This window comes from Schistocerca cancellata, chromosome 7 (assembly GCF_023864275.1).
Source record: "Schistocerca cancellata isolate TAMUIC-IGC-003103 chromosome 7, iqSchCanc2.1, whole genome shotgun sequence".
Classification (NCBI taxonomy): domain Eukaryota; kingdom Metazoa; phylum Arthropoda; class Insecta; order Orthoptera; family Acrididae; genus Schistocerca; species Schistocerca cancellata.
Window position 1 is genome coordinate 36,064,171 of NC_064632.1, and position 288,358 is coordinate 36,352,528.

Below are 288,358 nucleotides of genomic sequence, written 5' to 3' on the forward strand. Positions count from 1 at the left end.
AGTCGCGAATTGGAATGGACACAGTCCTCTTTCTAGGAACGATATTCTCCTGGCGACTGTGTTTCCCTCCGTCATATTCCTTTGGACACAGGCGGTCGAACGTAATTGTTGCCATACAAGTCAAAGTATACGCGCGACTATACGTTTCTTGAACACACGATGCTACAGGGTGTTTCAAAAATGACCGGTATATTTGAAACGGCAATAAAAACTAAACGAGCAGCGATAGAAATACACCGTTTGTTGCAATATGCTTGGGACAACAGTACATTTTCAGGCGGACAAACTTTCGAAATTACAGTAGTTACAATTTTCAACAACAGATGGCGCTGCAAGTGATGTGAACGATATAGAAGACAATGCAGTCTGTGGGTGCGCCATTCTGTACGTCGTCTTTCTGCTGTAAGCGTGTGCTGTTCACAACGTGCAAGTGTGCTGTAGACAACATGGTTTATTCCTTAGAACAGAGGATTTTTCTGGTGTTGGAATTCCACCGCCTAGAACACAGTGTTGTTGCAATGAGACAAAGTTTTCAACGGAGGTTTAATGTAACCAATGGACCGAAAAGCGATACAATAAAGGATCTGTTTGAAAAATTTCAACGGACTGGGAACGTGACGGATGAACGTGCTGGAAAGGTAGGGCGACCGCGTATGGCAACCACAGAGGGCAACGCGCAGCTAGTGCAGCAGGTGATCCGACAGCGGCCTCGGGTTTCCGTTCGCCGTGTTGCAGCTGCGGTCCAAATGACGCCAACGTCCACGTATCGTCTCATGCGCCAGAGTTTACACCTCTATCCCTACAAAATTCAAACGCGGCAACCCCTCAGCGCCGCTACCATTGCTGCGCGAGAGACATTCGCTAACGATATAGTGCACAGGATTGATGACGGCGATATGCATGTGGGCAGCATTTGGTTTACTGACGAAGCTTATTTTTACCTGGACGGCTTCGTCAATAAACAGAACTGGCGCATATGGGGAACCGAAAAGCCCCATGTTGCAGTCCCATCGTCCCTGCATCCTCAAAAGGTACTGGTCTGGGCCGCCATTTCTTCCAAAGGAATCATTGGCCCATTTTTCAGATCCGAAACGATTACTGCATCACGCTATCTGGACATTCTTCGTGAATTTGTGGCGGTACAAACTGCCTTAGACGACACTGCGAACACCTCGTGGTTTATGCAAGATGGTGCCCGGCCACATCGCACGGCCGACGTCTTTAATTTCCTGAATGAATATTTCGATGATCGTGTGATTGCTTTGGGCTATCCGAAACATACAGGAGGCGACGTGGATTGGCCTCCCTATTCGCCAGACATGAACCCCTGTGACTTCTTTCTGTGGGGACACTTGAAAGACCAGGTGCACCGCCAGAATCCAGAAACAATTGAACAGCTGAAGCAGTACATCTCATCTGCATGTGAAGCCATTCCGCCAGACACGTTGTCAAAGGTTTCGGGTAATTTCATTCAGAGACCACGCCATATTATTGCTACGCATGGTGGATATGTGGAAAATATCGTACTATAGAGTTTCCCAGACCGCAGCGCCATCTGTTGTTGAAAATTGTAACTACTGTAATTTCGAAAGTTTGTCTGCCTGAAAATGTACTGTTGTCCCAAGCATATTGCAACAAACGGTGTATTTCTATCGCTGCTCGTTTAGTTTTTATTGCCGTTTCAAATATACCGGTCATTTTTGAAACACCCTGTATTATTAACGTCCAGGACACAGTCGTATACCGACGTAAAATTCATTTCAAACCTCCGTTCGCTAAGATACAGTCTGTCTGTTTATTTTCGCGAATTCACAATTTGGTGAGTCGGTTTCACACATATTAAACAGTACAAATGATTCCACAGCGAGTGTTGATTTTTTAACGCGCGCAGCAGTTCATTAAACTGCAAATAAGTTAAGAATCTTAAAGTACTTTAATTTGCACAAGTCGGTGGGTTGGAAACATTTTGGTTTTAATATCGACAATCTCTGTCTACTAGCGTGTGCGTTGTCTCTTCTACTCAGAACACTCTGCGAAGCTCGCAGTATTCAAACATTTTCTCATTTTCTTTCATGAGGTTCACGTCAATGTCTAGTACAAACCATGTTCGAAACACAAAAGCACAGCGGTACAGTTTCGTGTGCTTTTACCCGACGAGATACTATCATGTTACGTAGTGCGCGCCAGCATACAAACGCTACTGCGCTTCCCCTGACACCCATTGTTCGACTGCAGCTATTGATATCGGCCTCGCATCATACTTCGTACAACAGTTGTGAGTATTGCATATAGTTTCAGACAGTGCGGCTAGCAAAAGCATTACAAAGAAAATCAAAAAGGAGTTTGCTCATACTCAATTAAAGTTTAGAGAAGCAACATATACAGTAAAACATAGTTACACTGCATATTACAGAATTGTAAGGGCTGACCTCCGCCGACTGGAAACCGTTACGAATTCATCAGGATGCAGACCGAGGACCTGTGTGGCGTCGTGCGGCGCGATAAAACAATAGTCAAAACTAGCTTGGGTACCAGGCTTCGCTCAGGGCGTTCATATGAGATTGTATGGTAGTTGGAATAAAAGGATAAACTTTAAAGTGTAAGACGCGAAAAATTTCATTGGCAACATATTCTAACTATTCATAATACTTATTAAAATACCATAGGTAAATTTTTTTATTGGTAACGTATTCTAACTCTTTACAATACTTGTTTGTAAACAACATTTTTCATTTCGTTATCGGTGGTAGGTATGTACAAATTTTTCGAATTTCCTACTCCAGAGCAAGCAACGTATAGCTGACCATCAAGAAGCAGGAGTCTTTGAGTTTCATGCCGCAATAATTTAAAGTTTGTCCTTGCGCTTTGTTAATCGTAAAACCATAGGCTAATTTGACTGGAAATTGCAGTCTTATAAATTGGAACGGCAATACAGTAGAGAGCAGTGGTATTCTTGGTATAAGTAGCCTGTGTCTTTAGTTCTTTCCACTCGTAAGTTCGACTTCGATGAAGTTATTCCATAGCTGTTTGACGATCATGCTTGTCCCATTACATAGTTTTGGTGAGCTGATATTTCTGAGTAGTATGATCGGAGATTCACTTTTAAGTCGAAGGCAGTGTAACGGCATTCCTGGTACTTGCAAAGAGCTTAGAAATTCTGAAGGGAAGTTCACACTTTCTTCAAAGTATACCACCGTATCGATCGATTTGTATATTCTCTCTTCACCTGGAATTTTCTTTTGAATATTCAAGGATATCGTCGTCAATATTATTTTCAGTTGGTAAAATTGCTCTTTCAAATACCCAGTCCGGATTGGTATAGTTCTGAACAATGTTTGGATAAATTTAGTCGATGAGTTCGTTTTCAGCAGTGGCTATGTCGCAGAAATTAATGTTGAGTTTAATGAGGCTAGTCATATGGTCAGTAGGATTTATATTCCGTCACTGTATCACTTTGACTGTTCACAATTTATTGTTTTTTTTTTCAATTCACTCATTGCAATGCTTTTTCGAAATTGTTGATTCTTCAGTTCGTTCATTTCCTTGTTCTTCTGTTTCTCTGCTTTTCACGGCGCTCATTCTCGTTTGTTTGGAACTTAAAACATACTTCGCACTCTTCGTTCTTCCGCTGTTTTTATTTTAGCCGTATTGCTTCAGAAATCGTAAGATCTCCTCCTCTTTTACTTTTGGCAGTTTTCTAAAATATAAATCAAAATAACTTTTTAATAACAAATATACTACGTACACTTTTTACACTTTGTTTTCGATTTATATTTAGTCACTGTGTAAAAATGGTTCAAATGGCTCTGAGCACTTTGGGACTTAATATCTTAGGTCATCAGTCCCCTTGAACTTAGAACTACTTAAACCTAACTAACCTAAGGATATCACACACATCCATGCCCGAGGCAGGATTCGAACCTGCGACCATAGCAGTCACGCGGTTCCAGACTGTAGCGCCTTTAACCGCTTGGCCACACTGGCCGGCGTGCCCAGGTGATTAGAAATCACTAACACAGGATCGGTATTAGTTTTTGGGCCAGGATGATTTTTGGCCATATCAGTGGGCCATATATACTGCCAAACACACTAAGAGGACCAATCTTCTGCACATTCATTACAGATGTTTTGCCTACCCTATCGGACGCAATGCCACTAAATGTTCGGATGAGCATGTGGCTGCAACACGACAGATCTCCAGCACCCTTTGATGTCGTTGTGTGGGATCATCCCAATGTTGCATATCCAGTCGATGGAATGGTGGGAGTGTACCACTTCCATGGCCAGCACAGTTGTCAGACCTGGCACCTCGACTGTTTTCTGTGGGGTAGTATGAAGAATATGGCGTATGACACCCCTGTAACGTCAGCAGAGGACCTTACTGCTCGAGTCTGCGGAGCGACTGAAATAGTTCAAACACAACTGCACGTATTGGCTCATGTGTGTGAGACTCGGCACAGTGTAGTGGGACGAAATTGAAGCGTCACCCATCCACCAGTGTCAGCCCAGTTTGCAGTGAATATAAGTTTAATTTAGTGTTTTGTTTATGTATTTTTTGTAATATTTTGTAATGGTTGTGAATTGTCTAAAGTTTTTGTATTTTTTTTATATGTTTCATGTACGGAGAGGGCGGCGCAACGAAAGGAGACAGCATCTTCGCTGCCGCGACGAGAGAGAAAATTGCTGGCCACTATACGTCGCGGGTCGACAGCCAAAGAGCGACAGAAGATCCTGGAACCGAGTTGTTGCGTCGTGCTTCTAAAAATAAAAATAAACGAGATTTTGTAATGTTTTGTACAACAATGATATCATAGGAAGTTTAATCTTATTGAAAATGTTAGTTCTGTCTCGTCAAGGCTCAGGTTCACGTCTGTATGTAGGAAGATAATAAACTGGTGGATGCTATTAAAGTTGAAATACGTGTTATGAGGATTTATTTATGAAGAATTATGTGAATGAATTAATAATATATTTGACGAGATTATTGAATTTTAACAGTGTTCATCGCGACTTTGAATCTCAAAGTTTATTTAATGTGGTTCTAATATCGATTAAATCAAGATAAAGTGTATCAATATAATTTCTGAGGAGAAACAAACGACGTCAAAAATTGAAAAAGTTCACGCAAACCAATTGGCCCGAGTGACGTAATTCTGTGCATACGACTCAAATGATGTTTTACAGTTTCGTTCAAGAATCATTCTGAGACCATTTAAAAATAATATAAATAATTTTGGAGTGGGTTGTAACTGACGTAGGTGACAAAGTCTGCACATGGTCATATGTCGAAAGAAAATCATTTATAAGAAACTTACGTCGTTACACTACAAAATCCGATGTAGGTTGTGTGTTGACATAGGAGATCTGCAGTTCAAAGCCCATTTATAATGTAGACAGCGTGATGTGCTACTCGTGTTGGGTTTGTTGATATATATGGAATGCACATCCATCTCCCACGCGCTCCATCGCTCAGGCCAAGCGTTTCCGCATATGGGTCCCTTCTTCGAAACCGATCAGCGTGCCTTCCAGCTCCACACACATAGTGTTCCCGGTGTTTTTTTGGGACTCCCTGACTGCTACTGCTATGCCAGACGAGACGTCCGACAGTGGACAGTTAGGGTATCCATACGAAGGCAGGGAGGTCGCTAGTAATACATTTAAGAGCTCGCCCAGCTAGCCACGCGGTCTAAGGCGCTGCTTACCGTGCGGGAAGGCGTGCCGGTCCCCGGCACGAATCCGCCCGGCTGATTAGTGTCGAGGTCCGGTGTGCTGCCCAGCCTGAGGATGGTTTTTAAGGCGGTTTTCCGTCTGCCTCGGCGAATGCAGGCTGGTTCCCCTTACTCCACCACCGTTACACTATGTCGGCAATTGCTGCGCAAACCCTATCTACACATACGCGTACACCATAATTACTCTACCACGCAAAAATTTAGAGTTACAGTCGTCTGGTATGAGGTGTTCCCCGGGGAGGGTACATTGGGGGCGGGGCCGCACAATAACCCTGGGTTCGGCGTGGGGCGGCGGTGGGGTGGGTGGACTGCTGGGGCCTGTTGTGAACCACTGAGGGCGACAGCGTATACAACACGTATACAACCTTCTTTCATGAGTTTTATGCTAAGTGTTAGCTATGATTAACTTATGCTCTGTGCAAAATTCTACCAGGTGGCTTCCTCTTTCATTCCTTACCCTCATTCCATATTAACCAAAACTTTTTCTTCTCTTCCTTTTACTACTACCGAATTCCAGTCCCCCCTGACTTTCAAATTTTCGTCTTCCTTCACTATCTGAATAAATTCTTTTATCTCATACATTTCTTCAATCTCTTCGCCATCTGCGGAGCTAGTTGGCATATAAACTTGTACTACTGTGGTAGGCGTGGAGTTCGTGTGTACCTTGGATTCTATGGGGGGATAAAATGTCACGAAAAGCCAAAGCGACCATGTACCACACCTATTTCTTACCAATCCTTACATGTGGTTTATAAACATTTACCCTACTAAACAAAGATCTCAGCAGAATTCAGGAAATAGAAATGAGATTCATTAGAACTATGAACCAAGCAACGAAAAAGGACAAAATCAGAAACGAGGTGAATAGAAATGTAGTTTGTAACCTGTTACTAGAAACACAGGCTTCAGTGGTATGGGCACATAATGAGACTGAATAGCGAAAGACCAGCGAGAATATATTTTAGCCCGAACCTCGTAGGAAGCAGACCATCGGGAAGATCAAGAAAACGCTGGATAGAGACTGTAATATTAGATGTGGAGGAGAGAGGACACAAATGGGGAGTTGTCCTGTAACAGAAGATGTGTGAAGACAGGAGGAGACGGCGAGTTCTTGTACACCAGACCTGGAAAACTGGAGCTGGAAAACGATTATGGTGATGATGGTCAGCACACCACTCTCCATGCCGTTGTCAATTTTCGTGACCGGAGCCACTACTTCTCAGTAAAGTAGCTCCTTAAGTTGCCTCTCAAAGGCTGCGTGCACCCCGCTTGCCAACAGTACAACAGTACCTGGTTGACCCGGACGGTGACCCATCCAAGTGTGAGGTAAGCCCGACAGCACTTAATTTCCGTATATTACCACTGCAGCAAGGCCGTTGGCTTATATGAATTCATACCTAATTATTATTATAGCTCCCAGTCGAGAAATTGGCTTAAATTATACAGATTTTTTTGAAAAGCACAGATGAATTCAGTGTCACATATTTAGGAGTATTCAATCATGAATAGTTTTTTGACGTTATTTACAAAAGCGTATTAACTAGTTATGTTATACTGAAGCACCAAATGCATAATTGCGGTGGCGTAATAGTTTATTAAATATAAAGCAAATCGCAAAAAAATTGGATATGCTGTCTCGCCATAAAAATCTTGTTTAGTTGTTTGCCATTGCTGATTTCATTTTCGAACTGCGCACCCACAACTTAGCAAAGACAGTTCGAATTCTTTGTAGCAAAAAATTTGTTCACCAGTGTAAACAAAAAAGTAATCCGGTAACTTTATTTTTTCGAAGTGATAACCAAAACTTCACTAACTACTCCGAATACAATATTTCACAAGTGTGCTTAAATTTCCACTTGAAACAAAGAGGCAGATTACTCGAAGATAAATCTGCCTCAGAAGGCACAAAATATAGTTAAAATTTATGTGTACGTAGTGCCAAAAGCAGAGAGAAAGAGAGAGAAAAGAAAGAGAGAAGATAACAGAATCGTTCGGGAGTACCTTTCCAAGTCGCTCACAGCGAGGTCTATATGTGAACCCTGACACGGAAACTCTATCCCGCTGGACTGCGCGCTATCTTTATTTGCAATTCCGAGAACCAGAGGACAGGACGGTACACACGTACGTAATTAACGACGAGCAGCTTCGTTACCGCAGCTCCGCACGCCATATTGATTTTCAGTTTCTCTTGGGTGTCGTCATCCGGTTGTGAAGAGGTCAAATGTCCACCTTGCTGGTTTAATAGAGTTTCGTGGGTTGTATCAAATTGCAGAACAGTCACGAAACCTTAGTAAAAATAAACAAAAATTAAAATTTGCTGAAATTGAGGGGAGAATTGTCAGGAAGTTTATGCCAATAAAGACCGGATCCGAACTCCACCGACAAAGTTTCGGAGGCTGTTGAGGGATATTTTCTGTATAGTATGTTTAAGGGACCTGTGGTTACAGAGACAGAAGCTGAAGCCCATGTACCTTTGTATCTGTATTGCACTGAAAATATCTGCACAACCCTGCAAATGTCAGAAGTATGCGCTGCGTATTTTTGTTGGAAACAAACTGGTCCCTTTCACCCACGGTACCTGCCGACAACAAGAATGTTCAATCTGTCCTTCTCATATCTATTCAGTTCTGCTCGATGATGCCTGGGCTGTGTTTTTCTGGCAGTGTTGGTTGTACGTTAACAGTGATACACAGCAGTATGACTCGGCTTACTGATAAAGTGCTTTTATTTTTTTTGCAAGGACTCAGTCGCGAAAAACTTCGTAGGCATGTTGGCCTTGTAGACAGAACCAAGCAGTGCTGAAGGCAAGCGAGCCATCAAATGTAATGATTTACTCTGTAACGAGTCACCGGAAACCTCCAGGACCTCTGCACAAACCCACTCTACTTCTACACTTCCACACTTTCTCATCAAAAGTATCCGGACACCTGTTGTGGACATTAATATGAAGTTTGTCCACCTTCCGCCTTTACACTGATGAGCCGAAACATCATGATCACCTGCTTAATAGCCTGAAACTTCCTGGCAGATGGAAACTGCGTGCCGGACCGAGTCTCGATCCGGCACACAGTTTTAACCTACCGGGAAGTTTCATTTCAGCGCACACCCCACTGCAGAGTGAAAATTTCTTCCCGGAAACATCCCCCCAGCCTGTGGCAAAGCCATGTCTCCGTAATATCCTTTCTTCCAGGAGTGCTAGTTCTGCAAGTTTCGCAGGAGAGCTTCTATGAAGTTTGGAAGGTAGGAAACGAGATACTGGCGGTGTTAAAGCTGTGAGGACGGGGCGTGAGTCGTGCTTGGGTGTCTCAGAAGGTAGAGCACTTGCGAGCGAAAGGCAAAGGTTCCAAAATTGAGTCTCGGTCCGGCACACAGTTTTAATCTGCCAGGAAGTTTCATGTCAGCGCAAACTCCGCTGCAGAGTGAAAATCTCATTCTGCTTAATAGCTTGTTTCTCTGTCAGAATCCGTCAGAATCCGGCAGTTTGTTGGCAGGTTTGTAGAGGTATGTGGCATTAGACTTCTACACACAGGCCATTTAATTTACGTAAGTAACGGGCCGCTGATTTCTGTACGCGGTGATGGCGCCCGGTTTACATCAGTCGAATTTGGTCGGCGAGACATCAACGTGAGTACACTATAATGCTCCTCGGCCGTGGCTACGAGACACGGACAGATATGCTGCTGAAAGATGACATCGCCGTCGGGGATGATACCAAGTCTGAATTGATGCATGTGGTTCGCAGCTGTCAGCGTAACTTCGATTACTACCACAAGTCCCATGCAAGCGCAAGAGAATGCCTCCCATAGCATAATGCAGCTCCCACCAGCCTGCGCCCGTGGCGCGCTGCACATTAAGAGCCTCCGTTTACCTCTATGACGGCGTTTGTGGAGACGACCATCGACCTTGTGTAGCGAAAACGTGGTTCATCCAGGCAGCTGACAAGTTTCCGTCGATAGTCGATCCCAGTGGACCCGTGCCCACTGCAACCGTAACTGACGATGTCGTTGGGTCAACATGTGAACACATGTGGGTGGTCTGCTGCGGAGCACCACGGTCAACAGTGTACTTTGAACGGTGTGCTCCGAGACATTTGTGCGTGCACCAGCACTGTGTTCTTTCGGCAGAGATGCCACAGATCACCATCTGCCCTACTTTACAGAGTAGACAAACGTCCGAACCTCGCATTCTATGAAGAGTCATGGACGTTCTACCATTTAACGCAGGGGCGGGCAGAAATTCTGCACGTGTGCGGTGCACATGCACATGTGCAGTTAACAGGTGTTCTGCGTGCACACAGGGGCAAGCTGGTCACCCGCTTCTCACCCCTCCCCACCATACCGTCTCTCCGCTTCTTCCCCTGTAATGCGTTTTGTTTCCTGGCCTGCTTTATTAAATGAAGGAATAAGGTTAGTAGGAGTGCTTGAAAGTAATCATGGTTTGAAAGAGTACCTATTACCTACGATACGTTTTATTTAATTATCACAGGTGGAGTTTACAATACGTTTAACGTCTGGAACAAAATTTCTACATACAGACAAACGCAAACAGTTACGTAAATTTTCATTACTGATGTTTGCTCTTAACCGAGACTTATTGATTTTCATAACAGAAAAAAATCTCTCACAAAAGTATGTCGAGCCCAACATTGACTATCTTCATGGCTTCACGATGGAGACGAGGAAACTCTTGCTGTGGAAAGTCGTGATAAAAATTTATTACACGTCTTGCCAAAAGGAACTTGTCTCTCAGACGAGAATTACACTGTAGATCTATTAATTCCATTTGCAAACTGAGATGAATATCATCTACAGAAACCATATTCTCTCGAGAACTATTCAAAACCTTGGGATAAGTCAGATATATCCCCAAATCGCTTGAGAAATTCCTCTTTTATTGCACTAAGAACGGCAACATACTGAAATTTATTATAATGGCGTTCAATATTAAACTTCCGCTCATCAGCGAGAATACTGTCACATATTATACATTTCCAATTTTCACGTTTTTCCACAGAGAACAAATGATTGTCCCATTCCTTTTTAAAAGATAGCAAATCTCCAATTCTCCGTTTCCTCGATTCACTCTGCATTTTCCGATTATTGAAATACAACGTTCACTACGTAGTGGTCGCTTCACTTCAACGTCCGCAGCTTAGCCTGGTACTACACTGCCGCAACCTGCAGGCTGTCGGCACTGTCCCGTTCGACGCCTGCACGCGAGCAGCACACGTGCAGCGCTGTGTGCTCATGAGCCGCGTGCAACGTTTGCCCGCCCCTGATTTAACGCTTAGAGGTTATTTCACTGTGCTGTAGATGGTCACGACAGTAGCCTGTGAACATTCGACCAGTCTCGCCCTTTTCGACATACTGGTTCACAGCCTCTGCGTAATAATACTCTGCTCTTTGTCAAAGTGGTTTACCTCAATGGATTTCGCCATTTGCCGCCCATGTCTTCGCTAGGGTTATCCCCAGTCGGCGTCTGCTCTGCTTACGAACTTTTCCTATCGCGTAAAGCGTCCGCAACGCCACCATGTGGGCGATGGTCATAATGTTTTGGCTTATCAATATACAGGGTGATTCAAAAAAGAATACCACAACTTTAAAAATGTGTATTTAATGAAAGAAACATAATATAACCTTCTGTTATACATCATTACAAAGAGTATTTAAAAAGGTTTTTTTTCACTCAAAAACAAGTTCAGAGATGTTCAATATGGCCCCCTCCAGACACTCGAGCAATATCAACCCGATACTCCAACTCGTTCCACACTCTCTGTAGCATATCAGGCGTAACAGTTTGGATAGCTGCTGTTATTTCTCGTTTCAAATCATCAATGGTGGCTGGGAGAGGTGGCCGAAACACCATATCCTTAACATACCCCCATAAGAAAACATCGCAGGGGGTAAGATCAGGGCTTCTCGGAGGCCAGTGATGAAGTGCTCTGTCACGGGCTGCCTGGCGGCCGATCCATCGCCTCGGGTAGTTGACGTTCAGGTTTCATAACTAACCTTTTTCGTAGGACTCTCCATACAGTTGATTGCGGAATTTGCAGCTCTCTGCTAGCTCTGCGAGTCGATTTTCCTGGGCTGCGAACAAATGCTTGCTGGATGCGTGCTACATTTTCATCACTCGTTCTTGACCGTCCAGAACTTTTCCCTACGCACAAACACCCATTCTCTGTAAACTGTTTATACCAACGTTTAATACACCACCTATCAGGAGGTTTAACACCATACTTCGTTCGAAATGCACGCTGAACAACTGTCGTCGATTCACTTCTGCCATACTCAATAACACAAAAAGCTTTCTGTTGAGCGGTCGCCATCTTAGCATCAACTGACGCTGACGCCTAGTCAACAGCGCCTCAAGCGAACAAATGTACAACTAAATGAAACTTTATAGCTCCCTTAATTTGCCGAGAGATAGTGCTTAGCTCTGCCTTTTGTCGTTGCAGAGTTTTAAATTCCTAAAGTTGTGGTATTCTTTTTGAATCACCCTGTATAACAGTTTGAACTTTGGTGGCGTACTCTTTTAATGAGGTATGTGAATGTCTTTGGAGGACTGCTCGCCCATTCTTCGTCACGACCCGAATTCAGAGAAGTGGCCTTGTTGGACACTGAGTTCTGGAGCGAGTCAACGTTCTAATTCACCCCAAAGGTTTTCCGCTGGGTTTAGGTCGTGAACCGGGCTAGACCAGTCCATTTCGGGAATGTTATTGGCCACAAACCATTGCTTCATTCACAGATACAGCTTTATGACGGGGCGTATTGCCACGCTGATACAAATAATCGTAGCCTCCGAACTGTTTCTGTACTGTACGCACTGCACAGCGCTGCAAAGTGTGTTGATAGCACTTTGCATATAGCGTTTTCGTAAATTCATTGGGGTGATCACACCCCATCCACGAGAAACATCACCATACCGTAACACCTCCTGCTCTGTACTTCATCGTCGGCAGAACACTCGATAGCAGGTAAAGTTCTCGAGGCATTCGTCAAACCCAAACCCTTTTACCGGATTGCCACAGGATACAGCGTGGTTCATCGCTCAAAGTCTCTCATTTCCAGTCGCCCCCAGCCCAGCAGCGTCACTCTATACAGCACCACAAGCATCGCTTAGCATTGACTGCAGTAATGTGAGGCTTTTGAGGTAGTGGTCGACCATTGTACTCCATTCTCGTTAACTTCCTACGCACAGTCATTGTGCCAATTGGACTGCCGGTTGCACTTTGGAACTAACTAGTGAGTGCTTCCGTTAATTTCAAGCGATTTTTTTTTACAACGAGCCACCGCAATGCTAGACGGTCCCCGTCCGTCAGTAGGCCTACATTAAGTCCGCCTGGTCTTGGTTTAGCTGCGGTTGTTCCTTCACGTTTCCACTTAATGACGTCTCCGACAGTCAGCTTGGGCAGCTTTTGGTTTAAATGGCTCTGAGGACAATGGGACTTAACTTCTGAGGTCGTCAGTCCCCTAGAACTTAGAACTACTTAAGGGGTTACGGAAAGGCTCAAATACATGAAAAGTTCAATTTTTACTTTTTTGCGTTTTCTGAATCTGCAGACTATTACCTTTTAATAGATATATAATTTATTCAATTCCGAAGACTACAACTATTTTTAAATTTTTTTTGAAATGTGTTCTACATGGGCGTGACCCACTGTGGCGCTGTTAAACTGCTGTCAAATGGTGTTATTATTAACGTCCGTGTTCATCAGGTACATTTTAGTGATGTGAGATAAAGTATGTGTTGTGGCTAACCTGTGATGGTTCAATATATATCGCTGGTGCGAATGGGAACAAGACTTCGGCGACTGAAAGCTTCGTACAAGAAACAAAAACTCAGTGATGGTAAAGGGTTGGATGGGAAGGGAAGGTTAACTGACAGTGTAATTGACAAAATACGGAACTATTATGGAATGGCTATTAGGCAAAATACACAAAGTGTCGACGAAATGAAGAAGGCTGTTTGGGCTCTTTTTTTTCATACTTCTTCAACCGATGAAAATCCCCAACATAGCTTGTGTCCCAAAGAAGAAGGCAGTTGGTGTAAATATAACAAAGGATTGCTAACTGGTGAAGTGTACACTCATAAGCATAGTCTGCCTCATGCAATAATGGAGGTGATAAAACCTATTTTCAGAGACTTAGCAGCACCTGAACTGTTGAAAAAGTGTATTCACGGAAAAACTCAAAACCCCAATGAAAGTGTAAATAGTGTTATATGGTCGAGAATCCCCAAGACTGTATTTGTTGGAACAGAAACACTTCACTTTGGTGTGTATGCTGCTGTTGCGACTTTCAATGATGGCAACATTGTAAGGTGCAAGGTATTTAGAAATATGGGAATGAAGATAGGTTCTAACATGGTACGAGCGATGCTTGCTTTAGACAAGGAACGCCTTCGGACCGCAGACAGGGCTGTAAAGAGTCTAGAAATACAAGTAAGAGTAAACAGGAGGAGGAACAAGAGGAAGCTGGAGGAGGAGTTTGCAGAGGCTGAAGATAATCCATCCTATGGACCTGGAATGCACTAAAAAGTTAATCCAATCTTTGTCGCTCGATTCCCAAAACTTTTATTCTCTCATACTAGCCCGCATCTCGTGGTCGTGCGGTAGCGTTCTCGCTTCCCACGCCCGGGTTCCCGGGTTCGATTCCCGGCGGGGTCAGGGATTTTCTCTGCCTCGTGATGGCTGGGTGTTGTGTGCTGTCCTTAGGTTAGTTAGGTTTAAGTAGTTCTAAGTTCTAGGGGACTGATGACCATAGATGTTAAGTCCCATAGTGCTCAGAGCCATTTCTCTCATACTAGTTACATGTTTTCAAGGATCTTCCAAACATATTTGTTTCAAACTTTCAGTAAATGTTACACAGTACCTTCTGCATAATTTAACACAGCCTTTTTCCAAAAAACTGTATATTTTTGAATATATAAATAAAAAATTGCAAAAAAAAATGTTGTGAATTTTCATTACAATTGAAAAAAAAATCATCTTTAATAACTGAACTAAAATTTTGTACAATCCCTGTGTTAAGTTGTAGCCCATATTGCAACAAATAATCTGTAAAAAGTTCAACTTCCTACCTCAAATACTTTGTGAGGAAAGATGTAATTTATAAGCGTTATTTTAACATTGCAAGTATAGGGCGTTCCGGAGCCCCTTAAACCTAACTAACCTAAGGACATCACACACATCCATGCCCGAGGCAGGATTCGAACCTGCGACCGTAGCGGTCGCGCGGTTCCATACTGAAGCGCCTAGAACCGCTCGGCCACTCCGGCCGGCTTGGGCAGCTCTACGAGGATTGAAATGTCTGGTGGATTTGTTATTCAGGAGACATCCAGTGATTAGACCACGTTTGAAGTCAGTGAGCTCTTTTGATCGACTCATTATGCTGTTACTGCTTGTCTACTGTCAACACAGGACTCCCCGCCTTCTTTTATACTGGCGAGTCCGCCTCTTGCGACGTCTGGTGGTGTTCCGCCTTACATAGGGGTGTGTAGAAACTTTTGATCAGGGAGCATAAGTAATTATGGCATCATTCTCCGAACACCGCAAGCACATAACGCCTTGTCACGGTTCGCGCGGCTTTCCCATGTGTGTGCGTCCGCCGTCTTTAGCGTAAGTTAGATTAAGTATTGTGTAAGCCTAGAGACCGATGACCTCTACAGTTTGGTCCCATAGGAACTTACCACAAATTTCCAAATTTTTGCCTCTTTCTCAAAATATGCCATTACTGAACGAGTGACAAAAAGTGGTAACCTCCACATAAGCCTTTGACTGTGTTCCAACAAAATGCCGCATATTAGTTGGGAGTAATGTTACTAGCAATGAGGAACTAGCACCAACCATCTCCAGTTACTTCCGCTGAGTGGTGTAGCGTTGCGTGTCACGTTGCCAGGAAAAGTTTTCTGATGTTATCACCGATGTGCAACAAATAAAGATTTTAGACAAAAAAATGTTCACTTGTATATTATAGATTGCAGCGATCAGTCGTCCTTTTTAAATTTTATTGTGCAGATCTAGATTTCGCGTAGAACCTAGCCATTCTCAGTGCAGCTGCTTTCTGAATGGAAGGTAACCTGAAAAAAATGTTCAGTTTGAAGAGCTTTTTTTAACGGTACTAATTTTTTCCTTTGATCCTATATGAAATTCTCAAATGAATTTAGTTTTCTTCATTTTGCAGCAGCTTTACGGAAATATTAAATTAATCATTCGAGCAACCCTTAGAAGAGTCCTTAAAAGACATTGGACCCAAAAATGATCGGACGCACAGTTTACAAGAAAAAGTGTCTGTACGGTAGATCTGAATCACTCTGTGTAATGTACGAGGCTCTTGAAATTCATCCACCGTGTAAGCCAACTACTCTTTTGTATATTCTTCTGAGCACATGAAAGACGTTTTAAGAAAAATCCCATGAATAAGTGGCCTTTTGTAAATAAAGTTTAGACACAATAAATGACTTATAGCGCAATCTGACCAAATAGTGCTTACTTTGCACAACGGAAAGAACTGGGTGCATAAGTGAATGCTTGAGTGAATGATACGATCACAGTTAATTCTAGCAAGCTCTTATTCTGATTCAGGGAATGTATGCATGATGCAACTTGTAGGTCTATCATATGCAATGAGCACGGATGGCTTCGTATGATAAACCAACGACTTTCTTAGTCAATAAAATTTTTCTGGGTTTGTGGCCGCATTGTGAATATGTAAAACTACCGACGTTTCGGTCACTGTTGCAAATGACCTTCTTCAGGATGTTTTTGTTTACTGCTGAAAAATGGTTCAAATGGCTCTGAGCACTATGGGACTTAACATCTATGGTCATCAGTCCCCTAGAACTTAAACCTAACTAACCTAAGGACATCACACAACACCCAGCCATCACAAGGCAGAGAAAATCCCTGACCCCGCCGGGAATCGAACCCGGGAACCCGGGCGTGGGAAGCGAGTTTACTGCTGAATGACAAAACTTTGTTTCTTGTATGCCTGCAGACGTGGCTGTTATCTAATTCTGAAGGGCTGTTAAGGATGAAGGGAAGGGATGCTAGAAGTTCTTTACTGGCGTTGGAGCCGATTTCCACCAATCACAAGCAGTAATACGAACACCATCAAAACGTCGGGTTTCCACCAATAAAAACACCAATAAAGAACTTCTAACATCACTGCCCTTCATCCTTAACAGCCTATAACAATTAGATAACAGCTACGTTTGCAGGTATGTAAGAAACAAAGTTTTCTCATTCAGCAGTAAACAAAAGCACCTTGATAAGGTCAGTTGCAACAGTGGCCGAAACGTCGGTAGTTTTACATATTGACAATGCGGTCATAAACTCAGAAAATTTTTATTGACTGTGACAATGGCTGCGGAAGCCTACCTTTTTATCAACAACTTTCTGTACCTAAACCTGAACTATAAATGTCTAAAGCAACCACATCGAACGTAAGATGAGAGCAACGAGCAGCCTCGGAATCTCGATGCCATCACTTGCCTTAGAAGCAATAAATAATGAAAAAAAAACGAAACTAACTGCAGTTCTGAAAAAAATGCAGGATGCAATTTGAGCTCGCTCTGACTAACATTCCTGTTGAAGGCAGAGCGTGTATGAGAGGTGATGGTTAAAAGATGCATCTAACGCCATATAAATAGTCGTATGTTTAAACACAGAATTATCGGTGACCCGAGAACGTAAGTAAATCATACAAGCTTCTGCTCCATTGGTTGTTATTTCGCTTCAAACCATTAGCGTTGATACAAGAAAGAGAAAAAGTGTCCTTACGTGGACCATGTGGAATACTGAGCCACCACAAACGAAACAATTAAACAAAGAGGAATGCTAGATAAATTAGAAAATCCTGGAATCATTTAAATAAATGAGAGTGTCATTTCGTCAAGTCGCCTACTATTCAGATGTATTAATTACAGCCCGATTCTGTACCACGTGCATTGGAAGGTGTCTAACTCACTAAAAAAAAGAACGTTAAGCTTGAACACATTAAAGAAATGAAAATACTACAAGCTAATATTACGCCTAGCTACAGAATGCCCCCCACAATATCACCACACTTTTTAAATTCGTTGCATGAATGTGCAGTGGACCGTCCATTTCCTGAAGCGTCTTCTTGGGACAATGTAAGCATGTTGCATCTAGAGAGGAGATGGCAGTTTTGGTGTCCTCTTCCTGGTAATGATACTGCTGATTGCAATGTTGTCGTATTTAAGAGAACTGTAGTTCGTCGTGTTACTGAGAAATTTATAAATGAAGAAATTGCACTAGTTATGAGTAAGCACTGAAGAGGGAAGCTGTGAAAAGAACAGCTTAAAATTTTGGACTTCCTAGAGATACAAGCACATGTGGGTAATTATCAGCCATTGCATCAGGCATTTGACGACCTTGATTCCGAATGTCGTACAGAACTTTGTCAGTTTGCCTTTCAGCAACTGAGAGACGACCGTTCGTTTTTCCAACGTGTGATCTTTACCGATGAAGCAACGTCTACTAACCAAGCTAATGCAAATTTGCATAACATGCAGCCCAAAATTAACAGTGGCTTCGTCAGGTGCAACATCAAAGGCCGTGGAGCGTAAACGTATGGGACGGCATCATAGGAGATTACATTGTGGGACATTATTTCATCTCAGGCGTTGGACATCAGTAGGCATGCTTCCTGAAGAACATTCTATAGGTTCTTCTAGAAGAGGTACCACTTAATATTCGACAGTATATGCGGCCACAGCACGACGGTTGTACCGTGTTGCAACGCATATACTGAATGAGAGCTTCTCTGGATTTTGGATAGGATGAAATTTTATTGTCAAAGGATGTGCGAGGTCCCTCGATTTGACTCCTCTAGATTTATTTCTCTGGGGAACACTCAGAGATGCAGTCCATGGTTAAGCAGTCTATGTGATCAAAAGTATCCGGACACCTGGCTGGAAATGATTTACAAGTTCGTGCGCCCTCCAGCGGTAATGTTGGAATTTAATACGGTGTTGGCCCACCTTTAGCCTTAATGACAGCTTCCACTTACGCAGGCGTACGTTCAATAAGGTGCTGGAAGGCTTCTTGGGGAATGGCAGCCCATTCTTCACGGAGTGCTGCACTGACGACAGGTATCGATGTCGGTCGGTGAGGTCTGGCACGAAGTCGGCGTTCCAAAACATCCCAAGGTATTCTCTAGGATTCAGGTCAGGACTCTGTGCAGGCCAGTCCATTACAGGGATGTTATTGTCGTGTAACCACTCGACACAGGTCGTGCATTATGAACAGGTACTCGATCGTGTTGAAAGATGCAATCGCCATACCCGAATTGCTCTTCAACAGTGGGAAGCAAGAGGATGCTTGAAACATCAATGTAGGCCTATGCTGTGATAGTGCCATGCAAAACAAGGGGTACAAGCTCCCTCCATAAAAAACACGACCACACCATAAAACCACCGCTCCGGATTTTACTGTTGGCACTACACACACTGGCAGATGACGTTCACTGGGCATTCGTCATACCCACACCCTGCCACCGGATGGCCACATTGTGTACCGTGATTCACCACTCCACACAAAGTTTTTTCATTGTTCAATTGTCCAATATTTACACTCAAGGACATCAAGCGACTCGTCGTTTGGCATTTACCGGCGTGATGTATGAATTATGAGCAGCTGCTCGACCATGAAATCCAAGTTTTCTCACCTCCCGCCTAAATGTCACAGCACTTGCAGCGTATCCTGATGTAGTTTGGAATTCCTGTGTGATGGTCTGGATACATGTCTGCCTATCACACATTACGACCCTCTTCAACTGTCGGCAGTCTCTGTCAGTCAACAGACGAGGTCGGCCATTATGCCTTTGTGCTGTACGTGTCCCTTCACGTTTCCACTTTACTATCACATGGAAACAGTGGATCTAGGGATGTTTAGGAACGTGGAAATTTCGCATGTAGACGTACGACACAAGTGACACCCAGTCACCTGACCACGTTTGAAGTCAGTGAGCTCCCCGGGGCGCCCCATTCTGCTCTCTCACAATGTCCAATGACTACTGAGGTCGCTGATATGGAGTACCTGGCAGTAGGTGGCAGCACAATGCATCTAATATGAAAAACGTATGTTTTTGTGGGTGTCTGGATACTTTTGATCACATAGTGTATGCATCGTCGAATCGCCAGTGCATGCTCTACCATATCATCTACTGTAATTACTTGCGTTCACCGTTATTTCGAACGGCGACTGCAGCACTGCCTTTCCGTTCATAACCAACAGTTTGAACACATGCTTAAATAAATTTTAACTTTTTGGAATACAAAATTTAAGTTATGTGATTTTGTTATTACCAAATCATTGTTAGTAAAATGTTTATTTCATTTACGTTTATACGAAATTGCGTTGCAATGACAAATAAGTCGACAGCGTGAATTGCACGTAGGTGGTAACACTGTCCTACATCTACATCTACATTTATACTCCACAAGCCACCCGACGGTGTGTGGCGGAGGGCACTTTACGTGCCACTGTCATTACCTCCCTTTCCTGTTCCAGTTGCGTATGGTTCGCGGGAAGAACGACTGTCTGAAAGCCTCCGTGCGCGCTCAAATCTCTCTAATTTTACATTCGTGATCTCCTCGGGAGGTATAAGTAGGGGGAAGCAATATATTCGACGCGATATTGGTACGCGTTTACGTTCAGCATGAAATGACGTTTCCTTAAAAAGAATATTTATTTTGTGATGAATAGGTGGTCACCAAAGAATTTTTAATAAAATGTTTAATTCGACGAATGCATCTCATATGATATAATTTAGAGCAGCGTAGGCGGAGACAGTTGTCCGACAGCATGTATTTTACCTCTAAGAAGCACACAGCCACCTACAGGAAAAGATAACTCAAATCTTCCTTCTAACATTTAGATGTTTAGTACAGTAGTTGCTTTTTGCAGCGTATAAGAGTACTTCATTCCTGATTTCTCTGTTTCAGCTCACTTAAATCTGGGATCATACACAAATGCAAAATTGTTTTCCAACGCCCTTTGTGATATGTTAGATTCTGACCTATGTCGATTTCCATATATAGCATCCTTCATCTAGTCGTAAGCTGGTTCAAGGGGAAATAAAACGTTATTCTCGAAGCGCAGGCCCACCTTGCGATATACAACTACGCAGCGTGGCCCGAGAGGCCTGCTTGGCAGTGCTTGCACCGCAAATGCCATTTCCGGCCACCGTGCTCTCACGTTTTAGAACATTTCTAGAATCTTTTACGACAGGTTTCAACGTCAACATTGACAAACGCAATATCACTGTGATCGCTACGCAAGAGTTACCGAACGCAGTTATTAAAAGTATACGGTTCCATTTAGAAAAAGAGTACTTACTTCAACATCTCAGGTGATACCAGCGCTAAAGACATTAACCAATCAAAAAGATATTCTAGCACTTTTCCGAAAACCACGTTTCGATATGTGACTCACATCTTAAGTGACTCACCCTGTACGAGGTGCATTCAAGTTCTAAGGCCTCCGATTTTTTTTTCTAATTAACTACTCACCCGAAATCGATGAAACTGGCGTCAGTTCTCGACGTAATCGCCCTGCAGACGTACACATTTTTCACAACGCTGACGTCATGATTCCATGGCAGCGGCGAAGGCTTCTTTAGGAGTCTGTTTTGACCACTGGAAAATCGCTGAGGCAATAGCAGCATGGCTGGTGAATGTGCGGCCACGGAGAGTGTCTTTCATTGTTGGAAAAAGCCAAAAGTCACTAGGAGCCAGGTCAGGTGAGTAGGGAGCATGAGGAATCGCTTCAAAGTTGTTATCACGAAGAAACTGTTGCGTAACGTTAGCTCGATGTGCGGGTGCGTTGTCTTGGTGAAACAGCACACGTGCAGCCCTTCCCGGACGTTTTTGTTGCAGTGTAGGAAGGAATTTGTTCTTCAAAACATTTTCGTAGGATGAACCTGTTACCGTAGTGCCCTTTGGAACGCAATGGGTAAGGATTACGCCCTCGCTTTCCCTGAACATGGACACCATCATTTTTTCAGCGCTGGCGGTTACCCGAAATTTTTTTGGTGGCGGTGAGCCTGTGTGCTTCCATTGAGCTGACTGGCGCTTTGTTTCTGGATTGAAAAATGGCATCCACGTCTCATCCATTGTCACAACCGACGAAAAGAAAGTCCCATTCATGCTGTCGTTGCGCGTCAACATTGCTCGGCAACATGCCACACGGGCAGCCGTGTGGTCGTCCGTCAGCATTCGTGGCACCCACCTGGATGACACTTCTCGCATTTTCAGGTCGTCATGCAGGATTGTGTGCACAGAACCCACAGAAATGCCAACTCTGGAGGCGATCTGTTCAACAGTCATTCGCCGATCCCCCAAAACAATTCTCTCCACTTTCTCGATCATGTCGTCAGACCGGCTTGTTTGAGCCCAAGGTTGTTTCAGTTTGTTGTCACATGATGTTCTGCCTTCATTAAACTGTCGCACCCACGAACGCACTTTCGACACATCCATAACTCCATCACCACATGTCTCCTTCAACTGTCGATGAATTTCAGTTGGTTTCACACCACGCAAATTCAGAAAACGAATGATTGCACGCTGTTCAAGTAAGGAAAACGTCGCCATTTTAAGTATTTAAAACAGTTCTCATTCTCGCCGCTGGCGGTAAAATTCCATCTGCCGTACGGTGCTGCCATCTCTGGGACGTATTGACAATGAACGCGGCCTCATTTTAAAACAATGCGCATGTTTCTATCTCTTTGCAGTCCAGAGAAAAAAAAATCAGAGGCCTTAGAACTTGAATGCACCTCGTATAAGCCAGCGACAGAACAGCACGAGTCAGTCAGGCTTCGAAGGCCTCTCCTGGTCCAAGCGACGCGTACTGCTCATTCCATCGAACAGGATTGCTTCGAAGTTCATGGTTCAGTGCAAACGCCGCTGTCCGAAGTCATCGTCATTTATTCTTCCGGAATCTCACACCGGCTGATGCCCATGGACGTTACCCACTGCACCAGGACAGTATGTCCAACATTAGTGACGTTATTCTGAGTTGGACTTCCTGGATTTCGGCCCCAAACTCTGCTATCTTATTGAAACTATTACAGAACAATCGTCATACTCGGACTGAGACATACAGGCCACGAATGTCCAGGTGGTGATCACTGCCGCACTTAGTGTCTAGCAAATGCTTATTACCGACTTGACCTCAGTCAGTGTTTAGTTTCGAATGGAGCATTCCGCTAGTGTTTTCTCTGTGAACTTAGTCTTCGACTAGTGCCCTTGGCGGTTAGTGCCAGCCTGACAACATTGTGATCCACAGTTATGTTGTAACTAATATGTTACTCTCGTGACTGTATTCTTGGCCTCCTTCCGAATGATATACCTTTTTTCAATGAATTTGTTGTATCCTCAATATTGTTTTCCTATAAAATCTATCAGTTGTCAGAGAAAACCGATACTTTTTGACAGCACTAACACTACAGCTACATTGGCAGTCTCCAAATCACACTTAAGTGCTTGGAAGACGGTTCATAAAAACAACCTTCACAACAAATCTCTTTTATTCCACGGTCGAAACACGCTCGGAAAAAAACGAATAATTTTATCTTTCCGTGAGAGCTCCGATTTCGCTTATTTTATTATGATGATCGTTTCTCCCTATGTAGATTGGCGTCAACAAAATATTTTCGCACTCAAAGGAGAAAGTTAGTGACTGAAATTTCGTGAGGAGGTCCCACTGCCTTTGTTTTAATCATGTCCAACCCATATCCCCTACTGTGTCCGTGACTTTCTCTCCCCTTTTTATCGATAACAGTCTCATTAGTAGTATTCTTTGGTTCGCATTCTCCACAGTATTTTCTGTGTGTTCTTTCTAATTTAAGTTGTTAGTAAATGTAATTTGTAGGTGTTTAGTTGAATTTACGGCCTATACATTTGATTGATTTATCACGTAACTAAAGTTTAACGGTTATTTTTAGCATTGATATTGGTGACCTCACACTTTTCATTTGTACACTTGACAGCAAAAAAAGTGGGTCACTGCCAAATACAACCAACATAACGTGGCTGTGTTGCAGGTCCTCTAAACACCAAAACCCTGTGGGGTACAGTCGCTTGACTACACACAATAGATACCGCAAGAGACTACTATAGACCAAAGGTCTTTATGGCTGTCAGTCAAAGCGTCAACTAATATCGTTATACAAAACATATTAGAAAACACGTTCTTAGGGATGAGACACCCCATTACACTCATAAACAAACCCTAATTACAACAAGTGACATTCCAAAAGTTCTGAGAAAACGGATTATTTTACATATATCGTACAGTAATCCTTGGTCAAAATTAAATACTTGAGACAATATATGGAGTTACAAAGCTGTACGGCGATTGGAAAAAAGTTTTTCGCTCTCGAAAAGGTTTTCCATCCACGTGCTGAACATTGCTCAACTGCGAGTGACTCTGGAAACTGGATATTGGACGAACCAGTAAAAAAAACGCGATTAACAGCAACAAGCACTCTTTGGAAATCTCAACATTAATAGCGAATCACCAGTAATATCATTGTTCTCGTAATACATCAACAACTACGTGTACACAAATATGAACTTTAAATGACATGACCAACGTCGTCGTTCTGGGCCTGGATTCAAACCGAGCACCTATAACCATTGCTAACTAAGCTAAGCTTTGTTTTTGCCTTATTGAGACCCGATCACTAGGCATAAAGAGACGTGAAGTACAGACGTTTGCACCAGTATCAGTTATCAATTCAAATCCTGAAAATAAATGACAAAATCCTGGGAATCCTGTCATAACAGTTACCTTCCTGGGAACTGCGCCCACCGACGTTTAATATGGTGTCATTCACAAGGGACAAGATATGCTCATGTTTAAAACTGAAATGCCTTCATGTAAAGCTTGTAACAGGGATGTGAACCCAGCACCTAATCGGATTGTTAACGAAGTACGTAAAATCAGAAGTTAAATATAAAATGTTTTCACCAATAGCGAGATGTTGGAACCCTAAATGACGATAGAATTGTTTTTGCCTGACGGGGGTTCGAATCTAGCATCTAGCGCCGTCGTTTTCTAGCCAGGAACAGACGATAAATAGCTATTGTTGGTTCACCAGTAGCGAGATGTGCGCATGTTTAGCTAGACATCAGGCGACGAAAAGTTCTGCGCTGAATGGTATTCAAAACCTGCACACGTGGTCATGAAGACACTTTAACTATAAAATTCTTTTCCAATAATAGCTAGGAGTGGCATGTTTGAACTTTCAGTGATGTGATGGAAAATACTCTGGTGGCTAGAAGTTGAATCCACAACATATCGTCGTTGGGGATCACAACGAACACAACGTTAAACCCAAATCCGTTTCCGCCAGGAGGATGGAGAGGAATGTTTGAAGTTGAAAAGATGTAAGGAAACGTTTGATCTTGTAATGCTGTGATAATAAGCTCATCATGTGCCTGTGAGTTGAAACGAACACGTTACAGCTGACAGCGCACTAAGAGACGTTGAAAATACAACTGTTTTTCACTAGTCGTTCGGAGAGCACATGCTAGAACTTGAAATGAAATAATGAATATTTTGTGCTGATCAGGATTCGAAACCAGATAGGTGCCTTTCCAGGAGGCCTAGAAGAGTTTGCAGTCTTAGGGAACACAGTGAAATCGAATTCGAATCCCAGTCCAGCACCACAATTTTCAACGTCTCAGTTACAAATAAAGTAAGAGCCTTGTGAACTTGCATGGCAATTGGTTCATTAAATGAAATACTTTTTCTAGTTTACGACGGCTTGCTGGTGACAGGGCCTCTGCCTTCCAGGGTTTCTCCATCTGTCACAGCTCAAACGAATGCCGCTCTGCCCCAGTCGGCAGCGGAGGGATGTTATCTTTACTGCGGATATTGAACTACGGAGCTTACTGGCGTTCTGCACTTGGCGTTACTAGGGCGAAGGGGAGTTACTTGTGTGTGTTAAAAATCTACGCCTGGCGTGAGATGTGAACCTACACGTTTTACACATCAATACAAGATTAATCCACCATACCACAGAACCCCTCTGCCAAGCACATAATTATGAATTGCAGAGTATTCATTTAGGTGTAGATGCAGATGTCAAGGGACGGATAACAGGAAGGAGGGCGGGATCTGTGAATGGATAGAAGTGCAGAAGTGCAAATAAACGCATGAAATGCTTGCAAAGTATTGCTTACTTAGATGTGTGCCACAGTTCGTTTTATCTTAGGACTGAGAGATAAGGAAGGACTGTTTCCAGAACGAAGAATGGGTTAGGGGAGATCAAAGAATACGGTTTCATAGGTTTCAGAGGAATGATAGAGAGTAAAGAAAGCAGCAATTAAAAAAAAAATATAGCGTCAATGGAAACCGCTAGATTTGTTTATAAAGTTTTGGGGGAATAGAATAGAAGGACACTTGCAGCGATAGTGTCAGAGAGAGAGAGTGTGAGAGAGAATAGAGGAGATATAACAACGAGTAAACATAATATGAAATTGTTTGCGTATTGTGTGGAGGACGGAGTGTGTACTCATGCATGGAGGGGAAGAGAGAGATGTATTTGAAATAACAAAAACTACTGTGACGGAGTCCATCTACGCTGATTAGTTTGTAAGTGTCTAGAAAGGGTATAAATGAAATCAAAGTAGAATATTTAACAAACTGTATATTCAAAAGAAACCCACTTGAATTAAAAAGGCAGCTCAAAGGAAAACTAACCCATATTGTATCTTTTCTGTGGCCACGCGATCTTCCACTAACTCCCAATGAGGGAAAATGACGAAAAAGAAGACATAACAAAACATTTTAAGGACTCTAATATTTTATCCAGAATCCTTCATTATTTTGTACTTCTACCACGCGTCTTGGCATGGAATGCATAAGCCGTCGGACGTAACAGCCTGAAGAAGCAACTTCCTCCCAGGCTTCCAGGACGCAGTCCCAAAGAGCGTCGGCAGTAGTTGGTTGGTTTCGTGGCCAGTTTCTGTTAATGTTCTGGTGGCCTCAGCTCACATGTTTTCCATGGGGTTCATATCAGCCGCCCGTGGCGGCCAGTCCATGACGTTGACACCAATCGAGGAGAGCCACTGCTGAAGAAATGCAGACTTGTGAATGGGAGAATGGTCCTCTTGCAATGTGACGTCCCCTTCTGCGTACAGCATTCGCACTGATGGAAGCCTCACATTTTCCAATATGCACGCTGTCCGCCGCGAGGGATTAACCGAGCGGTCTGAGGCGCTGCAGTCGTGGACTGAGAGGCTGGTCCCGGCGGAGGTTCGAGTCCTCCCTCGGGCATTGGTGTGGGTGTTTGTCCTTAGGATGATTTAGGTTAAGTGGTGTGTCAGCTTAGGGACTGATGGTCTTAGCAGTTAAGTCCCATAAGATTTCACACACATTTGATTTTTTTGCACGCTGTCCAGAGTTCCTTCTCTCCTGTGAAGAATTCCCGCCCCTCTCGCAGAAATCCAACCCAAGCAGGTAAAAGATATCCGGCCACTTCTTCTCGTCGTGGTTACATATTCGCGTCGATGGCGAGTCCCTTGCGGCCTGTAAACGATTCGTGGACCGTCCTTATTGGTGGAAAACACCTTCTCCTCAGTGAAAATGACGTTATTCCTCGACGCCCTCAGATGGAGCTCCGCAAATGCTTGCCGGTATAAAACGTTGTCTTCGCTGAGCTCTTGTTTCACTGCGGACCGTCGTGCATGCAGTCCAGCGTCGCTCAGCCTTCGGCGAATCGTGTTACTGGAACCGGGGAAGTTGGTCTCCCGCTGCAACTGCTTCGCGTTCTGAAAGGGATTTTCTCTGCTCCTAGACACTAGGTTCCTGTCTTCCTGCTGTGAAAAAAATGGTTCAAGTGGCTCTGAGCACTATGGGACTCAACTTCTGAGGTCATTAGTCCCCTAGAACTTAGAACTAGTTAAACCTAACTAACCTAAGGACATCACACACATCCATGCCCGAGGCAGGATTCGAACCTGCGACCGTAGCGGTCTCGCGGTTCCAGACTGCAGCGCCTAGAACCGCACGGCCACTTCGGCCGGCTCCTGCTGTGAGCTCACTCTCTTCCTGTCTGAGCCAGGAGCCCTGTTGGTGGTGCCTCTTTCAAGGCAGATCCTCCACCATCTCGTTGCAGTGGTATGTGGTACGCCATGCCGTCTGCCAGCTTCTCTGACGGAACGTCCTCCTTCTTCAGTGAGAGCGACGACTCTATCTCGAATAGACCTCTCCTAGTGAGCCATTACGGCAGACAGCCTGATGTGTATTTCTGCTTGCCGCTCTTATACTGATGCCAGGAGAGGAGGTAAACATATTTATATCAAACGGAGGGGCAGTGGCATGCGGCGCAGCCTTGATGGTTCGTCCCGTTCTGTTGGCACACCAACGCCACCGCCAGCTCGCTCACTTCCGTCTCGCCTCGGCCAGCCTGGCTGGCCCGTAGCTCGCGAGCCGCGAAGAGTATTGCCCCGGGCCGCAAGGCCACGATCACCCCTTGAAGGATCAAAAGTTACACCTAACCTGCCCAAGTCTGTAGTATAAACTAACGCAGCTACAGCTATTATGCTATAACACGTGCAGGCACACCTGCGGTTGACGATTCATTCAAATATTTGACGAACAATACGTTCAAAAATACATTCATTTAAAACATCATCATCATCATCATCATCATCATTTAAGACTGATTATGCCTTTCAGCGTTCAGTCTGGAGCATAGCCCCCCTTATACAGTTCCTCCATGATCCCCTATTCAGTGCTAACATTGGTGCCTCTTCTGATGTTAAACCTATTACTTCAAAATCATTCTTAACCGAATCCAGGTACCTTCTCCTCGGTCTGCCCCGACTCCTCCTACCCTCTACTGCTGAATCCATGAGTCTCTTGGGTAACCTTGCTTCTCCCATGCGTGTAACATGACCCCACCATCTAAGCCTGTTCGCCCTGACTGCTACATCTATAGAGTTCATTCCCAGTTTTCTTTGATTTCCTCATTGTGGACACCCTCCTGCCATTGTTCCCATCTACTAGTACCTTCAATCATCCTAGCTACTTTAATATCCGTAACCTCAACCTTGTTGATAAGGTAACCTGAATCCACCCAGCTTTCGCTCCCATACAACAAAGTTGGTCGAAAGATTGAACGGTGCACAGATAACTTAGTCTTGGTACTGACTTCCTTCTTGCAGAAGAGAGTAGATCGTAGCTGAGCGCTCACTGCATTAGCTTTGCTACACCTCACTTCCAGTTCTTTCACTATGTTGCCATCCTGTGAGAATATGCATCCTAAGTACTTGAAACCGTCCACCTGTTCTAACTTTGTTCCTCCTATTTGGCACTCAATCCGTTTATATTTCTTTCCCACTGACGTTAATTTCGTTTTGGAGATGCTAATCTTCGTACCATAGTCCTTACATTTCTGATCTAGCTCTGAAATATTACTTTGCAAACTTTCAATCGAATCTGCCATCACAACTAAGTCATCCGCATATGCAAGACTGCTTATTTTGTGTTCACATATCTTAATCTCACCCAGCCAGTCTATTGTTTTCAACATATGATCCATAAATAATATGAACAACAGTGGAGACAGGTTGCAGCCTTGTCTTACCCCTGAAACTACTCTGAACCATGAACTCAAATTACCGTCAACTCTAACTGCTGCCTGACTATCCATGTAAAGACATTTAATTGCTTGCAAAAGTTTGCCTCCTATTCCGTAATCTCGTAGAGCAGACAATAACTTCCTCCTAGGAAGCCAGTCATATGCCTTGTCTAGATCTATAAAGCATAGATACAATTCCCTGTTCCACTCATAACACTTCTCCATTATTTGCCGTAAGCTAAAGATCTGGTCGTGACAACCTCTAAGAGGCCTAAACCCACACTGATTTTCATCCAATTGGTCCTCAACTAATACTCGCACTTTCCTTTCAACAATACCTGAGAAGATTTTACCCACAACGCTGATTAAAGAGTGTGTATTCAACCACGACAACTAAGCGGAATGTAAAAGTAAACAGGTTTGGCGGCAGCTTCCCCAAATAATAGTATATACGTAGTATATAATACACGTTTTGTGCGCTTGTAACATGTACTCAGAGTCTTTGAAAGAATACGTGCTGCACGACGGAAATTACTTTCTGCTGAGGCACTATTTACATCGCAATGATACACGACTACTAGAGCTACTACTTTAGGGCAGTCAATCCACTTGTAAATTAACACCATGATAGCCCGCCGCGGTGGCCGAGCGGTTCTAGGCGCTTCATTTCGCAACCGCGCGACTGCTACGGTCGCAGATTCGAATCCTGCCTCGGGCATGGATGTGTGTGATGTCCTTAGGTTAGTTAGGTTTAAGTAGTTCTAAGTTCTAGGGGACTGATGACCTCAGATGTTAAGTCCCATAGTACTCAGAGCCATTTGAACCATTGTAACACCATGATATCACCGATACTATGCAACACGTTACTAGGGATGAGAAAGGCCCTAAGATTTGCAACTGAACATGCTGCTCCTAGATACTGCTGACTAAGAGTTTGATTATTAACGTGTCTTCATAACCATGTGTGTGGCGTACGACTCCGTCAGCATAGACGTTTTCGTCGCCTTATTTCTAGTTAAACGCGCGCACATCTCGCTGATGGTGGACCAACATTGGACATTTCTCGTCTGTTCCTGGTTAGACAACGACGGCGGTAGGCGCCGGGTTCGAATCCCGGTCAGGCAATACAACTTCACTCTTCATTTAAGGTTCCAACCTCACTACTGGTGACAAACTGTGATATCTACATTCTGATTTTACGTACTTATTCAACAATCCGATTAGGTGCTGGGTTCGCATCCTTGTCACCAGCATTACATGATGGCATTTCAATTTTAAACATGTGCATCTTTTGTTCCTTGACAATGTAACAATATACAACGTCTTTCGAGGTTAATTACCAAGAAGGTAATTGTCATGTTAGAGTTCCTGGTTTCGTACATACATTATCGTCATTTACGTTCAAGTTGAAAACTGATAACTGATACTAGTGCAAACGTCAGTATTGGACGTCTCTTTCTGCCTAGTGATCGAGTCTCGATAAGACACAAAGCTTTGCTTGGTTAACAATGGCTTTACGTTCTGGGCTTGCATCCAGATCCAGAACGAAGATGCTAGTCATGTCATTGAAAGTACAACTTTGTGTACAAGTAACTGTTGATGAGTAATGTTAACAATGATATTACTTGTGATTCGCTGTTAATATTGGGATTTCTGTAGAGTGCTTGCCGCCGTTAATCACGTTTTCTTTTAACTGCTCAGTATCACATAAAGTTGATGCGAATCCACTCCCCGTTGAACGTTGAACAACGTTCAGCATGTGTTGGGTAAACCTTTTAGACAGCAAAGAACTTGTTTACAGTTGCCATACAACTTTATAAATCCATATAATGTCTCAAACATTTAAAGGTATACGGAACGCACTATGCTTACAATGTTAAATTGAGCTAAAAGTTAGGAACATTTTCTCATTTGTTATTTGGACGATACTCTTGATTTTTTTCACAGAACGCAGAGATACGTTCTGCTTTTATGCTGAATTATTAATTTTGAAAAAATAATGTATAGTTTTTCAGATATTTTATTTTTTGTAAATGTTAAAAGAAGTTATACATTTTAACAAGTATTTTAAAATTTACATTCATTAATACAAAATAATTCCACATATATTTTAATTCAGATATATCAGAAGGTCTTAAGGAACAACTACAGAAAATTTCACCTTTCTACTACAAATAGGCCCTGAGAAAATGTACCTTATACACAAAAAAACTAAAGTTACAGGAAATTAGCTTCAAAGTTTTTACTTCAGTACAAGCCTGCTCCATAGCTTGTATCATCAGAATCGTCCAACAGCTTCCTCTTGATGGCTCTGATATGCTGTCTAGCCATCTTTGAATATACTTTTATGGCATTATCTGAAGACCTGAGCCGTTCCTTGTCCAAACAATGAATAGCTGCAGCAGTTCGTAGTCCTACACAGAGCCCCAACTTCTGCAGAACTTTGCAATTTGTTATATTGCCCTGATTGAATTATGAAACAGCATCATAAACGCCAAAGTGAAGTGTGTTTATACCCACAAACACAGTTTTAGGTAGTCTATTCCATATCACATCGTTCACACACTCATTTGGATTTTGAGTCCAGCCATGAAGACATTTCTTTAGTAGACTAATATCTGCGAGGTCTCGGAATATTGGTTCTATTTCATCCATTATGGCAGGTGGCAGGTGATGAGGGTGATTGTATTGTTTCTTAGTTACCTTGCCTCTGTTGTACTTGCACCAACTATCGTCTCCTTTTGGACATAGCCCATGTTGGGGATTCTCATTGTTTGAAGCTGTATGAAAAAACAGAGCCCAGACTGCTCTTCTCATTAATTCTGCATCTGCTGTATTCTGTCTTATTGCTAGACCATAGCACTTCTGAATATGATCTATTGTAGCATCTGTCAGTCTATTTTTCCCATCTAAAGTTTTTCCATCGCTCAATTTCTTGCCTTTCATGCTAGCCTTGAGCCGTCGAAGTCTTGATCCCATCCTTTTCTGAACACGGCCAACACACTCCAGTTTGGAAGTTTTCACATCGTTACCATAGGGTCTCAGTTCCTCAATTTCTTTGAAAGCCTTTGAGTCACCATCTCCAAGATAATTTATGTATCTAACGTTGTACCATTTTACTGAGCGTTGATAAATTCTTCTTACACCAGCAACTTCCATACCACCACTTGACCCATAGTAATTTGCCATGCACTCCTCTTCATGTTTAGTTTTCATTTTCTCCTTGCATCTGGAATGCTTGGAAAGTATTGTCGCATCAACTATCTTACCAGTGTCCACACTTGTAGCTGTTACTACACCATTCAGAGATGTGTGGCCTCTCTCCTGCCAGCTTCCATCAAAAGCTATGGACAAGTCTCTGCTATTATTATTTTCAAAACCTGGTTCCTCAACAGCATCTTTCATGTTTTCCTGTGCCACATCTTCTACAGCAGAGCCTATTGCAATTATGTGTTTGTTAAATTTTGAAGGTGGAGGAGGGAGGTTCATCACACCATACAACATGGCACCTGCAGCCCTGCCCTTTCCTATACACCGTAATACATAAACCAGTCTAATGTTTATATCGTATAGTTTACCTGTATCTGCAGTAACATGTGAGGAATTGAAGAAAGTAACACTGTGTTTGCAATAACTGCACATCAACTCTAATTCACAAATGGCTCTGAGCACTATGGAACTCAACTGCTGTGGTCATAAGTCCCCTAGAACTTAGAACTACTTAAACCTAACTAACCTAAGGACATCACACACATCCATGCCCGAGGCAGGATTCGAACCTGCGACCGTAGCGGTCTTGCGGTTCCAGACTGTAGCGCCTTTAACCGCTCGGCCACTCCGGCCGGCTCTAATTCACAAGCAAGTCCTACATGTAAGTTTGTTTTCAATGAAACACCATATTTTTCACATTGTTTGCAGCACACATTGTTCTCCAAAACATCTGATAATAAAGAGACGTTAATTACCTCATATGTTGTAGTCCCAGCATTTAGTTTCTTGTATTCTTCTTCAATTCCAGCTAGTTTTCTTCTTGAAGCAGCAGCATCACTCAATGTATCACTACCAGTGTTGAGGTTAGTCGCTACTGGGACATCAGATGCTGATGAAGATGAATCAGACGAATTTTTAGTACACTTTACTTCCTTGCGCCAATGTACACGCTTTCATTTCCTTCAGACTAGGTCTTGGCATGTTGAAGGAAAGAAAACTCAATGACTTCTCCACATATGACTTTCGCATCAATGACATGGATGTACTCACAAAGGAAACAATTACAAATGGTGCAGAATCTATTGTCAACTGTCTAGCAGTGTAACCAACAGAAAAGCTAACTCTCTTGTGCTCAATTATATCTCTGGCAAAGCTGTCTATATCAGGTATATTTCGCGTCTCATATACAAGGTGCGGAACATCGTGTGTCGAAATTACTTTAAAAAATTATTTAAAATAGTTTTATTCACGTCATCCAAATATTTTGTACATGTTATTAAACGGGAGAGTCTAAATTTTTCGAAAATGAATTTACTCAAAAATCTATTTTTTCATCGAAAAACTCATTTCGTATACCCTTCATTGTGCCTAAGGATTACTGAACGATTTACGTGACAGAATTAGTTGTCCCATAACGTTTGAAATGTCACTTCTTGAAGTTAAGTTTAGTTTACAAACGTTAAGGACTGTCTGATCTCTTCTGTACTATCATGGTGTTACTTTACATCTGGACGGACTGTCATAAAGACCGGTGTTCTCTAGTAGTCTCTAGCGCAGGGCTTAACAACTGGCCGGTTTTGAGCACGAGTACTCGCGTCTGCTCAGGCACGTGCTCTCGCGGAGTAGGGAGGGAGGGGAGGGAGGGGAAATGCGCGCGCACGTATGAATAGGACCGCAGCGTGCCTATTGAATTCGCGCCGACTGTGTAACGTTAAAAGTACTACGAGCAGCTCTAACAGTCACTTCGCTGGTTAAGAATAATATCAAGTCGCCGTTGTGTAACCCCAACCATGCTTTCGCAGTTCAACCCCCATTGGGAGGAATTGTATCTGTTTCAGAAAAAGATGGTGTTGCAAAATGTTTAGTATGTCACAAAACGCTGAATTCCTTTAAGAAATTTAATTTGCAGCGCCATTACATGTCGTACCACGCGAAAGGCTACGGAAATGGAAAATGTGATGGACCAGATCGTGCACAGGAAGTTATTAAACTTAAAAGGAAGCTATCCGAAGACGATCTGGATGACGAAGAAAAATCAACTGAGGCAGCTCTCAAAGTGAGCTACAAAATTGCTTTGTTTTTAGCAAAATCCCTGCGCCCCTTCACTGATGGTGATTTAATAAAAGATGTTTGGTAGTTGCAGCGGAACATTTGTGTCCATCTCAAGTTGAACAGTTTCGGATTGTGCCATTATCTGACATGACCATTATGCGTCGCATACAGGACATGGCAGACGACGTCAAGAGCCAGCTTGCAAATATCTATAAAGATTTTATGGCGTATTCTCTAGCTCTGCACGAAAGTGTTGACATCACTGGAACAGCGCAGCTTTCCATATTTATTAGAGGTGTTAACAGAGATCTTCAGGTGAGGAAGGAGCTCCTCGATGTAGTAGCCATGAAGAACACTACAACCGGAGATAGGGAAAAAATTAGGTTTCGTTGCGCTGTTGAAGGAGAAAATGCAAAAACTGACCGTGCCGAATGAAATAAGGGGCGTTCACTGTGTGATCCACGAGGAAAACTTATGTGCAAAGAGTATCACTCTAAAAAATGTGATGAGTGTTGTTGTTCGTACAACCAATTATATAAGGAAGCATGGGCTACAACACAGCCAATTTAAAAGCTTTCTTGAGGATATAGAAAACCAGTATGGTAGCCTGCCTTATTACAGCGAGGTCCGCTGACTTAGTCGTGGCGAATTATTAAATCGAATTTTTGCCTATTAGATGAGATAAATATGTTCATGGAAATAAATAACATGTGTGTTCCTGAATTGAAAGAGCCCTCATGGAAATGTCATCTCGCGTTCTTAGCAGGTTTAACTAACCATCTAAATGCTTTGAACATTTCACTACAAGGTAAAGATCTGCTAATTACTCATTTTATAGATCGAATACGAGCTTTTAAAATGAAATTGACACTTTGGGTGAGTCAGCTGGAAACAGGAAATCTAGCTAAATTTCCTAAATTATCATCCATGCAAGATGTTCACATAGACTGTGAACGTTATTCACATAGTTTAGTTGCCCTTAAGGAAGAATTTGATCAACGCTTTCAAGCGCTGACACACTAGACAGTGATTCTGATCTGTTCTCCTCTCCATATTCAGCGAATATTGAAGAAATTCGTCCTGAGCTGCAACTAGAAATTATTGACCTGCAGTGTGACAGAGAATACAGAGACAAATTTCGGAACAAGAAAAACATTTTGGAATTTTACAGACACTTCCCTCAGGATAGATTTCCTCATTTGCACAAACTGGCGGCTACAATAATGTCAATGTTCGGTTCCACGTATGTTTGTGAATAACTGTTCTCTGCAATGAAATGTAACAAGATGCGCCTGAGAAACGCATTGTCTGATCGAAATTTACATTGCAGGCTGCGCCTACGATGCACAAGAACAATTACTCCGAACATAGAAGTAATTGTAAAGAGCAAAAAGTACAAGATAACAGAGAATCCCACACTTCAGTGACACCTTTTATTGTGTAACAGTTCACAAATTAATACGAATGTAGAGGCATACACTAAGCTAATAAAATTATGTGGCATGTGTACATTCTCCTTTATTTGTTTCATTTGTCACAGTAATAATTCGTGAGTGATATCCCTGCAGGTGGCCACAGATTTACATTGACTGGTGGCAGCTGTTGTGTGCCCCACGTGACTCTCCCCACTCTCCGCTCTGGTCTGGTAGTGGGGGTAGCGTGCTCGCACTGCTCCATGCTCGCGCCTTGCTGCTCACAGCTTGCTTCGCGAGCACGTATGTTGTGAAGCCCTGCTCTAGCGGTACCCATTGTGTATCTTACAACGACTGTACTGTGGAGGGTTGTGACGATGTGCAACACAGATATGTTATCTTGGTTGCATACATTCAGGTGCAGCCTACACGTAGGAATTCAGGCGTGACCCACTTTTTTTGCTGTCGAGTGTACATGGTGGCAGCCAGCTAAGGAATATATTTGGAAATTTGTTTAAAAAATTTATTTCAAAGGCTCAGTCAAATCATTACAAGTTTACCCCTAGAGCAACTTACGCTGTGGCTACGTGACACAAGTTGCCCGTCTTTCAAAACCGAGGCAGTTCTGTCCAGTTAAAGCGGCGGACAGGAGACACTATGAGACCTCTGCTGAAACTGCTAACGAATTCACGCCATTGATTTTAGCCAATAGCGTGCGTAGAATGAATCCCGTGTGTGGACGCTGGAGTGTTCTGTGGTGCGGAACACAGTTGCCTCCCTCTCTTGTAATCCAGACCTCGAGCAGAACAGACGTCCTTTCTGAAGGCAGAGCCTCTGGCTCTGCTTTTCACATCTGGCCACCAACATAAGTTAACACGAACTGCTTCCTCTTCCGTTTCCCATTTCAATTAATTGTTCGACCTCCTAGGCTGGCCTAAACCTGGTGACTTCCGACCCTAGGCGCGCCCCTTGTACGCCATGCACTGAAATATATTTTCTTTATTGTACCTATTTTCCTGTTCTGTCATTTAACGGCATCTCTGGATGTCCACTCTCAAGGCCTGATCGCTCAACCTCCTGCACACTGTCATCACGAGGCATTTGTAACAACCTCCTCCCCCCTTCCCTGTCCATATACAGTACACATTATTTAGGGTAACTTGACAATTTTCCCACCACACAGATATCTTATCTAAATCGTTTTACAATTTGTTTTGATCTTCTGATGACTTCAGTAGAGGATAAACGTCAGCGTCATCCGCAAACGGCCTAAGAGAGCTGCTCAGACGGTCTCCTAAATCGTTTATATAGATCAGCGACAGCAGAGGGCCTATAACGCTCTCTTGGGGTTCACCAGAAATCACTTCTGTGTGAGAGATCTGGCAAATCTGTTTTGTTCTACTTGTGTACATAGGTGTGTTCATCCCTTCCAGATGCCCAATCAGAGTTTCAGATTCGTGGAGCCAGCACGTGAATTTTGAGAGTGGCATCAGTGAAGTTGAGTTTTTGTCGTGTGTCACGAAAATGCAACAGCGGAATTTGAAACTGGCCTATGGGATAATTTCTTGCCAAGAGCACAAGTTTTTTGCGGGCACATATCATTTTTGGAAGGTCGAGAAGACGCCGAAGATGAAGCTTCAGGGAGATCTTCAACTTCTAAAACCGACGACAACATCGGAGATGTGCGTGCCCTTCTTAGATTGTTCCTCCAGGACAAGGTGTCAACCAAGTGTTTCATAAAGATGAATTAGAAAGGCGCAGGAACAGGGTGAACCGAGTGGTACAGGACGTTGCAGATAAGTGGCTACCTCTCCATGACAACGCCCCATGTTGCACAGCCACTTCCATCACCGAACGTTTTATCTGTAAAGAGACTCCTGTTGTTCCACAACCAAGATGTTCACCTTATCTGAGTCCTCTGACTTTTCTTCCTCACCCAAAATTGAAAAATGTCTTTGAAGAACGTCCTTTTGAACTCCAGAGAACATTCAAAAGAATGTGACCTACTGTGGGGCGGCGGGTGGATATTTTTGAATAAATTTTTTGTATTTATGCTGTTGTTTGCTGTTCTCAACACTGGCTCTCTAACTACAATATTGGCAACCTGAAAGTGATTAGCAAAATGTGAAGCCTGTAATTAGAATTCCTAGCGCCCAATTCATCTGAGAAATACATTTATAGCTACAGCTTATAGCTCTGAGGAATTAGGAGATTGTCTGGGGTTCATAATCAAAAACCATTTTCTCTAAAATGTTCATATATTCTGAAAGTCACTGACCAAAAAGAATCCACATAATCCAACTACCAGAGCAGTTCAGAGTCTAATGCGCTGATGCCACTATAACTGTTCAAATTAAATTTTTAAGTGAATGCTCGCCATAATTTGATGATAATGTTCATCAAACGCCACGCTAAATAATGGTAGAATGTCTGTCCTGCGGCGGCACGTGAAAATACGACATACGCAAACTGAAGATAGATCATTAAAGTCATCCCAGAATTAACACTTCACTCGAAAACGATTTCATGGTTACACGTATCCCGAGTAACTTATTACGGTATCCAAGGCTGTTTATAGCAATGATACCGACGCTATGCGACGCGACTCCCGGCACAGGTGGTGCGTTAATCAGCGTCTGGAGAGAACTGGGGCCTTCTGGCCTTCTCTCGCAGCGTTCTTACATACACTCCTGGAAATTGAAATAAGAACACCGTGAATTCATTGTCCCAGGAAGGGGAAACTTTATTGACACATTCCTGGGGTCAGATACATCACATGATCACACTGACAGAACCACAGGCACATAGACACAGGTAACAGAGCATGCACAATGTCAGCACTAGTACAGTGTATATCCACCTTTCGCAGCAATGCAGGCTGCTATTCTCCCATGGAGACGATCGTAGAGATGCTGGATGTAGTCCTGTGGAACGGCTTGCCATGCCATTTCCACCTGGCGCCTCAGTTGGACCAGCGTTCGTGCTGGACGTGCAGACCGCGTGAGACGACGCTTCATCCAGTCCCAAACATGCTCAATGGGGGACAGATCCGGAGATCTTGCTGGCCAGGGTAGTTGATGTACACCTTCTAGAGCACGTTGGGTGGCACGGGATACATGCGGACATGCATTGTCCTGTTGGAACAGCACGTTCCCTTGCCGGTCTAGGAATGGTAGAACGATGGGTTCGATGACGGTTTGGATGTACCGTGCACTATTCAGTGTCCCCTCGACGATCACCAGTGGTGTACGGCCAGTGTAGGAGATCGCTCCCCACACCATGATGCCGGGTGTTGGCCCTGTGTGCCTCGGTCGTATGCAGTCCTGATTGTGGCGCTCACCTGCACGGCGCCAAACACGCATACGACCATCATTGGCACCAAGGCAGAAGCGACTCTCATCGCTGAAGACGACACGTCTCCATTCGTCCCTCCATTCACGCCCTGTGTGCCTCGGTCGTATGCAGTCCTGATTGTGGCGCTCACCTGCACGGCGCCAAACACGCATACGACCATCATTGGCACCAAGGCAGAAGCGACTCTCATCGCTGAAGACGACACGTCTCCATTCGTCCCTCCATTCACGCCTGTCGCGACACCACTGGTGGCGGGCTGCACGATGTTGGGGCGTGAGCGGAAGACGGCCTAACGGTGTGCGGGACCGTAGCCCAGCTTCATGGAGACGGTTGCGAATGGTCCTCGCCGATACCCCAGGAGCAACAGTATCCCTAATTTGCTGGGAAGTGGCGGTGCGCTCCCCTACGGCACTGCGTAGGATCCTACGGTCTTGGCGTGCATCCGTGCGTCGCGGCGGTCAGATCCCAGGTCGACGGGCACGTGCACCTTCTGCCGACCACTGGCGACAACATCGATGTACTGTGGAGACCTCACGCCCCACGTGTTGAGCAATTCGGCGGTACGTCCACCCGGCCTCCCGCATGCCCACTATACGCCCTCGCTCAAAGTCCGTCAACTGCACATACGGTTCACGTCCACGCTGTCGCGGCATGCTACCAGTGTTAAAGACTGCGATGGAGCTCCGTATGCCACGGCAAACTGGCTGACACTGACGGCGGCGGTGCACAAATGCTGCGCAGCTAGCGCCATTCGACGGCCAATACCGCGGTTCCTGGTGTGTCCGCTGTGTCGTACGTGTGATCATTGCTTGTACAGCCCTCTCGCAGTGTCCGGAGCAAGTATGGTGGGTCTGACACACCGGTGTCAATGTGTTCTTTTTTCCATTTCCAGGAGTGTATAAAGCCGCGGTGCGGACGGCTAAGGGAACGCCTGATCGAATCTGCTCTCCCGACTAGCCGCTGGGCTAGTAATGCACCACTTTAAGTTATCGAATAAATCATTGCTTCCTTTGCTGATGGCCGATGAAGCTTTCAATTTAATTGTGCAGTCAGCACACAATTAAGTAATCATAATTGAAGTCTGACGTGGCTAAGTCAAATATTTTGGGCGAGAGAATTAATTTAATTACACTACACGCAGTAGACGAGCTCTGAACTTGCTCTTTGGAGATACGTTATAGCTATAGTTTTATAGTTATTCTGTTGAAACTTCTCACATTTTTATGATTATAGCGGATCTCCCTTCTACTTAAATTTAAACATCCTAGCTTTATTTATTCGCCTATTTAATCTATCTTGCTTCCTTAATTTCTAAGACAAAAACCAGAAAATCATGAATTTCAACTAAAATTTTAATTTGTGAGATCCAGAATACTGTTTCTTAAATTATTATGCAAAAGGAATCTAAATATAAATTTTTAAGTTTCTAGCTCTTTTCTGTTGCGCCAATGATTTTTACAGAAAAACGTCCAAATTTCGAAAATGGTTAAAGTTATTGAACTGATATTCAACACATATTGATTTAGTATTACTCCTGACATGCTAGAAACGTTTCAGATTATTTACTTGATTTTTAAAGTATTGTGCAACATTTATGAGGTCAGAGCTAGTTACAGCGGACTGGCTGGCACACAATGGAAAGGCTGATGTGAATTTTATAAGGCGTGAGTATGCTGCTTCCCTACACTACATGTTGAAGACGCTACTACTTGAAGTTTTTCAGCGCTGCTATCAAGAGTGGGAACGGCGGCTCCGCCAGTGTATAACGGCCAAAGGGAGTTACTTTGAAGGAGATTGTATTGTTGTTTGAAAAAAATAAAAACTCTGGTAGTATAAAATCAGTTTCACTACTTTTCTCACACACGTCAGAAAGTGCGGGGGTGTCTACGTATATTTTGTTTTGCCGACATATGGTCACATAAAGGCCCAATAAATAAATAAATGAAACGGCGTGCTCCTCGATCACAGTTTTGGTGTAACACTCGTAGGTGCTGCAATTGCCTCTTCTTCCGTTTCAGCAATCAAAATACGGCCGAGGTAACCAGGCAAACGCTCATTTGGTGCTAAGTTGTCAGTCAAAATGATTGAGTTCCTTTGCACTGCGCTCGACGAAGTCGCTTTCGCGACTGTCAGCTGGTAAGTCGCCAACGGCTACTACACCCTCACACACTTCTCACTCTGAATACTGCTGGCCGATATCACTGTACTGGCGTCGCTACTTGCCAGCTTGTGCTGCACGGAATCATAAATGTACGAAAATAAAAGCGGAACATTTTCTTGGAATAAGGGAATATTTTGACTAATTAGCATTTAATATTAGCTGGCTATTCTTCCTTGTATGTGGAACTAGTTTATCCGACTTTCAATAATGACGGTGTTGGTTAGCAGCTGTTATTGTAAACGTGTTGTGCTAAGGATTACTGATATAGGAGCCGTAACTGAGTAATTTTTTGACCCCAGCCTAGTGTTAAGTATTATTAGTCAAAGCAAATCACTTTACCTATGTCAATCGTTACGAAACTGTATGACCTTTTATCTTCTGTTGCAATTTAATTTGGGTGCTGATCTCATTTGATGTAAGTAACATGTGTTTTTGAACAGTAAATGTTGTGGACTTTTCTAGGTTACATCCATTATGTAAGTTTGTTTAAGCATTTTGTAGCACGTCAGGGTTTGCAGGTAGGGGGTCCCTTCCCCCGATTGAAACTAACAAAAGTGTCTGTTTATTTTATGTACTACAATGTTCTATGAAAGAAAGTGCTACAATATGAACATAGCTGTTTTCTGCTATGATGTAGTTTTCGTTGGACAAACGTTCACTCAAGAATGACACAGATTAAGGTGAAAACCTCTTTGGATAATTATTCGTACAATATATTGCAACACAAAGTAATTATTTCTTTATTTTCCTTAAGGTGGCCGGTGGACTGCGATTTGGATGTGGAGATTGGCCTGGATCCAGATGCGAGTATGGATTTCAACGTAGATTTCTATATGGATATTGATCTTACTGTGTCTGTAGACTTGGATCTGGAAATGCTTATGGAAGAATATGTACAGGACATAGAGGCTGACTTGTCTGAGGAATTAGTTCTGTTGTTTGTTGTTGTGGTCTTCAGTCCTGAGACTGGTTTGATGCAGCTCTCCATGCTACTCTATCCTGTGCAAGCTTCTTCATCTCCCAGTATCTACTGCAACCTACATCCTTCTGAATCTGCTTGATGTATTCATCTCTTGGTCTCCCTCTACGATTTTTACCCTCCACACTGCCCTCCAATGCTAAATTTGTGATCCCTTGATGCCTCAAAACATGTCCTACCAACCGATCCCTTCTTCTAGTCAAGTTGTGCCACAAACTTCTCTTCTCCCCAATCCTATTCAATACCTCCTCATTAGTTACGTGATCTACCCACCTTATCTTCAGCATTCTTCTGTAGCACCACATTTCGAAAGCTTCTATTCTCTTCTTGTCCAAACTAGTTATCGTCCATGTTTCACTTCCATACATAGCTACACTCCATACAAATACTTTCAGAAACGACTTCCTAACACTTAAATCTATACTCGATGTTAACAAATTCCTCTTCTTGAGAAACGCTTTCCTTGCCATTGCCAGTCTACATTTTATATCCTCTCTACTTCGACAATCATCGGTTATTTTACTCCCTAAATAGCAAAACTCCTTTACTACTTTAAGTGTCTCATTTCCTAATCTAATTCCCGCAGCATCACCCGACTTAATTTGACTACATTCCATTATCCTCGTTTTGCTTTTGTTGATATTCATCTTATATCCTCCTTTCAAGACACTGTCCATTCCGTTCAACTGCTCTTCCAAGTCCTTTGCTGTCTCTGACAGAATTACAATGTCATCGGCGAACCTCAAAGTTTTTACTTCTTCTCCATGAATTTTAATACCTACTCCGTATTTTTCTTTTGTTTCCTTTACTGCTTGCTCAATATACAGATTGAATAACATCGGGGAGAGGCTACAACCCTGTCTTACTCCTTTCCCAACCACTGCTTCCCTTTCATGCCCCTCGATTCTTATAACTGCCATCTGGTTTCTGTACAAACTGTAAATAGCCTTTCGCTCCCTGTATTTTACCCCTGCCACCTTCAGAATTTGAAAGAGAGTATTCCAGTTAACATTGTCAAAAGCTTTCTCTAAGTCTACAAATGCTAGAAACGTAGGTTTGCCTTTTCTTAATCTTTCTTCTAAGATAAGTCGTAAGGTCAGTATTGCCTCACGTGTTCCAACATTTCTACGGAATCCAAACTGATCTTCCCCGAGGTCGGCTTCTATCAGTTTTTCCATTCGTCTATAAAGAATTCGCGTTAGTATTTTGCAGCTGTGACTTATTAAACTGATAGTTCGGTAATTTTCACATCTGTCAACACCTGCTTTCTTTGGGATTGGAATTATTATATTCTTCTTGAAGTCTGAGGGTATTTCGCCTGTCTCATACATCGTGCTCACCAGATGGTAGAGTTTTGTCATGACTGGCTCTCCCGAGGCCATCAGTAGTTCAAATGGAATGTTGTCTACTCCCGGGGCCTTGTTTCGACTCAGGTCTTTCAGTGCTCTGTCAAACTCTTCACGCAGTATCTTATCTCCCATTTCGTCTTCATCTACATCCTCTTCGATTTCCATAATATTGTCCTCAAGTACATCGCCCTTGTATAAACCCTCTATATACTCCTTCCACCTTTCTGCCTTCCCTTCTTTGCTTAGAACTGGGTTGCCATCTGAGCTCTTGATATTCATACAAGTGGTTCTCTTCTCTCCAAAGGTCTCTTTAATTTTCCTGTAGGCAGTATCTATCTTACCCCTAGTGAGACAAGCCTCTACATCCTTACATTTGTCCTCTAGCCATCCCTGCTTAGCCATTTTGCACTTCCTGTTGATATCATTTTTGAGACGTTTGTATTCCTTTTTGCCTGCTTCATTTACTGCATTTTTATATTTTCTCCTTTCATCAATTAAATTCAATATTTCTTCTGTTACCCAAGGATTTCTATTAGCCCTCGTCTTTTTACCTACTTTATCCTCTGCTGCCTTCACTACTTCTTCCCTCAGAGCTACCCATTCTTCTTCTACTGTATTTCTTTCCCCCATTCCTGTCAGTTGTTCCCTTATGCTCTCCCTGAAACTCTGTACAACCTCTGGTTCTTTCAGTTTATCCAGGTCCCATCTCCTTAAATTCCCACCTTTTTGCAGTTTCTTCAGTTTCAATCTGCAGTTCATAACCAATAGATTGTGGTCAGAATCCACATCTGCCCCAGGAAATGTCTTACAATTTAAAACCTGGTTCCTAAATCTCTGTCTTACCATTATATAATCTATCTGATACCTGTTAGTATCTCCAGGATTCTTCCAGGTATACAACCTTCTTTTATGATTCTTGAACCAAGTGTTGGCTATGATTAAGTTATGCTCTGTGCAAAATTCTACAAGGCGGCTTCCTCTTTCATTCCTTCCCCCCAATCCATATTCACCTACTATGTTTCCTTCTCTCCCTTTTCCTACTGACGAATTCCAGTCGCCCATGACTATTAAATTTTCGTCTCCCTTCACTACCTGAATAATTTCTTTTATCTCATCATACATTTCATCTATTTCTTCATCATCTGCAGAGGTAGTTGGCATATAAACTTGTACTAATGTAGTAGGCATGGGCTTTGTGTCTATCTTGGCCACAATAATGCGTTCACTATGCTGTTTGTAGTAGCTAACCCGCACTCCTATTTTTTTATTCATTATTAAACCTACTCCTGCATTACCCCTATTTGATTTTGTATTTATAACCCTGTAATCACCTGACCAAAAGTCTTGTTCCTCCTGCCACCGAACTTCACTAATTCCCACTATATCTAACTTTAACCTATCCATTTCCCTTTTTAAATTTTCTAACCTACCTGCCCGATTAAGGGATCTGACATTCCACGCTCCGATCCGTAGAACGCCAGTTTTCTTTCTCCTGATAACGACGTCCTCCTGAGTAGTCCCCGCCCGGAGATCCGAATGGGGGACTATTTTACCTCCGGAATATTTTACCCAAGAGGACGCCATCACTATTTAATCATACAGTAGAGCTGCATGTCCTCGGGAAAAATTACGGCTGTAGTTTCCCCTTGCTTTCAGCCGTTCGCAGTACCAGCACAGCAAGGCCGTTTTGGTTAATGTTACAAGGCCAGATCAGTCAATCATCCAGACTGTTGCCCCTGCAACTACTGAAAAGGCTGCTGCCCCTCTTCAGGAACCACATGTTTGTCTGGCCTCTCAACAGATACCCCTCCGTTGTGGTTGCACCTACGGCACGGCCATCTGTATCGCTGAGGCACGCAAGCCTCCCCACCAACGGCAAGGTCCATGGTTCAGGGGGGAAGGAATTAGTTCTATAGAGTTATTTCTTGATGACGCGTTTCAGCTGCATCAGGATCTCTGTTTTAACGATGATTTGAAGTCACACAATTTGTAGTTATGTGACGAGACGGAGATGGTGATGTTAGAAGTCGCTTCCTCTACAGAAGGGGTGGTACTCATACGAATAAAGCGTGTTATTAGGAAAGAATTTGTTGTTTCGAAGTATAAACTAATGGCATTATTTGAGGCAATGCTAGGCCAGCAAATAAAAGGCGTGCATTAATGTTTGTTATTCATTTCAATCGCATAGGATTCTTTAACAGACAGTTTCTTCAGCCGTTCGATGTCTAAATTAGGTTTTGGTTGAAATAAATAACCGATTTACAGCATTGCAAGTAGCTGAGGAGGAAAATAGTGTCGAGAAGGCTTGGAAAAGAAGAAAGACTGTATTGACAAATGCAGCAGAAAAAACACTGGGCAAGAAAAAGAAAACGAAGAAACGGAAATGGTTCAATGAAAAGTGTCAGAGAGCAGTAGAAAGGAGGAAAGAGGCCAGGATGCTGTGGCTGCATAATAAGGAGAGTAAGGACAGGAGAGAGAGCTTCAAGGCGGTTAGAAGAGAAACAGCAAGAGTTCTACGAACATAGAAAATGAAATATCTAAGTGGGGTACTAGAATCTATAGAAGTGAAAGCAGGGATGGAAACTCAAAGAAGTTGTTTCAGTAAACAAAGAAAAGTAAGAGAGGTTATCAAAGTGAAAACCTATTCATAAAAGATAAAAATCAAAATATGCTAACGCAACTGCAAGATATCCTAGAAAGAGGGAAAGAGTATTTCTCAGAAATGTTAAATTGCACTGATCTGCACATAGCCTTCAATTACACAGTGTCTGAGAGTGACAGCATTAATAATGAGGAATGTAGAATCACACAACAGGAAGTGGTCCACACCATTCAAAATCTCAAAAACAACAAGCCAGCAGGCGAGGAACAGATATCAGCAGAGATGTTAAAAGAGGGCGGAAGCAAACTACACAAAGAAATTTATAACGATCACAATTATCTGGAAAACTGAAACTCTGCCAGAAGATTGGAAAACTGCAAAAAATTGTCCAATACACAAGAAAGGAAACCGAATGGAATGTGAAAATTACAGAGGAATCAGTTTGCTGAATATAACATCCTCTCAATGATCATTCTGGAAAAACTTAAATCTTACACGGAAAACATTATTCAAGATTACCAGGCTGGATTTCGAAAAAACTGTTCCACAACTGATAATTGCTGGTGGTGAATGGAGGGTGAAGCTTTGACACTCGTGCTGGCGAAACGTCAGAAAAATCATTAGATGAACGTCGGCCGAAGAACCTGAGACAGAAGCCAATAGGCAGTTTGTCAACAAGTGGCCACGAAAGCCTTAACAATTTAGAAAATAAACACTTGGCCTAAGATGAAAAAACTTCATATCATTGGTCCCACAAAAATATTTTTAATTAAAATACTTAAGCAATTAAAACAAAGAAATATTTCCCCTTTAAAGGCAATCAATGTAAAAGTAAAAGATGATAATCCCGAAAATAGCCAAAAGAATAAGTATAAGACCCAGAATAATAATTACCATGCTGAGAATAAGAATAAATAGTTCTAAAAAAATCTAAAAACAAAAAATCTAAAAAAAAGATCAAGACATAATTCTATTTAATAATCTCCATTCACCCGCCAAATTAATGAAGGAGCAGCAGCCATATTTGATCATCTTAAAAGAACTCAACACAAAACCATTCTTAGTATTAAATTAATCATACCATTGTTAATTAATAATCGTAATCTTCCTAAATTCTCATAAATAATATTAGACAAACAAAACAAACTAGAAGAACATAAACCAAGATAAATCATTAAAGAAAGATAAACATATACAACCTCATCAATTCATGATTATTAATCCACCAATAACCATTCTTATATGAGCAACAGAAGAATAGGCAATTAAAGACTTTAAATCAACTAGACAAAAACAAATAAATCTAACAATAACACCAACAGATACACCTAAATATAACCAGAAATAATTAAACTTCGATGCTAAATAAGAAATAACATGGAAAATCCATAACCTCCTAACTTCAACAAAACACCCACAAGAATCATTCTATCAGAAATAGGGGCCCCTACTTGAGCCTTACTAAGCCATAAATCAATCGAAAACATAGGTCTCTTAACTAAAAAGCCAGAATTATAAAAACATAAAATAATAAGAACTAAAATCAAACAACAAAGGAAAATATAAAGTATTAGCAAAATCCTAAACATTAAATCAAACTAGCAATAATGGCCATCTGCAAACTAAAGTATAAGAAATTAAGAAACACCAGCCTGTAAATGCTCAGGTTTATAACCTCAACCTAAAATTAAAAATAAAGTAGGAACCAATGTACCCTCAAAAAATATAAAGAGAAACAAGATTTCATCTAGCAAAATACAATAAAGCATAATTATTAAAATAAAAACAGTAAAAACAAAAGAATTAGAATAATATGAAGTTAAATAAACTGAACCTCTAGCAGTAGTTGTTAATGAACAAATCCAAAAACTCAACATAATCAAACTAAAAGAAAAATAATCAATACCAAAATAATATCTGATTAAATTTAAATCAGCAAATGAATATACACAAATCATAACAACAAAAATCGACAGGAACATTAAAGAATGAATGAACTATTAGCAAATATTTAATAAACAAATAGAGATAAAAACAGCCATAAGTAAATATTTTAACATAAAGACAATCTAGAAGAATTTAAAATATCATTACCATGATACTGACTCATTGAAACCAAGATAGGAAGACCTAAAGCTTCCTCACAAACAGGAAAAACTAAAAAAAACAAGAAACAATAATCAATCAAACTCAATAAGGAAAATAATAATTAGTTTGAATTAAGAAAGAACAATATACTCTAATCTCAACAGAACTAACAATAAGTGTTTACATTTCGAAGAAAACACATAAAAACCAGCAAAATAAACCAATAAAGACGTAAAAACAGGGAGCATAAACATAAGTTTAGAAAAAACACCAGTATTGTATACCAGATATAAGTCTAGCTCTCACTTTTAATACTTCAGGGGGGGGGGGAAAGCTTTGCATCATGAGTCCCCAAAACCGATATTTTTATGATCTAACCCCCGAAATGATCAAAATGATGATAATATCACAATCAAATGTAATAAATATTAATTTTATTAAATTAGGACATCCAATATCAATAATACTTTTCATTATTCTTCAAACGTTTCTCCTGGAATTAGTAACAGGAACAATAATGGAAACTTATTGAATGTCATATATTTAATTTTTATCATTTCTCAGTGGTGTTATCAGTTCTACTTATTTATATTACAAGAACTGCATCAAATGAAATGTTTGAACTTAAATCAATTACAATAACTGTTACTTTCACAATATGAATCTTCATTATCAACATTAATTATTTTAGAGTAAAATATTTATAGACTTCTTCAAAAATACTGAATCAATAAATATTAATAATTCGATCAGTTATCAAGAAATAACAAATTCTTTGAAAAATTATAAAATGGACCAACAATTATCATTACAACACAATATTACAATTTATTTACTTATAGCATTATTAGCAGGTATCAAAATCACTAAAATTAACCAAGGACCTATTCGTAAAATAAGAAAATATTACTACTGAATAAAACCTTATGAGTAAGACACTTTTCAATTAAAATTGTTAATAATTCCCTACTTGATCTACCTGCACCAACAATTATCTCATTTTGAAGAAATTTTGTGTCTTTATTAGGATTATGTTTAGGAATTCATATCATGATTGGATATACAATATACCTCAAAAAATGAAATAGCATTCAGTAGTGTAGTCCACTGATGAGGGATCTGTTATGGATTCTATCTGTATATACACACCTAAATAATTAGAACTGTAATTGTGTTCATATTCATACCAGCTCATTTACAACCAGAAATGTATTTCCTTTTTGATTATGCAATTCTATGGTTCATTTGTAATGAATTAGGAGGTGTTATTGCACTTTTTCTATTAAGTAGAATCTTAATAATTTTACCATTTTATAATAAAACATCATTCCAAAGTATTCAATTCTACCCTATCAATGAAATTCCATTTTGAATCATAGTAGTTGTTGTATGTTTACTAACATGAATTGGCAAACGAAGAACCATGTGTTTTAGCAGGACAAATCCTAACAATTATCTACTGTACATACTTTTTAATTAATTTACATGTTGCAAACACAAGAGACAAGCTAATTAAGGAATAAAATAAACAAGTTAATTAGCTTAGGAAAAGTGTGTGTTTTGAAAACATAAAACTAGAAGTTTAACTCTTCTATTAATTTTCCTCAAACAATTTCACTAATTAAGTGAAATAAATAATAACTTTAAGCCAATAAAGAAAATAAAAAATTCAAGGGCAAGGGTAAGAAACTCTTTCAAGCTAAATATATTAATGTATCATAACAAAAGCAGGGTAAATTACTTCAAACTCAAATAAACCAAAAGATATAATAGCAAGCTTAATAAAAAATATAAAAGAATAAAAATCACTGCCCAAAAAATTAAAGCTAACAACATTCCTATAAAAACAATTCTTGTATATTTAGCCCAAAAAATTGAAGTAAACAACCTATACAGTATTCAGTATTAAACCCTGAAACTAATTCAGACTCACCATCAGGAAAATCAAAAGGAGTTTGATTAGTTTCAGCTAAACAAGAGGCAAAACAACCTAGAGCTAAAGGAAAAGAAATAATGATAAATCAACAATAAAGTTGATAAAGACAATAAAATTAAAGTTAAGTTAAATTTATAGGAAACTGTTTGAGCAACAGAATGTAAAGAAACTAACAAAGAATAATTTGAATTAGAAGATCGACCAGCAGTTTTAAAAGTATAAACACCTAATCTAGTACAACATAAAAAACAAAAAAACTATGAGAAAAGGAAGACATGTAAGTCAGATAAGGAAAGATCACTCAAACAGCGAAAGAAAAAAAAAGACAGGAGAAAAATAATAATGTAAATAACTAGATATAATAGGAATAGGCTCCTCCTTACAAATCAGTTTAATAGCTTCGCCAAAAGGTTGAGGAATCCCTACATCCCTACCTTATTTGGACCTTTATGATTTTTGAATATAACCTAAAGCCTTTCGCTCTAATAAAGTAAAAAAGGTACTCTAATTAAAACACAAATAACCAGTAAAAGAAATATCAAAGCAAGCATAAATGAATCATGAAGTTTCAATCCTATTCGTATAAAAAATTACATAAATGAATTCTAAACTCATCACATTAATCTGTCAAAATAGTAACTAATTAACATTATTCAATAACAAAAAACTATTTTAACCATATGGTCCTTTATACTAAAATAATCTTAGGATTGAAATGGACCTGGCCCATGCTGGTCTGAACTCAGTTCATGTAAGAATTTAAAGGAGAAACAAACCTAATTATTGGGTACCTGCACCCAAAATTTTTCTTAATTCAACATTGAGGTCTCAATCTGCTTAGTCGAAATGAACTGTTGAAAACAATTATGCTGTTATCCCTAAGGTAACTTAATAAAACATTATACTTAAATATAGGAAGATCATCAAAAAAATATAAAAGTAAAATGTTAAGTTTTATAGGACCTTATCAACCTAAAGATAAATTTAAGCATTTTGAGTTAAAAGTTAAATTCAAAAACTTATTAAGAGACAGTTGATTTCTCGTCAAGCCATTACATCCAGCCATTAACTAAGAGACTAATGATTATGCTACCTTTGCATGGTCTAAATACCACAGCTCTTTAAATGTCGCTCAGTGACCTCAAAATATTTTCAAGAGGATGTGGTTTTGATGTACAACAGGAAATCAATTTTGCCTAGTTGATTATAATAAGTTAACAAAAGTGATTTTTTTATACAAATAAATATAGTAATTCTATCATTATTACAAAGATTATTAAAGTAAATAAAAATCTTAATGTGGTACCAAAAGTAATTATAAGATCAAAATATAAAATAATGAACTAAAATGCAATCTTAAAGGTAGCTGGTTTAAAGCTTTCTATTATATTCCAAGACAAGCAAATTATAGGTTATTAACTTTAAAGCTTATCCCTTAAAGAATAAATAAGTTAATATTTATATTTAAAAATTTAAGTAAAAACAATCAGCTTTAAAAAAATAACTTTTTTCTTAAGAAAATATATATCTTAGGAAACGATTAACATTTCATTTCTACAAATAACTTAACAATTATTATGACACATTAACTATACACTATTTATAAATGAACCCATATCGAGACAAGGAATATAAATACTAAAATTTTGATAAACCCTGATACAAAAGGCTCAACAAGTAAAACCTACTTTAAAAATTTAAAATAATATTTCATAAAATACTTACATTACGAATTTACTATAAATTAAAAAATCAGTTCTATAAAATACACTAGGACAAAAAACAACAAAAATATTGATATTAAACAATTAAATAAACAAAAAACCAATATAACATACTTAATAGTCTAGACATCCTGATTTGCACAGAAAAATTGTCAATGTAAGTGAAATACTTTACTAATAATTTATATCTTGAACCTCTTCCTAGATACAGTTTCCAGTACATTTACTATGTTACGACTTATCTTAATTGAAGCTACCTTAAAATAATTTCAATAGAATAATCAATAATGAGAGTGACAGGTGATGTGTACACACCTCAGAGCCAATATTAAGTAAATTAAATAAATTAAATTATTATCAGGTCCACATTCACCATCAAATCTCTTATGAACAAAAATCTATTGTAACACACCTCCCCTTTATTAAAAGCTGCACCTTGACCTGAAATTTTTTATAATTATTAATCCTGAGAATTAAGTAGAGCAAATTGTGTATTATCAATTGCGTGGTAGGTTCCTCTGAATGGAATGAGATACCACTTTGGATTTAAACACCTTAACTAGTACTACCCTGGTAAGTATATTAACATTTAAAGTAATAGGATATCTAATCCTAGTTTATTATTTAAATTTCACAGATTCATAAAAAGGGCTATAAATAATTTTTAACATTTCACATTTCAAACATATTTTAACCCAAACAGGTCTAGTAAAGAGACTGCTTACACCACGCTTGTTTGCCCTGTTTTGGAGTGTTGCTGTGTGGGAGGGGGGGGGGGGTTCCGATGGATGACATCGAAGAAATTCAAAGAAGACATCTCGTTTTGTACTATTGCGAAACAGGGGAGATAGTGACACAGACATGGTACATAATTGGAGTGGAAATGATTAAAACTAAGGCGTTTTTAGTTGCAACAGGATTTTTTTCAAGAAATTTCAGTCACCAGTTTTCTCCTTCAATTGCAAAAACATTCTGTTGACATCCACCTACATAGGGAGAAACGATCATCACGATAAAATAAGAGAAATCAGGCTTGCACAGAAAATTTTAAGAGCTTGTTTTTCCTGCACGCTGTTCTGGATTGGAACAGTAGGGAGACACCTTGAAGGTGGTTCTCTGAACCCTCTGGCAGGCACTTTATTGTGAATTGAAGAGTTATCACTTGGATGTAGTTGTAGATGAATGGTGCTGGCGCTTGTGGTGATTGGGGTGGGGGGAGGGAGTGGTCGGGCAAAATTTCACCATATCTCATTAAAGGGTTAGGGGCAATGAAAATATTGCGTCAACCCTTTTAATACAGAGAATGAGCATTATTAAAATGCTCAGCAGTGTATGGCCTCTCTGAACTGAACTGAACTGAATCATTTACATGTTTTGATGTCTGGGATTCCACGATTTCAGACAAGTGGCACACAAGTGGCATGTCACTCTGGTCGAAATCACTGCGTGTCAGTGAGTGAGTCAGTCGTGATATTCTAAAACGCATTTAAAGCTGATGTGTTTAACATGAATTTGCGTCAAAAGTTTCATGATGGGTCTGTTCAGCAGTATGCTGATATTTCGAAACACAAGTGTGAGCAAGAAGTTAATCACACGAGGAGTGTTCGGAAAATAAGTTCTGGTCGGTAACGAAATGGAAACCACTGTGAAAATTCGAAGAAGCTTTCCATATGTGTTTTGAGAAGTGTCTGTAGTGTGTGCATCGAGTGCATCATGTCGCTCTTTTCAGTTTCGAGCGGACGGTGAGCACCTAAAAATGCTTAGAACAGTAGTGTTTGCCACCAAGTATGAGGGCCTGGTGGCAGATTTCGCCTGATGTCATGCAGCCCACATAACGTACCTGTCATACAGTTCCTTCTTCTTGACAGTTCTTGCCCACCCTCGGCAGGGACAATGAGGATGCTCCTCGAGCGTTTTCAATGGGAAGTGTTTGATCACCCACAATACAGCCATAATTGGATGCCACTGAGTTTCATCTTTGCTCAGATGAACAGCTGGCTACGAGGACAACGTTTTGGCACAGACAAGAAGCGTAGAGAATTGGCGGAAAGCACAGGAAGCTGCCATCTGTGATGAGGGAACTGGGAAGTTGGAACAACGCTACCAGACATATCTATGACTGAGCGGTGACAACTTAGAGAAGTGGCTGGAACATGTAACTAATAAAATGCTGCTAGTAAATCATTTTTAATTTTCACAATGGTTTCCATTCCATCGATCGGAACTTATTTTGCGAATAGCCCTCATGCACAGGGTGTCCCAAAATCGTGTATACACTCTTTGAAACAGAATATCTCTTTAATTAAAGGAGACAGAAATACAATTTTTATGGGTAATAATTTAGAAGGCGGTGAAAAACATAACAATGCTTTCTTTTGTTTCAGGATTGTAATAAAACAGGGCATTATCCTTTGAACAACGGAAATGGGTGCTAAAGTGTTACTGGAAAACAGAGAATGTGAGTGCGGTATGCCGACGTTGGAGAGTTGAATTTGGAACACCACCACCGACAAGAGTAACAATTACAAGAATCAGAGATAAGTTGGAAGTTGAAGGAACGGTGCACGATATGAAGAAGGAACATAGCGGACGAAACAGAAGTTCAGCAGACAATGAGAGAGTTGATGCAGTAATCCAGGCATACCCATGATCCCCGAAGAAATCTGTGAGGCAATGCTCTCGTGAGCTGGGATCTGCAGAAGCAGTGTTCATAGAATTTTGCAGTCTCAGAACTTTAAGCCTTACATCTCAAAACTTCTCCATGCTCTTAACGTGGATGATCCTGATAGGCGAAGTGAATTTTGTGCGTGGTTCATTAAGAGATGTGAAGAAGAGCAGCGTTTCCAAGATCGAATTCTTTGGTCAGATCAAGCGACGTTTAAACTTGATGGAACAATTAACTGGCATAATTGCGTGTACTGGGCCAGGGAGAATCCATACGTAACCGAGCAAAGGCATGTTAATCTACCAGGAGTAACAGTCTCGTGTGGTCTGTCTTCTAGAGGGTTAGCCGGGTAGTACTTCTTTGACAACACTGTGACGGGCGACTCCTACTTGAAATTGTTGGAAATGATAAGTCCTGGTTCAAATGGTTCAAATAGCTCTGAGCACTATGGGACTCAACTGCTGTGGTCATAAGTCCCCTAGAACTTAGAACTACTTAAACCTAACTAACCTAAGGAGATCACACACATCCATGCCCGAGGCAGGATGCGAACCTGCGACCGTAGCGAATAAGTCCTGGTCTTAGCGTTGTGTTGGGAAATGAAGATTATTACTTTCAACTGGATTGGGCGCCAGCTCACTTTCACCTGGATGTGAGGGCATTTCTCAATCGTACATTCCCTGCAAGATGGAGAGGACGAAGAGGGAGTGTGGAGTATCACGCTCGAGGTCCAGATTTAACTCCTCTAGACTTCCTTCTGTGTGGTACTCTGCGAGACCACACACACTGAATGATCTTAGAGAGCAAATTCAGCAAGCCTGTGATGCTATTCCGTTGGAAACAATAAAGTTGCCATGCCTCTCAGTCGTAAGTCGTTGTCACGGTGTATTGTGATGGACGGACATCAGTTTGAATGCTACCACCTTAAGTCGTACCATGAGGCACCTAACACCACTAAAATTGTTTTTGTAAACCCTTTCGTTAAAGAGATGTTCAGTTTCAAAGATTGTAAACATTATTTTGGGATACCCTGTATTGATGATGATGATGATGTTTGGTTTGTGGTGTGCTCAACCGCACGGTTATCAGCGCCCGTACAAATTCCCAACGTTTGCTCAGTCCAGTCTCGGCACTTTCATGAATGATGATGAAATGATGAGGACAACACAAACACCCTGTCATGTCGAGGCAGGTGAAAATCCCTGACCACGCCGAGAATCGAACCTGGGACCCCGTGCTCGGGAAGCGAAACGCGACCGCGAGACCACGAGCTGCGGACCACCCTGTATTATCTGAATGCCTAGACTCTGTTTGTTCTGACACGACAAGATGGACAGACACCATCATTTATATAATTGATTCATTCACAACCTTCAGTGTGGGCACATATTTACGTTCGACCTCCAGAGGGAATCTAAAATGTAGTCACATGAGTGGAGACTACAGACAGGGGGCAGCCTAGCTTAGTCTGTGGATCGGCTGGGGATTGTACCAGGATAGTCCGCGTATTCGCGGTAAACACTGTCTGGGTGGTGCAGTGGCAACTACCTAGCTAAGGAAGAGATCCCGGATTCGAATCCCGACCTGGCACACATTTTGGCTGGTCGCCGCTGATTTCACATGTCCCGATGTAGCTGATATCGTTAGTTCCTTTCCTTCCTCCCCATTCCCCCCCCCCCCCCGCTCACCTTCAACTACATAAAGAAGTTAATCGTTTGTGGCAGGAAGCTAAGCCGGAGTTCACCAACAGGAATTGTCTTCTTAGTGATCTTATAGATGAAGAGGTCGAAAAGCTACATAATCGTACAGTTCAAAGAAAGGTAGAAACAATGTTGTCTTTCATCTGTGAAGTAAGTAAAAGTTCAATGACATTTAATGTATTTATTATATACTAATGAAAGGTTAATTTTTTAGGGATCCGTCTGTACGATTAATATCATTTTCGTGGAGCCATTGTGTTCGTACGTTTCTGTCCGTCTGCTCGTTCCAGTACTACTCAGGATTGGCAAGTTTAAAGTGACGTTTTCAGTCATGGGTTGAAAACTCTATTTAATACGCAAATAAAAATGGTTTTATTGAGGTGTTTAAATCAGTGTTTAAAAAAATGTAAAAAATTATTTTTAGCTCAGACGAGGTAAAGCATTAAAGAGGGAAGGTCCAGCCACATATCACTACATCTGACCAAAGAGGGGGTGCGATCTAAATTTTAAAGTAACCCTCATATGTAAAGAATGGACGTCCGCCAAGAAATCCTACAGCTACAGTGACATGAAATCGTTGAATCTGCCATCAATGCTTTTACAAAGTCTTCCTCTAAGTCATGGGTGGGCAGGAATCCTGCACATGTGCGGTGCACTTGCACGCGTGCAGTTAACAGGTGTTCCCCGTGCACACAGGGGCAAGCTGGCCACCCGCTTATCTCCCATACCTTCTGTCCTCTCCTTCCTCTGTAATGCGTTTTGTTTCCTAGCTTGCTTTATTGAGTGAATGAATAAGGTTAGTAGGAGTGCTTGAAAGAAATCATGGTTTGAAAGAGTACCTATTATCTACGATACATTTTATTTAATTATCAAAAGTGGAGTTTACAATACGTTTAATATCTGGAACAAGATTTATACATACAGACAAACACAAACAGTTAGTAAATTAACCGAGACTTATTAATTTAGCAAATGGTTTTCCAGCTCTCGCTATATTAAGTGCAGTCTTATAACTTGCACATACCGCTGGGCTATTATTGTTGTCGTCCTGAAAACTTGAAAACAGTGCTTGTAACGCTACTGCCCGCTTGGGCGTACGTTAGCTCTTTAAAGCCTGTACTGTAATAAGTTCACGGGCTTCACCTTATAAACAAGGATTTTAGTACATAAGTTGACCGCGTGTACCTAATTGGAAGCAATTCGGACTTATATCCAGTCAGTAACCACAGTGATGCGTCAAGCAAATGTAAAGTATAATTACTCGTTCGCATGGACAAGAAGTACACACAGTAGATACTACCAATGATTAATAATTCGGTCGTCAGCCTAATTAGGCCTTGAGTGAGTTTTTCCTTGTACAAGTGGGTGCATGTACAAGCATAATAACACGTAGTAATGTTGCGTTTTATGGCAAAGTTTGGAACCGGAAAAATCCACTGAACTAAAGTTTTCTCCTTTTGTACTAATTTGGACGAGCTATAAATACACAACACCACACTGCAATGATTACTACTAACTGCATTTTGTATATTGATCAGACTGAAATCGGGCATAGATTACCCTAGAATTAGCAATCTTGAAAGTACACATACAATGTCACTATTAAGGATGGATAAACACTAATACACTTAAGTTTAATATGGAACTTAACTTTGCTGGTCAAATCTGATCAGTACACTTCAAGGTTTGAAAGAATGGACAAGAGAAGGGGGGGCCCTGAAACTGTTATGGTCGTTATACTGAAACTATTAAGTACTGAAGGTAAATTAACACTCAGAATTATTAACCTATGGATTACTACTCTTTTGTCTCACTTCTGGATTATTTAACTATCATTCTTTCTGTCTCAAATTAATTAAGTGTCATTGCTAGCTTAATTCAAAAAATTATCTTCCAATTTAATCAAACTGTTGTTCCTTACTAACATTTGCATTAACACACAGAACTTTAAACTTCTTTATAGCATAGATTTGTCTGCTGATAATTCTCATTAACACTAACTTTAAACTTTCAGTTCAGGATACTCGGGTTGCACAATATGTGGTAAGGACCCTGTCTAGGTCAGTGATGAGGATGATTAATTGTTAGGGCAATTCTGGTAAAAGTCACATTATTATTGAAGAGTTAGAAACATTTTCGACACTGGTCCACACAGATACAATTCTAAAGATGAATTAAATGTTTGACCTGTGCAAGTCGGTGCAGCGGATGGCGGGCAGCGAGATAGCGAGAAGCACAGCACACATGCAAGCACGGCTAAGGCTCTCACTGCATTGGCACTTTCCTTCTTCTTAGCGTCGTAATCTTTCCAATTTTGTGCCTAAGAATATAGCCATGCCATGTAGTCGTCGGAATCGGCACATCCGAGGCTCAATGGAATCCACTTTTCCTGGATAGCCTCCTCGATACGGTACGTGTTCCTCTGACCGGTGCCAACTCCGACTATAATACTGAGCCCGTTGTGCCGAACCGCGCCAGTGTGCGTTTTCCCGCACTGGCCTGCCTCCACCTTTTCCCGCTCCCCTACAGGTAGGGTATTCACCACAGGTTTTCTACTCAACATATATTAATACCTTTCCTACATATGGACCAGGCGTATAAAATACAATTTTCACATCTTACAAGAGTTCCAACACTAAGTAAACTTCCCTTTGATTACCACATTACTTGAAATCTAACATAATAATAATGTTCATTTCAAAAGTTGCTTATAGTTTCTTTAACATAACGATACAAAAAGAAAAAGAAATTCAAAACATTGCTTACATTAATCTCTCGAAATTCAGAAAGAAAAAATTTATAATATATACAGTTATTGTTGTTACACATGCCCCTGTTTCCAAAAAATTTTCTTAAGTCTAAATTTTATGGGAACACTAAATCTTACCATTATACAGTGGTTCCGAATCTTTACTTAAATGTCCAAAAAGATTTACACTACATATTTCCTTTTACTCACTGTATATAGGTTTACACTTTTTTAACATATCAAGAATAATTACTTGTCATTTACTCAAGTGCCTTTTGCACAGTCCAACTTCCCATCATAACATTATTAAAATAGTAATTTAATCATTTTTTCTAAATTTCTCAAAGAAATAATTTCAGATTATGGAATACAAACATTTAACTACAAAAACAAATGCATATTTCGTATACACTATAAGATAATTTGTTGCTGCTTGCTTTGAATAGCAGTCCATTTCCTTACTTACTAAACAAAACACACACATATATTCAGAAAATTAACTGCACATATTTGCTGCCTATTATGCGGATTTGGGCAGTCCTTTTCACTTCATATTGTCACATCCCCTGGATTACATTTACAATTTTCCATCGACATTTTATCTGCCCTCATTGGTATTTGGCAGTCCTTTATATTATGGTTCATACACTGCCCATTTTCATTTTTGAAAGTCCCATCTTTTATCTGGCTGATAGCATTTATCCTTTCTTTTCATTCCTTTTCTCCATACATTTTTACAGTTACAGTACAATTGGTAATCTGAAACTCACATAACTACATTAGCACACTTTCAAGGGTATACAGACATTTACAAAGATTAGTTACATTTAAAATAACTTGGGTTCAGCATAAGATACAGCACAATTACTCGTTCCTAGGAACATACAGTTTCAGGTCCACAATATTTCTTACACCTAAAGGTCTTTTGGATTTTGGGTAGATCAGGTAGTAAGCATTATCGTGTGGAATATTCTGTATTATATATGGTCCATTATAAATATATTTAAATTTTGAAATTTCATGGTTTAGTTCACTAGATTTTTCGTGGGTTTTTAAAAGAACATAATCTCCAATTTTAAATTTTGAAACTTTTAGATTTTTATTGTGTCTTTTAGATCTAGATTCAGCTTTTTGCTTTGCCCTTTTTATCACCAATTCTTTCTTTTGATCCAATCCCAAACTTGTACAAGGTGGAAACTCTAGTTTTTCTTCAATTAAACTTTTACTACTTCTGCCTAACAAAATTTCTTCCGGTGGGAATCCTGTAGTTTCATGTTGTAATGTGTTCATGACATTCTCAAAATCCGATATAAATCTGCCCCAGGCTCTATGATTGTGACTGCAGTATGTTCTACACAACCTCCCGACTTCTCGCATGTACCTTTCAACCGGGTTGCTTGCAGGATGGTAGGCTGCAATATATTTAACCTCCACACCATTTTTCTCCATTCCTTCTTTCCAAATTTTGGATATGAATTGGGGTCCATTGTCAGATAGTACTGCCTTGGGTTTCCCAATGGTCCTGAAGTATTCGACCATCCTACTAAATACAGCTTTTGCTGTTGCTTTTTGCAAGGGGTATAATTTCACAAATTTTGAAAATACTTCCAAAATCACCAAAATATATGCACAATTTCCCGAAGTTTTTGGGAGGGGACCATATAAATCTACCGATAATAAGTCTAGGGTGTCTTCAGGCAATGTACTTTGCATTGGTCTCCTACTAGTTCTGTTCGGTACTTTGGTCTTTTGACAGACATCACATGACTTAATCCGTTCCTTTACCTTCTTACTTATACTACCAGTAATCACTATTACATTATTCAATTTATCCAAACATTTCTTCGGCCCACTATGCCCCAATGCTAAATGAAAATAATCAATGACATCAGTATCAAACTGGTTTGGCCAACATACCCTCCATTCCTCAGTAACTAAATCTTTGTTCTTATATAAAATGCCTTTATAAATTTTGTAATATTTCTTAATTTGAGGATACTGCACACTGTCAAAATTTACCTTCATTGATTTCCAGGTTGAATCCTCATTCTGATGGTATCTCATATTTTTACATATCTGCTCAATTTTCCTTTTTCCTGAAACTTCTTTCATATACCTTATCTGAAAAGTACCCTCTTCACCATTTTCATTGGGCGCTTCACTCATACCATTAGGCAGTTGAGATAATGCATCGGCCACATAATTCTCAGTACCCTTAACATAGCAAATATCGTAATCAAATTGTTGCAGGTACAAAGCCCAACGAGTTAGCCTACCATTAAGTAAACGGCAATCTTTAAGAAAAGTCAAAGCTTTGTGGTCGGTATGTATAATGAGCTTATGGCCCCACAGATAATTTCTAAATTTCTTTAGCCCCCATATAATGGCTAAAGCTTCCTTTTCCGAAATAGTGTAGTTTCTCTCGTATTTTGTTAGGGTTCTACTTGCAAATGCGATAGTCCGGTGTTCGATTTCTTTGCCCTCACAGATTTCTTGGAAAACTTCTATGCCAATTCCATAAGCACTGCTGTCAGTACTCATATGGAAAGGTTTTGACAGTATGGGGTGATGCAAAATATTGTCATTCAAAAGTTCCCCTTTTAAGTTTTCAAAATCTCTTATGCATCCTTCAGTCCACACAAAAGCACTATTTTTCTTAAGTAGATTATTCAAATTAGGACTATTAAAAACTTGCCCCTTGACGAATTTTCTATGGAACCCACATAAACCTAAAAAGGCCTTCAACTGTTTTCTATTTCTAGGAGCTGGACACCCTGCTATTGCATTTAACTTTTCCGGATCCTTGCCAATACCGTTCGTAGTAATAATGTGCCCCAGAAACTTTATTTCCGATTTCACAAATTCACATTTCCTACACTTAAGTGTCATGCCCCTCCTTGTAGAGCAACAAAAACTTTCTGCAATAACTCGCAATGCTCTTGCCATTCTTCTGTAGCAATCAGTAAATCGTCTACATAAATGGTTAGCCGGGAACTCAGTTCTCTACCTAACACAAAGTCCAGTGCCCTAATAAATACTGCCACAGATGTGCTAAGCCCAAATGGCACTACTTTATACTGATAGCATTTCCCGGCGAATAGAAAAGCGGTATATTTGCGGGATTCTTTACTCAATGGGATTTGCCAGTATCCAGCGGTCATATCCAGACTGGTTAAATGTTGTTGTTGTCTTCAGTCCTGAGACTGGTTTGATGCAGCTCTCCATGCTACTCTATCCTGTGCAAGCTTCTTCATCTCCCAGTACCTACTGCAACCTACATCCTTCTGAATCTGCTTAGTGTATTCATCTCTTGGTCTCCCCCTACGATTTTTACCCTCCACGCTGCCTTCCAATACTAAACTGGTGATCCCTTGATGCCTCAGAACATGTCCTACCAAACGATCCCTTCTTCTGGTCAAGTTGTGCCACAAACTTCTCTTCTCCCCAATCCTATTCGATACTTCCTCATTAGTTATGTGATCTACCCATCTAATCTTCAGCATTCTTCTGTAGCACCACATTTCAAAAGCTTCTATTCTCTTCTTGTCCAAACTATTTACCGTCCATGTTTCACTTCCATACATGGCTACACTCCATACAAATACTTTCAGAAATGACTTCCTGACACTTAAATCTATACTCGATGTTAACAAATTTCTCTTCTTCAGAAACGCTTTCCTTGCCATTGCCAGTCTACATTTTATATCCTCTTTACTTCGACCATCATCAGTTATTTGGCTCCCCGAATAACAAAACTCCTTTACTACTTTAAGTGTCTCATTTCCTAATCTAATACCCTCAGCATCACCCGACTTAATTCGACTACATTCCATTATCCTTGTTTTGCTTTTGTTGATGTTCATCTTATATCCTCCCTTCAAGACACCATCCATTCCGTTCAACTGCTCTTCCAAGTCCTTTGCTGTCTCTGACAGAATTACAATGTCATCGGCGAATCTCAAAGTTTTTATTTCTTCTCCATGGATTTTAATACCTACTCCGAATTTTTCTTTTGTTTCCTTTACTGCTTGCTCAATATACAGATTGAATAACATTGGGGAGAGGCTACAACCCTGTCTCACTCCCTTCCCAACCGCTGCTTCCCTCTCATGCCCCTCAACTCTTATAACTGCCATCTGGTTTCTGTACAAATTGTAAATAGCCTTTCGCTCCCTGTATTTTACCCCTGCCACCTTTAGAATTTGAAAGAGAGTATTCCAGTCAACATTGTCAAAAGCTTTCTCTAAGTCTACAAATGCTAGAAACGTAGGTTTGCCTTTCCTTAATCTTTCTTCTAAGATAAGTCGTAAGGTCAGTATTGCCTCACGTGTTCCAGTATTTCTACGGAATCCAAACTGATCTTCCCCGAGGTCGGCTTCTACTAGTTTTTCCATTCGCCTGTAAAGAATTCGTGTTAGTATTTTGCAGCTGTGGCTTATTAAACTGATTGTTCGGTAATTTTCACATCTGTCAACACCTGCTTTCTTTGGGATTGGAATTATTATATTCTTCTTGAAGTCTGAGGGTATTTCGCCTGTTTCATACATCTTGCTCACCAGATGGTAGAGTTTTGTCAGGACTGGCTCTCCCAAGGCCGTCAGTAGTTCTACTGGAATGTTGTCTACTCCGGGGGCCTTGTTTCGACTCAGGTCTTTCAGTGCTCTGTCAAACTCTTCACGCAGTATCGTATCTCCCATTTCATCTTCATCTACATCCTCTTCCATTTCCATAATATTGTCCTCAAGTACATCGCCCTTGTATAGACCCTCTATATACTCCTTCCACCTTTCTGCTTTCCCTTCTTTGCTTAGAACTGGGTTTCCATCTGAGCTCTTGATGTTCATACAAGTGGTTGTCTTATCTCCAAAGGTCTCTCTAATTTTCCTGTAGGCAGTATCTATCTTACCCCTAGTGAGATAAGCCTCTACATCCTTACATTTGTCCTCTAGCCATCCCTGCTTAGCCATTCTGCACTTCCTGTCGATCTCATTTTTGAGACGTTTGTATTCCTTTTTGCCTGCTTCATTTACTGCATTTTTATATTTTCTCCTTTCATCAATTAAATTCAATATTTCTTCTGTTACCCAAGGATTTCTACTAGCCCTCGTCTTTTTACCTACTTGATCCTCTGCTGCCTTCACTACTTCATCCCTCAAAGCTACCCATTCTTCTTCTACTGTATTTCTTTCCCCCAGTCCTGTCAATTGTTCCCTTATGCTCTCCCTGAAACTCTGTACAACCTCTGGTTCTTTCAGTTTATCCAGGTCCCATCTCTTTAAATTCCCACCTTTTTGCAGTTTCTTCAGTTTTAATCTACAGGTCATAACCAATAAATTGTGGTCAGAGTCCACATCTGCCCCTGGTAATGTCTTACAATTTAAAACCTGGTTCCTAAATCTCTGTCTTACCATTATATAATCTATCTGATACCTTTTAGTATCTCCAGGGTTCTTCCATGTATACAACCTTCTATCATGATTCTTAAACCAAGTGTTAGCTATGATTAAGTTGTGCTCTGTGCAAAATTCTACCAGGCGGCTTCCTCTTTCATTTCTTAGCCCCAATCCATATTCACCTACTACGTTTCCTTCTCTCCCTTTTCCTACACTCGAATTCCAGTCACCCATGACTATTAAATTTTCGTCTCCCTTCACTATCTGAATAATTTCTTTTATTTCATCATACATTTCTTCAATTTCTTCGTCATCTGCAGAGCTAGTTGGCATATAAACTTGTACTACTGTAGTAGGTGTGGGCTTCGTATCTATCTTGGCCACAATAATGCGTTCACTATGCTGTTTGTAGTAGCTTACCCGCATTCCTATTTTCCTCTTCATTATTAAACCTACTCCTGCATTACCCCTATTTGACTTTGTGTTTATAACCCTGTAGTCACCTGACCAGAAGTCTTGTTCCTCCTGCCACCGAACTTCACTAATTCCCACTATATCTAACTTTAACCGATCCATTTCCATTTTTAAATTTTCTAACCTACCTGCCCGATTAAGGGATCTGACATTCCACGCTCCGATCCGTAGAACGCCAGTTTTCTTTCTCCTGATAACGACATCCTCTTGAGTAGTCCCCGCCCGGAGATCCGAATGGGGGACTATTTTACCTCCGGAATATTTTACCCAAGAAGACGCCATCATCATTTAATCATACAGTAAAGCTGCATGCCCTCGGGAAAAATTACGGCCGTAGTTTCCCCTTGCTTTCAGCCGATCGCAGTACCAGCACAGCAAGGCCGTTTTGGTTAATGTTACAAGGCCAGATCAGTCAATCATCCAGACTGTTGCCCCTGCAACTACTGAAAAGGCTGCTGCCCCTCTTCAGGAACCACAGGTTTGTCTGGCCTCTCAACAGATACCCCTCCGTTGTGGTTGTACCTACGGTACGGCTATCTGTATCGCTGAGGCACGCAAGCCTCCCCACCAACGGCAAGGTCCATGGTTCATGGGGGGGGGTTAAATATTTCACGTTATAAAATTTTTGGAGCATTTCGTCCAGATTTTCAGGTCTATCTATTTCCTTCTTTACAATTTTGTTCAAAGTCTTGGCGTCGATAACTACTCTCACTCCCCCATCCCTTTTGTTCACTATGATAAGGGGACTATTATACTCGCTGCTACTTCGTTCGATTACCCCCCATTCTATCATATTATCTATTTCCACTTGAACAGCCTGCCTCTTTGATATGGGTATCGAAAACGGTCTTACGAAGGAAGGTTTATGCTCTATGGTCTCAATCTGGTATTCAAAATTCTTAACTAGGCCAGGTTTGTCCGAAAATACGGGGCTGTTACTATCTAAAATTTCAAGCAATTTTGCTTTCTGTTCGGGAGATATTCCCTCTAAATTTTCCACCATTCCCTTAAATTCATGCCCCTGCTCGTCGCTCTCATTTAATAATCTCTGGACATGGTACACCTCATACTTGTTTGTCAATCCATCATTCCCTTGGTCGATCTCCAACAACAAAGAATCATTTCCTGAATCAAACACTTTCCCAATTTCCTCAAAATTTAATTCCAAATTCCTAAATGTACTATTAATTTTGGTCACTCCCTGGCTACAATCAATAATAACCTTTTCTTTATCCAACCAATCTATCCCCAAAATCATTTTAGTACTCAAGTCTGGCACAACCAAAAAATCGTGTTCAAAGTTTTGTCCTTTTATACTAAATTCAACCAAAATCTGGTTCTTTACCGGCTTGCAAGCCTTGCCAGTTGCACCAACAATTTTTACACCTGTTACTGACATAATTACTAGCCCAGGCTTATCACAAAAGTGTTCGAAAAATGACTGGGAAATTGCACTTATCTGAGACCCAGTATCAAGAAGTACTTGCAATTTCACATTATAAATTTAAACTGGTATTATAGTTTGTTTAACCGTCAAATGTTTTTCATTACTGTGGTCTTCCTTGAGCAAATCCGGGTCGACAATAACATCGTCCCAAGATATGCTTTTAACATTCACTTCACATATATCTGGCGGTTTCTTTGGTTCCGGGAGTTCAAAGTCATTAATTACCTGAACTCTTTGCGAAATAAACCCTGAGTCGTCTGGTGGTTCTTTCTTTCTTTGTTCTGTTTCAACGTCTGGATTTTGTTTTGATACGTCGTCATCGTTAGGTACAATATCGCAATAAACTGCATCCCCTTTATTTTCACTGATTTTCTCATACCCTCTTTCAGTAAAAGTATATTCACTTTCTTTTACACCTGAAAATTCATCTACACTAGAGTCATCACTACTCTCCTCCTCACCATCAGATTCACTTAAGTACGCTACTTTTGCACAATAGGTAAAGTAAGTATATTCAATTTTGTTTGTATTTGCGTACCTTTCATCATCTGAACTATCGTCGGAATCCGACCATTCCGGATCGCTTTCAGGTTCTAACTTAAAAGCTTTTCTGAGACAGTCACTAAGTTCTTCCTCAGTATTGTCGTCAGGCTTGGATTTTAATTCAATCTCCTCTTTTGGCAAAACGGCCTCATCATCAGTTTTATTTACATCTACTGTGGCTTCATATTCAGTGTAATCCTCATGGACTTTAATTACTTTCAGGTAATCATCTGCCCCTTCTCCACGGTGCCTCTCGGTAGAAGCTTGTACTATTGGCGGATTGTTAGCAGAAGTTATTTCTTCATCAATGCTGAGGATTTCATCCTCCAAATCCTTCCTATCATTAACCTTCCTTCTATCGGCAGCACGCGTACTTTGCGCAGCGCTATTTATTCTCCCCTCTTCAAATTTGGGCCACGTCACTTTATTGACGTCCCTACTATTTCTCTTTCCACCAACTAATTTCCTCGCCTTATACTTCTTCTTAAAATCCTCCCACTCACCTTGCTTTAGGCCCTTGTACAGATCGTCGATCTGCACACGCCAATCAGTTACTTCTGCTAATTCATTATCGCCTTTTACCTCATTGCAAACACTGCTAACCGCACCTTTCTGTGTACTCACAGTCTCATTTATTGTTTCCTTTGCCACGGAATTATCACTCGTAAAATTTTTCTCAGCTCTTATCGCTACGTTCGTACCTACTGCTGCCGTATTGCTAGCGGCTTCTCTCTGAACAGATGTTCTGCTAGGCTGGGTCGTTGCCCTCTGATGCTCCACTTGCCTGTTAACATGTAGCGCTCTGTGCGGCAGAGATGACTCATTCTGGCTCGCACCTGACGCTTGTTTCGCCACAACACGTTGCGTCGTTCCATGTCTGTCCCTAGCCTGTTTCATTACATTACGGTTGGTCCGGTATCTTTTCATAAATCGGGGCCGGTATGTATTGTCCGCTTCCGTCTGGCCCGCAACGTTCGCAGAAATTAGTTTCCCGCGTCGTTATTATTTTGCGCGGTGTACCCTCTACCGCGACCTGGATTATTTCCTCTGCCTCTTCCTCTCTGTATTACATTGACGCGAAATCCATCGCCGTCATTTCTTTCGTCATTGTGTTGGTTATTATGGTTTCCAAAGTTTTGATAATTGGCACGACTTGCGCGCCAATGGTCTTCGTCTTCGACCCTTTCTAGAAATGCTTGGAAGCTATGATGATTGCTTCCTACATACCTCTTTGAATCCTCCGGAAGCTTTTTATATAGCTCCCAGATAATTTCTGATTCTGATCTTCTACCCCTTAAACGTGTCAATTTCCTGTACCAATACTCGCAGAAATCTTTCAAAGAATTCCTGCCCCTGTTATCATGCTGTTTGGCCATGATAAACTCGCGCCATAAATGGTCCTGCTTTTGTTCAGACCAATATTCTTCCGCAAATCTTTACCTGAATTCTTCGAAAGTCATTCGTTCGGTATTTAAATTGATTCCCCAGCGCTTAGCGTCACCTGCTAAGGCGCTAATTACTACATTTATCTTTTCCTGATCAGACAAGTGCACAGGAAATACTCTCTCGCAATTTTTGATGAAATCTAACGGATGCCACCCGTTATGTTTCTTGGCTGGATCGAAGCGTTCCTCACCTTCTAATAGCTTCGTAATTGGTGTGCCATTACAGACAACACCAGGCCTATCTTTAATTTTACTCTCCAGATCGAAAATTTTGCCTTGAATTTTCGTACAATTTTGAACACATCCGGTTACTTTTTCACCTAAATCTCTTTCAGTGTCCGAAACTACCTTTTTCAATTGTGATATCCCGTGTTGACATTCGTTTACGATCTCAGTTTTAAGACCGAAAACTTTTTTGTCTACCTTAGTTTCAACCAGAGGTTCTACTTTCTCTTGGATGTTGAGAATTTCAACATCGAATATACTATTAATGTTACCAATTTCCTCCTGCATAGTATCCATATTTTTGTTAATGGTATCAATTTCAAATTTCAGAGTATTTACCACAGAACTTAAATTACCCACTTTTTGTTCTACTTGTTCTATTTGTTTACTAATTTTAATTCCCTGTCCTTCGACCTGTGCTATAATCTGATCACTTTGGGTTTTGAGCTGCTCATCAACGTGTGTTTTAAGCTGTTCATTCTGTGTTTTGAGCTGCTCGACAACGTATGTTTTAAGCTGATTAACCTGATTACCGACTTGTTTTTGAAGCTGATTACTCTGTGTTTTTAGTTGCTCAGTCTGTCCTGCAATTTGTTTGGTTAATTGTTCAAATAAATCGTTCATGCTTAAAATTTTCATACAGTTTTGTTCTACGGAATCTGTGTTTTCCGATCCTACTTCAAAAGATTCTTTCGGTTCTTTCTTTATCTGTGGTGAATCAAACATGTCAGTGGATTCGTTCACGTACCCACTATCACCTACAAAGTCACCCTCTTCTTCCTGTTTTGTCCCTTGCTGTGTTCGAGACGATCTCGACATTTCAATCTGTTAGTTGATGTGTTCATGGTATTGTATGTACGCCAATTGTCTTCCGCTAACGCCATCTGTTATCTGGCCGCGTAAACTCCTGCTACTGCCAGCCGCATTCTCCATTTCGCTTGGCACATAAACGTCTACGTTTCTGTCCATACTAAATGCCAATTACACCACACTATTATACTTGACTCACACTGCAGTTTATTTTACTGAACCTTATTGCTATTCGTGCCACTGAACATCCACTGTTCGGTCTTTACGTTAATTTGTAACCGACAACAACTGGATGTCCTGTCACCGGGAAGCCACTTGTAACGCTACTGCCCGCTCGGGCGTACGTTAGCTCTTTAAAGCCTGTACTGTAATAAGTTCACGGGCTTCACCTTATAAACAAGGATTTTAGTACATAAGTTGACCGCGTGTACCTAATTGGAAGCAATTCGGACTTATATCCAGTCAGTAACCACAGTGATGCGTCAAGCAAATGTAAAGTATAATTACTCGTTCGCATGGACAAGAAGTACGCACAGTAGATACTACCAATGATTAATAATTCGGTCGTCAGCCTAATTAGGCCTTGAGTGAGTTTTTCCTTGTACAAGTGGGTGCATGTACAAGCATAATAACACGTAGTAATGTTGCGTTTTATGGCAAAGTTTGGAACCGGAAAAATCCACTGAACTAAAGTTTTCTCCTTTTGTACTAATTTGGACGAGCTATAAATACACAACACCACACTGCAATGATTACTACTAACTGCATTTTGTATATTGATCAGACTGAAATCGGGCATAGATTACCCTAGAATTAGCAATCTTGAAAGTACACATACAATGTCACTATTAAGGATGGATAAACACTAATACACTTAAGTTTAATATGGAACTTAACTTTGCTGGTCAAATCTGATCAGTACACTTCAAGGTTTGAAAGAATGGATAAGAGAAGGGGGGGCCCTGAAACTGTTATGGTCGTTATACTGAAACTATTAAGTACTGAAGGTAAATTAACACTCAGAATTATTAACCTATGGATTACTACTCTTTTGTCTCACTTCTGGATTATTTAACTATCATTCTTTCTGTCTCAAATTAATTAAGTGTCATTGCTAGCTCAATTCAAAAAATTATCTTCCAATTTAATCAAACTGTTGTTCTTTACTAACATTTGCATTAACACACAGAACTTTAAACTTCTTTATAGCATAGATTTGTCTGCTGATAATTCTCATTAACACTAACTTTAAACTTTCAGTTCGGGATACTCGGGTTGCACAATATGTGGTAAGGACCCTGTCTAGGTCAGTGATAAGGATGATTAATTGTTAGGGCAATTCTGGTAAAAGTCACATTATTATTGAAGAGTTAGAAACATTTTCGACACTGGTCCACACAGATACAATTCTAAAGATGAATTAAATGTTTGACCTGTGCAAGTAGGTGCGGCGGATGGGGGGCAGCGAGATAGTGAGAAGCACAGCACACATGCAAGCACGGCTAAGGCCCTCACTGCATCGGCACTTTTCTTCTTCTTAGCGTCGTAATCTTTCCATTTTTGTGCCTAAGAATATAGCCATGCCATTTAGTCGTCGGAATCGGCACATCCAAGGCTCAATGGAATCCACTTTTCCTAGATAGCCTCCTCGATACGGTACGTGTTCCTCTGACCAATGCCCAACTCCAACTGTAATACTGAGCCCGTTGTGCCGAACCACGCCAGTGTGCGTTTTCCCGCACTGGCCTGCCTCCACCTTTTCCCGCTCCCCTACAGGTAGGGTATTCACCACAGGTTTTCTACTCAACATATATTAATACCTTTCCTACATATGGACCAGGCGTATAAAATACAATTTTCACATCTTACAAGAGTTCCAACACTAAGTAAACTTCCCTTTGATTACCACATTACTTGAAATCTAACATAATAATAATATTCATTTCAAAAGTTGCTTATAGTTTCTTTAACATAACGATACGAAAAGAAAAAGAAATTCAAAACATTGCTTACATTAATCTCTCGAAATTCAGAAAGAAAAAATTTATAATATATACAGTTATTGTTGTTACATGCTCCATAAAATGTTAAATTAGTTAGATGAGAGACATGACGAGAGAAAGTCGAAGATCTCTCGTGACAACAGCAACTACCACAAATTCAAATGGCTCTGAGAACTATGGGACTTAACTGCTGTGGTCATCAGTCCCCTAGAACTTAGAACTACTTAAACCTAACTAACATAAGGACATCACACACATCCATGCCCGAGTCAGGATTCGAACCTGCGACCATAGCGGTCGCGCGGTTCCAGACTGTAGTGCCTAGAACCGCTCGGCCACTCCGGCCGGCCAACTACGACAGATTCATCTGGTATCGCCAGGTCGCTCTTCTTATGCTCAGTCAATTCCCCATCCGCTCAGAATCCGACAATAAATTGGTACTCATCCTTGTGAAATTTATTATAATGGCCTTCAATACTAAACTTCCGTTGACCAGCGAGAATACTGCCACATATTAAACATTTCGAATTTTCACGTTTTTGCACAAAGAAAAAATGATTCTCCCATTACTTTTTAAAAGATAGCAAATCTCCACTTCTCCGTTTCTTGGAATACAACGTTCACTACATAGTAGAGATGGGGGATCCGCTCTTGAACTAATTCATAGAGTTGAATCTTTCAAAGGAGTGAACAATCAGTGATTCAGAAAAAAAGAACGGTACCTCCAAACGTTTCCCACGGCAGAGAGAGAGAGAGAGAGAGAGAGAGAGAGAGAGAGAGACGGAGCATATCAGCAGCGCCTCTGCTGGTCAGAGCACAGTGCACGTCACACAACACAGCCAGCGCCGGCCTCTGCCCTGCTTCTACCTTGGCTGCCTGCATTGTCCAGTGCCCCATTGGATTTTGTGTTTCACATGTGCCGTGCCGTCTCTGTGCGTCGTCTGCCGCGTGCAGGGCCTTGGCGCAGCTTAACTTCGCATCGCACTCTGTCGGCGATCGTTTCAGTCGCACGTCCTGCCCTCTGGGCAGTTGATGCGAGCAACAGGACAGAGAGCCACCTAACGGATAACATAGGAACTACTTGCAACAACCTGCTCGCAAGGGAACGGACGATTTGTCTCGGAGCGGGTGAGTTCACCGCTCCCCCCCACCCTCGGAACTCGCCCGCTCAACGCTCACCCCACCGTCTCGACTCTAGCCAGAGCGTTGAGCAAAGCAACTCAGGTGTCACTCTGGTCTCTGCGGTTTTAGCTCACGCAGTAATACAGCTCGCGGCTCGACCTGCTGGACTCAGCGCTTCTGCATCGGAGTTCGTCTCTACTGGATATTGTTCTTCGTAGTAATACCGCTATGTATATTACATTATTATATTATGTATACATCAATTGTTTTTATTTTATTTTTATTTGTTTAAACTGATTAGATTAGGTTCCTGATGACTCCTCTTACTATAGGATTTTTATTATGGACACTCGAATTTACGCTTTAATTACGAGCGAACCGATAAACGTATCGCAAAATGTGATACACCCATATTTTCCTTGTTTTATTCTGCGTAAGGCTATATGGAGCACTTTCGTTTTACAGTAAAATTTATATATTTTTTTTCTTATTCTGGTACGGATTTTGCGATTTTAGGCGTCTTCGGAAGGAAACGTTCACTTTAAAAATATATGGCTTGCGATGTATTTGTATGAAGTTAATGAAATTTTAATACATTATAGCCAAATATATTGTTAATGTAAATCTCAAGTTACAACATTTTCCGATCACCCAAAAAACCACGATAGTGCAAAATAAATCAATAATCAGAAACTTTGTCATATCGTGGAAATTTCAATAAACAATACAAATTTCTTACTCATTATTTGTGTTACTTCAAAATAGGATCAAATAAGATCAAAATACAGGTATAGTACTGGAATAAACTAAGTTTAAAGGGCAATGTGCCTTCCATTTTTTTTCTATTGTAAATGAGTGGTGAGTCATGAAAAAGAGCTAATTCATTTCAGGGAGTGAACAGTTCTGATCCAATCTCTGAAAAGAACAGTTTTGCCCATCTCTACTACATAGTGCTCGCTTCGCATCAACGTCCGCAGCTTAGCCTGGCACTACACTGCCGCAACCTGCCGGCTGTCTCCACATCCCCGGTCTACGCCTGCACGTGAGCAGCACACGTGCAGCGCTGTGCGCTCATGAGCCGCGTGCAACGTTTGCCCGCCCCTGCTCTAAGTTTACCAGCCGCAGCATACTTCGGTGCTGTCGCTTTCAGGCGTCTCTGCCCACCCTGTCGCCGGGGACTGCGTTCGCCAGAGCCGGCCGTGGTGACTGGAGCGTGAAATCGCGTGGCTGGCTGTGCGCTCGTAACTGGCTACCAGCGCGAGGCGGTGCTGCCTCTGTCGGCAACCGGATGGAAGCTGAATCAGAAGCAGAAGAGGCGAATACTGCGCGGGCTCGGGTACCACCGCGTTGTGCACGGAACCTCCCTCCTTCGTGCTGAGGCATCAACTACGAGGGTGTTTTAATTGTTGTTGTTGTTGTGGCCTTCAGTCCGTAGACGGTTTGATGCAGCTTTCCAACTGAATCTTCTTACTGTCGTCTGCTCCCTCTACCATTTCCCCTCCTCCCCCTTCCACACTTCCCTGCAATGTTAAACTGGTAATCCCTTGATGCCTCAGAAAGTCTGTCAAACTGATCCCTTCTTCTGATCAAGTTGTGCCATAAATTTCTTGCCTCTCCAGTTCTGTTCAGTACCTTCTCATTAGTTACGTGATCTACCCATCTGTCTTAAACATTCTTCTGTAGCATTACATTTCGAAAGCTTCCATTCTATTTTTGTCTAAAGCGTTTATCGTCAATGTTTCACTTCCATACACTGCTACACACTTCAGACAAATACCGGGTGATTAAAAAGTCAGTATAAATTTGAAAACTTAATAAACCACGGAATAATGTAGATAGAGAGGTAAAAATTGACACACATGCTTGGAATGACATGGGGTTTTATTAGAACAAAAGAAAAAAACAAGAAAAAAAAGAATAAAGTTCACAAAATGTCCGACAGATGGCGGTGGACAGTAAAAATGACGGGTGAGAGGTACACCGATATGTTACGGAATCGCATCATCCCCAGCCTGGTTGATATACACCTGCTGCAACGTACGATGTTTATGCAGGATAGAGCTTCACCGCACATTGCTAGACGCGTGAAAGATCTCTTGCGCGCATCGTTTGGTGGTGATCGTGTGTTCAGCTGCCACTTTCGTCATTCTTGGCCTCCCAGGTCCCAAGACCTCAGTCCGTGCGATTACTGTCTTTGGGGTTACCTGAAGTCGCAAGTGTATCGTGATCGCCCGAAGTCTCTAGGGATGCTGAAAGACAACATCCGACGCCAATGCCTCACCATAACTCCGGACATGCTTTACAGTGTTGTTCACAACATTATTCCTCGACTGCAGCTATTGTTGAGGAATGATGGTGGACATATTGAGCATTTCGTGTAAAGAACATCATCTTTGCTTTGTCTTACTTTGTTACGCTAATTATTGCTATTCTGATGAGATGAAGCGCCATCTGTCGGACATTTTTTGAACTTTTGTATTTTTTTGGTTCTAATAAAACCCCATGTCATTCCAAGCATGTGTGTCAATTTGTACCTCTCTATCTACATTATTACGTGATTTATTCAGTTTTCAAATTTATACTGACTTTTTGATCACCCGGTACTTTCAGATCAGACTTTCAAACACGTAAATCTATTTCCGATGATAATAAATTTATCTTCTTCAGAAATGATCTTCTTGCCATTGTCAGTATATATTGTACACGGTGACAATTATTGAATTATATGAAAAAAAAGAAACGTAAATTAGTGACAAACTACGGCCTGCACACACTTTATTCAAGACGTAAACGTCACTACAGATATTCGGATTTAGGTTATGACATGTTCGATACGCTTGCCATCATTGGCAATGATGTGGCGCAGAATAGCGAAATTCTGCATGACCTGCTGAAGTGCCGGAAAATCGTTCCTGTCGAAGATCTCCTGTAGGGCTGTTTTCAGCTCAGCAATGGTTTCAGGGTTATTGCTGTACACCTTGTTTTTAATATAGCCCCACCAAAGGGAGTCGTTTGTGTTCAGATCTGGAGAATATGGCGGCCAATCGAAGGCCATGCCAGTGGCCTCTGGCTACCCCAGAGCCAGAATACAGTCCCCAAAGTGGTCTTCCAGGACATCAAACACTCTCCTGCTTCGACGGGGTCGAGTTCCGTCTTGCATGAACCACATCTTGTCGAAATCTGGGTCACTTTGGATAACGGGGATGAAATCATCTTCCAAAATCTTCACGTACCGATCGGAAGTTACCGTGCCATAAAGGAATATCGCACCGATTATTCCGTGACTGGACACTGCACGCCGCACAGACACCCGTTGAGGGCGAAGAGACTACTAGATCGCGAAATGCGGATTATCAGTCCCCCAAAAGAGGTAATTTTTCGTACTGACGAACCCATCCAAATGAAGGTAGACTTCGTCGCTAAACCAAAGCATACTGCACACACTAATTGCCATCGTGTCCCGCGACCAAGCGTGCAGTTGGAACGACCTAATGCAAAACGTTCAGACGTTATGACGATTTTATTTCATATGGTTCAATAATCATCACTCTATACATCCTCTTTGTTTGCGCCACCATCATCACTTGTTTTGCTGCCCAAATGCCAAAACTCATCTTCCACTTTAAGTATCTCGTTCGATAATCTAGTACCCTTAGCATCATCTGATTTAATTCGACTACATTCCATTATTATTGTTTTGCTTTTGTTGATGCTGATCTTATATCCTCCTTCCTCGTCCCTTTGCATTCCGTTCAACTGCTCCTCCAAGTCTTTTGCTGTCTCTGACAGAATTACAGTGTCATCGGCATATCTCAAAGTTTTTATTTCTCTTTCCTGTAGCTTAATTACTACTGAAAATTTTTCTTTGGTTCCCTTTACTGCTTCTTCAGTCTACAGATTGAATAACGTTGGAGATAGGTTACAGCCCTTGTAACGCCGGAAATGCATATCCTCCTATTTCCATTTATTGTAGTATAAATTTGTTTTCCTTATTTTTGTTACCTGAATATATAACATTTCTGTGTCTTCGTATATTGTAATTGTTTTACTACTTGTATATATATATATATTTATGCATTTATGTCGATGTATAATTGGTTTGTTTCGTAAATATTATTTGTATTTTTGCGCTGGGTCTTGCCTAGGGAAAACTGCTATCGAACGATTATATCGATAGGTCGTGTGAAGAATGAAAGTGTGTAGGATCTTTCGTAGTGTTAACTCTGCCGCGTGGAGCGCGGGCTGAGCAGAGAGAGTCTGGCTGGAGTAGCGAGTGGAGCAGGTGTGTTGTGTGAAGCTCCCGCGAGTTGCCGCGCTTTCGGGGTTTGGCTTGCGATGATAGTTTCTGACATGGTGTCGCGGACGGGTAGCATTAGCTGGCGCACATCAAGAGCCCGTTTCGCCTGGTGACCGTGCCGAGAAGAAGGCGCGCCAACATCCAGTTTCTGCAGCAGCGACGGCCGACAATGAGTGACTGTCGCCATGTCCTCGATCGACGGCTTCAAGCCTTCAATCAACCAACAAGGAAGACTGGAAGCACGTAAAGTTTTAGAACTGTATGGCAGACCTCAGCTTTTAAAACTGTTCAAATCACAAAATTACAGCAACTTAGCATGAACCTTTGTTGCTCATTGTCCCAATTGCATTGCCAAGCAGGGTCCCTTCCTTTTCCGAAATGAACCCGAGTGTCGTTGAAATTCAAATATAATTCGATTTCACTGCTTTAATTTCAAAGTTCAGTTAAGGCATTCATAGCTGGCTACAGTATTTAGATTACACAAGCACGAATTAAGAGTGCGAGTTTTGTTACCGTATTTTAGCTTACCTGTGACTGCAGCTCAGCTTGGTACGTACTAAATTTTACTATTGTTAATTGTTCAGAATCATTTAATTCAAGTTCAAAGTTAAATCTCTTATTTCTAAATTGCGTAGATTCAAGTAGCTTTTGAAATGATTGTTGAGGTAGTCCAAGACTAACCGTATTTTACTGAATTTCGATGTGCTTCAGAAAGAAAGCTCACTATTAACTTCAGTCACTAAATTAACTTTCGATTTTCCTGTTTTATTAATTCTTTTGCTAAATTAAATCAGAGTGTAGCGAAATTTATTGCTTCTGACAAACTTTCAGTTTTCACACTGCACGTGTCAACCTTCAGTAGCCACGCTTCTAGTGCTAATTATGTGTGTAATAACCTTTCTTTTTCAGTTACTATAGTAATTGTCCTTAGGACTGGCGACTGTAATTTCCCCCAAGTCTCAAATATCTAATTACCGCTACTTGATTGTTAACGTATCGGCCGCACATTTACTTTCTTTATTAACTTTACCCTTTTTCAAAATTAATTTCCACCAGTTTCATTAGCATTTTTCCTTTCATTTAGATGTAACCCTTTCCTCCCTCTTTACCGACAGATTAACTTCGGTGACGATTGATTTTTCCCAAATTTCCATTAGGTACACGCGGTTTAATTTTTCACTGTCATTAAGGTCGATAAGTGAGGGGGAGGTTACACCCTGTCTCACCCCCTTCTCAGCCACTGCTCTCCTTTCATGACCTACGACTCTTATTACTGCCGTCTTGCTTCTGTATAAGTTGTAAACAGTCTTTCGCTCCCTGTATTTTACCCCAGCTACCTTGAGTATTTCAAAGAGAGTATTCCAGCAAACAGTGTCAAAATCTTTCTTTAAGTCTACAGTCCGTCTTTGTAGCTGAGTCACCGGCACGGTAGCTCAGCGTGTTGGGTCAGAGACCTGGTTGGCCTCTGTAAGTAAAAAAAAAAGAAACTGCGTGAAAGGATCAACAACGAACTTGATCGGACGTCATGTGACGTCTGCAACGAGCAAACACAACGTGCTCGTCTCCCATGCAAGCGGGCCCGGGTTTGATTCCCGGCCGGGTTTTAGATTTTCTCCGCTCTGGGACTGGATATTGTGTTGTCCTCATCATAATTTCATCCACTTGACGGCTCGCAATTCGCCCAGTGTCGCGTCGACTGAAATAAGACTTGCACCTGGTGGCCGAACTTCCACGATGGGGCCTCCCGGCCAACGACGTCATACACTCATTTCATTTCGTTTCCGACAAATGCTATAAACGTAGGTTTATCTTACCTTAACCTTCTATGATAAGTCATAGGGACAGTACTGCCTCGTGTTTTCGTACTTTTATTTCGAATTCAAAATGATCTTCCCCGAGATCGGTTTCTACCAGTATATGCCTTCTTCTGTAAAGAATTCGTGTTCGTATTTTGCAACGATGTCTTATTAAACAGGTAGTTCGGTAATCTTCACACCTGTGGCAACTGATTTCTTTGAAATTGGAATTATGGATAGTGGATAGTCAGGCAGCACTTAGAGTTGACGGTAAATTGAGTTCATGGTTCAGAGTAGTTTCAGGGGTAAGACAAGGCTGCAACCTGTCTCCACTGTTGTTCATATTATTTATGGATCATATGTTGAAAACAATAGACTGGCTGGGTGGCATTAAGATATGTGAACACAAAATAAGCAGTCTTGCATATGCGGATGACTTAGTTGTGATGGCAGATTCGATTGAAAGTTTGCAAAGTAATATCTCAGAGCTAGATCACAAATGTAAGGACTATGGTATGAAGATTAGCATCTCCAAAACGAAAGTAATGTCAGTGGGAAAGAAATATAAACGGATTGAGTGCCAAATAGGAGGAACAAAGTTTGAACAGGTGGTCGGTTTCAAGTACTTAGGATGCATATTCTCACAGGATGGCAACATAGTGAAAGAACTGGAAGCGAGGTGTAGCAAAGCTAATGCAGTGAGCGCTCAGCTACGATCTACTCTCTTCTGCAAGAAGGAAGTCAGTACCAAGACTAAGTTATCTGAGCACCGTTCAATCTTTCGACCCACTTTGTTGTATGGGAGCGAAAGCTGGGTGGATTCAGGTTACCTTATCAACAAGGTTGAGGTTACGGATATGAAAGTAGCTAGGATGATTGCAGGTACTAGTAGATGGGAACAATGGCAGGAGGGTGTCCACAATGAGGAAATCAAAGAAAAACTGGGAATGAACTCTATAGATGTAGCAGTCAGGGCGAACAGGCTTAGATGGTGGGGTCATGTTACACGCATGGGAGAAGCAAGGTTACCCAAGAGACTCACGGATTCAGCAGTAGAGGGTAGGAGGAGTCGGGGCAGACCGAGGAGAAGGTACCTGGATTCGGTTAAGAATGATTTTGAAGTAATAGGTTTAACATCAGAAGAGGCACCAATGTTAGCACTGAATAGGGGATCATGGAGGAACTGTATAAGGGGGGCTATGCTCCAGACTGAACGCTGAAAGGCATAATCAGTCTTAAATGATGATGATGATCATGATGATGATGGAATTATCGCATTCTTCTTGAATCCTAAGGTATTTCACCAATCTTACACACCTTACACACCAAATGGAAGAGTTTTGTCGTGGCTGGCTCTCCGAGGAATGTCTGCAGTTCTCACGGAATACCGTCTACAACAGGGGCTTTGTTTCGACTTAGATCTTTCGCACCTCTGTCAAATTCTTCACACAGTATCACATCTCCGATCTCGTCAACATCTACGTCCACTTCACCTTCTATGATATTGCCATAAAATTTATCTCCTTTGCATACCTCTACACAGTCCTTCCACCTTTCAGCTTTCCCTTCTTTACGTAGGACTTGTTTCCCATTTGAGATTTTGATATTCATACAGCTGATTCTATTTCCTTCAAATGTCTCTTTAATTTTAATGTGTTAACACCTCGAAAGCATGAAGGGGTGACCAAGAAATTTGTAGGTGGTGCTGGCCCGTCTCTGTCTCCAGTAGTTCTCCACAAATTCACACTTTTTCCACAACTGTGTATCACTTACTGGGGACCCTGGTGGTAGAAGTTCTTATTTTGGTTGTTTATGAAACATGGAGAGCTGCATCAAACCAGTCTCAGGACTGAAGACCACAACAACAACAACAATGAAACATTTCGCCTCAGTCACCGCGCCGTCACTCTTGAAGTGCTTACACGCAATGGTTCCTTTATCAAAGGAAAAAGGTAGTAGTATCGATAGATCTATCAATCATTGAAAATTAAGCATTTTTTAAAAATCCTGTATGGGCTCAAAAAGAGTAAATTTCCCTAGAAATCTAAGAGAGAAACAATTTTTACTGCTGCTTGTATGCCCATAAGGCAAACAGTGTTCAACAAAAGCACCCCTTACGTAGCGACTTCGCCATCTGACTGGGTAGCAGAAAATCTGTGTGCGATTCTCAAATACATTTTACAGTTTTTCTAGTTTGTGTGTCCTGAATCCAAATTGATGGGAATCGAAGGGTTAATAAGGTAATCAATGAGGAATAATAACAAAGTAGGCAATTATATTTTTCAAACGTCTTGGATTAGTAAAGAACTAAAATTTCAAGCAACGATTTTACGCATGGAATGAATTAAAAAGAAATCTCGAAAAAGAAATATTTTTAAATGAAATACGTCTGTTTTCCGCCAAATCTTCGGGAGGAACTATGTACGAGAGCATGCTGAAAAGTAATGCCACAGAATTTTTTATGTAACAACTTTTACAGCTTTTTAAATGAAACAAACGTTGTTAACATTTTACATCAACAATGCAGCAAAAGACAGATTGCTACTTACCGTAAAGAAGACACGTTACGTTGCAGGCAGGCACAATTAAAAGGCACTTACATAAAGCTTTCGGCCGCTGTCTTCATCAGCAAAAGAGAAACGCACGCCATTCACACACACTAGCAAGCACACCTCACGCAAACGCGACCGCCAGCTACAGCATCTCGGGCAACTTAACGTGTTTTCTTCGTGGCAAGTAGCAATTTCTTTTCCAACGCTGTCGGTATTCCTACCTGGAATTCCTATTGCTTGAACGTTCTACGTCCTTATTATTCAAGTACACAAATCTGCAGCCCTCTGCCGTCAGACGACTCCGAATTGTAGCATGTAACATGACGATGCGTAACGTAACTATGACGGTGCATGAGAAACAGCGTTTTGTAATCGAATTTCTAATTGGAAGAGTTCGTCCATACGTGGAGTACCCTCTACTTCAGCATGACTATGCCAGACCACACATGAGCGCTGCACCTGTAACAATCCGACTCCTTGGGTTCACTGTTACCGACCATCCTCCGAGCAGTCCCCACTTAGCTCCGTCCGATTTTCATCTGTTACCAAAACTTAAAGGACTTGAATTTGATAGTGATGAAGTGGTGTAAATAGAGGTAAGGTTGTGGTTCCTTCAGCGGAGTAAAAAATTCTACAGTGACGGTATGAAAAAACTGGTCACTGGTAGAGAGACATGTCTTACACCTCAGGGTGACTATGTTGAGGAATAAGTATGTAGACATGAAGAATAAACATGCAGAATGTTAATAACGTTTGTATTATTTAACAAGCCTTTTAGAGTTTTCACATTAAAAATTTGGAGGTATTACTTTTCAGCATGGCTTCGTAGTTGCGCAAAGAGTGCATTTATTAGATTTTCTTGGTGCTGTGAGTATATTTGCGTCAGATGTTTATATGACATGTACCATCCATGTAGTTGTTCGAAAGGGAGTGAGGACATGTAACAGAGAGAGAGAGAGAGAGCAAGTGAAATAGCTGTTGTAAAGCAACGGGGATTAAAAGTTTAATTCTTTGCTGATCCAAGTCGTACGAGAAATTTATTTGCATTGCTTCTTATTATTCCTTATTGATCATGTTATTAACCGTCCTATTCGTACGCATTTCGATACGGAAAAAATACAAATAAAAAAAACAGATGCAGGATGTACTTAGGAACAGAACACGGATTTCCGATCACAAGCTATAAGCCTTGGAAGCTACAGCAGAGGCACTCTTTGAACGAATTTCTAGGAAAATACGCGTTTGGGGACGTATGACGATGAAAAATGCTCAATTTTCAATTATCTATCGATCCTCTCATTTTTGAGTCGGTTTCACATAATGAGCTTTAGGGGGGTTTTCTCAAAAACTCGGGGGCGTTGAACTAGAATGTCTTAGTCTTTCATTTTACGTCGTACACACGCGACCTGCCGAATAAGAGCCGAATCGGTTGTCTGTGTCTGAGGCCTTCCCTTTGTTAGTCCCGTCATCTTCCCGCAACCTTTAACGGAGATTCCATTAGTGTGGTTCTGTTGCGGTTTTCCCCTAACAGAATTCATTGCTCCACACGTCTATGTCAGTTACTGCAAGTCACAGAGCGCAGAATTAACGTGATTGCGGGAATATTGTCATTGGACGCAGGAACGTGGAGGAAGGTCGCGGCCGGCCTCTGTGGCCGAGCGGTTCTAGGCGGTTCAGTCCGGAACCGCGTGGCTGCTACGTAGCAGGTTCGAATCCTGCCTCGGGAATGGATGTGTGTGATGTCCTTAGGTTAGTTAGGTTTAAGTAGTTCTAAGTTCTAGGGGACTTATGACTTCAGATGTTAACTCGAATAGCGCACAGAGCTATTTGAAGCATTTTGAAGGTCGCGGTATGTGTTGGATCACGCTGGCACACGTTGTTGCGAGGTTACGAGTACATAGATAATAGTCGAATGATGTGTGCATCACTCTCGCCAACTGGGCACACATCAGGCACATCAACATCTTATGGTGTGCGACGGGGGTTACGTTGTGTGCGGCTGTCCCTTCCACGTTTCGCTGTTCCAGTCGCGAATACTTCACGGAAAGAACGATAGCTTGTTCGCCTCCATGTGGGTTCAGATCTCTTTAATTTTACCTTCATGATCTTTTCGCGAGATATACGTAGAAGAAAGCAATATATTGGATGATTAATCTAGACACGTACGGACTCTGAACTTTAGCAGTAAGTACGCAGCAATGCACAACGCTTGCCTTGCATTGTTGACTGAGATTTTACTGTGCACTTCCGTAGCGCATTCGTGTTTGCTGAATGAATCTCTACTTCCTCTGTCAATTCCATCTGGCATACATCCCAGACTGACGAGCAATATACAAGTAATGGTCGAACTAGGTTTTTGTAAGCTACCTCCTTGTACACTGAAACGCTAAAGAATTTGGTAGTCTGCGGCAGTCCGTCGGTGGTAGCGACGTAATCAAAGTAGCTCCATCAGTTCCGAATTGCAGTGGATACACCCTCTTTGTAGAAATGATATTCCCCTGGCGGTAATATTACCATCCGTCATATTTTCTTTGCCCACAGCCGGTCGAAAGTAATTGTTGCTATATACACTGAAGCGCCAAAGATACTAGTATAGGCATGCGTGTTCAAATACAGAGATATGTTAATAGGTCGGCAGAGCCTATACGAGTATAATACAACAAGTGTGTGGCGCAGTTGTTAGATCCATTAATGTTGCTACAATGGCAGATTTAAGTGAGTCTCAACGTTGTGTTGTAGTCGGCGCACGAGCGATGGGACACTGCATCTCCGAGGTAGCGATGAAGTGGGGATTATCCCTTACGACCATTTCACGAGTGTACCGTGAATATCAGGAATCCGACAAAACATCAAATCTCCGACATCGCTGAGGCCGGAAAAAGATCCTGCAAGAATGGGACCAACGACGACTGAACAGAATCGTTCAACGTGACAGAAGTGCAACCCTTCCGCAAATTGGTGCACATTTCAATGCTGGGTCATCAACAAGTGTCAGCGTGCCAACCATTCTTCGAAACATCATTGTTAAGGACTTTCGGAGCCGAAGTCCCACTCGTGTGCCCTTGATGACTGCACGACACACCGGCCGGAGTGGCCTAGCGGTTCTAGGCGCTACAGTCTGGAACCGCGCGACCGCTACGGTCGCAGGTTCGAATCCTGCCTCGGGCATGGATGTGTGTGATGTCCTTAGGTTAGTTAGGTTTAAGTAGTTCTAAGTTCTAAGGGACTGATGACCACAGCAGTTAAGTCCCATAGTGCTCAGAGCCATTTGAATCATTTGAACTGCACGGCACAAAGCTTTACACCTTGCCTGGGCCCATCAACATGGACATTGGACTGTTGGTGACTGGAAACATATTGCCCGGTCGGACGAGTCTTGTTTCAAATTGTATCGAGAGGATGGACGTGTACGGATATGGAGACAACCTCATGAATCCATGGACCCTGCATGTCAACAGGAGACTTTGCAAGCTGGTGTTGGCTCTATAATGGTGTGGGACGTGTGCAGATGGAGTGACATGGAACCTCTGATAGGTCTAGATACGACTCTGACAGGTGACATGTACGTAAGCATCCTGTCTGATCACCTGCATCCATTCACGTGCATTCCGCATTCCGACTGACTTGGACAATACCAGCAGGACAATTCGACACCGCACGCGTCCAGCATTGCTACAGAGTGGCTCCAAAAACAGTCTTCAGAGTTTAACGCTTCCACTGGCTACCAGTCTCCCCAGACATGAACATTATTGAGCATATCTGGGATGCTTTTGAACGTACTGTTCGCAGGAGATCTCCACTCCATTGTGCTCTTATAGATTTATGGATAGCCCTGCATGATTCATGGTGTCAGTTCCCTCCAGCACTAGTTCAGACATTAGTCGAGTCCATGCCACGTCGTGTTGCGGCACTTCTGCGCGCTCACGGAGGCCCTACACGATATTAGGTAGGAGTAACAGTTTCTTTGGCTCTTCACTGCATTTCCCAAGGATTCCTCCGATGAATCTCAGTCTGACACCTGCCTTACCGGCTATTAGTTTTACGTAGTCTCTGCACTACAGTTCGCTCCGTACATATACTCATAGACATTTTATGGAAATAACTCCTTCAACTGAATGGGCTGCAGTCGTGTAATCACCCAGTAATGAATCTTTCTGTCCACTGATGCGCAGTGCGTTACATTTGTTTATGTTGAGGGTCATCTGCCTCTCCCTTCAAATAAATGGCTCTAAGCACTATGGGACTTCTGAGGTCATCAGTCCCCTAGACTTAGAACTACTTAAACCTAACTAACCTAAGGACATCATACACATCCATGCCCGAGGCAGGATTCGAACCTGAGATCGTAGGAGCAGCGCGTTTCCGGACTGAAGTCCCTAGAACCGCTCGGTCACAGAGACCGGTTCCTCTCCCTTCACCAAGTATCGATCCTCTGCAAGCCTTCTTGCATTTCGTTACAATTGAAACTTCTCTGTAAACAACAGCACTATCCGCGAAAAGCCCCATAGAGCGTCCGATCTCATCCACTAGATCATTTACATATATTGTGACAACTAATGGTCTGAAGATTAATCTCCGCTGAAAATGACATACTGTGCTGTGTTTTCCAGGTAGTCCTCTATCCAGTCTCACAGTTGGTTTGACATTCCGTATGGATTTATTCATTAGTTAGCAGTGTGGAACTGTATCGAACACCTTCCTGACGGCAAGGAACACGGATTCAGTCTGGGAACCAGTATCTGCTGCTTTCTATGTCTCACGGACGAACAGAGACAGCTGGATTCCACACGAGCGTTCTTTTAGGAAGCCATGTTTATTTTTAAAGAGGAGATTTTCAGCCTCCAGAAATGTACAAGACACGAGACTAAAACTTGTACAAAAATTCTGCAACAGCCCGACTGCGGAGATACAGGTCTATAGAATCGTGCGTCTGTTGAACGACCCTTCTCGGAACGACAGTGGAAATGATCTCTTGTGTTGCATTCAGATGGTACACTTTCATGGGATAGCGATTGTATTTTATAATTACGTAGTTTAAACAAAGTTGTGCTCTTGAGACTGAAAAATAATTCATAAGCTTCGATAAGTAATGATTGTGGAAAACTGCGTATCAGTTTTGTGTGTAACACAAGGGCAGACGAGACATGATAAACAAGTAACGATGATACGTAGGTAAACACGCATTCTTGCTCCAGTTATGCGAGTCTATACCTACTTCCGTTATAAAGTTACTAATTACCGCCAACATCGCGATTTTCATTTTCAGCAAGTCTTTGCATGCACTTCAAGGCTTTCACATGCAGGGATACGTCTGCAAGATGCAGTAGGCGGCTCCAGTATCTGGCAACTTAAGACTGGTCCTTCCACTACTGCTTCGATACACGCAGTTAGGTTGACCGTAAAAAGCAGTGTCACATTGGTTTGTTGAATTTTTCCGTTGTAAACCGAGGTTTTTAATAGCACCCGAGGTAAACAGTGGCTCTCTCTTTTTTGTAATGTCACAGAGATGTCAGTACGAGCTTCTGTGGTAGGCGTGCCTAGACCCAGGCTCCAAACCACATGGACAGCTTTCTAGGGTACGTGATGTAGCCGTGTTCCCGAGTGGTGAAGCCTCAGATATTTAGCAAAGGCTGTCTGTTTTCGGCGAATGCACCTTTTAAACCTATTGTTGATTGCTAGGCGAGACAACTCGGAAGATCGAAAGGACGAATACGACAGAACCGCTAAGTTATCTGTGCTGCCGGTCAGATAGTATTGTTCTTTCCACTGCCTTCCTATCATAATTTGACGGAATCGCTCTTAATTTGTTTTCGTTACAATAACTATTGTGTATGATTTTCTTCTGGTTACGGAGCAGAGGCTGTCGGTACGAAACCTGGTGAAGCTAAACGGTTTAAGTATGCTTTGTTACTCATATAATTGCTATTATATTAAGTGATTGATCTTCTTGTGCCTGCAATTGAGGACTTCGTTCAGCGGTTCTTTAAACAATCGATCTCCCATGGGTAAAATAGCTTTAAACTTCTGATTACAAAAATGGTTCAAATGGCTCTGAGCACTATGGGACTTAACTTCTAAGGTCATCAGTCCCCTAGAACTTAGAACTACTTAAACCTAACTAACCTAAGGACATCACACACATCCATGCCCGAGGCAGGAATCGAACCTGCTACGTAGCGGTCACGCGGTTCCAGACTGAAGCGCCTAGAACCGCACGGCCACATCGGCCGGCCGTCTGATTACCTTAGAAATAAGTTAATGTACACTATCAAAGCATCCTGACCCCTGGATGAAAACGACTTACAAGTTCGTGGCGCCCTCCATCGGTAACGCTGGAATTCAGTACGGTGTTGGCCCACCCTTAGCCTTGATTACAGCTTCAACTCACGCAGTCATACTTTCAATCAGGTACAGCAAGGTTTCTTGTGGAATGGCAGCCCATTCTTCACGGAGTGCTGCACTGACGAGAGGTATCGATGTCGATCTGCGGGGCCAAAACATCCCAAAGGTGTTCTGTAGGATTCAGGTCAGGACTCTGTGCAGGCCAGTCCATTACAGGTATGTTATTGTCGTGTAACCACTCCGACACAGACCGTGCACTATGAACTGGTGCTCCATCGTGTTGAAACGTGCAGTCGCCATCCCCGAATCGCTCTTCAACAATGGGAAGCAAGTAGGTGCCTAAAACATCGATGTAGTCCTGTGCTGTGATAGTGGCACCCAAAACAACAATGGGTTCAACCCCCTCCATGAAAAACATGATCACACCATAACACCACCGCGTCCAAAATTTACTGTTAGCACTACGCACGCTGGCAGATGACGTTCACCGGACATTTGCCATACCCACACGTTGCCATCGCGTCGCCGCTTTGTGTGCCGTGATTAGCCACTCCACACAACGTTTTTCATTGTTCAATTGTCCAATGTTCACGCTCAAGGACACCAAGCGAGACGTCATTTGGCATTCACCAGGCTCACGTGTGGCTTATGAGCAGCCGCTCGACCATGAAATCCAAGTTTTTTCACCTCCCACCTCACTGTCATAGTACTTGCAGTGGATCCTGATGCAGATTGGAATTCCTGTGTGATGGTCTGGATATACGAGGTGCATTCAAGTTCTAAGGCCTCCGATTTTTTTTCTAATTAACTACTCACCCGAAATCGATGAAACTGGCGTTACTTCTCGACGTAATCGCCCTGCAGACGTACACATTTTTCACAACGCTGGCGCCATGATTCCATGGCAGCGGCGAAGGCTTCTTTAGGAGTCTGTTTTGACCACTGGAAAATCGCTGAGGCAACAGCAGCACAGCTGTTGAATGTGCGGCCACGGAGAGTGTCTTTCATTGTTGGAAACAGCCAAAAGTCAGTAGGAGCCAGGTCAGTTGGGTAGGGAGCATGAGAAATCACTTCAAAGTTGTTATCACGAAGAAACTGTTGCGTAACGTTAGCTCGATGTGCGGGTGCATTGTCTTGGTGAAACAGCACACGCACAGCCCTTCCCGGACGTTTTTGTTGCAGTGCAGGAAGGAATTTGTTCTTCAAAACATTTTCGTAGGATGCAGCTGTTACCGTAGTGCCCTTTGGAACGCAATGGGTAAGGATTACGCCCTCGCTGTTCCAGAACATGGACACCATCATTTTTTCAGCACTGGCGGTTACCCGAAATTTTTTTGGTGGCGGTGAATCTGTGTGCTTCCATTGAGCTGACTGGTGCTTTGTTTCTGGATTGAAAAATGGCATCCACGTCTCATCCATTGTCACAACCGACGAAAAGAAAGTCCCATTCATGCTGTCGTTGCGCGTCAACATTGCTTGGCAACATGCCACACGGGCAGCCATGTGGTCGTTCGTCAGCATTCGTGGCACCCACCTGGATGACACTTTTCGCATTTTCAGGTCGTCATGCAGGATTGTGTGCACAGAGCCCACAGAAATGCCAACTCTGGAGGCGATTTGTTCAACAGTCATTCAGCGATCCCCCAAAACAATTCTCTCCACTTTCTCGATCATGTCGTCAGACCGGCTTGTGCGAGCCCGAGGTGTTTCGGTTTGTTGTCACACAATGTTCTGCCTTCATTAAACTGTCGCACCCATGAACATGTCTCCTTCAACTGTCGATGAATTTCAAATGGTTTCTCACCACGCAAATTCAGAAAACGAATGATTGCACGTTGTTGAAGTAAGGAAAACGTCGCCATTTTAAGTATTTAAAACAGTTCTCATTCTCGCCGCTGGCGGTAAAATTCCATCTGCCGTACGGTGCTGCCATCTCTGGGACGTATTGACAATGAACGCGGCCTCATTTTAAAACAGTGCGCATGTTTCTATCTCTTTCCAGTTGGTAGAAAAAAAAATCGGAGGCCTTAGAACTTGAATGCACCTCGTATGTCTGCCTTTTACACAATCCGATCCTCTTCAATTGTCGGCGGTCTCTGTCAGTCAACAGACGAGGTCGGTCTGTACGCTTTTGTGCTGTTCGTGTCCCTTCACGTTTCCACTTCACTATCACATTGGAAACAGGGATCTAGGGATGTTTATAAGTGTGGAAATCTCGCGTACAGACGTATGACACAAGTGACACCCAATGACGTGACCACATTCGAAGTCCGTGAGTTACGCGGAGCGCCACATTCTGCTCTCTCGCGATGTCTAATGACTTCTGAGGTCGCTGATATGGAGTAATTGGCAGTAGGTGGCAGCACAATGCACCTAATATGAAAAACGTATGTTTTTGGTGTTGTCCGGATACTTTCGATCACGTAGTGTATTTGATGTTAAGTAAGTGAGTGAGAAAAAGTTTAGAAAAGGTTTGAAATTGTGTCTAAAGTTTGCTAGAGGTTGCTAAATAGTCTCACTATCAGGCAGTGTATGAGGGTAATTTAGCGGGCAATTTGCGCTCCGTTCTAAGCCAAATCTAGTTTTCACACATTTCAGTTTTTATGACGTCACTTCTCCTGAACTGTGCGTCGTATAATGATATTATTGTGCTGATACATTCGACAGTGTATGTGGATAATGTTGTGACTTGGCAAGCCACTCTGAGGAAGCCGAAAGGCACGCGTTTAAGCTCACGCAGGCTGGCGTGAGGTCTGGAACATTTACGGAAGTTAGGCTTTAGCAAAAAAGGTCGTAGCTGTTTGAATACTTAACTTTTGAGAGCGTAATTTGTCAGTGAACCATCGCTAGCAAAGTCGGCTGTACAACTGGGGCGAGTGCTAGGAAGACGCTCTAGACCTGCCGTGTGGCGGCGCTCGGACTGCAATCACTGACAGTGGCGACACGCGGGTCCGACGTATACTATTGGACCGCGGCCGATTTAAAAGCTACCACCTAGCAAGTGTGGTGTCTGGCGGTGACACCACAGATAATGTCTGCAAAATGTGTTTCCCATATAGTAATACATTAAAACGTCGTACCTGATGTTGAACCTTTACGACATGAACAGTAAAGATGCAGTCCGTAATGAACTTTTTTCCTTTCATCAACCCCCCCGCCCCCCTCCCACGCACACTCCGCCGCACCCGCAAACCCCAGTGTGATTGTTCATGTAATATAAATATACTTATCTACTTAATTAATGCGTAAGCTAATACTTGATGGTTAACTTCCGTTGTCTCCCTTTGTTGGTTTTCGTTTCTTTCTCCTTCTTTCCCTCTTCTTCCTCCCCCCCCCCCCCCCCCCACCAATTCTTCTACCATTTTTCCCTATTCCCTTTCGTTTTTCTTTGGAAATTTTTGGAAAAATTTGTGGTAACAACCATGGGAGCAAACTGCTGAGGTCATCGGTCCCTAAGCTTACACACTACTTAAGCTAATTTAAACTAACTTACGTTAAGGAAAACACAAACACCCATGCCCGAAGGAGAACTCAAACCTCCGACGGAGGATACCGCGAGAACCGTGGCAAGGCGTCGCTGACCGCGCGGCTACCTTGCGCGGCTGTTTCTTTTCAGATGGTCCTGTACTTTCAGTGGATCATTAAAACTGCACTTTACAGAAATAGTTCCACCCTCTCCGCAGTCCTTCTTCTTTGGTTATGCTGGATACAATTAAAGTATTTTTTTAAGCAATCAGCTCAGCTGAATGCACCCCACAGTCGTTAAAAATTTATTACTGAACATTGTGGTCTGTTTGAATTTCTTTGGTTCTATTTACCTCGCACACTTAATATAACCATCTGTTTCACAGAACTAAATTATTTACTTTCACCCGAAGATTGCATTGTACCACTTTGTTTGTTAGGTTCAAGTTTCACTTGTTAATATATGCTGCACTGTTTTTGTCTTTAACATGGCATTAGATTTGCCTGTTTTCCATGTACTGCTTGACGTGTTTCCGTCTTGTTAGTCTGTTATCACCTTTCGATGTGAATAAGCCTCTTGATGACGGTTCCTCTGTACAATTATTACATTGCTGACAATTTTACTGTCTATCGTTCGCCTGCAACAGCAACTTGTAATCGTTTACATCATAGTATAACATCCCGCCATTTACGTCGATAAGTACGAAGTTTATATAATCTTACACTAACTTTTCAGAGTGTACAATCTCTAACGTTCTGTTATTTCCTCGTTTAGACTAAGCTTTTCAACAAAATTTGCTGAAGGAGGCGTGGAGGGGGGGGGGGGGGTCACGAAGAAAAAGTTTGGTAAAAGTTTAAAATTATGTGTACGTTTTGATGGAAGTTTCCAAGTGCTCTCATTCTCGAATACTGGATGAACATAATCTGAGTAATTTGCATGTTACTTTGTCTCAAGTAACAGTTTGTAGCTGAACTGTTTGTCTTACTATGTTAAGCCTTTAATATAAATTTATACAGCTTAATGAATAGAATACGGCACCATTTTAAATTTTTAAATTCGGCCAGCAGTTATATGAAATACTGAATATGAAACTTTTATTTTCCCTGGAAACAGTTACAGAAGCAACATGCGATCTTGTACCTTGCCCCAGATGAGTCCTTTAGTAATACAGATGAAACAGCTGAAACGGTCACCGGCACCGCTGTGAAATCATGTTCGTCCATTTTGCTTACTTACAGCACCCCATAAGCTATCCGTACCTTAAGAAATGTGGAGCACTACGCTATCCACTCTACAAAAGCACTGCAAAGTACAATATTCCTTTGAGAGATTACGCTTTTTAAGGAGTCGCGTGGATGGAATGCAAATGCCTGGATGAAGGTGGAGGAAGATAATGTTTAGAGGTGTGTTCAGACAATGTATAGCTTCTATACGTCCGCCACGAGTTACTTCGAAAGAGGATTTTCGAAATAGTACGAATAGCCCATAAAACCGTAAGTGATGGCATTTGGCAATCAGTGATGCCGACTATACAGCATTCTGTAAATGTCATCAGAGTGCGCAAGGTCTGTTCAGTGTATCTGGTCACCGCTCGTTAACGACGATGGTTCATAACGCACGGTAGTGTCGCCGCAGATTCAAATACACTCCTGGAAATTGAAATAAGAACACCGTGAATTCATTGTCCCAGGAAGGGGAAACTTTATTGACACATTCCTGGGGTCAGATACATCACATGATCACACTGACAGAACCACAGGCACATAGACACAGGCAACAGAGCATGCACAATGTCGGCACTAGTACAGTGTATATCCACCTTTCGCAGCAATGCAGGCTGCTATTCTCCCATGGAGACGATCGTAGAGATGCTGGATGTAGTCCTGTGGAACGGCTTGCCATGCCATTTCCACCTGGCGCCTCAGTTGGACCAGCGTTCGTGCTGGACGTGCAGACCGCGTGAGACGACGCTTCATCCAGTCCAAACATGCTCAATGGGGGACAGATCCGGAGATCTTGCTGGCCAGGGTAGTTGACTTACACCTTCTAGAGCACGTTGGGTGGCACGGGATACATGCGGACGTGCATTGTCCTGTTGGAACAGCAAGTTCCCTTGCCGGTCTAGGAATGGTAGAACGATGGGTTCGATGACGGTTTGGATGTACCGTGCACTATTCAGTGTCCCCTACACGATCACCAGTGGTGTACGTCCAGTGTAGGAGATCGCTCCCCACACCATGATGCCGGGTGTTGGCCCTGTGTGCCTCGGTCGTATGCAGTCCTGATTGTGGCGCTCACCTGCACGGCGCCGAACACGCATACGACCATCAGTGGCACCAAGGCAGAAGCGACTCTCATCGCTGAAGACGACACGTCTCCATTCGTCCCTCCATTCACGCCTGTCGCGACACCACTGGAGGCGGGCTGCACGATGTTGGGGCGTGAGCGGAAGACGGCCTAACGGTGTGCGGGACCGTAGCCCAGCTTCATGGAGACGGTTGCGAATGGTCCTCGCCGATACCCCAGGAGCAACAGTGTCCCTAATTTGCTGGGAAGTGGCGGTGCGGTCCCCTACGGCACTGCGTAGGATCCTACGGTCTTGGCGTGCATCCGTGCGTCGCTGCGGTCCGGTCCCAGGTCGACGGGCACGTGCACCTTCCGCCGACCACTGGCGACAACATCGATGTACTGTGGAGACCTCAGGCCCCACGTGTTGAGCAATTCGGCGGTACGTCCACCTGGCCTCCCGCATGCCCACTATACGCCCTCGCTGAAAGTCCGTCAACTGCACATACGGTTCACGTCCACGCTGTCGCGGCATGCTACCAGTGTTAAAGACTGCGATGGAGCTCCGTATGCCACGGCAAACTGGCTGACACTGACGGCGGCGGTGCACAAATGCTCCGCAGCTAGCGCCATTCGACGGCCAACACCGCGGTTCCTGGTGTGTCCGCTGTGCCGTGCGTGTGATCATTGCTTGTACAGCCCTCTCGCAGTGTCCGGAGCAAGTATGGTGGGTCTGACACACCGGTGTCAATGTGTTCTTTTTTTCCATTTCCAGGAGTGTAGTTATGAACCACCGCCACGGAGCTATGTAGAGTGGCATCATGCGAGAATAAACCTGGTAATGCCGAGATGAATGCTTTATGCTCATAAATATCTCGACGATCTGGTGCCCTGCATTTAATGAGACGCTTTCACCAGGCGTGTATATACACTCACATGCTCCATTACTGGCGTCTTGCAAGTAGTGATTTTGTCGTTTGGATACGCCCACTATAGCGCTCTACTAGAAAAGGTCACGGGACAACTATGGAATAAAAAGTGATGATACAAATAAGTTTTGTTCACACTATCGCAACTGCACTATTGCCATATAGTATCAGTTTAGTCTGAATTAAAACTTACTTTAAGCTAATGCGTAAAAGAGGAAATTCCACGTCTCCTTGGACCACCACGGAATTCATATTTAATTCTTGTATTATTGTTGGAATACGCAACACAATAATTAAATGCGCAGTCACTGACGCTGGTCTATCTACTTTAGTTGCTGTAAATAATTTATCATCGTTGAAGTAGCAATGTGCGAATGTTAGTGCCTCACGTTTTAAACATTTTCAAAATGAAACTAAATTAAGTAAAGCAATTACACAAGCGCAGAACGAAAACACACATTACATCGAATACGGCTATAAACAGCATAACAATTACACCCCGTCCTGCTGGAACTTCCGAAGAGATGCCACAGTGTCACAGATAACTGTGATACGACCTTTTGGAATTCCTTCACAAATATGCAACTGACATGAAGAATATGTGACGGTTAGATTCCAGAACATGTTGTTGTCAGCAAATATCCAATACGTACGAAAATAAAATCTGCTGTTCCCTAATTAAGTGCACCACGATCTCTAATGTTCGTAGCATACACAAACAGCTTATCAAATAGGATCAGCAGCACTTTTAGATTATTCTCTGACGATGCTAACGTCTACGAGAAAGTACCGACACTGCATAAACGTCAAGTATTGCAGAGTGACTTTGACAACATTTCCACTTGGTGTAATAAACAATTCTGTTAATGAGGTTAAATTCAAGACAATGTCCCTAACACAGAGAAAATGTCCGGTGGTATCCTACTACGTCAATTGTAAAATTCTGGAACTTACCAGTTTGTTTCAATATATTAGGGTAATAGTACGAAGGGATATGAAATGGAACGATTGCGTGAAGTCAATAGTAAAAAGAAAAACGCAAATGCATTAGTGCCACCAACTGCTCCAGCGTTTGGAGTCTTTAACGCGTAGCCACGGAATTCAGGATTACTTCGCTTCTATCATAAATGGTCGGTACAATATGAAAGCTGTTGCTACGTTCCAAGCTTTAACCTAAGTGCATAACTGTTAAGACTTCGGTACTAAAGCCCTGAAAGTATTCCCATTTAATATAAAATTTTGATAAATTAATGCACAACAACGCCATCTAACTTCAATTAATGAATTATTAGGTAGTAAGTACACATCCAAAGCGCAACGGAATACATAAAGGAGCCTGTAATACGTGGACTACGGTTCAATCCCGCGTCCGGCCATCCTGATTTAGGTTTTCCGTGATTTCCCTAAATCACTCCAGGCAAATGCCGGGATGGTTCCTCTGAAAGGGCACGGCCGACTTCCTTCCCCATCCTTCCCTAATCCGATGAGACCGATGACCACGCTGTCTGGTCTCCTTCCCCAAAAAACAACAACAACAACAATACGTGTTAAAAGTAATACAAATGTATAACCTCCTCAGTGCAGCACCCCGTGAAGAATGGGCTGCCGTTCCCCAAGAAACCTTCCTGCATCTAATTGAACGATTGCCTGCGAGAGTGGAAGGTGTCGTCAAGGCTAAGGGTGGGGCAACACCATATTGAATTCCAACATTGCCAATGGAGGGCGCCACGAGCTTGTAAGTCATTTTGAGGCAGGTGCCCGCATATTGTTGACCACATAGTGTATGTAGTAGATTCAGGACAACCACAGAGATTTAAGCTGGGTTGCACTGAGGTGGGATGTATTATGGAAGTGCAGTGGAAAAGGGGACATCCCCATCTGTAGCAACCGCACATACATTCTTTTTTCTGTTTTGCAAAAACTACAAAATTTGGTCGCAATTTCATGCATTACAGAGGCAAGTACGTTATCGGACACAGCGTGATTGATCGGCTGAAAGTTATCGTCTATGGCTGCGGGCCTTTGCTTGCTCTGAGGATCGTACTTCACATCTTGCATTGTACTCAGCTCTCAGGCAAAGTGATTACTTTTATGACGTGGGCTAAGAAACATCCTTAACTAGGCCTAGGGTGGAATATACAATACGCTGACATTTACAACAAAGAAAATAATAATAATTAATAATTAGCAATTAAGTGAGTAGTATAATTGTTTAGAACATCCAAGTTACATCAGGAAATCAAAATTCTGTTGCGGTCTAACTTATTCAAAGGCAATACAGAAAAGTACAAATTCTAATAGTAAAATGTGTCATTAAAATGTAGTATTAAATTTTAGCTGCTGCATAAGAGGGTCATTCCATGTTGTTGTTGTTGTTATGGTCTTCAGTCCTGAGACTGGTTTGATGCAGCTCTCCATGCTACTCTATCCTGTGCAAGCTTCTTCATCTCCCAGTACCTACTGCAACCTACATCCTTCTGAATCTGCTTAGTGTATTCATCTCTTGGTCTCCCCCTACGATTTTTACCCTCCACGCTGCCCTCCAATACTAAATTGGTGATCCCTTGATGCCTCAGAACATGCCCTACCAACCGATCCCTTCTTCTGGTCAAGTTGTGCCACAAACTTCTCTTCTCCCCAATCCTATTCAATACTTCCTCATTAGTTATGTGATCTACCCATCTAATCTTCAGCATTCTTCTGTAGCACCACATTTCGAAAGCTTCTATTCTCTTCTTGTCCAAACTATTTACCGTCCATGTTTCACTTCCATACATGGCTACACTCCATACAAATACTTTCAGAAATGACTTCCTGACACTTAAATCTATACTCGATGTTAACAAATTTCTCTTCTTCAGAAACGCTTTCCTTGCCATTGCCAGTCTACATTTTATATCCTCTCTACTTCGACCATCATCAGTTATTTTGCTCCCCAAATAGCAAAACTCCTTTACTACTTTAAGTGTCTCATTTCCTAATCTAATACCCTCAACATCACCCGACTTAATTCGACTACATTCCATTATCCTCGTTTTGCTTTTGTTGATGTTCATCTTATATCCTCCCTTCAAGACACCATCCATTCCATTCAACTGCTCTTCCAAGTCCTTTGCTGTCTCTGACAGAATTACAATGTCATCGGCGAACCTCAACGTTTTTATTTCTTCTCCATGGATTTTAATACCTACTCCGAATTTTTCTTTTGTTTCCTTTACTGCTTGCTCAATATACAGATTGAATAACATCGGGGAGAGGCTACAACCTTGTCTTACTCCCTTCTTAACCACTGCTTCCCTTTCATGTCCCTCGACTCTTATAACTGCCATCTGGTTTCTGTACAAATTGTAAATAGCCTTTCGCTCCCTGTATTTTACCCCTGCCACCTTTAGAATTTGAAAGAGAGTATTCCAGTCAACATTGTCAAAAGCTTTCTCTAAGTCTACAAATGCTAGAAACGTAGGTTTGCCTTTCCTTAATCTTTCTTCTAAGATAAGTCGTAAGGTCAGTATTGCCTCACGTGTTCCAACATTTCTACGGAATCCAAACTGATCTTCCCCGAGGTCGGCATCTACCAGTTTTTCCATTCGTCTGTAAAGAATTCGCATTAGTATTTTGCAGCTGTGGCTTATTAAACCGATTGTTCGGTAATTTTCACATCTGTCAACACCTGCTTTCTTTGGGATTGGAATTATTATATTCTTCTTGAAGTCTGAGGGTATTTCGCCTGTTTCATACATCTTGCTAACCAGATGGTAGAGTTTTGTCAGGACTGGCTCTCCCAAGGCCGTCAGTAGTTCTAATGGAATGTTGTCTACTCCAGGGGCCTTGTTTCGACTCAGGTCTTTCAGTGCTCTGTCAAACTCTTCACGCAGTATCGTATCTCCCATTTCGTCTTCATCTACATCCTCTTCCATTTCCATAATATTGTCCTCAAGTGCATCGCCCTTGTATAGACCCTCTATATACTCCTTCCACCTTTCTGCTTTCCCTTCTTTGCTTAGAACTGGGTTTCCATCTGAGCTCTTGATGTTCATACAAGTGGTTCTCTTAACTCCAAAGGTCTCTTTAATTTTCCTGTAGGCAGTATCTATCTTACCCCTAGTGAGATAAGCCTCTACATCCTTACATTTGTCCTCTAGCCATCCCTGCTTAGCCATTTTGCACTTCCTGTCGATCTCATTTTTGAGACGTTTGTATTCCTTTTTGCCTGCTTCACTTACTGCATTTTTATATTATCTCCTTTCATCAATTAAATTGAATATTTCTTCTGTTACCCAAGGATTTCTACTAGCCCTCGTCTTTTTACCTACTTGATCCTCTGCTGCCTTCACTACTTCATCCCTCAAAGCTACCCATTCTTCTTCTACTGTATTTCTTTCCCCCATTCCTGTAAATTGTTCCCTTACGCTCTCCCTGAAACTCTGTACAACCTCTGGTTCTTTCAGTTTATCCAGGTCTCATCTCCTTAAATTCCCACCTTTTTGCAGTTTCTTCAGTTTTAATCCATGTCATGAGTCATGGCAACTATGGTATATCTTGCGATGATGCGACAGTATGGGAATTCCATGATGTGCATTGAACCGCTAAGGCAGTGTGTGTGTATCTGAATGCTAACATAAAATAGCGTTCTAGTACAGGAGGCCACGGCGTAAGTTGAAATGTGAAAAACGCATTGGAACTCTGTGTAAATTGAACGTGCAAGAGTACAAATGGAACGTAAATGAATCATAATCAACTACTGCCCTTCGGCATAGTGCCCCAATGCATCCTCACAGAGTTGCGAATGATGGGAAATTCGCTGAATTCCATTGGAATTTCTGTCACTATGCGCCATACTTCAGAATGCCATGGCTGTCGTACGCCATAATCAGGATGACGTTCATGGGTGATAACTTGTCACCCACAGCTGCTCGTAGTTGCTCATACAACGATTAGCGTTTCTGCCATCGAGGCAGTTTTGATGTATACTCGCTTTTCCACTCTGCTTACATCCATCGTGTCGCACAGTCGAGCTTACACTGAATGTTTCAGGCGCTGGTACCGAACTATCCTCACACGCGGTCTCAGTATGTCAGTTGAGTTCGGTAATGGGCTTTAGAATGTATTTACTGCGGTTACGGTGATGTTACAAATCCGCACGCTGTACGATAGTTGCCATGACCCATGGAATGTCACATGAAAAATGTCGTCTAGAGCTGATTAAAATTTTGTGCCAGATTTCTTCGGTGGAAGCTACTACCAAAATGTAAGACTAAATTTGCAATCAGGTTTTTTGAGAAAATTGTGATGGAAAATGTTAATCATATCAACGTACATAGAACTCGTCACAAATAGGAATGGGAGGTTTCACCCGTTTTTAGAAAATTTCTACATTTTCCAAATTCGTCTTTTTTGTGTTATTTTACGTTCACGGATACTAAATAGACTATGTGATAAAAAAATTGTAGCTCCCAGAAGATATGGTTAGATTTCAATGTTACTTCGCACTCATACATATCATCTGCGGGTATGTAAAAGATTATAGCTGGAATTCTCTGTAACAGAACGGCCACCAGAGTGAAGTTGTGTTTTGATGTTTAGTGCTGTTACCAGACCTGGCAGGAGATACAAGGTGCGTGAGCAGCGTCAGATATTGAGTGATTGCTGAGAATGACACAGAGATGCTACGTACTCACGGGAAACAGTGATATCAGCAACTGAAACGGAGTTCATTCCGCGTCTCCACTTCGTCGGATGGTTTACTTCAGATGGTTTAATTGTGCAATATCCAGATTGATGGAGCATTTGGATGTGGCAGTGACCTGATGCTGCTCTGCATGGTAACGTGGGGCAGGCATGTTCATTGTCAAGGATCCAGTCGACAACATGTGACCACCGTGAGGAAGGACTGTCGTATTGCGCACCTCTTCACGCCTCTACCTAGCATCCCAGAACAGATAACGGACCAACTGCAACATTCCGTGTCGTCCAGCACCATTGGTCAAAGACTAGCAGCGATAGGGAATTACATTCCCATGTGTAGGCTGCCTTTAATACCACAACACAAATGGCTGTATTTGGAATGATGCCACGACTAGGAAGCATGGACTGCTGATGAACAGCATCACATCGTATTCAGTGAAGAATTGTGGTTCTGCATTACCCTCAGTGATCTTCATTGAGGACTATTGTGGCAGCTGAGGGAAGAGATCCCGCAGTGCCAATGTTTTGGAGAGGTACAGTGTTGTTATTCCTGACGTCGTGGTATGGGGAGCCACCGGGTATTACTTTAGATCAGGCTGATAGTGATTGAGAAGGTTATGACGACACAAAGGTACTTCACAGACATTCTGTGTCCTCATATGTTATCTCTCACATGATAGTATTATTGTGTCATTTTTTGTCAGGACGATGCTTATACAAACATGACACGTGTCTATGAACTGTCATCGTGATGCTGAAATACGCCCATGGTCAACAAAATCCCCAGAGGTGTCTCGGATAGAATATGGATGGGAGTAGCTCGGCTCCATCCCAATGCCAGTACCCAAGATATTGAGGACCATTTAAAACAATTGTGGGCTAACATCTCTCTCTAGGGAGGATTCAGCTGTTAAATAGAACCCTTCCCAATTGAATAAGTGAATGCATCCACGCCACAGCACGTGCAACGTCATGCTCATAAGTAGGCTCATACTGCCAAGTTCGTTGTAAATTTTACTCAGTATAATAGTCACTGAAATGACATCACATACGCCCTCAGCATCCTCCCCATCTGGGGGGTTCAGTTATTTTTATAGGCAGTGTATATGTCAATAAAATTAATTTTGAGAACAAATCAAATATGCGAATAATAAAGTCATACACACCAACGGCGAGATTTTCTCGATGTGACAGATTCGATGATATAACTGTATATTTGACAGCAAATTATGCTGCTGAACTGCATTTAAAATTAAGTGTTTCTTAACTTGTGGTTGGCTGCATGATTCACCACCTGCAACTATATGTCCCTCTCAGTGATGAAATCCTTCACCAATGGAATAATTGAATCAAATGTGTACTGGAGTTCAGTGTGTACGCAACAAGTCTAAATGAATCAGGTTTATTTTTCTGCTGATGGCCAGGATTTGGGAAAGTCGTTGATGCCCCCTCCATTGCTTCCCAATTGGGTGCGCCTATTTCTCCCTCCAGTCCCTTAAATAACTCAATCACCCTGCTCCTCAGATAAAAATAGAGAGCTTACATGTGCCTTATACTGCGTGTGAGAAAACTGATTTCTGAAAGAAATGCAGGATTTGTGTGATTAATCAATTTTTCGTGTATATCGATGTGAATATCGAAGTTTCTAGTTATCAAAATTTGTCATTTCTGAACTTCTGCAACTTTTTGAGTTAGAAATCCTATGTGTTCGGATAGAAACAGTATTTACGATCTTCTAAATTTTTGTGAACAGATGTCAATCAAGTGGATACATTGTATTATGGTTAGAAAAATCCTAATTTTAGATGAACTGCTGAAAGTGATGTGAGGTATCTTTTTAACTTAACAAAAAGAACGAAATTTGGGAAACTATTAACCAAAAAATACAGGGTGTACATAGAATCCAGGAACAATTTCAGTTATTTATTGCACAAGAACCAAACATTGTACAGATATCATACACATGTCATTTTGAAGAGAAACCCTGAAAGTTTTTTAATGTATGCGCCACAGCGTAGTTTGGTAATTTTCCGATTGTCAGTGCTAATCGTAAACATGGCGAGTTCAGGAGTGGAGCAAGGTTTCTGTCTGTTGGAGTTCGACAAAGACAAGTGTGCTACATCTCTTCAATGGATGTTTAGAACCAAGTATGGTAAGAAGCCACCAACAAGGAAGGCCATTTACCACTGGCACAAAAAATTCGTTACAATGGGTTTCTTGTGCCCGGCAAAGAGAAGCAGAGGTCCCAGAGTGAGTGAGTGAAGTGAATGTGTACTGCTTACGAGACACATTCAGAAGTAGTCCAAAGAAACTGGTGCATTGTGCATCCCATGAACTTGAAATGGCTCCATTCATCTCTGATTAAGATGGGGCTCCATACCATTTTCATCGTGAAGTACGTGGGTCGTGGGTCCCTGGACATGGAGCTGCCACATTGTTGGATCAGCCATGCTACAGAGGGGGATAGCTGTTTCATGAAATGGTCTCCCCAATCACCAGATCTCACTCCGTGTGACTTTCTTCTGTAGGGACACATTAAAAATCTGGTGTAAAAAAATGGCTCTGAGCACTATGGGACTCAACATCTTAGGTCGTAAGTCCCCTAGAACTTAGAACTACTTAAACCTAACTAACCTAAGGACATCACACACACCCATGCCCGAGGCAGGATTCGAACCTGCGACCGTAGCAGTCCCGCGGTTCCGGACTGCAGCGCCAGAACCGCTAGACCACCGCGGCCGGCCAATCTGGTGTATGTACCACTTCTGCCACATGATGTAGGAGAGCTCCAGGAGAGAAAACAGGAAACGAATGCGAATGCCACAGTCGACGATGCCATGCTGGGATGGGTATGGAACGACTCGATTACCATATTGATGTCTGCCAGGACACTCATGGTTTGCATATCAAATGTTTTTTATAAAAAAAAAACTTTCAGAGTTTCTCTTCAAATTGCAATATATATGACATCTGTACAATGTTTAGTTCTTGTCCAGTAAATAATTAAAGTGTTCCCAGACTTAATGTACACCCTGTATGCAGTGTTAATGGAAAGATATTTCACTTTTATTATCGTGGCAAAAGTGTTGATAATGTTATTTTGTAAAATTATTTCTTTCGATGAATAATTGACCTTATAAATAATATGAAATACTGTAAGAGTTTGATACAAAGACACAATGACATGCATGACAGCTTGTTTCTGTCTCATTACATGATTCAGACAAGGGTGCAGAACTGCATGCCAGGTTTACCATTACCAAAACAGACGAAGTGATCTGGATATGAAGAGCAAGGGTAAGACAGCATAGAACTTTGAACGTTCCACATGGAGATTTTTAGTGCAGTTACTGAACTCCATGGAGATCTATGTTCTTAAATAAGGTAAATATTTAAAACTTCTCATTACAGCCAATGTCAGCTGCTTCATGTTTGCCTTCAGATGCTATGCAAATTTCGTTATAAAATACCAATGTCAGATCCACAATAGCAGTGGGTGTGATGAATAAGTAGGTGACTGCAGCATTTCTACTGATGTACACAGCATCTACTGCAGCTTCAGTTCACCAAAATGGCATTTAAGAGTGTGTAGTCCAATTGTGTCACGGAGGGTTACATATAATAAGCACTCTAAATGTAATATCATATTTTTCAAGTATTAATGACATATGTCCATCATAGTTTTTGTACTTGTGTGTACAACATAACACTTCATACATTTGCAAACGTATATTATGCTTCTTACTGCATAAACATATTCCTATGCATACCAAATTCTATACACATCGCTGCATTATGATGATGGACAGTTTTTTCTCATTTCCCAAAAACCTGATTTTTGTACTAATGCTGTGTCAAAAATTAACCAGTTTAAAATGGAAAATTCTAGTAAAATCTACATAAAAAGAATTATGCAGAAAAATAAATAATGAGTAAAATTTTCAGTTTTTATTTCCTCCATCTTTCTTAAAGCACTTGAAAATGAAATGTAGATAAGAAGTTAACAGTCCTGAAATTGTTTCTAATTTTTTATTTTTATATAATTAAATTTTTTAAAGTAATTTTCTATATTGAGCTTCATAAGCTAAATTACTTTTTCCATAGAAAATTATATAGGCTAAATTATTATTATGAATCTTACAATTAAAACGAACACATAATTTCATAGTAGCTTTTTGAGTTACAACATTATTTTTTCATTGAGTCATATTTATAACATAAATAGGATAATCTGTCACGAAAGTACATGGACTTATATGAATGTCACCTTTTAATCATGTTATTTTTTAAAATCATAAAGTCAATCACAAGTATTTTAAACATTGTTCTTCAGGAAGAATTTCATTCCTTGCATTTTTAACTAAATATTCTGTACTAGAAAATTTAAAAAGGGAAATGGATAGGTTAAAGTTAGATATAGTGGGAATTAGTGAAGTTCGGTGGCAGGAGGAACAAGAATTTTGGTCAGGTGATTACAGGGTTATAACTACAAAATAAAATAGGGCTAATGCAGGAGTAGGTTTAATAATGAATAAAAAAATAGGAGTGCGGGTTAGCTACTACAAACAGCATAGTGAACGTATTATTGTGGCCAAGATAGACACAAAGCCCATGCCTACTACAGTAGTACAAGTTTATATGCCAACTACCTCTGCAGATGATGAAGAAATAGATGAAATGTATGACGAGATAAAAGAAATTGTTCAGGTAGTGAAGGGAGACGAAAATTTAATAGTCATGGGTGACTGGAATTCGTCAGTAGGAAAAGGGAGAGAAGGAAACATAGTAGGTGAATATGGATTGGGGGGAAGGAATGAAAGAGGAAGCCGCCTTGTAGAATTTTGCACAGAGCATAACTTAATCATAACCAACACTTGGTTCAAGAATCATAAAAGAAGGTTGTATACCTGGAAGAATCCTGGAGATACTAAAAGGTATCACATAGATTATATAATGGTAAGACAGAGATTTAGGAACCAGGTTTCAAATTGTAAGACATTTCCTGGGGCAGATGTGGATTCTGACCACAATCTATTGGTTATGAACTACAGATTGAAACTGAAGAAACTGCAAAAAGGTGGGAATTTAAGGAGATGGGACCTGGATAAACTGAAAGAACCAGAGGTTGTAGAGAGTTTCAGGGAGAACATAAGGGAACAATTGACAGGAATGGGGGAAAGAAATACAGTACAGTACAGACGAAGTAGTGAAGGCAGCAGAGGATCAAGTAGGTAAAAAGACGAGGGCTAATAGAAATCCTTGGGTAACAGAAGAAATATTGAATTTAATTGATGAAAGGAGAAAATATAAAAATGCAGTAAATGAAGCAGGCAAAAAGGAATACAAACGTCTCAAAAATGAGATCGACAGGAAGTGCAAAATGGCTAAGCAGGGATGGCTAGAGGACAAATGTAAGGATGTAGAGGCTTGTCTCACTAGGGGTAAGATAGATACTGCCTACAGGAAAATTAAAGAGACCTTTGGAGAGAAGAGAACCACTTGTATGAATATCAAGAGCTCAGATGGCAACCCAGTTCTAAGCGAAGAAGGGAAGGCAGAAAGACCTGAGCCGAAACAAGGCCCCGGGAGTAGACAACATTCCATTTGAACTACTGATGGCCTCGGGAAAGCCAGTCATGACAAAACTCTACCATCTGGTGAGCACGATGTATGAGACAGGAGAAATACCCTCAGACTTCAAGAAGAATATAATAATTCCAATCCCAAAGAAAGCAGGTGTTGACAGATGTGAAAATTACCGAACTATCAGTTTAATAAGTCACAGCTGCAAAATACTAACGCGGATTCTTTACAGATGAATGCAAAAACTGGTAGAAGCCGACCTCGGGGAAGATCAGTTTGGATTCCGTAGAAATGTTGGAACACGTGAGGCAATACTGACCTTACGACTTATCTTAGAAGAAAGATTAAGAAAAGGCAAACCTACGTTTCTAGCATTTGTAGACTTAGAGAAAGCTTTTGACAATGTTAACTGGAATACTCTCTTTCAAATTCTGAAGGTGGCAGGGGTAAAATACAGAGAGCGAAAGGCTATTTACAGTTTGTACAGAAACCAGATGGCAGTTATAAGAGTCGAGGGGCATGAAAGGGAAGCAGTGGTTGGGAAAGGAGTAAGACAGGGTTGTAGCCTCTCCCCGATGTTATTCAATCTGTATATTGAGCAAGCAGTAAAGGAAACAAAAGAAAAATTCGGAGTAGGTATTAAAATTCATGGAGAAGAAGTAAAAACTTTGAGGTTCGCCGATGACATTGTAATTCTGTCAGAGACAGCAAAGGACTTGGAAGAGCAGTTGAACGGAATGGACAGTGTCTTGAAAGGAGGATATAAGATGAACATCAACAAAAGCAAAACGAGGATAATGGAATGTAGTCGAATTAAGTCGGGTGATGCTGAGGGAATTAGATTAGGAAATGTGACACTTAAAGTAGTAAAGGAGTTTTGCTATTTAGGGAGTAAAATAACCGATGATAGTCGAAGTAGAGAGGATATAAAATGTAGACTGGCAATGGCAAGGAAAGCATTTCTCAAGAAGAGGAATTTGTTAACATCGAGTATAGATTTAAGTGTCAGGAAGTCGTTTCTAAAAGTATTTGTATGGAGTGTAGCCATGTATGGAAGTGAAACATGGACATTAACTAGTTTGGAAAAGAAGAGAATAGAAGCTTTTGAAATGTGGTGCTACAGAAGAATGCTGAAGATAAGGTGGGTAGATCACGTAACTAATGAAGAGGTATTGAATAGGATTGGGGAGAAGAGAAGTTTGTGGCAAAACTTGACTAGAAGAAGGGATCCGTTGGTAGGACATGTTTGAGGCATCAAGGGATCACAAATTTAGCATTGGAGGGCAGTGTGGAGGGTAAAAATCGTAGAGGGAGACCAAGAGATGAATACACTAAGCAGATTCAGAAGGATGTAGGTTGCAGTAGATACTGGGAGATGAAGAAGCTTGCATAGGATAGAGTAGCATGGAGAGCTGCATCAAACCAATCTCAGGACTGAAGACCACAACAACAACAACATTCTCTACTTTAACATTACCAAATAATGAAGAATCTGCTATCTGTATAATTTTTCTTTTTGTTTGAAAAATACATATACATCAAACTACGCTAAATTATAATTATTTATTATTTCTGACTCAAAATTATTTTTATAACTCAATCTAGCAACTTTCACAGTTTGCAATTCATAGAAAGATAGTGATATTTTAGGATTTTTAAACATGCTTGTTCTAATTCAAGTTCATAATTCATGTGTATATTTAACAATAGATGCTCTAATTTCCAGTTGCAATAATAATTTTTCCTTCTTTTGATGGAGCATTTTTTATTTCAACAGCAGCATTATTTTCATCAGACGATCTAGGAATAGCATCATTTGAAATTGATGTAAAAGTAACAGTAACAGTTAAGCCACCTCCCCACTTTACTTTTTTCCAGTCTCTACAAAAGACACCTAATATTTCTAGTGGATGAAGTACTTCATTTTCTTTGCTTTTTAATGTACCATTACTAAGTATGTGTTCCTCCACATAAGTTTTATCAGAAACAGATGAAGGAAAATAATAAAACTGACAAATAAATAAAAGGATGTTCTATTCTTGATAAAATATTATTTCCTTTCTTTTTTATTTACAAAATCAAATCATTTAACAACATAGTTATCAATTAATTCTTTTTAGATTTTCTATCATATGTAGGAAATCTGAACCATCAGCTTGAATTATTTTAAAATTCATAAATAATTGAATATTATTGGGTTAAACCAAACCACCTGTAATATTGATATTAATATCTACATATTTATTAAGAACATTTAAATTATATTCACTTCTTTCAATTCACTGGAAAAGAAAAAATTGATAGTTCTAAATTCTGTTGATTTATAGAGATTAAATTTGGTTAAAATTATATTGTTACATTATTTTTCGTTTCAAAGCTTTTTGCCATTTTTTGTCATATTTCTATTTTATAACTTCTTCAATAAGATACATATCTGGAAATTTTGAATTTTTATGTTATTCGCTAGAATTAATAACTTTTTTAATGCCAAAAATTTCTTATGGTGAGTCAGCTCAAGAATTCCTCCTGACGAATAACCTATGTTGCCTTTTTCAAAAATTCCTTTTTATTTACTTGTTCTTACTTAATCTTCTGTTTTATATTATGGTTTGACATCTACAAAACTTCTCACATAAACCGTTTCCAAAATAACTTTTTTTCATTTCTCTGCTTACATATCTTTGTTTCATTTTTGTTGTTGAATGTTTGCATTACAATATTGATCAATAAATTAGGGATTCATACCTACCCATTAATAATTACCTAGAAGTGCACATGCATTCCACATCTTTTCTTTTAATTTTCCATTGAATCCTTTTACAACAGCTGATTATATTGCTGTGGAAGTTGAATAAGGTCAATATTATATTAATTCATGAGTTATTGGAAACCTTTTTTATAAAAGTCATGCCGATTTAGTGTTTGTAAATTTTTTTGACATCTTTGCTTTAAAATCTTTTCAAAAGCTTGTGAAATATTTTTAATAGTTTTATCTTTAATGGTAAGTAAATTTTGAAAAAAAAAGATCAATGATACATTATGGATATTTGCATCCTTTATTTATTTTTAATATTCTTTCCAATGTTTTAAAATCAATTTCTACTAAATCTATCTTCCACTAATCATCTAAACCAAAAGAAATAAGAATTTAACTTCGAAATTTATTTGCATCAGTATGTATAACTCATTAATTGTTTCTTCATGAATACTGTGCTGTAAACAGCAACTGCTGAAGCAGCATTTGCATTGCATCCTATCACCTAAAATATTTTTTAACAAATTTTGTTATTTTTACAAACTGTGCAAATACTTTCAAATCTTTTATTTTTTGTTGGTATTCCATATGGATGATTTGTGTCAGTAAATGTCTAACATTTCGAACGCCAAATATGGTTGTCCAGAAGATAATTTGAATTATCCACTTATATATGACTAAACATTCCCAAATAAAATTAATTTTACATCTACTGGTACAATATTAACTTTATCATTTAATTTTACAGTTAGAAAATTAGATTTATGCAATATTTTTACTGATTGGTTTGTAAGTTGTTTTGTAAACATTATCAAACACACTTAATAAAATAGCAGTTATGTGTTTTTTGTACATTTACAGACATAAAAGTAAATTCAATTATTTATTTATCATAAGCCTTAACCTTTTAGTGCATTAAATACATCAAAAGTATAATTAAGTTTTGAATTAGTGTTATTTCTCTTTTTATGATGTAACTATTGTCTATAAACTGAATGATTTTTGAATCTATAAATGCACATTTTTGGCAATAAAATGAAATATGAAGACTTAGAAAAATCTTAAGTTCAAAAATTAATTAATGTGAATGAGGATCAAAAATTATATGCATGAACGAGAAATAGAAACACAATAGCACAATCATAAATGTCATTTCTTTCATTCGATTCTGTTTAGAATATTTCTGTATTCAATTTTTGTAATAAGTGTTTTTGAATTCGTTTTCTGTATAATTTTTAATAATGTAGCTTGTAATTTATGTTAAAATGGTAACAAAATAGTTTAATTTTTGTAGTAGTTTCTGATTTTGTTTCACCTAAATTTATTTTTATATTTTTAATTCAATTTTTTGTTAATCTTTGTTTTTATTTCTTATTCATCTTCATTATTTTTTATTTTAGTAGTTTACTAATTTTTAATCCCAATTCATGTTTACTAATTTATGATTTTAATATATTCCTATTTCTTCATATTTTTTTAATTGAAAAAAATTATTCATTTATAAGATTCAATGATACATTAAATTAATTAGTATGTGCCAATAATTTTTAATAGAAATCACCACATATAAATTCATTAAAATTTTGTATTCTTGCAGCATTGTAAGATAAATCAATTTATCCCAAAAATGTAACTGTCTTTTGGTATATTGTCACCAAATGAATTTAAAACAATTTTTTTAGTTTTGCTTCATAACAACAAATGTAATAAGTCCCAAGATTATGAGAAATAACTATACACATAAAAATCTTTTCATTTATTGTGTGATTTACTAATCATGAGTACATGTCTCAAATGTTTATTTTTTATTTCTGTAGGAAGACTTTCTATATAAAAAATTAGATACATGTTCATTATATGTTTTAATTTTTGTGCATATTTTTTTACATCAGTTCCTTTGTTTTCCATTACTATTTTATGTCTTATTTGTTTTTCTAATTCTTTCTATTCTTATATATTATCTGTCATTCATCTTACTAATGTGGTTGCTTCAACTACTGTACCAAAGCACTAAAGATGGTAATGCTAACAACTAAAAGGGTAAAATCCAGCTTCATGTTTCATTAATCCAGAATCTTCTGTTTTTTTTTTGTTACTTATTCAATAATTTTATTACAACAGGAATATCTAATGCTATTAGAAAATTTCCACTAATTTTTTATGTTTTTTTCTTTTTTGAGCATCGGTATGATATTGTCACTGGTACTTAATTGTTCATAATAGCCTTAAAATTGGTAAATTTTCGTTTAGTTTTGCCATTAGAAAGGAAAGTACAAGCAATTGTAAAATTATTCATTGTATAGATCAAAAATTTAAATAGATTTAATAATATTAATATTTAAATTTTGTACATTTGTCTTATTTAAAAAAATTTATGACCCCAAACTGTTTTCATCATGGCTCATATCTAATTTTCTTTACAAGACATCATTTCTATAACTGCTCTTGCAGCTAATCTTTCGCCAAGTGATGCACCTTCATCTTTAATTCTTTCATTTGAAAGTGATTGAAATTCGTTATCTGCTACAAGTATTATCTCAATAACAAATAATATGGTTTTTTCAAGCTTCACCTAATTAATTTATTCCTTCATCACCTCTAGCTATTCTTTCTTCTAATTTGATTGCTGGACCACAATAATTATAATGAGGAAGTTTCAATTCAAACATGAATTAATTAATTTAAGAATTTACTAAACCTTTACCATGTTTTATCATTTCCAAAAAGTATGTTGTAAAATATTCAGAAGTTTAGTTAAAAATGTATACTATTTGAATTTTTATTTCCAGTTATTTTGTCGCCATGAATCACTGCTGATCTGTCCATTAAATATCTAACATCGTTCAATCGAACATATTCAATTGATTTTTCTGTATCTTTTTTTAATCCTTCACATAGTTTCTCATATGAACTTGAGTGTAAACGTAGTGATAATTCTGGAAAATGAAGTTCAAGGATTTCCTTTATTAAATTGTTATATTTGAAACATCTCCTATATTTTATTTTATTTAGGCTTTCATCACATTATATTGCAATGGAATGAAATAATATATCTGCATGATTTGATAAATTAGAAGAAATAAATTTTTCACCCATATTATCCATAATACTCTGTTTTCTAATTAAAAGATTCGTTTACCCACCTGTATATTCATATGTCCTATCACCAACATTTAATTTAAGTCCATCAGATATTACTGACAATTTCCCAACAAACTGAAATGTACGAACAGGTCTTAATCCAAAAACTTGATCTACACTATAGTTGATAAATTCTAATATTCTTTATCTTACGTTTATTTTTTTTACATTTGATGCAACTGCTTGTTCCCCACCTTTTAACTTTGTTCTATTTTTAGCTTCTTCTTCATAGTTCTTTAGCAAAGTATTTATCTGCTAAATGTATAACCTCTATCATGTTGTTTAATCAATGTAGTATCATTAAACAGTTTAAATATTTATGATGATATATAAGTGACTAATATGAGTCTACTTTCCTCATCCTGGGGCTGAAATATAATTATCAATGATTAATGTTGTTTTACCATATTCAGTTGATCCAATTGCAGAACTTTGAAATGAATTAGTTATAAGTTTGCCACTTATAGTTTGTAATTTCTTTTCTGAATTTCTCATTTTTGACTCCCAATCAGGTTTGCTATTCATTTAAATAAATAATCTTTTATTACTCTTAAATGTGTTGCTTATTTGAGTTAAAACATAATTCATCAGTTTTCAAAAAAGATTATCTGTTCCTACAAGAGATAGTTATAGAAATATTCAAGTAGTTACAAATTTCTTAACACCAATTATTACTCCAAAAATAATAAATTATATTTTGACTGAGACACTGTAATAATTGCTATTGGTGAATTATGTTTAAAAATTTTATAAAATTTATTCATAAATACGGACAAATATTTGCGTGAAAGAAGATAAAATTTTAAACATAAGTGACTTTAAAATACATGGTACTTATTCATGGTGGAAAAATCGATATTTTTTATGATGTTGAATTCTATAGTGTTTCCAGAAAACATTTGTGTAACATTATAGGGTTTCAAATGATAAATGACCTATCCATACCAAATTATAAAGCCACTGTCATGTATGATGCCAAGACCTTTTTATTTCTGTTACAGAAAACCAGTATTATTTTGAATAGAACTGTGAAATTACTATTTCCAGCGACTACACGTATGATACATTGTATATGATGGTAACAGTTCAGGTTTCTAGTGTCTGTAAATGATTATCTTTGCTAGTATTTACCTTTGTTTCACTGAAGCAGTTTGTTCACATGTTACTGAATGTTTGTTGCCCAAGTGCTACATATATTTGTGGAAGTACATTTCCTTTAGTGTGCAATAAATATGAACTATTCCACACATCAAGAAATTAAATAAAAGGAAATTCTGTGGTAACCAGTTCACAAAGGAAGCAAGCCACACTGTTGAAAGTAACCTATGTATCAGTACTTCAGGGAAGAAACTCCCACATTGCATGCCACCTGGTGATTCAAATTTTTGTTTTAACAATGGCACTGTTTGTAGTGGATATGTTGTTGTTGATGTGGTCATTTTATCTTCTTTGATAAAGGAAGTGGCGAAATGATGGTGTAGGCTGTCTGTGAATAATGGAAGAAAAAAGTAGCAGGAAGGATTTAGCATCAAAATTAGTTGTTGTGAGTATGTCCTGTAATAAACCTACCTCGAAAATGACTTCGAACATTGTGCATAATTCATACAATGCATTATTTGTATTATGTGAATTTGAAGTTAGTGTATGCAAATTCGTGCAACAGAAAAAGGAAAAAAGGCTGCTCAAACGTTTTGTCGTTTGATGGATCTTTATCCTCCTCCCAGTAGGTTCAGCAAGTATATAAAAATACTTTTAGCTGCCTTGACGCCTTTGTCTAAGGCATCTATGAAACGTGCAGTAGAAGAAACTGTAAATATTAGTGGAACCAGGCACATTGCTGTCGCACTTGATGGACAGGGCAACATCAAGGACATCATTCCTTGTATGGTGTTGTAGGTGCTACTTAACTGGAAAATGGAAAAGCTCTTCATGTTGAGTGCTTATCTAAGAACTGCAACACTTGCCATGGTGACATTGAAGCACATACTGAATATCAGTGTTCTAAGTATTATGATGGTTACACTGGAGGTATAGAGTGTGGTGGAGCTCTAAAAATATGATGGTGTACTAGATGCAGTGATATGCTTCAATGATGGAGTGATGGAAGGTTGGAAGTTCTGAGAATTTAGGCATAAAATATGGTTCTAATATGGAAGATCATTTGCTTGCGTGTGATAGGCAAAGCGTGCAAGAAGCTGAAAGATTCACTCTTCAAATTACCAAAGGAGATAGAAGTGCTAAAAGGAATGCCAATAGGCATCTTGAAGATAAAGAAATATTGCAATATGAAGACTATGCTTCAGGAATGTTCTGAGGTATGGTTTAATTGGACTCATATCTTCATTCGCACCTTCCTGCAAGTTGTATTTTTCAGAATTCAGGTACAAATATTTCCTTAAGTTTATAAAGCATTGCACTAATTTTTTTCTGTAACTTGCAATAGTCTGTAGGTAAGTAGCAGATCTGAGCTTTATTGTAGGATTAGCTAAATTGTTGGAAAAATAATATTTTTATTAGGAAAAATTATAAAAATTAAAGTGTAATATGTGATATTTTTACTAGGAGGAATTAAATAGCTCTAGTACCTCAGCCATCATTGCATGTGTATCTGGTAGAAACTTGGTCTCCTTCAAATGTATAACACTGGATTAAATAGTACCTCAGTTTTAGGAAGCATTTTGGAAAAAATATCATCAATTTCTCTGTAATTTTTTAAAAACCCTATGCCGGTAACAAAGTATTCAAAATTCTTCTAATTTGTTTATAAAGTGTGCTTATTACTTGATATCAACAAAAATCTGTAAAACATATACATTATAAACAGTGCCTGGAATAAATAGGTGTTGATCTGTACATAATATTGTGCTGGAAAAATACACTGTATCCTTAAATTGTGTGTGTCTATAAAAGATAATTTTGGAAGTTTGTTATGGTTTAGTAACCAAATTGTTATTGCTAAAAGTACTGTTTATATTACTTTGTCAAAAAATATACCTTTTGAATTAATATTTCTAAATTCTAATGTAGCTGATAGAAACTTGATAGATAGACCTTGATGAAACAGATATATATTTTAATTGGGTAACTAATATTATTACTATCCTTAAACATAATACAGAATTTGGTTTTCCTATATTTTATGAACCAAAATATCGGTGTGGGTAGCTTTCTGGAAAAAGCAAAAAAAGATGGAAATAAGACGGAAATGGGAGAACTGAGGCATAAAGTGGAGGAGATAACTGATTTCCTAAAAAACCAACTAGGGATATTAATACAAGAACAAATAAAGAAAACTCTAGAAAAGGAAAGCCACCTAGACGCAGAGAAAACCAAAACAGATGGAAACAACATACAAACTAAATACAACAACAAAGTTAAACCAGAGGGAACGACAATATACAGAAACCCTCTGCTCCAGCAACAAAATCAGTTACAAGTCCAAATCAATACACATGAGCAACATAATAAAACCCGAAATCAGGTCAATGAACTAGAGGAACCGACTTGGAGTACTGTGGCAGGGAGGAGCTGGTACAGAAGAAACCAGAGTAATTATAAAACCATAATGGGTATCAAAAAGGACGAAGAAATGCAAGCAGCAGAAACAACAGCGTGGCTATACATCGGTAACTTAAAGAGAACCACCACAACTGCTACAGTAGTGAAATACCTTAACAAGAACGGAATACTGGGACAACTAGAATGTGAAGAACTGCGCACACTGGGCGACAAAAAAGCTCTCAAAGTAGGCATTCCGTTTGAAAAGCTACAAATCACACTAGAACCAGAGTTCTGGCCAGAAAACATAAAAGTACGTCGATTTCGTTTCCCAAGACGATCAATGGAAGAGGGAGCAGAGCTCAACTAAACTAAGAAGAAAACCAGAAGAGCAAGAAATAAAAGCAGTCTTGTCGAATACAGAGGGAGTAAAAAGTGCTCTTAACCTGACACCAACAGACATTCTGCAAAATTCGGATCTTGCAATTCTAACAGAAACCTTCCTGATAGACAGCTGGCAACATAAAGATTTCTATAATTATCACCTAATGGCAAAGAAGGGAGAAAGAGGACGACCTATGGGAGGAATATCTATCCTACTGAAACCCTGGATGACGCCCACCAAAAAAATCATAAAACAAGAAAATAGTATGCTAATAGAAGCGGCAAACATAAATATAATTGCAGCCTATTTTAAACCGCACACAAATGCTGTAGAAATAATTGACGAAATAGTCACACTCATCAAACAATGCGACAGCAAACCCACCATTATTGCAGGCGATCTCAACTGCAGAATAGACACAGAAAACTATAAAACAAAACTAGTCGTTGAAACCCTAGAAGAAGATGGTTTCACCCTACTTAACGATAGGCAGATACCTACATACATATGCCACAATGGGAAGAGCACCATTGATATCGCATTAACAAGAGGAGACATAGAAGGAAGTATTCAACCAATATGGCATGACTCCATTACTCCTATACGAAAGCACATTCCAATGAAGATAAAAATAAATATCGTCACGTCACCGCCAGAAAGAAAGACCCACCAAATCACACAAAGAAAAACTGATATAGTAAAATTAACAAACGAGCAAGAACAACTAACAGAAATAGAAACTTTCATAGAGGAAGGAGACCTTGAAAAAGCAACAAACCAAATAGAAGACGTCCTAAAAAATTCAGTGATACAAACAATCCCCAAAACAAGGACGGCCAAAAGATGGTTCGATGCTGAATGCTACAGCAAAAGGAACACTGTTCTAAGAATCCTCCACAGACTAAGAAACCAGCATGACGAGGAAACATACAAACTGTACGCAGAAGAGAGGAGAATCTACAAAAAACTAATAGAAGAGAAGAAAAAAGAATACATAGAAAGTGAGGCAAAAAGAGAAGCGGATGAAGCAGAGAAAGACCCATACATAGCAGTAAGACCAAGAAAAATGGCTCATACACCAAATATAGACCTGAAGGAATGGGAAGACCACTTCAGTAAGATACTGAACAAACAAGGACTCAAAACACCCCCAAAGAAAGAGAAACAACATCAAACTAAGGAAAAAGACAATACATGGGAACCCCTAAATGAAGATGATGTGAAAGAAGTAATAAAAGCACTGAAGAACAAGAAAGCAGCAGGACCTGATAATATATACAATGAACATATAAAAGATGCAAAAGAGGCCCTTCAACACATATGGACCAAACTGTTTAACAAATGCCTGGAACTTGGAAGAATTCCGACACAATGGAGACACTCGACAATAAAAGTTCTCTACAAAGGTAGAGGAGACCCAATGGACCCAAACAAGTACAGAGGCATAGCCCTGGAAAATTCTCAATTCAAGATGTTTTCTAAGATAATAACACAAAAAATCCAAGCCTCTGTGGACAGTCATCTCCCAGAACGACAAATGGGTTTCAGATCTGGAAGATCAACGCTTACGGCAGTCAGGCTTCTTCTAAACAACATCGATGATGCGCTACAAAAGAAACAAATGTTCTACACAGTGTTCATAGACTTTACCAAAGCCTTTGACCTATTGGAAAGAGAGCTCATAGTCCGAAAACTGGAAAACACAATGGGAGAAGATAGCATATGGGCAAGAATAATCAAATCAATCCTCGAATACAGTTTAATTACAATATCAGACAACCTCTCTTTTTCGAACCCCATTCTGCAATCGAACGGAGTTTTACAGGGTGACCCAATGAGCCCTTTGCTATACATTCTTGCCACTGAAGAAGTACTCCGAATTGGAGAAAATGAAGAAGATGTGTATGTATATGCATACGCTGACGACATAGCCGTAGGTTCAACAGATATACAGAAGCTGCAGAGAATCATTGAGAAAATAGACAGATGGTGCAGTGAACACAAACTAGACATAAACATAGCAAAGACAGAAATGGTAATTTTCAGAAAAGGAGGCAAAACACCCATGAATGCGGAAATCAGTATCAGAGGACAAAAAATAAAAATCTCATCACACTTTAAATACCTAGGAGTGACATTGCAACCAACAGCCAAATGCTTCACAAAACATACAACAGAACGTGCAGCCCAAGCAATAATAGCAATACAGGACATCGAAAACATCCACCTACTCAGTCTAGAAACGGCCATGAAATTATTCAACGCAAAAATCTTGCCAATCCTGGCCTATGGGATGGAGGTTATATGGGACCACCTGACAGAAAAAAATCTAGAAACACTAGAAAAGGTAAAATCGACCTATCTAAAAAGAGCACTAGGTCTCTCAAAGACAACAAGATCTAGACTAGTGTACCTGCTAGCGAGAGAGACATTCCTAATTGAAGACATCAGACTTCGATATATGATGCCACACACCAGGGCTTGCAGAAAGCAACTGAAGATCATGGAGGACAAACGAGAAAAAATATGGCCGGAGTTTTATGGCACCGAAGCAATGACGAACCGCTCATGGACAGCACCAAACTTCGAACAGCGACATGTTGTAACTAGACTTTCTACTCACGGCTTTCATCATCTAACCTGAAAAACAAAACTTATCACGACCCAACCGCAACATGTGTATGTGAACTGTGTAACAAAGCCTGTGAACAATATCACATAGAACTGTGCAGTAAAAGAGTGAAATCGATAAATGAATATGCAAAAATGTAAAATGTAAATGTAAAATGTTAAGCAAAGTAACTGTATATGGCTATTTGGCTGCAATTTTATTAAATAAATAAATATCCTTTGTTTGTTCTAATTCATTGTATAGTAATTCAAGATTTAGATACAGATGATACTGATGAAAATAATAATTTGGTAGATTTTAGAGGTTCCATCATAGCAGTTATTTTATAAATTAATTAAACTAAAGAGTTTCATTTATTATATTATTAATAAACTGATCTGGTGTGTTTAACACATTAAAAGAATTGTGATATTATGCAGTTTTCAAAGTTTCTTTAGTTCTTTGATATAAATGTACTGAATTGGGATCAGAATCAAGTCTTAGGATTTGTACACAATTAGGGTATCTATTTCCAATTTTATTGTTTATTTTTTATTCTTTTTTTTGTTGTACTACCTAAAAATTATATCAAAAGCTATGATCATATAAACTTAAATCTACGAAAGTTCGCCTTAAAATATGATCTTCAATTGCTTGTCCAACATGTGGTAGTATTGTATTTATTTCTTAATTTTTTAATTTAAAATTTCTACAGATCTATCAAGTTTTTCATCTGACTTTTGCACATAATTAACCTTATTTTTATTCAGATCCTATAAACGATTTAGTTCAATATCATTAAGTTTTCTGTATGCTCTGATTTACGAATGAATTTATTGTTATTTTTCTAATTGTTGATTCACCGTGATTTCTTACAGATTATAAACCATCCTTAGTAACCAGTTCTTAAATTTTTTAGCTTCATCCTTTGTAGGTTGTAAATATAAGAATATAAATGAGATATATTTATGAAAATAGTATTTTTATCATTACCTCTTAAGAGCATCTAAGGGATTCCCTTTATATTTTCATAAATAATCCTGTCATCTTAATCAATATTCCTTATAGTCACTTGTTTTTTCTCCAAATGTTCTGTTTCTGCAACATCTATAGCTTCAAATAAAAGTTTTTTCGTCAGTAATCATTAAACAAGGTTTATAATTAAACAAAGAAAGATTTCATTTATTAAAATACTTTTAATTTTTTATTTTTTTTTCATGGTAAATAAAAGCTGTCAAATCTAAGGTTGTGGTGATTGTGGGGTTGCGAAATCAATCGATCATTTTACTTTACAGAATTATACAAAAGACAATAATAGAACAATGAGTAGACAATATGTAAATGAGTATGATAAAAATATGTAATAAAAAATTATTTTCTGTTTGAGTGTGTGTGAGTGTGTGTGTGTGTGTGTGTGTGTAAGTGTGTGTTGTGTGCATGTGAGTGTGTGTAAAATATGTTACTAAATATTGTCACAAAGACTAGATGAAATGAATTCCCATTCAATAGCATTCAAAAATATTATTACCCCCCCCAAAAAAAAACATGAAACATGATGAAAATGGAAATAAAAAAGTACAGATTGCCAGAAATTAGTGATTTAAGTTGTCTTTGTAAGAATGTAACATGGTATTGAAGTGAATATAAAAATATATTTTAGAATATAACGAAAAATATTACTGGATTCTATATATCAATATATCCTAGAATATAACAAAAACATTATAATATTTCTTAATTTTGATGGAGTTGGGTATTTTAGCTTAAAATATGACTAGATAACATTAGGAGCTTCGAGTATACTTACAGTTTCTAAATTTTATGTATTCACCTTTTCTGGTTTTCTAATTTTTATGGTTTATTAAGTAAACATTTATTTGCATGATCATCTATTTTTTTATAACTATGAAAATGTAGTAAACATGAATAACAATTAAATTTAGAGCTCAGTTTTTGTTCATTTGACTTGAAACAAGTCTAGATGTATCTTATATCCAACACTAGTTTGAATTATTTCTTTTTTACAATATAATGAGTTATATGTTTTTCTTCCTTAGAATTTGTTATTTTTATTGGATATATTTGAAATTTTTCATCAAAAGAATCAAATTAAGTGGTGTATTCATATTCGTCTAAGGTTTGGAAACAAAATATTACATTTTTTTAAGCTCTATAACAATTTTTTTATAATTGCTGCTAGTTCTGTCTGGATTTTTACACTTCTGTCTGTCTACTGGATGTAATATAGATTACATTTTTGATCATTACTTTTTATTTTAATGGAAGGTTTTTTCAGTTTTGTTTTTCTTGTAATTCACTGTGAGAGGAGTGTCTTAAAGGGATATGTCTTCTTATTGCTAACAGAATTCCAGGTATTCTGTTTAATGGCTCACTAAAATTGTGAGTTTGAAAATTAGCTGTTTTTGTTAAAATCTCGTTTTCCATTCCTAAATTTCTTAAATATATCATTTACTGAAGTTATCCGATAATACTCAGATCGATGTCCGCATTCCACAACTTTATTATTTGAATTCTGTATTCACAAAATAAATTTAAATTTATTTTCGAGACATCAAAAAATTTTAAATTTTCTTTAGCTACTTCCATAATTTTTATTTTCAGTGAACTTAAGAAATAATTAGGATCAAGTGAGTTTATGTATCAGAATGCATTCATTTCTGTTTGATGACATACAGACATCTGCGGTATGTTGTTGTTTGTTTCTCACAGATTTGGTGACTTTTTTGTTAATGTCATGCCTTTGGCCCTGTGCCCGTCTTTGCAGTACTAATTATTTTGTGCAACTCAGTTTTGTTGTTTAATTGATTCTTGTAGAAGTATGCTCTGAGGTATTTGTTCAGTTACTAAAGCTGTAGTTATTAACAGCTGTACTGCTTAATGTAGCCAGTACTTGGTTATTTCTCAAGGATTTTTTTGGTCTTGGCCACTTTTCTTAATCATAATGGAATGGTAAACGAAATTTTTAAGTACTGATGTATGATGGTTGCCATCTATGTTTAAGGTTGGATCTTATGTAAACTCTCCAGAGCCTTTGAATTCATTTGGTTACTATTCATTGATGGGACTGGGGAAGGTTTACATACCCTATTCCACACTCCGAGAAGCAAAAGATTAGGTTCTTGGCTAACCAGACCAGAGGCACGTAGAACTGCCTGGGACAAGGTAGATTGTAAGAGTGTGCAAATCACAGACTGTGAAACTTCGGTACTCATTAATTGTTTCATGTAAACCTTAGGCAGTAGTTAAGGTAAATATTGAAAGTTGAGACTCAGTTTGCTCAACTCACATTGTATTGGTAAAACAACTTTGTGTGTAAACCTGATTAAGTTTTGTTTTATAACTGGCGAAGTAACTAAATGTGAAGATACATATACCAATTTGGTCTTTGAAGAATCTGGAAATTGACTTCATTGCCTCTAATGTGTGTTTAAATTACGATTTAATTGATTTTTTGTGGTTGTAAAGAATTTTCTTTGTGATGAGAGTGTTCTCTGGGTTAATCTATGAAGTTGTATCAACTGCAGCTAGTGGGTTGTTTAACTGGTGAATTTGGAGGTATTGTGTTGATTTGGTGTTAACCCAAAAGAAGAAACAAAAGTTGGCTCATGCTAAAATTAAATAAAATGTTATTTAGCATATACCAGTGCCTTACCAATCCCAGCCTAACCAGTGTCATACCATCTTGGCCTATGTAGACAGAGAGGCATAACTACTGGTTAACTGATGGATTTCAGCTTTGGAGAATTTGTCTGTAGAGGTGTTCCTAATGATTTGATTTTCCTGCCCTGTGTTGTTTGTACGGAATGATATTTGTCGGCCTTGTTTCTTCAGTGTGTTACCAACCCTGTGGATCTTTTTGGTGCTGAATGTGGGTATGAGTCATGCTGTGTTCACTGTAACATGTTCCTGGTTCTCTATGTTTGTCTAGTGTTTGTGTTCCTGATTCTGTGTTGCAGCTGGTGATTTGTTCATGCTTTGTTCGTCCTTATTTTTCTTATTTATGTTGTTGTTCAATTTGTTTATTGTTTTTGTGTTTTATCTATTCTCTATGGCTGTCTATTGTGTTTATTTCTGTAGTTGGGTTTGTCCAGAGGAGTTCTGTTGAGCCTGTGTAGCATGTAAGCGCAGCTTAAGAGTCTGTGTGCATGGGGTGATTGGAATGGCTGTGCTTGTGGCTGCAGGTTGCCTGAGTATTCCAAAATTGTCTTTATTGTTCACTCTGTGTGTAGTGATGTCTAAGAAATTAAGTTTCATGTCTGACTGGTGAATTTTTTTTTGGGTGAATTGTGCTTGTGTCACTGTGTAGTTCTTTTTATCTGGGTTTCTGTTTTATTTATCAAGCAAATGATTTCATCTACACAACGGTACCAGTATAGAACCTTGTATTGTTCTGGATGTAAAAGTTCACTGAAAAATGTTTTTTCGCTGTGGTTAAGGACTATGTCGTTTATGAAAGTAAGGGGGATGACCACAGTTTAATCCTCATGAGCATTTGTGTGGTCCCTTGTTTTTGCAGTTTAAAATACTGGTTGTTTCCCTTATTGGCACGTTTGTTTACATGGGTGTGGTATAAAATGATATAAGACTTGCTGTTGATTTTATATTGATGTACTTTATCTTTTCTACCGGGTCACTGGTATTTTGTAGGTTTCTGTTCCTTGTGAAAGTGTACAATCTCTGTATCAGTGAGTGACTGAGTGATTGAGTGTGATTAGTTTAATGCTGTTGTTCTCTTTCATGACTTCTTCTGTTTTGTTGATGTACTCCAGCTCACCTGGGTATTCCCTTTATCTGTCTTCCTGTTGCTGGCATTGTGTTTAGTTTTCTGGGTGTGTTTTGTTCTGTTCTTTTTGTTTTTGAGTTGATGTTCTCCTTGATTACATGTTGTATCTCATCTGATATCAATTCCATTGTCCAGGCGGCACCGAAATTAGGGTTTTCCCACATTTATTTTTGTTTTATTATGTATTCTGTTTCTTTGATCAGCTTTTCTATTATTATGTGCGGCATGTTTGTATTTATGTTGTCTTTGGGCCCCATTTTTAGGTAATTCTCTTTTTTGCTTTGTTAGTTCTATGTCAGTAAAATTGACAAGTCTGTCATAATACTTCAGCTGGGCACCCGATCTTCTTTCATTGGAGTGGTGAATTTCATGAGGTCATTCAGTTTTTTGGTTTGTGTTTCTTACTTGCTTTCCATTAGGGTTTCTGTGTATGATTGGGTTCGTTATGTGATGTTATTGAAGTAAGCTGATGTTTTTGTGAGATTATCTACTTCAAGGTGTGATTTATGTACCTCAACATTGAGCCGTTACTTTTTAGCATACAGAGAACGAATTTTTTCTAACCACGTGATTTACGTTTTTATTTTGGCGTACATCACATCAGGTAACTTCTCCCCCAGCAAAGATGCTACATACAATAGTTCTCACGAAACATTCAGATTTAGGCCCAAACTAAACTTGAGGCAAACGATGAACAAGTGATCAGTGATAATAGCATATCACCTTTCAATGGGTCTTATGTCTATGAATTTCTGCTCAAATCACTTTTTGCGCAAAATATGTGTGAAGTGAAGGATGGAGGGAAAATAAAAAATATCAGTGTGAACACAGTGCACACAACAACAGTAGAAAGCAATACACAACAGGACGGAAAATGTAGGTACAGTGATGTATAAAACCACGATCAACGAAAAAGTACTTCAAAAATGAACATATTTTCTTCATGACAGCTTTGCAGACGACATGCTGTCAGAACGACAAAAAAAGGGCACAAAAGAGCGATCTGTAATAATGCATTTCCACTAGTAAGGTAATTTGCTGATGAACAGTCTAAACAGATCCAAATAAAATAGGCACGCTTCATTCTTTAGGTCTACAACAGATATATGGCCATAAAGTGGGTGTTATACTTCACAGAAATTAATATGACCCTCAGGACATGACACACAGGTGTCGAAACATATGTCTGTGAATAAATAGAAGTAGTGTTTTGGGTAGTGGACTTCAAAATAAACTCAACTCACCTTATAAGCGCCTGCTTCTTGCTTGGTCCACTAAACTTGGCTCATCTGCCTTGGAGAGTACATAACGAATTATTGGCTGGGTGAAAACGCTATGGTACTTATTAACATCTGTTGTTACACACTTTTTCCTGTACATTGTAAAATTACACAGTATTTTATTCAGCAGGAATTTCTCCAATTTTGTAGGTAATTTCCTTTAATACTTTCAATCTCTTGAAAATAATTCCACACACAACCTTTGCTGCTGCTATATCTACTACACTGGCTTCAGTGTTCTTAACTTGGATGATTGTACTCTTTCATTTTCCATCGTTTGGTGGATTAGTCTTGTATAGTATACAAAATGTTTGTTTGACCTTGAGACACTAAATGTCTCGAAAAGGACGCATTGTACGAAAAAAATGTTGTAGGTCAAAAGTTAATATTACTAAAGAAGACAAATATGTGTGCTACAATTGGTCTGCTCCTAACCATCCCATCTGCATGGGAAGAGACAGCTTTGCATTTTCAAATGGAAACTCTCTATTTTGATTGCATATTTGAAAGTTGCGCCAAAAATACGTACAGATTACTCAGACCAATGTTTTCAATTTGTGCAGATGCCGCTATAAGCCATAAATATCATGTGTGCCTATTTTTGCAATTAAGAACCGACACATTTGATTCTACATTTCACTTACGATGTAAATGTAAGCCTTCCTGTTCTAACATTTGATATTTACGTTTGAATTGTACCTTAGTTTTGCAAACTCGATTGTACAGTACAAAAAATGTGCGTAGACATTGACATTTCTGGCAAATACGCTACTTGCATGGCTCTCCAGGTACAACTAATACGAGTACTATAAATTAACATGAACTTTATAAAAAAATTTACTGCATTGCTTCTTTTCCGCAACTAAGTAATCAACAGATCACACCACAAATGTGGAACCCGTATTAAAGATTTTGTAACAAAATTTTAAAGTAGGGTTTCCATTGCAGGTAGTGTCCAGCCTCTTTTGTGATATTTCCTCTTGAGCTCTTCCCTGTGCTAAAATGATGGTTCTGATTCGAAATGGGAAGAGGATAACCGCATCCGCTAAGCGGATTTATGGCGAGATTGCTTCCTTCGAGGCTGTTCGGCCCGCTCTGGGGACGCTATTCGGCGCAACCTTGATAAAAGCTACTTCCATCTAGAGCGGTACACCGTTAAGCTATCATCTCTCTGGGTGTCCTGACTGCCGCGGATGTATCTACCTCAGTCACTCTTTCACTGACTAAGCCTTCAATATTACACATGAATCTGATACAACTCTTATCGCCGGCGCTACACTAACATTTCTAAATTTTCAACACCCAAAATTTGTGATAGAAATGAATATAAACTCACAGATTGCTTAGATGAGGGTATCAGAAACGCTTCAGAGATAATGCCGAGAGATAGCGAAGACCTAAGGCCAGTAACGTTCTGTCTTAAGTGACCGAAAAGAACAGTTTTAGCTCAGAATCAGTCAAAGGAGAACCTTGAAAGAGTGCAATATCAGCATTTAAGTAAGCAAGAATTGGGGTACCGAAAAAGGCTCCTGGAAATTAATCTACCGTCACTTTTTGCTTCGTACATTACATATTGCTACGGAAGCAATACATATGAGCAACCAATTTTTATATGACGGTCATTCACACCCAGGAGCTGGTAGTCAGTGTTCGCACCTCGAGAGATGACCGCTATGTTGGTCATTTGGCAGTACAGTTCCAACGTTGTTTGCTCAACTGGGACATTTGATTGGACGTGGATTTTCTTCCGTCAACGATTTGTAGCGGTCTATATTTGACGGGAATGTTGGCACTATTTTCAGTTATCCAGACACCACAAATGCTTCAGACAATAATTTCGCACCTGAAAGACGTCGGTGAAATGTTGGGTGACAAAATATGATGCTCACGGACGGGCAACGCCTCAAGATACAACTACAGTGATGTGTTAGGCTATATTGGATCTCCCGATCCGATATCGGGCGGCCATCGGACGGTATATATCTATGCTGCAAGGTTAATTTGTCCCTATAATGTAAGCGACAGTCCGAGACAACAACAACCAATGACGCCCTTCCACACGCACCGACGAGTTGACGGACCAACCTTGTTTGTTTTTAGTGGGATGTCTCAATCCAACAACTCATTATGAGGGCGAAAATTGACAAAAAGATTTTGTGAGACATGAGCCCGTGTTATTGATCCATCAGAACAAAGAGTATTATAACCAAGAAATTTAACTACAACTGTAAATATCCATTGGTGAGGGAATATTAGTAAAACTTAAATATCAATTACACTATGGTTAATACTGGGTGTCAAATTACTATTTATTGCTGCAGACAATAAATTTCAATTACACAAAATCACTAATTTTTATTTTATTTTATTGCTTCCTTTACAGCTCTTCTATCTATGTAACAAATCCTGTTTGTAAAATGTTTTGAACATGTAATTTCGCGGAGCTGAAGAAGTCTCCGTATTCATGCTCAACAATAAAGTTAGAAGCAAGCAGATTCATTTAACTATTCTCTCTGGTCTGTCCCTTTCAATTTCTATACATTTTTGCGGTAAATGCCGCTTGACAGTCATAATACTGAAGGCACACTCCACAACACGCATCTTCTAGCCCTCGTTAACCTATAATTGAAAACATTCTCTTCGTAGGAGTTATGCTGTTTGGAGTTAAAGTTTCATTATACACACAAAAAAAAGTTTTGCCGCACCCCGGTTCCCAGAACTCCTGAAGATAGATGTTGACTGTGGATATTGTATCACAGACACAGTCCCTTTGACTGTTCAGAGATGTCACTAAATTCAGACAAAGATGTAAACAACCATGCATGGGCAGCGCCTATAAGACGGAGGGGCTCCGACAGCCTACCAGTTCCAGTCAATCCACCAGAAAGGAGGTACACGACTCGTGTGGTCTGTAGTTCAACCATGTCTAGACGGTCAATACCGCAGTTCGATCGCGTCCGCTCTCAACAAGGGAAGTGTCCAGGTGTCTCGGAGTGAGCCAAAGTGATGTTGTTCGGACATAAAGGAGATACAGAGAGACAGGAACTGTCGATGACATGCCTCGCTGAGGCCGCCCAAGGGCTACTACTGCAGTGGATGACCGTTACCTACGGATCATGGTTCGGAGGAACCCTGACAGCAACGCTACCATGTTGAATAATGCTTTACGTGTAGCCACAGGACGTCGTGTTACGACTCAAACTGTGCGCAATAGGCTGGAGGATGTGCAACTTCACTCCCGACCTCCATGGTGAGGTCCATCTTTGCAACCACGACACCATGCAGCGCAGTATAGATGATCCCAACAACATGCTGAATTGACCGCTCAGGATTGGCATCAGGTTCTCTTCACAAATGAGTGTCGCGTATGCCATCAACCGGACAATCGTCGGAGAAGTGTTTGGAGGCAACCGAGTCAGGCTGAACGCCTTAGACGCACTGTCCAGCGAGTGCAGCAAGATGGAGGTCCCCTGCTCTTTTGGGATGGAATTATGTGGGCCGACGTACGCCGCTGGTGGTCATGGAAGGCGCCGTAACGGCTGTACGATACATGAATGCTATCCTCCGACTGATAGTGCAACCATATCGGCAGCGTATTGGCGAGGCATTCGTCTTCACGGATGACAATTCACTCCCCCATCGTGCACATCTTGTGAATGTCTTCCTTCAGGATAACGACATCGCTCGACTAGAGTGGCCAGCATTTTCTCCAGACATGAACCCTATCAACATGCCGGGGATACGTGTTACCGTTAGGTTCGACCAACACGTGCTACGACGAATCCATAGGGGAAGATGACGTTCTTTTCGCGAAACACTAATGAGTAAATTTAGATATTCGCCATTTGAAGCTGACTGCACTCCAAAAGGGTGCGAGCATGCTCGATAGGGATGCAGTCCCATAGTGTCCTTAGAGAAGGGGTGAAATGCACGAGGTTGTCAGCAGCTTCAACGGTTGTGAAGAACATCTGATTGCCCATCGCATTGTGAACTATGATTTTCAACCACGAATATCTGGGTCAATGCCCCAGAGAAAGGGTTAGTTTCATTGACGCCTTTTATACCACCCCCTGTGGTTTTTTCTTGCCGAATCTGAGCGGCTGTGTGTCTAGAAAGTTTTCCTCGGCCACTCATAAGAAAAACACATGTTTTCAAAGCTCGGCGTCGCGGTTCTGTCCTTCATCGCAGAAGCGTCAAAAGAACGTGTGGAGTGATAGTAAGAAGGGATGTGGCGAGCTTTCCATAGGGTTACACGTCCACTGTGTCATTGGGCGAAATTGTGGTCAAACTTAGTGTCAGTGTGTCATCATTAAGCCACCTTACACATCACACGAACTTTTGAGCTGTGCTATTTTTTCCATGCGTGTCGCCGCCTTGCCGTCAGAAGCGTCCGCAACTCGTGGTCTAGTGCCTAGCGTTGCTGCCTCTGGATCATGGTAGTCCCGGGTTTGATTCCCGGCCGGGTTCAGGATTTTCTCTGCCCGGGGACTGGGTATTTGTGTTGTCCTCGTCATTTCATCATCATTCCTGAACGCGGCGAGATTGGACTGTCTAAAGATTGGGACTTTGTACTGGCGCAGTTGAGCGCCCAGCAAACCGAACATCATCATCATCATCCCGAGAGTGACGTCCAGGGCGCCAGTCTTTTGCAACACGACAGAGACAGGTTTTACACCCCTTCGAGCAAATTTTAAACTTAAGCGTGGCGATGGGTGGGAATTATGTGGTTTCAAAAAAGTTTTCCTTCAGTTCTGTTGCGCAGTGTAGTTGACTCCGGCCCTACATCATGAATCTTTCCAGTGTTTGTGGTACCGTGCCAGCGGCAAACGACGCGTGGCAGCTCAATATCTCAACCCAGTTTGCTGTGCCGGCGGCTCGCGATGGCAGTCTACCTGCTACATCTGCCAGGATTTCAACTGTTGTTATCCGTCTCTTCATCAGAGCCAGTCGAACAATTCTTCGACTTTCTCGTGGTGTGTAGTCTTCCCGCCACACCTCGCGCTGAGTCCATCCCGTCACTAGGCCGTCTGCAGCCATTGCATTACGATCGATAGACTATTCGAGCTGTCGGTATGATGCCCCGTGACACTCAGATCAATTAGTCAACGTTTCTCAACGATAGCAGTTATACAACCACACGCGCTTGCATTTGTATCGGTAACTGAATCTCTTATGTTTACAAATATCAAATGATTATGTTTACATTCTTGACCCGCTAAAGAAACGATCCGAGTAATTTCGAATACACAAGTTTGAAATATGGCATTTGATTGCCTCTCCAGAGGTAGACCATGAATCCAGTGTCCCTTTTTTTTTTATTTTGGGTTTCTTACGAGAACATAATTGTAATATTTTCCGCATCCCTCTCGACTCGCTTGGTTCCGACTCCCTATCACGGTTGGTCGTCGGTTGATAGAACTGGCTGCTCAAATTGTTCGCCGCAGCCCGGCTGCGTAGTGCGCATGGATCCTTAACGGACACTGTGCAAGCAGTCTTAGAGCTCGAATTACTGCCCTCCGTCACACATTTCCGAATTCTATGTTACAGCACAGCGCCCTACCAGATGCCTTCTCCGAAGTACGATGCGTACCACAGATATCCCGGTCTCCTACTTCTCATAACGTTTCGCCCATTGGACACAGTGTTTGGTCGGCGGCTTGTACACCACAGGCGTTCAGCAGAAATCTCTCACAATGATACTTTGTATAAAAGCGGCGTCTACGGCTATTAGGTATTATGACCTTTAAGGACACAGAGTACATTTTCGGCTCTGTATTATGTGAAATTAAAAACTGTTTATCTCATGCACTATTTATTTTGTATATATTTTACAGTTTTGTACTTTATCACAGTTAATGCAGAATTCTTTATAAACAGTTTGCAAGTATTTTGAGCAATTTAGGGCGCTCTGATGTTCATAAAAAGCAATAACAAAGTATTGATACATATAGTTTTCTAAAATGCTTCCTCAAATTCGGGCACTATCTAACCCCATAATGTATATACATATGGAGGGGAGAAAATTTTTAGCAGATTTGTATGACCTATTCAGTTCCGCACGTTATGCGTATTAATGTTATTGCGCCTTATATTTTTATTTTTAGAATATTTTTACCAACTAAGAAATTTATTTAAATTTACGTCTTCTGCAGCAGATAGGTTTAGACATTTACAAGTTACAGAAAAGGCAGGTGAATTGCTTTATATTCTTAAGGAGGCATGTCTACCAAAATTCTGAGAAATACTACTTTACGGATATTGTGAATGAAGATACGAGTCATATTAAATAGTGTCTCAGAACATTTCTGAAGAGTAGACTTCATTCTGCTGCATTAAGTTATCTTAAAGTTTCCTCTTGGCGTTCCGTTTAGCACTTCTCGCTTGTTTGGTGATCTCAAGGACGTAAAACGTAAATACAACACTTCACTAAAGTAAAACTAAACATGAACAAGGACAATATTTACTGATGCTGGAAACCAACAGTGTTGCCAACATATACAACACATTCAAAACAGAGGCACTGGAAATAAACAGTTTCTCGTTGTTTTGTGAAACACTAATGGTTTTCTATAATTGAAATAAAGGCAGCGTGACGGCGTACATGACCCTAACACTAAAATTTCATTCTAAACCAAAGAATGTACATAGGGTGATTCACGAAGATATGCAAACATTTTAATATATTATTCTACAAGTAAAACTACAGAAAAAAGTCCGTATAAACATAGGTCAGCAAATGTTTATTTACGGAGTTACGCCTAGTAAAAGATTTTGCGTGAAAGTTAGTAACTTCGCTAGTATGAAACCATCGCAAAATTGTATGAGGTTAAACTATAGCACGATGTCCATTTATTTTGTTGTTATTGGTCTGGTAAATCTAATGAAACGTGTCCCAGACTTGTAGCTGCAATAGTTTTCCAGAACATCCAGAAAAGCAAAGATTATTATACAAATACTTTCCATTACGAATATAGAAATGTTTATCTCATTGTTGGCAATCTTTAGTGAGTTGTTTTAGTCGTTTCCTGACCTTGAAACCTGTTACTTTTCTGTATTGTCCAGTGAAAGAACATCTTTTTTCGGTTTAACATGAATTCACGTGTGCTGTGGTATTAATAAAACCAGATTATCTGACAAATTCATACAGTTTCAGTTAACGTTATTTTTCCAAAATTAAAGTCTCTACAACTTCTGTGCAATTGTCCGGAATTTTAAAAACAAATTGGGCCAACTAGTTAATAAATTAAAAATTTCGCGAAATTACTTCTTTGCTTCTCTGGATGTTCTGGAAAACTACTGCAGATACACGTGTGGGACATGTTTTATTAGATTCACCAGATCAATAGCAACAAAATAAATGGAAATCATGCTTTACTTTAATCTCGCACAGTTTTTCGAAGGCCTCCTATTAGCGAAGTTTCTAAATTTCAGGCAAAATCTTTTATTAGCAGTAACTCTGTAACTAAACATTTGCGAACCTTTTTTCTTAAGTTTTCTCTTAACATATTAAAATATTTGCATATCTTCGTGAATCACCTTGTATATCACTGTGAGCAGGAAAGTGTATAGAACTAATCAAGTTATATAAAGAACGACTTTCTGTAATTCATAAGTACCCTGTGTTGACTTAAACGTACAGAGACTGCCTGAAGCACACGACTATTCTATCTTCTCGGTATTTAAAATTTCAGCTTCTTGGGAAACACAGAAGACTCATCTGAGCAAGTACCTTTTTCTTAAGAAAATTCGTTCCTTTCCTACTATAATGAGTAGGTCGAAGTACGAGGGCTATTTCAAAACCTACACACAGACCGTATGCACGTCCGTAATAGTGGGACGCGTAAGTTGTGAGTCAGGCTTTCAACTGTCACAACGCATTTTCAATGTTGCGATAATTTTTTATTTGAGTGAGATGTTCTGATTTGAAATGGAGGGAGAGAAGGACTAAGGTAGCGACGAACGGTCGTACATCAAAATTGAAAGTTTGCGGGTATAAACACCTACAGAAGTTCACAAGCCTCTAGTTTGTGGGGCTAGTGTACTGAATCGAAGCACACTATCATGGTGAGGTCTCCCTTACCGCGAAGGCTGGACAAGGGCTGAAGACAAACCAAGGATTGGGAGGCCAGGAACTGCAACAGACTGCGCTTCTGCTGTTATTGCCGACAGCCTTTTTTGTAAGATCAACACAAAACATAAGAAGAAATTGCAAAGGAAGCAATCCTGTATGTCTCTTCGTCGTTCAGAATCGTAACCGGGAAACTACGGATCAGAAAAGTCCGGGAAAAATGGGTTCGTCGTCATCTGAATAAAGAGCAAAAAGCAAATAGCACAACAATTGCTCCAACGCTATGAGGCAGAGGAAGGTCGGTTATAAAAAGGATTGTTACCATAGACGAATATCCCAGATTCTGAGCCAGAATGAAATCTCAGCTCTCCCAGTGGAAACATCCTGACTCTTGTCGACCTAGAAAATACCATATAGGTTTGACATTGTCAAGCTAGGGGGCGATCTAGATTACTGGAGAAACAGAAGATTCAATGAAATGTAGTGCTGAAGATATAATTGTGGCAACGTAGTTTGTTGGAACCTGTCATCACATTAAATGCTGTACAATAGTGATCTTGGCTGTTTGAAACTGTACATCTGTTTCCGCAAGAAAATGCCGTCGCCAACAGTCGAAAGCTAAGCTGACGATTATGACTGATGACAAGATAGTTTCTTTTTTGAAGGGGGGCGGGGGGGATAGAGGAGGTGGTCATCAGTCTTTTCATTGGTCTGATGTGGCCTGCCTCGAATTTCTCTCCTATATCAACCTCCTCATCTCAGAGTACAATTTGTAGCCTACGTTCTCAGTTATTTGCTGGATGTGTTCCAATCTCTGTCTTCCTCTACAGTAATTACCCTCTACAGCCTCCTCCAATACCATGGAAATTATTCCATGATGCCTTAACACATGTCCTATCATCCTTTTCCATCTTATTCTCAGTGTTTTCTACGTGTTCCTTTCTTTACCGGTTCTGTGGAGAACTTCTTCATTCCTTACCTTATCAGTCCATGTTTCACAACCATACAATGCTGGGCTGCAAACCTACGTTCTCAGAAATTTCTTTCTCAAATTAAGGCCTGTGTTTGATATTAGTAGACTTGTCTTGGCCAGGCATGCCCTTTTTGCCAATGCTTGTCTGCTTTTGATGTCCTTCTTTCTCTGGCCGTCATTGGTTACTTTGCTGCCAAGTTAGCAGAATTCCTTAACTTCATCTACTTCGTGACCACAAATCATGATGTTAAGTTTCTCGCTGTTCTCAGTTCTGCTACTTCTCACCCTCGTCTCTCTTCGATTTACTCTCAGTGCATTTTCTGTCTCATTCCATCCAGCATATCCTGCAACTCTTCTTCACCTTCACTGAGGATAGCAGTGTCATCAGAAAATCTTATCATTGATGTCCTTTTACTCAGAATCTTAATCCCACTCTTGAACCTTTATTTTCTTCCCGTCATTGCTTCTTCGATGTGTAGACTAAACAGTAGCGACGAAAGACAGCATCCTTGTCTTACACTCTTTTGAATCCGATCACGTCGTTATTTTTCTTTAATCTTTTTGTTCCCACTTGGTTCTTGCACATATTGTAAATACCAGTCCCGTTTTTCCCTGTAGCTTACTCCTATTTCCCTCATAATTTCGAACATCTTGTCTCATTTTACATTGTCGAACGCTTTTTCCAGGTCTACAAATCCTATGAGCCTGTCTTGATTTTTCTTCACTCTTGCTTTCACTATCAAACGCAATGTCAGAATCGCCTATCGGGTGTCTTTAAGCTTCCTGAAGCGAAACTGATCTTCATCTAACACATCCTCAGTTTTCTTTTTCATTATTCTGTTTATTATTCTCGTCAGCAACTGGGCTGTATTAGCTGTTAAGCTGATTGTGCGATAATTGTCGAACTTATCAGCTATTACAGTCGTAGGAACTCTGTGGATAGTATTTTTCCTTAAGCATGATGGTACGTCGCCAGTTTCATACATTCTACACTTCGTATGAATACTCGTTTGGTTGCTGCTTCGCCCAATGATTATCAGAAATTCCGATGAAATTTCCTTTTGCCTCGTTTGATCTCAGGTCTTCCAGAGTTCTTTTAAGTTATGACTCTAATATTGGATCTCCTACGTCTTCCATATCGATTCCAAATTCTTCTTCTGTCGTGTAGTCAGACAGTTACTCCTTCTCATGGAGGCTGCTGCTGCTGCTGCGGCCGCCCACTTTATACATCGTAGCGCCTACTGCATTGGCATCCCACTTCACGTTCAACCAACATGGGATGCCTGCAGCAGATGGCGTATACTCACCAGGAAAACCTACGTCGTCTGTGTTGACAGCACAAATATTTACAGACGGCCACAACACAACACAACACCAGGTCTCCGTCAACGGCCGCCAGGGACCGCTACCCATTCGGGGAGCCTGCAGCGCAGCTTCACCAGAGGTTGCAGCCAGCCCAGGAACTACTTTGATACGCCAGGCACGTGATCGCAAATAGTTCCGGCTGATACATCCACCACACGGGACTTATAGGGTGGCGCACTGCCGGCATAGGGCAGTTCGGCGCACCGCTTGGATGTATAAAGAGATGCCACCCCCGCAGTCACGGCCGGACGCCTCTTCTAGCTGGATGATATCTTGGAGATGGACTTGGTACAGTCAAAAACATCTTGACATTGTGGAATTGTTTTATTGTGGTCTCTCTCAGTGAAGAGTCAGGTCGTTTCTATTATTATCTGTTATTTTCTATTTGTGACCATCCGCACTTGGGATCGAGTCTGTTGTTCTTTTGGATCGTATATTATTGGTTCGTTTTGGTGAGTCCAACAAATTGTTTTCGGACTTGTCTTTTCCGCAGATACTTCACTTGCAGTGTACTTTTCATCTATTCGCTCCCCCTTCTGCGTTTCGCTGGTGACCAGACCGCGAAGTTGAGCTTAAAAAAATTTTGTTCTGCGTTTAACAGTGGAATTCTCATTGTACTCCTAATGTAACCACCCTCGTTCTTAATTTCACCGAAGTTTGTTTCCACTTTTCTGTATGCTGAGTCAATCCTTTTGACGATCATTTCTTTTTAGATTCCTTCATATTTTCTCTATAGTCATTTCGCCTTGGCTTTTCTGCGCTTTCTGTTTATTTCATTCTTAAATGATTTATTTTGTTGTATTCCCATCTTTTTCTGCTTCCTCCTTTCGCTGATTAATTGATGTATTTCTTCTGTTACCCTAGGTTTCTTCGCAGTTACCTGTACTGTACTTATGTCCGCCAGTCTAACATCCATGAACACTCTTTTTAGGGGTGACCACTCCTATTCAACTGAACTGCGTACTGTGATATTCATTACAGCAGTATCGACTTCTTTACCAAACTTCAGACCTGTGTAATCATTCCTCATTACTTCAGTATCCTACTTTCTTCCCCACTGATTCTTACGGATGATTCCCTTAAACCTCATGTTCTTTCTCTACCACTTCATTTGCTTGCGAGGTCTCCTTGTGTTCCTAAACTGCTGTTGTCGGTATTGGTTTTGTATAGGTTCTCATGAGAAGTACCCTATCACTAAACTTCATCATTACTAAATTGTGATCCGAATATGTACCTGCTCCTGAGTGCTTCTTACCACTCACTATCTGATTTCGGAATCTCTGTCTGACCGTGACCAGCTGGAATCTTCCCATGTCTCTGGTTCTTTTCCAAGTATTCCTCGTCCTCCGGTGATTGTTTAACAGTATTTGCTGTCATTAGCTTAAATTTATTACAGAACTCAGTCTTTCTCCTCTGTCATTCCTCGCACCAAGTCCATATTCCTCTCTTATTTCTTTCTTCTATTCCTTCCCCTACAACAGCATTCTAATCACCCCATGATTATTAGATTTTCGTCTCCCTTTACCTAATGAATTACTCGCTGAGTATCCCCATGTTCTTTCTCTGGCTCTTCATCATTTGGTTGCGAGGTCTCCATGTGTTCCTAAACTGCTGTTGTCGGTATTGGTTTTGTATCATTTCCGATGAGAAGTGCCTCATCACTGAACTTCTCGTAGTAATTCACTTTCGGCCCTACTGTGCTATTTATAACGAATCCCACTTCCGTTTTACCATTTCCTGCTGTTGTTGATATAACCCTATGTTCGTCTGACCAGATATCTTTCTTCTTTCCATTGCACTTCACAGATCACCAGTACAGGGTGAGTCATAAATGAGGAAACATATGTCGTGCAAATTGCCACATACTGAGCTACAAACATAAATTCGTTTTTCACATGTTCCTATGTCAATATATGACAATGCAATTGAATGGTAAAAATCTAGAAATATGGACTTCTGGGTGTTACTGTGCGCCGATATTGGTCAAGGGGACAGTTCGGCAACGGGGCACAACACGCGAGTGTTGCAGGTAGTCTAGCCGCTCTCGAGAAGGCGAGGCATGCGGTGTCAGGCGAAGGTCTGCGTGACACAGCGAGCAATGACAGCGCCCATGTAAGTCTCGTATCGGTTACGCTGGCCGGTATTATGTATCGTAGCTAGTTGACATAGGGAAAGGAACGTGAGGAGGGGCTGCACTACTGTACATGCATGTTTTATAATTTGGTTTTTGTGTCCCAGACTTAGTTTTAAGAAACGAGTACATAGATGCAGAGTACAAAATACAGCTACACAGGTATGTGGCAGTTACTACAGACGAATACAGTACAGCTGTACAAATCTAAACTAACATAGAAACGCATGACCAGAAGCTGCAGTCGCGGTTTATAAGTTCTGTTCAAAGTGACAGCCACGATGTGTGTGGTGGCAAAGTTGAACTCTTCGCAGGAAGGATTGCTGAACACGATCCAACATGTCTGTATCTCTTTGCGTATTATTACAGGCATGTTGTATTTTGCGTCGAAGGGTGTTGACATCAACAATCTCTCCTTCATAAATCACAGATTTTAGACGGCCCCACAAAAAGAAATCCAATGGATTCAGGTCTGGCGATCTTGCTGGCCATGCTACAGGGTCTTCACGACCGATCCATTTCGAAGAGAAGGCATTGTCCAGGTGGCGTTGCACTGTGCCGCTGAAGTGAGCGGGGGCACCATCATGCATGTACCACAGGTTCATACGAGAGGCCAAAGTAACGTCTTCCAACAGTTCCGGTAATGTGGCATCCGGGAAACGCAGATACCGCTCTCCTGTAAGCCTTTGTGGTAGCACATGGGCCCCTGTGAGATGGTGATCAATAATACCTACCACACCAGATATTGACACCTCATCGTTGTTGGTACCGTTGTATCACTGTGCTGTGGGGGCTTTATTCCGCCCACTCATGCCAATTATGCGAATTCACTATACCCTTCTTCGTGAAGTAGGATTCGTCGGTGAGCAGTATTGTTCGTGAAAAATGCTGGTCATGGGTCTGACGCCGTAGAATAAAGTCGCAGAAGTCCAGCCTCCTCTGGTAGTCTTCCGGTAATAATGCCTGCACCTTCTGCATGCGCAAGGGATGGTAATGGTTACTATGGAGTACTCACATAACAGTAGATTGTGACATTCCGACCGCAGTGGCGAGAGACCTGGTGCTTATTGTTCGGTCCTCCGCAACAGTTTGTAACACCTTTTTCTTCGTCATCCGCACTGTACGTCGACGGCCGGACACGACCACTAAATCCAGGAGGTGCTACACATGCACCATACTCCCTCAAGCGCCTGTCCATAGTGTAAAACGTTTTTCCGCATGGAAAGCACCGGCTAGGAAACCTCTCGTGACACAGTAGCCTTCCAACTTCAGCTCTACCATCTGCAAGCCCGTAAGGTGAGGTGGATGTCGGCGCATTCCTCGTTTGTGAAACTTGCCATGGTACTTTAGTAACACTGTGACGTGGCCGTTATAAGCTGTCGACACGGAGAGTATCGGGCAGAGTGAGCAGAGCAGATGTGTTGTAAACACGTCATGCACGCCGCGGTTTCACTTCTGCCGTTGACCACTCTTTCCGCTTACAGGACACACATTCCCTAACATGAGACTGTACACTCCGTTACCGCCGGCAACTTGTATTCACAAGTTCTGATACAATTTCACATAAATTACGATGGGATTTGTTCTTTCTCGTATCTTGGAAACGCTGGCAGATACACATCAGGTCATTGGTGTGTCATGTGTTGTATCTGTGGGTGAATGACATGTCGTGATCGTGAGGCTCGTCGGCATCTCGTTCAATGGTTAACAGGTGTTTTTGTTTTACGTACACAGTACACCGAGGAGAAGGAAATTAACAACGGTGCGTCACGTGTGACGCATAGCAGCATGCGGTCCTCGACTTGACAGGTTTGCACATGACAGAATAGCATCGAGAGCTGCATCAAATCAGTCTTCAGATTGAAGACCACAACAGCAAAAATAATAGTGAAGCAGAGATACAGTAATCAAGTAAAATCTAGTCACTGTTACACTGCTGTTAATATATACAGTGAACATACACTTCCCGCAGGGAAGTGCAGTATCCGAGTTAAGAAGTGTCAGCTGAAATATCCAAAGAACTAGTCAACATATGAAGTGAAAATTGCAGTCGTTGTGCAGGAATTCTATTTTGTAACAATGGAATCAGACAGGTTAGAAAGAAGTTAGGATATTATCAAGACAAATATAACAAATGCGCCCACAGATCTATTAGGAATAAAGAAGTTAGAATCTAGGAAGCCTTGGATGAACACAGAAATATTATTGGAACTCACTGACATGAGGAATATACTATAAGATGAAAGCCAAGGTTAATGATCAAGTGAAGTAATCAAAAACAAGATAACAATGATGTGGCTGGAGAAAATTAACAAAGCAATGGAAAATGCTTTTAAATGTGGGAATCAGGATGAGGCTTACTCCAAGATGAAACTGTTGCAACACAGACAGAGAACCACGAGTAACATAGTGAGAGATAAAAATGGAAAACCGCTATTTGATATAACGATATGAGGGGTAGAAAGGCTATTGAAAACCCGTATTGTTGTGCTGAAATTGGAAGTTTAAATGAGTATATTGAAGATGAAGAACTAATTATTAAAAAAAGGGAGCACCGTTAACCAAAGAAAAGTTTTTCCTTGTACTGAATAGATTAAAATCAAGTAAAGCAACTATATAGATATCATTACAGAGCTCCTACGAAACAGCAGCGACAGTATCGAAAGGAAATTGTTTACTATGGTATATATATCTTATGAAGACGGTATCATACCACCTAAATTCATAAAAAGTAGAAACACAGTTTTACTCAAGAGGGCAAATACAAACGACTGTAAAAATTATATAACACCACCTCATTTGTCACATGCAACAAAAACATTAGTGTCAATAGTTAAAGATAGCATTAAAAAGAAAATAGCTTGGAAATTAGCCAATGATCAATTTGGCTACAGATCAGAGGATGAAACAAGAGAAGGAATATTGGCTCCAAGTCAAATTCTGGAAGGAAATATAAACTATAAAAACATACGTATATAGCATTTATTGACCTAGAAAAAGGTTCTGACGTGGTTGATTGGAAGTTATTATTTAAAGCAATGCACAAAGTGTGACTTTACTGGAAGGAAAGCTATTAATTTTGAATAAAACAATAGGACTAGTATTGAACTGTTCAATAATGGCAGCAAGAACGAAGAAAAAATCCTAAGGGGAGTAAGAAGAGGGTGGCCTCTTTCACCTTACGGAATATGTTCATCGAGGAACCAATAACAATAATGAAAGAAAAGACGACTAGAATCAAAATTAATGGTGTCCATATTCACTGCATCAGATTTGCCGGTGACATTGCAATAGTGTCAGACTCAGAGAAAGAACTATATGAGATGCTTAAGATCTTACATCAAGATATAACAAAACTAAAACTATCAAAAGACAAAATAATGGTCATAGACAAGAAAGAAAGTGGACGTAAGTCTGACGTCAAAATAGGAAGTGATTAACTCGAGGAAGTAACTGAATTTCACTGCCTCGGTAGCACTGTGGAGGTAAACGATAGATGTTTCAATGAAATCAGGATAATACTAGAAATGGCAACGACTGACTTCAAAAATAAGAAGAACTTTGAACTGTAGAAACACATCAGCTTCCAAACTAAGAAAAAATGTGTAAGACTTATTCTAACTTATAGATGTGAAACCTGGACGTTTCAAAGCAGGAGAAAGCTCGCCTCTAAGCTGCGAAAATGTAATTCTGGACGAAATAACGAGACTAGCTGGAATGAAATAAAAACAAATGAGATTCTTCAGCAAGAAAGTTAAAGGCCAATGCAAATAAAATCACATTAGATCCTTAATTACACATGCTATTTTTCTGCAAAACATTTTCAAAAGCAAATTAGTAGGGAAGAAAACGAGGACGACAGAGGACACCCTATTTAGAAAATATGTTCAGTGAGACGGGGTTTTTCTTCATGTACGGAGATTAGGAGAACTGCTGGTGAGAGGACGCTGTGGGTGCAGAGACAAGGCTTAGGCCTTGGGAAGAAGAAGAATATAAGAATGTTACGATACCAAGAGACACAGTGCCCCAGGGAACAATTGTAACAGAGCGATACAGCACAGACTTACTGCGAAATGTTTTGTAGCGAAAGATTCGGCAAAGAAGATTCGACACATTCGCAGCTGGAGAGCTTACTCTGAATGATAATGCACGGCCGGCTATTGCCGAACCACTAGGTAGGGGTTGTAGTGTAACGACGTAAGTTCTTTATAAATGATTTTCTTTCGACATATGACCATGTGTAGACTTCGTCACCTACGTCAGTTACAACCCACTTCAAAATTATTTATATCCTTTTTAAATTGTCTCAGAATGGTTCTTGAACGAAACTGTAAAACATCATTTGAGTCGTATGCGCAGAATTATTTCACTCGGGCCAATTGGTTTTCGTAAACTTTTTCAATTTTAGATGTCGTTTGTTTCTCCTCAGAAATTATATTGCTACACGTTGTCTTGATTTATCGATATTAGAACCACATTGAATAAACTTTTTGAGATTCACAGTCGCGATGAACGCTGTCAAAATTCAATAATCGTGTCAAATATATTATTAATTCATTCACATAATTCTTCATAAATAAATCCTCGGAATACGTATTTCAACTTTAGTAGCGTCCGCTAGTTTATTATCTTCCTACGTACAGACGTTAACCTGAGCCTTGACGAGACAAACCTAACATTTTCAATAAGATTAAACTTCCTATGATAACATTGTTGTACAAAACATTACAAATTTTCATTTATTTTATTTTTTAGAAGCACGACGCAACAACTCGGTTCCAGGATCTTCTGTTGCTCTTTGGCTGTCGACCCGCGACATATAGTGGCCAGCAATTTCCTCTCTGGTCCCGGCAGTGAAGATGCTGTCTCCGTTCGTTGCGCCGCCCTCTCCGTACATGAAACATAAAAAAATACAAAAACTTTAGACAATTCACAACCATTACAAAATATTACAAAAATACATAAACAAAACTAAATTAAACTTATATTCACCGGCAAACTGGGCTGACATTGGTGGATGGGTGACGCTTCAATTTCGCGTCCCACTACAGGGTTTAGAGATTTATGGACGGGAAATCCTCCCCCATCCACCTTACAATACCTGGCATGAGACAACCAAACTGAATTGCGTCCAAAACTCAGGAAACCACTCTGAGGGAAACATTTTAAAATCATTGATGACGTTTCTAATGCAAAGACCCGAGTAATCAGACAGTTCAACAAAGACAGCTTCCTAGCGGGAGTTCAAGAAATGCTGGGCCGCTGGTATTCAGAAAAACAGACATTGCTTCGAAGGCCTGTAAAGACATATTGTGAAATTAAAGAAATGAACCATGATTCCACAGAGTATCGTATTTTTGAAATTGATTGCTTAACGAACTTTGTTCTTTCCGAAAAATTTCCAGTGAGATTGAAGTTGTGCGCCGGTTCCCGATTGGTGGTGGCGGTAGTGGTAAGTTCCTATGGGACCAAACTGCTGAGGTCATCGGTCCCTAGGCTTCCGCAACTTAATCTAACTTAAACTAACTTATGCCAAGGACAACACACACACACACACACGCCCATTCTCGGTTGGAGCTACGCGAACCGTGGCAAGGCGTCTAAGACCTCGTGGCTACTCCACGCAGCGTTCCCAATTGGAACTCATTCTAAGGGAATTACTGGTTCAGCAAGGACTGGCATTGCCTGTAGGGGAAACAGTTCCAAAATACTTCCGAAAACCTTCTTCGCAGCGGAGGATGACTGCGCTATTTGTGTTTCCTATTACTGTTAATTTATTTGTTGTATATTACGAGCCCCCCCATGAACCATGGACCTTGCCGTTGGTGGGGAGGCTTGCGTGCCTCAGCGATACAGATGGCCGTACCGTAGGTGCAACCAGAACGGAGGGGTATCTGTTGAGAGGCCAGACAAACATGTGGTTCCTGAAGAGGGGCAGCAGCCTTTTCAGTAGTTGCAGGGGCAACAGTCTGGATGATTGACTGATCTGGCCTTGTAACATTAACCAAAACGGCCTTGCTGTGCTGGTACTGCGAACGGCTGAAAGCAAGGGGAAACTACAGCCGTAATTTTTCCCGAGGACATACAGCTCTACTGTATGATTAAATGATGATGGCGTCCTCTTGGGTAAAATATTCCGGAGGTAAAATAGTCCCCCATTCGGATCTCCGGGCGGGGACTACTCAAGAGGACGTCGTTATCAGGAGAAAGAAAACTGGCGTTCTACGGATCGGAGCGTGGAATGTCAGATCACTTAATCGGGCAGGTAGATTAGAAAATTTAAAAAGGGAGATGGATAGGTTAAAGTTAGATATAGTGGGAATTAGTGAAGTTCGGTGGCAGGAGGAACAAGACTTTTGGTCAGGTGATTACAGGGTTATAAATACAAAATCAAATAGGGGTAATGCAGGAGTAGGTTTAATAATGAATAAAAAAATTAGGAGTGCGGGTTAGCTACTACAAACAGCATAGTGAACGCATTATTGTGGCCAAGATAGACACAAAGCCCATGCCTACCACAGTAGTACAAGTTTATATGCCAACTAGCTCTGCAGATGATGAAGAAATAGATGAAATGTATGACGAGATAAAAGAAATTATTCAGGTAGTGAAGGGAGACGAAAATTTAATAGTCCTGGGTGACTAGAATTCGAGAATAGGAAAAGGGAGAGAAGGAAACATAGTAGGTGAATATGGATTGGGGGGAAGGAATGAAAGAGGAAGCCGCCTTGTAGAATTTTGCACAGAGCATAACTTAATCATAGCTAACACTTGGTTCAAGAATCATGAAAGGAGGCTGTATACATGGAAGAAGCCTGGAGATACTGACAGGTTTCAGATAGATTATATAATGGTAAGACAGAGATTTAGGAACCAGGTTTTAAATTGTAAGACATTTCCTGGAGCAGATGTAGATTCTGACCACAATCTATTGGTTATGAACTGCAGATTGAAACTGAAGAAACTGCAAAAAGGTGGGAATTTAAGGAGATGGGACCTGGATAAACTGAAAGAACCAGAGGTTGTAGAGAGTTTCAGGGAGAGCATTAGGGAACAATTGACAGGAATGGGGGAAAGAAATACAGTAGAAGAAGAATGGGTAGCTCTGAGGGATGAAGTGGTGAAGGCAGCAGACGATCAAGTAGGTAAAAAGACGCGGGCTAATAGAAATCCTTGGGTAACAGAAGAAATATTGAATTTAATTGATGCAGTAAATGAAGCAGGCAAAAAGGAATACAAACGTCTCAAAAATGAAATCGACAGGAAGTGCAAAATGGCTAAGCAGGGATGGCTAGAGGACAAATGTAAGGATGTAGAGGCTTATCTCACTAGGGGTAAGATAGATACTACCTACAGGAAAATTAAAGAGACCTTTGGAGAGAAGAGAACCACTTGTATGAATATCAAGAGGTCAGATGGCAACCCAGTTCTAAGCAAAGAAGGGAAAGCAGAAAGGTGGAAGGAGTATATAGAGGGTTTATACAAGGGCGATGTACTTGAGGACAATATTATGGAAATGGAAGAGGATGTAGATGAAGATGAAATGGGAGATAAGATACTGCGTGAAGAGTTTGACAGAGCACTGAAAGACCTGAATCAAAACAAAGCCCCGGGAGTAGACAACATTCCGTTAGAACTACTGATGGCGTCAGGAGAGCCACATGACAAAACTCTACCATCTGGTGAGCACGATGTATGAGACAGGCGAAATACCCTCAGACTTTAAGAAGAATATAATAATTCCAATCCCAAAGAAAGCAGGTGTTGACAGATGTGAAAGTTACCGAACTATCAGTTTAATAAGTCACAGCTGCAAAATACTAACGCGAATTCTTTACAGACGAATGGAAAAACTGGTAGAAGCCGACCTCGGGGAAGATCAGTTTGGATTCCGTAGAAATGTTGGAACACGTGAGGCAATACTGACCTTACGACTTATCTTGGAAGAAAGATTAAGAAAAGGCAAACCTACATTTCTAGCATTTGTAGACTTAGAGAAAGCTTTTGACAATGTTGACTGGAATACTCTCTTTCAAATTCTGAAGGTGGCAGGGGTAAAATACAGGGAGCGAAAGGCTATTTACAATTTGTGCAGAAACCAGATGGCAGTTATAAGAGTCGAGGGGCATGAAAGGGAAGCAGTGGTTGGGAAAGGAGTGAGACAGGGTTGTAGCCTCTCCCCGATGTTATTCAATCTGTATATTGAGCAAGCAGTAAAGGAAACAAAAGAAAAATTCGGAGTAGGTATTAAAATTCATGGAGAAGAAGTAAAAACTTTGAGATTCGCCGATGACATTGTAATTCTGTCAGAGACAGCAAAGGACTTGGAAGAGCAGTTGAACGGAATGGACAGTGTCTTGAAAGGAGGATATAAGATGAACATCAACAAGAGCAAAACGAGGATAATAGAATGTAGTCAAATTAAGTCGGGTGATGCTGAGGGAATAAGATTAGGAAATGAGACACTTAAAGTAGTAAAGGAGTTTTGCTATTTAGGGAGTAAAATAACCGATGATGGTCGAAGTAGAGAGGATATAAAATGTAGACTGGCAATGGCAAGGAAAGCGTTTCTCAAGAAGAGTAATTTGTTAACATCGAATATACATTTAGGTGTCAGGAAGTCGTTTCTGAAAGTATTTGTATGGAGTGTAGGCATGTATGGAAGTGAGACATGGACGATAACTAGTTTGGACAAGAAGAGAATAGAAGCTTTCGAAATGTGGTGCTACAGAAGAATGCTGAAGATAAGGTGGGTAGATCACGTAAGTAATGAGGAGGTATTGAATAGGATTGGGGAGAAGAGAAGTTTGTGGCACAACTTGACTAGAAGAAGGGATCGGTTGGTAGGACATGTTCTGAGGCATCGAGGGATCACAAATTTAGCATTGGAGGGCAGCGTGGAGGGTAAAAATCGTAGGGGGAGACCAAGAGATCAATACACTAAGCAGATTCAGAAGGATGTAGGTTGCAGTAGGTACTGGGAGATGAAGAAGCTTGCACAGAATAGAGTAGCATGGAGAGCTGCATCAAACCAGTCTCAGGACTGAAGACCACAACAACATATTACGAGCGGCGCTCGATAACTAATGCTACAAATTATTCCTCGGTCAGTTCCGGTTGAAAAAAATTCGGAATTTTTTGCGCGACATCGTGGAATATTCCGGCTTCAGACCCTTTAGTTTCTTGGAATTCCGGTAGGTGGCAGTGCTTTATGTAATCTTCAAAATGTCGTCTGTAATTGAGACGCTTAACCAAGCAGAGAGCTGTGATTGAGTTCATTTTGGCGGGGAAACAGAGCATCTCAGATATAGGAACTTGCAGAATGTCTACGGACACCTGACAGTGAAGAAAAGCACGGTGAGTCATTGGGCGAGGCGTGCGTCATCATCGCAACAAGGTCGGCCGCACGCAGCTGCGATTGTGGCAGTGTTGAAAAGTGCGGACACTCTCATTCGAGGTGATCGACGTATCTTTCCTCATAAAAGACTGCGCACCCGACACGAGCTCGCAAAACTGCACTGGACTCTTCTTCCTCATGCACGCTGATCTCGCACCTTCCGACTTCCAGCTGTTTGGCTCAATTAAGGATACATTTAGCAGGAAGTATTACGTGGATGGTGGGGCGGTTACCAATGCAGCAAGTCGTTGACCCCGACGTCGACCAGCTGAGGAGTGCGTGCACACAGGCGCTCTAAGTAAGGTGACGTCAGGCTGTGGCAGTGAATGGAGATTAAGTTGAAGAATACGGTTTTGTACAGAGTGAGGAATAACATGGTGTACTGGAATCCTGAATAAAACCAACTTGTTTGCAGAAAAAAAAATGTTTCATTACATACTGAACGCCCCTAGTACTCCCTAGACCAAATGTTTGCTATGGATATGTTTTGTAAGTAGGCTGTTTATGTTTTCTTATTGGCAACGTTACATAGCGCTCTGTATGAAAATCACTGACTGTGCTGTGTGCAGTCTGTGGATAGTTTGCATTGTTGTCTGCCATTGTAGTGTTGGGCAGCTGGATGTTAACAGCGCGTAGCTTTGCGCAGTTGGAGGTGAGCCGCCAGCAGTGGTGGATATGGGGAGACAGATGGCGGAGTTTTGAAATTTGTAATACTGGATATCATGAACTGCTATATACATTATGACTTTTGAACACTATTGAGGTAAATACATTGTTTGTTCTCTATCAAAATCTTTCATTTGCTAACTATGTCTATCAGTAGTTAGTGCCTTCAGTAGTTTGAATCTTTTATTTAGCTGGCAGTAGTGGCTCTCGCTGTATTGCAGTAGTTCGAGTAATGAAGATTTTTGTGAGGTAAGCGATTTGTGAAAGGTATAGGTTAATGTTAGTCAGGGCCATTCTTTTGTAGGGATTTCTGAAAGTCAGATTACGTTGCGCTAAAAATATTGTGTGTCAGTTTAAGCACAGTCATGTATAATTTTTCTAAGGGGACGTTTCAGTTTGTCTGTTCACATAAGTGAAGATGACTTGCTCGAGATGTGTAGTGTACCTGAATTCTTGACTGATATCTACACCGGTGGGGCAAAACATTATGCCCACTGCCCAGCACGAGACAGGATGTGGTGATCCGCTGAGACCACGTGACGCTGTAAGTAAAGTATATAAGCGGAGCAGATGCAAATGGGGACGCATTCCAGTGATCATATGGGCCACAAATGGGGAAATGTGCACAAAAAAAGCACCGACTGCTATGGCCCCCTGCCTGGGAACGAGCATCTCGGAAACGGAGAAGTTGATGCGTTGTTAATGTGCTACTGTCACCAGCATCTTCGCGAAGCGGTTGTAGGACTTTGAAAGTACGAGTATGAGACGGGGTGTCAGACGTCCACCCGTTGTCACAGAACGTGGAGGTCGGAGCCTCGCCTGCTCAGTCGGTCAGCAGCAGACCTGACGGATGGGGTACACTTCTGGTCCAGGCACAAGCGTTTCGGAGCACACCGTTGAGCGTACGACGTTGAACATGTGGGTCTGCAGCAGACGACCCTTATATGTTCCCATCTTGACCCATCAACATTGTCAGTTTCGATTTCGGTGGGTACGTGATCGTCGAGAATGGGCCGTGGATCATTATAAACGTGTCTTCTGGTCGGGTGAAACATGTTGCTTGTTACACGAGGCTGTAGTCGTCATTCAGGCTGAACGCCAGCTTCAAACATGCCATGAACGCAGGGCGGCTGGGAAGGTACTGTGCTGTGGGAGAGATTCACTCACCAGGGCTGCCAAGGAAGCATTGAGGTGGGTAAAGACTACGTGGGGATTACTGCGGACCAACTGTATACTTTCATGCCTCACGCCTTTCCTGATTGCAGTGGCATGTTCCAGCAGGATGACGATCTGTGTCACGAGACCACCTCGCGCTACAGTCGTTTGATGATTGTGAACTCATTTTGGCCACACGATGGAACACGTCTCGCTATCTGGCGCCAGTTTTGCATCCAGAAATCATCGATACGTAATTCAAGACAACTGAATGACCTTTGTGTGGGAATCTGGCGCCACGTATCTCCAGAATCCTACCATGCACTACCGTGCACTATCGCTGTTGTTACCGGTTTCATTGATCAATCTCACGTTACGATGTGGGACGTGTCAACTGCATAAGAAATGCACACATGAATGAAGGTTTTTTTAACCTTAAAATTTTTATTACCTACCACATTCCCTTAAATGCCACAAAAAGAATATATTAAAAAAATGGCTCTGAGCACTATGGGACTTAACTACTGTGGTCATCAGTCCCCTAGAACTTAGAACTACTTAAACCTAACCAACCTAAGGACATCACACACATCCATGCCCGAGGCAGGATTCGAACCTGCGACCGTAGCAGTCGCGCGGTTCCGGACTGCGCGCCTAGAACCGCTAGACCACCGCGGCCGGCAGAATATATGATACCTATGATTCTTTTTCCTATTTAAGAATTTATTTATGGTATTGAAGGAGTTGTCAAGGAGATACGATTTCAATTTATTTTTAAAACTGTTACTGCTGTCTGTCAAACATTTTATTTCATCTGGTAATTTATCGAAAAGTTTTAAGCAGCATATTTTACCCTTTTCTGTGCCAAAGATAGGTTAAGTAGAGGATAGTGTAAGTCTTTCTTTCTTCTGGTATTATAATCATGAATGTCACTGTTGTTTTTAAACTGGTCCATGTTGTTGAGAACAAATTTCATTACTGAGTAAATGCACTGTTAGGCTGTTGTAAGAATTCCTAACCTTGTAAAAGAGATGCCTGAAAGATGTGCTACTATGAGCCTCACACATTATTCTAACCACTTTCTTTTGAGCAGTGAATACTTTTTGCGTCACCCCAAAATATTATTCCGTATGACATCAGAGATTGAAAATATGCAAAGTATCTTATCTTGCTAATTTCTGTATCCTCAAAATTAGCAGTTATTCTGATTTCAAAAGTTGCTGAACCTAATCGCTTTAGGAGATCGAAAATATGAATCTTCCAGTTAAGATTCTCATCTATATGTACACCCAAAAACTGAGTATGCTCTACCCTGGCTGCTGACTTATTGTGATCCAAAGGTGGGGCAACAAGCTGTTAAGCGCGTGCTCATAATGTTTTGTCTCATCGCTGGAGCAATGGTATTATGATTTGTAACTGAAAGAGTTTATCCAAAATCCAGTAAAATATCGAACCGAAAGTATTTGACTTTCAACCACGGTACATGCATGTAACATATTATGTGAGTAGAGTAGACTATCTCTGAACGCCTCTCCGCCGATCCACATAGCACCATCTATCCGCATGTCCTCCATTCTCGTTACTTTGAGTTCCCCGCAGGAGGTCGAATATAACTGTGCCTGCACACTAAAGATAGTGGATTCGTTGTCCATCGAGACGAATCGGTTATACGGGTGCTACGTGTCTATTCTTTCATACATATCCGAAAGAACGGAGACACCTGCCTGGTAAGCAAGAGATCCCAGGTTCGAATCCCAGTACGGCATATGTTTGCACTCATCTCGGCTGATTCCGCAAAAAGTGCCGATGCAGCTGACACCAATCGTTCCTTCATTTACCTTTCCTCTCTCCCCATTATATCTTCAATTTACAGAATCAGGTTAGTTACCAGTTCGTGACAATTTAATCGTCTGTTTTTACTTATGTATTATTTTATTTGATATATAAGAACCCGATGATGGCTAGATGACTGAAACTGGTTGCATAAATAAAGTATTTTTGCAGAAGCTCAAGAAGGTAATATGGCATTTTTCAAATATATAAGAGCTATGGGGCCCACCTCCTGAAAATATATTTCCTAAATCTACAGTTGCCACAGAACAGAACAAGCAGTAATTTTTTTTTTGATATCTTCATAGTTGCTGGTAGCAGACGTACTCCACAAAAATATTTTTCGTGTTATGTGACGAAATTACTGGCACTATATTTAAGGTAGACGGAGCAACAATTTAATGACATGAAGTCTTGCATAAAAATGAGTGTTGCTGAAAAAATAACTTTTTCATGTTAGTTCAGTCCTATAGTCCTCTAAGAAACCAGCCCGTTTATTTTTATGTATTTGTTTATTTATTGATTTCTTTAACCTGGCAAGATTAAAGCTATCAGACCCTCTCTTACACCTAACCAGGCAGTGTACATATTTTGCTTTCATATGTTTCAGTAGGCGTGTTAAACTACATGTAGTAAAAAAAAAAAGAAATAAACAATTACAAAGGTACACTTGGAAAAATACATACACAAACAGTTTATATTCGTAGATGATAAGTACTGCTATAATTAGCCATTATGATAAAGGCAGATTTTACATAGGAGTGCTAGCACCAGTGGGTATGAGGGAAACTTGTGGTGAAAGAAGGGGAAGAATGGGGACGTGTTTAAACACAGTTCAGGAAATATGCGTGGCTAATGGAGATAGAAGAAGAGAACGGAGAAGGATAGGAGATACTAGCTTCGATATTTGACAGAGAGGTTCAAATGGCTCTGTGCATTACGGGACTTAACTTCTAAAGTCTTCAGTCCCCTAGAACTTGGAACTACTTAAACCTAAGGACATCACACACATCCATGCCCGAGGCAGGATTCGAACCTGCGACCGTAGCGGTCGCCCGGTTCCAGACTGTAGCGCCTAGAACCGCTCGGCCACCCCGGCCGGCTGACAGAGAGGAATATTGGCTTTGTACATCAATTTTGTGGAAAACGTTATGAGGTTTCCAGACTCGGAGAGCGGCAACCGAGAAGGAGTTTGCAAGTTTTTTGTTTTGCAAGTGTGCACAGTTAGTATACCAAATAAAAGTGACCTCGTGTTTCGATTATGACGACATGAAACGTGTTTAAGGATACAGGGTACTTTTCCGCCTCAGTATTATATAAAAATCAAGACCTACTTCTTTCAGGCGCTCTTCATAATATTTACTATCAAAAACAGTCTTGACCACAAATTATTTATTCCAGTGACGGGTTTCGACCACAACTGTGATCATTTTCAGACCAATGGGTAAGAACCTCCTTCTGGTGGTAAATCACCAGCAATTTTTTGTTGATATCAGGTAATAAGCACACTTTCTAAAGAAATTAGAAGTATTTTGAATATTTTTGAACCTGCTTAGGGTTATTAAAATTGCAAAGAAATTGCAAAGAAATTTCTGCAATTTTTTTCCAAAATGCTTCCTCAAACTGAGGTACTATTTAATCCAATGTTATACATTTGAAGGAGACTAAATTTTCACCAGATATGCATGGCATGATGGCTGAGGTACTAGGCCTATTTAATTCCATTATTTTTTATATTACAAGGATAAAAAACCTCACATCTTACATTTTAATTTTTATAATTTTTATCTAGTAAAATGTTATTTTTTTCTATAATTTAGTTGATTCTGCAATAAAGCTTAGGTCTACTATGTAAGTATGGACTATTGCAAGTTACAGAAAAAAATTGAGCAATATTTTATAAACCTTAGGAACTATTTGTACCTGAATTCTGAAAAATACAACTTGCAGTTATTTGTACATGAAGATATGAGTCGAATTAATCTATGCCTCAGAAATTCCTGAAGTATAGTCTTCATCCTGCAGCATTTCCTCATCTTCAAGCTTCCTCTTGGCATTAATTTTAGCACTTATTGCTTCTTTGGTAACTTGAAGAGCGAATCTTTCAGCTTCATGCACCAGTTGTCTGTCACACGCAAGCAATTGATATTCCATATTACAGCCACTTTTTATGCCTAAACTTCTCAGGACTTCCAACCTTCCTATCACTCCATCATTGAAACATATCGCTGCATCTAGTACACCAATTTTTAATGTATTTAGTCCTACAAAAACTTACTTGGGTAATCTTTCCCATATGCAATAGTTGAAACTTTCATTTGTATTCTGGGTGCTCCAATGAAGACATTTTCTAAGCAAAACAGGGTCATCCAGGTCTCTATTCATAACAGACTCAGCAAGAGAATGCTTATGATGGTATATTTGACCACTGTCTTGCTTTTTGGTAACCACACCAAGAATCTGATCCTTTAGGGCAAAGTCTGTGAACAGGGTGGTCTTCTGTGGACAACTTTTGAATGTAGGTGGCCCTTACAGCTTTTCTCATTGCTGTAAAATCACTGAGAGGTGCAGTTCGTCTAATGGCCAGTCCATAATAACTCCGAAGAAGGTCTATTTCAGTTTCTGTCAATCTGCCTCAGACAGACAGAGATTTTCCCTCAGATACCAGTTTTCCTTTCATTTCTCTTCGTAGCTCCCTCAATCTAGCACCCGTTCTCTTTTGGACATGTCCACAACACTCCAGTTTTGTTACCAAGATATCACCATAAACATTGAACTCATGTATCTTATTGAGAGCTTTAGAGTCTCCATCACTTCATATATCTAACGTATATCTAACTGGCACCGATCTCTGATATCATCTCTGTAATCATCATAGTTATTAGAACACTGATGTTCAATATGTCCTTCAGTGTTACCATGGCAGCTGTGGCAGTACACAAAATCAACAACTTTTCCATTCTCCAGAAAAGTAGCACTTACAACACCATTCAAGGAACGATATCCTCGACGTTGCCATGTCCCATCAAGTGTAACAGCAATGTCCCTGGTTCCACTAATATTTACAGTTTCTTCTACTGCACGTTTCATAGATGCTCTAGACACAGCCGTCAAGGCACCTAAAATATTTTTATGTGCTTGCTGAACCTGCTGGGAGGAGGAGGAAGGTCCATCAAACCACAAAACGTTTGAGGAGGGTTTTTTCCTTTTCCTACAGCACGCGTTGCATACAATTACTTAAAATTCACATCATATGAATTATGCACAATGTTCGAAGTCATTTTCGAGGTAGATTTATTGCAGGATCTTTACAGAACAACTAATTTTGACGCTAAACCCTTCCTGCTATTTTGTTGTTCCATCGCATTCTTTACATTTCGCCACTTTCTTTATCAAAGAAAATAAGATACCCACATCAACAACAACAAATCCAGTACAAACAACGTCACTGTTAACACAAAAATTTGAATCACTAGGAGGTGTGACATGTGGGAGTTTCTTTCCTGAAGAACTGATACATAGGTTACTTTCAACAGTGTGGCTTGCTTTGTCTGTGAACTGGTTATCACGGAATTTCCTTTTATTTAATTTCTTGATGTGTGGCAGAGTTCTTATTTATTGCACACTAAAGGATATGCACTTCGACAAATATATGTAGCACTTGGGCAACAAACATTCAGTAACAAATGAACAAACTGCTTCAGCGAAACGAAAGTAAATACTAGCAAAGATAATTATTTACAGACAGAAAAATCTGCACTGTCACCAACATATACAATGTATCATACGTATAATCGCTGGAAACAGAAAGTTCACAGTTCTTTTTGAAATAATACTGTTTTCTGTAACAGAAATAAAGGGGGTGTGGCGGCGTACATGACTGTAACTTTAAAATTTGGTATACATATAGGTAATTTTGCATCTGAAACCCCATAATGTATATATCAGCGTAATCAGGAAAGACTACAGAATTTAATAAAGTCAGAAAAAATTTTCGATTTTTCCACCGTTTATAAGTACGTTGTATCCTTAACCTCTGAATGGAGGTACTGGGGTGCTTGCACAATGAGGAGCCAGTGAAGTAGACACAGAGTGTAGTAGTCACACAATTTGTCCGGACGCAGCCACCCTAGCTCCTAGCTGGGAGAAGCACTAACGTGATCGTACTGGCGAATGTTGCAGGTGTAACGCACACAGGCGTTCATTGTTAGTCCTAACCGTCCCTTGTTTTCACTACTCATGCCATATTGAATTACAGCAGAAACGTGGAGGTTCGGTAGACCGAGTGCTCGCACGAGCTGGCGTTTCATGTCCTGTGGAAATACGTTCCGAAACTTTTTGAGTGCATTGAGACAAGCGGACGTCTTCCGGCACACATCGACTGTATTCTCGGTCCGCCCAAAAGTACACCCAAGTTCTTAACTGTTTTCTGGTATGGTATTGGAATATCGTCGAGCATAATAGGAGGCAGCCGTTCGTGGAAATCTGAACTTATTAATTTCTGATGAGCTATTGAGATTACTTGTCGGTTTGCATTTAGTTTAAACCCCAGGTTTTTCGCCCATGTTGCCACTGAAAATAGATCATCATTCAGCTGTACGATTGCAGCAGGACAGAACCGACAAATTTCATTGAGTAAGGAAAACAAAAGTGGGCCTAAGACTGATTCTTGTGGCACTCCTAAGGAGACATGTTTCCAGGAGGATTTTTCATTTACACAGACAACACATTGCTGTCTGTTTTCTAAGTAGCTTTCAAGCTACCTCATTGCACTATCTGAGAAATTAGGCTGTCACAGTTTTTTTAGCAATATGTCAAAGTTAACAGTGTCAAAAGCCTTGCTGAAGTCTAGTAGCGTCAACATTGTTGCTATTCGGCTGTCGATGACATTTCAGGTCATTAGTTGCTTTTGCAGTGCTGGTGCTGTGGTGTTTACGGAAACTGGATAGAAATTTGTCATGCAGGTTGAATTCATGCAGCTGTTCAGTAATTTTATCATGAACAACGTATTCAAGTGCTTTGGAAACAGCAGGCAGTGTACTAACTGGTGGGTAATCACTAGGCAGTTGCGGGTTTTCGATCTTAGGAATGGGTCAGATTATGCTTCTTTTCCATGCAGTAGGGTATATTCCGTTCACAAGGGAAAAATTAAATACGTCAGTAATGCTACATGCTACCTAGTTAAATGGAAGCAGAGTTCAGTGGCGCAGTCTGGCGAGGTTCTGCGCAGAACCTCGGCCCCGTTAACTTATGCGCGAGGCCACGCCGTGTCGCAGATCGACCGATACAGTCGCTGCCGCCGGCGCAAATTTTGTCAGGGAGACGTCGTCGCGAGTGCTCGTCAGCGGGGGTTCCCCTGCCCCTGCTGTGGCGAGCGGAAGCAAGCGCGCTGTGGGTGGACGGTGGGGGGGGGGGGGGTCGCTTGGGTGGGGGGGGGTTGTCGAGCGCGTGCCCTATCAGCGAGCGGCAGCTCCTCAGATCGACTCCGCCACTCCGCCTTACCCCCTCCGACCTTACCGAACACCACACGCTACCATCTGCGTGTGTGTCCAGTATGTACTGATTTTTTTTAATCTGAAAATGTTCGACAGTTTTACATCTACATACGAGGTGCATTCAAGTTCTAAGGCCTCTGAGTTTTTTTCTCCGGACTGGAAAGAGAAACATGCGCATTGTTTTAAAATGAGGCCGCGTTCATTGTCAATACGTCCCAGAGATGGCAGCACAGTACGGCAGATGGAATTTTACAGCCAGCGGCGAGAATGAGAACTGTTTTAAATACTTAAAATGGCGACGTTTTCCTTACTTGAACAGCGTGCAATCATTCGTTTTCTGAATTTGCGTGGTGTGAAACCAATTGAAATTCATCAACAGCTGAAGGAGACATGTGGTGATGGAGTTATGGATGTGTTGAAAGTGCGTTTGTGGGTGGGACAGTTTAATGAAGGCATAACATTGTGTGACAACAAACCGAAACAACCTCGGGCTCGCACAAGCCGGTCTGACGACATGATCGAGAAAGTGGAGAGAATTGTTTTGGGGGATCACCGAATGACTGTTGAACAGATCGCCTCCAGAGTTGGCATTTCTGTGGGTTCTGTGCACACAATCCTGCATGACGACCTGAAAATGCGAAAAGTGTCATCCAGGTGGGTGCCACGAATGCTGACGGACGACCACATGGCTGCCCATGTGGCATGTTGCCAAGCAATGTTGAAGCACAACGACAGCATGAATGGGACATTCTTTTCGTCGGTTGTGACAATGGATGAGACATGGAAGCCATTTTTCAATCCAGAAACAAAGCGCCAGTCAGCTCAATAGAAGTACACAGATTCACCGCCACCAAAAAAATTTCGGGTAACCGCCAGCGCTGAAAAAATGATGGGACAGCGAGGGCATAATCCTTACCCATTGTATTGCAAAGGGCACTACGGTAACAGGTGCATTCTACACTCCTGGAAATTGAAATAAGAACACCGTGAATTCATTGTCCCAGGAAGGGGAAACTTTATTGACACATTCCTGGGGTCAGATACATCACATGATCACACTGACAGAACCACAGGCACATAGACACAGGCAACAGAGCATGCACAATGTCGGCACTAGTACAGTGTATATCCACCTTTCGCAGCAATGCAGGCTGCTATTCTCCCATGGAGACGATCGTAGAGATGCTGGATGTAGTCCTGTGGAACGGCTTGCCATGCCATTTCCACCTGGCGCCTCAGTTGGACCAGCGTTCGTGCTGGACGTGCAGACCGCGTGAGACGACGCTTCATCCAGTCCCAAACATGCTCAATGGGGGACAGATCCGGAGATCTTGCTGGCCAGGGTAGTTGACTTACACTTTCTAGAGCACGTTGGGTGGCACGGGATACATGCGGACGTGCATTGTCCTGTTGGAACAGCAAGGTCCCTTGCCGGTCTAGGAATGGTAGAACGATGGGTTCGATGACGGTTTGGATGTACCGTGCACTATTCAGTGTCCCCTCGACGATCACCAGTGGTGTACGGCCAGTGTAGGAGATCGCTCCCCACACCATGATGCCGGGTGTTGGCCCTGTGTGCCTTGGTCGTATGCAGTCCTGATTGTGGCGCTCACCTGCACGGCGCCAAACACGCATACGACCATCATTGGCACCAAGGCAGAAGCGACTCTCATCGCTGAAGACGACATGTCTCCATTCGTCCCTCCATTCACGCCTGTCGCGACACCACTGGAGGTGGGCTGAACGATGTTGGGGCGTGAGCGGAAGACGGCCTAACGGTGTGCGGGACCGTAGCCCAGCTTCATGGAGACGGTTGCGAATGGTCCTCGCCGATACCCCAGGAGCAACAGTGTCCCTAATTTGCTGGGAAGTGGCGGTGCGGTCCCCTACGGCACTGCGTAGGATCCTACGGTCTTGGCGTGCATCCGTGCGTCGCTGCGGTCCGTTCCCAGGTCGACGGGCACGTGCACCTTCCGCCGACCACTGGCGACAACATCGATGTACTGTGGAGACCTCACGCCCCACGTGTTGAGCAATTCGGCGGTACGTCCACCCGGCCTCCCGCATGCCCACTATACGCCCTCGCTCAAAGTCTGTCAACTGCACATACGGTTCACGTCCACGCTGCCGCGGCATGCTACCAGTGTTAAAGACTGCGATGGAGCTCCGTATGCCACGACAAACTGGCTGACACTGACGGCGGCGGTGCACAAATGCTGCGCAGCTAGCGACATTCGACGGCCAACACCGCGGTTCCTGGTGTGTCCGCTGTGCCGTGCGTGTGATCATTGCTTGTACAGCCCTCTCGCAGTGTCCGGAGCAAGTATGGTGGGTCTGACACACCGGTGTCAATGTGTTCTTTTTTCCATTTCCAGCAGTGTAGTTAATTAGAAAAAAAATCGGAGGCTTTAGAACTTGAATGCACCTCGTACACTGCTGGAACAAAAATGCAACTACGACAAGGTCATTTTCTTAACAAGTGAGGTCACAGGTAGTTCATCACTGCAAATTCAGACCAGATGAAACATGCACGTTGTAAAGGGTTCACCACCCTGCTGGAGCTAATGTAATCTCGATATATCGCTCACTTGCTAGAACGACAGTTCACAGGCGCTGCCTGAGACATAAAATATCTTTGTCCCTGTCAAAAGAGAGCTGCAATAGAGTCGCAGGTCAGAGCAGTCTCTGCCGCATTTGCAGTCGCTCGCCCATACAGTGTAGTTGTGGTCTGTCGTTAGTAAGCGCAGTTTATAGTTAGCAGTTGTTGAAGTCATTTATTATATGGAACTGAACAATAATTGTGATCAGCCGCAGAGGTAAATGATGCCATGAGATAATGATGAACAAACGAATAATTGTTAATATAATGAAAAATCAACAGTGTAATTAAGTCAGCCATCTATTTTAGGTAAACTTAATTATTTTTATTGGCATGCGCGTAGTTAAGTCATTTGTCTGAGATGTTAATACGAATTTGTTTCAATCTTTTCTTTTGTGACTCGTCATCACCAGTTGACTCAGATTTGTAATATATTTAATTTTCCCGTGTTATGGATTGCAGATCTTTATCAATAACGTAAAAATTTTCGGAAATCAATTGTTTTTGCCAGTTAACTATAAAAGTATAATTTACCCTTATTTCATTGCCAGTCCCGATCCAGTCATTTAACTGAATTTTTGTCAGATCATCGTCATGTGCTCTTTAGCAATCGGACGACCAGCTGCGCAGCTGTGTCAGTAAAGTCATTTTTTTTTAGTAATTCAGATCTCAGACAGATGTTATCCAGTATTAGCAGATAGGCCAGCATTGCACGGAGCTGTACCATTTAAGATCAGATATACAGAAATCGTTATCCGGCGGCACCGTCAAGAGGTAAGAATTTTTCAGTTTATTTCTCACGGACGGGTTCGGATTGATTTCACAGGGCCATGGCGTAGCGCTGCTTACGTCAGAATTTATCAGTTTTTCATGAGTTAGGATTTATCAGTTTTCATACGTCAGAATTTAGTTATCCAAATTTCATTATTTTTATATTTTTATTTTCTGTTCGGGAAGGTTACACATCATTACTTTATACATTTTTTTATTTATACGGGAAGGTTACTACGTCATAGTAAAGTGTCCCCAAACAATCGCATCGGTATACAGTCTAACCTTCCCCCTGCTCCCCCCATCCCCTAGCCCTCTGGCGATGGCTCCCCATACTACGACGCCTGATGTGGGACCAGGGGGTCATGGCCGCATGGAGAAAAGCAGCAGGTCTCTTCCATTTTTAAGAAAGGCCGTAAGACAGATCCACACAATTAAAAAGCTACACTCCTGGAAATTGAAATAAGAACACCGTGAATTCATTGTCCCAGGAAGGGGAAACTTTATTGACACATTCCTGGGGTCAGATACATCACATGATCACACTGACAGAACCACAGGCACATAGACACAGGCAACAGAGCATGCACAATGTCGGCACTAGTACAGTGTATATCCACCTTTCGCAGCAATGCAGGCTGCTATTCTCCCATGGAGACGATCGTAGAGATGCTGGATGTAGTCCTGTGGAACGGCTTGCCATGCCATTTCCACCTGGCGCCTCAGTTGGACCAGCGTTCGTGCTGGACGTGCAGACCGCGTGAGACGACGCTTCATCCAGTCCCAAACATGCTCAATGGGGGACAGATCCGGAGATCTTGCTGGCCAGGGTAGTTGACTTACACCTTCTAGAGCACGTTGGGTGGCACGGGATACATGCGGACGTGCATTGTCCTGTTGGAACAGCAAGTTCCCTTGCCGGTCTAGGAATGGTAGAACGATGGGTTCGATGACGGTTTGGATGTTTTTTTAAATATTATTTATTGTGCAGAAGTGGTACAAAGCTGTATCACTTTTCAACATGATCTCCCCATGCTCAGTGCAAGTGGCTGAAATGGCTCTGAGTACTATGGGATTTAACATCTGAGGTCATCAGTCCCCTAGAACTCAGAACTACTTAAACCTAAGGGCATCACACACATCCATGCCCGAGGCAGGATTCGAACCTGCGACCGCAGTAGCAGCGTGGTTCCTGACTGAAGCGCCTAGAACCGCTCGACCACACTGGCCGGCTCAATGCAAGTCCTCAAACGCTTGCAAAGTGCATAAATTCCTTTGGAAAAAAATTCTTTTGGTAGTCCGCGCAGCCACTCATGCACCGCGTGGCGTACCTCTTCATCAGAACGGAACTTCTTTGCTCCCATTGCGTCTTTGAGTGGTCCAAACATATGAAAATCACTTGGGGCAAGGTCTGGTGAGTATGGTGGATGAGGAAGACACTCAAAATGCAGGTTGTCCCCAGTAACGATTCTTTCACGGAAGCCATCACCTTCTCGTTAAAAGCGCCGAAGAAATTCTTCACAAGCATCAACACGTCGTTCTCTCATTTCAGGAGTCAGCTGCCGTGGCACCCATCTTGCAGACACTTCGTGAAACTGGAGCACACTCGTGCACAATGTGGCGTGCTGACCCATGCCTAGTCTGTAAACATGCTGCAATGTCATTCAGTGTCACTCGGCGGTTTTCCTTCACTGTGGCTTCAACTGCTGCAAAGTTCTGAGGAGTCACAACTCGTTGTGCCTGACCTGGACGAGGAGCATCTTCCACTGAAGTCACACCATTTGCGAACTTCCTACTCCATTCGTAGACGTGCTGCTGTGACAAACATGTATCACCGTAATGAACCGTCATTCGTCGATGAATATCAATAGGTTTCACATCTTCACTACGCAAAAACCGAATAACAGAACGCTGTTTTTCCCTGGTGCAAGTCGCAAGTGGGGTGGTCATCTTTATACTGATACTGCGACAGTATGTGCACATCTGCACTACGCTGCAACCTACAGGCCATTGTGCACGCTGTTTGTAGCACGCTTACCAACTTACAGGAGAACGGCGCGAAATTTCGATTTGTTGTTACAGATTTAAGGTTTTCATTTGACTCCCGCTGTCCAGGGCGTCTTCAAACACTTCTTCACGTCTTCGGCTTCGTACCTCATTGACTGGAGTAGAATTGTCTTCATTGATGAGTCCGGCTTCGAACTGAGCCCCGATGACCAGTGAAGACATGTCTGTATATACGTCAGACATTGGTAGCATACCAACATGACTGTCACTAGCCGTACTGCCAACAACCTGGGTGATGGTCTGGGGCGCCACTTCTTTTCTTGGAAGGACTCAACCGAGGCAACCTTACAGTACAGCTGTGTTTTGACTATATTATGCACCCCGTTTTGTTGACCCTGTTCCTAGCTGGCTGGTCTGGGCCGTCTTAAAGGGAGAACCTGACGTTTTACTCACGCGTATGTCAGTGTCGCATCGCCCTGTGATCGCGCCACAGGAGGAACAAAATAGGAGCACTCAAAAAGCATAAACCCTTAGCTGCTTTGGATCACGTTCAGATTTCGTCAAATGGTTTTGAACGGTCCCTACTAGTTCCAACCTGTACGCGAGAGCAAAAATTGTGACCATGCTGCACTTTTGGATGGGGGTGCAGACTCTTAGTGTCCTTACAGAAGGGTTGAACGTTCAGAAGGTGCCAGTAATGTCTAAAATTGTGAAGAACGTCTTCCTGTTGCAACCACATCGCGAACTTGCGACATTATTGTTCATATTTTTAAAAAAATGTTTTTAAATATTTTATTGAAACTGTTAAAGTGGAAGTAGAGACATCTTGTTTGAAGCGAAATCGATACTGAAACTCTTTGATAAGATTAAAATGAATGTACATATTAAGAAAAAGGGTGTAATATTTACTTTTAAATATTGTAAAGATATCTACACTCCTGGAAATTGAAATAAGAACACCGTGAATTCATTGTCCCAGGAAGGGGAAACTTTATTGACACATTCCTGGGGTCAGATACATCACATGATCACACTGACAGAACCACAGGCACATAGACACAGGCAACAGAGCATGCACAATGTCGGCACTAGTACAGTGTATATCCACCTTTCGCAGCAATGCAGGCTGCTATTCTCCCATGGAGACGATCGTAGAGATGCTGGATGTAGTCCTGTGGAACGGCTTGCCATACCATTTCCACCTGGCGCCTAAGTTGGACCAGCGTTCGTGCTGGACGTGCAGACCGCGTGAGACGACGCTTCATCCAGTCCCAAACATGCTCAATGGGGGACAGATCCGGAGATCTTGCTGGCCAGGGTAGTTGACTTACACTTTCTAGAGCACGTTGGGTGGCACGGGATACATGCGGACGTGCATTGTCCTGTTGGAACAGCAAGTTCCCTTGCCGGTCTAGGAACGGTAGAACGATGGGTTCGATGACGGTTTGGGTGTACCGTGCTCTATTCAGTGTCCCCTCGACGATCACCAGTGGTGTACGGCCAGTGTAGGAGATCGCTCCCCACACCATGATGCCGGGTGTTGGCCCTGTGTGCCTCGGTCGTATGCAGTCCTGATTGTGGCGCTCACCTGCACGGCGCCAAACACGCATACGACCATCATTGGCACCAAGGCAGAAGCGACTCTCATCGCTGAAGACGACACGTCTCCATTCGTCCCTCCATTCACGCCTGTCGCGACACCACTGGAGGCGGGCTGCACGATGTTGGGGCGTGAGCGGAAGACGGCCTAACGGTGTGCGGGACCGTAGCCCAGCTTCATGGAGACGGTTGCGAATGGTCCTCGCCGATACCCCAGGAGCAACAGTGTCCCTAATTTGCTGGGAAGTGGCGGTGCGGTCCCCTACGGCACTGCGTAGGATCCTACGGTCTTGGCGTGCATCCGTGCGTCGCTGCGGTCCGGTCCCAGGTCGACGGGCACGTGCACCTTCCGCCGACCACTGGCGACAACATCGATGTACTGTGGAGACCTCACGCCCCACGTGTTGAGCAATTCGGCGGTACGTCCACCCGGCCTCCCGCATGCCCACTATACGCCCTCGCTCAAAGTCCGTCAACTGCACATACGGTTCACGTCCACGCTGTCGCGGCATGCTACCAGTGTTAAAGACTGCGATGGAGCTCCGTATGCCACGGCAAACTGGCTGACACTGACGGTGGCGGTGCACAAATGCTGCGCAGCTAGCGCCTTTCGACGGCAACACCGCGGTTCCTGGTGTGTCCGCTGTGCCGTGCGTGTGATCATTGCTTGTACAGCCCTCTCGCAGTGTCCGGAGCAAGTATGGTGGGTCTGACACACCGGTGTCAATGTGTTCTGTTTTCCATTTCCAGGAGTGTATATAGTTGGCATTAATCTGTTGTAGAATTATGGAACATGTTTTATGCTCGAGAATTATGACGTTCTTGGAAAATGAACATCTCGTCTATAAAAATCAACATGGAGTCCGCAGACAGAGATCTCGCGAATCTCAGCTCGCTCTGTTCCTCCATGAGATCCACAACCCAGTGGACAACGGCGCTCAGGTTGATGCCGTGTTCCTTGATTTCAGTAAGGCATTTGACACCGTCCGGCAATTCTGTTTAATGAAAAAAAAAAAAAAAAACGAGCTTGCGGAGTGACGGGGACCAATTGCGACTGGGTTCAAAACTGTCTTGCAGATAGAACTCAACACTTCGCTCTTAACGGAACAAAATAGACAGATGTAAATGTAATATCGGGAGTACCACAGGGAAGTGTGGTAGGACCGTTGGTGTTTACACTCTACACTACTGGCCATTAAAATTGCTACACCACGAAGATGACGTGCTACAGACGTGAAATTTAACCGACAGGAAGAAGATGCTGTGATATGCAAATGATTAGTTTTTCAGAGCATTCACACAAGGTTGGCGCCGGTGGCGACACCTAAAACGTGCTGACATGAGGAAAGTTTCCAACCGATTTCTCATACACAAACAGCAGTTGACCGGCGTTGCCTGGTGAAACGTTGCTGTGATGCATCGTGTAAGGGGGAGAAATGCATACCATCACGTTTCTGACTTTGATAAAGGTCGGATTGTATCCTATCGCGATTGCGGTTTATCGTATCGCGAAATTGCTGCTGGCGTTGGTCGAGATCAAATGACTGTTAGCAGAATATGGAATCGGTGGGTTCAAGAGGGTAATACGGAACGCCGTGCTGGATCCCAACGGCCTCGTATCACTAACAGTCGAGATGACAGGCATCTTATCCGCATGGCTGTAACGGATCGTGCAGCCACGTCTCGATCCCTGAGTCAACAGATGGGGACGTTTGCAAGACAACAACCATCTGCACGAACAGTTCGACGACGTTTGCAGCAGCATGGACTATCAGCTCGGAGACCATGGCTGCGATTACCGTTGACGCTGCATCACAGACAGGAGCGCCTGCGATGGTGTACTCAACGTCGAACCTGGGTGCACGAATGGCAAAACGTCATTTTTTCGGATGAATCCAGGTTCTGTTTACAGCATCATGGTGGTCGCATCCGTGTTTGGCGACATCGCGGTGAACGCACATTGGAAGCGTGTGTTCGTCATCACCATACTGGCGTATCACCCGGTGTGATGGTATGGGATGCCATTGGTGACACGTCTCGGTCACCTCTTGTTCGCATTGACGGCACTTTGAACAGTGGACGTTACATTTCACATGTGTTACGACCCGTGGCTCTACCCTTGACTCGATCCCTGCGAAACATTTCAGCAGGATAATGCTCGACCGCATGTTGCAGTCCTGTACGGGCCTTTCTGGATACAGAAAATGTTCGACTGCTGCCCTGGCCAGTACATTCTCCAGATCTCTCACCAATTGAAAACGTCTGGTCAATGGTGGCCGAGGAACTGGCTCGTCACAATACGCCAGTCACTACTCTTGATGAACTGTGGTATCGTGTTGCAGCTGCATGGGCAGCTGTACCTGTACACGCCATCCAAGCTTTGTTTGACTCAATGCCCAGGCGTATCAAGGCCTTTATTACGGTGAGAGGTGGTTGTTCTTGATACTGATTTCTCAGGATGTAAGCACCCAAACTGCGTGAAAATGTAATGTCAGTTCTAGTATAATTTATTTGTCCAGTGAATACCCGTTTATCATCTGCATTTCTTCTTCTTGTAGCAATTTTAATGGCCAATAGTGTATGTAAGTGATCTAGTAGAAAGTGTTGGATGCTCTTTAAGTCTATTCGCAGATGATGCAGTTGTCTATACCAATGTAGCAACGCCAGAGAATTTGCAGAACGACCTGCAGAGAACTGATGAATGCTGCAGTCTGTAGCAGTTGACCCTGAACGTAAATAAATGTAATATATTGCGCATACATAGGAAAATAAATCCACTACTGTACAGCTACACTACTGATGACCAACGTCTGCCGTAAAATATCTAGGCGGAACTATCCCGAGCGACCTTAAGTGGTCATTGGGAAAAGCAGATACCAGACGCAGTTCATCGCAAGAATCTTAAGGAAATGTAACTCATCCACGAAAGAAGTGCCTTATAGGGCCCTTGTTCGCTCGATTCTTGAATATTGTTCATCCATCTGGGATCCCTATCAGGCAGGACTGAAAGGGAGAGAAGATCCAACGAAGAACAGCGTGTTTTGCCACGGGATCGTTTAGCTGGCGAGACAGCGTTACGGAAATGCTAGACAAACTCCACTGGCAGACATTACAAGAGAGGCGTTGTGCATCACAGAGAGATTTAGTATTGAAATTTCAGAACAGCCATTTCAGGGGGAGTCGGACAACATATTACTTCCCCCCACATACGTCTCGCGTGTTGACCACGAGGAGAAAATTCGAAAAATTAGAGTCAGTACAGAGGCTTTTCGACAATAATTCTTCCTATGCACTATTCGCGAGTAGGACACGGTTGGAGGGATGAGATAGCGGTACCGAAAGTAACCTTCGCCACACACCATTAGGTGGCTTACGGAGCATGGTGCGGATGTAGATGCAGACTAAGTCACTCACTAGGTCTATGCCAGACATGTGTACGTCCATCACTCGCATTCCGATAGAACCCGCTCTCATCACCAAAGACGGCAGACTGCCGTTCCACCCTCCAGTCAACTCTTTCACTGCCCGCATCTCGTGGTCGTGCGGTAGCGTTCTCGCTCCCCACGCTCGGGTTCCCGGGTTCGATTCCCGGCGGGGTCAAGGATTTTCTCTGCCTCGTGATGGCTGGGTGTTGTGTGCTGTCCTTAGGTTAGTTAGGTTTAAGTAGTTCTAAGTTCTAGGGGACTGATGACCATAGATGTTAAGTCCCATAGTGCTCAGAGCCATTTGAACCATTTGAACCAACTCTTTCACTACAGTGGAGTAGTTGTGCTCGGCGCTGTCGTGGTTTCGGCGGCTGTCTAGCCAGAGGCAAGAGTGCTCTCAGAGAGCTGATAAGCTGATTTGGCGATAATTCTCGTACTTGTCAGCTCTTTCAGTCTTCGAAATTGTGCGGACGATATTTCTCCGAAATTCAGATGTTATATCGCCAGACTCATACATTGTACACACAACCTGAATAGCCGTTTTGTTGCCACTTCCCCCACTGATTTCAGAAATTCTGATGGAATGTTATATATCTCTTCTACCTTATTTGATGTGAAGTCTTCCAAAGCTCTTTTATATTTTGATTTTAATACTGGATTCCTTCTCTTTTCTATATTGACTTCCGTTTCTTCTTCTACTACATTATCAGACAAGTCTTCCTCCTCATACAGGTCTCCAGCGTACTCTTTCCGCTCATCCGCTCTCTCCTCTGCACTTAACAGTGGAATTCCTGTTGCACTCTTATTGTTACCAACGTTGCATTTAATTTCACCTGAGGTTGTCTTCAGTTTTCTATATGCTAAGTCAGTCTTTCCGACAATCATTTCGTTTTCGATTGCTTCACGTTTCTCATGCAGCCATTTCGCTATAGTTTCCCTGTACTTCCTATTGATTTCATTCCTCAGCGACTTGTATTTCTGTACTCCTGATTTTCTCTAAACATTTTTGTACTTCCTTTTTTCATCGATGAGCTGAAATATTTCTTCTGGTATCCATTGTTTCTTCGCAGTTACCGTCTTTGTACCTATTTTCTTCTTTCCAACATCGTGATTGTCCTTTTTAAAGGAGTCAATTCCTCTTCAGCTGAACTGGCTACTGAGCTATTCCTTAAGGCAGTATGTGTAGCCTTACGAAACTGTAAGCGTGTCTCTTCATTCCGTAGTATTTCCGTATCCCACTTCTTTGCGCACTGTTTCCTTAAGTCTCTTAAGCTTCGTCCAACTCTTCATCACTACCAAACTGCGATCTGAGTCTCTACTTGCTACTGAGCACGCTATACAATACAATATCAGATTTCGAATTCTCTACCTTGCCATGATGTAATCTAACTGAAATGTTCGTGTGTCGCCCGGCCTTTTCCTCTCTTGTGATGTTTGAACAGAGTATTCACTATTACTGGCTGAAATTTGTTGCAGAACTCAATCTTTCTCCTCTCTCATACCTGTTACCAAGTCCGTGGTCTTCCGTAACCCTTTCTTCCACTCCTTCCCCAACAACAGTATTCCACTTCCACATTACTATTAGATTTTCATCTCCCTTTATGTATTGGAACACCCGTTCAATATCCTCATATACTTTCCTTATCTTTTATCTTCAGCTTGCGTCGTCGGTCACGTATACCTAAGATGTTGTTGTCAGTGTTGGTTTGCTGTCGATTCTTATGAGAACAACTCTATCACTGAACTCTTCACAGTAACACACTCTCTGGCCTAGCTTCGTATTCGTAACGAATCCTACTCCTGTTACACCATTTTCTGCTACTGTTGATATTAACCCATACTCATCTGACCCTGACTCATCCTTGCCTTCTTTCCATTTCACTTCACTGACCGCTACTATGTCTAGACTTAGTGTTAGTATTTCCCCTTTCAGATTTTCTACCTTCCCTACCTCATTCGAACTCCTGACATTCCACACCCGACTCGTAGAACGTCATAGTTGCATCGGTTATTCAATCTTTTTCTCAAGGTGATCTCCCCCTCGGCAGTCCCCTCCCGGAGATGTGAATGGGGGCCTTTTCCGGAATCTTTTGCCAATGGAGAGATCATGATGACACTTTTTCAGTTGCAGGCCACATGTGTTGTGGATATGCATTATGTGCCTTTAGTGCAGTGGTTTGCATTGCCTTCTTCACCGTCTTGGCGTTGGCCATGGTTGATTCTTCATCATTCAGGGGCAACGCAAGAACAAGAGAGTACCCTGAACCTCTATCCGTTCCTCCGCCCTCCTTGCCAAGGCCGTTGACAAAATGAGGGTGACTTCTTATGTTGGAAGTCTTCGGCCGCCAATGCTGCTGATTTTTATTCAAAATTTAAGCATTGCTGGGATTCGTACCCGGGACCGAGGACGTTTTGATTACTAATCGAAGACGTTACTCCCCTTTTTTGTTGATCTCATTTTGTTGATTTTTGTTCGTTGCATTTTTTCGTGGCGGACGTCCCATGACAGCCGTTCAAGTTCGTCGTTGATCCATTCAGTCAGTTTCTTTTAATACACGGGGCAGCTAATCCTGTGACCGAAAACGCCGAACTACCGTGCCAGCAATAGAATCGGTCATATCACGGTTGGTTTGTTGATTCGGGGGAGGGGACCAAACAGCAAGGTAATCGGTATCATCGGATTAGGAAAGGATGGGAAAGGAAGTCGGCCGTGCCCTTTCAAAGGAACCATCCCGGCATTTGCCTGAAGCGATTTAGGGAAATCACGGAAAGCTTAAATCAGGATGGCTGGACGCGGGTTTGAGCCGTCATACTCCCGATTGCGAGTCCAGTGTGCTAACCACTGCGCCCCTTATAACACTCCTATCTGCTACTGTTATACCATAACCTCAAAACTGGAGGCAATTTGCAAAAAAAGATTATATTGTTGGATTAATAATGGTATAAAGCAACAGAACAGTGTTACCCTCTGAGAGGAATTTTGCTAGGTTGACCGTGCTGTACCTAACGGAGGTGGCTTATCGGAAGTGAAAGTCAGAATTACGTGAATATTTGAACAGTAACAAACAAAATTTTGCCTATCTGCGCTGTTAAACTGATAAAAAAAAAAAACGGTCGCCAGCCTAACTAGGCAAGAGAATGATTAACATTCTCGTTTAAGAAAATAGTTATTAGTAATTTTAACGAATAAACACAACCTATACTTTGTCACACGCGAGTGCAATGAACTCTGACACATACATACGTTTACGGTAAGATTGAAACTAACAGTTAGAGCAACAGAAACTATTTTCAAAATTCTAACAGATACCGAAGCACACTATTACTTTCAGGGTTTACACAAAGTGAATGGTCTTTATAACATTATTATTAATATGCACTTCTAATACACAAGAGAGACAAACACTTAGCAAACATGAGTGTATAATTTTCTACTATTGCAGTTTCCCACTTTTACTACAGCGAAACACAATGTTGACAAAATTGCAAGAAACTGACTCACCTTTTAGAATTTACCACAGACAACAATGTGATCATTTACTTTATAAGCCTCAGTCTTAAGAACTTTTAATTTTGAAGTTGCCAACAGCACTCTAATAAGCAGTTTAATAGGAATATTTTCAGCAAACAACATTTACTTTAACTCACTCTCTTGCCACATTAACTTTAACTTTCTTTTTTACTATGTTGAAGAGGCATTAAAGAGCAAAATACTGGGCTTTAATGTTCTTTTAGTAAGGACACTCGGATATCACTTTAGTTCAAACGGAGAGGAACCTGAGAGGTGTAATGATAAGGAAAAAATCAAGGTAGGTACATAAATTCAGATATAAATTACCTTATATTTGAGCACACTAACACATCCATTAAGCTGATCCTTCACTGTACATCATTGAAGTATTCCGATGTAATGATTGCACAATCTGGTGGCAACTGCATGTTGGTAGGTGGAATTGTAGGCAGAATTGCTGGACTCTGTCATTTCTTGGTGGCGATGATAGATACAAACTCCAGAATAGTTCCAGCTATTTATCCATCCATCCGAGGCCTTGGAAAGAAGCAGGAAAAGCCTCTCTCGGAATCAGCACAATATGCATCTTTTACATGGCAGTGCACGGACTCGCAGCTCGTCTCCGACTCGTAGCTCGTCTCCGACTGCTGGCTCGTCCCCGACTGGTAGCTCGTCCCCGACTGGTAGCCCGTCTCCGACTGACTATCAGTTCCACCTTTTCCACCTATGCCAACCACAATTTTCGCGCGCTACACAGTTCCGTTCCTGAGGGGAACCACTACACCATTTACATACAAACTAACTAAGAACCCTAAGTGAGGATCAGCAATTTACACAACAGCAACCAAATGCATTAAATAAAACAAAACATTTACACATATTGACATCTCTTCAAAAAATAATTCACACAAAATTACAATCATATACAGTAAGTTTTGTTCCCTCCAAATGGGACAAAGAATTTTAAATTACAGATACACTACTTTGCATAGAATCAACTCATGACATCAAAGTATTTACAAAGAAAGGAGTATACAATTTTGAGTTATCGATCCAAACACATTTACAGAAGCTCAACGATGTAACATTAAATAAAACAAAAGTAAAATAAATCCGTAGAGTATTAGAGCTATGGTGTTACACATGCCCCATGGTTCGTTGAAGTTTCCTGTAAGGGATACTTCAAGGAAACATCTATAACACCTAAGCGGTGTTGGGTACAAACAAAAAAAAAATTTCACCCAACTTCAGTTGGGAGAAAAAGAAACATATTACAAACATACACTGTAAACACTAAGAAATTTCATACATTTCTTCCAAAAGATTTTCAAAATAAGACATTTACAGAAATTTTCATATTCACACTGGTTTAAGGAAACTAATTTTCATCATTACACTAGATATCTTTAAGCATGTTCATTTCATACACACACAGTTCAAATAATTGACAAACAGTACACAAACTAATCTACATATTAGTATAATAGGTAAAGCCTTTAAACAAAATAAAGAAAATACACATATACAACAACACAGAACATTCTAACTCAACAAAGCAGAAATTTGTCTTTCAATATTTTTAAAGGAATGTAAGTTTCAGACACACAAGTATAGTCATGATCACAGTACATTTTACAAGGTTCAGTATTTAATGAAATGTTGAAAATTTCAGTTTGCATCCACATATGCTCAAATATTTACACAAACAACTATGAGAACCTTTTTCCAACTGACTCTTTAAATACCAAAGTAACTTTGCAAGGTTGTTTCAAAATAATTAACTTTAAAGCTGCTCTTCATTAATAGCAGTCCAAAATATTTGTTGCACATAAACACACTAACATATTCAGAGCCTATATTTAATCATCACTGCTGTGTTTTAAAACAAGGCAGTCCAGAACTTTAAGTTATTTAAAAAAAAATCTATTATCAAAAACATCTACATCCATTTGAATAAGAATGCATGCATATTTTATAATAACTTTTCACTGACTTCAATAAGAATAGTCAGTTCATAACATATTGCTCAAAAAACCTATCTTAGTTCACTGCTTGCCTCAGCACTAGCAGTCCATGTTACTCATACTGTCCCTTATTGGTTTGGCAGTCTTTGTATGTAAACATTTAGACACAAATACACAATTTAGATTAAGAACACTAAAATGCACATTTTTAAATTGACACACTGCCCCATCCTCTAAGTTTGGCAGTTCGTGACCACTTATCAACTTCTTGCCCCACAATGGCAAGTCCTTTGGCTACTGCTCACACAGCATATTTGGGTAGCCCTCAGCTTTAGGACCACAGCATTCTTATTCTTTTGTCTTGTTTTGCTGCCCAACAACATACTTTTGAGAAGTTTATTGTCATCATCCTTAAGCTTTTCATCATCATGTCACATCTTTGTTACCAATTGTATTAATGGTATAAAACATGAAACCTGTAACTTTGAAACAGTAACTAGACACTGGTAATGTTAAATCTTTCTTTACACCATGACAAAATCAGGCAATATACACATAATTAATAGAGTACATTTAAATGTCATATTCAGGATCAAGTTAGGATAAAGTATTTTTACTACTCATTTGTCATTGCTTTTTCACACTGTTAGGTCATTACATACATCAAGATCAGGACAATAATTTTATATCCTATTGCAAGTGATTTCTGCCAACCCTTTGTGGCACTGGACACATACATCTCACATCTACTTTCCAGACATTAGTCAGGTTTATCTCCTCCATTTTAATCACACAAAGTTTTTCAACACCATATTTGCCCCCTTTTTTTTTTTTTCCCAAAAGGCCGGCCGGTGTGGCCGTGCGGTTAAAGGCGCTTCAGTCTGGAGCCACGTGACTGCTACGGTCGCAGGTTCGAATCCTGCCTCGGGCATGGATGTGTGTGATGTCCTTAGGTTAGTTAGGTTTAATTAATTCTAAGTTGTAGGCGACTGATGACCTCAGAAGTTAAGTCGCATAGTGCTCAGAGCCATTTTTTTTTCCAAAAACATTTAAATTTAATCATATTATGGCATTCATTTACCTTTTTTTTCAGTAAGCTATTCTTTTCTCATCTATACTTTTCCCTTTACTTTTCCATTACATTTTCTCTTTACAATATCTACAATACTTACATTATTCTTGGTCATTTTCTAGTGTACCCAACTTAATTATTCATTTACTTGTCCTCAAACAACACACAGTATCTTATATTATTTCTACACTTTTCAGTCTATTCTGATAGAGAAGAAGGAAAGAAGATAGTAAAAGTTCTGAATGATGAAGAGGAAGGTTGGCAGCACGAAAAGAAACGGAAGTAGTGCTGGCAACGACTCGGGTCCCTGGTGCTCGTCAGGCACCTGACAATGCAAAGAGTGCATGTCCCCTGAGGCTAACAATCCTCATCTGAAGACATGTATCTTTAAGTAAACCACATACTGCAAACATAAGCCCTTTCTGAATTTTAAGTATATTAGAAATAGATTATTGTGGAGTTCTTTGCACTCTCGTTAAGTTACTATAAGCATCATTAGTCATAAAGTTCTCAGGTTTCTCACACTACATGTCCCTCTCATCATAATTAGACTGGCAACAATAAGTATTCAATTGAAAATTTAATCATTTCCTAAGCAAAGTCAAACAGTACACTACAGTAAATAAAAAAAAAAAACAACCTGCCACAGGCCTCACGATCAACAAAACAATAATTCATTTTCAGGTAACACTCAGATACAATAATAATAAAGTCATACATTATATTAACAATATATATACATACAGCAGCCTGCCCCCAGTCACTTTATTAACAAGGCAGTCTTTTATGGTTCATAAAACAGTTACTTAAGTCTGGTGGCTTTTTAGGCCTCCTATCTCCTATATCTTTCACTATGCTATTCAGATCTTGCCAGCGTTTTGTTTCATCAGGTGGCTTTTTAGGTTTTGGAATTTCAGAGTCTTTAGCAAGGCGCAACATCTCCTGTTCTGCTATTATTTTATCAGGTGGTTCTTTTTGTTCCTGTAATTCACACCCCTTCAAAACATTTGTTAAGGCTTGCCCCAGTATAGTATCATCTGGAGGTTCCTGCAAATTATGCCCCTGTGTTACATTACTGAATAATTCATTCGGTTTTGGCCCAGTCCTACTTTCTGTATTTTGCTTTAGAAAATTGTCACTAATTTTCTCATATCCTATTTCAGTAAAAGTGTATTCACTTTCGTTTACACCTGAAAATTCATCTTCACTGAAGTCATCACTACTCCCTTCCTCACCATCAGATTCACTTAAGTACTCTACTTTTGAACAATAGGGGAAGTTAGTATTTTCATTCTTATCTGTATTCATATACCCTTCATCATCTGAACTATCACTAGGTGCTATTTCGTTACCAGATTCTAGCAGGAAAGCAACTTTTAAACAGTGAGGCAGATCATCACTAGATGCTTCAGCCACTTCATTTTTCGACTCATTTTCTACACAATATATATCGTTTGGAGACTCAGGCACTTCTGTTGTATCACTTTGAACGATTTCAGCCTTAACTTCATACTTAGTATAATCGTCATATACTTCGATAATTTTCATTTCATTTTCCCTTTTGTTATCATTCTCAGGTAATCGTGCGAAATTCCTACTAGACCCTTCTGCTTTAGAATCTCTAAACACTTTTCCATCAACAATAACTTCACCTGCACTGCTTATAATGTCATGTTTACTAACGTCCTCCTCTTCATCAGTTTCACCTATTATTAATTATGCACACGTCTTTTGCGTGGCATATTCTACCTTCCTTTCCTCTTTATTCATCATAACCTCCCCCACATTTACGCCTTTTAAATCATACACATCATTAATAGTACAAATATTCCCCTTGTCACTCTCCTTTTCTGTCTCCCTTTCTTCCTTTAATAAAGTCTTTTCGCACGATTCCGATACTAAGTTATCTTTATCATATGACATATTAACTTTATTTCCATTTTTACATTCATTTACTACTGAAACCGGCCAATGGAAGTGTCCGATCCCGCCTCTCCTGTTTTTCTCTACGGCAGCCATCTTGTTCTGACGTCTGCCATTTGTGTGTGCTGGCAAGTGCAATGTACGGTGCTCCAGCAAGCGCTGGCCCGAGCACGAACGGTCACGTGAGTTTGCACTGGGAACGCCACTATGTATCACTCCGCGCCCGTCTTTCATAGGCGCGTCCTTAACCTTCCTGCCCCGTATTTTGCATCTTTCTTTCTCGAATCTATTATTTGTCATCTTTTCTTTGGGTCCAAAATCGGTTTCCGCGTGAATCCGGCCCGTAACACACGCGGTTTTCAGTTTTCCATTTCGTCTCTAGTTTGGAAATTCCGCGCCATGTATCCTCTGCCGCGCGTCGTACAATTTCCCCTACCTCTCGCACGACCTCTTTGAATCGTGTTTACACGAAATCTATCGTTTTCAGGTCGTTCGTTTTGCTCATTACTTTCTCGCAAATAATTGTTGTTATTGTAGGGACGGGTCTCTCGATTTCTTCGCCAGTGATCTTCATCCTCTACCCTTTCCAGAAACGCAGAAAAACTTCTATGGGTACTCCCAACATACCGTTTAGAATCCTCAGGCAGTTTCTGCCAAAGAACCCAAACGATCTCGGCTTCAGTCCTCCTAGCCTTAAGATGTATCAGCTTTCTGTACAATGATTCACAAAACTCTTTCATGGTTTGCCTACCTCTGATATCATACAATCTGGCCATTAGAAACTCCCTCCACAACTGGTCTTGTTTTTGTTCTGACCAGTACTCGTCAATAAATTTTTGCTTAAAGTTTTCAAAAGACATCTGCTCATTATCCAGATTCAGTCCCCACCTTTTTGCTTCTCCCGTTAATGCACTGATTACAACATTAATTTTTTCCTGGTCAGTCAAATATTCAGGAAAATTTCTTTCGCAATTCTTTACAAAATCAAGGGGGTGCCAGCCGTTATGTCTCTTTGCTGGGTCGAATTTTTCCTCGCCCTCTAACATTTTACTGAAAGGCATTTTTTCAGTAAAATGTGTAGGTCCTGATTGTAATTTTCTTTCCAGGTCATACATTTTGCCTTGGATTTGTGAAGTGTTATGTTCACACTTCTTTTCGCAAGTAACAATCTGTTTGGTTAATTCTCTACTTGTTTCTGTTACAGATTGTTTAATCTGTGCAAATTCCACGTTACATTCTGTTTGTATTTCGGATTTAATACAGAATACTTTTTCGTCCACTTTAGTACAGACTAAGGGTTCTATTTGATCTTGAATTTTAATTACTTCAGTGTCAAATCTTTCATTAATGTCATCAATCTGTCCTTGTACATTGGCAATATTGCCATTGATGACAGTAATTTCGCTTTTAAGGTTTTTAATTTCATTACTCACAATGTCTACTTTTACATCAACCTACTCAATCTGTTTACTAAGATTCTTGCCTTGCTCTTGCATTTGTTTACTAATATCACTACCCTGTGTTGCAATTAGCCGTCTTTGTTCTACATTTTGTTGCCCCAGTGCTGCGATTTGTGCATTAATATTGTCACTGTGTGCTGTAATTTGTGCCTTAATATTGTCATTGATATTGTCATTTTGCGCTGCAATTTGTGCCTTAATATTGTCATTGATATTGTCATTTTGCGCTGCAATTTGTGCAGACAACATTTTTAACAATTCTATCATATCTGGATTCTTTTCACTTTTAGGTTCTGCTACATTTTTGTGTTCGAGTCCTACTTCCCTTTCAGTTTTTGGTGACTCAAACATATCCCGCGATTCATTGACATAGCCACTGTCTTCGACAACATCGCCCATATTGTCTTGCTTAGTACGCGCGACACACATAGCTTCGATCTGTTTATTGACGTCTGCGTGATAACGTACGTAATTTAACTCGCGTGTCATGCCATCTGTTGGTGTGCTGCTTGAACTGATCTCGGTTGCATTCTGCTCTCGCGTTTCTAGATTTATTTCTAGTTTCCTGTCCATTTTAGCTATTATTAAGTACTGATACCTTTTATTTTTAATTTAAACTGAACTTTCACTACCAGTTCTGTCAAGTAAAATACAGGTTCGTGCCGCTGGACGTTTTACGTTCACTCTATGTTTGTAAAATGCTAACTACTTATAATTTTTTCCGTCTGTAGATGCAAACTGAACAACGTCCTGTCACGCGGCACCACATATAACACTCCTGTCTGCTACTGTTATACCACAACCTCAAAACTGGAGGCAATTTGCAAAACAAGATTATATTGTTGGATTAATAATGGTAAAAAGCAACAGAACAGTGTTACCCTCTGAGAGGAATTTTGTTAGGTTGACCGTGCTGTACCTAATGGAGGTGGCTTATCGGAAGTGAAAGTCAGAATTACGTGAATATTTGAACAGTAACAAACAAAATTTTGCCTATCTGCGCTGTTAAACTGATAAAAAAAAAACGGTCGCCAGCCTAACTAGGCAAGAGAATGATTAACATTCTCGTTTAAGAAAATAGTTATTAGTAATTTTAACGAATAAACACAACCTATACTTTGTCACACGCGAGTGCAATGAACTCTGACACATACATACGTTTACGGTAAGATTGAAACTAACAGTTAGAGCAACAGAAACTATTTTCAAAATTCTAACAGATACCGAAACACACTATTACTTTCAGGGTTTACACAAAGTGAATGGTCTTTATAACATTATTATTAATATGCACTTCTAATACACAAGAGAGACAAACACTTAGCAAACATGAGTGTATAATTTTCTACTATTGCAGTTTCCCACTTTTGCTACAGCGAAACACAATGTTGACAAAATTGCAAGAAACTGACTCACCTTTTAGAATTTACCACAGACAACAATGTGATCATTTACTTTATAAGCCTCAGTCTTAAGAACTTTTAATTTTGAAGTTGCCAACAGCACTCTAATAAGCAGTTTTAATAGGAATATTTTCAGCAAACAACATTTACTTTAACTCACTCTCTTGCCACATTAACTTTAACTTTCTGTTTTACTATGTGGAAGAGGCATTAAAGAGCAAAATACTGGGCTTTAATGTTCTTTTAGTAAGGACACTCGGATATCACTTTAGTTCAAACGGAGAGGAACCTGAGAGGTGTAATGATAAGGAAAAAAATCAAGGTAGGTACATAAATTCAGATATAAATTACCTTATATTTGAGCACACTAACACATCCATTAAGCTGATCCTTCACTGTACATCATTGAAGTATTCCGATGTAATGATTGCGCAATGTGGTGGTAACTGCATGTTGGTAGGTGGAATTGTAGGCAGAGTTTCTGGACTCTGTCATTTCTTGGTGGCGATGATAGATACAAACTCCAGAATAGTTCCAGCTATTTATCCATCCATCCGAGGCCTTGGAAAGAAGCAGGAAAAGCCTCTCTCGGAATCAGCACAATATGCATCTTTTACATGGCAGTGCACGGACTCGCAGCTCGTCTCCGACTCGTAGCTCGTCTCCGACTGCTGGCTCGTCCCCGACTGGTAGCTCGTCCTCGACTGGTAGCCCGTCTCCGACTGACTATCAGTTCCACCTTTTCCACCTATGCCAACCACAATTTTCGCGCGCTACACAGTTCCGTTCCTGAGGGGAACCACTACACCATTTACATACAAACTAACTAAGAACCCTAAGTGAGGATCAGCAATTTATATAACAGCAACCAAATGCATTAAATAAAACAAAACATTTACACATATTGATATCTATACAAAAAATAATTCACACAAAATTACAATCATATACAGTAAGTTTTGTTCCCTCCAAATGGGACAAAGAATTTTAAATTACAGATACACTACTTTACATAGAATCAACTCATGACATCAAAGTATTTACAAAGAAAGGAGTATACAATTTTGAGTTATCGATCCAAACACATTTACAGAAGCTCAACGATGTAACATTAAATAAAACAAAAGTAAAATAAATCCGTAGAGTATTAGAGCTATGGTGTTACACCCTTCACTCGGTACCCCTAGACCACAGGTGCATATCATACCATATACAACGCTCTAGAGCAACGATGTTCTCTTGTGAGGGACTGCATAATATTTCGTCCGGTGAGCTTAGGTCCAAGGGCGTGTGTGTTTATGTGTGTGTGTGTGTGTGTGTGTGTGTGTGTGTGTGTGTGTGTGTGTATTCCAGCAGTGCTCTGGAGCTGTTGATGGAATTTGAACCAAATTTGTTACACATACCACTTAGTACTAGAAGGAAACTATCCATGGGGTTAAGACAACCCTGTATGGTACATCTGAACTCAACTCTGAAACTCCTGGCACAATTCCAACCAAAACGGCTACTATTGGCCAAAAGATACTGTTGATGCACGACACCGCGGCACCTTAATCTTCGTGGTGCAGATGTGAAGGTAGTGACCGGTGAAAATATTCGCCAACGAGCTACTGGGGCCAATCAAAAAATTTCCGTTTGAGGGCGTTGCTGCAGCGGGTATGCAACGTAGAACCACTTCGATGCAAGTATATAAGTATTGACTTGTAGGCAAGGGATTAGTGTAGCATTCGTATCTTTCTGACGTGCGTGCGATGAATGCGGTAACGTGAAGTATGGCGACCTTATTACAAAATCCGTCCCAACAGTACTAACGTGATGTTATTCTTTTCTTGGCTGGCGAAAGACTAACACCGGTAGAGATCGATGTAGAGTGACGAAGTGTCAGACTCTGCAAGAGAGGCGCTCTGCATCGCGGTGTAGCTTGCTGTCCAGGTTTCGAGAGGGTGCGTTTCTGGATAAGATATCGAATATATTGGTTCCCCCTACTTATACCTCGCGAGGCAATCACGAATGTAAAATGTTCCGGCAGTCGTTCTTCCCGCGAACCATACACGACTGGAATAGGAAAGGGAGGTAATGACAGTGGCACGTAAAGTGCCCTCCGTCACACATCGTTGGGTGGCTTGCGGAGTATAAATGCAGATGTAGATGTGTACGGGGCAGCATGTCTGTCGAAACCATCGTTGTAGAATCGAGCGATGAGGGATGCTGGTGCTTCTTGATAACGCACATCCCTCTATCGCAAATGTCGTAATGCAGAATTTACACCAACTGAAGTGGGAGACACTCGATATCATGCCCTATAGTCGTGATCTCCCCCATATAATTATGCCTTCCGTCCCTAAAAAGAAAAAAAAGAGCCCTCGAACAGTCTGCGATTCATGTCGGCCGGAGAAGTGCAGCAGGCAGTTATGAATTTCTTCACAGCACAGGACACGGTGTTTAATCAAAAAGGTGTCTTCAACCTGGTGAGTCGAAGAAATGATTGCCTCAATGCCCGCGGCGATTTTACAGACTGCACTGTATGGCGTTCTAAGGGAAACGTTTTGATCGCCGCTCGTACATAGTCCGCCAGAAAAAATGTATTCACAATTTGTAAGTAGGCTGTTTATGTTTTCTTATTGGCGACGTTACATAGCGCTCTGTACGAAAATCACTGGCTGTGCTGTGTGCAGTCTGTGGCTAGTTTGCATTGTTGTCTGCCATTGTAGTGTTGGGCAGCTGGATGTTAACAGCGCGTAGCGTTGCGCAGTTGGAGGTGAGACGCCAGCAGTGGTGGATGTGGGGAGAGAGATGGCGGAGTTTTGAAATTTGTAGTACTGGATGGCATGAACTGCTATATACACTTCTGGAAATTGAAATAAGAACACCGTGAATTCATTGTCCCAGGAAGGGGAAAGTTTATTGACACATTCCTGGGGTCAGATACATCACATGATCACACTGACAGAACCACAGGCACATAGACACAGGCAACAGAGCATGCACAATGTCGGCACTAGTACAGTGTATATCCACCTTTCGCAGCAATGCAGGCTGCTATTCTCCCATGGAGACGATCGTAGAGATGCTGGATGTAGTCCTGTGGAACGGCTTGCCATGCCATTTCCACCTGGCGCCTCAGTTGGACCAGCGTTCGTGCTGGACGTGCAGACCGCGTGAGACGACGCTTCATCCAGTCCCAAACATGCTCAATGGGGGACACATCCGGAGATGTTGCTGGCCAGGGTAGTTGACTTACACCTTCTAGAGCACGTTGGGTGGCACGGGATACATGCGGACGTGCATTGTCCTGTTGGAACAGCAAGTTCCCTTGCCGGTCTAGGAATGGTAGAACGATGGGTTCGATGACGGTTTGGATGTACCGTGCACTATTCAGTGTCCCCTCGACGATCACCAGTGGTGTACGGCCAGTGTAGGAGATCACTCCCCACACCATGATGCCGGGTGTTGGCCCTGTGTGCCTCGGTCATATGCAGTCCTGATTGTGGCGCTCACCTGCACGGCGCCAAACACGCATACGACCATCATTGGCACCAATGCAGAAGCGACTCTCATCGCTGAAGACGACACGTCTCCATTCGTCCCTCCATTCACGCCTGTCGCGACACCACTGGAGGCGGGCTGCACGATGTTGGGGCGTGAGCGGAAGACGGCCTAACGGTGTGCGGGACCGTAGCCCAGCTTCATGAAGACGGTTGCAAATGGTCCTCGCCGATACCCCAGGAGCAACAGTGTCCCTAATTTGCTGGGAAGTGGCGGTGCGGTCCCCTACGGCACTGCGTAGGATCCTACGGTCTTGGCGTGCATCCGTGCGTCGCTGCGGTCCGGTCCCAGGTCGACGGGCACGTGCACCTTCCGCCGACCACTGGCGACAACATCGATGTACTGTGGAGACCTCACGCCCCACGTGTTGAGCAATTCGGCGGTACGTCCACCCGGCCTCCCGCATGCCCACTATACGCCCTCTCTCAAAGTCCGTCAACTGCACATACGGTTCACGTCCACGCTGTCGCGGCATGCTACCAGTGTTAAAGACTGCGATGGAGCTCCGTATGCCACGGCAAACTGGCTGACACTGACGCCGGCGGTGCACAAATGCTGCGCAGCTAGCGCCATTCGACGGCCAACACCGCGGTTCCTGGTGTGTCCGCTGTACCGTGCGTGTGATCATTGCTTGTACAGCCCTCTCGCAGTGTCCGGAGCAAGTATGGTGGGTCTGACACACCGGTGTCAATGTGTTCTTTTTTCCATTTCCAGGAGTGTAGAAGGAAATTATCCATGGGGTTAAGACAACACTGTATGGTTATATCTGAACTCAACTCTGAAACTCCTGGAACAATTCCAACCAAAACGGCTACTATTGGCCAAGAGATACTGTTGATGCACGACACCACGGCACCTTAATCTTCGTGGTGCAGATGTGAAGGTAGTGACCGGTAAAAATATTCTCCAACGAGCTACTGGGGCCAATCAAAAAATTTCCGTTTGAGGGCGTTGCTGCAGCGGATATGCAACGTAGAACACTTCGATGCAAGTATATAAGTATTGACTTGTAGGCAAGGGATTAGTGTAGCATTCGTATCTTTCGGACGTGCGTGCGATAAATGCGGTAACGTGAAGTATGGCGACCTTATTACAAAATCCGTCCCAACAGTACTAACGTGATGTTATTCTTTTCTTGGCTGGCGAAAGACTAACACCGGTAGACATCGATGTAGAGTGACGAATGTTTAGCAAACTCAAATGGCAGACTGTGCAAGAGAGGCGCTCTGCATCGCGGTGTAGCTTGCTGTCCAGGTTTCGAGAGGGTGCGTTTCTGGATGAGATATCGAACATATTGGTTCCCCCTACTTATACCTCCCGAGGAGATCACGAATGTAAAATTAAAGAGATTAGAGCACGCACGGAGATTTTCCGGCAGTCGTTCTTACCGCGAACCATACGCGACTGGAATAGGAAAGGGAGGTAATGACAGTGGCACGTAAAGTGCCCTCCGTCACACATCGTTGGGTGGCTTGCGGAGTATAAATGCAGATGTAGATGTGTACGGGGCAGCATGTCTGTCGAAACCATCGTTGTAGAATCGAGCGATGAGGGATGCTGGTGCTTCTTGATAACGCACATCCCTCTATCGCAAATGTCGTAATGCAGAATTTACACCAACTCAAAATCATGCCATATAGTCCTGATCTCCCCCATATAATTATGCCTTCCGTCCCTAAAAAGAAAAAAAAGAGCCCTCGAACAGTCTGCGATTCATGTCGGCCGGAGAAGTGCAGCAGGCAGTTATGAATTTCTTCACAGCATGGGACACGGTGTTTAATCAAAAAGGTATCTTCAACCTGGTCATCATCATCATCATTTAAGACTGATTATGCCTTTCAGCGTTCAGTCTGGAGCATAGCCCCCCTTATACAGTTCCTCCATGATCCCCTATTCAGTGCTAACATTGGTGCCTCTTCTGATGTTAAACCTATTACTTCAAAATCATTCTTAACCGAATCCAGGTACCTTCTCCTCGGTCTGCCCCGACTCCTCCTGCCCTCTACTGCTGAATCCATGAGTCTCTTGGGTAACCTTGCTTCTCCCATGCGTGTAACATGACCCCACCATCTAAGCCTGTTCGCCCTGACTGCTGCATCTATAGAGTTCATTCCCAGTTTTTCTTTGATTTCCTCATTGTGGACACCCTCCTGCCATTGTTCCCATCTACTAGTACCTGCAATCATCCTAGCTACTTTCATATCCGTAACCTCAACCTTGTTGATAAGGTAGCCTGAATCCACCCAGCTTTCGCTCCCATACAACAAAGTTGGTCGAAAGATTGAACGGTGCACAGATAACTTAGTCTTCAACCTGGTGAGTCGGAGAAATGATTGCCTCAATGCTCACGGCGATTTTACCGACTGCACTGTATGGCGTTCTAAGGGAAACGTTTTGATCGCCGCTCGTACATAGTCCGCCAGAAAAAATGTATACACAATTTAAGGAACGAAAAGTATTACGTATGTGTTTATTTTACATTTAATAAGTGATCACACATGTTTTCCAACTTTCAGTTTAGCACATGGTTACTTTAAATGTTCAAAATGTTCACCGTTGGCGGCTACACACGTAACAGAAGGACGAGCGGTCGCCACAATAACGTCAGTCAATATTACAGTGGATGTCGCTGCACATGTCGCTGTAATCTCCTGGCGAAGTTCCTCCAGCGTGCGTGGCTTACGTCGATAGACGTTATCTTTCACAGTTCCCCACAATCAAAAGGTCCATAGGTGTTACATCTGGTGACTGTGCAGGGAACTCAATGGGCCCTCTTCGTCCAATCCAATGCCCTGGAAAATTGTCACAGAGGAAAGCTCGTACGGCTAGGTAGAAGACTTCTTCATCAGCTCCATAAAGCGCACGTATGCCTGACGAAATTGATGTGCATAACATTTCTAGGTATACTTCTCCAGTGACAGTAGCATCAAAGAAAAAGCGTCCTACTAATTCCCCAGATGATAGTCCACAAGAAAAGCGAACGCCTGGTGGTTTGACCGCTTTGTGCACATAAAAATGCGGATTTTTCCGGTGCCCAGTACACACTGTTATACCGATTCGCGGTTCCATTAAGTTTAAATTGTGCCTCGTCACTCCACACTATCATCGTCACAAATTGTACGTCATCAGTTACCACTTGCTGGTACCATTCGCAAAATTGCATTTGGCTATCAGGATCGCCATCATTAATCGCGTACAGTAATCTTGGAATGTAAACATTCCATTTTCAGCATTCAGAATTCTTCGTACACTTGTACTGCTACCACCCCCGTCCCCCCACTTCACGTGCACATTGTGTAGCAGACTTCTGTGGAGAATTAACAAACGTTTCCAACACGAAAGCCGACGCAGCAGGACTTGTAGCTGTGCGCTGTCTCCCGGCCTGTCTTCCTTTGTGAATATCACAAATCGTTCCGTGCAATTCGAACTTGTCAATGATGCTGCTGTGCTAGTATTAGTCCTAGTCGAAAGAAAGGGAATTTTTGTCAAAATTCCATGAAGGCTCGGTTGGGCGATGAAATCTGGGTCCGCTGGCAGAGTGTGGTAGCAGTCAACAGCCAGCAGGCCAGGCAAAGTAAACATGGCACTCGCGGGCGCGGATCTGCAACTGTAGTATTGTATGCACAATTTGTTTTGAGTGGAGCAACAACGAGGCAGAAAACCGCAGCGTTGCTTTCAGTTACTGCAGTGCATGAGGCGGGGCACTAGGCCAGAGCCAAGAGTGGCGATTTGTAAGTAGCTGACGTGTGGGAATTTATCCCTGCTATGGTTTCTGTCTCTCTCTGACACTACATCAGAAGCGAGGGAAAAACTGATATAAGCAGACGGACAACTTTAGCTTGGGATAGAGTCTGCCACGTCAGTCGAGCTTCACTTATAGCGGCCAGTCTGGCAGCAAGTATTCTGTATAAACCCTTATTCTGTTTTCTATGTACAGGACTATTACAAATGATTGAAGCGATTTCATAAATTCATTGTAGCTCCATTCATTGACATATGGTCACGACACACTACAGATACGTAGAAAAACTCATAAAGTTTTGTTCGGCTGAAGCCGCACTTCAGGTTTCTGCCGTCAGAGCGCTCGAGAGCGCAGTGAGACAAAATGGCGACAGGAGCCGAGAAAGCGTATGTCGTGCTTGAAATGCACTCACATCAGTCAGTCATAACAGTGCAACGACACTTCAGGACGAAGTTCAACAAAGATCCACCAACCGATAACGCCATTCGGCGATGGTATGCGCAGTTTAAAGCTTCTGGATGCCTCTGTAAGGGGAAATCAACGGGTCGGCCTGCAGTGAGCGAAGAAACGGTTGAACGCGTGCGGGCAAGTCTCACGCGCAGCCCGCGGAAAATTGGCTCATGCCACAACTGGAGACCGACAGCGCCGACTTCAACAGGATGGTGCTCCACCGCACTTCCATCATGATGTTCGGCATTTATTAAACAGGAGATTGGAAAACCGATGGATCGGTCGTGGTGGAGATCATGATCAGCAATTCATGTCATGGCCTCCACGCTCTCCCGACTTAACCCCATGCGATTTCTTTCTGTGGGGTTATGTGAAAGATTCAGTGTTTAAACCTCCTCTACCAAGAAACGTGCCAGAACTGCGAGCTCGCATCAACGATGCTTTCGAACTCATTGACGGGGACACGCTGCGCCGAGTGTGGGAGGAACTTGATTATCGGCTTGATGTCTGCCGAATCATTAAAGGGGCACATATCCAACATTTGTGAATGCCTAAAAAAACTTTTTGAGTTTTTGTATGTGTGTGCAAAGCATTTTGAAAATATCTCAAATAATAAAGTTATTGTAGAGCTGTGAAATCGCTTCAATCATTTGTAATAACCCTGTGCTTGTTCGGACTATATTCCGCCTCCAGGGACACAACACCAGGGTGGGACGGAACGGCAGCCTGGAACATGGAGACTGCACGGTCTGCCTGAATGACGGCAGTGACCGGTCTGCAGCGAGTCCAGGAGGGGCTCGGTTCCACTCGAGTCTACGGGTCACCTGGTGTACCGGGGTCCGGGAGAGGAGTATGCTGTGGGAGGCACAGCAGCACTGCGACAGCGCCAGAGATGGCGGCGATTGTTGCCATCCGCCAAGCACCACTAGTGGCAAGGTGTGGCACAGCGTCCAGGAGGATGCGGGCTCGAGTCCAGTCGTGTCCTGGGAGCAGTGGCGGACTGAGGGCCACGGGTGACCAGTACACCCTCCTTCATCCCATGGTCGGACAGAGCAGGCCAAACAGGGCGGAGGGCGGCGAGGACCAGGGACTTTAGCAGTCTCTAGAATCGCGGGCAGCATCGTGGTGCAAGTCGCAACGCATTGGTAGGCATGACCGGGAGAGCGCGACTCACTTCCAGCAGGGCGGCACTGATGATGGCAGCAGCAGCGCCGGCACACCAGGAGTCTGGTCTTGTGGGACAGCGCGCGGGCGGCACGCCGAAACTACGCTTCACCCATCGAGTACTGTAAATTATAGGAATAAACGAACGTTACTGAATACTGCTGTATCACTCTGCACTGCCCCTCAGCCCCCTGACAAAATACGGCGTGCTAGGTCCCGGCTTCAGCTCTGTCATCTGGAGTCCCGGGTTCGACACACCAACCCCGCAATAGTGCTTTTAATTGTTAGGTGGTTTGGCGGTTCTGTCTCAGACTCCCACTTCCACTGACGTTGGACTTCAATGGCATTATAAAACTTGAAAAACCACTTCATAATACTTTTCGTGGCTCCAGTGTTAAACGTGCTCCAGCCATCTTGTTTTCTCAATAGCGAGATGAAAGTACTAACATCTGTTCAGCCAAAGACCATACTAGAACACACAAGCAACTGAAATCGAACGACAATATCGATATCTCGATAGTGCGTGACAAAGAGTGTATACAGTTCTCTGGCGGATTCTGTATATTATTGCCAATACTTAGATCTCGTGGACGTTAGGCTGACTGGTGACATGCCTGATGATACATAAACCGTAGATGTTGCCATATAAAGCGTGAGTCTAGAACACTTAGAGCCGTGTGAACCAAATTTGGTAGACATAAAACATGGTTCAAATGGCTCTGAGCACTATGGGACTTAACATCTGTGGTCATTAGTCCCCTAGAACTTAGAACTACTTAAACCTAACTAACCTAAGGACATCACACACATCCATGCCCGAGGCAGGATTCGAAACTGCGACCGTAGCAGTCGCGCAGTTCCGGACTGCGCGCCTAGAACCGCTAGACCACCGCGGCCGGCTGGTAGACATAATGTAAGATTGGGAGAAATACCTGACTCGTAACTGTGAGTACGAAGCTAAACCAGGGGTAAACAGTCTCGACTGTCTACTCTTACCAGCCTGATGCCTTTAGCTCTTTCTGTGTCGCTTCGTCGGTAGCACCTACCTGTTGTAGTCATTAAGCTGAAAATCTTAATGAGAAGGGGATCGTGATCGCCCCAAAATGCACACACCATCAGAGTTTTTGCACTTTTTGCTCGTTTATTATCCCCAAGATGCTATTACTGGGACGATGGTCAGTTTTTCAACTTCGTAAGATTATTATCGCGTAAAATCTAGGCGCCGCTCACAAAGAACCAAGTCATGTGGCGGAATTACTCAGACAAGTTGTGAAGTTATTGAAGCACAAATTAATGAAGAACCGGTCAATAATCAGTGGTAGCTTGAGTTGTAAAACAACCATTGACTACCGTAAACTATCGTAAGTAAGCATAGATTACAGTAGTTTTTGCTAGTAGCCTTGGTTAGCTACGATCGTTACCTGTACGTTAGGTGTGTTGCATACATACCGGGCGTTACCTCATTTCGGTCGCTTTGTTTGCGTATGCGATAGACGTCTTACTAGATTGCCCTAGAGACCGTAAGCGGTGAACCGTCTTGACTGAGTGAGGCTATAAAAAAGGACGTGGAGCCTAGGAAACATTTTTTTCCACACAGTTATCTTCCTGCCTGTTACCTGAAAATAAACGGCATTTATAGTAAAATTGAAATTGTCTATTTTTAACTCAGGTTTGTAAAGTGAAACTGCTAATGCTTACGCCATAGGCGTAAGTTACAGGGAGAGACAGGTAATATACAATATGTACAAGAGACAAGAGGGAAAAATAAGAGTGGACGATCAAGAACGATGTGCTGAGGTTAAAAAACGTGTAAGACAGGGATGTAGGCTTTCGCCACTGCTGTTCAGTATGTCCATCGAAGAAGCAATGATGGAAATAAAAGAAAGGTTTAGGAGTGAAATTAAAATTCAACGTGAAAGAATATCAATGATTCGATTCGCTGATGACATTCCTCTGCTGAATGAAAGTGAAGAAGAACTACACGACGTGCTGCATGGAATAAACATTGTGATGAGTACTGAATATGGATTGAGATTAAATCGAAGAAAGACGAAAATAATGAGAAGTAGGAAAAATGAAAACAGCGGGAAACTTAACTTCGGGATTGTTGGCCACGAAGCAGATGAAGTTAACTAATTTTACTACCTAGGAACAAAATAACCAATGACGGACGGAGCAAAGAGGACACCAAAAGCAGCTAGCACTGACAATAAGAGCATTCCTGGCCAAGAGAAGTCTACTAATATCAAAAATTGGCTTTAATTTGATGAAGAAATTGCTGAGAATGTACGTTTGGAGCACAGCATTGTTCTGTAGTGAAACATGGACTTTGGGGAAACCGGAACAGGGAGAGAATCGAAGCATTTGAGATGTGGTGCTGTAGACAAATGTTGCGTATTAGATGGGCTGGTAAGGATTGAGGAGTTTCTGCGCAGCATTGGAGAGGAATGGAATACGTGGAAAACACTCTCATGAAGAAGGGACAGGATCATAGGACAACTGTTAAGACATCAGGGAAGGACATTCATGGCACTAGGGGCAGCAGTAGAGGGTTAAAACAGTAGAGGAAGACAGAGATTGGAAGTGAGGACGTAGGTTGCAAGGGCAACTCTCAGATGAAGAGACTGGCACAGGGAAGGAATTCGTGGTGGGTCGTATCTAACTGATGACTTAAAAAAAAGAATACAGTGGGGTGATGCGGTAAAAATAAAATAAAAAATACGAATTTATCATGTAACACTACAAACGCAATTTTCTCAAAAAAGGTAAAATTTCAAAAAATCTTCAAAACGAAAACGTATCAACCATCGCTTCAATACTTCATAGAACTTATATAAAACCTGATTCTGTTATTCATAAACAACTTTCACACTTATCACTAATAACAGGAAACTCTGGTCTGTGGTCATAATGAAGAACGATCTACTGAGTATAAGATTTTTATGTTTGTGCATGTAAATTGTAGTTACACCAAAAGTAATTGTTTTGCTTATATAAAAGTGCTGAAGTTATAGTTTCAACTAAGTTTTGTTACTTATAAAATGCAATTTATGTTATTCAAGGATGTAAAATACATAATGGATTAACACTACACGATGTGCGGTTGTAATCATGTGCAAAACGACAAACAAAACAAAGAGAAGTCTTCGGCTACCAGTTTCTATCTCGCACGTTTAGTTATGTTTAGTTCCCTACCGGTTCTACCAATACTGTACCAAAACTACCGAGCCGTTGTTTTGGTAGAGCGCAACTGTAGTGGTTGCTCTAAGAAGTCATCAAACAAACTTCAACAATTAACAACACAATTAAGAGTGGCGCTAAATTCAGTTCACTTTTACACCAGAACGTCACAGTTCACATTCAGTACTGTCTTGTAGTAATCCCTCAGGAAGGAGTTCACTACAACAGTTCACTGAGACTGATCATGAATTAAAGTAATGACGATCAACAGTCATTCATATGACACTGTTGGTCCGAATGCCCTCCCAATCGTCACACAGTTCAGTTCAAACATCATCTAACTGGAATAAAAAAATCACTTGTAGGGTTTCAGACTTCGAAATTACTGCTTTTTCGCGACGGCCGGTAGACGTATTTCCTCGAACAAATTGCTCATACCCGTTGTGTGAGCGAACACGGGGAGTATATTGAACATCATGTGGGTGTTATGTGTCTGTTAGCACTACATAGACTGGGCAAAGACTGATGATTTTGAATGACGTCCAATTATTTAAACACTGGAGTATGAACAAATTATTATTTCTGAACTACACAATCATTTGAAAAAATGGCTGGGTTAGATTCTGCTATTCAGGATGGACTATAAGTATTGATACAAATTCTGATTTGTCACAAATCTGGTGGAAATGGAAATGAAGGCTTTTTGACAGAGCGTAGGGAAACGATGCGGGAGACCCGCATCGCCGTACTATGCAAGGTCCTAATGGAGGTGGTTTGCGTTGCCTTCCTCCGAACAAATGTGGTACTCTTCGAATTTAGAAAAGTTTATGGATCAGTTTATGCAGATATGGGAATATCCGACTTACGGGTACAAACGCCATAATAAAAATTTCGTTAAGTTATTCAAAAATCGAATTAATGACTTAATTATTTAAGTATATTTAGTGTGGAAAATTGAAGTTAAAAAGTACATTCGTGAAGGTTGGAAATTAACGAACAGAGGCAAAGTCTGCAATAGAAGATGTTTCCAGTTCTGAAACTGAAATCAGTTATCCCGAAAACTAGTTTCACAGAATTCGAAACACTTACACGAAAATTGATCTGACGCTGTTCTAACTAGTTGCGCCACTAGAAATTGCGCCACTAGAAATACTAATTACCTCATGATGTTCTTTTGATTACGTAATGAGGTGGGATTTTCAGTAAGATATAACTTTTAATTAACCAACTTCCCATAAAACTAATTGCAAATTAGAATCAGCGCGCCAATACTATTAAGCTAATGAATCTACTTGGGAAACAATTTAATTGAAGTTTTTAGAATATTCGAACATCTCTCACATGTACGCTATACATAAAATTTACAGGTTTTCATAAATAAGCAAAGGAAAAAATAATCAGTTATTAACAGGAGTTGAAGACATAACAGGTGGAGTAATTCCAGCTTGCTGTGTCGCAAACGCAGGAGCAGATTTCCCGTTTATTTACCTCAGTTCGGCTTATGTCTTCCTGTATAAAATCCCTGCGTGATAGTCTCCTTTATCCATTTTTATGAAGCCTACGATACCTGCTGCTAACATGCATGTATTACATCTTTTCGAATGATTCAACAAGCATTACAGGAAACGCACAAAAAAAAAACAATGTTACCTCTTGTACCGATTCGGTTGCCTTCATTTATCATTTCTGGTGTAAATGAAACTCAAGGTTTTTAGACGCGTTCACAATATAGTCTGTTAGCCTAGTGTTTAACACAGTGGAAATAAATTTTTAGCATTTTATTTTTTATTTTTTAAGTGGTCAGTTTTCTGACTTGTTTGACGCGGCCCGTCACGAATTCCTCTCCTGTGCCAACCTCTTATCTCAGAGTTGCACCTGCAACCTACGTTTTCAGTTATTTGCTGGATGTATTCCAGTCTCTCTCTACAGTTTTTACCCTCTACAGCACCCTTTAATACCATGGAAGTTATTTCCTGATGTCTTAATAGATGCCCTATAATCTTGTCCTTCTTCTTTGTCAATGTTTTCTATACATTCCTTTCCTCTCCGATTCCGCGCAGAACCTCCTCATTCCTTACGTTATTAGTTCACCAAATTTTCAACACTGTTCTGTAAAACCACATGTCAAGTGCTTCGATTCTCTTCTTTTCCAGTTTCCCCACAGTCCATGTTTTACTACCGTACAATACTGTTCTCCAAACGTACATTCTCAGAAATTTCTTCCTCATGTTAAGGCCTATTTTTGATGTAGACATGTTGGTCAGGAATGCTAGTCTGCTTTTGGTCTCCTCTTTGCTCCGTTCGTCATGGGTTACTTTGCTGCCTAGGTAACAGCATTCCTTAACTTCATCTACTTCCTGATCATCATTCCTAATGTTAAGTTTTTCACTGTTCTCATTTCTGCTACATCTCATTACTTTCGTCTTTCATCGATTTACTTTCACTCCACATTCTGTACTCATTCGACTGTTTATTCCAATCAGATGACACTGTAATCCTTCTTCACTTTCTCTCAGGATAGCAATGCCATCTGCGAACCTTGTCATTGATATCCTTTCCCCTTTTAATTTCCTTCTTGAATCGTTTTATTTGCATCATTGCTTCTTTGATGTGTAGACTGAACAGTATGGGTGAAAGCCTACGTTCATGCCTTGTTGTTGTTGTGGTCTTCAGTCCTGAGACTGGTTTGATGCAGCTCTCCATGTTACTCTATCCTGTGCAAGCATCTTCATCTCCCAGTAACTACTGCAACATACATCCTTCTGAATCTACTTAGTGTATTCATCTCTTGGTCTCCCTCTACGGCTTTTTCCCTCCACGCTGCCCTCCAACACTAAATTGGTGATCTCTTGATGCCTCAGAACATGTCCTACCAACCGATCCCTTCTTCTAGTCAAGTTGTGCCACAAACTTCTCTTCTCTGCAACCCTATTCAAAACCTCCTAATTAGTTATGTGATCTACCCATCTAATCTTCAGCATTCGTCTTTAGCACCACATTTCAAAAGCGTCTATTCTCTTCTTGTCCAAACTATTTATCGTTCATGTTTCACTTCCATACATGGCTACACTCCATACAAATACTTTCATAAACGACTTCCTGACACTTAAATCTATACTCGACGTTAACAAATTTCTCTTCTTCAGAAACGCTTTCCTTGCCATTGCCAGTCTACATTTCATATCCTCTCCACTTCGACCATCATCAGTTATTTTGCTCCCCAAATAGCAAAACTCCTTTACTACTTTAAGAGTCTCATTTCCTAATCTAATTCGCTCAGCATCATCCGACTTAATTCGACTACATTCCATTATCCTCGTTTTGCTTTTGTTGATGTTCATCTTATATCCTCCTTTCAAGACACTGTCCATTCCGTTCAACTGCTCTTCCAAGTCCTTTGCTATCTCTGACAGAATTACAATGTCATCGGCGAACCTCAAAGTTTTTATTTCTTTTCCATAGATTTTAATACCTACTCCGAATTTTTCTTTTGTTTCCTTTACTGCTTGCTCAATATACAGATTGAATAACATCGGGGAGAGGCTACAGCCCTGTCTCACTCCCTTCCCAACCACTGCCTCCCTTTCATGCCCCTCGACTCTTATAACTACCATCTGATTTCTGTACAAATTGTAAATAGCCTTTCACTCTCTGTATTTTACCCCTCTCACCTTCAGAATTTGAAAGAGAGTAATCCAGTCAACATTGTCAAAGGCTTTCTCTAAGGCTACAAAAGCTAGAAACGTAGGTTTGCCTTTCCTTTATCTAGCTTCTAAGCTACGTCGTACGGTCAGTATTGCCTCACGTGTTCCAATATTTCTACGGAATCCAAACTGATCTTCCCCGAGGTTGGCTTCTACGAGTTTTTCCATTCGTCTGCAAAGAATTCGCGTTAGTATTTTGCAGCCGTGACTTATTAATCTGATAGTTCGGTTATTTTCACATCTGTCAACACCTGCTTTCTTTGGGATTGGAATTATTATATTCTTCTTGAAGTCTGAGGGTATTTCGCCTGTCTCATATATCTTGCTCACCAGATGGTAGAGTTTTGTCAGGACTGGCTCCCCCAAGGCTGTCAGTAGTTCAAATGGAATGTTGTCTACTCCCGGGGCTTGTTTCGATTCAGATCTTTCAGTGCTGTGTCAAACTCTTCACGCAGTATCATATCTCCCATTTCATCTTCATCTACATTCTCTTCCATTTCTATAATACTACCCTCAAGAATATCGCCCTTGTATAGACCCTGTATATACTCCTTCCACCTTTATGCTTTCCCTTCTTTGCTTAGAACTGGGTTTCCATCTGAGCTCTCGATATTCATACAAGTGGTTCTCTTTTCTCCAAAGGTCTCTTTAATTTTCCTGTAGGCAGTATCTATCTTACCCCTCGTGAGATAAGCGTCTACATCCTTACATTTGTCCTCTAGCCATTCCTGCTTACCCATTTTGCACTTCCTGTCGATCTCATTATTGAGACGTTTGTATTACTTTTTGCCTGCTTCGTTTACTGCATTTTTATATTTGCACCTTTCATCAATTAAATTCAATATCTCTTCTGTTACCCAAGGATTTCTAGTAGCCCTCGTCTTTTTACCTACTTGATCCTCTGCTGCTTTCACTACTTCATCCCTCAAAGCTACCCATTATTCTTCTACTGTATTTCTTTCCCCCATTCCTGTCAGTTGTTCCCTTATGCTCTCCCTGAAACTCTGTACAACCTCTGGTTTAGTCAGTTTATCTAGGTCCCATCTCCTTACAGTCCCAACTTTTTGCAGTTTCTTCAGTTTTAATCTACAGTTCATAACCAATAGATTGTGGTCAGAGTCCACATCTGCCGCTGGAAATGTCTTACAATTTAAAACCTGGTTCCTAAATCTCTGTCTTACCATTATATAATCCATCTGAAACCTGTCAGTATCTCCAGGCTTCTTCCATGTATACAACCTTCTTTTATGATTCTTGAACCAAGTGTTGGCTATGATTAAGTTATGCTCTGTCCAAAATTCTACCAGGCGGCTTCCTCTTTCATTTCTTCCCCTCAATCCATATTCACCTACTACGTTTGCTTCTCTTCCTTTTCCTACTACCGAATTCCAGTCACCCATGACTATTAAATTTTCGTCTCCCTTCACTATGTGAATAATTTCTTTTATTTCATAATACATTTCTTCTATTTCTTCGTCATCTGCAGAGCTAGTTGGCATATAAACTTGTACTACTGTAGTAGGCGTGGGCTTCATGTTCGCGTCACTGTGCTGTTTGTAGTAGCTTACCCGCACTCCTATTTTTTTATTCATTATTAGACCTACTCCTGCATTACCCTTATTTGATTTTGTATTTATAACCCTGCATTCGCCTGACCAAAAGTCTTGTTCCTCCTGCCACCGAACTTCACTAAATCCCACTATATTTAACTTTAACCTATCCATTTCCCTTTTTAAATTTTCTAACCTACCTGCCCAATTAAGGGATCTGACATTCCACGCTCTGATCCGTAGAACGTCAGTTTTCTTTCTCCTGATAACGACGTCCTCTTGAGTAGTCCCCGCCCGGAGATCCGAATGGGGGACTATTTTACCTCCGGAAGTCCAAGAGGACGCCATCATCATTCAACCATACAGTAAAGCTTCATGCCTAACACCCTTTTAAATCCGAGCGCTTCATTCTTGGTCTTCCTCTTTTATTATTCTCTCTTGGCTCTTGTTCATGTTGTATATTATCTGTCTCTCCCTATAGCTTACCCCTATTTTCCGCAGAATTTCGAACATCTTGCACGATTTCAATTTGTCGAACGCTTCTTCCAGGCCGACAAATAGTCTTAAGTGCCTGAAACAAATGAAGCATAAGTGTAGCTTTCTTCTTGGTGATGCTGCTAGATGTAACAGTAATATTTTTCGCAGTATAACCTAAATAATCGTTGCCCCGTCGCTCGTTAGTCAGTAAAAGTATAGTTGTTTCTAACCCGATTGTCTGAAGACTGCAGTTCTTCACTATGTATATGGAGGTTGCGCCCATGCGTTTCTGCCATCTCTGGACTGTCTTTCCAATTAGAAGGAGCCTACAATTTAACGCATACTCTGAATGATGATGCGGTTTTCCCTTTCTCGCATCAATATAGCGTTCCAAGAAGTGAAAGAAGCTGTAAGTCATAGAAAAGGATTGATCGCCCCGGACCTGAGACTTGTAGCTTGACACACGCACAATGGCCGCTTCGTGTATCAGAAACAAGCGCACTTTACAATCGTCGTATATGTGAAACAGTCCGTCACCTGGCTACGCAGCATGAAACACACATTCTACAAGCGCTCGCAAATTTATGTAGTAATTTTCCTATATTGCTTTCAATTTTTATTAGTAACTCGAATACTTGCGTCTTGATTTTCTGTCGTTGCTCGTTTCTTCGTTTTTTTCCCATGTATTTCGAATTTTCTTCTGCGGTTCAAATCTCGCTGAAGTTACTATAACCAAAAAAAAAAAAAACCTTAATCTCTTGGTGACTTTCTGTGTTTTATTCCTGCTTGTTCACAGTCAAGGCATTTACCATTGTTTTCGTTCTTTATTTCATCATTGTTACTCCTTAGTGATGAGAATAACAACTCATCTATATCTACATTACTACTCTGCAACACTGAAATGTTTAGCGGAGTGTTCACGGAACCATATTCAGGCAGTTGCACATGGGAAAAATGGACAACGAAACCTTATCGTGCGAGCTCCAATTCCTCTCATTTTATTATGATCACCATATCTCTCCCTAAGTAGGCAGGAGTCAACAAAATATTTTCGTGTTCGGGAAACTTGTTGACTGTAAGTTAGTGAAAAGATCTCGCCGCAGTGAGAAACAACTTTGTTTTAATGATTTCCGCCTCCATTCGCTTGTCATATCCGAGACACTTCGCTCCTATTTCGTGATAATGCAAAACGAGTAGTTGCCCTTCTTTGCACTTTTGCGATGTCATTCGCAGTCTAATGTGGTTAGGATTCCACACCGCGCGGAAATACTCCAGAGGAGGACGGACAAGCGTAATGTATGCAGTTTTAGATTTGTTGCGTCTTGTAAGTGTTCTGCCCCTTGTTTCGCCTTCCTCACAACATTTTATACGGAATGATTCCAATATAAGTTGTTCGTAATTGTATTCCCGGGGCGTTTAGTTGAATCAACAATCTTCAAATTAGTGTCAGTTATCGTGTAACCGAAATTTAACGGATATTTCTAATATGTAAAAGACCTCTCACTTTTGATTGGCACTTTTCACACCATACAGATATGTTGTCTAAATCATTTTGCAGTTCGTTTTCATCTTCTAATGAGTTAACTGGACGATAAACGACAACATTACCTGAAAACAGTCTACGAAGGTTGCTCAGTTTGCCTCCTAAATGGTTAATAGTTATAGACTGACGTTTTATGGGATTCATGGTGTAGCCAACCAATGGGTAATGTCATACCTAACCAAACGAATGCAGAAAGTTGTACTTAGTAATTGAAGCAATATGTCCAGTGACATAATTCTGACTTGGGAGAAATCACGTATGGGGTTTCCCAAAGTTCAGTCTTAGGTCCACCACTGTTCCTCATATACGCAAATGATCCTAGTGTACAACAAGAAGAGTTAGTTGTTTTTGCAGATGACACTAGTATTCTAGTCAATTCAGTCATATGTACAGAAACAGAAGGAATGGTAAAAATGTTCTTAAAAGTGTCATTGGCTGGTATTCTGTAAATGGTCTATCAGTTTTAAGAAGACACAACACAATCAGTTCTGCAGACCTAGAGGTACTACACCAATGATAAGTGGTGAGGAAATAATAACGAAATAATAAATAGAGTGTAAACTTCAAAATCTTTAGGGGTCCATACTGTTGAGAATTTAAATTAAAAAACATTTGGAACACCTAAAACAACTTGGTTCAGCCACATTTGCGCTTAGAATCATTGCAAATCTTGCGGAGAGACAAATTCTGCATATTTTCATTCAATAGTGTCATATGGAATACTGTTCTGGGGAACTCATCTTTAAGAAAGTAAGTCTTCACTGCCCAAAAACGTGCTGTAAGAATAATTCATCCACGATTATCTTGTAGACATCTGTCTAAAGAGTTGGTCATTCTGATTACTGCTTCATACTATATTTACCCCCTCATGAAGTTTGTTCTAAATAATCCACTACAGTTAAAAAGGAACAGTGAGGTACATAACTGCAATACGAGAATGGAATATGGCATTCATTACTGCAACAAAAATTATTTGATATAACATGTCTGACAGATACCGAAGCAAAATTTGATAACAAACTGAGAAAGTTTCTTCTTGACAACTCCTTCTATTCCACTGAAGAATTTCTATTACTGTAATTTGTAGAAAGTGGTGGGTAGGAAATATCTGTATATCTTTTTTTCTTTTGTAAAAAAAAGAACTCTCGATGTGAACGTAAAATGACTCGTTGTACGTCATTACGATCTATCGTGCAAAATGATCCATGGAACGTGTAACTACCTAACTAATTAACTGCAGAAGGCCTATAATACGTCCTTGGGAACCCTAGTTATCAATTTTTTTTCAGTCGATGACTTTCCTTCAATTATTACGAACTGTTACTTTGCTGAAAGGAAATCACAACTAAGCTCGAACAGCTGCGACGATATTCCATAGCCACGCAATTTTATTAGAAGGCGCTTGTGAGGAGCGGAAACAAAAGCGTTCTCGAAATCAAGAAATATGGAACCAACTCGAGAAACCGAGTCAACACCACTAATTACTTCAAGTGAATAGATAGCAAGTTTTGTTTCATAAGAACGACATTTTCTGAATCATGGTTATTATGTGTCAGTTGTGTTTGATTGTATCTTAACGTTGAATTACAGTTCAAATAAGAACAAATTTTAGAAGAGGTTGTTACAGAGTGTTCTAATAAGACAATAGCGCAATGAAGTCGCTGCGTGTGTTTACTCGAGGTGGGGCTGTGTTTTGCTATAGAGCCATCACTTCTATGTTTCAGGTGAGTCATTCTCATCCAAAGAAATGTTGGTGGCAGCTGTCGACTGTCTGGTTTCGAAGTTCTGTCGCCGTCTCCAGTTTACGTTCCAGCGGATATCGACGTCCTGTCGTCGGCAGCGTTTTGTAAGGTTCGCATCGGCTGGCGGTAAGCTTTCCGCATATTTATGCGTTAGATGGCAGTTTCCAGGGAGGTAGACGCGGCGTAAGTCAGACTTTACTCTGCGCCGACACATATATTAACTTCCAATAACTATTTAGAGACCTGCGTCATAAATCACACCCAACTTTATGAGTGTTTACTCCTGCACACGACTGCCGCGTGTGCCGTGAAACATTGCTCCACTAACACATGCTAGCCATTTAAAACGCTGTGCTGGTGTTGTTGGCGGTATTTGCTTTTAAATAACTAATCCATCTTATTGTAAAACAACGAAAAATTTTTATGAGCAAGATGTAAAAGATATCAGGGCGAGAAAATTATGGTTCCTAGATAAAAAAGAGATCTATGTATAACAACATTGTAGTTGTACTTCAAAATAATATAAATCATTTTTTTGTTTCCTTTTTTCACAACGTTCCTCTTTAAAACTTTGCTTATCATAATATGGTCTCGATTATCTTTCATCGTCAGTGTTCCTTTTCTGAATTTCCCCTTACATCCAGGAGCAAAATTATTCCATTGTGTTTCTGTTATTTCGGGGCTGGGATTATTTAACTGCCTCTCTGTTCTCACACTCCCGTCCCTGACCGCTCAAAGAATTTTTAGTTCTGACTCAGGTGAAAAGTCCATCAGCTGGGGCCTCGTGTTCAAATCCCCGAATATGGACAACGCTTGTTTAATTGAAACCGTCCCTAAACATGTATCTGATTGCGTACTCAGTAAAGTTCTTCACTACGTAAAATCTAAAGTTCCAAGTCCATAGAATAAATGCACCTGTTCAGGCTTCGTTATATTCTTCATATTGTTCGTCAGGATAGAGGTCAGGAGCGGAGGGCGTTGTAAAATGAAAAGTAATGAAGTGGAATGGACCCAGTTTATTCCTGTAACGATGATACATTGGTGCCTACGTAGGGCTGAGCAGCCCCGAGAGGGGTTCCCGTCTGCTCATCAGAGAGGCAGAGGCTAGAGGAGCGACTACTCGGGGCCGAGGTCTGAAGCTAAGAGAGCGCGGAGCTGTTTCCGAGCCGCCCTCGCCGCTCCCGGCCGCGTCCCCACCTGATCACACGATTAGTCTCTGATTGGAGGGTTGATTCCGCCTACGCGCCTTGCTAGTAGCGTACCCCCGTCAGCGCAACCAACCCGTGGGACTGGAGTCTGACCGGGGAGCGCGTGGCAGGAATGTGCCGACCACGGTCTTCCGGCCAGCACCTTCCACCACAGTATGCCCAAGCCGGCTACGGCCGAACATTATGCATGGAAAATTTATTTAATAAAATTTTGTCGGCAATGATCCCTCTTGGGGGGTCTCCTCCCTGCACAATATTAAACAAAAGTTGCACTGTCCAATGAACATCAGATCAATGCTTACACTTGATAATTATCACTCAAATAATTCCATTCTGTCAGTGAGAACCACGGAATGCTGAGTAACGTCGTTTAACCCTCTGCTTACCAGAAAATCTGTGTAGCATTGCCTACCACTCAGGCCTCCCAGGCCGGTGTTGTTTACGTTGACATAAATTGACACTATTTTGGCTGCTTATGATGTGAACGAGTTTTCAGGTTTAAATACTTATAAAATAATTTTATTTATTTAAAGTTTACGTTTTCAAAAGCAGATTTTTCTTTCATTTGCTGGTGGCTTCTATTCTCACAGGGAATTTGCGCAGGGTCTACAAAAATGGGTCAAATGGCTCTGAGCACTATGGGACTTAACTTCTGAGGTCATCAGAACGTAGAACTACTTAAACCTAACTAACCTAAGGACATCACACACATCCCTGCCCGAGGCAGGATTCGAACCTGCGACCTTAGCGGTCGCGCGGTTCCAGACTGTGGCGCCTAGAACCGCTCGGCCACCCCGGCCGGCCAGTGTCTACAGACAATAGCATAATGTTCGAAGGATACAGGTTTGCTGCACTTATAAGATGTAATTTGAGGTTTTCTGTCTTTCTTCTCTATAGAATATGCACATCTTCTCCTTTCTTAGCTGGCGGTTTCATTGCCTTTCCTGGATCTCTATGTTACTAATGAATTCATTCACTTCTTTACCCCTGCTAATTGCTTTCCCAAATTGATTGTGAAAGTCAAGCGTCTCATTTTTTGTTGGTGGTCAGCATCATCCAAATTACGTCTGCATCCATTACTCTTAATTCGATCGTGTTGAAGAAAACCACTAATAGCCAGCGCCTTCTTTTTCTCTTCACACGTGGCATCAAGTCTTCTGTTCCATAGTGTCAACGCCGCCCTTTGTTGCGTTATATGTCATTATAACTTGAGGCTTCTTTACTTATGATAATGACACCCTTTGTTGGTCTTGAAGAGACTTAAGGATGGTAAAAACTTTGTTTTTCTTAGAAACACAAGAGACTATCATCTTATCTGGTTGAAAACCAAATAATGTAGAGTATACTTCACGCGCTTTAGGTGTAAAAAAAATCGGCAGGCGGTTTACCTTTGTTTTCTCGTATATTGCTGACTAGTGTCAGATCTTTTTACAACAAATAATGAGCTAAATGGAGAGGTGTAAAAAAAATAATTACGTACAGACTTTCCAAGTTCAATCACCAGGGTTTTCACAACATTCTCCAAGTCGCAAAGCTATGGTTTTTTCGTCCTTCGCAAAATACACTTTCATCTTCCAGCAGTAGCTTGTTACACTGTCAGAAATTCTCCAGAACTTTATTCCGTATCTACCAGGTTTTGATGGGATGTACTGTCTAAATGGATAGTGACCTCGAAATGTGACCAATTGTTCATCCACGGTCATGTACGATCCTGGAATTTACGCATCCCTAAGGGTAATTTCCAACATCTCAAAAACTTCTCTGATTCCAGTTTGTCACTTAACCTATGTTCACGTCAGGCTGTTGCACTATCAAAGCGTAACACTCTCAGAATAGCATGGAAGCAGTTGCGAGACATAATTTCATTGAACAGTTGTCGGCCATCCTCAACACACCGAAGCTGACATATCTTGATTTCTTGACTTTTAAACTCCAGTCAGGAGCAGAACGGCAAGAAGCTTTCTCATGTAATGCGTATCTTCATCCACCCAGTCCACGTGACCGGTTCGACCTTCCTTGTTGGTCCACACACACACACACACACGCACACACACACACACACACACACACACACACACACACACAGATTGTCACTAAGGGGTACAAGAGAGAAAAAACATGAAACAAGTTTCTTCATTATCACAGGTCCTAATCGAATGACATGTAGGTCCCTGGTCTTCTTTCAATACATCCTTTTTGCTCCGGCTAGCAGAAATTCCAGCTTGAGGAGCTGTAGCCCATATTTCATTGCCGTTACGAGAAAACAAAGAGTCACACTCAACAGGATTTGCACTAAATTGTTCTGCCCCGCCTTCGTAAAGGAGTATTCATGATCGTCGATCGTCATCTTCGGGTAGTTCTTTGTTTCCAGCGACATCTGCCTAATGATCATCATCACTAAAAATTCAAATTCATTAGGTGAATTTTCAGAAGCAGAAGACAGCTCCAACAATTCCCTTATCTTCTCATCTGATAGTCCTCTTCTCCGTAACATTTTCAGTTCGTAGAACAGTTGACTGTTACGAAATAATGGACGAACATATGCTTGTCACAAGGAGGACTGTTGACTGTCACAAGGAGGACTGTTGAGCACTGAAAGAATAACAGCGTGACTCAACAGTGGCAAACGACGTAACAGACGCTGCGCAGACAGAAATCTGGTTGCTGCAAAATTGCTTCTAACCTTACAGGCCTCGCAGGCAGGAGGAAACGTGCATCAACACTTTATGACAAGCCCATAAGTAAAAGTTTGTAATTTTTTTGCAAAATTATGACTAAGTTGAGAAATTAGGAGAAATCATAAAACTTCATTAAAATAAAATGTATAGTTACTAGTAGAGAAGGGCTTATGAGCCGCAGTGATAGGTAAATGCTTAGACTACATTCTGAAACTTTTGCAATACACGTAATGCGACTCATATTGCGTAACTATCTTCAAAAATACAACTGATTTTAATATTTAGTACAATAAATTGTCTGGGTATGCGCAACATACAATCATTGGGTCACTCAGCTACACTGAGTGATTAAAAGTGTCCGGAAACATGGCTGAAAATGACTTACAAGTTCGTGGTGCCCTCCATCGGTAATGCTGGAATTCAGTATGGTGTTGGCCCACCCTTACCCCTCATGACAGCTTCCACTCTCGCAGGCATACGTTCAATCAGGTGCTGGAAGGTTTCTTGGGGAATGGCAGCCCATTCTCCACGGATTGCTGCACTGAGGAGAGGTATCGATGTCGGTTGGTGAGGCCTGGCACGAAGTCGGCGTTCCAGAACATCACAAAGGTGTTCTATAGGATTCATGTCAGGACTCTGTGCGGGCCAATACATTACAGGAATGTTATTGTCGTGTAACCACTCCGCCACAGGCCGTGCATTATGAACAAGTGCTCGATCGTGTTGAAAGATGCAATTGCTCTTCAACAATGGGAAGCAAGAAGGTGCTTAAAACATCAATGTAGGCCTGTGCTGTAGCAGTGCCACGCAAAACAACAAGGAGCACAAGCCCCCTCCATGGGAAACACGACCACACCATAACACCACCGCCTCCGAATTTTACTGTTGGCACTACGTACACTGGCAGATGACGTTCACCGGGCATTCATCATGCCTACACCCAGCCATCGGATCGCCACATTGTGTACCGAAATTCGTCGCTTCACACAACTTTTTTCCACTGTTCAATCGTCCAATGTTTACGTTACTTACACCAGGCGAGGCGTCGTTTGGCATTTACCGGCGTGATGTGTGGCTTATGAGCAGCCACTCTACCATGAAATCAAAGTTTTATCACCTCCCGCCTAACTGTCATAGTACTTGCAGTGGATCCTGATGCAGTTTGGAATTTCTGTGTGATGGTCTGGATGGATGTGTGCCTATTATACACTCCTGGAAATTGAAATAAGAACACCTTGAATTCATTGTCCCAGGAAGGGGAAACTTTATTGACACATTCCTGGGGTCAGATACATCACATGATCACACTGACAGAACCACAGGCACATAGACACAGGCAACGGAGCATGCACAATGTCGGCACTAGTACAGTGTATATCCACCTTTCGCAGCAATGCAGGCTGCTATTCTCCCATGGAGACGATCGTAGAGATGCTGGATGTAGTCCTGTGGAACGGCTTGCCATGCCATTTCCACCTGGCGCCTCAGTTGGACCAGCGTTCGTGCTGGACGTGCAGACCGCGTGAGACGACGCTTCATCCAGTCCCAAACATGCTCAATGGGGGAGAGATCCGGAGATCTTGCTGGCCAGGGTAGTTGACTCACACCTTCTAGAGCACGTTGGGTGGCACGGGATACATGCGGACGTGCATTGTCCTGTTGGAACAGCAAGTTCCCTTGCCGGTCTAGGAATGGTAGAACGATGGGTTCGATGACGGTTTGGATGTACCGTGCACTATTCAGTGTCCCCTCGACGATCACCAGTGGTGTACGGCCAGTGTAGGAGATCGCTCCCCACACCATGATGCAGGGTGTTGCCCCTGTGTGCCTCGGTCGTATGCAGTCCTGATTGTGGCGCTCACCTGCACGGCGCCAAACACGCATACGACCATCATTGGCACCAAGGCAGAAGCGACTCTCATCGCTGAAGACGACACGTCTCCATTCGTCCCTCCATTCACGCCTGTCGCGACACCACTGGAGGCGGGCTGCACGATGTTGGGGCGTGAGCGGAAGACGGCCTAACGGTGTGCGGGACCGTAGCCCAGCTTCATGGAGACGGTTGCGAATGGTCCTCGCCGATACCCCAGGAGCAACAGTGTCCCTAATTTGCTGGGAAGTGGCGGTGCGGTCCCCTACGGCACTGCGTAGGATCCTACGGTCTTGGCGTGCATTCGTGCGTCGCTGCGGTCCGGTCCCAGGTCGACGGGCACGTGCACCTTCCGCCGACCACTGGCGACAACATCGATGTACTGTGGAGACCTCACGCCCCACGTGTTGAGCAATTCGGCGGTGCGTCCACTCGGCCTCCCGCATGCCCACAATACGCCCTCGCTCAAAGTCCGTCAACTGCACATACGGTTCACGTCCACGCTGTCGCGGCATGCTACCAGTGTTAAAGACTGCGATGGAGCTCCGTATGCCACGGCAAACTGGCTGACACTGACGGCGGCGGTGCACAAATGCTGCGCAGCTAGCGCCATTCGACGGCCAACACCGCGGTTCGTGGTATGTCCGCTGTGCCGTGCGTGTGATCATTGCTTGTACAGCCCTCTCGCAGTGTCCGGAGCAAGTGTGGTGGGTCTGACACACCGGTGTCAATGTGTTCTTTTTTCCATTTCCAGGAGTGTACATTACGACCCTTTTCAACTGTCTGCGGTCTCTGTCAATCGACAGACGAGGTCGGTTTGTGCCGTACGTGTCCCTTCACGTTTCCTCTTCACTATCACACCGGAAACAGTGGGCCTAGAGATGTTTAGGAGTGTACAGATCTCGTGTACACACGTGTGGCATAAGTGAGACCCAATCACTTGACCACTTTTGAAGTCCCTGAGTTCTGCTGAGCGCCCCATTCTAATGACTACTGAGGCCGCTGATATGGAGTACCTGGCAGTAGGTAGCAACACAAAGCACCTGATATGAAAAACGTATACTTTTGGGTGTCCATGCTATTGATCAAATAGTGTAGTTACAAAAGGCAACTACTAGCAGGTACATAGTTTTAATGTGTTTCGTCAACAGCTATACTAGCATCCGGACGCACATTTGCTGCCAGCCCACTGTCGAATTGGTGTAACCGTCCAGGTTGCAGACTGACCACGGGGTCCACGGAATACCACGAGATGGTTGCCCAAATCACCACCGAACCCCGCCATGATTCACTCTTGGGACGTAAACTCGTTCAGAAGTTATGAACAGTGTGAAACAAGACTCATCCGAGCAAATGACTCTCTCCTATTGCTCAATAGTCCAGCTTCTATGGCTTCGGCACCACGTTTTCCAGTTACGGACATTTGCATCGCTTATGAGTGACTTTGACGTTCCAAGTCCCCGTGCAATTCCCTGCTTATGGAGTTGCCTTACTGTGGCTTTCGTGCTGACAGGGTTCACTAGCGTGACGTTCAGTTCTGCAGTGATTTCTGCAACTATCGGCCTTTTTGTCACAGTCCTTGAATCACGATCACTCAGCACACACCTTCGTCCGAGTTCTGACTTTGCGGATGATGTTTTTCCCTCTGTATGGGGTATAAAGGTTCGATACACTGAACCGAGCGAGGTGGCGCAGTGGTTAGCACACTGGACTCGCATTCGGGTGGACGACGGTTCAATCCCGTCTCCGGCCATCCTGATTTAGGTTTTCCGTGATTTCCCTAAATCGTTTCAGGCGAATGCCGGGATGGTTCCTTTGAAAGGGCATGGCCGATTTCCTCCCACATCCTTCCGTAACCCGAGCTTGCGCTCCGTCTCTAATGACCTCGTTGTCGACGGGACGTTAAACACTAATCTCCTCCTCCTCCTTCGATACACTGACCACCTTGGTTACTGAAGCAACCGCTATTGAGCGCCAACAATTTTCCCACTTTCGAATCCATTTAGCTCCGACACGATGCTCTAAACTACACAGAATACTGTGATGTTTAAAGCTTTCCCGGCGTACTGATTGTTCCATAAAAACACGGGAGAACTGCCGGATATCAGTAACTTCCTGCCACGATATTTCGGCGCAGAGTCTTCTGGCCATCTTCAGGTGAATGCCACTGTAGTAGTACTGGCGAGTACGCTTTAAATAGCGGAGCTCAGCGCGTACTCGCCAGTACTACTACAGTGGCATTCACCTGAAGATGGCCAGAAGACTCTGCGCCGAAATATCGTGGCAGGAAGTTACTGATATCCGGCAGTTCTCCCGTGTTTTTATGGAACATACACAGAATACTGTTCTGACCAGTCCGCCCCCGGTAGCTGAGTGGTCAGTGCGACAGAATGTCAATCCTAAGGACCCAGGTTCGATTTCCAGCTGGGTCGATTTTCTCCTCTCAGGGACTGGGTGTTGTGTTGTCCTAATCAGCATCATTTCAACCCCATCGACGAGCAAGTCGCCGAAGTGGTGTCAAATCGAAAGACTTGCTCTCGGCGAACGGTCTACCCGACTGGAGGCCCTAGCCACACGACATTTACATTTTACTGTTCTGACCACGACCGACACATGAAACGTATTGAGGACACTGCACAGGCGCAATCCCTGTCCAAATACAACAGCACAACCAGCAGGCTGAGCTGGCAGCAGCACTGATGTTCAAGCTCGCCGTTCTCGCGGTGTTTCCACACTACTCTCCGTTCCCCGTGCTTCTTTCCCCAGCGCTTCAGACAACTTCGTGGCGATGTATTATTGTTACTGCAACAGTTTTCAACACATTTAATCCCACACAGGTAACTTAATTCGGCCCCTCAGCACAGAAAACACATTGCGTTAAAAGTATCCCTTCTTCGAAACCCTCGCAATTGCCCTCCATTGGACGCGCAAGTTTGAAATCTGGCTCCTTCCAATGTAGTGGTGCAAAAGCGTGGCGGCATGTGACGTAACGTCAGACCTGGTGACGCTTCTAACTGCGAAGCCCATACCTTCCAAGTTCATGTGAAGTGAAAGGCGTATTAATGGTGTCACATTAGCACAACATTTCACTATAATTCTGCTCAGCTCCATCGTGTACGTATGACACGATGCGAAAGTCGTCTCACCTCCTCTTACCCACATTTCACTCCATCTTTTGCTGCCTCTGTAATGTGGATCAGAACAGCAACACCAAACCGTCGCTCATAATCGACACGAAAAGCCCTCAGGCAGCACAAAGGGGACTTCAATGAAACGTATCCTTCCCTTTGAGGGCTGGTCCCACAGATTTCTCGGTCGGAAACGGCAGTTCGCAATGCACTGAGGAAGAGGACGGCGTTTTCGACAACCTTCGACACCGCTTCCCCCCCCCCCCTCCCGCAGGGGACTGAGCCCTAACCTAATGACAGGCAACCCCCTTTGACACTCTTCGGGTAGGGTTGCCTACCTTCGGGCGCTGGAGTAGCCGAGAGGCAACACGCAGCTGAACGAATGTCGATGTCTCTGACGGGTACCCTTTTAACGCCCTTAACAAAGGTGCGTGGGTGACACCGAGGACCTTCGTCGCTTTACTGATACAAATGTTAATGTTGCATCGTTCCTTGATCTCACCACAGGAGGGCGCTGAACAGAGGGACTAGAAAAAGCGTAAACACCCTTTGCTACTTCGGATCGCACCAAATTTCGTCGAATGGTTTTGAATGGTCCCTAGTGGTACCACCAGATCAAAAACTGCAATTTCCTTACACGCCAAGGAGTGACAAACGTTGTCAAGAAGCGGCGTCCTGTTGGTCATCGCACTGTGAACCGTCGTTTTCGATCGCGAAATGTATGAGAATCAACGCCCAAAGGGTAGGGGTGGCTTTCATTGACACCCTTTATGCCATCTTCTCAGGCCTTTTCGCGTCGATTCTGAGCAGCGATGTATATAAATAGTTTTTATCTGCTTAGAATAAGAAATATGCGTGATTTCAACACTAGGTGTCAAGTTTCTGGTCTCTATCGCAGAGTCCGCAGCTCGTGGTCTCCTGGTTACGTTCTCGCTTCCCGAGCTCGGGGTCCCGGGTTCGATTCCCGGCGGGGTCAGGGATTTTCACCTGCCTCAAGATAACTGGGTGTTTGTGTTGTCCTCATCATTCATGAAAATGGCGAAATCGGACTGAGCAAAGGTTGGGAATTTGTACTGGCGCTGATAACCGCGCAGTTGAGCGCCCCACACACCAAACATCATCATCTCTGTCGCAGAGGCGTCGAAAGAGGGATAAAATGTGGGTGAGAGGGAGTGTGACGACCTTTCCACAGTGTGAAACGTCCACGACGGCGTTGGGAAGAATTGTGGTGAAATTTGGTGCCGATGTGATTTCGTTAGGAAGCCTTATACCTTACATGAACTCCTGAGTTGTGACCTTTTTTCGCATCAAACGACACCTGGCTACCTTTGAAGCTTTGCCGAGCCCGTGAGTGAAGTCTCAGAGTGCCTCTCTTTTGTACCATTACAGAGGAAGGTTGCAGCAACTTTGAGCCAAATTTCAGACTTATACATCGCAATGGAACACAATTACACGATTTCGAATAAGTTATTTCTGTGAGCAGTGTAATCACGTGTAGCCAAGTGTGTAATGGAGGCAAAAGTAAACCTGCAGTGCAGTCAGGTAGAGCGCCCTGTGTCTCTCATCGTGAAGAGGTCAGTTCGACTTGTATACATTGCCGAGTCTGCTAATACTCCTCGAACGGTCAGTTCAACCTTGGACCTCAAGCGCCTTGCCATTTGGGGCACGTACAGTTGCCAGTGTATTAAGACGCCCACTGAATTGCTGTACATCCGAGGCCCACGAGAAAGACAGGCCGCGGCGCGTACGTCACGAAGGTTGTCCTGCGCTCGCTCCCTCAAATCAGCAGACAAACTACGTTTCTACACCTGTTGAATCTTCTACTGGAATCCGCAATTATGGAATCTTACTGTTATTAGTAAGATGAAGATGAAATGGGAGATACGATACTGCGTGAAGAGTTTGTCAGAGCACTGAAAGACCTGAGTCGAAACAAGGCCCCCGGAGAAGACAACATTCCATTGGAACTACTGACGGCCTTGGGAGAGCGAGTCCTGACAAAACTCTACCGTCTGGTGAGCAAGATGTATGAAACAGGCGAAATACCCTCAGACTTCAAGAAGAATATAATAATTCCAATCCCAAAGAAAGCAGGTGTTGACAGATGTGAAAATTACCGAACAATCAGTTCAATAAGCCACAGCTGCAAAATACTAACGCGAATTCTTTACAGACGAATGGAAAAACTAGTAGAAGCCGACCTCGGGGAAGATCAGTTTGGAATCCGTAGCAATACTGGAACACGTGAGGCAATACTGACCTTACGACTTATCTTAGAAGAAAGATTAAGGAAAGGCAAACCTACGTTTCTAGCATTTGTAGACTTAGAGAAAGCTTTTGACAATGTTGACTGGAATACTCTCTTTCAAATTCTAAAGGTGGCAGGGGTAAAATATAGGGAGCGAAAGGCTTTTTACAATTTGTACAGAAACCAGATGGCAGTTATAAGAGTCGAGGGACATGAAAGGGAACCAGTGGTTGGGAAGGGAGTAAGACAGGGTTGTAGCCTCTCCCCGATGTTATTCAATCTGTATATTGAGTAAGCAGTAAAGGAAACAAAAGAAAAATTCGGAGTAGGTATTAAAATCCATGGAGAAGAAATAAAAACTTTGAGGTTTGCTGATGACATTGTAGTTCTGTCAGAGACAGCAAAGGACTTGGAAGAGCAGTTGAACGGAATGGATGGTGTCTTGAAGGGAGGATATAAGATGAACATCAACAAAAGCAAAACGAGGATAATGGAATGTAGTCGAATTAAGTCGGGTGATGTTGAGGGTATTAGGTTAGGAAATGAGACACTTAAAGTGGTAAAGGAGTTTTGCTATTTGGGGAGCAAAATTACTGATGATGGTCGAAGTAGAGAGGATATAAAATGTAGACTGGCAATGGCAAGGAAAGCGTTTCTGAAGAAGAGAAATTTGTTAACATTAAGTTTAGATTTAAGTGTCAGGAAGTCATTTCTGAAAGTATTTGTATGGAGTGTAGCCATGTATGGAAGTGAAACATGGACGGTAAATAGTTTGGAGAGGAAGAGAATAGAAGCTTTCGAAATGTGGTGCTACAGAAGAATGCTGAAGATTAGATGGGTAGATCACATAACTAATGAGGAAGTATTGAATAGGATTGGGGAGAAGAGAAGTTTGTGGCACAACTTGACCAGAAGAAGGGATCGGTTGGTAGGACATGTTCTGAGGCATCAAGGGATCACCAATTTAGTATTGGAGGGCAGCGTTGAGGGTAAAAATCGTAGAGGGAGACCAAGAGATGAATACACTAAGCAGATTCAGAAGGATGTATGTTGCAGTAGGTACTGGGAGATGAAGAAGCTTGCTCAGGATAGAGTAGCATGGAGAGCTGCATCAAACCAGTCTCAGGACTGAAGACAACAACAACAACAACAACTCTTATTAGTCCTACAATGATGGGAAGTCCATGAACGTACTTATAATTTATTATGGCTGTACTGGCGTGCAATAAAATAAAATCATGCTAAAATTATTATCACTTGCATAAGGCACCACTTCCAGCATGTAATGGGTACTGTCAAGCAGAAGAGACTAAATGCTATAAACAAGCCGTTATATCATTTATATAGAGTACTGATCTTAAATTAAATTTTGTTGTAGTACTGTTAATCAGTAAGACTTCATAATAGCAGATTCCAGTGCAAGATGCAATTCTCGTTAGTACTTACACACCCATCTGCGAGTTAAAAGGTTTAGAAACGCATTCTGTCTGCTGAGTTGAGCGAGCGAGCGAGTTCAGGGCTACCTTCGTGACGTACGCGACGCGGCCTGTCTATCTCATGGGCCTCGTGTACATAACTGTGAGGTCATTCGAAAAATCAACCTCTTTCGTGAACCACGAAACATTGATATCTTCTTCAACAACATCAGCTCAACTTCTGAACAACCTCGACGGTAGTGCAGCTGAGTTGCACGCTACATTTTTGGAAGCAACTGGGCGTGCTGTATCGATCCAGACGCTATGCAATCGTTTTTATAGCATCAGCTTTGCCTCAGTCAGAGTCTGGGACGTTATTGAAAGTGAACGAACGTGGGATGCCTTTTTCTTTTCCGTCGAAGGGGGGGGGGGGTGTTAACACTGTAGCAATGGATTCGTCTTTCAGTGGTAATAATAAAGCACAAGCATACTACGCCCACCTCATGAACGGCTTCGTGGAGATTACAAAGGAATGGAATGTCTTGCAGTATGGGCGTCCATTTGCAACAGGCGCAAGATGCAAACTTGACAGTTTTCACATAACTGATTCGATGAGTTTGAAAGCCTGGCGTGCCGCAAGAACTAAATTTGCCAGGAAGTACATAAAACTTATTGTAGGCCTGTGTCAAAAGACTTGTAGCTGTCTACTTATACTGCTATTGTAGAGTACTTTGGTAACCAAACGGTAGGCATATTTCAATGGTGTATGCAATTTTTTTAATGTCATCACTCTTCTGACTGGTTTGATGCGGCCCGCCACAAATTCCTCTCCTGTGCCTTTTCATTGCAGAGCAACATGTGCTGGATGTACACCGATCTCTGTCTTCCTCTACGATTTTTACCCTCTGCAGCTCCCTCTAGTATCATGGAAGTTATCCACTGATGCCTTAGCACGACACGAATTCCCCTCCTGTGCCGGCTTTTTCATCACAGAGTAGCACTTGCAACCTACGCTCTCAATTATTTGTTGGATTTATTCCAGTCTCTGTCTTCCTCTATAATTTCTACAGTCTACTACTCCCTCGTACCATGGAAGTTATTCCGTGATATCTTAATAGGTGCTCTATTATCTAGTCCCTTCTTCGTGTCAATGTTTTCCATACGTTCTTTTCCTCTCCTGTTCTGCGCAGAACCTCCTCGTTCCTTACATTATCAGTCCACGTAATTTTCAGCATTCCTCTGTAGCACCACATCTCAAAGGCTTCGATTCTCTTGTTTTCCAGTTTTCCCACAGTCCATGTTTCACTACCATACAATGCTATGCTCAGAACGTACTTTCTCAGGAATCTCTTCCTCAAATTAAGGCCTATGTTTGATGCTAACAGACTTCTCTTGGCCAGGAGTGCCTTTTTACCAGTGGTAGTCTGGTTTTGATGTCCTCCTTACTCCGTCCGTCATTGCTCATATTGCTGCCTAGGTTGCTAATTCCTTAATTTCATCTATTTCCTGGTCACCAATTATAATGTTAAATTTGTCGCTGTTTTCATTTCTGATATTTCTCATTTCGTTCGTGTCTCTTCGATTTACTCTCATTCCATATTCTGTACTCAATAGATTGTTCATTCCATTTACCAAGTCCTGTAATTTTTCTTGACTTTCACTGAAGATAGCAATGTCATCAGCGAGTCTTAAGATTGGTATCCTTTCACTTTGAATTTTGATCCTACTCTTGAACCTTCCTCTTATTTCCGTGATTGTTTCTTCGATGTAGAAATTGAACTGCAGGGGCATCTTGACACCCGTTTTAATCCGTGCACTTCGTTCTTGGTCTTTCAGTCTTATTGTTCCCTCTTGGTCCCTGAAAAAATTGTGTTACCCGTTTTTCCGTATAGCTTACAACTATATTTCTCAGGGTTTAGAACATATGGTACCCTCTGAACGCTTTTCCAGGTCGACAGACCCTACGAATGTCTCTTGATTTTCATTCAGTCTTAACTCCATTATCGCCAGCAAATCAGAACTGCTTCTCTGGTGCCTTTACGTTTCCTAAGCCGGCCGAAGTGGCCGTGCGGTTCTAGGCGCTACAGTCTGGAGCAGCGAGACCGCTACGGTCGCAGGTTCGAATCCTGCCTCGGGCATGGATGTGTGTGATGTCCTTAGGTTAGTTAGGTTTAAGTAGTTCTAAGTTCTAGGGGACTGATGACCTCAGAAGTTAAGTCGCATAGTGCTCAGAGCCATTTGAACCATTTTTGAACGTTTCCTAAAGTCAAACTGATCTTCATCAAACAGATTTCAATTTTCTTTTCCATTCTTCTCTATTCCTGTCAGGAACGTGGATGCATGAGCTTTTAAGGTGACTGTGCGATAATTCTCGCGCTTTTCAGGTCTTGCAATCTTGGGAATTGCGTGGATGACGTTCAGCCGAAAGTATGATGGTATATCGTCAGTCTCATACATTTTACACGCCAACGTGAATAATAGTTTTGTTGCCTCTTCTCCCAATGACTTTAGAAATACCGATGGAAATGTTATTTATACCTTCTGCCTTATTTGATTTTATGTCTTCCCAAGCTCTTCTAAAATCTGATTCTAATACTGGATCCCTTGTCTGTCCTCTAACGACTCCTGTCTCTTCTTCTATCACGTCATCATATATGTCCTTCCTCTTCAATGTACTCTTTCCCCCTATCCATTTAACAGTAGAATCACCATCGCACTCTTAATTTACAGTCCTTGTTTTCAATTTCTCCGACTCTGACTTTTCAGTACGCTATCTGTCCTTCCGACAATCATTTCTTTTTCAATTACTTCTCATTTTTTATGAAGCCATTTCGTCTTAGCTTTCGTACACTTCTTGTTACTTCGTTTCTAAGTGGCTTGTATTTTTGGACTCCTGAATTTCAGTTGTACTTTCTTCTTTCGCCGAGAAACTGAAGTACTTATTTCTTCCGTTACCCATGGTTTTCTTCATTGTTATTTTCCATGTTCCTATGTTTTTCTCTCCAACTTCTGTGATCGCCTTTTCTAGACTTGTCCATTCCTCTTCAGCTGAAATACCCATTGAGGTACTAAGTACCGCAACATCTATAATCCGAGAAAACTTCATGTGTACCTCTTCATTCGTTAGTAATTCCATGTCCCACTTCTCTGCGCACCGATGCTTTCTGACTAGTCTCTTAAGGTTCACCCTGCTCTTCCTCATTATCAAATTGTGATCTGAGTCTATATCTGTCCCTGGGTACGCCGTACAATCCAGTATATGATTAGGAATGTCTATGTGATCATGATGCTCTCATAACCTAACTGAAATGTTCCTGTATCTCCCTACCATTTCCACGTATACCTTCTCCTCTTGTGACTCCTGAGCAGAGTATTCACAATCACCATCTCAAATTTATTGGAGAACTCAATTAGTCTTTCTCCTATCTCATTTTTACTACCAAGCCCGTATTCTGCCGTAATGCTTTCTTCTGCTCCTTCTCCCATAACCGTATTCCATACTTGCATGACTGTTTGATTTTCATCTCACATTACGTACTGAATTACTCGTTCAGTATCCGCATATACTTTATCTCTAAATCTTTTGCTTCCGACGTCGGCATGTCTACCTATGGTATTGTTGTCAGCGTTGGTTTGTTGTCGATACTGATGAGAGCAACCCTATCACTGAACTGTTCACAGTAGCTCACTCTGTGCCCTACCTTCCTGTTCATAACAAATCTTACTCCTCTTATACCATTTTCTGCTGCTGTTGATATTTTGCTATACTTGTCAGACCAGAAAGCCTTGTCGTCTTTCCATCTCACATCGCTGACGCCCATTATATCCATATTGAGCCTCACCATTTCCGTTTTCAGATTTTCTAGCTTCCCTACCACATACAAACTTCGATATTTCACGCCTCGACGCGTAGAACGTTATCCTTTCGTTGTGATGCAAAATACGTCCTTGTTATTAATTTGAATGTTGATCGCACATTTTTGATTCAGTGACCTGAAATTTCGCTGAAAATTAAAAATCTGAAATAGAAAAAGGAATTAGAATGAGTTAGAAAATCTAGTTGGATATCAGCAACACACAAATATCATTTGAAGTGCAGAAGAGGAAAAAAAAATTAGAACAGGTTTACAAAATTTTGATGCCATCTGTAAAACTTTGTTTGCTTATAACGCTTCACGTTTGTTCATGGTGATGGATTTATGGCATCACTTCCATGATTTATATTTTTTAGTGTCGGCAAGCATAACTTTATTTGAACAAAAGGTGTTTTGGAAGTTAGGTTACTTTGAGTTGGTTAGGTAAAGCGTAGCCAAGGCCTAATGGGCAAGTAGATCAATGTAGAAAACCTTCTAGAATCATCCTTAAATTGGTCGGTAGAATCAGCTTTCAGCAGTCTAGTACTGCACCAAGGTAATCCTCATTTCTCCAGTTTGTCACATCATCGTGCAGCATGCCAATTGGAATGCAGAATTCGTAGCTCTTTGACTTCAGGTGGCGCTGTGTTACATCCATAGACTTTGAGAAGCTCACAATCCCTGAGTCCTTCGACTTTCATTCATTATTTCCTCTCGCCTAGCGCAGATAACGCTTTTTTCTTTTTCCGACCGAATTGTTATTGTTATTATTTGGAATTAATTATAGGTATACACACCTACAATATATTACAGCTGTGTTTTTAGAGTGTACTACAAAAGCACTATTTTGTAAAACTACTTGCAGTAGCAGCAAACCATCGTGGGCTTTCTATTTCCACAGACAAATGGTAAACTACTGTTGTGACCCTGTTGTGACGGAGACGGATGAATGACAAATGCACTACTGCCGTGTTTATGTGTAGGGAATCAGTGATGGAATCCACCCGCCAAGGTGCTGGACCGGCTGCTTGCTGCGACTCGAAAATGATTGAACGAAAAAGCGACAGAAAATACTGAAGACATCATTTTGGGGAGGTTCTGCAAACTGCTGTCGTACCAAGAAATCGGCATGATTTTCCATTAACAGAGATACAAGTAAGAAACAGGAAGATATATAATGACTGCTAAAGCTGTAGTATTTATCGTCACTATCGGCAATTTTAAGCCTGAAGTTTAGTGGAGTCACAGACATAGCTTGCCAGAAATTCCGTGATTAATAAAAAAAACTGTACCCAGTTTCCAGGAGGGGACAATTGGCCCTCTTGCCCTCTCTGGACTGCGGTATCTATTTACGTGAACTCGATCGGTCATAGTTAAAACCAACTGAAGCTTGCGGTGTGACGGTGCGAGAACCTGCCCTATTCACAAGATGACCACAGGACTCCCGCGGTCGGAGTGAGAGATGTGCTTCGCCAGGGAAGTCTCATATGATAACAGGAGAATTAAACAGGAAATAAGATTGATATATTTCAGCTATATATACGGGGCCCCCTAGGGAAGGTGAACATTTCAAAAGCTGATTGGAGAAGCCATAACGACTAAGTTACGGCGGCCTGAAGTCCGCAGTCTTAGAAACGTGACGGAAGGTAGCTTGTGTGCAGGTTGGACACTTCTTGAACCGACGCTGTGACCAGATCGCGCAGAATCTCCCGTGACGATCTTCCTGCACTTACCATGAGTCACGCTTGTAAAGCGTACTTCTTCGGCAGTCTCTAAACGGTACGAACTACTCTTGGCCTGCAACATAGCCCTATTGCAGCGCGAATCCTAGGAAAGGTCCTGCGAACAGACCCCAACTTCGAGCGTGAGATAAAGAAAATTTAATAACTCAAAATCACTAATAAAACGTTTCCCAATTTCTAATAACAGGTGGCAAGCTTCAGAGTGGTAGTGAACGTTGCGTAGCCGACTCTGATTCGCCCTATGTACAATGAACCGTACTTTCGAACAAGCTGCTCTTAATCTATGTTGATCCATTGTAGATACAGAATAGCGGCAGGTCTAATATTTACCAAGGAAAATTGCCAAACGTAAGTTTTGAGATGATATTTCATTGAACAACCAGTTTGACATCTCATTAATGCCACCTTCAAGCCCTTATGCACTCCATGTATAGACAATCAGATTTAGAGACACTTGAGTAACACTAGCCACCAGTATCTGCATTCTGAAAATTCGTTTTTCGAGTGTTTTCTCTGAAAACTTGACAACAACTGACTGTCAGGTGAAGTCAAGTCTTCGAAGTAAATACTCCAAAAACGAATTCACAGAATCCAGATGCTGATGTCACCAATTATGCAAGTATGGATATATCTGTCTATACATGGAGTGCATAGGGGCCTGAAGATGGCATTAGCGAGATACCGAAACTGCTTGACTAAATATAATAACTTCTCAAAACCTATGGCTGTTTGGCAATTTTCGTTGGTAAAATGTTCTTATTATGGTAATTGTTTTGGTTTCCGTTAAATTACAGTAAAGTTATTTTCGTTTTATACGACTGATTCTTTCATTCTAAAGGAATAGCTACTGCCCCACATTAGGTGTCAAACAAAGCACAGAGCTACAGACTGAGAGATGCTAAATGGAACAAGTTTGGCTGTCGAAGGAGCAATGCGTGAAGCCTTAAATGACTGCCGTGGCAGAATTTTATAGGAAGACCTATCACGAAACCGAAAGAAATTCTTTTCAAAAATAAAGACTGTCACTGACACCTAATGTAATATCCAGACACTCTATGGCGATACAGGATCTAGAACATATGGTAGCAATACAAAAACAAAATGCTGAACTCCATTTTCAAACGTTCGCTTACAAAAATTTAGTTGTGTTGTCGTATCACTGCACAGATGAATGATGCAGTTATTAATTTCAGTGCAAACAGCTGAAATCGCTAAAAATTAACGAAAAATGAACGATGAAATCCCTATCAGATTCGACACAGAATTTGCGTCGGAGTTAGCCTCTCTCTAATCAATAATACATCGTAGGTCCCTCTAACAAGAAACTTTGGCCAGTAGCTGGAAGAAAGCACAGGTCACACGTGTTACAGGCAGTGTGGGAATAGTGATCCACAAACCTATCGTCTAACTTCATCGACATCAGTCTACCTTGGAATGCTAAAACATATTCGGGGCTCAAACAAAATGAGGTATCTTGTGACAGATTGACGTCGTCCATGCCAGTCTGTATGGAATTCGAAGACACTCGCGTCTTCCTCATATGACATCTTGAGAACTGTAGACCCAGGAAGCCATGTACAAAGGAAAGAAACTAAACTTCAAATTGGCGATACTTCCATAGGTTTTGGCCTGTGGGATTTAGTTGATAAAATGGCATTTTGCAGTTTATTCTTAAATTCGCTCGAACATCGCACTTTAGATACATCCAATATTTTGCATTAGATTCTCAACTGGAAAGCTCTTTGCATAACGAGTATCTGTGAGTTTGAAATTTGAATCATATCTGTGTTAAATTCCGCTTTGGATTTTCTTTCGATGCTACCACTCACTGGTGAAAACAAACTTCTACTGAGTTCAATTGGAGGAGAACAGTACCTGTCCCGTCTTGTAAAATAATGGGACTGTCAGCATGATAACAGCCATTACCTAAATGAAACGTGAGCAATCCAAACTGTTGCAGCGTTATACAGGGTGTTACAAAAAGGTACGGCCAAATTTTCAGGAAACATTCCTCACACACAAATAAAGAAAAGATGTTATGTGGACATGTGTCCGGAAACGCTTAATTTCCATGTTAGAGCTAATTTTAGTTTCGTCCACCTACGCTCAATGGAGCACGTTATCATGATTTCATACGGGATACTCTACCTGTGCTGCTAGAACATACGCCTTTACAAGTACGACACAACATATGGTTCATGCACGATGGAGCTCCTGCACATTTCAGTCGAAGTGTTCGTACGCTTCTCAACAACAGATTCGGCGACCGATGGATTGGTAGAGGCGGACCAATTCCATGGCCTCCACGCTCTCCTGACCTCAACCGTCTTGACTTTCATTTATGGGGGCATTTGAAAGCTCTTGTCTACGCAACCTCGGTACCAAATGTAGAGACTCTTCGTGCTCGGATTGTGTACGGCTGTGATACAATACGTTATTCTCCAGGGCTGCATCAGCGCATCAGGGATTCCATGCGACGGAGGGTGGGTACATGTATTCTCGCTAACGGAGGACATTTTGAACATTTCCTGTAACAAAGTGTTTGAAGTCACGATGGTGCGTTCTGTTGCTGTGTGTTTCCATTCCATAATTAATGTGATTTGAAGAGAAGTAATAAAATGAGCTCTAACATGGAAAGTAAGCGATTCCGGACCCATGTCCACATAACATATTTTCTTTCTTTGTGTGTGAGGAATGTTTCCTGAAAGTTTGACCTTACCTTTTTGTAACACCCTGTATACGAGGGACGTTCAATAAGTAAGGCAACATTTTTTTTCTGAAAGCAGGTTTATTCAGGATTCTAGTATACATATTATTGCTCAGTCTTTTGACTATAAAACTCGACTTTTCAACGTAATCTCCGATCAATGCGACGACCTTACGCTACCTCACTTGGGGGGGCCTATATACCCTCCACTGGTCGACGTCGGAACCACCGCCCTGCTCCGTCAATAACCTCCCCATCACCCACGCACTGCCTCCCGCGGAGTGCACCCTACATTGGGCCAAACAGATGGAAATCGGAATGTGCGAAATCCGAACTGTAGGGTGGATCAGGAAGAACAGTCCAATGAAGTTTTGTGAGCTCGTCTCGGGTGCCCAGATTTGTGTGAGGCATCGTCTTGTCAGGGAGACCGAGCGAGGTGGCGCAGTGGTTAGCACACTGGACTCGTGTTCGGGAGGACGACGGTTCAATCCCGCGTCCGGCCACCCTGATTTAGGTTTTCGTGATTTCCCTAAATCGCTCCAGGCAAATACCGGGATGGTTCCTCTGAAAGGGCACGGCCGACTTCCTTCCCCGTCTTTCCCTAATCCAATGAGACCGATGACCTAACTGTTTGGTCTCTTCCCCCAAACAAGCAACCAGCCAACCTTGTCAGGGAGAGAGAGAGAAGTTCGCTTGCACTTTTGTGGTCACGAACGCTTGTAACCTCCCCCTCACTTATCGACCTTAATGACAGTGAAAAATTAAACCGCGTGTACCTAATGGGAATTTGGGAAAAGCAATCGTCACCGAGGTTAATTCGTCGGTAAAGAGGGAGGAAAGGGTTACATCTAAATGAAAGGAAAAATGCTAATGAAACTGGTGGAAATTAATTTTGAAATAGGGGTAAAGTTAATAAAGAAAGTAAATGTGCGGCCGTTACGTTAACAATCAACTAGCGGTAATTAGATATTTGAGATTTGGGGGAAATTACGGTTGCCAGTCCTAAGGACAATTACTATAGTAACTGAAAAAGAAAGATTATTACACATATAATTAGCACTAGAAGCGTGGCAACTGAAGGTTGACAAGTGTAGTGTGAAAACTGAAAGTTTGTCAGAAGTAATAAATTTCGCTACACTCTGACTTAATTTAGCAAAAGAATTAATAAAACCGGAAAATCGAAAGTTAATTTAGTGACTGAAGTTAATAGTGAGCTTTCTTTCTGAAGCACATCGAAATTCAGTAAAACACGGTTAGTCTTGGACTACCTCAACTATCATTTCAAAAGCTACTTGAATCTACGCAATTTAGAAATAAGAGATTTAACTTTGAACTTGAATTAAATGATTCTGAACAATTAACAATAGTAAAATTTAGTACGTACCAAGCTGAGCTGCAGTCACAGGTAAGCTAAAATATGGTAACAAAACTCGCACTCTTAATTTGTGCTTGTGTAATCTAAGTATTGTAGCCAGCCAGCTATGAATACTTTAACTGAACTTTGAAATTAAAGTAGTGAAATGGAATGATGCTGGAGTTTGAATTTCAACGACACTCGGGTTCATTCCGGAAAAGGAAGGGATCCTGCTTGGTAATGGAATTGGGACAATGAGCAACACACGTTCATGCTAAGTTGCTGTAATTTTGTGATGCAACAATTTTAAAAGTTTGAAAAGCTGAGGTCTGCCATACAGTTCTAAAACTTTACGTGCTTCCAGTCTTCCTTGTTGGTTGATTGAAGGTTTGAAGCCATCGATCGAGGAGGTGGCGACAGTCACTCATTGTCGGCCGTCCCTGTTGCAGAAGCTGGATGTTGGCGCGCCTTCTTCTCGACACGGTGACGAGGCGAAACGGGCTCTTGATGTGCGCCAGCTAATGCTTCCCGTCCGCGATACCATGTCAGAAACTATCATCGCAAGTCGAGCGCAATTACATGCTGCCAAACTCCGAAAGCGCGGCAACTCGCGGGAGCTTCACACAACACACCTGTTCCACTGCACCACCCCAGCCAGACTCCCTCTCTGCCCGCGCTCCACGCGACAGAGTTAACACTACCAAAGATCCTACACACTTTGATTCTTCACACGAACTATCGATGTATCCGTTCGATAGCATAGTTTTCCCTAGGCCAGACCCAGCGTATACATACAAATAATATTCACAAAACAAACAAACATAAATGCATAAATATATATATACAAACAGTAAAACAATTACAATATATAAAGACACAGAAATGTCATATATTCAGGTAACAAAAATAAGGAAAACAAATTTATAGTACAATAGATGGAAATTGGAGGATATGCATTTCCGGCGTTACACGCTGTGTAGTCTTTTCTTAAATTTCGTGATGATATCAGAATACACTTAAGAGTTGATCGTTGCACCACGAGGGAGGACGTAAACAATGACCCCTTCGCAGTTCCAGAAAACCGTTGACCTTATTTTACCGGCTGAGAGTGCGGCTTTGAACTTTTTCTTCGGAGCACAGGAGGTGTGGAGCCACTTCATGGATTGGCGTTTTGTTTCCGATTCGAAGAGATGGTCCCATGTTTCATCGCCTGTGGCGATGTTAGGCAAAACACTGTCACGATCAGCTTCGTAACGCACAAGCCATTCCGTGCAGATGGTCCTTCGTTGCTCTTTGTGTTCCTCTGCAAATCGGCGAGGAACCCAGCCGTCGCACTCCTTAGAATACCGCAACTGGTGGGCGAGTGTGTCAGCACTATCAGCAGACACTTCCAGTTGTGCAGCGAGGACTTTGATTGTGATGCGTCGATCGGACTTTCGGTACATTCCAGTACTGCGGGAGTCACAGCTGTGTGCGGCCGGCCATCACGCGGGATATCAGAGAGGTTTACTAGACTTTGTTTTGCTTATGACCGAGGCCTCGGCCAACGACTCACCGTGCTTTTGTTCACTTCTAGGTCTCTGTAGGCATTCTTCAAGCGCCCATGAATGACTGCGATGCTCTGGTCTTCCGCCAAAAGAAACTCAGTGGCAGCTCTCTGTTTGGAACGCAAGCACCTACACTCCTGGAAATGGAAAAAAGAACACATTGACACCGGTGTGTCAGACCCACCATACTTGCTCCGGACACTGCGAGAGGGCTGTACAAGCAATGATCACACGCACGGCACAGCGGACACACCAGGAACCGCGGTGTTGGCCGTCGAATGGCGCTAGCTGCGCAGCATTTGTGCACCGCCGCCGTCAGTGTCAGCCAGTTTGCCGTGGCATACGGAGCTCCATCGCAGTCTCTAACACTGGTCGCATGCCGCGACAGCGTGGACGTGAACCGTATGTGCAGTTGACGGACTTTGACCGAGGGCGTATAGTGGGCATGCGGGAGGCCGGATGGACGTACCGCCGAATTGCTCAACACGTGGGGCGTGAGGTCTCCACAGTACATCGATGTTGTCGCCAGTGGTCGGCGGAAGGTGCACGTGCCCGTCGACCTGGGACCGGACCGCAGCGACGCACGGATGCACGCCAAGACCGTAGGATCCTACGCAGTGCCGTAGGGGACCGCACCGCCACTTCCCAGCAAATTAGGGACACTGTTGCTCCTGGGGTATCGGCGAGGACCATTCGCAACCGTCTCCATGAAGCTGGGCTACGGTCCCGCACACCGTTAGGCCGTCTTCCGCTCACGCACCAACATCGTGCAGCCCGCCTCCAGTGGTGTCGCGGCAGGCGTGAATGGAGGGACGAATGGAGACGTGTCGTCTTCAGCGATGAGAGTCGCTTCTGCCTTGGTGCCAATGATGGTCGTATGCGTGCTTGGCGCCGTGCAGGTGAGCGCCACAATCAGGACTGCATACGACCGAGGCACACAGGGCCAACACCCGGCATCATGGTGTGGGGAGCGATCTCCTACACTGGCCGTACACCACTGGTGATCGTCGAGGGGACACTGAATAGTGCACGGTACATCCAAACCGTCATCGAACCCATCGTTCTACCATTCCTAGACCGGCAAGGGAACTTGCTGTTCCAACAGGACAATGCACGTCCGCATGTATCCCGTGCCACCCAACGTGCTCTAGAAGGTGTAAGTCAACTACCCTGGCCAGCAAGATCTCCGGATCTGTCCCCCATTGAGCATGTTTGGGACTGGATGAAGCGTCGTCTCACGCGGTCTGCACGTCCAGCACGAACGCTGGTCCAACTGAGGCGCCAGGTGGAAATGGCATGGCAAGCCGTTCCACAGGACTACATCCAGCATCTCTACGATCGTCTCCATGGGAGAATAGCAGCCTGCATTGCTGCGAAAGGTGGATATACACTGTACTAGTGCCGACATTGTGCATGCTCTGTTGCCTGTGTCTATGTGCCTGTGGTTCTGTCAGTGTGATCATGTGATGTATCTGACCCCAGGAATGTGTCAATAAAGTTTCCCCTTCCTGGGACAATGAATTCACGGTGTTCTTATTTCAATTTCCAGGAGTGTATGATCGTCATGAAGGGGTATACGATACTCCTTGGCCGTCATGGTGCCTTGCATGAACCCTCGTGAATGTTCCCCAGAGCATAATGGAGCCGCTACCAGCTTGGTTTCCTTCCCGCTGTACAGGTGTCAAGAACCTGTTCCCCTGGAAGACGATGGATTCCCGCCCTCCCATTGGCATGGTATCGAGACTTGTCAACGTCCAGTGCCGATGGGCACACTGCCGATGTCGTGGTGTTAATATTGGCACATGCATGGGTCGTCGACTGTGAAGGCCCATCGTCATAGGTATTTGGTACACTGTCTGTCCAGGCACTATTTTACTCTGCCCAGCATTAAAGTACTGTGTTAGTTCCGCGGCAGTTTTCCGCCACAGTTCGCTGCCTCTCCTGTGTTGTCTGTCTGCCCAGCCTATGACGCCCGATATCCTAAATGAGAGGTGACTAGCCAACCCCACGACGTCTGGATATGGTTTCACCTTGGTTTCGCCATGTGTTGAAGACACTCACTACAGCGCTCCTCGAACTCTCTACAAGTAGAGCAGTTTCTGATATGCTCGTGCCGAACCTCTGGGGCATTGTAACGCCGGAAATGCATATCCTCCTATTTCCATCTATTGAACTGTAATTTTTTTCCTTCTTTTGTTACCTCAAGATATGACATTTCTGTGTCTTTATATATTGTAATTGTTTTACTATTTGTATATATATATATATTTATGCATTTATGTCGATGTATAATTGGTTTGTTTCGTAAATATTATTTGTATTTTTACGCTGGGTCTTGCCTAGGGAAAACTGCTGTCGAACGATTACATCGATAGGTCGTGTGAAGAATCAAAGTGTGTAGGATCTTTGGTAGTGTTAACTCTGTCTCGTGGAGCGCGGGGAGAGCAAAGGTCTGGCTGGAGTAGCGAGTGGAGCAGGTGTGTTGTGTGACGCTCCCGCGAGTTGCCGCGCTTTCGGGGTTTGGCAGCATGTAATTGCGCTCGACTTGCGATGATAGTTTCTGACATGGTGTCGCGGACGGGAAGCATTATCTGGCGCACATCAAGAGCCCGTTTCGTCTGGTGACCGTGTCGAGAAGAAGGCGCACCAACATCCAGCTTCTGCAACAGCGACGGCCGACAATGAGTGACTGTCGCCACCTCCTCGATCGACGGCTTCAAACCTTCAATCAACCAACAAGGAAGACTGGAAGCACGTAAAGTTTTAGAACTGTATGGCAGACCTCAGCTTTTCAAACTTTTAAAATTGTTGCATCACAAAATTACAGCAACTTAGCATGAACCTTTGTTGCTCATTGTCCCAATTGCATTGGCAAGCAGGGTCCATTCCTTTTCCGAAATGAACCCGAGTGTCGTTGAAATTCAAACGCCAGCATTAAAGTAATATAATTCAATTTCGCTGCTTTAATTTCAAAGTTCAGTTAAAGTATTCATAGCTGGCTACAATATTTAGATTACACAAGCACAAATTAAGAGTGCGAGTTTTGTTACCGTATTTTAGCTTACCTGTGACTGCAGCTCAGCTTGGTACGTACTAAATTTTACTATTGTTTATTGTTCAGAATCATTTAATTCAAGTTCAAAGTTAATTCTCTTATTTCTAAATTGCGTAGATTCAAGTAGCTTTTGAAATGATTGTTGAGGTAGCCCAAGACTAACCGTGATTTACTGAATTTCGTAGTGCTTCAGAAACAAAGCTCACTATTAATTTCAGTCACTAAATTAACTTTCAATTTTCCGGTTTTATTAATTCTTTTGTAAATTAAGTCAGAGTGTAGCGAAATTTGTTACTTCTGCCAAACTTTCAGTTTTCACACTACACGTGTCAACCTTCAGTTGCCGCGCTTCTAGTGCTAATTATATGTGCAATAACCTTTCTTTTTCAGTTACTATAGTAATTGTCCTTAGGACTGGCGACCGTAATTTCCCCCAAATCTCAAATATCTAATTACCGCTAGTTAACTGTTAACGTAACGGCCGCACATTTACTTTCTTTATTAACTTTACCCCTTTTCAAAATTAATTTCCACCAGTTTCATTAGCATTTTTCCTTTGATTTAGATGTAACCCTTTCCTTCCTCTTTACCGACAGATTAACTTCGGTGACGATTGCTTTTCCCAAATTTCCATTAGGTACACGCGGTTTCATTTTTCACTGTCATTAAGGTCGATAAGTGAGGGGGAGGTTACAGCATCACAATGTGCCCTTGGCCAAACTCAGATAGATCGTGCGCCTCCCTATTCTATACACGATCAGCAAGCTCACTGATACTACACTGATACTACATGTAACGTTCGTGTGTCTGACTTTCAGTTATTCCCGCCAGGTGGCGGTACTATCGCCTGGACGGGTTTGTAACGATAGTGATCACAATGTTCTGGCTGATCAGAATAGGGAACAAATATTTGCGCCTGGTTTCCGTAGAAGACTTTACGAGCAGTGTCTGCCCTTCACACATTGCCCTGTCCCTGCACAGTTGTTACGTGTATGAAGAGCACATATTGCTCATCAAGTCTTCTACGGAAATCAGGCGCAAATATTGGATGCCTGTTATATACTTGTACGAGTGGATGCTTTTTGTCGTTAGTGCTACAAGGCCTGAAGATGACTCTATTAAGGAGTCGAAACTGTTAGGCTAAATAAAAATAAATAAAAGTAACAGCTGAGGGACTAACAGCTGCTGAGTTAGAACAGGTGGACGGTTTCAAGTACTTAGGATGCATATTCTCACAGGATGGCAACATAGTGAAAGAACTGGGAGCGAGGTGTAGCAAAGCTAATGCAGTGAGCGCTCAGCTACGATCTACTCTCTTCTGCAAGAAGGAAGTCAGTACCAAGACTAAGTTATCTGTGCACCGTTCAATCTTTCGACCAACTTTGTTGTATGGGAGCGAAAGCTGGGTGGATTCAGGTTACTTATCAACAAGATTGAGGTTACGGATATGAAAGTAGCTAGGATGATTGCAGGTACTAGTAGATGGGAACAATGGCAGGAGGGTGTCCACAATGAGGAAATTGGCGCTGATAACCACGCAGTTGAGCGCCCCACAAACCACACATCATCACTACACACACAATGAGGAAATCAAAGAAAAACTGAGAATGAACTCTATAGATGTAGCAGTCAGAGAGAACAGGCTTAGATGGTGGGGTCATGTTACACTCATGGGAGAAGCAAGGTTACCCAAGAGACTCATGGATTCAGCAGTAGAGGGTAGGAGGAGTCGGGGCAGACCGAGGAGAAGGTACCTGGATTCGGTTAAGAATGATTTTGAAGTAATAGGTTTAACATCAGAAGAGGCACCAATGTTAGCACTGAATAGGGGATCATGGAGGAACTGTATAAGGGGGGCTATGCTCCAGACTGAACGCTGAAAGGCATAATCAGTCTTAAATGATGATGATGATGATGAAAAAATAACAGCTGTTCGAATATAACTTTTACAATTCGAAGACGGTAGTGGCGTGCTGTTGGAATTATACTTCACGGCTGAACACCAACGAAGAAGAAGATGGTGTGAAAATATACCGGTATTTGTATAATCGTACAGAGAAGCAGCATCCTGTTTTTTATTTTTTATTTATTTATTTTTGCGGTGTTTTGAAGGAAAACTGCGGCTTATTTTCGGGTCAGTGCGGTACGATACATTCACCACCAGTACGAAGTACGTGTAAATCATTTGCAAACTGGAGTGCCGTTTCATGGAGATCGGTATCTACACATCAACATCTGGGATCGAGTCCATCAACAGCTCCATTGCAGAGTACCAGATTGAGATCAATAGGCGGGTTTCAGAGAGCTGCGGGAATGAGAAGCCGGCAGACTCCATCTAACGGGTGTCGCGGTGATACTGGTGGTCGATGATGAAGAGAGGGCAACGCCGTCGAAACGCCAGTGCAGCGCAGTGATCTGACGGAACGCGGGGCGTGCCGATCCGGCAATCGAGGCGGCCGCGCCGCCCTTTGACGGCCGAACGCGTCCGGTGATGGGCTCCCAGCAGCGACGCACCACCTGTCAGTGCCGCGCGGGGGCGGCAGAGCGGCGGCGGCCTCAAAGGGGAGCCGACTGGCCCCTCCCTATGAGGTCGCGCCCGCGTCCTGCGTCGTCGCGACCGCTGTGCGTATTGGTCCTCAGTGCTATCTCAGGGTCAGAAGTGGCGTCATATCTGAGGGGAAACTTGTTGAAGGTTTCGCGTACTTTTCTTGGTCATGTTCTTAATATTACGAGGGCAGTTCAATAAGTAATGCAACACTTTTTTTTCTCGGCCAATTTTGGTTGAAAAAACCGGAAATTTCTTGTGGAATATTTTCAAACATTCCCGCTTCGTCTCGTATAGTTTCATTGACTTCCGACAGGTGGCAGCGCTGTACGGAGCTGTTAAAATGGTGTCTGTAAAGGATGTGCGTTGCAAACAACGGGCAGTGATCGAGTTTCTTTTGGCGGAAAACCAGGGCATCTCAGATATTCATAGGCGCTTGCAGAATGTCTACGGTGATCTGGCAGTGGACAAAAGCACGGTGAGTCGTTGGGCAAAGCGTGTGTCATCATCGCCGCAAGGTCAAGCAAGACTGTCTGATCTCCCGCGTGCGGGCCGGCCGTGCACAGCTGTGACTCCTGCAATGGCGGAGCGTGCGACACTCGTTCGAGATGATCGATGGTCAAACGATCAACTCTGAAGTGTATTGTGCTACTCTTCAGAAATGGAAGAAACGACTTCAGCGTGTTCGTAGGCACAAAAATCTGAACGAACTTCTCCTTCTTCATGACAACGCAAGACCTCACACAAGTCTTCGCACCCGAGAGGAGCTCACAAAACTTCAGTGGACTGTTCTTCCTCATGCACCCTACAGCCCTGATCTCGCACCGTCGGATTTCCATATGTTTGGCCCAATGAAGGACGCAATCCGTGGGAGGCACTACGCGGATGATGAAGAAGTTATTGATGCAGTACGACGTTGGCTGCGACATCGACCAGTGGAATGGTACCGTGCAGGCATACAGACCCTCATTTCAAGGTGGCGTAAGGCCGTAGCATTGAATGGAGATTACGTTGAAAAATAGTGTTGTGTAGCTAAAAGATTGGGGAATAACCTGGTGTATTTCAATGCTGAATAAAACAACCCCTGTTTCAGAAAAAAAATGTGTTGCATTACTTATTGAACTGCCCTCGTAGTTGAAGATTTGAACATTCCAGCTATAGGCTGAGAGATTCAATTCATTAACGCAGATAGTAAGGACAGAGAACCAAGTGAAACTGATCTAAATGCGTGGTACCTGAAGTAAACTTGACAAGGCCACGATCGCTAAAAGGGCATTTTATTGGACGACCGGTTTCGACAGAACTACGCTGTCATCGGCGGATTTCATGCTTTAAAAACACTGATGGACAGTACTTTGCAGTATTTTAAAGCACAAGACTGATGATGACAGCATAGCTCTGGCGAAACTGGTCATCCAATAAAAAGCTTTTTTACCGATCTTGTGATGCGAAGTTACACTGCAGATCGCTCCCATACTGAAAGTATAAGGAATGTACAAAGATCTAATTACCTTATCCCAAAATCGCCTTGCTCAAGTAATCAGAGAACCGACTCGTCAAGGTAAAATAATAGATTTCCCGGTCATCGTCAGGACCGAACTTCTCCACTCAACGTAGAACAGACAATAATTGAGGATAAGGCTGTTACAGCATCACTGAATACTGCTGTAAATAGACTATAAGACAAAAAAGATGCACCACGAAGTAATTATCTGAATGGGACGGAAGTCGGTAGATGTGATGTACATGTACTGACAATCAGATGATTACAATTTCAGAACAATTGGATTATTTCTTCATGGGAAAGAGTTTTACAAATTGAGCAAGTCAATAACGCGATGGTCCACCTCTGTCCCTGATGCAAGCAGTTGTTCGGCTTGGCATTGATTGATGGAGTTGTCGGATGTCCTCGTGAGGGATATCGTGCCAAATTCTGACCAGCTGGCACGTTAGAGCGTCGAAATCTCGAACTGGATGGAAGGACCTACCCATAATGCTCCAAACGGGCACAACTGTGGAGAGATTGGGTGATCTTTCTGAGTCTGATGAGTACGAAGACAAGCAGAAGACGCTCTCGTCGTGTGCGGGCTGGCATTACCTAGCTGAAAGGTAAGCCCAGGACGGCTTGCCACGAAGGGCAACGAAACAGGGCGCAGAACATTGTCAACGTACCGCTATGGTGTAAGGTAGCCGCGTATGAGAACTAAAGGGCAAGTGGATGTTCAGACCATCGCTCTTGGTTGTTGGGCCGTATGGCAAGCGATAGATTGGTACGAGGGTGAGTCAAATGAAAACCTTAAATGTTTTTTTAAATATTATTTATTGTGCAGAAGTGGTACAAAGCTCTATCACTTTTCAACATGATCTCCCCATGCTCAGTGCAAGTGGCTGAAATGGCTCTGAGCACTATGGGACTTAAGGGGCTCCGGAAAGGCTCAAAATCATGAAAAGTTCAATTTTTACTTTTTTCGTTTTCTGAATCTGCAGACTATTACCTTTTAATAGATATATAATTTATTCAATTCCGAAGACTACAACTATTTTTAAATTTTTTTTGAAATGTGTTCTACATGGGCGTGACCCACTGTGGCGCTGTTAAACTGCTGTCAAATGGTGTTATTATTAACGTCCGTGTTCATCAGGTACATTTTAGTGATGTGAGATAAAGTATGTGTTGTGGCTAACGTGTGATGGTTCAATAAATATCGCTGGTGTGTATTCACGGAAAAACTCAAAACCCCAAAGAAAGTGTAAATAGTGTTATATGGTCGAGAATCCCCAAGACTGTATTTGTTGGAATAGAAACACTTCACTTTGGTGTGTATGATGCTGTTACGACTTTCAATGATGGCAACATTGTAAGGTGCAAGGTATTTAGAAATATGCCAATGAAGATAGGTTCTAACATGGTACGAGCGATGCTTGCTTTAGACAAGGAACGCCTTCGGGCTACAGACAGGGCTGTAAAGAGTCTAGAAATACAAGCAAGAGCAAACAGGAGGAGGAACAAGAGGAAGCTGGAGGAGGACTTTGCAGAGGATGAAGATAATCCATCCTATGGACCTGGAATGCACTAAAAAGTTAATCCAATCTTTGTCGCTCGATTCCCAAAACTTTTATTTTCTCATACTAATTACATGTTTTCTAAGGATCTTCCAAACATATTTGTTTCAAACTTTCAGTAAATGTTACACAGTACCTTCTGCATAATTTGACACAGCCTTTTTCCAAAAAAACTGTATATTTTTGAATATATAAATAAAAAATTGCAAAAAAATGTTGTGAATTTTCATTACAATTGAAAAAAATCATCTTTAATAACTGAACTAAAATTTTGTAAAATCCCTGTGTTAAGTTGTAGCCCATATTCCAATAAATAATCTGTAAAAAGTTCAGCTTCCTACCTCAAATACTTTGTGAGGAAAGATGTAATTTATAAGCGTTATTTTAACATTGCAAGTATGGGGCGTTCCGGAGCCCCTTAACATCTGAGGTCATCAGTCCCCTAGAACTTAGAACTACTTAAACCTAACTAACCTAAGGGCATCACACACGTCCATGCCCGAGGCAGGATTCGAACCTGCGACCGCAGTAGCAGCGTGGTTCCTGACTGAAGCGCCTAGAATCGTTCGACCACACTGGCCGGCTCAATGCAAGTCCTCCAACGCCTGCAAAGTGCATAAATTCCTTTGGAAAAAAATTCTTTTGGTAGTCCGCGCAGCCACTCATGCACCGCGTTGCGTACCTCTTCATCAGAACGGAACTTCTTTGCTCCCATTGCGTCTTTGAGTGGTCCAAACATATGAAAATCACTTGGGGCAAGGTCTGGTGAGTATGGTGGATGAGGAAGACATTCAAAATGCAGGTTGTCCCCAGTAACGATTCTTGCACGGAAGCCATCACCTTCTCGTTAAAAGCGCCGAAGAAATTCTTCACAAGCATCAACACGTCGTTCTCTCATTTCAGGGGTCAGCTGCCGCGGCACCCATCTTGCAGACACTTCGTGAAACTGGAGCACACTCATGCACAATGTGGCGTGCTGACCCATGCCTAGTCTGTAAACATGCTGCAATGTCATTCAGTGTGACTCGGCGGTTTTCCTTCACTATGGCTTCAACTGCTGCAAAGTTCTGAGGAGTCACAACTCGTTTTGCCTGACCTAAACGAGGAGCATCTTCCACTGAAGTCACACCATTTGCGAACTTCCTACTCCATTCGGAGACGTGCTGCTGTGACAAACATGCATCACCGTAATGAACCTTCATTCGTCGATGAATATCAATAGGTTTCACATCTTCACTTTACAAAAACCGAATAACAGAACGCTGTTTTTCCCTGGTGCAAGTCGCAAGTGGGGTGGTCATCTTTATACTGATACTGCGACAGTACGTGTACATCTGCACTACGCTGCAACCTACAGGCCATTGTGCACGCTGTTTGTAGCACGCTTACCAACTTACAGGAGAACGGCGCGAAATTTCGATTTGTTATTACAGATTTAAGGTTTTCATTTGACTCCCCTTTGTCTTATCTCGCCGCTGTCCAGGGCGTCTCCAAACACTTCTTCACGTCTTCGGCTTCATACCTCATTGACTGGAGTAGAATTGTCTTCATTGATGAGGCCGGCTTCGAACTGAGCCCCGATGACCAGTGAAGACATGTCTGTATGTACACTCCTGGAAATGGAAAAAAGAACACATTGACACCGGTGTGTCAGACCCACCATACTTGCTCCGGACACTGCGAGAGGGCTGTACAAGCAATGATCACACGCACGGCACAGCGGACACACCAGGAACCGCGGTGTTGGCCGTCGAATGGCGCTAGCTGCGCAGCATTTGTGCACCGCCGCCGTCAGTGTCAGCCAGTTTGCCGTGGCATACGGAGCTCCATCGCAGTCTTTAACACTGGTAGCATGCCGCGACAGCGTGGACGTGAACCGTATGTGCAGTTGACGGACTTTGAGCGAGGGCGTATAGTGGGCATGCGGGAGGCCGGGTGGACGTACCGCCGAATTGCTCAACACGTGGGGCGTGAGGTCTCCACAGTACATCGATGTTGTCGCCAGTGGTCGGCGGAAGGTGCACGTGCCCGTCGACCTGGGACCGGCCCGCAGCGACGCACGGATGCACGCCAAGACCGTAGGATCCTACGCAGTGCCATAGGGGACCGCACCGCCACTTCGCAGCAAATTAGGGACACTGTTGCTCCTGGGGTATCGGCGAGGACCATTCGCAACCGTCTCCATGAAGCTGGGCTACGGTCCCGCACACCGTTAGGCCGTCTTCCGCTCACGCCCCAACATCGTGCAGCCCGCCTCCAGTGGTGTCGCGACAGGCGGGAATGGAGGGACAAATGGAGACGTGTCGTCTTCAGCGATGAGAGTCGCTTCTGCCTTGGTGCCAATGATGGTCGTATGCGTGTTTGGCGCCGTGCAGGTGAGCGCCGCAATCAGGACTGCATACGACCGAGGCACACAGGGCCAACACCCGGCATCATGGTGTGGGGAGCGATCTCCTACACTGGCCGTACACCACTGGTGATCGTCGAGGGGACACTGAATAGTGCACGGTACATCCAAACAGTCATCGAACCCATCGTTCTACCATTCCTAGACCGGCAAGGGAACTTGCTGTTCCAACAGGACAATGCACGTCCGCATGTATCCCGTGCCACCCAACGTGCTCTAGAAGGTGTAAGTCAACTACCCTGGCCAGCAAGATCTCCGGATCTGTCCCCCATTGAGCATGTTTGGGACTGGATGAAGCGTCGTCTCACGCGGTCTGCACGTCCAGCACGAACGCTGGTCCATCTGAGGCGCCAGATGGAAATGGCATGGCAAGCCGTTCCACAGGACTACATCCAGCATCTCTACGATCGTCTCCATGGGAGAATAGCAGCCTGCATTGCTGCGAAAGGTGGATATACACTGTACTAGTGCCGACATTGTGCATGCTCTGTTGCCTGTGTCTATGTGCCTGTGGTTCTGTCAGTGTGATCATGGGATGTATCTGACCCCAGGAATGTGTCAATAAAGTTTCCCCTTCCTGGGACAATGAATTCACGGTGTTCTTATTTCAATTTCCAGGAGTGTACGTCAGACATTGGTAGCATACCAACATGACTGTCACTAGCCGTACTGCCCAACAACCTGGGTGATGGTCTGGGGCGCCACTTCTTTTCTTGGAAGGACTCAACCGAGGCAACCTTACAGTACAGCTGTGTTTTGACCATATTATGCGCCCCGTTTTGTTGACCCTGTTCCTAGCTGGCTGGTCTGGGCCGTCTTAAAGGGAGACCCTGACGTTTTGTTCACGCGTATGTCAGTGTCGCATCGGCCTGTGATCGCGCCACAGGAGGAACAAAATAGGAGCACTCAAAAAGCATAAACCCTTAGCTGCTTTGGATCACGTTCAGATTTCGTCAAATGGTTTTGAACGGTCCCTACGGGTTCCAACCTGTACGCGAGAGCAAAAATTGTGACCATGCTGCACTCTAACCGGGCGCCATCACGTTGGATGGGGGTGCAGCCCCTTAGTGTCCTTACAGAAGGGTTGAACGTTCAGAAGGTGCCAGTAATGTCTAAAATTGTGAAGAACGTCTTCCTGTTACAACAACATCGCGAACTTGTGACATTATTGTTCATATTTTTTAAAAATGTTTTGTAAATATTTTATTGAAACTGTTAAAGCGGAAGTAGAGACATCTTGTTTGAAGCGAAATCGATACTGAAACTCTTTGATAAGATTAAAATGAATGTACATATTAAGAAAAAGGGTGTAATATTTACTTTTAAATATTGTAAAGATACAGGGTGTTTCAAAAATGACCGGTATATTTGAAACGGCAATAAAAACTAAACGAGCAGCCATAGAAATACACCGTTTGTTGCAATATGCTTGGGACAACAGTACATTTTCAGGTGGCCAAACTTTCGAAATTACAGTAGTTACAATTTTCAACAACAGATGGCGCTGCAAGTGATGTGAAAGATATAGAAGACAACGCAGTCTGTGGGTGCGCCATTCTGTACGTCGTCTTTCTGCTGTAAGCGTGTGCTGTTCACAACGTGCAAGTGTGCTGTAGACAACATGGGTTATTCCTTAGAACAGAGGATTTTTCTGTTGTTGGAATTCCACCGCCTAGAACACAGTGTTGTTGCAACAAGACGAAGTTTTCAACGGAGGTTTAATGTAACCAAAGGACCGAAAAGCGATACAATAAAGGATCTGTTTGAAAAATTTCAACGGACTGGGAACGTGACGGATGAACGTGCTGGAAAGGTAGGGCGACTGCGTACGGCAACCACAGAGGGCAACGCGCAGCTAGTGCAGCAGGTGATCCGACAGCGGCCTCGGGTTTCCGTTCGCCGTGTTGTAGCTGCGGTCCAAATGACGCCAACGTCCACGTATCGTCTCATGCGCCAGAGTTTACACCTCTATCCGTACAAAATTCAAACGCGGCAACCCCTCAGCGCCGCTACCATTGCTGCACGAGAGACATTCGCTAACGATATAGTGCACAGGATTGATGACGGCGATATGCATGTGGGCAGCATTTGGTTTACTGACGAAGCTTATTTTTACCTGGACGGCTTCGTCAATAAACAGAACTGGCGCATATGGGGAACCGAAAAGCCCCATGTTGCAGTCCCATCGTCCCTGCATCCTCAAAAAGTACTGGTCTGTGCCGCCATTTCTTCCAAAGGAATCATTGGCCCATTTTTCAGATCCGAAACGGTTACTGCATCACGCTACCTGGACATTCTTCGTGAATTTGTGGCGGTACAAACTGCCTTAGACGACACTGCGAACACCTCGTGGTTTATGCAAGATGGTGCCCAGCCACATCGCACGGGCGACGTATTTAAATTTCCTGAATGAATATTTCGATGATCGTGTGATTGCTTTGGGCTATCCGAAACATACAGGAGGCGGCGTGGATTGGCCTCCCTATTTGCCAGACATGAACCCCTGTGACTTCTTTCTGTGGGGACACTTGAAAGACCAGGTGTACCGCCAGAATCCAGAAACAATTGAACAGCTGAAGCAGTACATCTCATCTGCATGTGAAGCCATTCCGCCAGACACGTGTCAAAGGTTTCAAGTAATTTCATTCAGAGACTACGCCATATTATTGCTACGCATGGTGGATATGTGGAAAATATCGTACTATAGAGTTTCCCAGACCGCAGCGCCATCTGTTGTTGAAAATTGTAACTACTGTAATTTCGAAAGTTTGTGTGCTTGAAAATGTACTGTTGTCCCAAGCATATTGCAACAAACGGTGTATTTCTATCGCTGCTCGTTTAGTTTTTATTGCCGTTTCAAATACACCGGTCATTTTTGAAACACCCTGTATCTATTTGTTATAGTTATTAAATGTAAAAAGGTGCTATAATGTAATTATGTATGTAATAGTTACTGGCAGGATGAGATATGTGTAGTATAAAAGATGGAGTAGTTCCGTCCTGAACGGAAAGCTGTGTAAGCGTAGGAAAAGGTGGGAGCGGAAACGTTTGGCGCGCTTTGGCGGGTGCGAACAAAGTCAGTCGGTGGCCAGTGATCTTAGAGGCAGCACGTACAGCGCCAGCATAGTGTGGAGTGCGCCATATTGTTGCACTTGCCTCGGTTATCACGGCCTGGTATGGGGAGAAAAACGGGCTGTTGATTATGAGATGGATCATCGCTATGAGGAGGAAATAAGTCCGACGTGGATAACTGCTCTTAGCCGTTCTGATATTAATGCAGTTGTTGCCACCAACGCCACCTTCGCTGATCACAGGTTAGAGTGTACGACATTTTAGCTGTGTATTATAGTGTGTGCCAGGAAGTTTAAATGTGCTTTAAGAATAATAACCATCATCCAAATTAACAATTGCGTCCACCTGGTAATTTATCCCGCTCATAAACCAACCAGGATCCTAACCTGGTAAATGAAAATTCCGAGTTACCTGTAGTCAGCCAAGACTGTGAAATCTTTAGTATATTGTTGGCAAATCAGTGATTAATAAGTGAAATAAGTGATGGAAAGAATAACTGAGAATTTTATAATTAACATTGCTATTATTTTCTGTGTTAAAATGATTACGTAAGGTTATGCCAGATTCAGAGACCACATTGGATAAATTGGTTTCTGCTTTCTCATTACGTATTAATGAAAGGAAATACTAAGTTGATGATTAATGGTGATAAATAGTAACGTTAAACAGTTTATAGTGAATCAATGAAATGTTGAGTACCAACACTTTACACGTCACATGAACTTCTGAATTGTGGCCTTTTGTCTCATGTGTCGACACCTTGCTGTTCGAAGCGTTGTCGAGCCCGGGAGTGGTACCCCAGGGTGCTACGCATTTCACCATTATAGAGGAAGGGTGTACCCAACTTTAAGCCAGATTTCAAACTTGTGCGTCGCAATGGGTGGGAATTACAGGATTCCGAAAAACTGATCTTTTTATTCTGTTGCGCAGTGTGAAACTTGCCCAGTAAATATTTCGTGCTGCTAAAGATAGGCACCCCGACTTACGTCATCCGTCCCAGTTTCATATTGTTTTAAAAAGTCCAGAAACAAGTGAAAGCGCGATCCAAAGAATAAAATAAAGCAGTGGAATGAAGCTGTGTGATAAAACCAATCTGTGGCGTAAGGAAGTAGAAAATGGGTGCTCTTAATAGAGCAAAAACTTCAAATGTGCCTCGTGATGTGCTGCGAGATTTGAGCAAGAAGTCCCAGCTTTTGACGTAATATAATGGTGACATATCTCCTTCACATGGACGTTTTCTGATCCTAAAACATAAAGAAGGCGATGCTGACGTGGCTTGAATGGATCACTTCTTGCAATGTCACAAACAGATTACCCACGCAAAGTCCTGTTGGACTGCCTTTTCCCGTGCCTTAGAGGTTAACAAGGAGAATGTTGAAGTGAGTCTGTAAATAATACAGTTATCCCTCTGGTAGACTGTAGCAGGTAGGTGAAGCCGGATTAAACAATGTTCAAAGAAAAAATGGTTCAAATGGCTCTAAGCACTATGGGACTTAACATCTGAGGTCATCAGTCCCCTAGACTTAGAACTACTTAAACCTAACTAACCTAAGGACATCACATACATCCATGCCCGTGGCGGAATTTGAAACTGCGACGGTAGCAGCCGCGTGGTTCTGGACTGAAGCGCCTAGATCCTCTCGGCCACAGCGGCCGGCTTTCAAAGAAAAATTCGGAATATGGTTGGAAGAAAGAGAATACGCCGAATTGTCACCGTTGCATCTACAGAGAGGGGTTAACAATAACAGTGATTTCCTGCATGAGCACCATCGTTTGGCGATATTCTCGCGAAAAGATCACGAGCAACCAGCTTATGATAGTGGCTCCTACAGGGACTTTTGGCCTTGCACACCAGTGGGGCTGGGTTCACACCAACATACTCACCCCTTGGGTCAAATATTTAGTGCAAAAGGTCAACCTGTCACGTCAATCTCAAACTCTTATCGTCTTGGATGGGATTTATAATCATTTTTGTAATACTGGTGTCTTTGCTTTGGCTAGAAGTAACGATATGATATTTATATAGACAGACATCTATATTCTTTAAACCACTAAAGATCGTGGCAGGCGGTACTTTCCGATCATTCGCATATGGAGCGTGGGAAGAATGAGTGCCTAAACGCCACTGTGTGTGAATGTAATAATTCTCGGTTGTGTTTGCGGTTCGTACGGGAGCGATAGGTACGAGGTTGAAGGTTATTTCTAGAATCGTCACTGAATACTCTTTCTGGATATTTTGTAATTAGATCTTCGTGGTATAGTTGGTGTCTATCTCCAGGCATCTGCCAGTTCAGGGTCTTCAACGACTTCGTGACTGTCTCTCATTGGTTACGCAAATCTGTGGCTATTCGAACTTCCGTTTATGGTGAACGGGCATTAATCCCTTTTAGTCCTATTTGGTACAGGTCCCATATATTTGAACAGTATCCGAGATGGGCCACACAAATGCTCCCTTTGCTACGTCATTTGTTGACCGACTGCATATCCCAAATATCCTTAAACGAATGTCAACAATCAACACACAAATTTCAGCTTCTGAATAAGACTGTTATAAGGGTTTCAAAGTTTACTACAGCGATTGCTCAGACGGCTGTTGTACCATTCAAGAAAGTCATTTTGTAAGTAGGCTGTTTATGTTTTCTTTATGTAAGTTTGCTGTTTATGTTTTTTATTGGCAACGTTACGTAGCGCTCTCTATATGAAAATCACTGGCTGTGCTGTGTGCAGTATGTGGCTAGTTTGAATTGTTGTCTGCCATTGTTGATGCGAACAGCGCGTAGCGCTGGGCAGTTGGAGGTGAGCCGCCAGCAGTGGTGGACGTGGGGAGAGAGATGGCGGAGTTTTGATAATCTGTAAGACTGAATGTCAATTATGAATATTAAGGTAAATACATTGTTTGTTCTCTATTAATATCTTTCATTTGCTAACTATCCCTATCAGTAGTTAGTACCTTCAGTAGTTTGAATCTTTTATTTAGCTGGCAGTAGTGGCGCTCGCTGTTTTGCAGTAGCTTGAGTAGCGAAGATTTTTGTGAGGTAAGTGATTTGTAAAAGGTATAGGTTAAAGTTAGTCAGGGCCATTGTTTTGTAGGGGTTATTGAAAGTCAGATTGCGTTGCGCTAAATAATATTGTGTGTCAGGTTAAGCACAGGCTTGTATAATTGCTCTAAGTGGACGTTTCACATGTAAAATTGTTCAAAGGGGACGTTTCATATGTCGACCCTTAGCCTAGGATACCTCACTGGAATCTTCTGATTTTTTTCTTGTAGTTTGTGTAATTAGTGTAGATTTTGTTTATTGCTAGTGCATAATTGTAGAGGGAATCTCCTTTGTAGTTGCAGCCTTTCATTGTTGTACTGTAAAACAGTTGTGGCATGCATGTAGATTTGCACCAAGTATTTCGCAGCTGCAATTAACTAGATATTATTTTCAGTGCTATGTTAATGTGTTCTCCTATTTTTGCTCTTCAAATTGTGTTTTTCTGTGTTATCGTGTGAAATATTGTCACAATAATGGCGTGTGAAAAACGTAACACTCGGCTCCAAAGTAAACTGAGAAACGACAGTGAAGACGAAAGCAATGTGTTAGCGCCACTGTGTAATGAGTTAACTAATGTTCAAAGTAGTAATTTGGTAACAGTGCATAGGGAAATGGAGCGGACGTCAAACAATGGCGTAGACAGTCAAACAGGTAGTGAACAGGGAAGCATTATCGATCGGTCGGTCGGCAACAGCTCGCCTCAGGAATCCGAAATGATAGGACACAATATTGCAAATACTGTAGATTCAGGTTTTGCGTCCTCACCGTTTTCTCAAATAAGTCAAGACACATTTTCAGCTTGTCAAAATGTGAATGTTGCCGGCGCAAATGCACTGCCGAAAAGAGTAGAGGAACAGATTCCAGACACTAATGCATTGTTATTACAACTAATGCAACAAATGGAACAAAATCAGAGACAGATGGGACTAAATCTTAAAAAGTTAGACACAATGGAACAAAATCTTAAAAAGTTAGACACAGTGGAACAAAATCTTAAAAAGTTAGACACAGTGGAACAAAATCTTAAAAAGTTAGACACAATGGAACAAAATCTTAAAAAGTTAGACACAGTGGAACAAAATCTTAAAAAGTTAGACACAGTGGAACAAAATCTTAAAAAGTTAGACACAGTGGAACAAAATCTTAAAAAGTTAGACACAGTGGAACAAAATCTTCAAAAGTTAGACACAATGGAACAAAATCTTCGGAAGTTAGACACCACACTTGAACAAACACGTGAAGATCTAACTACTGAGTTACATAACATTGAATCGAAATGCCAAAAAGTCTGTAATGACGTAAAAACACAAATTTGTGAGCATTTTCAGCCTATTTTTTCGCGGCATGAAAATGCATTACAGAATCACGAAGCAGCCATAAAAGAGCTGCAAACTATTGTTCATGAAAATCATGAGACCTTGCAAGCTAAAATGGACTCAGTTGCATCTACCGATTCGGTTACGCAACTTGCAAAAACTCAGGAAAACTTAAAGGACACAGTAGAAAGACACATGGGGGAAATTAGTTCATTATCAGAGAAAGTAGCCGAACTTTCGGATCAGGTCACTAACTTATCTACAAAGGTAGATGATGATCTGAATGACACAAGACCCGTAGCCTTCACTGACACAGAAGAGTATGAACAAATTAGAAAATTCAAACAAAATCAAAATCAAATCAACACACAGTACAAAAGAGAAATGCGGGAATTACAAGATCAGCTGACACAGGTAATACAAGAATTACATATTTCAGAGGATACTCGCGCTCCAACACGGGAAGAGGAACTTAGAAATACGGAAAAGCCACAAAATAATAGCACAGGGCATTTCGGTAATTATGAAAGAAATTGGCAAGGTACACCGAATTTTGAGATGGAACCGCCGAAACGACGTGACAATGACCGACATGCTACTCGCCGACACGATGATTTTGACTATAAGCTGTTCATTACTACACGTAAATTCAAAACATTTAAGAATTCTGGCAACGACATTCATCCACAAGCATGGCTCCATCAATTCTCTCATTGTTTTCCTCCCAACTGGTCATTGGAGCACAGATTAGAATTTATGTGTGGCTACTTAGAGAATGAACCAGCTGTAAGAATGCGATCGGTCATTCACGATTGCCACAGTGAAGGAGAATTTTACCATGCCTTCCTCTCAGCATATTGGTCTCAAGCCACGCAAGACCGCGTAAAACATAGCATCATGATGATGAAACACTTTGAACAATCTGAATTTTCCAGTCTTGTCAAATATTTTGAAGACATGTTGCACAAGAATCAGTACCTATCAAACCCATACAGCCCCTCAGAACTCATCCGCATTTGCTTAATCAAACTGCCTGAACATTTACGACATATTATTTTGGCAGGACGTTGCAAAGACGACATTGAAGCTTTTCAGGGATTGTTACAAGAACTGGAAATTGACACAGACAGTCGCGGGATGCGAAAACAGGAAAACAATCACTACAGGTCACATCCGTCTCAATTCCGTGACGACAGAAACAATAAATGGCCACGACAAACCTATTCTTACAACGTAAATCGTGACCAAAACAGACACCACCCATATGACAACCACTGGCAGAGTAATAGTTACAGGGAAAGATCACCTTTCCGCGGTAATGACTATCACAGAGACAATCAGAGAAACAGACAATATGGGAACCAATATAACTATTATCAAGGGAGACAGAATAACTTTAGACGCAACGGTCCAGCACGCAGTGACGACTCAGGCAGAAATTCTCCACCACATGACCGACAAGAAAGAAACTATCGAACCTACCGACATGACGACAGACGATATGATCGTAACGACAGACCTGAATTGCATCAGAACTGGCGAGTTTTAAACAGAGCTGGGCCCTCTGGGCAAGGCGAATTTGTGGAAGTTAGGCCTCCAAATCCCAATAACGACGCGCGCCAACAAAGAGACAATAGGCGATGACTCACACCACTGGCAGCCACAAGACGTACTTATGAAACTGACGACGGAGCTGCCGTAGCTAGTAATTACGTAAAAATGGAAGACATTAGGGACATCTTACTCCAGGAACACGACGTAAAACATAACAACATTGCATATCCTGTGATCCACATTACTGTAAATGACGTAAAATTTACGGCAGTACTTGACTCTGGCAGTCCCATTTCAGTAATTAGTGAAACAGCTTTTAGCAAATGCAACAAATCGAACGATTGCCCCACACTTCCGTTACGTAAGATTAAATTACAAGGTGCAATCTTTGGAAAAAGTGTAGATGTACGCCAACAAACCAATTTAGAATTCTTTTGTCAAAGCCACAGCTTCTCTATGAACTTTCTTATTGTTCCATTATTGTCGACGGAAATTATACTGGGAGTAGACTTTTTGAATGAATACAAAGCAATTTTAAGCTTTCACGATGCTGAAATAAGTTTAGAGAAAGAAGGTATGTCAATAGCTTTGAAATTTGAAGACTGGCTCTCAAACCATGATGAGGAAATTAATCGGCTTTACGTTCTGTTAGACAACAGTTCGGAATTTTCTACGGAAGTAGACACCAACAATCACTCTGCAAGTACTGACAGGGTTGACATCGACGGCATATTTGAAATTAATGAGTTAATTCAGAATAAAATTCAGACAATTGAGAATTGTAATGACACTGATAGGAAGGACCTTTTTGAGATTTTACAAGCACATTCCACAGTTTTTACTCACAAAACAGGAACAATCAAGGGGTTTCAATACCAATTTCGTGTTCGTGAGCATACTAAATTTTGTGTTAGACCATACGTAATTCCAGCACATTATAGGGACCGTGTTAGAACAGAAATACGATCTATGCTTGACGAGGGCATTATTGAGCCTGCAGTAAGCTCATACAACAATCCGTTACATGTTGTTGAGAAGAAAAATTGATCGATCAGACTTGTCTTAGATTCGAGACAAATCAATACTATCATTATTCCTGAAACAGACAGGCCGCAGACGATGGAAGAACTTCTTCAAAATTTTAATGGTGTAAAAGTGTTGTCTTCCATTGATCTCAGATCCAGCTTTTATCAGATCGAACTTCATCCAGAATGTAGAAAATACACAGCTTTCCTTTGTTTCGGCGTTTGTTATCAGTTTCGGAAACTTCCTTTTGGTTTGAACATTTCTTCAGCAGCATTCATTCGCGGGTTAAATTCCATATTACCTGAGTTCTTAAAACGTCACATCACCTTATATGTGGACGATATTCTAATAGCAGAAGCTTCATGGGAACAACATAACCGCATACTCAACAGTTTGTTACGTATTTTTGCAGAATCTGGAATTACAGTTAACTTGGAAAAGTCTGAATTCGGTAGGACAAAGGTGAAGTTTTTGGGACATATTATTTCTTCTGAAGGCATTCAGCCGGATCCTGAAAAGTTAGAAGCAATTAGAGCCATTCCAGTTCCATCCACAAAAAAACAAGTCCGCAGTTTTCTAGGTCTCGTAAATTTTTACCGTCGTTTTCTGAATATGCAAATTCTAGTTACACCAAAACTTTGTTCTCTCACTGAAAAAAATACTATTTGGAACTGGGACGAACAAGCACAGTTGGAATTCAATTCTTTGAAAGAAGCGTTACTTCACGCGCCAATACTAGCTCATCCAGATCTGTCACAAGATTTCTGCCTTAGCACTGATTCTTCCAAAGTTGGTCTTGGTGCCCATTTATTTCAAGAAGCCATAGAAGATGACATTACTGTTCAGAAAACCATTGCTTTTGCTAGCCGAGTGCTAACAAAATCTGAAAAAAATTATTCCGTTACTGAATTAGAAGCTTTAGCTATCGTTTGGGCATTTAACAAATTCCGTTTCTTTCTTTCTGGTAAGCACGTAAAAGTATACAGTGATCATCGTGCATTACAATTTCTTATGTCTTCAAAATGAAATCATGATAGGTTAAAACGTTGGGCATTGTTTCTGCAAGAATTCCGCTTCACAATAGTCTACGTTCCCGGCAAGGAGAACATTGTTGCGGACGCGCTGTCACGCGCACCGGCTGGGCTTGAGAAAAGTAACACAGAAGGCAACCTCGAGAAAAATTTCAGTATTCTTTACATTCAGAAAGTCGCCTTTGAAAACTTCATCACCACATCTTTAAAGGACATTGCTCATGAACAAGATAAAGATCCGATTTGGAAAGATATCAAAAGTAAATGGCATGAAAAGACACACACTCAGATTCGGCATTATTACCTAGTTAGAAACAACATACTCTTCAAACGCTGCACTGTTGATGACAAGCTATGGGTACTTTGCATTCCAGACGATTTTGTTAATAAGCTCATTTGGTACATTCATTTCAGCTACGCACATTTTGGTCCACGAAAATGTTATCATATTCTTCGAACGACTTGTTATTTTAACAATATGGAAAAGCGAATTCGAAGAGTCTTGTCTATTTGTAAACTTTGTCAAAAGGCGAAACCATCTACTATCTCACATCGTGCTCCGTTATTTCCTATTATTCCTTCTAAATTAAAAGAATTTGCTGCTGTTGATCTCTTGGGACCCCTTGTCAGAACATCGAATGGATTTTCGTACGTTCTAGTCGCTGTTGAACTTACTTCAAAATTTGTTTCTTTCACTCCGTTACGTAAAGCCACTGGACGGTCTGTATCCAACGCCTTTGTTAAAAATTTCTTACGTGAAGTTGGACACGTTAGTAAAGTCATTTCAGATAACGGACCGCAATTCAGATCTGCTGTTTGGTCACGCATGCTTCGGAATCATAAAATCAAACCTGTTTTTATTTCATTGTATTCACCACACTGTAACCCGTCTGAACGGATTATGAAAGAAATCAATAAGCTTTGCAGACTTTATTGTCACAGAAAGCATCAGCATTGGGACAGATATTTACACTTATTTCAAAATGTGCTGAATGAAATGCCTCATGATTCCACTGCTTTACCACCTACTCTTGTACTGAAGAATGTAGAACCACCGAACAGAATCAGAGAGCTTGTACCTTTCCCGAATACACGTAAACTGCGACACAAAGACATAATTGATTTGGCTCTTAAAAATATAAAATCTGCAGCAGAGAAAAGGAGAAAAAGAAATTATATATTGTTCAGAAAGTTCTCATTAAAGCTCATTCTTTGTCACATAAGAAGAAACACTTGAGTCACAAATTCTTTCTAGTTTACAATGGACCTTACAGAATCCGACGTATGCCACATGATAATTGCGTTGAAGTTGAAACTCTGCGTACTAGGAAGAGTAAAGGTTTACACCACATTTCTCATGTAAAACCATTTATTGACAGATAATCTGCTTTTTAACTTAGTCTTTGCAATTTTCACTTCACGCTACTTGTACAATTTGTCACACTGAGAAACTGTTAACATACAACATTTTGGTTTGCTTACGAGTGGATTCTGGATTTGAAGTACTTTCTGTGAGATTAAAGATGACTTAGTATTTGGTTTCTTTGACAGCTACACGGTTATATTACGACACTACTAATGTGTGACACAATTTACATTGTTGCTTTTGCGGTGTTTCTGTTTTATATCTGCACAGTTTTTCTGTATTATTCTGGAACGTAAAACATGTTTTAGTAGTAACTTTTATGGTATAGCTACAAGGAGACAACCTTTTCTGTAGCACAACAATACGTTACAGCACAGTACTTTCTTCATCACGGCAATAAGCGTAATAAGTATGATATCGATACGCAAAGCATTTCACTTTTGTTTATCATGAGGTAAGTACATTGACTTCTGCAGAACTTAGCTTTCGGAGGACAATAACTACGACACTTCCCAGAGATTATCTTACAGCAAGACGCATATTTAGCGCTACAGGACACGTACTTGAGTGATTAATTTTGTACTTAAAACATTTATTTTTAGAGATTTTTGAATTACAAAGAAAGTTTTCGTGATACATTTCATTTCATTGCTGTAAGCTGTAATACCTGAGGATACAATTACAATAAACCTCAGGGGGGTACACGCCTACTTTGTGTACCATGTGTTTGGCAAGCACAAGGAGCCCTAGCTAATATGGTATTTGCTTATACAACTTTACACATCGGTACCATATTTCTCTAACACATAAATTACACACCTATCTGATCATTTAACAGAGAAACAAACATCCTTTTACTACGTCAGTGACACATGTTTACGCCATTACAGAGTTGGATTACTTCACACTTAAGAAATTGTACTTTGTCTGTACTTTGTGCACTGTTCATATTTTTTTTTGGAACCATTGTGATACTATGAGAACTTTGAATGATGTATTTGGTAAGGGAGTATGATTTTAAAGTACGTTGGAGGCAGACGACACTTTTGACATGAGCAGAGAATTTTGTTAGGTTTTGAAATTATTGGAGGAAGCTACGACGATTTTGAGATTTGACTGAGGTTTTATGATGTTATTTTTACGACGACGATGTGTATTATGCTGTTGCGGTAAGTTTATGATCCATAAGCTGATGCTATATGAGTTATTTGATTATGCTATGTATCTGTTATGATGAAATATGGAAAAAGTGTCGACGAATAAGGTAAGGAGTAATGAATAGTGGTTAGGGACTCATGACCTGTGAAATATTTTTATATGAGACTGTCACTGTAGCGGAAACTGCTGTCGTAAATATTTCCGTAAGAAAGTTAAGTGACCACCTGCAGATAATGTGACGTGGGCACCCAGATGTGTCAGACACCTGGAGAAGAAGCCTTTTCAGACGCTCAGGTAGAAAAGAAAGCCATTAGGGTGTGCCAGAGGCACAGGTGGAAGAGAAGGACAAAGAGAGGCCTATACCCCTGTTTATGACATTCCTTTGTAGAGGGCATCGCTAATGCGACACGCTCGTTACTTGAAAACATATGATTTTTGTAATGCGTTGTGGGCACACAGCTGTGTCAAACACCTGGAGAACAAGCCATTAAGGTGTGCCTTTCATCGCTAATGCGACACCCTCGTTACTTAAAAACATATGATTACTCGCACTTTGTGCTAATTATTGAAATGCTTATGAATTGATGGGAAATATTCGTACATCTGCTCACCTGATTATGACAAGTGTCTTTCTACGAGAGTTGAGAGCCATTAACTTATGAAATGAAATGTCACATGACTACTGAATGATATTTTTATGCTTTCGTTTGCGTAATTGCTTATTTCATTTGATGTCTGGTTTCCAACTGTGTTGCAGCATTGCTTTTATAAAATGAGATGCATTTGCTAATGTGAACACTTTCTGTCAACAGATCTATTAAATAATTATTTTATGATCCACATTCTTTAAAAAGGAGCACTTGGAAAGGAAAGAACAATACGAAGGAACTCGTAACAGTAAAACATAATTTTCTTTTCAGGTACATGGTAATATTTTTTTACAATCAGTTGTTATGGTGCACCACTTCAATTACATAGACATTAAGATGTGAATATGCATTTCCCTTGTCTGCATTGTTGTTTTTACTGTAATATTTTTTCTGGTTGCGCTATGTCATGTTTAGGTATAAGTTGCTGCTGTTTGCCAGGCATAGTGTTATTGAATTTGACTTTTGCTAATTTATGCTGCTAGCTTTGCCAATTTGCATTTTTTGTCATTTCTGTTTGTGTTGATTTGTTGTGATGCTGCATTGCCTCGTCCCTTGGTATATATATCTGAGCTCAGTAGATTTAAGTTAGCTTAAGAGGGGGTAGACTATATAAGAAACTGACTATGGAGAATAGGTCAAGAATGCATTGCGAAGAGAGATTTGGGCCCCAATGAGTATTGTACAATCAGAAATAATTATTTTGAAAGAAATATGAATAGAATACAGGAACGAGGTATAGGTAGGATTTTCTTGGAAATAAATGATGAGGTAAGCAATGTGTGAACATATAAATACAGAAAGCATGCTTAGATAGGATTTTTTTGGTGGAAGCAAAGGTTGAAATAAGACGAACGATCTATGGAATGAAGGGAGATCTCCAAGCAAAATACTGCAGTAAAACAAACCCTGTCCTTTCCTCTTTGCTGCTTTTTCCCAATATGTAATTGTGTGTTGTCCTTTCCTTTTGGTGTTATCCGCTATGTGTTTGTGTACCCTTGTGTATTTGTGTTTTTCCTGTCTTTATGTGTTTAGCTGATGAGAGCTATGTTGTAGAATTTTTCTAATACTCTGTTATTTTCTTTGTAAAGATGCTTAGACATTATTTATTCTGTGTTGTTTTAATGCTCATGTGTGAAGTTGAATTTTTAAAAGTGATTCTGATCTTTTATGTATGTACTCATGTCATCATTCCTGTAACACTGATGTATATGTTTATTTCTATTGTTTTGTAAAGCCTGCACTACAAATATTATCTGTATTGTTATGTTTTTAATGATGTATTTTGTATCTTTGTAATTGTATTCTTATGTTATATAATTGTAATTGACACCAGTTACTCAAATTCAGTAATTTGTAAGCATTCATTTCACTGCACACATTTCTGTTGGTCATAGTATATGGACAATATGTGAGAAGTAGGGACTGTTAGTGTTTGCACGTGTGTTAATAATTCAGCAAGGGACTGGATAACAGCATTGCTGGTTCTAAGGACAATTCCAAAAACTTTGTGAGTGCACAAGTGGTGGTTATGGACTTGCTCTATTATCCGCAAGACTCTTCAATGGTGATTGTGCACCTGCACAGTCGCAACAGATGGCTGCTGGCCATCTCTACAAGGACTACAGTGGGTCTGCATCTCTGGTGGCCCACCAATACTCTCTACAAGGACTACAGTGGGTCTGCATCTCTGGTGGCCCACCAATACTCTCTACCAGGACTACAGTGGGTCTACTCTGTGATGACCTACCTACCAATATTCTTCGAAACGTCGACTGACTCTGCTGGGGGTTTGCTCTGTTGTGGCCCATTACCTGTCAGCATGTCAAGAGTCAGCACTGTCTTTCCGTTGGAAGGACAACACTACTTCTTCAAGACTGCATGGAAATCCACTACTTCTGTGTGCAATTTCTTTTACTAATGAGACTTTGTGAAAAAAACTGTAATTACTATTATGATGAACGATCAGGACTGTCTTTATGGACTGTGAGAAAATTTTAGCTGTTGACCAACATTGTATCAATAAGTGTGTGCATTGGATATCTTTGTTAGTGTAATTATGAAAAATTTTATCAAATCATTATTGGCCACTGGCCAAAAACATTTGTAAAATTTTTTGTGGGGAGCATGGGGGCTATGTAAGTAGGCTGTTTATGTTTTCTTTATGTAAGTTTGCTGTTTATGTTTTTTATTGGCAACGTTACGTAGCGCTCTCTATATGAAAATCACTGGCTGTGCTGTGTGCAGTATGTGGCTAGTTTGAATTGTTGTCTGCCATTGTTGATGCGAACAGCGCGTAGCGCTGGGCAGTTGGAGGTGAGCCGCCAGCAGTGGTGGACGTGGGGAGAGAGATGGCGGAGTTTTGATAATCTGTAAGACTGAATGTCAATTATGAATATTAAGGTAAATACATTGTTTGTTCTCTATTAATATCTTTCATTTGCTAACTATCCCTATCAGTAGTTAGTACCTTCAGTAGTTTGAATCTTTTATTTAGCTGGCAGTAGTGGCGCTCGCTGTTTTGCAGTAGCTTGAGTAGCGAAGATTTTTGTGAGGTAAGTGATTTGTAAAAGGTATAGGTTAAAGTTAGTCAGGGCCATTGTTTTGTAGGGGTTATTGAAAGTCAGATTGCGTTGCGCTAAATAATATTGTGTGTCAGGTTAAGCACAGGCTTGTATAATTGCTCTAAGTGGACGTTTCACATGTAAAATTGTTCAAAGGGGACGTTTCAATTTTCTTGTAACGAAATCAGGGATGTAATTGCCAAGATTTACTTAAAAATGCAAATGGGAGATATAGCAATGACTGGTTTAAAAAATCGGAATTATCGCTATAACTAAAAAGTGATACAGATGTTTAGTTTAAAGCACTCTACAAAGAATCATCAAAATGTTACAGCTCCTGGTCAAAGCCACAGGAAGGAAACCAAGTGTATCCTTCAGATGGCCAGCCTCTCGATTTAGATGATTTAAGTTCGAGCCACTTTTCATCACCATGAGAGCTGCATTCCAGTACCGGCACTTCAAAAGCTGGTAACCACCCTGACTATATAGTTATTTTGTGTAAATTGCTCCTAGCACCAAACAAGGATGTAAATTCGCCGCTACGGGATTCGTTTGTAATTGTCTTCCTTTCTCTTGCTGGAGCAGACGTACGTGTGATTTAGTCTGTGTCTCTTTGAAACAAATTTCATTGCATTAACTAAAATTGGTTTTATTTGTGTACTACATTTCCATTTTCTGATAAAAGGAATATCAAAATACAATATATGGGGGTTTTAACTGTCCATACAATGAAGGCTTTCACTACCGGATGTTTCAGCTGCCAAGAATTCTTCCGGGGTGTATGGCCTTGGTCCATGGAACTCTTATATTATAGAAGAGTTCCATGGACCAAGGCCATACACCCCGGAAGAATTCTCGGTTTTAAATGAGTCGGAGACGACGTAATGGTCGGGCGTCTTCGGCGATCTATCAAGTTGTAACATGGAACATGAATCCTGCTATTCATCTGTGATGGCTTTTCCAAACTGTGCACAGCAAATTATTATTATCTAATGGCAATGAAAGTACCGTTGTAACTAATCTAAGCGACATTTATCTGACTATGATCAAGTATGCTTAAAGCATTGGAGCAGCCTTGTGAAGGTGTAAGTAGGCTGTTTAGGTTCTTATATTGGTAACGCCGCCGCCACGTAGCGCTCTCTGTATGAAAATCACTGGCTGTGCTGTGTGCAGTCTGTGGCTAGTTTGCATTGTTGTCTGCCATTGTAGTGTTGGGCAGCTGGACGTGAACAGCGCGTAGCGTTGCGCAGTTGGAGGTGAGCCGCCAGCAGTGGTGGATGTGGGGAGAGAGATGGCGGAGTTTTGAAATTTGTAATACTGGATATTATGAACTGCTATGTATATTATGATTTTTCAACACTATTAAGGTAAATACATTGTTTGTTCTCTATTAACATCTTTCAATTGCTAACTATGCCTATCAGTAGTTAGTGCCTTCCGTAGTTTGAATCTTTTATTTAGCTGGCAGCAGTGGCGCTCGCTGTATTGCAGTAATTCGAGTAATGAAGATTTTTGTGAGGTAAGTGATTTGTGAAAGGTATAGTTTAATGTTAGTCAGGGCCATTCTTTTGTAGGGATTTTTGATAGTCAGATTGCGTTGCGCTAAAAATATTGTGTGTCAGTTTAAGCACAGTCGTGTATAATTTTTCTAAGGGGACGTTTCAAATGAGCAGTATACAAATTCCCGTATGGTTGTCCAGATGTACGTTTTCTCAAAATAGTTTAAGACGAATACCAGGAAGAATGGTTTTAAAAACCTTATCATTATCCAGTCCGATCTTGTCTTCCATCTTCAGTTGCATCGAAGACGATGGAACGGTAAACGCTAATATCATTTCCTTTAGGCTAGCAACGGGGAATGATGGCGGTTCTAGGACGTTGTCGACATTCACAGATATACTCTGGCGTCACACGGCGTCGTATTTGGTGCTTTACAGCAAGTAGTTTTTTTAATCTATTAACATCCATGCGAAAGTTGTTATAAATGTGAGGGTCATTCCCTTTACTCGGAGAGCACACTGGCCTCATATTTGAACGTAATAATGGGAGAAAATGAATACAGCTCTATCGTTGCACCAGAGATACGTTTCTTGGGCTACTCTGCAACACGTTAACGCCCATCTCCACCCTACCATGATTGTTAACTCCACATTTCAGACTAGGAAACACTTTCGTAGCGGAGCTTGTCTTTGTGGTGCCGTGACGCTGGGTTGACAGTCTTTCACACATTTTCTAAAACCTCTTTATTTTCCCAAGGGCCAACCAAAGAAAAAAATTCTATTTCCGGAGCTTGAGGCCCAGCACCTCACACAGATACAAAAAATACATACTGAAGCAACAAACAAACTGGTATAGGCATGCGTATTTCAATACAGAGACACGCAAACGGGCAGAATACGGCGCTGCGGTCGGCAATGCCTATGTACGAGGTGCATTCAAGTTCTAAGGCCTCCGATTTTTTTTCTAATTAACTACTCACCCGAAATCGATGAAACTGGCGTTACTTCTCGACGTAATCGCCCTGCAGACGTACACATTTTTCACAACGCTGACGCCATGATTCCATGGCAGCGGCGAAGGCTTCTTTAGGAGTCTGTTTTGACCACTGGAAAATCGCTGAGGCAATAACAGCACGGCTGGTGAATGTGCGGCCACGGAGAGTGTCTTTCATTGTTGGAAAAAGCCAAAAGTCACTAGGAGCCAGGTCAGGTGAGTAGGGAGCATGAGGAATCACTTCAAAGTTGTTATCACGAAGAAACTGTTGCGTAACATTAGCTCGGTGTGCGGGTGCGTTGTCTTGGTGAAACAGCACACGCGCAGCCCTTCCCGGACGTTTTTGTTGCAGTGCAGGAAGGAATTTGTTCTTCAAAACATTTTCGTAGGATGCACCTGTTACCGTAGTGCCCTTTGGAACGCAATGGGTAAGGATTACGCCCTCGCTGTCCCAGAACATGGACACCATCATTTTTTCAGCACTGGCAATTCCCTGAAATTTTTCTGGTGTTGGTGAATCTGTGTGCTTCCACTGAGCTGACTGGCGCTTTGTTTCTGGATTGAAAAATGGCATCCACGTCTCATCCATTGTCACAACCGACGGAAAGAAAGTCCCATTCATGCTGTCGCTGCGCATCAACATTGCTTGGCAACATGCCACACGGGCAGCCATGTGGTCGTCCGTCAGCATTCGTGGCACCCACCTGGATGACACTTTTCGCATTTTCAGGTCGTCATGCAGGATTGTGTGCACAGAACCCACAGAAATGCCAACTCTGGAGGCGATCTGTTCAACAGTCATTCGGCGATCCCCCAAAACAATTCTCTCCACTTTCTCGATCATGTCGTCAGACCGGCTTGTGCGAGCCCGAGGTTGTTTCGGTTTGTCGTCACACGATGTTCTGCCTTCATTAAACTGTCGCACCCACTAACGCCCTTTCGACACATCCATAACTCCATCACCACATGTCTCCTTCAACTTTCAATGAATTTCAATTGGTTTCACACCACGCAAATTCAGAAAACGAATGATTGCACGCTATTCAAGTAAGAAAAACGTCGCCATTTTAAGTAAAACAGTTTTCATTCTTGCCACTGGTGGTAAAATTCCATCTGCCGTACGGTGCTGCCATCTCTGGGACGTATTGAAAATGAACGCGGCCTCATTTTAAAACAATGCGGATGTTTCTATCTCTTTCCAGTCCGGAGAAAAAAAATCGGAGGCCTTAGAACTTGAATGCACCTCGTATGAGACAACAAGTATCTGGAGCAGGTGTTATATCGGTTGCTGATGCTACAATACCAAGTTATCAAGATTGAAATCAGCTTGAACTTGGTTTTACAGACGGTTCACGAGCGGTGGGACACAGCATCTCCGAGGTAGCGATGAAGTGGGGATTTTCCTGCACGACCATTGGACGAGTGTACCGTCAATATCAGGAATCCGATACAATACCAAATCTCCGACATCGCTGCGGCCGGTAAAAGATCTTGCAAGAACGGGACCAACGACGACAGAAGTGCAACCTTTCCGCAAATTGCCGCAGATTTCTATGCTGGTACGTCAACAAGCGTCAATGTGCGAACCATTCAACGAAATATCACGGATATGGGCTTTCCGAGTGAAAGGCCCACTATGTACCTTTGATGCCTGCACGAGACAAAGTTTTACGTCTCGTATGGGCCCGTCAACACCGACATTGGACTATTGATGACTGGAAACATGTTGACTGGTTTCAAATTGTATCGAGGGGAAGGACGTTTACAAGTATGGAGACAATCTCATGAATCCATCGACGCTGCACGTCAGCAGGGGACTGTAAAAGCTGGTGGAGGCTCTGTAATGGATTACGTGCATCCATTCGTTTCCGTTGAGCATTCAGACGGACTTGGGCAATTCCAGCAGGACAATTCGACACCCAACACGTGCTGCATAGTGGCTCCAGGAACTCTTCTGAGTTTAAACATTTCACCTGGCCACCAAATGCCCCAGACATGAACATTATTGAGCATATCTGGGATGCCTTGCAACGTGCTGTTCAGAAGAGATCTCCACCCTCTCGTACTCACGCGGATTTATGGACAGCCCTGTAGGATTCATGGTGTCAATTCCCTCCAGCAGCATTCAGACGTTAGTCGAGTCCATGCCACGTCGTGTTGCGGCACATCTGCGTGCTTGCGGGGGCCCTACACGATATTCTGCAGATGGACCAGTTTCTTTGGCTCTTCAGTGTATATGCCCTCTAGTTCAGACATTAGCAACACTGTTAATACGAAAATTTTAAGACACAAAGACAAGTCAGTCTAAAACAACCCTTGTTAAGCTCCAACGTTAGTTAACATGAAGTCAATCGTTTAAAAACAAGAACATTTGCAGATTTAATTCAAAGCATAATTCTGGTGAAGCTCCAGTTTTAACTTCAAACTGGCACTGAAGGTGCCCACCCAAAAGTCTTACGTTAAAATGCAATTTATTTAATAAAAAGAAACATTTGAAGTTTTAATTCATAACAACGTCGGGTCAAGCTCCAGCTTCAATTTACATCAGACTGGCGTTGAAGGTGCTTACCGAGAATTGCCATGTAAAAGCGAAGATATCTACTCAAAATTGTTGAGATAAAAATCCTGTTTTTCGAAACACAACTGGTGGTCGACCTTCAGCTTCATTTGCAGCCATTTAATTCGAGACACAAAGAGGGAACCGGCATTGGTAATATAGGGCTGATGTCCCACAGTGCTACAGTCTTCGGGAGAGAGCTGGGCGGGATGTGGCGGTGAGGTGCTAGGTTACGCTCGAGAGTGCCAAGGAAACATCATTGACAATAATACACTCCTGGAAATGGAAAAAAGAACACATTGACACCGGTGTGTCAGACCCACCATACTTGCTCCGGACACTGCGAGAGGGCTGTACAAGCAATGATCACACGCACGGCTCAGGGGACACACCAGGAACCGCGGTGTTGGCCGTCGAATGGCGCTAGCTGCGCAGCATTTGTGCACCGCCGCCGTCAGTGTCAGCCAGTTTGCCGTGGCATACGGAGCTCCATCGCAGTCTTTAACACTGGTAGCATGCCGCGACAGCGTGGACGTGAACCGTATGTGCAGTTGACGGACTTTGAGCGAGGGCGTATAGTGGGCATGCGGGAGGCCGGGTGGACGTACCGCCGAATTGCTCAACACGTGGGGCGTGAGGTCTCCACAGTACATCGATGTTGTCGCCAGTGGTCGGCGGAAGGTGCACGTGCCCGTCGACCTGGGACTGGACCGCAGCGACGCACAGATGCACGCCAAGACCGTAGGATCCTACGCAGTGCCGTAGGGGACCGCACCGCCACTTCCCAGCAAATTAGGGACACTGTTGCTCCTGGGGTATCGGCGAGGACCATTCGCAACCGTCTCCATGAAGCTGGGCTACGGTCCCGCACACCGTTAGGCCGTCTTCCGCTCACGCCCCAACATCGTGCAGCCCGCCTCCAGTGGTGTCGCGACAGGCGTGAATGGAGGGACGAATGGAGATGTGTCGTCTTCAGCGATGAGAGTCGCTTCTGCCTTGGTGCCAATGATGGTCGTATGCGTGTTTGGCGCCGTGCAGGTGAGCGCCACAATCAGGACTGCATACGACCGAGGCACACAGGGCCAACACCCGGCATCATGGTGTGGGGAGCGATCTCCTACACTGGCCGTACACCACTGGTGATCGTCGAGGGGACACTGAATAGTGCACGGTACATCCAAACCGTCATCGAACCCATCGTTCTACCATTCCTAGACCGGCAAGGGAACTTGCTGTTCCAACAGGACAATGCACGTCCGCATGTATCCCGTGCCACCCAACGTGCTCTAGAAGGTGTAAGTCAACTACCCTGGCCAGCAAGATCTCCGGATCTGTCCCCCATTGAGCATGTTTGGGACTGGATGAAGCGTCGTCTCACGCGGTCTGCACGTCCAGCACGAACGCTGGTCCAACTGAGGCGCCAGGTGGAAATGGCATGGCAAGCCGTTCCACAGGACTACATCCAGCATCTCTACGATCGTCTCCATGGGAGAATAGCAGCCTGCATTGTTGCGAAAGGTGGATATACACTGTACTAGTGCCGACATTGTGCATGCTCTGTTGTCTGTGTCTATGTGCCTGTGGTTCTGTCAGTGTGATCATGTGATGTATCTGACCCCAGGAATGTGTCAATAAAGTTTCCCCTTCCTGGGACAATGAATTCACGGTGTTCTTATTTCAATTTCCAGGAGTGTAGATTCATTAGGCATAAATACAGGATTCTGTTGCAAAGCACTGTGCCCCAACAGTGCCGGCAGGATAGCTCCTCATCAGTGGCGGAAGGTTGGCTTGCACTCGTCTTGCAGTGCAGCCAGCACAGCGAAGCGTCAGATGGCAGCTGTTCCGTCACAGGCTGCCGTCGAGCCACGGAATCTGGCGGCCCCAAGCCCTGTGTATCGGCCTCCAAAGTGCTCTCGTGGACGTCGAAGATTTGCACTCAGAAGTCTCGATCCAGGTCCACCTAAGTTCTCGCTGGAACGCAGGGGTCAACTCTCAGCCCCCGTTTAGGAGACAGGAGCCGCATCGTCGGTTTGTGCCACAGGAATGGGATGAGAAACAGTGGTCTACAGTCTATTCACCGAGAGCTGGGACGAAACATAAACAGTGTCACGTGAGCGACTATGCTCGTTTCCAGAGAAAGCATTCGGTGTTCACGTGATACGTAGGGGTGTGGAAAATCCTTGGCGCACGCTTTGCAGCTGGCGGCGTTCGGCTGGCTGCCGAGCTTTCACAGCGGACTGTGATAAACCTAGGCAACAATGTACGAAATACATTTAACAACAATGTTAAAATAATGTTAAACTGAGTTCAGTAAGTCCCCACAACCACACACTCCAGCGTGGTGACGGCAAGGCAGCAGTCTTCTTGGGAGAGTTCAAAGAGTGTGTGGCCTTGTACTCACTTATCACACGATGCACTGAAGAACGTCCAACACCTGTGGCTGCAGCTGTTTTCGAAACAATGTCACTCATCGACTGCTCTGCATGTAAAAGTTCAGTTTTATACACATTAAGACTCAGAACTGATACGTCGACCTCGCTCGCTGAATCCGTGGATGACATAATGAGGACAGCCATATGTGATGCTAATGAAATAAGTGAATATATAAAATAAGAAACCATGTGATGCTATTGGATGTGCACATAAACAGTGAATGCTCAGCGTGACTACAAACACATATACTTACTCTAATAATCAACAACTAGTCTTTCAAGCATCTTTACAGATGAACTTAAGATATCGTGAAATACCTGCTGTACAACACCCACTAACGAGCTTACACCTGCAACTGAGGCGGCCACACTGACTGAGCGCCGCGCCTGCGAACCGCACAATGCATCGCTCATAAAGGACAAACGGTTCCACCCATCGCATTAGAACAAACTACAAAATTAAATTCAAACCTTTCTGAAACTTTTCTCGCTTACAGCCCCACAAAAGAATGTAAAGGGAAAAAGTTTGTCGCTTACTATATTTCGGACGATGATTTGGTAACAGTTCTATATCTGACGTGAGATTTTAATTCATTGCTTCACTATTACTGACTCTATTGAGCAGAAAATTTGCAGACGTCATCGGCATATAGTACTGAAGGCAATTATAAAATTATTTTGCTGTGTGACACACAGTTTAGGAGATATGGCGTGATAAATATAGAGTAACGCGAAAAAACAACTTTTCCTGAAAGCTTAAATATTTCTCTTTTTGAGTGACAATAAATTTTAATGTAATGTAAGTAAAGACGTCGGAAGGTAGTTCTCGGATCTCTTTATCATGTTCAGGTGCCAAATTATAAAAAACACAAGTTTCATTTTTTAATTTCTGACGCCCCTGCCTTGTACACCCCTCGACGGCAGCGCTGTGGTCATGCGCTTTGCCGTATTTACAGTACGTCTCTGGTTTCGGTATATGGAGTATAGTACCTTCCGCCTCGGAATTCGAACACGCGCCAGAACAAATGGACGTGGTCAGCCCATAGAGGGCTCCGCCTCCGCGGCGGCTATTCCGTGCAGCGAGTCTCACGCAGCGAGGGCGCCGTCGCTACGCCACGTGCAGACAGCGGCCAGTAGCCGCTCCCTCCGGTTTCGTATATAGGGACCCGCTCTGCCCTGGTACAGCTACCCCCCCCCCCCCCCCTGGATGATGAGCTTCGCCCTGACATCTACCCTTCCTACCAACTCTTACCCCATCTTCCTGCCTCCTCCTCAGGGCTCCCTCTCCTTCCCTCCCCTCCCCCTCCCTCCTCCTGAGCGGCTTCCCCCTCCTACTCCCCCTCCCTCTCTTGTGCCTCCTTTCAGTGTCTCTGCACTCCCTCCTGCCCTGTCTTCCCTCTTCCTCTCCCGCCCCATGTGTCTCCTGCCTCCTCGTGAACCCACTGATGCCCCTCCTCTCTTCATCCCGCCGCTTGCCCAGCTGCCCCATGCTCTCCCCTCCTTTTCCATCCTCTCTGACCTTTTCCCTCGGCAGGTCCCACCTGGCAGTTTTATTCTTCGTCGTGTGTGCTCCAATTTTAAGTGTGTTGTTCCGAAGTGTTTTTAATACTGTGGCCGACCTTTAACCTGTGCATGCGCATTCAGTGTCTTCTCTGTGTTTTAAGAATCGCCAACTGTGTTTTTTTAACTTTCTGATGACTTTTTTAACTGTCCCCCATGAACGTCTCCATGTCCATGTATTTTTACCTCCATTTTCTCCCCTTACTCTGTTATATGGAACTCCCGCGTCCGGCCATCCTGATTTAGGTTTTCCGTGATTTCCCTAAATCACTCCAGGCAAATGCCGGGATGGTTCCTCTGAAAGGGCACGGCCGACTTCCTTCCCCATCCTTCCCTAATCCGATGAGACCGATGACCACGCTGTCTGGTCTCCTTCCCCAAACAACCAACCAACCAACCAACCTTTGGCCCCCTCCCACAGATCAGATCTGTTATATGCTCCCCTTTTTTTATCTCCTTATGTATGTATCATTTTATTCTTGTTTAAGTTGTCATGTCACTCGGCTGAAGAGCGGCGGATGAAATCACAATAAAGAAAAAAAAACCTAGTCCAGTCAGTCTGGTACTCGCTCTGGATTACGTTTCTATCTCGGCGGTACTGCGTTCTGGTCGTTGCTCGTTGTTGACATTTGCCTGGCTCTGGTTCCGAGTGGATTTACTGTTGGTGTTTGGTGTTTGGTGTTGTGGTTTCCACAAGCCTCCGTTGTTTATCTCTTCCTTGTTATGTCGGTCATAGTCGGTAGTTGTCAGTTGTCGTTGGTCTGTCGTCCGACTCGTCCTTGTGTTTACCCGGTGGTGCGTGCTCCACCGCCGGCAGCTTCCCCGCCTGGCGGCTCCGATCCGCAGCCCAAGGTGTTCCCGCGGTTGGTTTTGGTTACAACAAGTGGTGCTCATTCACTGGAAGGCTGATGACAGACAGCGTCCAGGTCATACAAGTCATGCAGGTCAAGCATCCTGCTGGGTGATGGCAGCAATCCAACCTTTGTAGTTTGGTGCCCTCCACGAAATCTACCAACCAACCAACCAACCCACTTTTGTTAAGAAGGGTGGCATATTTACATTGGCGCTTCCTGCGGACTCTGCCGCTGTGGGGATGGCCATGACAATGTCCCGATTTTGCCTCACTGTCAGCTTTCGCAGCTTCACCTTTCAGAGGCTCTTTTCTGCTGGCTTGACACCTGAATACTTAGATTTGCGTTGTACCTAGCTTTGTCACTAGTATGACGAAATCTTTCGGCTTCCGCGATGTCATTATGCTTCGCTTGAAGACCTTTGCACTCGGTCCTTTCCCCTCGCTGCAGTAGCTTCCGTGTTTTCCACGACTCGGTTAGCATTTCCCTCTAGATGGCAGTGGGTGGAGCTTAAGATACTTATCGGGGTGTAACAGTAGCATAACTTCAGTTACTATGAACCAGTCCAAATTTAAAACTGCAGTACAAACACCCTCCCAGATCCAGTTACTGTCACTACCAAGGAACGTGATAGAGACAGCGGCTGTCACACATTAATAAAATACGTCCCATCTTCAGCTACAACTACTCGCAGCACAACTGGCCCACTTGGACAAACGAGTGCCACACATCAGTTTTAACTCGACAGTCGCTGCCAGTTTCCTCACAGGTCAAAATTCATCATCAACTAGTCGTAGCCGACCTCACGAGCAATATTACTGCTTCTTATTAAAACAAAGCTAATTCAGGTGACCCCACCACTGCCGATTCCATGCACCTCATTCACGCTCCATTACGCAGTCCTCACCGCACATCCGTCTCCGAAGCGGTTTTTTTTTTTCAAGTCGTTGGCTACATACCGAGAAAGCAGCTCAAACGACGCTGATCCATATCGTGCCACAGCGCCGCCAGAAGTTGAGGCGGCCCAGGCGTCAGGTACAGTCGCTCTTCAGACACGGCGAGCAACCACGGAAATTTGAACTTTCTGGGCGCTTGGTGACGCCTTATGCCGTCAAAATTCGTTAGTTTATTTATTTTTCGTGTAGTTTTTCTACTGGACATATACTGTATGGCATACAGTGAATTTACACATCACTCTTGTCTCCGATGAACTGTGGTGTTGAGTCGAAGTAACGTGAAGGAGAGTGTCTCGAACATGCCAACTGATTCGATGTTTTTACAATTGGATGCTATTATTTCACCTAACAGTGACTTAAGAAAAATACTGAATACGTCAGAGTGCAGTGGTGATATTTGATGTCATTGCATGCACAAGTTTTAACTGTGTAGTTTCACCAGATAATGATTTTTTGACGTGTATATATTTTTTGACACACACACACACACACACACACATACATACACACACACACATATATATAGTCAGGAGGAAAGGTTCATGCTTTCAGAGGTGATAGTGTTAGTGATACTGAACAAAACCTTCATATGGACGTATGCCCTATTCCGAATCATTTCCAAGATAGAACAGATTTCCTATCACTTTTGTATGTTTTACTTGAACAACTCGAAAACCGTACACTCCAGCAAAACGTGTCGCAGTACAAAATTAAACTATATTTCCTACAAAAAGAGATCCTATTCATTGTTTTGTCTAGAACTAATGGTTTGTGCGAGGAGAGCGTTAGAATGTTGAAAAACTCACTCGACGCCCATGCGCTGTAGCTAATGTAGTTTTTGTTGGCCAATCTGAGGCAGGTTCCCGAACACAAGTGTCCTGTATCAAAATGTTCGTCTCAACCTGATACCTCAACATGCTACCTCAACGCACAAAAGTGATATTAAATGTGTTCCATCTCGGAAACCATTCAGTGGCGGCTGTATGTCAGGAACAAATAAATGTGTAGCCTGCTCTGCAAAACAGCCATGTGGTGGGAGTAGTTACTGAGGTGTACTGCAGAGGCTACACATGCCGATGAGCATGGCTGGGGACAGGTTGAGATGGACAGAGGAAGAAACGGGCAGATTGAGAGGAGGGAGGAAACAGACAGAGAGAGGGGAGGAGGGGGGAAATTTATGAGGCAGGTACAAGGTGTAGAAGTACAGTGGGCAGATGTAGTGCAGATAGAGAGAGAGGCGAGGAGTACATGGACAGAGGGATGGGGAGAAAGATGTAACAGGGAGAGGGGACGGAGGAGGTGGACAGAGAGAAGGGGAAGAAGGGGATGAAGAGACAGAGGGAGTAGGGAGAAGAAGATATTTAGAGGCGGGTGGATGAGGTGGACAGACAAAGTGAAGGAGAAGTGGCCACAGTGAGGGGGAGGAAGAGTTCAGTGTATATATGTGTCGAACGTGAACACAGGCTAATAGGTCTATATATATCTGTGTGTACCTTTGGTGTGATTCATATTTATAGATGGGACGTTAGGAAAGGGTGATTGTATTCCATTAGTGTGCTATTACTGACTAAACCATTCAGCTCTGCACTTAGTTTTCGTTGAGCAAGTATGAAATTTCGGTCTCCCTGTGTTTGGTTACATTTTCGATCACTTTATCTGCTTCAATATTTCGACTGAGTCTGACTAATACAGGCAAGTCACAAGATGAAATTGTATAATTTCGAAATCTAACAGAAGCTTCAAGTACCATCAATAAAACAGCTTAATGGATTATCCAGTAACAATATATTACCTGCATGAAGATAGGTACTTACAAGAAAATTTACTACTAGCAGTAGCCGTGAGATTCAAAAGAATAAATAAAATGAACAAGAGAGGAACAGAGATCGAAAAGAGAAGAAAGAGATGGCAAAAAGAGACATAATGTGACGAATTTTCAGTTACTAAGGGTTGTGAAGAATGGGCTGAGACCAAACATTGGCTTAGAACCTGATAGGTTTAGAACACAAAGAACTTAATAATTGAGACTACAGAAACTACCGCACGTGTACGGAAGGCAGAGCTAAAAAAACGAAAGTGGGGGAAACAGGAATGTGCAAGTAGAGGTCTTGGGATATTCTTCCACAGCCCAACCTGGAAATACACGCAGATTAGTGACGTCGCAGTTCTCCTTTCGTCATCAGAACATGGCAGAAAGAGTGGAGTTGCCGGCGGTCAAGAGAGAACTACTCCAGTTACAAGTTGACTTGCTTGATTTGATCAGCACTTCCAGTTTAATGTTAGTGGCACCGAGGCTACCCGTTGCCTTCAGAACATTCGTATTAAGAGTAAGAGTTTGGGGTCCGTTAGGAAAATATCGCAACCTGCGTTTACATAAACCGTTATATATTCAATCGCGAAATGTAATATTGTCAAAGATTAGAATGCGTACAGCAGTATGTAATAAAATGAGAATAGCAAAGTTATAAAACGTTAATTTGATTAACAGTTTGAGAATAGAAAGACAGTTGACACCTTGACAACCAAAGAAGGCAGTCGAGGGTTCATTTACAGGACCGACTGCGATTGAGGAATAGTGGCAAGCTGGATGAACGTCAGACTATGAGGTAACATCGTGGTTAAATGTTTGTACTAATTTCGACCATAACATGTGGCAAATACAGCAGTCGAATTGCTATTTTTGACATAAGAGTCAGTGAGCTTGAAGAGATATCACATAGTTTTACCAGGATACACAACCTTTATATCTCAAAGTTAATTTTTTGTTTACTTGCGTCCATAGTGCTATAGTATATTAGAAATGACAGAATTTTCTGTGTAGACTTTTATTACATTTTAAAAATTATTTACAGTCTTGAACATGACTTTTGACCCATTCTCAATGAAGGGCGTCAATATATACTCATTGCCCTTAAGAGGACACAGCTCTCGAGTCAACCTGTGACACTACACAACAGTAAGTTCCAATATAATACAACACTACTTTTGAATTACTGAATTCTATTCCTTTTTATAAATGTTATTTTTCCTTATTTCTTTGTTTATATGGTCAATTTCAGTGTTGTATAATCTTCATCAAAGGTAATATGAGAAACTATTTTTACAAATTTTTGAAAATAATTTTTGTAACTTTTGTACAGTGGACATACTGGCAGCAGTGTAGTTTCGTATAGACCCAATGATACTGCCTGAGTAGGTAAAAGGGTCCTCGGGGTAAAGTCTTTAATTAGTAAACAAAACGTCATTGGTCCTGGGTTCGAAACCCACCACCAAATGAATTTTGATTAGTAATCAGCACTGGCGGCCGAAGACTTCCGGCATAAGAAGTCACCTTCATTCTGTCAACGGTCTTGTCAAAGAGGGTGGAGGAGCAGACAGAAGTTCAGGGCACTCTCTTGTCCTTGTGGTGGGAAACTGCCCCTAAAGGCGGAAGAATCAGCAAAGATCAACGACATGAGGACGCAGAAGGCAATGGAAACCACTGTATTAAAGACACATAACGTATGTCTACAGGACATGTGGCCTGTAATTGAAAAAGTGTCATGATGATCTCTCCATTGGCAAAAGATTCTGGAATAGTTCCCAATTCGGATCTCCGGGAGCGGACTGCTAGTTGGAGGTGACCATGAAAAAAAGACTGACTAATCAACGAAAGGGTAATCTTTTACGAGTCGCGGCGTGGAATGTCGGAAGTTTGCACGTGGTAGGTAAGTTAGAAAATCTAAAAAGGGAAATGCAAAGGCTCAATCTAGATATAGTAGGGGTCAGCGAAATGCAATGGAAAGAAGACAAGGATTTCTGGTTGGTTGAGTGTAGGGTAATATCAACAGCAGCAGCAAATGGTACAACGGGAGTAGGATTCGTTATGGATAGGAGGTAGGGCAGAGAGTGAGTTACTGTGAACAGTTCACTGATAGGGTTGTTCTAGTCAGAATCGACAGCAAACCAAGCCCGACAACGATAGTTCAAGTATACATGCCGATTTCGTGAGCTGAAGAGATAGAGAAAGTATATAGGCACATTGAAAAGGTAATACAGTACGTAAAAGGAGATGAAAATCTAATAGTTATTGTGGAGTGGAACGTAATTGTAGGGGAAAGAGTAAGAGAAAAGGTTACAGGAAATATGGGCTTCGGACAAGGAATGAGAGAGAAGAAAGACTAATTGAGTTCTGTACAAAATGTCAGCTGGTAATAGTGAAAATTCTGCTCAAGAATCACAATAGGAGGAGATATACTTCGAAAAAGCCGGGTGGTACGGGAATATTTCAGATTACATCATTGTAAGGTAGAGATCTCGAAATCAGATACTGGATTGTAAGGCTTACCCAGGAGCAGATATAAACTCAGATCACAATTTAGTTGTGATGAAGAATAGGTTGAAGTTTAAGAGATCAGTCAGGAAGAAAAAATATCCAAAGCAGTGGGATACGCAAGTACTCGTACTAAGGAATGACGAGACACGCTTTAAGTACACTAAGGCTGTAGATACAGCAATAAGGAATAGCTCAGTGGGCAGTACAGTTAAAGAAAAGTGGAGGTCTCTAATACAGGCAATCACAGGAATGAAGGTCTCTAATAAAGGCAATCACAGAAGTTGGAAAGAAAAAATTGTTACAAATAGCCGGCCAGTGTGGCCGAGCGGTTCTAGGCGCTTCTGTCTGGAACCGCGCGACCGCTACGGTCGTAGGTTCGAATACTGCCACGGACATGGATATGTGTGATGTCCTTAGGTTAGTTAGGTTTAAGTAGTTCTAAGTCTAGCGGACTGATGTCCTCAGATGTTAAGCCCCGTAGTTCTCAGAGCCATTTGAATTTTGTTACAAATAAACCATAGGTAAAAGGAGAAATACTTCAATTGATCGATGAAAAAAAGAAGTACAAAATTGTTCACGGAAACTCACGAATACAGATATACAAGCTGCTGAAGAATGAAATAATTAAGAAGTACACGAAAGCTAAGACGAAATGACTGCGTGGAAGACCTGAAGAAATCGAAAGCGAAACGATTGTCAGAAGGACTGACTCAGCGCATAGTGTAGTCAAAACGACCTTCGGTGAAATTCAAAGCAAGGGTGATAACATTAAGAGTGCTACGGGAATTCCACTGTTAAATGCAGAGGAGAGAGCTTATAGGTGGAAAGAGTACACTGGAGGCCTCTACGAGGAGAAAGAATTATCTGATGTGGAAGAAGAAGAAACAGGAGTGGATTTAGAAGAGATGGGGGCTTCAGTACTAGAATCAGAATGTAAGAGAGCTTTGGAGGACATAAGATCAAAAAGGCAAAAGGGATAGATGAGAATTTCTAAAATCATTGGGGCAAGTGACAAGAAAACGACTAATCACGTTGGTGTGTAAATAAGTCTGGCGACGTACCATCTGACTTTCGGAAAAATATCATCCACACAATTCCGAAGACTGCAAGAGCTGACAAGTGCGAAATTTATCGCGGAACCAGCTTAACAGCTCATGTATGCAAGCTGCTGACAAGAATAATATACAGAAGAATGGAAAAGAAAATTGAGGATATGCTAGATGAACATCAGTTTGGTTTCAGGAAAGATAAAGGCATCAGAGAGGTAATTCTGACGTTGCGGTTGATGTTGGAAGCAAGGCTAAAGAAAAATCTAAACTTTTTCGTAGGATTTGTGGACGTGGAAAAAGCGTTCGACAATGTAAAATGGTGCAAGATGTTCGAAACCCTGAGAAAAATGTGGGTAAGCTACAGGGAGAGACGGGTAATATACAACATGTACAAAAGCCAAGAGGGAGTTGAAACGTCCCCTTAGAACAATTTATACACAACTGTGCTTAACCTGACACACAATATTATTTAGCGCAACGCAATCTGACTTTCAAAAATCCCTACAAAAGAATGGCCCTGACTAACATTAACCTATACCTTTCACAAATCACTTACCTCACAAAAATCTTCGTTACTGGAACTACTGCAATACAGCGAGCGCCACTACTGCCAGCTAAATAAAAGATTCAAACTACTGAAGGCACTAACTACTGATAGACATAGTTAGCAAATGAAAGATTTTTGTAGAGAACAAACAATGTATTTACCTTAATAGTGTTGAAAAAGCATAATATACATAGCAGTTCATAATATCCATTCTGTACTCAAAAATCCGCCATATTTCCCACATCCACCACTGCTGGCGGCTCACCTCCAACTGCGCAACGCTACGCGCTGTTCACATCCAGCTGCCGCTGCCCAACACTACAATGGCAGACAAAAATGCAAACTAGCTACAGACTGCACACAGCACAGCCAGTGATTTTCATACCGAGCGCTACGTAACGTTGCCGATAAGAAAACATAAACAGCCTACTTTACAAATTTTTTTTGGGCAGTGGCCAATAATGATTTGATAAAATTTTTCATAATTACAATAACAAAGATATCAAATGCACACACTTATTAATACAATGTTGGTCAAAAGCTAAAATTTTCTCACAGTCCATAAAGATAGTCCTGATCATTCATCATAATAGTAATTACAGTTTTTTTCACAAAGTCTCATTAGTGAAAGAAATTGCACACAGACGTAGTGGATGTCCATGCAGTCTTAAAGAAGTAGTGTTGTCCTTCCAACAGAAAGACAGTGCTGACTCTCGACATGCAGACAGGTAATGGGCCACAACAGAGCAAACCCACAGCAGAGTCATTCGACGTTTTGAAGAATATTGGTAGGTAGGTCATCACAGAGCAGACCCACTGTAGTCCTGGTAGAGAGTATGGTATTGGTGGGCCACCAGAGGTGCAGACCCCCTGCAGTCCTTGTAGAAATAATGGTACTGGTGAGTCAGCAAAGGTGTAGACCCACTGTAGTCCTTGTAGAGATGGCCAGCAGCCATCTGCTGCGACTATGCAGGTGCACAATCGTCATCGAAGAGTCTTGCAGAGAAGATAGCAAGTCCATAAACCACCACTTGTGCACTCACAAAGTTTTTTGGAATTGTCCTTAGAACCAGCAATGCTGTTATCTAGTCCCTTGCTGAATTATTAACACACGTGCAAACACAACAGTCCCAACTTCTCACATATTGTGCATTACTGTGACCAACAGAAACGTCTGCAGTGAAATGTAACTTACAAGTTACTTAAATTGATGAACTGGTGTCAATTACAATATTATAACATGAGAATACAATTACAAACCACTGCTGGCGGCTCACCTCCAACTGCGCAACGCTACGCGCTGTTCACATCCAGCTGCCGCTGCCCAACACTACAATGGCAGACAACAATACAAACTAGCTACAGACTGCACACAGCACAACCAGTGATTTTCATACAGAGCGCTACGTAACGTTGCCGATAAGAAAACATAAACAGCCTACTTACAGAGTAATAAGAGTGGACGATCAAGAACGAAGTGCTCGGATTAAAAACAGTGTAAGAGATGGATGTAGTCTTCCCCCCCCCCCCCTAGAGTTCAATCTATACATCGAAGAAGCTATGATGAAAATAAAAGAAAGGTTCAGGAGTGGAATTAAAATTCAAGGTGAAAGGATATCAGTGATACGATTCGCCGATGCTATTACTATCCTGCATAAAAGTGAAGAAGAGTAACATGATCTACTGAATGGAATGAACAGTCTAATGAGTACAGAATATGGATTGAGAGTAAATGGAAGAAAGACGAAAGTAATGAAAAGTAGCAGAAATGAGAACAGCGAGAAACATAACGTTAGGATTGATAGCCACGAAGTAGATGAAGTTAAGGAGTTCTGCTACCTAGCCAGCAAAATAAACAATGACGGATGGAGCAAGGATGACATCGAAAGTAGACTAGCACTGGCAGAAACGGCATTCCTAGCCAGGAGAATTCTACTAGTATCTAACATAGGCCTTAATCCAAGGAAGAAATTTCTAAGAATGTACGTTTGGAGCACGGCATGGGAACATGGACTGTGGGAAAGCCGAAAGGGAAGAGCATCGAAGCATTTGAGATGTGGTGTTACAGACAGATGTTGAAAATTAGGTGGAACGGTAAGGTAAGCAATAAGAGGTTCTGCGCAGAATCGGAGAGGAAAGGAATACGTGGAAAAACTGCCAAGGAGAAGGCACAACATGATAGGACATCTTTTGAGACATGAGGAAATGACTTCCATGGTACTAGATGGAGCTGTAGAGGACAAAAACTTAGAGGAAGAGAGAAACTGGAATACATCCAACAAATAATTGAGGATGTAGTTTGCAAGCGCTGCTCTGAGATGAAGAAGTTGACACAGGAGAGGAATTCGTGCGGTTCGCATCAAACCAGTCAGAACACTGCTGATTAAAAAAAAAGGTGAAAGAAACTCTGTATAGTATTCGCAGAGAGTAGTGAAACATTAGCCATTAGAGAGAGACTTGCATTAGCTGAGACTGAGAAAGGACGCTCTGACGCGGCGACTATGTGGTGACAGTGTCTGCAGAAGCTTTGTTGTGATTGCAAGAAGTACTGCAAGATCCAAGCGCCACAGTAGTTCGGTGATTTATAATGAATGAGGCTTCAAGAGGATTAAAACGAAGAGTACTATTGAGCTACAGCGCGCATAAGGAAGATTTATATTTGGAAACGAGACATAATTATTGCTGTTGTGGCCACAGACCTACTACTTTGCGCATGCATCGTCTCAGAACGCAAAATCGAGGCATTTCAAACGTTCAGTTTTGTAGAGGCTTGCCAGTGTTTTGAGTTACTGGAACGACATAACATTGGTGTGAGCTTTAATCAAAAATTTGTGGTTACCATTAACACAAGTCATTGTTGCCTACAATAGGATCTATGTGCTATTGTTCTACGTTCCCGGTATCACATTATTAATGAAAATTCTAATAATCTAAGAGGTAATAACCTTGACAGAAAGTATAGCTAATTTTTTCTTTTGGGTGGAAAGTTCATTTCTTGTTAATTAATCAAAGTAATTACATAAATTTTTAACTACACCAATCATGAATAACTTTTGAATGTGATCTTTGTGATAAGTGTCAAAATAATCTGGCAAATCAAAATTAATTTACCGTTTGTTTAGCTATAGCGATTACTTTTATGTGCTTTTATGATAAATTTGTGTATTGATGTCTTGTTTGTAGTATTCCGACGTTACCATGATATTTTGCTCGTTTTGAAGTAATTCGAATTTAACTGTAATATTATTCAGAGTTAACTGTAATTATTGGGAAAGATCTGCTAACCAAAATTAGTAATACTAAAGATCACAATGAGGCTACACTGTGTCATTGCTAGGAGGCAGCTTAACACAGTAATTCATACGCTTTTGTCTATAAGTTCTTAAAAGAATTCTATGGTTTAAATACGTACTTTTGATTTTACTAACCATTTGTGTTACCGCTTGGACATACGAATTAATTTGCAGGTAAGTAATGACTGAAGTCGTCCACACACTAGTAATTGATTATCACATAAACATAAATTCCATTATAAAGAGTGGTTTGAGCAAAAAACTACCATTTTGGGACTGGCGACCGCGTTATTCATTACATAATTAAAATTTTGCTAAATTCCAATTTTCTCAGTAATGACAAATTGACTAATCATTCGAAGCTAATCTCTGTAATTAAACATATTTCCACTCATTCGTTATTAGCGCAGTGTATCTACTTCTCACTTTACAATTTTCTTCGGCATTAGTGCCTTTCCGACAAATTGTGTACACACAGTCACGGTCGATTGCAGTGTAAACTGAATGAAGCGGGAAGGCTACAAACGTTTTTTTACACTTATATGAGTAATAAGACAGAATTATTCGCTGTCTAAGTATATAAAAGGACCTAGAACTTTATGTAATAATTACTTTGTGATCCACGTCATACCGGACTCTTAATTTTCACTGCATGTGTATCATGTTTGGTATTTATCAAGGGAACGTCTACATCAACTATTTTCGGGAAGAAATGTAGGATGTTTACACTGGCAGGGGGAGAGGTGCGTCGACTACTAATCTCTCTGCTAATATCCCTAAGCTCACTCATGTTATAATAGTGAGTTTCATGCTTTTGTGTCTTTTTGATGATTATATTATTGTTTGCTTTTCTTATCGTGACATATCGATGGTTCCATGAGGACTTGGAGGTTATTCCTGTGAGTTATATATTAGAAAGCGAAAACTCTGTATGCTCTACCGTAAATGGAGAAAATAAGGTTGTGTATAAATAAGAACGTAAATAGATGAACTCATTAAAAATCCATTTTTTTGACAGCGAAAAGGTCAAGTCATATTGAAGGTGACAAACAGTTGTTTTTGTCGTTATTTGGTTCCTAGAAAAAAAAACAAAAAATAAGACAAAAAGGCTCTATTGCCTTTTTAAAATTTTTCGATGTGTGGGTGTGGATATACTTCCTTGAGTGAAATGTTTGCTTATCACTTTTTCTGTAACTTCAATTCTCAGTACTGTGGAAACTTTATCATAAGCCTTTGTTAGGAACATCCAATATGCATTTTGCTTTGCACATTAATGAACTATCACTGATAATTCCTTAATTCTGTTTCTATATTCAGACTTTCTATACCACGGATAGTATCGCACAACCGTTATTTCTCTGTTCGTTAATTTTTTATATATGTGGCATTCAGTGTGCGTATACCATTTTGCAATAACAATTACCCTATGTAGCCTCCAAGAATTATACCATAAGGTCTTCAACAATTATTCTATTTAGTCATCAACAGTAACAAAAAACTGTTCTTTTAAACATATCTTATTATTTTAAAATAACTAATTAATGTTTCTTCTTATTACCCAAAAATGAAAAAGCTTCTTAATTTCCAAACAGAGATGTGATAGTTAAATTTTTATCTGAAAATTTTGAACAGTCAGGTTTGTACAGTCACCAGTCTTTGAGATGCAAGCAGTCATTCTAATTAAGCAATATAAATGGCGATTGTGCCCTCTAAATAGGTATTTGGTAGGATTTCAAAATCACTAACTAGAATAAATCTTGTCAAACATCTAAAGACTGCCTTACGAATTTTTAGTGAAACACCAGTAATGATTGTAGGACATGCATTTCCGTTCTGCGAGGAATTATTCTCTACGTTTCTGAAACTTAGAACAAGCGAAGATTAAATGATTAATATCTCCCACGTCTTAATTATTGCAATCACAAATGTCTGAATTTGTTAGTTTTAGGTGATACAAATGAGAAGAAAAGCTGAAATGGCTTATTGTGATTCGAGTGCTGCTTGGATAGTTCTGTAGTGCTCTGACGTGCTATGAAAGCACGGCAAGAGAAGTGACGTTGAACTCAACAGCAACTCTTTTCTTTATTTAAGTTCGATGTTTCTTATTACGCTTACCACTGGGATCTGAATTATGCTTCCATCTGATATAAGAAATCGGTATTCGCTTCCATTTGACATAAGAAATCGGTGAAAATTAATTGGATATCAAGATAAACTCCGAATTAGGCAGCTTCCTTGATGAACTGGTTTACTCTTTCGTTATACAAAGAGCCTGTGAGAGATTTTATCCAAAGGAAATAAATATAGTTATTTCTTCGCGAGCTATGTCGATAATTTTACTGATGCATTTTTGGGAGTTCCTCTTCTCTATGGCACTGAGAATGCATTTTGGATCAGAAATACACTCCTGGAAATGGAAAAAAGAACACATTGACACCGGTGTGTCAGACCCACCATACTTGCTCCGGACACTGCGAGAGGGCTGTACAAGCAATGATCACACGCACGGCACAGCGGACACACCAGGAACCGCGGTGTTGGCCGTCGAATGGCGCTAGCTGCGCAGCATTTGTGCACCGCCGCCGTCAGTGTCAGCCAGTTTGCCGTGGCATACGGAGCTCCATCGCAGTCTTTAACACTGGTAGCATGCCGCGACAGCGTGGACGTGAACCGTATGTGCAGTTGACGGACTTTGAGCGAGGGCGTATAGTGGGCATGCGGGAGGCCGGGTGGACGTACCGCCGAATTGCTCAACACTTGGGGCGTGAGGTCTCCACAGTACATCGATGTTGTCGCCAGTGGTCGGCGGAAGGTGCACGTGCCCGTCGACCTGGGACCGGACCGCAGCGACGCACGGATGCACGCCAAGACCGTAGGATCCTACGCAGTGCCGTAGGGGACCGCACCGCCACTTCCCAGCAAATTAGGGACACTGTTGCTCCTGGGGTATCGGCGAGGACCATTCGCAACCGTCTCCATGAAGCTGGGCTACGGTCCCGCACACCGTTAGGCTGTCTTCCGCTCACGCCCCAACATCGTGCAGCCCGCCTCCAGTGGTGTCGCGACAGGCGTGAATGGAGGGACGAATGGAGACGTGTCGTCTTCAGCGATGAGAGTCGCTTCTGCCTTGGTGCCAATGATGGTCGTATGCGTGTTTGGCGCCGTGCAGGTGAGCGCCACAATCAGCACTGCATACGACCGAGGCACACAGGGCCAACACCCGGCATCATGGTGTGGGGAGCGATCTCCTACACTGGCCGTACACCACTGGTGATCGTCGAGGGGACACTGAATAGTGCACGGTACATCCAAACCGTCATCGAACCCATCGTTCTACCATTCCTAGACCGGCAAGGGAACTTGCTGTTCCAACAGGACAATGCACGTCCGCATGTATCCCGTGCCACCCAACGTGCTCTAGAAGGTGTAAGTCAACTACCCTGGCCAGCAAGATCTCCGGATCTGTCCCCCATTGAGCATGTTTGGGACTGGATGAAGCGTCGTCTCACGCGGTCTGCACGTCCAGCACGAACGCTGGTCCAACTGAGGCGCCAGGTGGAAATGGCTTGGCTAGCCGTTCCACAGGACTACATCCAGCATCGCTACGATCGTCTCCATGGGAGAATAGCAGCCTGCATTGCTGCGAAAGGTGGATATACACTGTACTAGTGCCGACATTGTGCATGCTCTGTTGCCTGTGTCTATGTGCCTGTGGTTCTGTCAGTGTGATCATGTGATGTATCTGACCCCAGGAATGTGTCAATAAAGTTTCCCCTTCCTGGGACAATGAATCCACGGTGTTCTTATTTCAATTTCCAGGAGTGTAATTAAACTTTTCCCCTCCTTCTTGATTAAAGAATTTTTGATCTTCATGATTGTTAGTACTACCGCTGCATAAGAGGAGGCAGGTAATGAAAGCTTATACCATTCAGCGTGACCCGTTCGTGGACACAAGAAAATACACCCAACGTTACTCTCTGATATGATTCTTCTAGTGTAATCTGTTTGTTGTAGCACACGATCTGCCTTTGCAAGCAATCGCTAAACGAAGTGCTTAATATAACGTCAAATCACAGTAAAGCATGCTACTGTCCGACGTCTTAGGGAACCACGCACTCTATGAAAAAGTCCAGGTTGGTTACGGATGCAGTTCCAGGCATCGATGAAGCGCTCCTGTAGGGTTCCTACTTCATTAATTGGACTCCACATAAAGCAAAGATTTTAAGTATTCCCGTAATAAAAAAAAAATCAACGGTATTAATACCGGGGGGGACAGACTCATTAAATGTCTGAGTAAGGTGTTCTCGGACATTAGAAAAAAATGAGCTGGCGTTCTATCATGGATGAACCACATCCCCAGCCACTGTTGGAATGATATCTTCTTTGTCGGTACAGGGTTTTCGTTTGATAGGAACTGAATACCTTTATCAAAACAAACTGGTTGCATTAGAACTAATGTGTGCACTGCACATACCCTGAACTGTAAATACGGTTTACAGAAACTAAGGTAACAGTTGTATATTGTGTGCTGTATCTGTGGACAACAACAGAGGAATGTGTCCTCATTTGTTTACTGCATTCTGTCGCAACGATGTTGCAGATGACGATATACAAGTGCTCGTAGCTCTTACAGTATGCATTTTAGAGTTCATATTTACTGGGCTGTGGAATAAAAGACACTTTCCTTGTTAACATCTTGTATGTGGAGAGAGCTTCATTCCGTTTTTCTGGAGGTACGTGCTGGCTATCAAGTTGAGATTGTTGCACAAATGCCAAGTAACCTGTCTGACAAAAGAAGTAAAGCGCTCAGAAGACATTGCCGGATTTCGACATAACTCCATCGTTGGGTTTGTAAACGAACAGGGGTGCTATATTCCACGACAGGTAGAACGGCTACTAGAATACATTAGTGTTTTTCGTTTTTACTGTTGTTACCAGGCTTGGTAGGATATATACGGGGTGAGAACAGCATCAGATGTTGTGTGATCACCGTGCTGGACATGGAGATGACTCGTACTCGTAGGAGGCAGCGTTATCAGCACCTGACAGTTTGAAAGGACTGCCTGAATCATGCAGTATCCAGATTTGCGGATCCGGATGTGACAGCGAGCCGATGTTCGACTGTATGGGAACATGAATATAGGTCCACTGATCGTCAGGGTTCTGGCTGAACACATCTGACCACCACAAGGAAGGGTTTACCTCATTGGGCACTGATAAATTTGTGGTTGGGCGCCCCTAGCTCATACTCGACGTATTCTGCACCAAGCACATCGTAACCACTTCATTGTGTAAGTCCATCTTTATACAAATGGTTGCAGGACCTGGGCTGTGCAATATTAAATGTCGATCAAAACACCTTCAGCCGTCTAAATTTCTAGTTGTGATTTTGTTTGAGCAACCGGTTCCAGCGCTACATTACGCCCAGAATAGGGGACAGCATTCAGTGACTGTTATCCGTAGATTTTTGATCAACTTTCCCTTCGATCATGACTTGCTGGCAAGTGATGATCGAAGAGATCGCTGGGTCACATTCCGGCAAGTGATGATTGAAGAGATCCCTGAGTCAGTGGATGCTGGTCCCTATTTTGACTGGACCAAAGGTCGGAATCTTTCAGCATGTCAGTCGGGGGGTCTGAAGATGGCGTAATGTAGCGCTGGAACCGGTTGCTCAGATAAAATCACAACTGGAAATTTAGACGGCTGAAGGTGTTTTGAATGAACGTCTTACTTTACATCTGTGCCTGCCGTCCGAGAGCAAGTACTCAACTCCCTGCAACGTTCTGTGTCATCCGACGCCATTGGTCGGAGACCACCAGCTGACAGACTACGGAGTTGCCATCACATGGGTAGCTTGCCGTAGATACTAAAACACCGTGTTACTGATAAGTCGCATATATGTACAGTATTTAATAGTCACTTTCTGAATATAGCAGGTGAACTAAATAGAAACCTAGTCCCAACAGGGAATCATATAGCGCTCTTAGAAAAAAGTGTTCCGAGACTGTTACCTGAAATGCTCCTCCATGATACTGACAAGAGGGAGATTGAGTTAATAATTAAATCACTAAAGCCCAAGAACTCTCATGGATATGACGGGGTATCTAGCAGAATACTGGAGTATTGTTCTATGTATGTTAGCCCAGTTCTCAGCCATATCTTTAACTTTTCCTTTAGGAGTGGTCGGTTTCCTGACCGATTAAAGTACTCGGTAGTGAAGCCACTTTATAAAAAGGGAGACATTGATAATGTTGACAATTTTGGACCTATTTCTATGCCATCGGTGTTTGCTAAAGTTATCGAGAAGGTTGTATATACAAGGTTACTGGAGCATTTAAATTCACATAATTTGCTGTCAAATGTTCAGTTTGGTTTTAGAAATGGTTTAACAACTGAAAATGCTATATTCTCTTTTCTCTGTGACGTTTTGGACGGATTAAATAAAAGGTTGCGAACGTTAGGTGTTTTCTTTGATTTAACGAAGGCTTTTGACTGTGTTGACCACAAAATATTACTGCAGAAGTTGGACCATTATGGAGTAAGGGGAGTAGCTTACAATTGGTTCGCCTCTTACTTTAAGAACAGAAAGCAGAGGGTAATTCTCCGCAATATTGAGAGTGGTAGTGATGTTCAGTCCCAATGGGGCACTGTTAAGTGGGGCGTTCCCCAAGGGTCGGTGCTGGGGCCACTGCTGTTTCTTATTTATATAAATGATATGCCTTCTAGTATTACAGGTGATTCAAAAATATTTCTGTTTGCTGATGACACCAGCTTGATAGTGAAGGATCTTGTGTGTAATATTGAAACAGTAACAAATAATGTAGTTCATAAAATAAGTTCGTGGCTTGTGGAAAATAATTTGATGCTAAATCACAGTAAGACTCAGTTTTTACAGTTTCTAACTCACGATTCAACAAGAACCGATATTTTGATCAGACAGAATGGGCATATTATAAGCGAGACGGAACAGTTCAAATTCCTAGGCGTTCGGATAGATAGTAAGCTGTTGTGGAAAGCCCATGTCCAGGATCTTGTTCAGAAGCTAAATGCTGCTTTATTTACCAGTAGAACAGTATCTGAAATAAGTGACACTTCAACACGAAAAGTAGTCTACTTCGCATATTTTCATACGCTTATGTCGTATGGTGTTATTTTTTGGGGTAATTCTTCTGATTCAAAAAGGGTATTTTTGGCTCAAAAACGGGCTGTTCGAGCTATATGTGGTGTAAGTTCGAGAACCTCTTGTCGACCCCTATTCAAAAATCTGGGAATTCTGACATTGCCCTCACAGTATATATTTTCTTTAATGTCGTTTGTTGTTAGCAATATTAGCCTATTCCCAAGAGTTAGCAGCTTTCACTCAGTTAATACTAGGCAGAAATCAAATCTGCATGTAGAATGCATTTCCTTGACTCTTGTGCAGAAAGGAGTGCAGTATTCTGCTGCATCCATTTTCAATAAGCTACCACAAGAACTCAAAAATCTTAGCAGTAGCCCAAACTCTTTTAAGTCTAAACTGAAGAGTTTCCTCATGGCTCACTCCTTCTATTCTGTCGAGGAGCTCCTGGAAGAGCTAAAAAATTAAGCAAATTCCAGTGTTACATTGTTGATTGTCTTCATTTAAACTTACGACTTGTCACCTGAATATGTTTTTTTTTATATTTCATTTTATCTGTTTCTAATATCGTGTTATAAATTCATGTATTGACTCGTTCCATGACCATGGAGACTACTCCTTAATTTGGACCCACGGAACAATAAATAAATAAAAAAAATAAAAAAAAACAAAAGGCTGCGTTGGGAGAGACGCCGTGACCAAGAGGCACCGATTGATGATGAATGGCATCGTATTGCGTTCAGTGATGAATCGCGGTTCAGCACTATCCCAGACGACCGTCATCGGTGAACGTGTCGGGTTGGGGAAAGGCCCCATTCTTCCAACATCTTGGAGAGCCACGTCAGTGTTACCTGTAACATCGTGGTGTGGATAGCCATTGCACATGACTTCAAGTCACGATTGATAGTTGACTGAGGAATATCTGATGGCACGAAGGTACATCACGGACATCCTACTTTCTCATGCGTTACCTCTCATGTCCGTGGTCTGGGGGTAGCGTCTTTGATTCATAATCAAAACGTCTTCGGTCCTGGGTTCGATTCCCGCCACTGCCTAAATTTTGATAAATAATCAGCATTGGCGGCCGAAGACTTCCGGCATAATAAGTCAGCCTCATTCTGCCAACGGCCTTGTCAAAGAGGGCGGAGGGGCGGATAGAGGTTCAGGGCACTCTCTTGTCCCAGGGGTGGAAAAATTGCCCCTAAAGGCGGAAGAATCAGCAATGATCAACGACATGAGGATGCAGAAGGCAATGGAAACCACTGCATTAAAGACACGTAACGTGTATCCACAGGACAAGTGGCCTGTGTTTGAAGAAGTGTCATGATGATCTTTCCATTGGCAAAAGATTACGGAATAGTCCCCCATTCGGATCTCCGGGAGGGGACTGCCAAGGGGGAGGTTACCATGAGAAAAAGATTGAATAATCAACGAAAGGATAACGTTCTACGAGTCGGGGCGTGGAATGTCAGAAGCTTGAACGTGGTAGGGAAACTAGGAAATCTGAAAAGGGAAGTGCAAAGGCTCAATCTAAATATAGTAGGGGTCAGTGAAGTAAAGTGGAAGGAAGACAAGGATTTCTGGTCAGATGAGTATCGGGTAATATCAACAGCAGCAGAAAATGGTATAACAGGTGTAGGATTCGTTATGAATAGGAAGGTAGGGCAGAAGGTGTGTTACTGTGAACAGTTCAGTGACCGGGTTGCTCTAATCGGAATCGACAGCAGACCAACACCGACAACGATAGTTCAGGTATACATGCCGACGTCGCAAGCTGAAGATGAACAGATAGAGAAAGTGTATGAGGATATTGAAAGGGTAATGCAGTATGTAAAGGGGGACGAAAATCTAATAGTCATGGGCGACTGGAATGCAGTTGTAGGGGAAGGAGTAGAAGAAAAGGTTACAGGAGAATATGGGCTTGGGACAAGGAATGAAAGAGGAGAAAGACTAATTGAGTTCTGTAACAAGTTTCAGCTAGTAATAGCGAATACCCTGTTCAAGAATCACAAGAGGAGGAGGTATACTTGGAAAAGGCCGGGAGATACGGGAAGATTTCAATTAGATTACATCATGGTCAGACAGAGATTCCGAAATCAGATACTGGATTGTAAGGCGTACCCAGGAGCAGATATAGACTCAGATCACAATATAGTGGTGATGAAGAGTAGGCTGAAGTTCAAGACAATAGTCACGAAGAATCAATACGCAAAGAAGTGGGATACGGAAGTACTAAGGAATGACGAGATACGTTTGAAGTTCTCTAACGCTATAGATACAGCAATAAGGAATAGCGCAGTAGGCAGTGCAGTTGAAGAGGAATGGACATCTCTAAAAAGGGCCATCACAGAAGTTGGGAAGGAAAACATAGGTACAAAGAAGGCAGCTGCGAAGAAATCTTGGGTAACAGAAGAAATACTTCAGTTGATTGATGAAAGGGGGAAGTACAAACATGTTCCGGGAAAATCAGGAATACAGAAATACAAGTCGCTGAGGAATGAAATAAATAGGAAGTGCAGGGAAGCTAAGACGAAATGGCTGCAGGAAAAATGTGAAGACATCGAAAAAGATATGATTGTCGGAAGGACAGACTCAGCATACAGGAAAGTCAAAACAACCTTTGGTGACATTAAAAGCAACGGTGGTAACATGAAGAGTGCAACAGGAATTCCACTGTTAAATGCAGAGGAGAGAGCAGATAGGTGGAAAGAATACATTGAAAGCCTCTATGAGGGTGAAGATTTGTCTGATGTGATAGAAGAAGAAACAGGAGTCGATTTAGAAGAGATAGGGGATCCAGTATTAGAATCGGAATTTAAAAGAGCTTTGGAGGACTTACGGTCAAATAAGGCAGAAGGGATAGATAACATTCCATCAGAATTTCTAAAATCATTGGGGTAAGTGGCAACAAAACGACTATTCACGTTGGTGTGTAGAATATTTGAGTCTGGCGATATACCATCTGACTTTCGGAAAAGCATCATCTACACAATTCCGAAGACGGCTAGAGCTGACAAGTGCGAGAATTATCGCACAATCAGCTTAACAGCTCATGCATCGAAGATGCTTACAAGAATAATATACAGAAGAGTGGAAAAGAAAATTGAGAATGCGCTAGGTGACGATCAGTTTGGCTTTAGGAAAAGTAAAGGGACGAGAGAGGCAATTCTGACGTTACGGCTAATAATGGAAGCAAGGCTAAAGAAAAATCAAGACACTTTCATAGGATTTGTCGACCTGGAAAAAGTGTTCGACAATATAAAATGGTGCAAGCTGTTCAAGATTCTGAAAAAAGTAGGGGTAAGCTATAGGGAGAGACGGGTCATATACAATATGTACAACAACCAAGAGGGAATAAAAAGAGTGGACAATCAAGAACGAAGTGCTCGTATTAAGAATAGTGTAAGACAAGGCTGTAGCCTTTCGCCCCTACTCTTCAATCTGTACATCGAGGAAGCAATGATGGAAATAAAAGAAAGGTTCAGGAGTGGAATTAAAATACAAGGCGAAAGGATATCAATGACACGATTCGCTGATGACATTGCTATCCTGAGTGAAAGCGAAGAAGTATTAAATGATCTGCTGAACGGAATGAACAGTCTAATGAGTAGACAGTATGGTTTGAGAGTAAATCGGAGAAAGACGAAGGTAATGAGAAGTAGTAGAAATGAGAACAGCGAGAAACTTAACATCAGGATTGATGGTCACGAAGTCAATGAAGTTAAGGAATTCTGCTACCTAGGCAGTAAAATAACCAATGACGGACGGAGCAAGGAGGAGATCAAAAGCAGACTCGCTATGGCAAAAAAGGCATTTCTGGCCAAGAGAAGTGTACTAATATCAAATACCGGCCTTAATTTGAGTTAGAAATTTCTAAGGATGTACGTCTGGAGTACAGCATTGTATGGTAGTGAAACATGGACTGTGGGAAAACCGGAACAGAAGAGAATCGAAGTATTTGAGATGTGGTGCTATAGACGAATGTTGAAAATTAGGTGGACTGATAAGATAAGGAATGAGGAGGTTCTACGCAGAATCGGAGAGGAAAGGAATATTTGGAAAACACTGATAAGGAGAAGGGACAGGATGATAGGACATCTGCTAAGACATGAGGGAATGACTTCCATGGTACTAGAGGGAGCTGTAGAGGGCAAAAACTGTAGAGGAAGACAGAGATTGGAATACGTCAAGCAAATAATTGAGGACGTAGGTTGCAAGTGCTACTCTGAGATGAAGAGGTTAGCACAGGAAAGGAATTCGTGGCAGGCCACATCAAACCAGTCAGTAGACTGATGACCAAATAAAAAAAAAGAGCTTCAAATAGGAGCGACATCAGTAATGGATAGGAACTGTGATTGCTGTGTACAGATGCGAACTGATATGGCGACCCTTCGTTCAAAGCTCCAGGCTGCATTGGCTTCTGTCACACAGCTTGAGGCTACTGCCAAAGGGCATAAATATGGGGGAGTCAGAGGCAGAGATGCAAGAAACGTCGAGTTCATCCAACGTGCTCCTGATTGGTCCACTGCTGTGGTCACCCCAGGTAGTGCCTGTAGTGAGGTTGACCCATCACCCAAGGTTGAGTGGGAGATCATTCCAAAGTCTGGCAGGCAGTGAAAAACGTTCCGAGGGGCCGATCAATGGGCCTCCCCGGTTCGTATAATGGACAGGTTTTGGGCGTTATCTGTGGCTGACGATGTCTCTAAGCTGGATGCAGTCGTCCACCGTGTTCCAGAGGAGCTTCTCGGCCTGCAAGGTCTGGGCGTTCACATAGGGTGGGTTTGATGGTAGCTGGGGGCTCCAACGTTAGGTGTGTAATGGGGCCCCCTAGGAAGATGACTGCCAAGGAGGGGAAGGAAGCCAGTGTGCAGGCCATGTGCATACCAGGAGGAGTCGTTACGAATGTGGAAAGAGTGCTTCCGGATCTCATGAAGAGTACAGGGTGCAGCCAACTGCAGGTGGTGACTCATGTCTATACCAGTGACGTGTGTTGCATTGGATCGGAGGAGATTCTCTCTGCGTCGGACAGCTAGCAGATATGGTAAAGGCTGCGTCTTGCTTGCGAGATTAAGGCGGGGCTCACCGTCTGCAGTGTCGTCGATAGAACCGACTGTGGTCCTTCGGTGCAGAGCTGAGTGGACCATCTGAATCAGAGGTTCAGGCGGCTCTGTGACTGTGTAGGCTGCGGATTCTTTGACTTGCTCCATGGGGTGGTGGGTTTCCGGGTTCTGCTTAATAGGTCAGGAGTCCACTACGCACAGGAGGCGGCTACAAGTGTAGCAGGGGCTGTGTGGATGGGACTGGGCGTTTTTTTTTACGTTAGAGGGGCTCAGTAAACCACAGAAAGGGCGTACCTCTGAGAGGGGTCAGGAAAAACACAGTAAGGTAGTTGTAGAAACTATCGGTATTGTAATTGTGAACTGTCGTAGATGTGTTGGGTAAGGACCAGAGCTCCAAACCCTAATAGAAAGCAGTGAAGCTCAAATAGTTGTAGGTACAGAAAGCTGGCTGAAGCCGGAAATAAGTTCAGCCGAAATTGTTTCAAAGGATTTAACAGTGTTAAGAAGGGGTACATTAAATACAGTTGGTGGTGGAGTATTTATTGCTGTCAGAAGTATTTTTTCTTGTAGTGAAATTGAAGTAGATAGTTCTTGCGAGATAGTATGGGTAGAGGTTATAGCTGACAATCTGACTAAACTATTAATTGGATCGTTCACCGACTCCTCCCCCCCCCCCCCCCTCCCACACACACACACCTACTCAGAAGATATTGCTGAACAGTTCAAAGAGAACTTGCCTCTCGTTTCAAATAGGTACCCCATTCACACAGTTATAGTCGGTGGTGACTTCAATCTACCCTCAATATGCTGGAAAAATTATACGTTTAAAGCCGGCGGCAGACATAAAACGTCATCTGAAATTGCACTGAATGCTTTCTCAGAAAATTATTTTGAACAATTAGTTCATGAGCCCATTTGAAGCGTAAATGGTTGCGAAAGCATACTTGACCTCTTAGCAACAAATAATCCTGTAATCCTGGACAAATAGCATCGTGATGAATACAGGGATTAGCGACCACATGGCAGTTGCTGATAGGCTGAATACCGTAACACCTAAAACCATAAAAAAGAAACGCAAAGTGTATCTACTTAAACAAGGTGATAAAAACGCTCTTAACACCTTTTTAAGAGACAGTTTTCACTCCTACCGATCTGATCATGTAAGCATAGAAAAGATGTGGAATGAGAGAGAGATACCATATAGATTAATAGGCGATGGTACTGATCCCCCATGGTATACAAAAGGGGTCAGATCTCTGTTGCAGAAGCAGCGAGAAACGCATGCCAAATTTAAAAGAATGCAAAATCCCCAAGACTGGTAAAGTTTTGCAGAAGTTCGAAATATAGCGCATACTTCAATGCAAGCTGCTTTTAATAATTTCCACAACGAAATTCTGTCTCGAAATCTGGCAGAAAACCCAAAGAGATTCTGGTCATACATAAAGCAAACCAGTGGCAAGATGCAATCAATACCTTCACTGCGCGATAACAACAGTGAAGTCACTTATGACAGTGCCTCTAAAGCAGAGTTATTAAACACGGTTTTCCGAAACTCCTTCACCGAAGAAGACGAAATAAATATTGCTGAGTTCCAATGAAGAACAACTGCCAAGATGAAAAACATAGAAGTAGATGTCCTCGGTATAACAAAGCATCTTAAATCACTTAATGAAGCCAAGGCCTCCGGTCCGGATTGTATACCAGTCAGGTTTCTCTCAGAGTATGCTGGTACAATAGCTCCATATTTAGCAATTATATACAATCGCTAGCTCACAGAAAAATCCGTACGTAAAGACTGGAAAATTGCTCAAGTCACACCAATACTCAAAAAGGGAAGTAGGAGTAATTCGCTGAATTACAGACCAATATCACTAAGGTCGATTTGCAGTATGGTTTTGGAACATATATGACACATAGTCAGCACTGATTCAGAAAAGACCATTCTTGCGAAACACAACTAGCTCTTGATACTCATGAAGTAGTGCGTGCTATCGACAGGGAATGTCAAGTTGATTCCATATTTTTAAATTTCCAGAAGGCTTTCGACACCGTTCCTCACAAGCGTCTCCTAACCAAACTGCGTGCCTATGGAATATGGCCTCATTTGTGCGACTGGATCCGTGATTTCTTGCAGTAAGGTCACAGATCGTTGTAATAGACGGCAAGTCACCGAGTAAAACAGAAGTAATAACCGGCGTTCAACAAGGGAGTGTTATAGGCCCTCTGTTGTTCCTGATCTATATTAACGACATAGGAGACAATCTGAGTAGCCGTCTTAGATTGTTTGCAGACGATGCTGCCATTTACTGCCTTGTAAAGTCATCAGAATGAATAGCAAAATGATTTGCATAAGATATCTGTAAGGTGCGAGAAGTGGCAATTGACCCTGAATAAACAAAAGCATGAAGTTATTCACATGAGTACATGAGTAGATGTAGGTCGGATTCATCCAGCATGCTAGCTCTACCTACGCATAACGCTATTTTTTTCTGCTGTTTAGCTAAGCGACTTGAAAGAAACTAACAGTAACCTGCGTCATCTCCAACAACCACTCTCGTTCAAGAGGATATCAAAAATTTGTGTGTTATTATCGACGTAGCTCCGTTTAGGCATATCCCAGCTCTGTCACATTGTCAACATTGTCCATGGTTTTCTCATGATCTGTTACTGGTCCTTCCTTCATAGTCGGCCGGAGTGGCCGAGCGGTTCTAGGCGCTACAGTCTGGAACCGCGTGACCGCTACGGTAGCAGGTTCGAATCCTGCCTCGGGCATGGATGTGTGTGCTGTCCTTAGGTTAGTTAGGTTTAAGTAGTTCTAAGTCTAGGGCCTCCCCCCATGAACCATGGACCTTGCCGTTGGTGGGAAGGCTTGTGTGCCTCAGCGATACAGATAGCTGTACCGTAGGTGCAACCACAACGGAGGGGTATCTGTTGAGATGCCAGACAAACGTGTGGTTCCTGAAGAGGGGCAGCAGCCTTTTCAGTAGTTGCAAGGGCAACATTCTGGATGATTGGCTGATCTGGCCCTGTAAGAACAACCAAAATGGCCTTGATGTGCTGGTACTGCGAACGGCTGAAAGCAAGGGGAAACTACGGTCGTAATTTTTCTCGAGGGCATGCAGCTTTACTGTATGATTAAGTGATGATGGCGTCCTCTTGGGTAAAATATTCCGGAGGTAAAATAGTCCCCCATTCGGATCTCCGGGCGGGGACTACTCAAGAGGATGTCGTTATCAGGAGAAAGAAAACTGGCATTCTACGGATCGGAGCGTGGAATGTCAGATCCCTTAATCGGGAAGGTAGGTTAGAAAATTTAAAAAGGGAAATGGATAGGTTAAAGTTAGATATAGTGGGAATTAGTGAAGTTCGGTGGCAGGAGGAACAAGACTTCTGGTCAGGTGCCTACAGGGTTGTAAACACAAAATCAAATAAGGGTAATGCAGGAGTAGGTTTAATAATGAATAGGAGAATAGCAATGCGGGTAAGCTACTACAAACAGCATAGTGAACGCATTATTGTGGCCAAGATAGATACGAAGCCTACACCTACTACAGTAGTACAAGTTTATATGCCAAGTAGCTCTGCAGATGACCAAGAAATTGAAGAAATGTATGATGAAATAAAAGAAATTATTCAGATAGTGAAGGGTGACGAAAATTTAATAGTCATGGGTGACTGGAATTCGGTAGTACGAAAAGGGAGAGAAGGAAACGTAGCTAAGAAATAAAGAGGAAGCCGCCTGGTAGAATTTTGCACAGAGCACAACTTAATCACAGCTAACACTTGGTTTCAGAATCATGAAAGAAGGTTGTATAGATGGAAGAACTCTGGAGATACTAAAAGATATCAGATAGATTATATAATGGTAAGACAGAGATTTAGGAACCAGGTTTTAAATTGTAAGACATTTCCCGGGGCAGATGTGGACTCTGACCACAATCTATTGGTTATGACCTGTAGATTAAAACTGAAGAAACTGCAAAAAGGTGGGAATTTAAGGAGATGGGACCTGGATAAACTGCAAGAACCAGAGGTTGTACAGAGTTTCAGGGAGAGCATAAGGGAACAATTGATAGGAATGGGGGAAAGAAATACAGTAGAAGAAGAATGGGTAGCTTTGAGGGATGAAGTAGTGAAGGCAGCAGAGGATCAAGTAGGTAAAAAGACGAGGGCTAGTAGAAATCCTTGGGTAAAAGAAGAAATATTAAATTTAATTGATGAAAGGAGAAAATATAAAAAAGCAGTAAATGAAACAGGCAAAAAGGAATACAAACATCTCAAAAATGAGATCGACAGGAAGTGCAAAATGGCTAAGCAGGGATGGCTAGAGGACAAATGTAAGGATGTAGAGGCTTATCTCACTAGGGGTAAGATAGATACTGCCTACAGGAAAATTAAAGAGACCTTTGGAGATAAGACAACCACTTGTATGAACATCAAGAGTTCAGATGGAAACCCAGCTCTAAGCAAAGAAGGGAAAGCAGAAAGGTGGAAGGAGTATATAGAGGGTCTATACAAGGGCAATGTACTTGAGGACAATATTATGGAAATGGAAGAGGATGTAGATGAAGATGAAATGGGAGATACGATACTGCGTGAAGAGTTTGACAGAGCACTGAAAGAGCTGAGTCGAAACAAGGCCCTCGGAGTAGACAACATTCCGTTGGAACTACAGGTGGTTTGGGAGAGCCAGTCCTGACAAAACTCTACCATCTGGTGAGCAAGATGTACGAAACAGGCGAAATACCCTCAGACTTAAAGAAGAATATAACAATTCCAATCCCAAAGAAAGCAGGTGTTGACAGATGTGAACGTTACCGAACAATCAGTTTAATAAGCCACAGCTGCAAAATACTAACACGAATTCTTTACAGACGAATGGAAAAACTAGTAGAAGCCGACCTCGGGGAAGATCAGTTTGGATTCCGTATAAATACTGGTAGACGTGAGGCAATACTGACCTTACGACTTATCTTAGAAGAAAGATTAAGGAAAGGCAAACCTACGTTTCTAGCATTTGTAGACTTAGAGAAAGCTTTTGACAATGTTGACTGGAATACTCTCTTTCAAATTCTAAAGGTGGCAGGGATAAAATACAGGGAGCGAAAGGCTGTTTATAATTTGTACAGAAACCAGATGGCAGTTATAAGAGTCGAGGGACATGAAAGGGAAGCAGTTGTTGGGAAGGGAGTAAGACAGGGTTGTAGCCTCTCCCCGATGTTATTCAATCTGTATATTGAGCAAGCAGTAAAGGAAACAAAAGAAAAATTCGGAGTAGGTATTAAAATCCATGGAGAAGAAATAGAAACTTTGAGGTTCGCCGATGACATTGTAATTCTGTCAGAGACAGCAAAGGACTTGGAAGAGCAGTTGAATGGAATGGTGAAAGGAGGATCTAAGATGAACATCATCAAAAGCAAAACGAGGATAATGGAATGTAGTCGAATTAAGTCGGTTGATGCTGAGGGAATTAGATTAGGAAATGAGACACTTAAAGTAGTAAAGGAGTTTTGCTATTTGAGGAGCAAAATAACTGATGATGACATCTTCAACTTTTATAGTCCTGTCTTCCTCAGTTGCGTGTAATATTACGGTATATTAATAATTTTTACTTATGGACCGTCTGACAACAACAGAATAAAACACAATTTTAGTGGCACTAAAATTGTGTTTTATTCAGTTGCTGTCAGACGGTCCATAAGTAAAAATTATTAATATACCGTAACTGATGACGGTCGATGTAGAGAGGATATAAAATGTAGACTGGCAATGGCAAGGAAAGCGCTGCTGAAGAAGAGAAATTTGCTAACAGCGAGTATAGATTTAAGTGTCAGGAAGTCGTTTCTGAAAGTATTTGTATGGAGCAGATTCAGAAGGATGTAGGTTGCAGTAGGTACTGGGAGATGAAGAAACTTGCACAGGATAGAGTAGCATGGAGAGCTGCATGAAACCAGTCTCAGGACTGAAGACCACAACAACAACAAGTTCTAGGGGACTGATGACCTTAGAAGTTAAATCCCATAGTGCTCAGAGCCATTTGAACCACTTGAGCCTTCGTTCATATCTGATAACTGTACCATGCCATTTCTCGCTTTTTCTCTGACTAGTAAACTTTTTTACATTTAATGCCCTTTGTACTGCTGCCATACATGTCAGTACATTCAACAAGAACGTAATTACAATATATACCATTGTCACGATTTATTCGTCATGTTATGTGCATGTTGTCGTATCAATTCATTAAAGATGTCAGACCTGGGCAATTGAAATAAATGCGCAAATAAATAAAAATTAAATAAATAAGTGTCCCGTCACATGTGGTAACGTCTGAGTGTGACGGTATGTCTAGATGTGGACGCTCGGTACTTCGTGTGTTCTCAAGTGGAGATGGGAGTGCGCAGTTCTGCAGAGATGGCATCCTAGAAG